This window comes from Artibeus jamaicensis, unplaced genomic scaffold, assembly GCF_021234435.1.
Source record: "Artibeus jamaicensis isolate MK-2021 breed Jamaican fruit bat unplaced genomic scaffold, CSHL_Jam_final scaffold_847, whole genome shotgun sequence".
NCBI lineage: Eukaryota > Metazoa > Chordata > Mammalia > Chiroptera > Phyllostomidae > Artibeus > Artibeus jamaicensis.
In genome coordinates, this window is record NW_026522057.1 from 5,051,468 (window position 1) to 5,333,732 (window position 282,265).

The 282,265-nt window shown below is 41.5% G+C and overlaps 6 protein-coding genes, 1 non-coding gene and 2 pseudogenes across 11 annotated transcripts; 2 read left to right on the forward strand and 7 right to left on the reverse strand.

Moving 5' to 3' along the window:
- Positions 1-806: 806 nt before the first annotated feature.
- Positions 807-15,330, reverse strand: LOC128626682 (40S ribosomal protein S3a-like; annotated as a pseudogene).
- A 114-nt stretch (positions 15,331-15,444) lies between these two features.
- Positions 15,445-30,248, forward strand: COL9A2 (collagen type IX alpha 2 chain). The gene is made up of 32 exons (XM_037149487.2): positions 15,445-15,579; positions 16,724-16,798; positions 18,226-18,261; positions 18,345-18,407; positions 19,385-19,438; positions 19,549-19,584; positions 19,680-19,703; positions 20,026-20,079; positions 20,375-20,428; positions 20,546-20,593; positions 20,839-20,895; positions 20,978-21,031; positions 21,320-21,373; positions 21,762-21,815; positions 21,924-21,977; positions 22,096-22,149; positions 23,241-23,294; positions 23,718-23,771; positions 24,003-24,056; positions 24,923-24,967; positions 25,371-25,424; positions 26,043-26,096; positions 26,368-26,421; positions 26,505-26,576; positions 26,829-26,864; positions 26,988-27,032; positions 27,131-27,163; positions 27,322-27,468; positions 27,747-27,801; positions 28,126-28,314; positions 29,138-29,215; positions 29,618-30,248. Exons 1-32 carry the CDS (start codon positions 15,508-15,510, stop codon positions 29,815-29,817), a joined length of 2,067 nt encoding a protein of 688 aa, XP_037005382.2. The 5' UTR covers positions 15,445-15,507; the 3' UTR covers positions 29,818-30,248.
- A 4,639-nt stretch (positions 30,249-34,887) lies between these two features.
- Positions 34,888-75,209, reverse strand: ZMPSTE24 (zinc metallopeptidase STE24). Of its 2 annotated transcripts, none has more exons than XM_037149491.2 (10): positions 74,951-75,209; positions 72,974-73,120; positions 67,076-67,162; positions 64,658-64,774; positions 64,150-64,302; positions 62,723-62,864; positions 53,306-53,490; positions 44,522-44,626; positions 41,829-41,972; positions 34,888-36,836 (listed from the first exon to the last, which is right to left on the reverse strand). In XM_037149491.2, exons 1-10 carry the CDS (start codon positions 75,077-75,079, stop codon positions 36,612-36,614), a joined length of 1,434 nt encoding a protein of 477 aa, XP_037005386.1. In that variant the 5' UTR covers positions 75,080-75,209; the 3' UTR covers positions 34,888-36,611. The 2 variants fall into 2 exon arrangements, with proteins under 2 accessions (XP_037005386.1, XP_037005388.1); XM_037149493.2 differs by lacking the exon at positions 74,951-75,209 and adding an exon at positions 74,903-74,925.
- A 5,066-nt stretch (positions 75,210-80,275) lies between these two features.
- TMCO2 (transmembrane and coiled-coil domains 2) lies at positions 80,276-83,394 on the reverse strand. Its single transcript, XM_037149744.2, has 2 exons — positions 82,627-83,394; positions 80,276-80,664 (listed from the first exon to the last, which is right to left on the reverse strand). The coding sequence occupies exons 1-2, from the start codon at positions 82,861-82,863 to the stop codon at positions 80,347-80,349; spliced, it is 555 nt and encodes a 184-aa protein (XP_037005639.1). The 5' UTR covers positions 82,864-83,394; the 3' UTR covers positions 80,276-80,346.
- Positions 83,395-89,096: 5,702 nt separating this feature from the next.
- Positions 89,097-175,452, reverse strand: RLF (RLF zinc finger). Its single transcript, XM_037149334.2, has 8 exons — positions 175,180-175,452; positions 144,676-144,830; positions 142,571-142,652; positions 135,675-135,807; positions 129,120-129,322; positions 106,743-106,879; positions 99,762-99,903; positions 89,097-93,979 (listed from the first exon to the last, which is right to left on the reverse strand). The coding sequence occupies exons 1-8, from the start codon at positions 175,420-175,422 to the stop codon at positions 89,324-89,326; spliced, it is 5,751 nt and encodes a 1,916-aa protein (XP_037005229.2). The 5' UTR covers positions 175,423-175,452; the 3' UTR covers positions 89,097-89,323.
- On the reverse strand, positions 152,157-153,832 carry LOC119052257 (keratin, type II cytoskeletal 8-like; annotated as a pseudogene).
- A 27,992-nt stretch (positions 175,453-203,444) lies between the features above and the next one.
- Positions 203,445-222,394, forward strand: PPT1 (palmitoyl-protein thioesterase 1). Its single transcript, XM_037149338.2, has 9 exons — positions 203,445-203,599; positions 208,942-209,051; positions 209,281-209,408; positions 210,393-210,463; positions 212,344-212,446; positions 217,391-217,481; positions 218,286-218,384; positions 219,716-219,787; positions 220,968-222,394. Exons 1-9 carry the CDS (start codon positions 203,476-203,478, stop codon positions 221,088-221,090), a joined length of 921 nt encoding a protein of 306 aa, XP_037005233.2. The 5' UTR covers positions 203,445-203,475; the 3' UTR covers positions 221,091-222,394.
- Positions 222,395-222,455: 61 nt separating this feature from the next.
- CAP1 (cyclase associated actin cytoskeleton regulatory protein 1) lies at positions 222,456-248,721 on the reverse strand. 4 transcript variants are annotated; one of them, XM_037149336.2, is made up of 14 exons: positions 248,600-248,710; positions 248,066-248,139; positions 234,058-234,179; positions 233,339-233,442; positions 232,277-232,354; positions 230,205-230,348; positions 230,018-230,103; positions 228,471-228,576; positions 227,142-227,319; positions 225,145-225,329; positions 224,844-224,967; positions 224,644-224,726; positions 224,173-224,316; positions 222,456-223,576 (listed from the first exon to the last, which is right to left on the reverse strand). In XM_037149336.2, exons 3-14 carry the CDS (start codon positions 234,167-234,169, stop codon positions 223,493-223,495), a joined length of 1,428 nt encoding a protein of 475 aa, XP_037005231.1. In that variant the 5' UTR covers positions 234,170-234,179; positions 248,066-248,139; positions 248,600-248,710; the 3' UTR covers positions 222,456-223,492. The 4 variants fall into 4 exon arrangements, with proteins under 4 accessions (XP_037005231.1, XP_053516345.1, XP_037005232.1 ...); XM_053660370.1 differs by having other exon boundaries at positions 248,618-248,705; XM_037149337.2 differs by lacking the exon at positions 248,066-248,139 and having other exon boundaries at positions 248,618-248,721.
- An 18,805-nt stretch (positions 248,722-267,526) lies between these two features.
- LOC119052526 (small nucleolar RNA U3) lies at positions 267,527-267,735 on the reverse strand. Its single transcript, XR_005083127.2, has one exon. It is a non-coding gene; the product is annotated as a small nucleolar RNA U3 (small nucleolar RNA).
- Positions 267,736-282,265: the final 14,530 nt, after the last annotated feature.

A 282,265-nucleotide genomic window follows, 5' to 3' on the forward strand; every position in this document is an offset into this window, starting at 1 on the left:
TATCACAGAACAAAAGAAGTGCTTAAGTCTGCCTTAATAAAGTTAGTCAGTTTCCAGGCAGTCAAGGAGGGGAACATTCCAGGCGAGATTAGTTCGCATAAAGCGCAGAAGTGAGAAAGGAGAACTGAAAATCATCACGTGCCAGGAGCATTAGGGGAAGCTGGAGGAGCAGAGGGCCAGAGCTGAGTGAGCTGTGCCAAGGAGGTGGGACAATACACCGCCTCTAACGTCATTAACCTGGTCTGCAGATGGACTTTAGCTCCTTGTCAACCCTCTGAAACTACCTGACAAAATTCATGGGTGTGTGGGTCTGTGTAGTTTCCTGAGCAGTGGGCCTTAGATTTGCGGAGATGTGTGTCACCCAAACACATTTAAGAATCACTTCTTTGAGGAGTCAAGGAATTCGTCATTAAATGTTTCATTCATCACCAGAATAAATTCAACAATAATCTAGATCCAGGTTAACTAGGAAAGGACAGAGCTCAGATGGAATCAGGTTTCATTTTTCTGCCTGGAGCCCTATCCTGTGCCACCTGTGCCGTGGGCAGTCCCCAGCCAGGCCCAAGAGAGAGTGGCGACCCTGCTGTGTCTGAGAAACACTCGCCTTGCCACAGAGCTCCTCATCTCCAAAACCTCAGTCCTCACTCTCTGTCACTACTCCCAAATGATGGCAAAGCAGGGGATGGGGCCTCTGTGAAGGGAGGCCCACCAGGTTTCCATCACAGCTGGGCCACTCCGCAATGGCACTCCTCCAGGAAGCCACCGGAAAATGAAACAGGAGAGTGTCACCATTAAAAGTCTAAATTTTAAGCAGATTCTTGGACTGGGGATTCATATCCCTCAACTTGCTCAACTTTAGTACCTGTCTCATCCCCAGTTGCTTTTCCAAAACTGCCTCCTTCACCATGAAGCTCTATGAGTTTTCCCAACTCAATCATGGGCTTCTTCAGCATGTTGACTTTTCTAGCAAAGACGCCATGGAGAGAATAAGTAGATTGGCAAGCCTTTTCTATGTCTTTTCCAATGCTATCTGGGGTCAATTTACCGACCACTTCTTTCAAGTCATTTGTCTCTACACCTCCCCGGTTACAATTTCCATCATCTTCTTCTGGATTTGGCGGGCCTGTGGATGCTGAGCCTAACAGGTTTTCCAGTTCTGACTGTTGTTATTGTTTCAGTAAAACCAACACAGAGTAGATGAAGTAAATAATCATCAGTATTCTTGACATCAACATGAGCTTCAGGCACAGTCTGCCATTGTCTTTTAAATTTTTATTTATTTATTCTTTGTAGGAGGAAGAGAGGGAGAGAAACATCAATTGGTTGCCTCTCACACAACCCTAACTAGGGACCTGGCCTGCAACTCAGGCATGTGCCCTGCCCGGGAATCGAACTGGCCACCCTTCAGTTCACAGGCCTGTGCTCAGTCCACTGAGCCACACCAGCTAGGCCATGGTCTGCCATTTTTTGACCACGGAGCACATTTTGTCATGGGTAAGATCCATGCCATGGAAATTAGTCGGGCAGTTTTTGCCCTGACAAACATCCTCACTAATTAGCTTGAATTTTCTAAATGCCAATTTCATCATTCTGCAGATGAGCAATGCCCATTTCAAAACACAGCCCTGGAGACCATCAGATTCGACTTTGATTCCTGGAGTTCTTGTGACCAGTGCTTTTCCGATATTTCTTATTAGTCAGCATAGCAGGTGCTTTCACGTGGTACCTGTCTTTCTTAGAAAACAGGTCTGCTTTCTTCCTGGCTCCCTTTCAGCACCTTTTGCCCAGCAGGAGGTGCTGGTTTTGCCCCCTGCTACTGTTCTTGGTGCTGCTTAGAGAGTCAAAAGGGCACAAGGGAACTTCCTGTCCCTGTAATTCCTGGTAAAAAAAAAAGAAAAAAAGGATCCTCTGGATCTGTTCCCAGTCTTGAGTCTTTAGAAGTCTCAACTCCGGAGGCTTGATTTCAGTCATTTGTAATGAGTGAGCAAGCAAAGTGGAGCAAAATATCATCACTCTTCTGTCTTAACCCAAAGAGGAATTACTTTATAAAAAAATCACAGGAAACAAAATTTTGAAAATCTTTGTTTTAGAAGAAGATACAGAAATGTTTTCTACATGACTAAATCCACAGACCAGTGATGTTACTTTGGTTCTTTACAATTAATTCCTAAGTTTAAGAAGCCCTTGAGGCTCTAAGCCCCTAAGATACTGCACACTTGAATATTCACCCAGGTAGACTCAACAGACCCTGGAGTAACTTTGTTGCACCCCCAGTGAATTCAGAATAGGGACCCACTTACCTGAATATGGAAAGCAACGAGTGCCTGACGAGGAAGTGGCCTGTTTTCAAATGGCCACACAAATTCAGTTTTGTGCCAGTACTGCAGTCTGCCTCCTGGTTTTGACTCTCACGAGAAAACATGTATGTTGTCCATACTTGCCAGCTCACTCACTTCTGTGGGGTTTTTTTTGTTTGTTTGTTTTTTGTCTTCTTTTCTTTTCCACCTATCGATTTTATTGACTCCACTTTCCCCTGTTCTTAAAGTCCTTGCTGATAAGTGGACCTCTTCTGGTCACTCTCTGACGGTCTCATAGGCTAGGGACCTCCGGTTTGCACACACCCTCTGCACCTTTGCTGATCTCCAACATAGCGCCGTGGGTCTGGTCTGATTTGTATGCTGGTGGACCCTGAGGCACAGCAGTTCTGCTTGCGCGCCCTAATCCCTGCGGGTGTAGATGATGGCTGGAAGAAGCACTGCCTCCTCTGCGGGCGCCCAGGCCCGCTCTCCGGTACCAGAGATGTGTAGCTGTGGCTTCATCAGGGAGCCCGTTCAGTCAATTCAGAGCACCCAGCAGGGCAACCGCTCCACCCACGGCTTCTAGAGACTGGGATCCCAGGACCACATACCCGCTCCTCCTCACTGGCGGGGGGATTCACTCTCCACAGCCTCTGAGAGACGATCCTTGCCTTCTATCTGACTCACCAGCCCTCTGCCATTTTCAACAGCTGCCTATGCGATTCCCCATTGGACAACATGCTTCTGTAAGTGACCTATGGAACACTGGCGCTTGGTTTGCAGAGACAATAACACCGTTCAGGTTGTCATGAGGATTCGAAAAAGTAAAGAGTTCTCCACTTACTCTGCATGACCTCAGACAAGATACTGAACGTCTGTGTGCCTCAGTGTCCTCGTCCACAACATGGGGCTGAAAGGGTGGTTACCAAAATTCAGAATGATAGGTAAGAGGTGTCTGGTATATCGTAGGTGTTTAACAAGGGTCCTTACCCTTATAGGGTTATAAAGGTTGTATTAGCTTCAAACAACAGGTCTACTTCTGACCCCACTTTATTACTCAAGTCACAAAACCTCAAAGATTAAGTAACATAGCAACACAACAAAAGGCAAAAACAGTTATCTCAGAAAAATTCACAGAAATGCAATTGTAGAAAAATTTAATTAGTTAAACATCCCAATATAAAAATAGGGTAAATGATATGACTGGGCACTTTAATGAAGAAACAACAAAATGATCAATAAACACATGAAAAAAATTGTTCTCACAAAACAAATGAATAGAATAATAAAATCTGTTTTACCTATTGTGTTGGGAAAGATTTTAAAATCATGATACCAGCAGTATATTAAATGCCTCTTTAAAAATCCCTTTGGGGGGAGGGGATATAAGGAGACTAAATGGTCATGGGAAAAAATAGACTAAATCAATCAATGAAAAATAAATTAAAAAATAAAAATAAAAACCAGAACTTGAGCTCCCATTCTAGCAGTGTACAAAGGAAGCAATCCAATCAATTCAGTGAGAACTAAGTGCAGTAGTTTTCTTCACAGCATTGTTCACACTTTCGCAAACATGGAGACGGGTGGAGCTGTGTGTGCGTGTGGAGAGCAGGATGGGGGAGGGAGGCCAGCTGCACTGACCTCACCACCCGGCTCCTCCATGCCTGTTCTGGTGGGCACCATAGATGTAGTCGTAAAGTGATTTGACATGTCACAGAAATACCAGGTCTGAAGACTATTTTTCTAATGCAATGTAGAAGAGAGAAAAATAAACTCTGTTACCAGACTTTGCCCACATTCCCTTCCAACTAGACACCATTCTAGTTCTTCTAAGAGTCAAGATTCTCCGGCACTCTGGGCCTCGACTTGCTGTTCCTTCTTTCTGGAAGAGCCTACTCTCTGCCCCCACCCCAGCTTCACCCCTCCTCTTCTCTGGGCTGGCACCACACGGAGCAGACCGCAAGTCTCAGAGGAAACACTGACAACATAGTACACTCTCTCTCCATATGATATATAGCAATATATATATAGCAATATATATCATATGGAGAGCAATATATATATCATATAGCAATATGTATATATCATATGGCGGGAGAGAGGAATAGATATACACATACCCTCTTGAAACACTGTGTGTAACTGCTGAGTGGAGTGGAGAGTTTGAGACCCCCCAGGATTGGCCCTGGTAACTGCTGATGGTGGCGACACACTCACTTCCAAAGAGGATGAATGAGTCCAGCTAACAGCAGAGCTTTTGTATTGCACGTGTGGGTCCAGAACTGAATCGCTTAGGATAAGAAAGGAGAAACAGACTCCTTCCCCAACAGGACTCCCTCCCCAACCTTCCCTTATACAGTATTCATCCTCTCTGCAAAATAAATTTCAAATAAATATTAGAAGAGCCCTAGCTTGCTGGGTTGCGGGCCAGGTCCCCAGCAGGGGGCGCGCGAGAGGCAACCACGCACTGATGTTTCCCTCTCCCCTTCCCTGCCTCTAAAAATAATATAAATAAAATCTTTATTAAAAAAAAAAAGAAGAACACTGGCTTACATAGGCGCCAAGTTAATGGCCTGCTCAAACCACTCAAGGAAGCACCCAGCATGTTTCCATGCACCCCCAGGCTGCGGCCCAAACACCACTTTCACCGCTGCAGCGTCTGTGCTGAGCGCCCACAAACTTCCACAGAACAAGTGAACAGCAGGGCGGCGCAGTCGTGCCGTGTTCTCTCCAAGGGGGTCGACAGGAAAGGCGGAACCCAAAAAAGAAGCCAGTGGAATAGGAGCGTGTTTGTCACCTGGGGCTTGGCGTCCTCACCCAGCGGCTTCGTGCCCTGGTGGGGCGTGGGGCTGGGTTCACAAGGGCTGATTTCCAAGCCAAGTTCTGCCGCCTGTGGCCTGTGGCGAGGCTTTGGGCGACCCACGGCAGGGACCACGAGAGGCGCTTAAGGTGTTAGGTTTGTAAACCCCTTGGTGTGATTCCGATGAAAACCTGTGCACTCATAAACACAGTGAAGATGTCAGCTGGATCAGAACGTCTTGAGCAACCTCCCTCACAGTGAAAGGAAAACAAATTACTTGGCTGTGGCTTGTTTTTGCCCACCACAGTAGCAAACACGTAAAAGACAGATAAAGTCTGGTGTTGGTGAGGGTGCCGAACAACAGCCAAACTCATAAACTGTAGTGGGAGTGGAAGCTGGTGACAGACACCCTGGAAAGTGTCCAGGGGCATTTCGGGGGGTGTGGAAATGTGCACACTGCTGGACCACGCAACCCCTCTTCCGGGGATGGATCTGCGCGGATGAGGGCAGACATATCCGAAGGAGCATATTCCGTGAACTTCGTCCTGGATCTTCATGTAACCCTAACGTACCCCGAGACTCCGGACAGCCCGGTCCCTTCACATGGCCTCGTTCAAGGACGTCAGCACTGGGAGACTGGAATTCCAATCTCGGCTCTCGGAGAGAGATAAGATTTTCCGGAGCTGCGCAGCACGTCTCCCCTGCTCTCCTGACCTCTCCCGGGCCCGACCTCTCCCCGGCCTGACCTCCGAACACCAGGCTCTCAACCTTCCGTTCCTTCCCCCTGGCCTCCTGGTCTCCCCGATGAATTATCTGCCTGTTCCTGACTCAATCACAAAGCCTGGGAAACAACAGAACTTATCTAGAACGCAAGGTAGTGGCAAAGTGAGGGGACCAGCTGAGCAAAACAACCGGATTTGGTGGGGAGGGATTGCTGCTCAGGTTCAGATCAGAGAACACACGTCGGGAGGGGCAAAAAAGTGGAAGTAACGCCACTACCTCTCACTGGTAAGATGTGGTTCTAACACTTCATGGTAATACACAATAGACACAGGTGTTAATCTTTATGTACTGATTAGAAAAGAAATCCAGGATATGCCAGTATTTTGAAGAAAAGCAAATTGTGTGTGTATATGTATGAGAGAAAGAGATTTTAAAGAGGTAGGAGTTCGAATGCTATTTCTCTATTGTTTTTACAAACAACAATAAAAATAAAAGCAAATAATTTAACCTTCAGATCTCAGATGTCTCCTTTCCATCCCCGGGACTAACCTGGCACGTGATGGTTGTGGCTACAAGTGTGGCCTTCTAAAGTGGGGATAGGCCGAAACGAGGACCATGGCCAAGACCATGGCCAAGACCGCGGCAACAGTCGGGCCCCCAGTGCTCTCACTTCCGCCGTCGCTGTTCACCGCTCGCATCACTCCCACTAGCGTGATCATCACCACCTGGGACACCTCTGCCACAATCCTCCAGCGAATCCTTCAATGAGAGTTCGCAGAACAGCCCTGGCAGGGTGGATCATTTGGTTGGAGCATCATCCTATACACCCAAAAGGCTGTGGGTTTGATTCCCTGTCAGGGCACATACCTGGGTTGCATGTTCATCCCAGGTCGGGGTATGTAGGGGAGGCAATCAATCAATGTTTCTCTCTCATATCAGTGTTTCTCTCTCTCACTAATTTCTCTCTCTCAAATCAGTAAACATATCAATAAACATACGCTCCATGAGGAGTGGAAAAAAAAAAGAAAAAGAGCTCAGCCCTGGCTGGTGTGGCTCAGTGAATGGTTTGGTTCCCAGTCAGGGCATATGCCTGGGTTGCAGGCCAGGTCCCCAGTAGAGGGCTTGTGAGAGGCAACCACACACTGATGTTTCTCTCTTTCTTTTATTCCTCTCTTACCCTGTGTCTAAAAAAAATAAATAAATGGAAGAGGAAAGCAGAAGGCAGAAGCAGAGGGAGGTCTGACTGTGGACGATGGTCAGAGATGTAGCTTTTCTGGCTCTGAAGGTGGAGAAAGCAGGTCATGAACTAAGAAAAGTGGGAAACCTCTAGAAGGTGGAAAAGACAAGGAAGTGAGCTCTCCTCTAGATCCTCCAGGAAGGAACACACGAGGCAAACAATGAGTAAAACTGAGACAGAGTCAAAATCAGAGGCAGTTATAATAATCCAAGTAAAAGAGGAATCACAGCCGAGATGGAGAGAGATGGGTGGATTAGATAAACATATATGAGGCATCGTGACTGGAACATGGTGATAATACTTCCAGAGGGGAGAGTCAAGGCCGACACCCATATTTTTGGCTTAAGCAATAGGGCGGAGGGTGGACCCATTGGCTGTGTAATCAACACAGGAAGAAGAACAGGTTTGGGGGCAAGCAGTAATTTCATTTTGGACATATCAAGTGTGTGGTGGCCTTGGAACATCCCAGAGGCAATTGGATAAGTGGGCCTGAGGCTCTGGGAAAAACACCCAGATGATAGTCAAAGTCAGCAGAGCGGGATAGATGGCCCAGGAAGAACACGGGTAGGGAAAAGGTAAGGACCAGACAGGCCCCTTTGGGGTGGTAAATGTGTGCAGAGAAAAGGAACCCACGAAGGAGCATGAGAAGGAACAGCCAGAGATGTGTGTGTGTATGGGGGAGGGGAACAGGGCAATACAGCTCACGGAAGCCAGCACACCATGGTTTATCAGTGTTGCATCACGAGTGAGGAAGAATCAGATGGGACAAATGGGGGATCAGATGGGGCCAAGATCAGGACTGGGCAGGTCCGAGGAGTTTGGAGGAGCTCAGCTCTAGCTTGGCAAGAGAGCAGAGTGGTTGGCTTTCCTGCTCAGGCATGTGAGGGCAGAGCCCAGGTAGGCAAACCTGCTTAGGACTGGGGCTCAGCCTAGAACGGGCATCTGACTCCAAAAAGGGGTTCCGGCTCCTCTCACCGTGCTATGATTAAGAAGAGACAGGTACTCTCCCACCCCACCTTGCTCCAAGGGACTGGCCTTATTCTCAGCAGGGAAGAGGAAGTATGTCACCTACCCTGCATTCTGAATATTTTCCCTGTTCCCTGCCTTTGCTGACAATGGTCCTTCTACCTAAAACATTCCAAGCTTGCTGGGCACTTGAAGGGACTTGCCCAGGGTCGCACAATTAGTATGTGGTAGAATCAGGATCCAAATATAGCTGAATACAAATTCTAAGCTCTGATTCTCTAGGAGCCACGATCTCTCCCTTGTTTAGTTCCCACAGAGCTTTTTTTGCCTTCTCTCCTCATTTCATCTCTCGCTCCAAGAGAATCCAAGAGAAAAGGGTTTTTCTTCTACTCGTTAGCATGATGTGCTGCAGAACGGGACCACTAGGTGGCGCCAGAGCCCCAGAGAGCCTGATGTACTGCTGAGCGATAGGTGGCGCGTCCGAGGAGCCGAGGACACCTTGGGAAACCGAGGAAACGGGTGGGATGCCTTCTCTACTTACCCTCTAAGCCCACGCCTCCTTCCTCTCAGAGTTCTGGAGAAAGGGTGAGGGGATCGGAAGGTTAGAGAATAGAGGTCTGAGGATTGCGTGGTGGAGTGGCCCAGCTCTCAAGTCAAACAAGATTCTAAGAATTCTTCCCTAAAAGGGACAGGGAAACAACAGCTGCGGCAAGCTGGCGGCGTCGACTGCATTTCAGCCCCACTCCTCCCCTGCCATCCATTTTTGTACAGAGCCCAAACTGCACAACCTTATGCTGTGGCCTTAGAGGAAAAGGGAAGAAGTGCGCATCGCCCATACCTGCTGTGAGCCAGAGACACTGGAAACACAGCGGGGGACCTCGGGGAAATCATCTCATTGCTCTAAGCCACCCTCTTCTCGTCTATAAATGAGATGATCACGGGCCCCGCATCGCTGAGCAGCTGTGAGGACTTGACAAAGTGCTTACAACACACGAGTACGATATCTGTCACGTGGCCAGTGCTCAGTAGTAGTATAAATTGTAATAATATATAAATGATTAATGTTATTATTAATAAATTAGTAGTCCATAGCTACTCTTTTTATGAGGATGCCTCACACGACAAGCCTGACACATAAATGTAAGAGCACTGGGTTCGTCACTCGGAACTAAACCCTGAGAATCTGCCCCTGAGAGAGAGGGCAGGGCAGGGGGCCCCACGGGCAGCGCCAGCCCACAGGTCCAAGGTACATACGCTGCGGGTGGGTTCCATGGCGTATGACGTGCTCACTCCGAAACCTGTGGACCCCTGCCGCTTGGGAAGATAGCGATGACATCAGCCAGACTCAGTCTCTGCTTAAACAGGAAATATCTCTGGGATTAAGATTTAAAATTTTATTGAAATAAAGAATATAAATCTCGAGTTAGTGTGGATGAAAGAGAAATAGAAGGGACATTTCTCTTCCCCCTATTTTTTGTCTGAACAGAGGGCACTTCCAGGCTCTGGGAGTCGCCCAGGAGGGGCGGGGCTGGAGGGCGTGGCACCACCGCCTCCCACCGCCCAGGCCCTGGCTTCCTCGGCCCACATTTTCGTGCTCATTCTTGCAGAGGAAATTACTACGGCAGATGTAAAGACAAAAGCAAACTTTTGAGTTTTTTATGTTTTCTGCATCTTGGAGATAATCTTAAACTTCTTTAATAATGAATTACAGTAACTTATTTTCTAATTTTAAAACTGTCTACTTTCCTGGTATAAAATCAACTTGGTCATGATGCATATCTTTAAAAAGGTTGCTATATTCAATCTGCTAATTTTTACTTTATCTTCACTCGAGAACATGCTTATCGATTTTAGAGAGGGGAAGAGAGGGAAATGGAGAGGGAGAGAAACATCAATGCAAGAGAAAAACATTAATCAATAGGTTATGTCTCACAGGAGCCCTGACAGGGGACCAAACCTACAGCCTAGATATGTGCCTTCACCGGGAATCAAACCCATGACCTTTCAGACCTTTTGGTTTACAGGACAATGCTCCAACTGACTGAGCCACACCAGCCGAGGCAATCTGCTATTATTTCAAATAGAATTTTTCCTTCTGTGTTTACAGGACAGATTGGCCTCTAAAGTGTCTTTCTCTTACTGCACATCACTGGTTTGGATATCAAGGTTATATTAGCCCCATAAAATGAGTTCTTTATATTTTTATTTTGTGAAAATTTTATAGAAGATTCAGACTTCTGGCCAAGGTGGAGGCACAAGTGCCTCCAGACATACTGTAGACACACTGTGCCTCCTCGCACCATCAAGAGAAGGACAACAACAATTTAAAAGCAAAAACAACCAGAACTGCCAGAAAACAGAACTGTACGGAAGTCCTACAACCAAGCAGTTAAAGAAGAAACGTTCATCCAGACCAGTAGGAGGGGTAGAGATAGACACTGGGCAGAGAGGACTCACAGCAAGGTGGCAGCTGGCAGACTAGGGCGGTCCCACATTCCCATGCAGACAAACTGGGAGGAACAACTGGGGAGCGAGACAGACCATGAAACCCAGAGCTCCAGTGGGGAAATAAAGCCTCAAAACCTCTGACTGAAAACACCTGTGGGGGTTGAGGCAGCAGTGGGAGAAACTCCCAGCCTCCCAGGAGAGTTTGTGGGAGAGACCCACAGGGTCCTACAATGTACACAAGCCCATCCACTCGGGACTCAGCACCAGAAGGGCCCAATTTGCTTGTGAGAAGTGGCGGAAGTGACTGAAAATTGGCAGGGAGCTGAGCAAGCAGCACTGTTCCCTCTCAGACCCCTCCCCCACATACAGCCCAACACAGCCACGTGGGTTGCCCCACCCTGGTGAATGCCTAAGGCTCTGCCCCTCACTCAGAGACCAAAAAAAAAAAAAAGTGGCCTAAATGAAAGAACAGATCAAAGCTCCAGAAAAAATACAACTAAACAACAAAGAGATAGCCAACCTATCGGATGCATAGTTCAAAACACTGTTTATCAGAATGCTCACACAATTGGTTGAATATGATCACAAATTAGAGAAAAAATGAAGGCTATGCTAAGTGAAATAAAGGAAAATGTACGGGAAACCAACAGTGTTGGGAAGGAAACTGGGACTCTAATCAACAGTTTGGAACAGAAGGAAGAAAAGAGACATTCAACCAAAACAGAATAAAGAAACAAGAATTCAAAAAAATGAGGAGACCTCCAGGTCAACTCAATTCAAAGGAGGAACCTCCAGGACAACTTTAAATGTTCCAACATCTGAATCACAGGGGTGCCAGAGGAGAACATTAAGAGCAAGAAATTGAAAACTTATTTGAAAACATAATGGAGGAGAACTTACCCAATCTTTAAAGGAAATAGACTTCCAGGAAATCCAGAGAGCTCAGAGAGTTCCAAAGAAGTTGGACCCAAGGAAGCACACACCAAGGCACATCATCATTACATTACCCAAGATTAAAGATAAGGAGAGAAACTTAAAAGCAGCAAGAGAAAAGGAGACAGTTACCTACAAAGGAGTTCCCATCAGACTGTCAGCTGATTTCTCAAAGAGACCTTTCACGCAAGAAGGGGCTTGCAAGAAGTATTCCAAGTCATGAAAGGAAAGGACCTGCATCCAAGATTGCTCTGTCCAGCAAAGCTATCATTTAGAATGGAGGGGAAGATAAAGTGCTTCCCAAATAAGGTCAAGTTAAAGGAGTTTATCATTGGCAAGCCCTTATTATATGAAATGTTAAAGGGACTTATCTAAGAAAAAGAAGATCAAAACTATGAACAGTAAAATGACAACAAACTCACAGTTATTAACAATCAAACCTAAAACAAAAACAAAAATGAACTAAACAAACAACTAGAACAGGAACAGAACCACAGAAATGGAGATCACATGGAGAATTATCAGCGGGGGAGTGGAAGGAGGAGGGAGCGGGAAAAGGTACAGAGAGTAAGTAGCATAAATGGTAGATAGAAAATAGACAGGGGGAGGGTAAGAATACTATGGGAAATAGACAAGCTGAACTTATATGTATGACCCATGCACATGAACTGAAGGGGAAAATACAGGTGGAAGGGGGTGTGCAGGGCAGAGGGGAATAAAGGGGGGAAATGGGACAACCGTAACAGCATAATCAATGAAATATATATATTTTAAAAACTTTGTAGAAGATTCAAGTTAGATAGCCCTTAAAATGTTTGATAGAGCTTGTCTTACTGATCTATAAAAGCTCTTTGTATGTTATCCATATTAATTATTTGCCTGGTAATACATATTTTGAATATGTCCTTTCTGTCTTTTAATTTCATCTCTGCATTTTTATATGCAGACATTTTATAAGTGTTATGAAGTCAAATTTACACATCTTTTCATGATTTCGTGTATTGCTCAGGAAAATTTTTCTTAACACAAAATTATTAAAAATTTTTCCTTTAGATGTCCACAGTTTGTTATTTTTACATTTAGGTCCTTAATACATTGGTCCAGGAATATAATTTTTCTATGTTATTGTAGAAATATAACTTGAATTTTTTCTGAATATATATATAGTCACCTCAACATTCATTAACCGGTCTACCCTTTCCTTATTTATTCTAAATTTAACCTTTATCGTAAACTAAATATACAGACTTTTATAATGAATTAAATGTGCGTGATAAATGTGTGTGTCTTTCTTCTTCTTCTCTCTTCTCTCTTCTTCTCCCTCCCCATTTCCCTTTCCCTCTCCCTCTCTCAGTTCCTGGGCTGGTAAAACACTATTTGAATCATTTGCTTCGTAGTATGTCTTGATCTCTGGTAGGAAAAAGCTTTTCTCTCTCTCTTTCTCTCTCTCTTTTTTTTCTAGATTTCTTGGCTATTTTTGTGCTGCCTTTCTCCTAGAATCTCTTTAGAATGAGTTTGTCAAGTTTCATGAACACTGCATTGATTTTGATTGGGATTGCGTGGAGTTTATAGATTAATTTCACATATTTGCAACATCAAGTCTTCCTATCCAGAGATGTGGAAAGATGAGTCTCTTCGGGCCTCCCTGCTCCTTAAGACCTGTATGCAAAAAGAAAAGAAAAAGAGCTATGTGCAGTTGGGTGAAAACTCTAGTCCACTAGAGTTCAAAGCCTTCCCTAAGATTTCTCTTAGCTCCAGCTTTGAGCTTCAGCCTCGAGCTCCAGCTTCCACTGAAATGATTCAGGTTATAAGCCCAAGTGGGGTAGGTTGTATTTTCCAAAGATAGTTGCACCAATGTGTATCCCATCCTCCCAGCTCTTCTTGAAATACGATGTTGATGCTTGTTCGTCAAGAGGTGAGGTCTCTGTTGCTGCCATTGGAGCCTGGGCGGACTTTTGTAATAACCTGGACCAAAAGAAAGCAGTGACACTGATGTGACTTCTGAGGCTAGGTCCAAAGAGGCAGTTCTGTTTCTGTCTGGTGTTCTCCCTCTCTCTGAGCTGCTGTAGGAGGAGTTCAGCTACCATGCCGACGAGACTCTGTAGAAAACCTGCAAAGAGGTAAAGGAGAGGGCTGCCCAGGAAGTGCCAGCTGCTCCAGCCTCAGCTCTCAGAGGCTTCCCAGTACAGGCACCAGACACGTGAGTGAAGAAGGCTTCTAGATGGCGCCAGCCCCAGCCACCATCGGCCTGCACCCTCCTGACAGACCCCAGAGTCAGAACTAACCTCAGAGCCATTCCTGAAATCCTGATCAAGAAATTGTTGTCCTGAGCCACTAAGTTTTTAGGCGATTGTCTACGCTGCAGTGGACAACAACATACTACCGTGTGCTGTCCAGAAGTGACACGCACCCCCTTTCCATAGTTCCACACAAAAAAGCAAACTTACACAAGGCCTTTGTGCATTTGGTCCAGAAATGAACAATATAAAACCAACAGCTTTGGACATCCTATTTCTTAGAAATCCTGTACACATATTACCCCACCCTCCCCAGGCAATGCCCATCATCCCTCTCTTCCCTCCTCTTCCGCCTCCCTTCATCTTAGTTCCTACTAACTTACGCGTTCTTCCGAACTTTGTAAGGCAGACCAGTGAAACTCTCTCAAGCCCATTTTCCCAAACTCAGCTCCAGGAACCCACTTCAGAGCCCAGGGACCTTGGCCAGCAGGCTCCCCTCCCGGGAGCTGGGACTTTCCTAGGTTCCAGCGCAGTCTCCTCGACTGCTTCGGCTGGTCTGCCTGCACATTGACTGCAGGCCTGGTAAATGGGATCGTCAGTAAATCTTAACAAAAGTTAAGATGTATCAAGCACCCAATGTGTGCTGGCGCTAGGTTAAACATCTCACGTGCATCATCTTATTCAATCTTCACAAAAACCCTGTAGGAAAGGAACTTTTATTATTCCCTTTTACAGATGAGGAAACTGAGACTCGAAATAGTTTTAGGTGTCTGTGGGTATACTTGCAGTTAGTAACGGAGTCAGATTCCTAAGCACTTTACCAATATTGCTTAAGTGACTGAAAGGGAAGGTCAGGGATTCAGGAGAGAGGCTATGATGGACATGCAGGTTTTGGAAACTCTGGTTTATAAGGTGGTGTTTGTCTCCATGAAAATGAAGGAAGGTCGCTCCTAATAAGTGGAAAGGCTCAATCCTGGAGACTCCATGCTTAAGGAAGCTGCAGAGAAGAAAAAGCAGTAGAAGAAGAGGGGTGTGTGGTGGAAGCCTGGACAGGGAAGACTTCCAGGTCAGGATGGCCAAGGGCTGCCCCAGGTGCCAACAGCCTGCCTGGACCACTGAAGAAGGGATGAGCTTCTTCACTGGGGACCTCCGGGAGACTGATCTCCCGGCTGAGGCAGAAGCGGGAGGTGAGGGAGAGGAGGAGGTTTGGAGGTGGGTGGCAGACGACTCTGATCCAGAGCAGAGGACTCCAGGGAGGATGGGGCAGTCACAGGATGGCTGATCTGGGAAGGGCTGCGGGATGGTTTAGTATGAAAGAGGCCTGCTTGCTTGCGAGTGGAGAGAAACCAGGTGGGAAGGGGCTGGGTAGAGCCCGGTACGAGGTTCTGGAGTCCGCTCCACCTGGAGAGAGGACTGACCAGGCTCGCAGGGAGAAGTGGCCGAGGGCGTGTGTTAAGGGATGGGGCGTGGGCCACGGGTCCAGGGGAAGGTGGTGGGCTCGGGAGGCCAGGCTGGAGGGGGGACCTTGACGGCCCTCTACCTCCACACACAGAAACTGGACCGTGGCCTCCGTCCTGCCCTGCGCCGCTCCTCGGAATACAGGGCAGGGCCCTCCGGGAAGTCAGGGGCGAGGACGGAGGGTGGGCGCTGGCTGCTGGACGGAGCGGGGCGGAGCTGGGCGGAGGGCATCGGCTCCCCTCCGCGGGTCCTCTCAGGTGACAGACCCCGCGGGCCCCCAGCCCCGCCCCGCCGCGTATTCCAGGGGCCGGGCCCGCGGCGTCGGAGAGCAGCCAGCGCCGCGCGGAGCCTCAGCCGTCGGTGCGCGCGTGGACCCGAGCCCCCTTCCTCCTCCAACCCGCCGCCGCCATGGCCGCCGCGGCCGCGCCCCGCAGCCTCCTCGTCCTGCTCCAGGTGCTCGGGCTCGCCCTAGCGCAGATCGTAAGTCCCGGGGCCACTCTCGCGCCGGGGTCTGGGGACCGGGGTCTGGGGTCCGGGGCTCAGAACGCAGGCAGGAGTTTGATGAAGGGTTGTTCCCGACTCCCTATGACCCTCCCTAACCCGAGGGGTCGCTTCCAACAGTCCCGAGACGCAAGTCCCCTCGGTAGGTGCACGGACAGGGTGCATCCCCGCACCGTAAGGATGAGCCGGGGAGCCAGAGGGACCTTGTCCCGAGATGCTCGACCCTGCCAGGGACAGCATCTTGGAGCAGGAGCTGGCGCTGGCTCCTGGCAACCCGGCGAACCCAGGTGGCGTGGGAGACAATGGTGCCCATTCACGGGGCTCGGCAGCCTCCGCCCCCGCCGCCTCCCAGGGGGCGCCGGCTCCAGCCAGACGCTGCTCTCCGTCCGCGGCTGCCTCTCCGCGGGGCTCCCGCGCCCGCGTGTCATTTGCAAGGGCACCTGGGGCGGCGGGTCCAACGGGACCCGGCCGTCTGGCGCCCTGGGCGGTTTGCAGCTCTGCTGCGGGGCTCCCGCCTAAGTAAGGAGGGCGCGGGCCCTGGCACGCGCGGAGTCCCTGCCTGGGTCGGGGCTGGCTCTCCCCCCAACCAGGGTCACCCCAGGGAGATGCAGGAGCGGTGCAGTGGGGGGGGGGGGGGCTTTGAGTGGGAGGAGAGAACAGGCTTCCCTTCTCTACGCCAGACCCCCAGCCGCCCCTACTTTCCCTGGGGTTTTACCCTCACCGGGGGGAGTGGAGAGGGTACATACTCACCATCCATGCTTGTTGGACATCTAAAAATAATAATACGCGCAACCCTTCATTGTACTACCTGTGACTTATTTGAGCCATCAGCATCTCCATCTATTCCTCGCCACGACACCGCGAGGGCAGCGTGGCACAGTGGAATCCTGGCCCCGCCACTTACTCTGTGATCTTTCGTAATCCCCGTTGGCCTGTTTCCATAATGCAAACTGCGCTCGAAATCGCATCCGCCTCACAGCTCTGCGCATTCACTAAGATGCTGTATGCAGTGGTACAGAGCACCTGGTGTACCGTGGGTTCTCCATAAACGCACGTTTGCTGCCCCGGGCATGCCCAGCTCCCTGCACTGTCTGAAGGCTGCACACTCTCTGTGTGTTTTCAGAGAGGTCCGCCAGGAGAGCGGGGCCCGCCGGGCCCCCCGGGGCCGCCGGGAGTGCCTGGATCCGACGGCATCGACGTGAGTCTCTAACCTGGGACGGAAGCGGGAGGGTGGTTGCGGACAAAGGGGAACTTTGTGAGCGTTGGGGGCGGGGATAGGGTGGGTGGGTGGGTGGGTTCCTGGAGGTGCAGTGCCCCACGTTGCCAGCAGGCGGCACCGGCCAGCACCACAAGGAGCCCATTTGTTCTGTAAAACCCCCAAACCAGCCGGGAGATGCAGAGCCGATTATAGCTTCCCACAGACAAGGAGCTGCTGTGCTGTCTACCCACCACATCTCACAGCGATTCCTTACCCCCTTCCCCACCTCCCCCTCATGTTTAAGGTGGGAGACGCCTTAACCCCTCGCGCTGCCCACTGGCACGTCTGGATGCTTCTTCAGGGTAGTTTGGGAGCCTCGGCCAGACCAGACCGCTGACCAGCAGGGGCCAGACTCCTGCCTCTTCCTTCTGCATTTCTTTCCCGATTTAGAACCAGCTGGGTTTGTTCCCTGATCTCCCTAGCATGGCGAGAGTTAAATATCTCATTCAGGAAGCTCCCCCAGGAGGTCAACTCCATGTTTACCCATCTGCACAGACTTCTATTCAGCCTGGTGCCCCCACCCCAAACACAGGGCCCTGGGTTCCTGCCAGCTCCCTGGCTGCCGCGGGCTCTGAGAGGCCTGGAGGCCCCTCTGGGGCTGAATCTGACTCCAGGCTCTGCCTGTCCTCCACCAAGGGGCCTTTGTCACCGCTGAAAGGAGGTCCTTCCTGCCTTGGGAAGTTTGAATCGGTCCCCTTCCTAGACCCCCTTGCCCCCCAGTTTCTTGTTTTCCAGTACCAATCCAGAGGACGGCCACTGCCTACTTGACTCGCCTCCCCTTCCTGTTTTTCTAAAAGTTCCTTCTGCTCTGGCTGGTGTAGCTCAGTGGATTGAGCGCCGGCCTGCAAACCAAAGCGCCACCAATTCTATTCCCAGTCGGGGCACATGCCTGGGTTGCAGGTGGGGTCCTCAGTTGGGGGCGTGTGAGAGGCAACCATACAACTATGTTTCTCTCCCTCTCTTCCCCCCCTCTAAAAATAAATAAATAAAATCTCTTTAAAAAATAAAAGTTTCTTCTCACACTTGCCCAAATTCAAGAGGCACCAGCTCTCTGAGGCAACTGGGAGCCCACACCCCCATCTGCGTCCCGTCACCAGCACCTTACCTGAGCTGGCGGGTCAAAACCCACGTGGACATCGCCCTCACCTGCCTGGCTGGGATTGGTCTCAATTGCCCTATGGTTTTGGGGGTTGGTTTTTTTTTTTGAGGGAAATGGAGCTATTTTTCTAAAAGCGCATGGCTGAGGGAACCCAGGGCAGAGGAGAAGAGAGGGAGCAGGCATGTGGGACTGGTGGGCCAGGGCCTGTGCGTGCCAGCTTGGGGTACACGGGCCAGCACGTGCTGCCTCACTCGCTTGTGTCTTACAGGGTGACAAGGGGCCCCCTGGGAAAGCTGGCCCTCCGGTGAGTGCTGTTTCTCTTTGGCCTTTGACTCTTCCAGTTCTTGCTCTCCTCCAGCTAACGTTTGCTCCACCTCTGTTTTCAAGGGACCTAAGGGAGAGCCTGGCAAACCAGGGCCGGACGGCCCGGACGGGAAGCCTGGGATCGATGTGAGTAGCCCGACTCAGGCATCTTCCCTGATCTTTTGTTCAGAGTGGAGCAGCAGGAGGAGACTCTGCAGCTGTGAGCCCCCTTTCCCTTCATGTGCCTTGTGATCTCACTGGACCCCCACTCCCAGGAGCATGAATCACAAGCAGATGGGGTCCAGAGAGGGGGTCAGTGTGTCTGCAGCAGCCAGGATTCAGTCTCACATTTCTGGCCTCCAAGTATCACACCGAACGCTGTGGGCAGAGCTGTCCTGCACACCCTGTGCTCTCCTCTCTTCCCCTCCCTAACCCACCCCCTCGAAGCCCGGGTGCAGCTCAGGAGAGGAACATGATTTGGCTGATCCTAGAGTTCCCAGGAGCCCGGAGGTCACAGGCTCCCAGACACAGCCAGGGCCATGGGGATAGTCTTTGGGCTGGGAAATACATATGCTCCAATCACCGAAAGAGGGGAGGAGGAAGAGGCTCCCATGAGTTGCCTTTGCCCCGCTGGCTCAAGAGGCACCCGCCAGAGCTGCACCTAGCCCCTGGGGCCCCTCCGACTCATCCACATCCTGCAAATTTCACAAAGCACATTGCCTTGCACATCAGTCTTCACACATGCACCCGGAGAGGTAAGCGCGGTTATTAATGAATTTCGCAGGTGAAAAAACTAGGGCTCTGCAAAAGTTGCCAAGGGCAGACACCAAGAAAATAATGTCTAAGTCTTCTAGACTCCTAATCTGGGAGGCGTGAGCCTGGGCTAATCAACCTTCCAGTGTCGGTTTGTCATCTTTCAAAATGAGATAATTCCTCTGCCTGCCCGCCTCCCGGGGTTACTGTGGGAACTGGGGAAAGGAAACTGAGGCCCTGAGGCTCCTCGGCCCTGAAGGACTAGGTGAAAAGCAGTCTGGGCCCACCCAGGAGAGACCTCTGTACCTGCCCTGCCCCATGGGCCTGGGAGCAGGTTTGTCCCTCACTGATCTACATTCCTCCTTCCCCAGGGTCTAACTGGAGCCAAGGGGGAGCCTGGCCCTGTTGGGACCCCTGGAGTCAAGGTAAGTGGCCTGCAAGGGCAATCTAGAGCCAGAGTTTGGGAGGGGCTGCAGTAGAGAGGAGCAGGGTCCCAGGAGCCCCAGCCTCTGAGCTTCTCCCATTGCTCTTGCAGGGCCAGCCTGGGCTCCCAGGTCCCCCTGGCCTGCCGGTGAGTATAACTGGTAGAGGCTTCGATGGCCCTGTTTGGATAGGGGGGGCTTAAAGTTGAGGCCATCAACCCAATCTTCTTTCCTTCTGTTGCAGGGCCCTGGCTTTGCTGGACCTCCCGTAAGTCCTCAGGGGTGGGGCAGGGTCCCTGAGACTTCCAGGGAACGATGATAGGGGACTGGCCATAAGGGGGAGGGGCCGGCATGGCACCAATGCTGTCCGGAATGGGCAGACTAGCCAGAGAACTCTGGCCCAGCCCACTCTGAGCCTCTCCACTGGCTGTGGGATTCTCTGGTCCTTGAAGCCCAAATCTGCCAGTCTCTCTGGGGTAGGTTGCAAAGTAAAAGTGGGAAGGGTGTTCAGGCACTACTGGTCCTTACCTTTGCGCCCGGGGTGGGCTAACCCTCTGAGGCTCGGTGGCCAATGACATCTCTGCACCTAGGGACCACCTGGACCTGTGGGCCTCCCCGGTGAGATCGGAATCACGGGCCTCAAGGTGAGCCCAGCCACTCCTCTGCCGACTCTGCCTCCTGCCCTCCGCCTCCAAGCCTGCAAGCTAGGTGTCTCTCCAGGAGCTCCTGGGCCTGCTTCTGGCCATCAGGGAGCTCCTCCAGGTCTGGGGCAGACGCCCCTCCTGCTGAGCCCACCCTGTGGTAGGTCTTTCAGGGAGACCAAGGGCTGGGGCCATCCCTGGCCTATTGGGCCGAGAGCTCCCACGAGACCCTGGATCTCAGGAGGTGACCGGAGAGCAGGCTGGACAGGGGTATGATTTAGGTCTCTCTCACTTCCAGGGGGATCCTGGACCAGAGGGACCAGCAGGCCCCCCCGGCCCTCCTGGGAAACCAGTAAGTGTCCTCAGACCTCCCACATGGCAGTGTGCACAGAGGAAGGAGAAAGTGCTTGAAGCAAACCTGGGGTGGGGAAGGTTGGGGCCAGGTTTCACATCCACACATCTCCTCCAGGGCCGCCCGGGAACCATCCAGGGCCTGGAAGGCAGCGCGGATTTCCTGGTGAGAGGGGAGGATCCTGGGGCAAGGTTAATGCAGGGAAGGGGCGGGTCAGCTGGAGATGGGCGGAGGTGGAGATAGCTGGAGGTGGGTCTGGAGACAGTGGGTGGGAGATGGGGAGGGGCCGCGCAGAGTGGCTCAGCCAGGTGGGGTTGGTGGAGGGTTTGGGAGCTGGCAAGATGGGGAGGCACTGCCCCGCTGGCCTGAGGCCGGCGTGACCACAGAGCCCTGAGGAATTTTCTTTCCAGTGTCCAACCAACTGCCCAGCGGGTGTGAAAGGCCCCCAGGGACTGCAGGGAGTGAAGGTGAGCTCCTGGTCCCAGTCTGGGGAGGGCGGAGCAGGTGGTCAGGTGGGGACCTCACACTGAGCTCCTCCTTTTCTTTTAGGGGCATCCGGGGAAACGCGGGGCGCTGGGAGATCCCGGCAGCCTTGGGAAGACAGTAAGTGTGAGGGCAAAGGGCCACGGGGGCGGGGCACGTGGGGAGGGTCCTGCTGGGCCTCCCCCTCCTCCTCCCTTCCCCTTCCCCCTTGGTCTCTGGGGACAGAGCTCCGAGCCGGGCAGCAGAGGCCCAAGTCACAGGTCCGTGTGTCCCTGGGCGGGTCCCTTCTCCTTCTGGGCCTCGGTTTCCCCATCTGCCATAGGGATTGGAAACGGATGGTACCTTTGGTTGCCTGATACTTGTCTTTCCAACTGCCTGCCCGTCTGATCACCCAATCCTGCCCTCTAGGGTCCCAAAGGAGATGTGGGTGCTTCTGGAGAGCAAGGCATCCCCGGGCCACCGGTAAGAAGCACTTCCCTTGGCTCCTCTCCTTGTCCTAGGAGACCTTAGTGGGCTGGATCCCCTGCTCCAGCCTCTAACTTGGAAAAGAGACACCTGTGCCCAACCAGCATGTCTCTGGGTGGGGAGAGGGGGACTAAAGCTGACTGTCAGAAATCGGGGCACAGAAACCAAGGCTGTCAGTCAGCAGACTCGGCTGGGGCCCAGGTTCTGCCACTGTCCCCCTGAGTGACTCTGGAGCGTCCCTCCCTATCTCTGAGCCTCAGTCCCCTCTATGAGATAGAGACTTAGAAGGGCATCGTGAATGGGGTGGGGGGCAGGGGGGAGGCAGAGAAGGTATCATGAAGTGGGCCTGGCAATTGCCATCACTGTCATTCTTCTGTCCTGACAGGGTCCCCAGGGTGCCAGGGGCTACCCGGGCATGGTGGGACCCAAAGGAGAGACGGTAAGTGAGTCTGGGTGGAGGGGGGTGTGTCCTGCAAGAGCTGCCCTGACAGCCCTCTGGCCTCTGGGATGCAGCCAGGACTGACCTGCACCTGCCTCCTCTCCCCAGGGTCCTCGTGGGTACAAAGGAATGGTGGGCTCTGTTGGCGCTGTTGGGTCACCGGTAGGTCTGCTCCTGCTCACTCCCCACACACCTCCTCCTGGCTGGAGTTCCCAGGGCTGAGAAGGGGGCGCAGCTCCCCCCGGGCCCATTAACCTGGATTCCCGTTTGTCCTTGCCAGGGTGAGGAAGGTCCCCGTGGGCCACCAGGACGAGCTGGGGAAAAGGGTGACGTGGTGAGTCCTCAGGCCCCTCTTGTCCAGTCAGGGCCCCTGGGGAGCACTGGGCGGGGCTCAGCTCCACCCAAGGCTGGTGTGTGCTGCACATGGGGGTCACTCTGGCATCTGAACATGGGGGTGTGTGATGGGGGTGTCTGGTTCAGGGGAAGGAGCATTTGTACCCAGCACCCAGTCAGCTCCGCCAGCCACTACTCCTTGAAGCCCCACCTGCTACTGATCAAATTCAGACTCTGGGAGAGGCCAGGAGATCTGGTCTCACGGTCACTGCGGCTGGACAATTAAAATTCCAGCAAATCAGCCATGGGACTAATGAGATTTGGTCCAGACCCCAGTTCTCTCAACTTTTGTAAACTTTTAATTAATAGACTTTATTTCTTTTGAGCAGTTTTAAGTTTATAGAAAAATTGAACAGAAAGGAAGGCTAACTATGCTTTTTTTTTTTTTAGTTTTTAACTAGGCCAGTTTTTAAATGTACACAGAAGTAGAGGATGATCTAACGAGCCCTCATATGAGCGATCTCCCCATTTAACACTTTGCCACACTCCCGTCATCTTTCCTTCCTGCACTTTGGTACTGCTCTGCCCCGATACTTTTCAAGCAAACCCTCAACATCATGTCATTTTACCCCTCAATACTTCTTCTGTATATATCTCTTAAAAACAAGCACTTTAGCTCACAGAATCACAATATCATTATCACACCAACAAAATGATCGAGTGTTCCTTAACATCCTCAAATAACCAATCAGTGTTCAATTTTTCCCAATTACCTCCAAAGTGTCTCCTCAGGGTTCTTGTTCAAATTAAGACCCAAACAAAGCCCACACGAGGTGCGCAGCGGGGCTCGGTGAGCGCTGGCTCCTCCCCCCGCCCCGCCCCTTCGCTTTGGCGCCGACCTCCACTCCCTCCCGCTGGGTCCAGGGCCACGAACGCACTCCCAGGCCCTTTTCCTCCAGCCCCTGCACAGCACGACCTGTGCCAAAGGGACGCTGGGACCCGGAGGCCATTGTTCTCAGCTGTTCCCCTCTGTGAACAGCCACACAGGGGTTCAGCACCCTGAAGGTGACCTCATTTCTACCCACTTTGCAGGGAAGCCAAGGTGTTCGAGGACCCCAGGGAATAACAGGCCCAAAGGGAGCAACTGTAAGTGGCCCAGGCCCACCCAGCCAGAGGGTGGGTCCAGTAAACTCCTCCCAAACCCCCAGAGGACAAGCCCCCGGGGACTGTAGACTGAGCTCTGTTGCAGGCTGGCTGGCTTGGTCACCTTGGGAAATGCCTCGTTTTTTCAAACCTGTAAATAAGTGATGATGTAGGAGAGATCATGGAAAGCTTGCCGCAATCTGGGACACTTGTCACCCACACGAGGAAAGGACTGTGGTCTAGCCCCTGCAGTCCCATTCCCACTTCCGTTCCCCTCCCTCAGTTGCCTGGAGGGGTTTCATGAGATGACCAGACCCACTTCCTGCCTGCCCACTGACTGCAGCTGTCACAGAGGGACGTGGGTGGGTGCCCTGACCCCAGACATCTCCCCACGGTGAGTCTACCTTCCACTCTCCTCCTGAGCAGGGTCCCCCAGGCATTGACGGCAAGGACGGGACCCCAGGCACACCTGGCATGAAGGTAGGAGTGGAGGTTGCCTGTGGGATTGGGGCAAGGGTCAGGGCCCCTCCCAGCTCAGGCCGAGGGTCCCATCGCGCTGACCTTGGAGGCCCAGGAGCCTGGGATCCTCAAGCGTGTGATCAACGCATCCCCTCTTGTCCCCGGGCCTCGGTTTCCCTGCCTTCATTCCAGGGGAAGCCATGGACCCTCTGGCGGAACTCTCATTCTTGCCTCTGGTTCTCTCTCCCCCAGGGTAGTGCGGGACAGGCGGGCCGCCCAGGAAACCCGGGCCACCAGGGCCTGGCGGTGAGTATGGGGAGGAGGCACCGGCTGCCCCACTGCAAACTGCTGCTTCTTTTCCCCAGGAAGGCCAGGCGCTCTGTTGCCCACCTTCCTCTCCATGGCGGCATGCGTGGCTGATGAGGTCAAAACCTACACACCCAGGGCACCTGCTCCAGTCCTTGTCCCCACCCAGCCCAGACCTCATCCCCAGCTCTGTAGCCTCTGGCCTGGCTAAGGCCTCATCATTTGAATAATTGATCCAGCCTTCTGTTTGGCCGTTCCATCCTTCCATGTTGCCTGAGTGGGATCAGACCATTTCCCCACTCCAGCACCTCCCACGGCCCCCGCTGCCTCCAGGAAAGTCATTCCACCCAGTGTGTCAAGACACAGTTACTGAGTACCCAAGGCACCCTGAGTGGCAGGGAAACAGTCACGGACAGATAGCTGCAGCCCTTGCCCTCACGGCTCATCTCAGCATTCACGGACCACCGTAATCACCCTCCCCTCCCCACCTCCTCAGGCACTGCGTCTCCTACACACCTTCTGGAGCCCAATCCGCAGGGCCCCCCACCCCGGCTCCCCGCCAGGGGAACCGAGGCCGAGGCCTGCTAGCGTGCCTCTGTATGACTGGGCTCCTGTGTGCCCCTGCGTGTGCCTGTGAGCACATAGCATGCTCCTCTTCTCCCATGGACCACAAACGCCCCTCTGCCCCGTCCTCTCCCACCATGGCTTCGGGGCTGGGTACAGTCAAGTTCATGATGCCCACACCTGGGCCTGCTGCTGTTCAGCTCCCACAAGAGGGTCGGGAATCTGAATCAAGGGTGGGAGGCAAAGCACGGATGCATGGCACTGCCCCATGCCAGGGCGAAACCAATGTCCACTTTCTACAGGGTGTGCCAGGTCAGCCGGGGACAAAAGGAGGCCCTGGAGACAAGGTGAGGTGACTTCAAGCTGGCGGCAGAATGGCTCCATCTGAACAAGGGAGCCTGGGGGCAAGGGACTGGGGGCTTGTCATAAAGACCGAAAGGCTCAGGCCTCACCCCAAGCTCAGAGACTCGGCCATACACAGGTTCCTTACGTGCTATAAGCACGTCCCTTCTGTCACCCCTCCAAGCCCCTGCACCTCATCCCAGCTCAGTGAGACAGGAGGGCCTGGCTCTGAATCCAGAGGAGAAACAAACAGGAACATCAGTGGAGCCCAGAGGACGTGGCCAAGAACACCCTCTCCCTTCCCCAACTCATTTGGCTCCAGAATCTGCTTAGGGTTCCTTGGGCTTTCCCAAGACCACGGGCCGCCTGGGCCACGCAATCTGACCTTAGACTTGTGTTTTCCTGCAGGGTGAGCCAGGCCAGCAGGGCCTCCCTGGATTCTCTGGTCCCCCTGGGAAGGAGGTAAGTGCCCTCTCCTTTAAAACAAGGGCTCTTGCTTTGCCCCCCGCCCCCCACTCCAAGACTGAGGATCCTGCACTCAGCTTGTGGGGTCTGGGCGAGACTATGAGGTGAAGCCCTGGCATGAGGGTGCCCTGGGTGCCAGCCAGGGCCCTGCCAGTGACCCGCTAACCCAGGGACACTCCCTCTCCTCTCTGCACCATGCAGTAAGGGTACAGGTGGGTTCTGTTCTGGGTGTGACCTCCCCATGTGACCAAGTTGACTGGGGCTAAGAATCCAGCAGACAGAATCAATCATTCATTCATTCAGTCAGTCAGTCATTCCATAAACATTTACCAAACACCTGCTACTGTGCTGAGATACACAGTCTCCTACTCACACAGAGTTTACAGTTCAGCGGAAGACACAGACATTAAATAAATGACCACATAACTAATTACAATTGTATTGGGTTCTATGAAGGGAAAGTACTAAGACCTGAAGAAAAAAACAGGGGGTAAGGGAAGGCTTCCCTGACAAAGCGAATTATCTGTAACTCAAAGATGGGTGGCTGTTATCCAGGTGTGGAAGGGAGGGACCCCCCCAGGCCTTCTGCTTACCCCCAATTTCTCTGTCCCCCAGGGAGAGCCGGGGCCTCGAGGAGAAACTGGTCCCCGAGGCATCATGGGGGAGAAGGTAAGTGCGGGCGCAGGGCTCCTCCCTGGGGGCCTCTGCAGCTGCTGGCTCTGCTGGGCCCGGGACCTGGTCCGTCCAATGGCTCCAGCGCTTGCCCAGTCCTGTCCACGCCTGTGTGAGGCTCCCCCAGCCCAGGCCTCAGTTGGTTTGTTTGTGAGGTGGAGCAAAGGACTTCCATGCCAGTGACAGCAGAGATGGAGGGCGCCCTGACTGTGCAGGGGGAGGCTGCCGGTGCTGGTGGCCTGGGTGTGACCCTTTCTTTCTATTTCAGGGTGACCAGGGTGAGAGGGGGCCAGTGGGGCAGCCAGGCCCTCAAGGACGGCAGGTAAGTGGGGGTGACTTAGACTGGCAGGGGGAGCATGTCTGGGCAGCTCATTTGACTTACCCCTCTGAGTCTTTTCTTTTCAGGGCCCAAAGGGGGAGCAGGGTCCCCCGGGGATTCCAGGACCGCAAGGCTTACCAGGCATTAAGGGAGACAAGGTACCGAATGGCTCCAGAAAACACCTGAGAAAGAGGCCCTAGGACCGTGGGGGAGTGGGGGAAGGAGCTCAGATTCTTACCGAGCTTCCAAATCGGCGCAGAAAAATCGCTCTGTGGGTCCCAGGAGGTCCTAAGGGGCAAGGTGGAGCTGCAGAGGGGGTGCGGCCGGGAGCCGGGTGGAGGGACCCCGTGCGCCCAGCCCTCCCTGGAGAGGAGAGCCCACCAAGCACTCGACTCCCCCGCTTTCTCCAGGGCTCCCCAGGGAAGACCGGGCCTCGCGGCGGAGTGGTGAGCACCAGCGCCTCCCCTTCCCCGGCTTGGAGAGGTTCCGGGTGTCGGGAGGTGGGGCTCAGGGTGGGGGTGTCCCGCTGGACTCCAACGCGGCTCTGACACGTGGTTCTTCCTTTGCAGGGCGACCCAGGGGTGGCCGGCCTCCGGGGAGAGAAAGGCGATAAGGTGAACCTGCCGCAAGGGATGGGGGGGAGGGTTTCAGTGGGAGCAGTGCGTGACCCCAGCCCCCGCCACCTCCTGACAGCGCTTCCTTGTACCTGCAGGGAGAGTCTGGTGAGCCAGGGCCCAAAGGACAGGTGAGTCCTGCCCCAGTGCGCCTTTCTCCCCACCCCACTCTCGCATCCCTCGGCGCTGCTGGGGCTCGAGGCGGGGCGGGACTCGGCCTTCTTGTCTTGGATCATCACTAGCCCGCCCCTCCTTCTCACCCCGAGTCTGCTCCCGCCCCGCCCCGCAGCAAGGAATCCGTGGAGAACCTGGCTACCGGGGCCCCAGCGGGGATGCGGGCGCCCCCGGGGTGCAGGGCTACCCCGGGCTCCCCGGCCCTCGAGGAATGGCAGGAGACCGCGGCGTGCCCGGGCGGCCCGGGAGACAGGGCGTGGCGGTGAGTCGGCCCCGGGCAGGGCAGGCTTCCAGGTAGGAAATTTCTTGGAAGCGCTGCTTCTGTCCCGAGGCTGGGAGCTCCCACGGGAAGCTCTCGCCCCTGGGTCTTGTTCCGAGGCCCAGACCAGCGGGGGTGGGTGTGGGTGCGGCAGGAGGGGTTTCAGGCAGATGCTGAAAATACTTCCGGAGAGAAACTGGGAGCAGGGAGGGGTCTCAGGGCGCGGGAGAGGCAGCCCTGGCAGCCAGGGGCTTCTTCCTGAAAGGCCTTCTCTGCTTCAGGGCCGAGATGCCAGCGACCAGCACATCGTGGACGTGGTGCTGAAGATGCTGCAAGGTGAGGGGAGGCGCTGGCAACCCCTCACTCTCCCTGGCAGGACATGAGCCCCTGCAGAGTCTCTCCAGGTGGCCTTGCACCACCGTTTGGAGTCCTGGGTGCTCACGGCAGCCCTGCCTCCAAGGGCCTGGGGACCTTAGGTTCACCTGCCTTTGCTGGACCTTTGACACCTGCAGACCAGCGAGGAAGGGGGGTGTTAAACACCGGGCTTTTCTGTCTGTCTGCACACCCAGGGCTCAGGGGCTGTCAGGATGCTGAGCCTTCCCCAGTTTCTGGGCGGGCACCCACATCACAAGACCTCTCTACCTCCCTCCCACCCCCCAGAGCAACTGGCAGAGGTGGCTGTGAGTGCCAAGAGAGAAGCCTTGGGTGCAACCGGCATGGTGGGTCTTCCTGGACCCCCTGGGCCTCCTGGGTACCCAGGCAAACAGGGACCCCATGGGCACCCTGGTCCTCGAGGCGTTCCTGGCATCGTGGGAGCTGTGGGCCAGATCGGCAACACCGGGCCCAAGGGTGAGTGCTGTCCTGTGTTGGGTGTGGCCAGGTGATGGGATTTGGCAGGGGTGGGCCCCAGGGTCTTGGTTAGGCAGGCTGACTGCTTAGCCTCGTGTTTTCTCTCTCTCGGTAGCAGATTGATAGAAACAAAAGTGCTATTCTATAACTTTGGTTTTGTCGGGAGGGTTGTTTTTGTTTTGCATTTACTTAGGGGTACCCCATTAACATCTTTCCAAGTCTCTGGAAGTGGGGAGGCAGATTAACAAAATAGTAAAGCAGACAACTCTAGAATCACGAGACCGGTGTGTGTCCCTCCACTTGCTCGTGGGGGCCCTTGCACAGGTTGCCTGTTAATCTCCCTGGCTTTAGATTTACCACATGTAAAGTGGGGATATTCATAGCGACAGCCTCACAGTGTTGTCCTGGGGATTCATTCAGACAGAGGTAATTCACCTGGAGCTTTTAGTCCACTGCTTGGCACGTGGTGAATGCCAGCTGTCCTTGAACTTCATTGGCTGTAAACAGGGTGGGGCAGAAGTACGTTTACAGTTGTGAATTTGGGGAACACGGAATTTATTCTTGTATTATTAATTTATTAATTACTGTATTATTTTCCATATGAACAACGGCAAATGTACTTTTGCCCTACCCCGTAGTCTTCCACCCTCTGCCTGGACCTCCTTCCTGCATTTACCCAGTTCGTCGGTCATTCCCAGCAGTCCCCGAGTGTAAACTAGCACAAAACAGGAATAATCACTGGGTGTGAAACAAATTAAATAGCGACCACAGTAGAAAAAAGTTTCCAATTCTGAAAAACAAAGGCCCCCATCTTTCTCTGTAGGAAAACGCGGAGAGAAGGGTGACCGGGGAGATGTGGGACGTGGACACCCCGGGATGCCGGGGCCCCCGGGGATCCCAGGTAAGGCCTCCGCCCTGGCCGGCAGCAGCTCTGTCCCTCAGCTCCGGGATGACGCCCACAGACAGCTGGGTGTCCTCCAGGGAGGCCTCGTGCTCAGCCAGCTCGGTGCTGCGCACCCAGCTTTTGTATCCTTTGCAGCACCCGGAGTCTCTGGGTGGGTCTGGGCAGTGGAGGGCCTCCCGACTTGCGCTGAAATCTGCTTCATGGAGGGAAAGGAAGGGCATTTGCTCCCAAGGCTCACTGACTGGGAGCTGGGAGTGACGGACAGTTGCATGTGTGTCTGGGGCAGAGTCCCTTCTTCCTGTGGTGTCCTTGGCTTCGTTGTCCCCACCTGAACAGTGGGACTTAGGAGTTCTAGAGCCAAGAGGAGGGCCTGATGTCTCGACTTTCTCCCTTTCTCAGGACTCCCTGGCCGGCCTGGCCAGGCCATCAATGGCAAAGATGGAGATCGAGGGACCGCAGGGCCCCCGGGAGAGGCCGGCCGCCCTGGCCTGCCAGGCCCTGTGGGGTTGCCAGGCTTCTGTGAGCCTGCAGCCTGCCTGGGAGCCTCAGCCTACGCCTCTGCACGCCTCACCGAGCCCGGATCCATCAAGGGGCCGTGAGCACCAGGCCAGGACAGAGCCCAGCAGGCATCCTGGGGGAAGGACGAGGTCCCCTCTGGGTGGATGTGCACCCCACCCCTCAGCCCAGGACACTAGCATCCCCAGGACCTCTGTCTGGGACCCAGGAATCCTGAGGGAAAGAAAATTCTAACCCACGAGGGAAGGGAGGGGCGGGGAGGGCATTGGAGTGGAAAGGCTAGGCCAGCAGGCAGGGCGAGTGGCCCGGGAGAGGCCAAGCTCGCAGAGGAGGGGGTGGCTTCTCTCCCCGGAGCACCAGTCAGATTTTCACCAAAACAAGTACCTCCGTAATTTGTGCCATTCTCCGTTGGCCATCTTGTCCCTGGGGCCGGTGGACCGAGGTCTCTGCTGGTTCCTGACCCCATTTCACCCCTTGGGCTTACTGGGTGACTGCGCGGCCATCATTAAGCCAGCCCCCCTACTCCCCCCTCCCATCTGAGTATTTAAACACCCATGTCCCTTCTCTTTTGGCATCACTCTCCCACCGCCCTCTCCTAGACCCATACAGGCCTTTCTGAAAATAAAAGCCCCCAACTTGGGCACGAACCAGCCTGTGAGTTGTTGGGCTTCCTTTCTCACGGAGTGGGGATGGGCCTCCACTGCCCGGGCAGCGGCAGGGTGGTCCGGGGCTCCTCCCTGTGCAGGGGAGGGAGCGGCACCTTCATCTGGGCGCGTCCTGAATCGTGAGCATTAGGATGGCGAGTGGAGTTGAGGAACATCTGTGGGGAGAACCGGGGGGTGGTCGGGACGGCGAACTGCTGTGCACCTTTGGGCAAATCTTTCCCAGCCTTTGAACGGTGGTGGCGAGGACTCGGCCACGCCTTTTTATCTCAGGACACCGGTGATTTCCGACCAGTGCGCTGCGAGAATTTTTTAAACGTTCCATACCTGAGCGTTTAGTCAGGGGCACTGACTCTTTTCCCTTAAACTGTCAAATTAAAAAATGACAACAGCCAACACAATAACAGCCGTCCAGCGTGAATGCCCTGTTTTGAACCGTAAATATAAAGGTTATGTAATACAGCTGAATCTTATTGGTCACATTGTAAAATGTGACCAATAAGAGGTGGCGTCTGATTGGCTAATTCTTGGTACCAGAAATTCTTATATACAAATATAGGCAACTGATTTTTTTTAAGACACTTTGGAGCAATAATGGTAATTACTATTACCATTATTATTTTGTAAATCAAAATAACTACTATTTTATTGTCAGATTGGCAAAAAATATATTTTTTGGTGTGCAGCATAGTTTTAGTAGTGTGCCATGAAATGGAAAGGTTGAAAACGGCTGCAGGAGAGCGCACCTGGTGAATGGCCAGCGCCTGGCACACAGGCCGTCCCTGTGAGTTTGGGCGCTCACCGTGGGCGGGCCCTGGGGCAGGAACTGGAGACAAATACTAGAAGATTTGGCTCTTACCTTTCAGGGGTTTCCAGGCCCACGAGGAAAAGACACGGATCTGGACGATGAGAGCAGAAGTGGCAGTCACTCACACCACTTCCACTAAGGGGACACAGAGCGGAGACTGGCTCGGGTCTGATCTGCGCCCCTGGGCTCCCAGCCTCTTGCTTTGTAGGCTGGCCAGGCTGCACGGAGCAGCAGGAGCAGGGAAGCATGTGGCCTTTGACCCGTGCAAAGATGGCTTTCTAGGAGAGTCCAGTCCCTTTGCTCCATTATGGATTTGGGCATCTGTTCCTTCAAATGGAATGTTCTGCCAGCCCCAGGCCCTCCTGGAGACACAGGACTCCAGCCTGAGGTCTGAAGCCTGGGCCCTCTTACATCTCACCTTAAACTTGGCTGTTCACCCTCACCTACTCTGGGGCATCCTTTGAACTCCCCTCACTGGCCCACCCACTCTCCTCCCTCCCTCACCCTGGTACACTCACACACACACACTCACACACACACACACATACACACTTCACTTCCCCTGTAGTGACAGACAGGAAGGACAAGTGGGGTAGCCCTCAGGGCCACACAGGTGGCTTTGCTCTCTGTGCTTTGGCAAATCCCAAGTCATACATCCCAAATTCCTGAAATGCCCCAGGTGTTCATGTTTTTGTGCCTGTTGTTCCCTGGAATACCACGTGGTACCCTGCTGCCCCTCCTTGTCTAGCTGATTCCTACTCCTCTTTCAAAACTTGATCTTGACCTCTAGCAATCCTCTCCTTACAGCAGCTGCCAGCGGGGCCAGGCACTTTTGCTTTTGTGCCTATTTATATCATAGTGGCTATAGTAAATTATTAATATCATTATTAAAAAGTATTAGTTAGCCATCATTGAGCTCATATTACTGTCAGGTACTGCGCTAAACACCCTGAAAACATCTCACTCTGCCCTCCCAACAGCCCCGTGAAGCAGGCGTGACCCCACCTGTTGTTTTAGAAAGTAAAGCCTCTCAAACCCACTTCTGCAGGTTGTCTGATTTGGCTCCTTGTTCATCGCATGGTCCTTCTTGGATTCCCCTCCTGCTTTCTATTTCCCCAGTATCTGACACACAGCTTGTCCTCGAACCACATCCTTTTCTTGCTTTCCTCTTGTGATCTCACTTGGCCCTGTGGCTCTAAATTCCATCCATACCTCCCTAACCCAGGCCTTTCCCCTTAACTCGGCCTTTCAGTTACTGAAGCTAGATGCGCTGGTGTCATCCTCTGCTCCACCTTTCTTTCCTTCTTTCTTTCTCTCCTTTCCTCCTTCCTTTTATAGATTTTATTTATTTATTTTTAGAGAGAAGGGAAGGGAGAGAGTGAGAGAAACATCACTGTGAGAGAGAAACATCAATCAGTTGCCTCCTGTATGCACCCCAACCGGGGGCAAACCGGCAACAGGGGTTCGTGCACTGACCCGAACTGAACCACTGACCTTTTGCTTTGCAGGACCACGCCTAACTGAGCTACATGGGTTAGAATCCATGTTTTCTCTTGTATCCCATATCTGATACAACAGCTAAAAATCCTGCTGGCTCAGCCTTCGAGATAGATCCAGAACTCAACCACTACTCACCGCCTCCCCTACTGCTAGGCCAGGCACCGTGTTTGCTTCCTCCCGGAAGTATTGCGAGAGCCTCCCAACTGGTCTGCTGCTCGTGCCCTTGCTCCTCAACACAGCAGCCAGGTGGTTCAGTTAAACTTAAATCAGCCTACGTCACTCCTTGACCTGAGACCCTCTGATGGCTCCCACTGTGCTCTAGGAAAAGCCTGAATCCCTACGATGGATGGCCCGTAAGGCCCTGTCAAACCTGCTTCTTCCCCACTCCTCTGACCTTATCTGCCCCTTGCCTTCCTTGCGCACCCCATCCCGGCCACTCTGGCCTTCTGGTATTCCCCACATGCAGCAGGCTCGCTCCCGAGTAGGGGCCTCGGCACTCGTTGTTCCCTCTTCCTGGAATGCTCTTCCTCTCAGCATCTGCTTAGGTCACCCGCTCACTTCTTTCAGGTCTTTGCTCAAACACTACCTTCAGGGATGTCTTTTCAAGACCACCCTCTAAACACTGTCGTCCCCCCACCCCACCACCACATGCAGACAGCTCAGGTCCTCATTTTCCTCCAAGGCATGTGTCACCATTTAGTACGTCTGAGGTACTTGATTGTTCCCACACAAGAATGTTAATGCCATGAAGTGGGGATTTTTCTATCATAAATTACTGTTTCCCCAGCACCTACAGCAGAGCTTGGTACACAGCGGGGCCTCAATTCTTGTTGACTGAATAACAGATGGAGAAATAAGGGCTCAGTTAAGGTTCTTGCCCAAAGTCTGCCTAGTGCAATGCTGGATTCTAGAGCCCTGGATCTTACGCTGAAATTATACCTTCCTGTTTATCAACTATCGTCCAGAGAGCCACAGGGGAGCCCCGACCTGAGGGCAAAGGAGGTTGTCTGAGATACTGGCTCATCCTGCTCAGGGGGTTGGGGCAGTGCTGGATTCACAGGTTTTTAGGACACACAGGGGCATCTTCCCCTCTGCCGTATTGTTTAGGAAATCGTCCCACCGGCAACTGCCCCGCACAGTGCTGTTTGCACAGGGCCACACCATCCCACTGTGGATCTCTTCTGCCTTCTCACCAACTGTACTCATCCCAACACATGTCACTCATTCACATCATTGTGGGCTCGGGTCAGAAGTTTTTGGATACAAGTTATCTGTCATTTTCTTTGCACAGAACCCAAAACAAAACTTAAGGCTCTCGAGTGGTACTTAGCCTTCTGCTGCTGCTGATAGAACACTCCGAACAGTGAAAGCTACATGAATTATACGTGAATGAAGAGTCTGAAGACTGATGAGAAAGAGCAGTGGAGGAAGACTTCCTCAGACAGGGGTTGGGGAGACATTAAGGACAAAAAGGTAAAGGGCAAGATGGGAACATCATTAGTTCTAAAATCGCTGGATTAACCCCAGGGATTCCGTTCTTATCCTAAACAGAGGTGGGACTTTGTAGCAGCTCTCAGGCATCAGCCAAGGGCCCAGACAAAGGAAGGCAGTCTACACCCATGACAGAGACTCCGCCTTCATTCAGAGGGGGGCCCTGCTGAGGGAGTAGTGCACTTGAGGTCTCGCCCTATTTCCTTCTACCCCCTGCATATCTGCTGAGGGGTGCAACGTGCCACCCTCTTCTCTCCGTGGTTGGCCTCTCTACACTTTCCCGTAACTGGTCAATACCTCAGGAAGCTACCAGCATCCTCTGGCCATGCCTACGCCTCTGCCATCCATAAGTTATAGGTGACCTAAAAATAATTACATACTAGAAAGCTTCCTTTACTCCTGCCACACATAAGGAAGTCCAAACAGGCAGTTGGAGCAGGCCAGACAGGCCCAAGACAATCTGAGGCTATAAAAATGGCGAGGGGATGGTTCTGAATGGAGCTTTTGAGAAAACACCACGAAAACTGGTAACGCTCGGGCGTGGAGCAGGAGGACGGCTCCGAAGAGGCCGGTGCACGGGAGGCACGGTGACGGCGTTGACCACTCAGCACGAGGGCTGTTTCTCCCCCCTGTGCTCGGTGTCCTACAACTCAGTGCCTCCAGGTAACAAACGACACACACACTTCGTCAAATCAAAGACAAAGCACATCAATCTGCTTGGACAATTTTAATGTTTCACTTGTGCAGAACTGAAATTCTCATTAAAGGCACAGAAGGAAGAAAAGGCAGTTAACACAGCATGGATTCGCAATAAAGAATGGGGGATAAAAATCACAAGACTGCTCCCCTTTGAGCCTTAGGGAAATAAATAATGCAGTACAAAACTAGATCTTTATTTTCATCGTATTTCCGTGTGAAGACCCAGTTATGAGCTGAGCAGACTTTCTGTCCAGATACCAGGGGAGCACAGCTGATCCACTTGGGACTAAACGCCCAGAAGGTAAATAAGCACTGACTGCGGGCGGGAGCTCAAGCGCAAAGGAAGTTCTCACACAGGAAGTGGACAGACGTTTGAGATGGTCGCATACACGGCTTTGGAAACTGGAAATCTTTCATGTCATTTGTTTTAAAAAGAAAAAGTATCTGCATATCAAGAAGTTTAATTTTTAAAACTGGAACCAGGCCCAATTAAATAGTACTTACAACTTATTAATTAATAAAAATTACAAAAATAAAAACCACAACTCTTCTGTCCTTGAAAGAGATAGAAAACTATATTTTTTCTTATAAGAGAATCATCAGCATTTTCACCTTTATGTGTCTTAAAATAGCATTTCTTCTTCTTTCCACATTTCATCACTTTAAAAATAGCAAACCCTGTTCTGTTTGGTGATTTCTGCTGAGTGAAAGGCTCCACCGCCACCTACTGAGTGAAAGAGTACACGTGAGGCAAAGGCTGAATGTTTGGAAAAATACTAGTTACCTCTCATGGGGTCATACCCACCAGGAGGAAGGAAAGGTAAAGACTGAGATTTTTTCAAAAACAAAACTCAAACCCAATGATTTAAAACACTCCACACATAATTTCTAGCCACGAAGCACTGCTGGGAACTCCCGAGCAGTGTGTACAAGAGGGGGAACGGAGACATTTGGCAGAACAGTAGGGCACATTTCTAACTGCGTTCATTTAAATGACATCGGCCTTCCCAATTATTGTCTTTCTTCCTTATATAAAACACTGATAAACCAGATTAAATCACAACAGCATGAAAGTAAAATCAAATCTCAACTTCGATGAACACAGTGGTTCGGAACCACTGCTTCTCCACGAGACAGGACTCAGAGAGGATGTGTCCTCTTTTAAACATACGCCCCCAAACACATTATATGCCGATTCCATATAAATGTGTAAATAAAACAAGTTCTGTATTTGCTCAGATAATTTTACAAGTTGATGGTAAATTCGCTGTTAAAGATAAAAGTATAAGCCTTAAAATTTCATCCAGTATTTTCATTAAGAAATGGATTATTATTTTTTTTTCTATTTATTTACTTTTAGAGAGAGAGGGAAAGAGAAAGAAAGGGAGAGAAATTTCAGTGTGTGACAGATACGTTGATTGGTTGCCTCTCGCATGTCCCCAACTGGGGACCTGGCTGCAACCCAGGCATGTGCCATGACTGGGGATTGAACCGGCGACTTTTCCGTTCACAGGCCAGCACTCAATCCACTAGGCCACACCAGCCAAGAAATGGATTATTAAAATAATTTTTGAAATGAGATAGTAAATGTATTGTCATCTGGGCTTTACTGTACTTAATAATTATCTTTAAAAAAAGTTTAAAAAAATCAAGAGCTGGAACATGCTGTCAGGACAGAAATAATCAGCAATGTCTTCAGTTGCAGGCCCCGGGCAACTCAGTCTTGTTTGGGACTTTTCAGAGCCTGAAGTCTCTCCAGTAGTGGAGGGTGAGAGTAATGCCACATTGAAAACAGCCAGTCAGAAACCGGGAACCCCAAGTTGTCCTTGTTCAGTTTGATTAAAGCAGAATATAAGTCTTTAGCCTTCCCAAGTTTCTTGGCAAATGCATCCGCTTGAAACTCAAATCTGCGGCTTAGAACTGTCAGGCAAAAAGAAAGAACCTGAAAAAATAAAATAAAAAGGTTTTAATCACTGCCCACCTCTTTGTTGTCACCGAAGGTCTCAAGAGCTAAGTAGGACTGGAGGGGAAGCACAGCTCAGGAAAGAGAAAGAGCAGGTCCAGAGAAAGATCACTAGTATTTAGGGAACCTGGGGTGGGGGAATTATAAATTGAGCCTTTCCCCACCTAATATATAGACCAGAAACAGTTATATATCCAAATGAACGGTATCCTTACCAAAAAATACTAATTTTTAAGAATCTGCTATTTGCCGGGCACTTTACATATTTCCCAACAATCCTACAAGGTAATTACTCTTGCTCCCGTTTTACAGGCGAGGAAGGTGAAGTTCTGTGAGGCTCGATAACTTGCTCAAGGTCACACGGCTAGAGGTGGCAGTGCTGAAACTCTCAGACTCCGAAGGCCACGCACACCACCCGCCTCTGTCAGTGAAGTCCCAATGGTTTATACTGACTTTTTTTCCTTTCTAAAAAAATATTCTTGATCATGTATCTACCTTTAGAGGATAATTATAGTCTTTACTGAGAATATTCTAAAAAATATGCTACATTCTAATGACAATCTCAAAATTAAATTTTCTACAATTTTCTGAGCTACGGAAGCACTGCTAGAATAGATTGGGTTGGCCAAAAAGTCCATTTAGTTTTTTGGTTTTTTAAAAAAGATTTTATTTATTTATCTTTAGAGGGGAAGGGAAGGAAAGAGGGAGAGAAATATCAATGTATGATTGCCTCTCATGTGTCCACTGTGGGGAACTGGCCTGCAACCCAGGCATGTGCCCTGACTGGGAATCGAACTGTGGTTGTTTGGTTCACAGGCCCATGCTCAATCCACTGAGCTACACCAGCCAGGGCTCATTTAGTTTTTTCTGTAAACTAAAAGACACATGTTTCATTTTCACCAATAACTTTATTGATTTGGATATTCTGAGTATGTCAGCTCTCTCCTGGGTGGTATAATAGTGACTGTTCTCAGTTAATGTCTTGATTTGATTGGCATCAACTTCAACTGGTCTACCCACCAAGGAGCATCGTCCAGTGAGAAAGAAATCTCCAGCATGAAACTTTGCAAACCACTTTTGACATATTTAATCAGTCACAACACCTTCTCCATACACAAATCTTTTTTTTTTGCATTTCAAATGCATTTTTACCTTTCTTGAAATAATAAAGCATGATATGCCGAAAATGCTGCATTTTCCTCAATATTAAAATGGCTAAACGGGGGGGGGGGGGGCTGGGATGGGAGAAATAGACAAAAAAAAACTGTACTTGAAAAATAACTACATAAAATTTTTTAAAAAATGGTTAAACAAAAATTCACCAATTTTGATTTTTTAAAAAAAATGCATGCTGATATGACAGCTGTCACAATACAATCTACCAAAATTGTTTCGAATGAAGTTAATGACAACTAAACTCTACTAGAGCCATCTTATAGGAAAAAATCCAAAGAACTTTTTGGCCAACCCAATACATATCCAGTCTCCAATGGTGACAGCTATGAAAGGAATAAATTTCATTTGAAAATATAAATTTCTAAAAAAAAATAATTTCTTTGCATACTGAAATATTACAGGTTGAATGATGTTATTTAAGATATTCCTTACCTTAAAATACTTCATCATTAAAAAGCTTAAAAAGTCTCTCCTTTGTACCTCTTATTGGCACTAGCAAATAGGAGTTTTCAAGTAAAGTCTGTGACGTGAAAGGAAGTATCTGCCCAGTAAGAACTGCTCAGAGTTGACCAGCTCCCATGTTCTGTAGAATGTACTATTGCTTAATAAATTTGCTATCTTTTTGCTAAACTACAAAACAAACAAAAACAAAACCAGAGTAAAGTCTGGGAGCTCCTTATATCTTCTAAGATTGTTCAAAACTAACAACTGAATTCTGCCTGAAATTTCTCTTCAGATCTTGAATATACTTTTTAGGACAGAATCATTAACTGGGGTGGGTGGGAGGCATGGAGGAATATCAGTCTCTCTGGATATTAAGTGTTCCAGTGTTTTCTTTTTAAATTTTCTTTTAAAAATATTTTATTTAGGCCCTGGCTGGTGTAGCTCAGTGGACTGAGCGGGGGCCTGCAAACAAAAGGATTGCGGTTCAATTCCCAGTCAGGGCACATGCCTGGGTTGCAGGCCAGTTCCCGGCAGGGAATGCACAAGAGGCAACCATACATTGATATTTCTCGCCCTCTCTCCTTCCCTTTGCCCTCTAAAGATAAATAAATAAAATCTAAAAAAAATTTATTTAGCCCCTGCTGGTGTGGCTCAGTGGTTGAGTGCTGGCCTGTGAACCAAAAAGTGGCCGGTTTGATTCCCAGTCAGGGCACAGGTCCCACACTTGGACCTGTGGGCCAGGTCCCCAGTAGGGGGCGCTTGAAAGGCAACCACACATTGTTTCCTCCCTCTCTTTCCCCCTTCCCCTCTCTGAAAATAAATAAATAAAATCTTTAAAAATATTTATTTATTTATTTATTTATTTATTTATTTATTTATTTTTAGAGGGGAAAGGAGGGAGAAAGAGAGGGAGAGAAACATCAATGTGTGAGAGAAACATAAGATAGGCTGCCTCTTGCCTCAACTGAGAACCTGGCTGGCAATCCATACAGATGCCCTGACTGGGAATCGAACCAGAAACCTTTCAGTCCAAAGTCCAGTGCTCAGTCCACTGAACCACACCAGCCAGGGCTGAACTGTTTGTTTTTGTATTTCACTGTAACACATAAACAAAGACATAAACAGATACTAACATGCAACTATCTGTTCTTACTCTTCCTTAACAGGGCGATTTCTCCCAGAAAGTCTCTTTCCTATTATGACCTCTTAAACACTAATATTAAATATGAGCTTTTCTGTTTAAATACCTAGTCTTTTTGAAAAAAAATATTATGGGCTTGCAAAGGTTGTTTTTTTTTAAGATTTTATTTATTTATTTTTTACTGAGAGGGGATGGGAAGGAGAAAGAGATGGAGAACATCAAACAGTTGCCTCTCACAGGCCCCCAACCAGGGACCTGGCCTGCAACCCAGGCATGTGCCCTGACCAGGAATCGAACCAGCGACCTACTGGTTTGTAGGCTGATGCCCAACCAACTGAGTCACACCAGTCAGGGCCTCTCCAAGGTTTTAAAAGTTAGTATCTCTGTGGATTAATCCCATTTCAAGTTATTCTAATATCCCACATATTTACTTAGACTTGTTTTGAAGTGAACTCAACTACTCAATCTGAGGAAACAAAACAAAATCCCCCAAGCAGCCCAGTTAGATGCCACAAAGGATAACCGTTCACCCACTTACAAGAGGACCCTTCCACTCAGCCGGAATCTAGTAACTCTTACTTAATGAATAGAACTATCTGGTTTCCCAGGCTATGGCAGGTTAGAGAAGAAAATTATAAAGGGCCCTGGCTGGTGTAGCCCAGTGGATTGAGTGCGGGCCTGTGAACCAAAGGATCGCGGTTTGATTCCTAGTCAGGGCACATGCCTGGGTTGCAGGCCAGTTCCCAGCAGGGAACGCACGAGGGGCAACCATACATTATTGATATTTCTCTCCTTCTCTCCTTCCCTTCCCCTCTAAAGATAAATAAAATCTTTAAAAAAAAGAAAATTATAAAGGATAGTGACCCCACTGGAAAGTCACAGTGATAGTAACAAGGGTTATCACCCTGTGAGGGAAGAGACAAGAAAATTAGTTCAATCAATAAATAGATAGACAAATGGCATAACTGCTGAAAAAGCAGAGCACTCTGGGGTCATTAGCATACATAATTCATTGATTATGAATTGTGACCTTGATTGCTGAATTGTGACAGAAGACAGAAATGACAATATCATTATAAGGCAGGCTGTAACCTCTTTAAGCAGTAACAGACTGTGTAAGGCACTTTATAAATACTTTCAACAAAACTTAAAATATAAAATTAGGTGCCCCGTCCCTACCCGGGGGAGCGAGCCTTCCGTCTCCCAGGCTCCAAGGGCCCTTCTTTCGCCTCCGACTTGTCTCCTGAGTCCACACAGCCCGCTGGCTCACTTCTACACCTCTCTAACTTTCTAAACAAGCTTTCTCTTACAATTTGGAAATAGAACCTTAATGCATAAAATTAAAACATTTAAAATTTAAAGATAGCTAAGTTCTCTGGAAAATTTGTTCAGTTTATGTGGCTAATGCTATAGAAATATGATCCGTTCCCCTCTTTTCTGGTGCCTTACCCTTCTCTCCCTTTTTATGAAGAAATAGAATTCATTCAGTTTATCTTAAAACCTTCTCCCAAGAAAGTATTCTGAGTGGAGATATCCCCAGATCCCCAATGTTATTTCTTGGTTTAATGTGGAAGCCTAATTAAATACAGCATGTGGTTACTATCAGATTTGTTAATAATCTCAGTAATCTATGGCTTGTATGTACGAAGCCCCACAATCACGCAATCACAGAGCAGGGGGTCTTAAACGTCACCCACCACAGCGGACCGATTCTGATGCAGAGTGCCCTGGGGTGGGGCCCTGGGGCTCTGTTCAAGCAGGTGATTAGGGAACAGACTCAGAGAAACACTCCCACAGGCTCCCTCATCTAGCCACATGAACTCAGTCCTTACTTGTTTTATCCCCTCAGACGCGGGCTTCACCCCAGCGCTGGTGAACACGTGGTCTCGGACACAGCGTTCCAACTGGCCATTTCTCTGTGCCAAGACTCTGCCAGGTGCGCTACATCAAGGTCTGCATTGCTAAAGTCTAATTCTCCACTTTTCTCCCTAACAGCATGCAACAAGAATTTGTTTATTTGGCCTTGGGTTTTTCTGCCCAAGCAGAAAAACTTCTTTTTTTTTGTATTGGTCAGTAAATCAAGGGATGGAAGACTTTGTTTCATTTTCTTGTTAAAACTGTAGTTTTATTCCTTTTTTCATAACCCTACGGGGTCTAGTTTTCAAACCGGCAAGGACATGCGTGAGATTATTTTAGAGATTATACATTACCTCATTGTAAGGTGAAAAAATAAACTGGAAGATGATCAACAGTCCAATGAGAGTGGGTTGGCTGTCAAAAAAACCAAATGCAGCAAAAAGCTCCTTTCGACCAATTAACACAGCGAACAAGAAGAAACACAGGAAAGAATTCATCTAGAAAGAAGGACACACGATTTCTAAGTTATCACTAGGCTGATTTCACTGTAATACCAAAAAGCAGAGTAAGACATCCTGGTGTGACTTTAAGAATTATTAGTGTAAGGGCAGAAAAAGGCGGTTAGGTAGTTTCATAGTCTCACTTTCACTGTAAAAAGAAAAATAAAATTTCCCTAAACGCACGGTTTTCTCTAGAGACAGGCTTAAGTGGAGCCTCCTATGATTGAGGGTTTAAAGTGGCCAAGAGTAATGGGGTATTTTCTTCCTGTAAAAAGTTAAAGGGCTAGAGTGGATTCTGGCTTCATTTGCACTCGACCATAATCAGACACAAGGCTTCCCACCTGACCTCGAAGTGCGGGCTCAATAGAAACAGGCTTCCCTTGAATTCTCTTTAGGACCAACGGAGCCGAATGTTGCAGTTTGAAAGGTCCAAGGAAAAAGCAGATCTTTAACAATATATGAGAGGGAAAGAATTCCAAAGTCTGAACCAGTAAACTTGGAGAATAAATACCATTCCTTTCCCTTAGCAGATGTGGATCTTGGAAGCCACATATACCATATTTAAGGGTAATGTACCACCGATTTGCCAGATGACCCAAAAGCTGCCAGCTCAGAGCGGGCCCAAGCGCACAAGAAGGATGCCCAGGCTGGACGAGCAGTTCTTCCCCTCAGCCTTTAGAACTCAGCAGATCCGACACGGACAACTCCACTCACAGCGAAGGCCCTAGAATCGTACACTATGAGCTCCGTTTCCATCAAGTGACCACAGTCCTTTTGAAAAACAACCTCTGCTCTGCTACTGGGCTCTGCAAGGACTGATTCTTGACCATGGGGCACCATGGTCCTGCCACCTGAGCTGCTCCTCCTGACCTGGATGCTTCCTGGCCCACCTAGCGAGGACACTGGTATGCCCAGAAGCACTCCAACATCAGGTCCATACAGGAGTGGGGATGAAGAAGGTCATGAAGGCAGAAGTAAGTTAAATAAGCAGGTGGCTCATACCCCTGGTATGACAACTCCCGACATCTGTTGCCCCTCAGTCAGCCCTTACCCTGCGGAGTCCCCTATAATCATTTACTTGGGAAGGAAACATGTCAGCCTGCTTTACAAAGAACACAATACGCTGGCACCAGCCTAAAGTGGGACGCTGTGGCATCACAGTGCCACTTGAGGACGGCCCTGGAAGACAGCGGTGAAAGGAAATTCTCCCCACGAGGAACTTGAAGAAATTTCTCTCACTGTTCACTCAGTCTGGAAGCAGAGAGGGTCCAGGCTGAGGATGTAAATCCTAATTCACCGGCAGTGGGCAACCTCTGGTTTGGCCGGATGATCAGCGCCTTGGGAACAAGAGGATGGCTAACCAGGAGATTTGGAAAAGAGGGATGTGGGAAAAATTGACCCTGAGTGCGATTATTCCCATACAGAGGAGGTTCTGATCCCATGGAGAAGGTGCCTGCTCTGTGGATGTCAACCCGTCTCTTTTCCCAGCCACTCAAGAACTGGGTCGGGGGGCCCATGAACAAAGTGGCCAAGGAGGCAGGGATGGAGTCAGTGTGTTGGTCAACAACTGCCTACTGCTGGGTACCCAATTTATTTTTGGACGAGGCAATCAACCCCAACCCTGATCAAGTACCACACCTTAGGGACCAGCCCACAGCCTCATGGTAAGCTGATTCCATTGGACCTGTTTTCAAGAAACAGGCAGTGATTTTCCTTATTAGACGAAATACTTGCTTTGAACTTGGATTTGGACTTATTTAACATCTTAGTCACTATTGTGTATCCATACAACACAGCTTCAAAGCCAAGGAACCCATTTTTATACCTACTGATGTAAGGGGACAGGAAAGTGCCACCAGGGAGGCACTAAGTCTTCCCACACAATCCATCTCCCAGAACTGGCTGGCCTTTTAGAAAGGTATAAAGTCCCACTTACGTCCCAGTTAAGGCCACACATGCTCAGATCCAGTCAGCGGGATGGAGTGCTCTTTCCCTCAGAGCCTGAGAACTTGTGGGCACTCTGTGAGTTTAGAGATATTGATACCCAGGGGGGGATGTTAACAGGAATTGTTACTTTCTGATTTTTCCAGTTTATTTTTGATGGATGTATAATGACTTTTAAATGAGGAAAACTGTTTTTTTTTAAAGGATTTATTGTCTACCTCACTTAGGCCCACTCATTTTGAACCTTACAGCTCCTGCAGCTGAATGACTCAGGAGGTAGTGATGACAATAAACATTTTACAATACTCACTACTTTCCAAACACCGCTATAAACTCTTCACATGCATCAACTCATGTAATTCATTCTCACATCATTCCTACCAGGTATTATAATTCAGTACGGAAATGGTGGCAGACAGGGCTCCAGGAAGGTGCCTGAGGTCACCCACAGCAGCAGTGCGTGAGTCAGGGAGCTGTGACTCAGAGCCAGGGGCCAGGCTGCAGAGTCTGTCTTAACCTGGCTACCAAGTGACCGCTCCTACCTGCCATTCCTCTAATTTGGCTACCGTTCTGTAAAAAGAGAATCATCACTTTGAACTTACCTGGCTAATAATGATATTTTTGACAGTGTGTCCCAACTTCCAATGCCCCAGTTCATGGCCCAGTACAGCAAGTACCTCCTCGTTTTTACATCCTTGTTTCTTATTCTGAATCAAAGAACAAATTGAAAATAAATTATCGAGAACCTTCACAAAGTTTATGCCTTTTAACCCAGTGAAAGCCCATCTTTGATTCCAACTTAAGGAAACAATCTGACTTGTGTGCAAAACTGTTCTTTCACTTAACAAACATTCTCTGAGCCACTCTGTGTTAGACACTGGGTAAAGTGCTGAAGACAGAATCATGAACAAGACATATTCTGAGTTCATGCAGCTTACAGTTGAATTCACATTAGAAAAAAATGGAAAAAACACAATCTTATCAATAGGACAGTATTTAAATAAATTGTGGCGAGGTCATAAGGCAGCCATATCATAAACCCACTGGAAATTCTGTTCTCAAAAACCATGTTGTGACAATCGGGAAGCACTCACGATGAACGGAGTGGAACAACCGCTACAGACTATTAGTGACATTTCAAAGGTTATGTTCTGACAGGGGAAAAATGGTTTAATTAAGTGAAGAAAGCAAGAAACAAAACTAAAAACACAGTCTGATTCTCATTAGGAAATAATGTGAATGTGTATATAAAAACACACAAATCCAGGAACACAGACTGGAAGTATTCAGTGCATCAAAATGTCAACAGTAGTTTTTTTCTCTATGGTAGAAGTACAGTGATGTTAACTAGTTTATATCTTTCTTATATTCTAAATTACGTACACATAAGCACAAATCACTTATGACCTTCAAAAATACACCAGAAATTGCCATGAAAAATTGAGACTTCCAATTTAAAATGGCAGAAAGAACATTCACATCTAATTTTAGTCCCACCGAAACCCCCAATAAAATGATAACACCCCCCCATAGATAAAAACCGCCAAGAATGGGACAAACAGTAGCAGTGACAACAGCAACATTTTGGAAGCAGGAGGGCAGATGGAGAAAAGAGAACTGGCCTCATTCACACCAGAGTCTTCAAAGCACTTGGGGAGGAACAGCAATGGGTACTGTGGAGCTGGGGAGGTGGGTGAGGTGACTTAAATCAGGATTAGGCGAGAGCTGTTTGAGAAGGAGTTAGGGCCCTGGATTCCTTCTCCAGCTCTACACCAAAAGCCAACGGCTCCTGGCTCCTCCCTCATCCGGGCAGAACCCTGAGGGTTTGCTGTCTGGATAGAGCAAAAGAAGAGGACCTTTCACGTGAGGGCTCACTGAGCTTGTCAATAAAGAAGACAGTGGCTGTAGGACACCAGCCAAAATCTGCCTGTAGGCGGGGCATGAGACAACTAACACACAGGGTGTCAGAGCTGGCAGTAAAATGATGAATGGGGCTGTGGTGATGGCTGTGCTGCATTACGAATACGTCCACCAAAAAACAACCACATTTACACACTTTAAAATGGTGCAAATGGTAAATTTTACCTCAATTTTTTTGAAAAGTAAAATGATTACACAACATGTAGTAAGCATTAACCAAAAGAAAGCTGGTAGCAGTATTAATATCAGACAAAATCAACTTAAAGGCACAAAGCCTTCTTAAAGAAGGTCACAACTGAATGCTAAAGGCTCAGTTTAACAGGAGTATACATTAATCCTAAATTTTCATGTACCTAATACTGGTACCTCAGAATATATTAAATAAAAAATGTCAGATTTGTAAAAAAACCTGACAAATCTATCATAATAGAGGATGTTAACATACCTCTCAATCACTGAAACATGAAGCAAATGAAATATCAACAATGATAAAAGATCTGAACAAAATAATAAAAAGCCTGATCTATTGGAGACATATAGCATCCTGCAACAAGCAATTAGAAAACATATGCCCTAGAAAGTGAAGGCTAAAGGTTCTGAATTAACTTTAGCTACTCAAAAAACCAAACAAAACAGATGAGCATGGGACTGATTGAGCCTTATTGGTGTAGACAAATGCAACCCAACGGGAACACAGGCAGCAGGAGTTGTTGGAATCCAGGTGTCTCCCCTCTTCTCCCCTCTTTCACCGGTTCCTCATTTTTAAGGAAAACGACCACTTAAAGCAAAGCTCATTAGATGCGTAAGAAAAGGGATCAATTAAAGATATTTGCAAGATAGTTTTTACATTTATTTTATCTTTTCACTCTAAACATTAGAATATAGGTCAGAGTACACTTGGTAGAGAAAGAAAAGAATGAGATAACTAACCTAGTTCTTTCAGTATCTAAGAGAAACGTGTACTGGCACCTTCAGGGCATGCCCACTAAAAGAGAGTAATGAGCTAATGCACTAATTAAGAGACATCTACTCTAAGGGGGGAAGTTAAGAGGTACAACTGAAGACTTACATACAAAGATATTCACTGCAATAACATTTTTTTGGGCAAGAACATTTTTAAAAGCATGAAATTGGTAACAACCCCTATTCCCAACTAAGATTCCCAGTTAGACATGATGGTTAGTTGGATCATGAATGATTTTGTTATGGCCCTCATGGGTGTGGCTCAGTTGGTTGGGCTTTGTCTTGCAAAGTGAAAGGCTGCTGGTTTGATTCCTGGTCAAGGCACATCCCTGGGTTGAGGGTTTGGTCCCTGGCTGGGGTATGGCCGAGTCATTAAGAGGTGACCAACAGATGTTTCTCTCTCACATTGATGTTTCTCTCCCTCTCTTTCTCTCTCCTTCCTCTCTCTCTAAAAATAAAATCTTTAAAATAAATAAGTGATTTTGTTATTGATGTTTTCTAACTTTTCTATTATTTTATTAATAAGCAAAAATATGGCTGTTTTTGTTTAATAATTATAATGACGCTAACTCCTATTCAGTAGTGGCTTATGCACCAGACAGTGAATATTAAGTATTTTACATACAGTCCATTCATCTCCATCTCTATAAGGCAGGTATCATTAGCCTCATTTCATATAAATTAAGACCGTTTTCAGCCTTCTGTTTTCACTAGTTACCTGCTTCCCAATATGAACTATCAATTCTTAACAACCAGTTCTTGCTGTGGCTGGTGTGACTCAGTGGATGGAGTGCTGGCCCATGAACCAAAAGGTCACCAGTTTGATTCCCAGTCAGGACACATGCCTGGGTTGTGGGCCAGGTAGGTCCCCCCACCTGGGAGGGTGTGAGAAGCAACTGATCGATGTCTCTCTTGGATACTGATGTTTTTCTTTTTCTCCCTTCCCTCCCCCCTCTCTAAAAGTAAATAGATATTAAAAATAAAACCAAACAAACCCAGTTCTTCATCAGATAGCTCAGACTATAGGTCCGACATCTGGACTGAGGCAGCTATTCAGAACGGTACAGGGGTCACATTCAAAGATATGAATGAAAAGAGCTTAAATAAGGATCGCTTTCCAGAAAAGGGGATTTACTTATTTGTTGTAGAGTCTTAGGCAGAACTAGATTTTCTTTTCTTCCCACACTGATTTCATATAAAAGAGCGGAAATAAACACCACACATATTTACTTATCTATAGTATTAACACTCTTCTTTTTATATAAAATTCATACACTGATTCATTTGATCCTTACAACACTAAGCTGGACAGGACAGAAAGTATTATCTTCATTTTGGAGAGGAAGAAAATTAAGAAGGTGAGAAATCAAAACCGCTCTGGCTCGTGTGGCTCCATTGGTTGCAGCATCAGCCCATAAAATAAAGGCTGTGGGTTCAATTCTGGTCAGGGCACATACCTCAGCTGCAGGTTCAATCCCGTCAGGATGCATGCGCAAGGCAACGGGTTTCTCCCTCCTTTTTTTTTTTTTTTGATTGATTTGAGAGAGAAGGGGGAAGGGGGGAGAGGGAGAGAAACATTGATTTGTTTTATGCATCATTGGTTGTTTCATGTATGTGCCCTGACCGGGGATCAAACCTGTGACCTTGGCATATTGGGACAATGCTCCATCCAACTGAGCTACCTGGCCAGGGTGAGAAATTAAAATGTCTTGCTTCACATCGTCTTGCTAATGAACAGTGGGTAAAATTCAAACCCACATCTTTGGAGCCTGTGCCACTTCTATTCTGTCCTACTTATGAGCTGGGGAGACTTTTACCAACCCTGGCACTTGCTTGGGCAATACTTGTTTTCTTCTACCAAAGGGCAGCTTTTCTGTACAGCTTTTATATGGTTTTCATTTTCCTTTCATTTAAACTGCTTTTGACACAGGTTGTTCAAATTATGTGCTCCATTTGTCTCCTGAAGGGTAAAATTCCAGAGAATAAGTTCCCTAGACATTATAAAAATATTTATAGCTGGTACAGAGACATTCGAAAGGTTCATAGTGGTTCTTTCTCAGAGGAATTTCCGGTAACTGTGCTGCTCTTCCTGAAAGTTCTGTTAAAGATGAAACGACTCAACACCGTCCTTGCCTCCCCCTGCCCTGTACAGTGGGGGTCGGGGGCAGGTGCTGGATAAGCTGCTGTTTCCTAAACATCTGCCGCATCTGTGTAATCTCTATGTGATTACTTACTATCTTTTTTTCCATTTTTATTTTTTTATACTGAGAACATTTTTTTCACTGCTTTGAGAGAGAGAGAGAGAGACATCAATATGAGAAAGAAACATTTGGCGTGGGCTGGGATGGGGGTAAAAGGCAGAAAACTGTACTCGAACAACTAAAATAAAATAAAATTAAAAAAAAAAAGAAACACTGACTGGTGGCTTTCTCCTCTGTGCTCTGATGGGGGTTGGACCCGCCACCTGGGCACGGGCCTCGTCCAGAAATCAAACCTGCGACCCCTTCCTGGGTCTACAGGACAACGCTCCAACTAACTGAGCTACGCTACCAGAGCTTAATATCTTTCTTCAATCCAATTTACTTTTTAAAACTTAGCCTTATCCTAAATGACAATATTCATGAAATCATAACATGCTAATTTTATTTTTCCTAATATACATTACTAAACAATAGCTATTCAAATTCCAAATACTGATACACTCTCCAAAATCACCTCGCCAGCCCTGACTGTGTAGCATTGCCGGTTGAGCCTCAGCCCACGCATGAAAGGTTTCCAGTTTGATCCGGGTCAGGGCATGTGCTCGGGTTGTGGGTTCAGTCCCCCGTTTGGGGCGTGTACACGAAGCAACTGATTGATGTTTCTCACCTTCTTTTTCTTCCTCCCTTCCCCTCTCTCTAAAAATAAATAAATAAAACCTTAAAAAATAATATGAAACCAGCTCACCAGGGGGACACGCACTTACTGTAAGCAGTACAGCTAATGGGTGTTGAGTCCATCTCGACCTTCTCCTTCACCCCACAACGTAGCAATTACCAAGCACTTTAAATCCATCTTTTATTGTGACCCTTCCACTCATTCTGACCTTTCGCTCTAGCGCAGGCCCTCATTATTTCACGCCTAGCTTGGATACCTTGAGGCAACAGGCCCTAGAAGCCTCCAATCTTTCCTCTACCTTATATGCTGTCCCCAGATTTTAACCTTCCTAAAACAAGCTTTGGCCTTTACTCAAGTCCATCTAAACTGCCCAGGCCACTGGAGACACCCACTCCATGTCTTCAGGAAGGAGCATTTTATAAACTGGTCCTCGCCTAACTTTCTCCATTTATGAGAATTCATTCAATCATTGGTCTCAGGGCAGCCACTGTGTAGTTTTCTTTTCCTCTCCATAGCTTTATTCATTTCATGCCTTCAGTGTGAAAAGGCCTATCCTCAAGGTAAAATTCTATCTAGTTCATATATCCTTTTTAAATAACTCTGTCTGACCATTAGAACTTACGTTAATTTCTTAATTTTTCAAAGCCACACTATTTCAGCCACTTAGTATATTTACCACACTTGGCTTTAAAGTATGGGCTATTTGTATACATATGTAGTCTCCTTTACTATAGGTTCTTTTTAAAAATTTATTTACTTATATTTACTTCAGAGAGAGAGTGGAAGGAGAGAGAGAGAAAGATGGGATGTGAGAGAGAAACATCAATTGGTTGCCTCCTGCACCCGCCCGAATCAGGGCCTCAACGTGCAACCTAGGCATCCCGCCCGACCAGGAATTGAACCCACAACCATTTGGTTTACAGGATGATGCTCCAACTAACTGAGCCACACTGGCCAAAACTACTATAGGTTCTTTAAGTAGGACTGTCTAATGTATCTTCATCTTGTAAGTTATACATAGATGCTGAAATATTTGTAGTTATCAATGAAATAAAACAGACTCTTCAAGAAGCCAGGAAATAACTCAAACTCCATTCATCATGCTTCAAAGGACTACCCAATCTTTTAAAAAATTTAAGCCAAAGATTACCATTCTCACAGATACTAAAGATCAGTAATTTTATTACATTGCTTAAAATTAGTGAACCACTACCTACTGTCTAGGTTTGGCTATAATGTAATCCACCCTGTATGTGGTCACCTCCTAAGCAGGTTGCCTTGCTGAACTTGCATGATTCCTCAGTGCTGCAACTGGGTTCTCCTTTCTGGACTCCAGTGTTCCTATCTACAAGATGACCTTCAGATCTCTTCCTGGCTTAAAATGCTGGGACTTGTCGTCAGACCAAATTGACTTACTCCAACATCATAAAAACCCCACTTAAAAAATAAATAAAAAACTGCCCTGGCTGGTGTAGCTCAGTGGATTGAGTGCAGGTCTGTGAACCAGAGGATCGCGGTTCAATTCCCAGTCAGGGCACATGCCTGGGTTGCAAGCCAGTTCCCTGCAGGCCAGTTCCCAGCAAGGGACGCACTAGAGGCAACCATACATTGATGTTTCCCTCTCTCCTTCCCTTCCCCTCTAAAGATAAATAAATAAATATTTAAAAAAAAAAATAAAAAACTAAAGGAGGTAAGCCTCTCTCAACGCTGTCTAATCTCTTCACAGACTTTTGTTCCACCTACATATTTATAACAGACCAGGCAGTTTACTAGACCATCTTTTTAGGTAAAAATAGATGCTCAAGTGATAACAGTTATTCTTCTGGTACTTAGAATATATAAAATGAACTACAAGGTATTTCAAAATACAGGGTGGAGCAAAAGCAGGTTTATGGTTATTTGTATGGAAAATAATAAAATAATGAATAAGCAATAATACAAGAGTAAACTCTGTGTTTTGTGTACTCACAACTGCAAACCTACTTTTGCTCCACCCTGTATTATTTCACTTAATCTTCATGACCCTAGTGCCCCTCGACTCTGAGTGAACTTGCCCCACAAGCCCCTACCCCCTCAGATACCTGGCAATATCTAGAGACGTTTCTGGTCGTCACAATTGCTGGGGTGGCAAGGGGGTTGTGGCGATGTTTACACTGGCATCTAGTGGGCAGAGGCCAGAGATGTTAAACATCCTACGATGCATATGACATCCTCCCGCAATAAAAAAATTATCTGGCCCAAATACCAACAGCGTTGATGTGAAATTCACTGCCTTCATCTTTTAGTTAACAAACTAATGATTTAGCTCTGACTATGTGGCTCAGTTGGTTGGGTATTGTCCTGCAAAGCGAAAGGTCACTGGTTCAATTCCCAGTCGGAGCAAATGCTGAGTTGCAGATTTGTTCCCTAGTCAGGGTGCAAGCATGTGGTAACCATTTAATATTTCTCTCTCACACTGATGTTTCTCTCCCTCCCTTATCCTGTCTCTAAAAATAAATAAACGAAACCTTAAAAAAATAAAAAAGAAACCAATGACTGTGAAGCACACGATCGCGGATCGATTCCCAGTCAGGGCACATGCCTAGGTTGCACACCAGTTCCCTGCAGGCCAGTTCCCAGCAGGGGATGCACGAAAGGCAACCACACATTGATGTTTCTCTCCCTCTCTCCTTCCCTTCCCCTCTAAAGATAAATAAATAAAATCTTAAAAAAAAAAAAAAAAGAAACCAATGATTTGGAGAGCTTAACTTACTTGCCCAGGATCACACAGATCCAAAATTGCCTCTTAATGACACCAAAGCCAAGAGCACATCACACATACAAATACTGGTGACAGTTTCTGATTAAATTTGTGTTGTTTCTTATCATTGTCTCCTTTCCCCCATTTAGTCTTGGTACTTTAGATTTTGCTAATCAGCACCAGCCAACCTCATCCAGGAAAGGACTCAGAAAAAGCTTTCTTGGACTATAAAGTCAGCTTAAGAAATGTGTTTTCTGGTGTTCTCACTGCATCCGGTATACATAGCTTCACTGTGGCAATCACCATATTGTACTGTGGTGCTGTGAGCTCCTTGAGAGCAAGGGTTTGCCCCACTAATTTTGTATTCCTAGAGCCAATCTGAGTATCTCAGCACAGAGTAGTTTCATAAATATTTGTTAATCAAGCAAAAGAAAACTGACCAAATTACATAATGTACCCAAGGACACACAGCTACTAAATGACAGAACCAGGATTCAAATCCAAGTCTCTCCATTGCCAGAGTCTATAATTATTGTCTCAATGAAGCTACAAATTAGTGTTTAGCTCCTCTTTATCCTGCCTGTGGGATTTCTTTGATCATAAACACATAAGGAATATGTATAAAGTTCCTGTTTTGAAGACAGCTTATAATCATAAGAATTTGCCTGTCTATGCTTCCAATTTTAATGTGTGCACTCTGCAAAGCTTGCGAGATAGTTACTTAGCATGTAGTAACGGTGATGACCTCTCCTAAATATCAGAATTATAAAGAGGCCATGTGCTGTATGGGATAGTCTTCCTGGATTCAACACTCACACAGAAATGGATGTGATTTTGAGGTGTCACAGGAAATAAACCAGAGTCTCTTAGGAAAAGAAGAACTCACTTTAACTTTAGCTTTTACTTCTTCACTGTCCCCTTCTCCATCATTGCGGGGCTCCATGCCAGACTCCTCCTGGATGTCTTTGTTTAGGACAGAATACTCTTCTAGTAGAGTGTCAAACAAAACTATTCGCTTGTTCTTGAAGAAGCCATAAAAATAAGCATTGCTGTGGGAAGAGCGTTTAGATCCTAAGGAAAAGACAGTTCAAAGCATGGAGAATAATTAAAAAGTCTGGGGTCCTTGGAAAGTCTCCTAGAAATTGAATTACTGGAAAGGACATTAACATTTTCAAATTGCTTAATAGCTGAAGACACCTGGACCAACATAGACCACCACCAGCAGTGGGAGCGTGTCTGTCTTGCCCACACAGATTTCTGCTCAGCAGAGCTGTGCAGCAGTAAGTAAACAAGGAAAGCTGAAATATCCAGCTGCAGTGGAACAATTAGATTATGGTGAAGCCGTGAAATGGAATATTAAGCAGTCTCCCCAAATTATACTGTTGAAGAATTAACAAGATAGGAAAAAGCTCACCTATATAGTGAGAATATAAAACTTAGGTATATATGGTTCCATTATTATCATGGAAAAATATACATGTAAATTGAAAAGCAAAAACAAAAGCCTATTAAGAGACATATCAAAATACTGAAATGTTAAAAAAATACTGAAGTGACTTTTAGATCTATAGATTTTTGTTCCCTCCTTTATACTTCTGTCTCTTTTCCTAGGCTTTTAAAGTAAGTCAATGTAATTCTATACTCAGAAAATGATTAGAGCTACTTTTTAAAAGACTGAAAAAAATGTCTAAAGTTTTAACAGTGGCTAACAGTAGCTGAACTATGGCTTTTATTTTCTTCTTTATGTATGTATTTTATTTTCCAAATATTCTATAACGTGCAGTGAATTCAGCAGTTCAAAGCAGATTTTTGGTTCAAATCTTGGCTCTACCATGTATTAGCTGTGTAAATGGAAGAAACTTTCTTAATTTCTTTAAGTTTCACTTGCCTATTTATGATGCAAACCACTATCTACCCCACTGGATTGCACTGAGGATTACATGAGGAAGTCTAAGTAAATCTATTAGACTACTGATTATTATATAAACCACTGATTTATTTATTTATGAGCCTGATGCATATAAACTACTATTGTATGCTTTTAAAAAAGTTATAAAACATGTTTCTCTTGATAATTTGAGATCTTTCACTGTAAACATGAATTTTGTATCTACTCATATTTCTAATGTAAAGTGTGTTTAAATAGTATATCTAGAATACAGTAAATTTTATTTATATAGCAGTGTTTGGCAGTATGTTTAGAATGTGATAAGGTTTTGATAAATAGTGGCATTTATTTACTTATTCATATTTGTTTTTGTTTAATTGCTTGGATGTTAAGAGCCAAAAGTGGTCTAATTTTGCCAATAATATAGGACCTTAGGATTTGGGAAGCTGTGAATCATTCTGAGGTCTTACACTTCTTTCTCATCTCTGTCTTATCTAATTCTGATTAAAAAAAATTAACTTAAAAATATTTCCAAGAAGCTGCTTGAATTTATTTATGGAAGCAGGCAGATTGCATGCATATAAATAAAATGAAATTAACATCTTAATATCTCCCACCAGTCCAATGATGTCAAAATGTGATCCAAGGCACGCTTACGCCAAAATAAGTTCAGGGTGCCAGTCAGATGTAGATGTTAGAAACACCTACAAGTAGAAACAGCTATGAGATCCATGGGTGAGAAACTCTGGGAATCGTTTTTTTAACAAACTCTCCAGGGAATTCTTATATAGTACTCACTAAAGCTTCAAAGTACCTGCACAATGCACTGACTGGTGTAGCTCAGTGGACTGAGTGCCAGCCTGCGAGCCAAAGCGTGGTGGGTCCAATTTCCAGTCTAGGGCACATGCCTGGGCCGCAGGCTGGGTCCCCAGTAGGCAGTGCTCAAGAGGCAACCACACAGTGATGTTTCTCTCCCTGTCTTTCTCACTTCCTTCCCCTCTCTAAAAATAAATAAAATTAAAAAAAAAAAGTCCCTACACAAGACCATAAGCTTTTTGTATCCCTGTGCCTGGCATACAGTATACATTCGATAATGCTTGTTTACTGAATGGACTAATGATACCACTTGAGGTGTGATGTGTTTGAGAACTCTTGAGAATCAAAATGTTCCATGCAAATGTAAGGCATTGCCATCTGTGTCCTTTTTGTTTATGATGTTTGATGTTAACCTCTCAGCAGACCACTCTCCTTAAAACACTTTCTTTTCCAATCTCAAAGAGAACAGCATTTTTTCATGTTTTCCTTCCTACCTCAATGGTCTCTCCTCAGTTTCTAATGCTGACTCTGCTGTGAGCCCCCTCATACACGACACTAAACACCATCTCTGTGCCAGATACTTCCATATCAATATTCTTGGCCCAGACCTCTCCCCAGAACTCCAAACTCATACACCCAACTGTCTACATGTTGTTTATATTCATTCTTAAATATTTTACTGTTGTTCTATTACAGTTGTCCTAATTTTCCCCTTTTGCTCTCCTCCACCCAGTGCACCCCCATTCCCTCAGTCTCCACACTGCTGTCCATGTCTATAGGCCATTCACACATGTTCTTTGACTGGTCATTTCCCCTTCTTTCTACCCTTATTCCCCTCCCCACTGATTGCTGTCAGTCTGTTCCTTATTTCCATGTCTCCAGTTCTATTCTGTTAGTGTGTTGTTTTGTTCATTAGGTTCCTCTTACAGGTGCGATCATATGGTCTTTGTCTTTCACCACCTGGCTTATTTCACTTAGCATAATATTCTCCAGTTCCATCAATGCTGTTGCAAAGGGTAGGAGTTCTGTTTTTCTGCTGCATAGTATTCCATTGTGTAAATGTACCACAGTTTTGTTTTTTTTTAAGATTTTATTTATTTATCTTTAGAGGGGAAGGGAAGGAAAGAGGGAGAGAAATATAAAGGTATGGTTGCCTCTCATGCGTCCTCTGCTGGGAACTGGCCTGCAACCCAGGCATGTGCCCTGACTGGGAATCCAACTGTGATCCTTTGGTTAGCAGGCCGGTGATCAATCCATTGAGCTATGCCAGCCAGGGCTATACCAGTTTTTTGATCCACTCATTTACTGATGGGCATTTAGGCTGTTTCCAGCACTTGGCTATTGTATATACTGTTGCTATGCATAGGTTCTTTTGAAGTTTCAGGATTCTTAGGGTATAATCCCAGCAGTGTTATCACTGGGTCAAAAGGCAATTCAATTTGTAGTTTTTTTGAGGAAACTCCAGACTGTTTTCCACAGTGGCTGCATTAGTCTGCATTTCCACAAACAGTACACTAAGGTTCCCTTTTCTCTATATCCTTGCCAGCACTTGTTTCTTGATTTGTTAATGATGGTCATTCTGACCAGTCTGAGGTGGGATCTCATTGTGGTTTTAATTTGTGTCTCTCTGATGGCTAGTGATGTTGAGTATCTATTCATACGTCTCTGGGCCCTCTGTATGTCTTTCTTAGAGATATGTCTGTTCAGGTCATTTGTCCATTTTTTAAATTGGATTATTTGTCTTCCTGGTGTTGAGTCATATGAGCTCTTCATATGTTTTGGAGATCAAACCCTTCTCCGAGGTATCAATGGCAAATATGTTTTCCCATATGGTTGAATCCCTTTTCATTTTGATGTTTTCTTTAGTCCTACAGAAGCTTTTTATTTATTTATCTTTAGAGGGAAAGGGAAGGAAAGAGGGAGAGAGATATCAATGTATGGTTGTCTCTCATGCATCCTCTGCTGGGAACTGGCCTGCAACCTAGGCATGTGCCCTGACTGGGAATTCAACTGCGATTTTTTGGTTAGCAGGCCTGTGCTCAATCCACTGAGCTACACCAGCCAGGGCAGAAGATTTATAATTTGTTGTAGTCCCATTTATTTATTTTTTTCCTTTATCTCCCTTACCCTAGCAGGTATATCAGTGAAAATACTGCTGCGTAGGATATATAATATTTTACTACTTATGTTTTCCTCTATGACTTTTATGGTGTCACAACTTATATTTTAATCTTTTACCATTTTGAGTTTATTCTGGTGTATTGTGTAAGTTGGTGGTCTACTTTCATTTTTTTGCATGTAGCTGTCCAGATCTCCTAACACCATTTATTGAAGAGGCTATATTTACCTCATTTTAGGTTCCTGCCCCCTTTGTGAAATATTAATTGACCATGATGACATGGGTTTATTTCTGGGCTGTCTATTCTGTTCCATTGATCTATGTGTCTGTTCTTGTGCAGTACCAGACTGTTTTGATTACTGTGGCCTTGTAGTATATTTTGATAACAGGTATTGCGATCTTTCCTACTTTGTCCTTCTTTCTTAAGATCATTGAGGCTATTTGTGGTAGTTTTTGGTTCCATACAAAATTTTTGAATATTTATTCCAGGTCTGTGAAATATGCCATTGGTATTTTTTTTAAGATTTTATTTATTTTTAGAGAGGAAGGGAGGGAGAAAGAGGAGAGAAACATCAACGTGTGGTTGCCTCTCACATGGCCCCCAATGCAGACCTGGCCTGCAACCCAGGCGTATGCCCTAACTGCAAACCAAAGGGAACCCTTTGGTTCGAAGCCCACACTCAATCCATTGAGCTACACCAGTCAGGGCACCACTGGTATTTTAAAAGAGATTGTGTTGAATCCATAGATTGCTTTGGGTGGTATGGACATTTTAATGATATTTATTCTTCCAATCCATGAACACAGTATTTGCTTCCATTTATTTGTATTGTATCTTCCTTAATTTCTTTCTCCAGTGTTCTGTAATTGTCCAGAGTACAAGTCTTTTACCTCCTAGGTTAAGTTTATTCCTGGGTACTTTATTTTTCTTGTTGCTATAGTAAATGGGATCTTTTCCCAAGTTTCTGTTTCTGGTATTTCACTGTTGGTGTACAAAAATGCCTTCAATTTCTAAATGTTGACTTTGTATCCCGCTGTTTTGCCAAATTCACTTATTAGGTTGAGAAGTTTTTTGGTGGAGACTATACGGTTTTCTCTGTACATTATCATGTCATCTGGAAATGGAAATGGTGAGTTTTACTTCCTCCTTTCCAAATTGGATGCTTTTTCTTTTTCTTGTCTGATTGCTGTGCCTAGAACTTCCAATACTATGTTGAATAAAAATGGTGAAAGCTGACACCCTTGTCTTGTACCTGATCTTAAAGGGAAGCTTTTAGTTTTTGCCTGTTCAGTATGATATTGGCTGCAGGTTTCTCATAATATGGCTTTATTATGTTAAGGTATGCTCCCTCTATTCCCACTTTGCTGAGTGTTATCATAAAGGGGTGCTGTACTTTATCAAATGCCTTTTCAGCATCTGTTAATATGATCATGTGATTTTTGTCTTTTATATTGTTTATGTGGTGTATTACGTTTATTGATTTGTGAATATTGTACCATTCTTGCATCCTTGGGATGAATCCCATTTGATCATGGAATAGTATCCTTTTTTTTTTAATCTTCTTCGAAGGGAAGGGAAGGAGAGAAGGAGAGAAATATCAATGTATGGTTGCCTCTTGTGCATCCCCTGCTGGGAACTGGCCTGCAACCCAGGCATGTGCCCTGACGGGGAATCGAACCACAATCTTTTGGTTCGCAGGCCCGTGCTCAATCCACTGAGCTACACCAGCCAGGGCTGATCATGGAGTATTATCTTTTTAATGTATTGCTGGATCCAGATTGCCAATATTTTGTTGAGGATTTTAGCATCTATATTCATTAGAGATACTAGCCTGTAGTTTTCTTTCTTTATTGTGTCTTTATTTCATTTTGGAATTAGGAGAATACTGGCCTCATAAAGACTTTGGGAGTCTTCCCTCTTCTTGAATTTTATGGAATAGTTTGAGAAGCATAGGAGTTAGTTTTTTAAATGTTTGGTAAAATTCACCTGTGAAGCCATTTGCTCCAGGGCTTTTGTGGGCTGGGAGTTTTTTGATTACTGCTTCAATTTCACTAGTTATTATAAGTCTACCCAGGCTTTCTGCTTCTTGATTCAGTTTTGGAAGCTTGTACATTTCTAGAAATTTGTCCATTTTGCCCAGGTTGTCCAATTTCCTGGCATATAGTTGTCAGTAGTAATTTCTTAAAATCTTTTGTATTTCTGTGGTGTTGGTGGTAACTTCTCTTTTGTTTCCGACTTTATTTCTTTGGGTCCTCTTGTTTATATTCTTATGTATGTTTTTCACCCTGCCCAGGATTGGAACCTCATTTCAGAGTTTAGGGAATTCACAACATGTCTTGTGAGAGACCTCTTGTCACTTGAGAACTCTAAAAAACCAGATTATTTGTTTCCTCAGCATCCTGGGAGCTAGCTCATGCCCTGGCTCAATCAATCAAATGTACCCACTAGGGACTCTGAATAGTTAGCTAATTAGCAAAGAAGGGCGGTGAGGAACTAGTTGTGCAGGTGCTAGTGGCAGGGATGTTAGGCGTGCAAATGGCTGAATCCAACAGTAGGAGGCAACAGCAGTGTTCTCCCTGACTGGCTCTGCAGTGAAATTCTGAGTCCCTCGTCTCCCCAGGGAACAGCCCATTTTCCAAGTTAGGTAAACTTAACTTTCCTGGTGATTCTGTAAGCTAGCAAATATTGTTTCAATAAGTGATATTCTCCCCCCCCCCCCTTAAGTCAGCCACAGGTGGTTTCTATTGCTTTCTTGCAACTAGTTACTGTTTGCCAAATTCTTAGTTCAATGTTCGGTAGCTATCTCAATATGCAACACATCCAACTTAATTTCGCATAAACCTGCTGTCTTCCAGTTTTTTCCAATTTCAGTAAGCCACCATTTATCTAATTGCCCAGGCTAAAAATCTAGGTCATTATCCTCGATGTTTCCCTTTCTCCTTTATTCCTTTCCATGTACTCTATTAGCAAACTCTACCTCTAAAACATATCCACAGTGCACCCATTTCCATCCATCAATCACTACTTCCCTAGACTAAGCTACCACTATCTCCTACCTGTATTACTACAACAACCTCCTAATTGTTCCCCATGCTTCTATTCTTGCCGTCCCCTACAATCTATTCTCCATACAGCAAACCAAGTTATTTTAAAAACACAAACCAGACCATGTCACTTTCCTGCTTAAAACCTTCAGTGGTGCCCTGGCTGGCGTGGCTCAGTGGAATGAGTGCTGGCCTGACACAGAAGGGTCGCTGGTTCAATTCCCAATCAGGGCACATGCCTGGGTTGAGGGCCAAGTCCCCAGTAGAGGGCACATGAGAGGCAACCACACAATCTTTCTCTCCCTTTCTCCCTTCCCCTGTCTAAAAACAAATAAATAAAATCTTTAAAAAACCATTAAAGGCATTTCCCTTGCACTTAAAATCCAAGCTCCTCCCCCTGATTTACAAAAGTCTTTGTGGTCTGACTCTTGCCTGTCTCAGATTTCATGTCCTAACACTCTACTGTAATATGGCAGCCACGTTGGTTTTCTTTCTGTTTCCTGAAGATTCCAAGCTCTGGAAGGTCTTTCTACTGATGTCAGCAGGCATGGCTCCTTCCTTCAGATCTTAGCGTAAACTCACTTGCTCAGAGAGGTCTTGCCTGATGACCCACTCTTAAGTATCTACTCAGTGTTTCTTCGCACTACTTTAACTCTCTGCGCAGCACTTGCTATCTGATATTTTCTGGGAGCAGGAATCTTGGCTCCTCACTACAATATTCGTATTAATTTACAAATCTGTAATGTGTGTTGTTATTGTTAGTAAGAACATTCATTCATTCAAAATATTTTTGAGGGATGTTAACATTATTAACAATAAATGCATATATTACCAGTGAGTAAACTTCTGTTTAGCAAAAGTTAAGTTGCTCAAATTCACAAGGTAACTGATAGAGCAAGGATTCAAACCCCAGACTGCTGACTCCACAACCTGACCTCTGAAATTCTACCCTCCACCTACTCAAACCTTGATTTTCTGTAAGGTCCTAGCTTATATTATATCCCTACATAAAGTCTTCCCTGACTACTTTATCTGAAACCACATAGCACTGATGTGGTATATATCACACATCTATCAAATATTTCTGTTATCATTAACTGTCATTTCATGTTATCTGATTAGAACTTACATGATCAGCAAATTAGTTTGCCCCTTCAGTAAAAGACCCTCAGAAACTGCTGTACTGATTAGTGTGCTACTAGTTTAATATTAAATAAAAGAGCAGTGATCTCAAAGGCTAAAGTAATATGAATTAGCTTATTCTCCTAACATTTCCCCACAGAAATGTTCCAACTGTACCTTTAGTTTGGCTGTGTAACCTCAGAAGCTAACCAAAGTCTAAGATTTCTATACGCTCCTAGTTACTGCTAATTCATTCTTTCCAGTTATGGCCGTTTCTGTTCTCCCCTGGCCCCCCAATTTACATACGTTTTGGTTTCCACTCCTTCATCCAATTGGTGATTTTTTAGTTTAGAGGAGGGATGGGCAAACAACGGCTTGCAGGCCCAAATCAATCTGCCATTTATTTTTATGAATAAACTTTTATTAGAACACAGCCATGCTCACATGTTTATGTGCTACCTGTGACTGCTTTTGTACTATAGTGACAGAGTTAAACAGCTGTGACTGTGAACCTGTGGCCTGCAAAGCCTATGCTTTTACTATAGAGGCCTTTACAGAAAATGTTTGCCAAAAACCATAGTCTAGAGGAAGCAAAACTGAAACCTAGAGGGATGAAGTGACTTGTCCAGGATTCCACAGCTCGGAAGCAGCAGAGGAAGGACTGGTCTCATTAACTTACATGGACTTTAGTTTATAGATTCTAAAAGTCATGGTACCACACGACAGTGTTACTCTACATCTCTGTAAGCTTCCTGGAGACTTTAGTAGTCTTACGTAAGCTAATAAGACAGCTTACTTCTACCCAATGGTAGTTCAGTGTTTGGTAATCTGCAGGTGTAATCAGAGTCCTCCAGAACACTGAAGTTTTGTTGAAGGAGACAAAGCCAATAATAAGGGTTTTACTTAGGAGAGCCCAAAGTAGTGCTATATGGAATTTGACTATGCAAGAGTCCACGTTAATTACTAGGAGCCAAGCAGGTAACAGAACTACATAAATCAGTCTAATATACATGATATAACAGGGAGTGATAAAGGCCTTGACCCAAAATTAAAAACAGTACCATAGAGCCAACCAAACATAGCTTCGGCCAAGAGCAGGATTTGGTATCAGGCCACCGGCTTGATGACATGTCCCTGAACTATGTCATCTATTCCTATCAATCTTAAAAAGCCAAAATGTAAAATCCTAACCTTTAGATAACAATAAAAAAAAAACCCAAGGCTGATTTGTTCATTTATTAAAGTTTTAAGAATAAAGTACTCGAATAAAACAAACCAGTCAAATGAAATCTTCTTACCCCCAGTAGCCTTACCTTCAACAACATACACCTTAGTCAAAGGAAAGTCAATACTCTTTGCCATTACTTCAATTTCTTGTTTAAGCTTTCCCTCAGGTAGAGGTGTGAATTTGTCAAATAAAGGGGCAATATAATCAGCATAGATTGTGACAAGCACCTGAAAAGTAAATGTCAGAACAACCTATGAATATGTTCTTAAAAAAAAAACTACTCATTATACAAATTCAATCACATTAAAATAGCTATGTGATCCTAGCCTTGAGAACGGCGACCTTATCTTACTTGCTCTGATATTCCTAGCCCCATATCATACCAGATGAATCAAATCAAAATGAGTAGTCTCTAGGTGGTAATAACCAAAAAGTCAAATGGTCCATTCAAAACTATCCTGGGGATTTCTGAAACTTCATAAGCCCACAACAACTTGGAATTCTGCCTGTCAAAGTAACTGTGACAGACTTGAAGTCTTTGCTAAAAAATAATTACTAGAACTTGACTGTGTGTTATCTTATTTGGTTGGTCTGCTAAAATTAATTACCTGCAGGTCACAACTGTGCACTGTGATTGAAACAGCACTTCCTAAGCATTTTGGAAGCACTTCCTCTGCTCTTTTCCTCTCACTTCAGTTTGCCATACAACAGATACTTGTAAATCAAGCCAGTGCCCATCTTCTGATCTTGATCCCACCAGTGGGAAGTGAAACAATGGCACCACAGTAGTTCAGGCTAAGATAAACCTCCTCATCAATGGAGTTAAGAGATGATAGATGGTATTTTCTAGGGGCTGTCAACAGACAATTTTGATTGTGTTGTGAAGCAGTTTAGAATATAGGAAGGAGAAGAGAAAAAGAAAATGTGAGGGAGGAATAAGAAAAAAAGGGAGGGCAAAGGAAGAGCGACGAGGAGCAGGGACAGTGACAGTGGGGGAGGGGGAGGAAAGGAGGTAGGAGGAAGGGGAAAGGAACAGAGAAGAAGGGGTAGAGGAGGGACAAGGGAGAGAGGGAAAAGGGAGTTAGGAGGAAGGAGGAAGAAGGGCAAAGAAAAGCCAGCTAAGTTTATGCTTTTTCCTTCTTGTCCCTCTTCAATCTCTTCTCTTCACAACAGCCATGATTTTCAGGCAATGGAGTTCAGTCAAGAGTCATTACATTATCGAACCATGTCATTGTTCTGGTGGCAACCCATCAATGCATAGCCCAAAACTGCCTGACAACCGGATCACTACAAGTAACAACTAGCCTCTAGGATCTGTAATAGTCAACAGAAGGAGAAAAATCTGTCAGAGTCAATTCTATTTTAATAACCCAAAATAGAAACCAAGAGGGGAATTTATGAGCACCTATTTATATTGCATCTGCTTCTCAAGAACTGTTTACATGCCAATGAAGTCATACTTATCACACCAAGGAACTTTGTAAAAGAAAATGAAACAAAAATTTTACTCACCAGAGAAACAACTAATGTGAACAGCCAGGCATAAATAAAAAAATAGTCACCCCCAATTTTAATAATGTAAAGTAGAAGTGAAGACACAGGCAATAAAATGCACTGAGTTACAATAAATTTTTTGATTGCATCTTTTATGAAGAATCCCAAAGTCTGAAAAAAGAAAACATCATCACAAGAAACTGAGAAACTGCTTTTTAAATGAATATAAAAAGATACATTATTAAAGCAATTAAAAAAATTAAAAGGCAGTGAAACTATATTACATGACGCTAGGCAACAGTTTAAAATAAACATTTAAATGTTATTAGCTGAAAAACACTAGACATTAGTGCCAGAATAGTTTATCACAAGAACTTAAACTACGCTTTTTACTGCATGCAGTTCTGTTTTTCTCATTTAACTCACGCTCTAAAACAGTAAATTATGTTTCAACTATTACTAGCAGAAGACAAGAGCACAAAAGGTCTTCACATTTAAAAGAGGACATTTGCATTCTCCGCCATACCTGCTGATTGAAACCATGTTTTTCTTCTATCACAAAAGTATTATAAAGACTCCATGGCAAACCAGTCAACGCACTGAAGAGTGTAGCCATCAACAGAAACACCAAGGACTGAGTGATCTAAACACAAGGAGGAAGAGACCTGGCAGTTTTTATAGTGTAATATTAATTCGTTCTTAAAATGGATTACTGGGGAACAAATCTATGAGTACTTGCTGAGTACTAACAGATCTCAAGCAATGTGCTTGTTTCTGTGGGTAACACAAGGTCTGAAACATCATCTATACCCTCAACATTTACTTGCTAGAGAAGGAGGTACTAAAATAAGTCCTCTTTTATTACACAGGAATTGTATAAAAGTTACCTAAAGTCATACAGACAGTTATGATTTGAAGATCTGAAAATCCAGACCTTGCTCATCTATCATCTACTGAAACGTCCCCCATTCTCCCTAGTTTATCAGCATATCTTAATAATCAATATAAATAATGATTAAGTGATCATTAAAATTCTGGCAATCTCCTACTGTCCATTCTAAATATGTAAGGATATGGAAAAATAAAACTAACACTCATTTAGTAAGAATTAGTGTTTATTTCTTTAAACAGTTTGGACAATGCTCGCCTTCTCAAAGTTTACATCAGTTTTGAACATTTCACACTCTGAGCTTTCGACATCATAAAATGTCTCCAAGGTCCTCAAATGTGAGAGTTTCTGCCAGTACGCCACCTCCGGGACATTTTCATCCTTTTCGTCAAAACCGCCCTCCTCATTTATACCCACATTCCTCTGGCTGCACGACTAACCTCTCTCGGCAGCAGGGTTAGCCTTCCCACGGGCAGTTATTTCATCTACACCTTCACGAATGTTAGAATTGAATTTTACTTCAGTGTAACCATTTCCCATTTCTTAGCTAAACTTTCATCTTTGTTAGCCAATTCCCTTTCATTTACCCATTTTTTAAATAAAATGTCATGCGGATATATAGCTGGGAGACCAGGAAGCCACAGAACACACACTCTGCATAATTGACTAACAGGTTGATGACTTGCCAGCATACTTTGAAAAAACTGAGGTGACTGGTCACTGATGATTCTGAGCATCTGTTATTTGCAAGTGATCTGTGGACCAAAGAGCTAGCAGGGAAGTTCATACTTTATGCAATTACTCACATAATAAACTATGGTCATTGAAATCTGAACCATGTTGCTAAGGGACTGTTGTTATTGAACTAACATTTGTGTACACCAGCACTGCGCAAGGAAGTACAGACAACGTCACGTGGACATTAAAGCAAACAAAGACTTATCTATACAGACAGGAACAGATCTCTAAACATTGTTAAATGCAAAAATATCATCTCGGAACATTATATAAAGTATGTCCCATTCAGGTAAGAAATATTTTTAATGCACATATATATATAAATCGTGTTCAATCATTCAACAAATATTTACGGAGTACCTGCTCCGTGACTGGCATTGTCCTAGCACTAGTGACATAGCAGTGAAGGATATGCATATAAAAGGTGTCTGTCCCTTACAGCTTAAAATTCCTGTCAGGAAGACAAAAAGAAAACAAATGAACAAGATAGCTGCAGACAGTGGCAAGTGCCTTTATGAAGAAAACAAAGACGTGCTTCATCAAAGAGCGTCCGGTGACTTCCACTCTAGATGCAGTGGTCAAGGAAAGCCTCTCTGAGAAAGTGACATTTAGGGTGAGAACAGAAAAAGGAGCCAGTTGTGACATTACATAAAACCACCTTAAATCCTTTTTGAAACACTACAGAGATTATGTAAGTAAACCGAAACACCACATGTGACAGGTCAGGAGAAGGAGTCTGTGAAGAAGAGAGATGCCACAGAAAAAGGGGTCAAAAGAATTCGGCTGCTTTAGAAAAACGCATACAGAAAAGGGACATCGGATGAGCTGAATTAAAGCACAAGGTACCTATACACACAAAAGAGATCCAGCATTTCAAAAAGGAATCAGGAAGGGAGGAAAAGACGTGACAATTTCTGAGAAAAAGTCAGGAAGCAATGTCCCAACACCCATGATGGGTGGGAAGTCTCAGGTTCAAGGCTTTGCCTTAAACTCGAGTTCCTGGAAGGGTAGGTAGCCAGGCCAAGCGGCTCAATGGAGACTGCAGGAGATGCACACTCTGTCTTTGTCTGAAGCATCTGCTCAGTTGTGTGGCACAGAGAACCTGCTTAGTATGTCTGACCTCTCTCAGGGCTCAACAACATGCATGCTTCCCCACCGTTGCACAGAGTTGTTCTGAGAAGCAGCTGCCTCACGAGAGACTACTGTGCCCGGTTCCCTCGTGTCTGCAAGGGAGATGACTGGCTCACAAACGAAATAACCATACAAAGGTCAGCTATCACTTTAGAGCCAAGGAAATTAGGAAGAGGGTGTACATACCTCATATTCTGGTCCAAAGCCAGCACTGCCACAGAACCGTCCAGAAAGTCTCCAGAGATAAGGGATTCCTCCAAAGAGAAGAATAAGCTATAAAACAAAGCATATTTTGCTCACATTTGAGCAGTACCAGAAACTACCATGTTATAAACCAAAAAGGATCCATCTCATTGAGGATAAAATATGCATTTCAATGAATACAAACCAACTGAAATACTAAATTTAGACTGTTAAAAGGTTTTTGCCTGTACATTTTATAGGGATGAATTGCACAATATGTAAATTATGTATCTCCATAAAGCTATTTAAAAACAAATTTTGCCAAAAGACCGCAACAAGGGATTAAAAAAAATCTGCATGCTGCCTTCTATAAGGATTTGGCTGCACTGGCTCAAATTCTCCACTCCGCCAAGAGACAGGGCCCAGGCCCCCCGTCCCATCATGCCCACCAAAGACACTGCAGCTCAAGTGCAGACAGACTCCCCCTGACACCACCGGGCCACAGCCAGGAAACAAGCTTAGAAAGGCTGAAAAACCTATCCAAACTCCCACAGCTCATGAGTGACAGAAATGGAATTCGAACCAAGCTTTATGCCTCCATAACTGGCTTCTCCTTAACAGCCGGGACAAAGTGTCAGTATTGGTGTGAGTGAGGGTCCTGTCCACTAATGAACTGGGGCAGAACGGGCGTCGCACCTTCTCCAGGTCAGGAACAGGTGACTCCTGAGGCAGGAGTCAGGCTGTCAGAGAAGCGGGCCCCCTTCTCAGCGCACCCTTTGTCTTGGACAGATACAGTGAAGAAAGGCATTTGCCAAATCACGTGGACGTTCAAATGAAGCAGCAGCTTTTAAAATTTGAGAATCCATGTTAAGGAAACATGATACCTCACAACAGATACTAAGTTTGTGAGACTCATTTCGTTAAGAGGAATCACTTATTGCTCCTCTCCGTGGAGCCTCAGGAACACAGTGACCTCACTCCTTGGGCAGACGCTCACTCTCCCCCCGGTGCAGACACAGCGGGTCTCGTGCTCTGAGAGTCTGGGGCACTATAATGGAGCTCATGGGTATCGCCCCAATCTACTCTGCACTTTCATATATGAATCCATAAATAATACAGTGGTTTGTTTATACATGCTTTTTAAGAATGTGTATAAATGATTTGATATTATACAATGTGCTTTTTACATTCTACACTTTTTAGATTTATCCTTGGTGAGTTTTAACTTGATTCGGTAGTATCAGCTTGTTCTCTAAAGTATTTACCAAATTACGGTCCCGTCAGCAGTATCTGAATGTTCCTATTTCCCCACAACCTCACTCACACTTGGTGCTGTCCATCTTTTTAGCTCTTCACCAGTAAGCTGGGCTGGCTTAATAGCATGGCTCTCAAATACCACCTCTCCACAGCAGCAGCAGCATCACCCAGGAGTGTGTTAGAAATGCAAATTCTCGGACTCCACCCCAGAACCACTGAATCAGAAACTAGAAATGACCTTAGCAATCTCCAGAAAAATCTGATATATACCAAAATTTGAAAATCACTGTTTTAATAAAATGCTTTCAAAGGCTCCCTTAGCTCTAGGTCCAGCTATTTCCACATTACTACAATTAACTCAATTATGGACGTACGCCCTGTTTTCCCAAAAGACACATTCTGGCATCAATGAATAGTATATGCTCTACTTGTTGCACTGATCGACTTGGGATGGCACCTGTTTCATCCTCTTCTCAATATGAATAATACAGATTAACGGTTTATAATGCCTTTAGTAAAGGGATATTAAAACTCCAGCTTTTAAGTATGTATCAAGAGCAGCTTCATATGAACTTTGAAAGCATCTACGAATGCATTTGGATACAGCTGTTACGACCTGTTTAGTACGCTCTGGGGAATGAAAACCAAGTAAACTTCCTCTTTATTGACCATCTCACTGAGCATGCTCCTGGGGATTCCTACAAAAAGAACCGATGACCTCAGCAAAAACAAGTCCAGTGCTTTTACATACATTATGTCACTGAAGTCTTGAAAAGCAGGCATGGCAAGAGCACAGTCATCTCTATTTTATAGACGAGGCACCTGAAACTCAGAAAGGTTAATTTGCCTAAAGAGACCATATCGCTCTTTAGGCAATATGGTCATTGCTGCAATTACCATAGTAATTGCTGTATTAAGCACAGTAATAGGTGTTCATTTACATTATGTTACTTAGTCCTTGACATGACCATATGAGATCTGGTTTAATATCTACATACTTCTCATCGTAAAGAGGAGAAAAGTGAGGCTCAAAGATGCTAAACTACTCACCCAGAACCATACAGAAATTAAAGAAGCAACCATTTGGACTCTGCTACTCTGCCCTACTCTACTCCCTAGTGGTTCCATTCCTTGCGAGGACATCTATGAGATGTCAGGGAAGTCGGTCTCAGAGGGGCCGGACACCTTCTCTCTGGGTGCCCTGTCACATTTGTGGTCACACAAGGCCTCTGTTTATGTTCCTCTGGGTAGAAAGAACCAAGACAAAAAATAAAAAGGCTAAGTTAATCTTTGTACTTGTTCTTCATGACCAAAGTGTATAAGCCTATTGATTTTAATCAACACGACACAGGCATTAGTGAACTTGTTACAAACAGAAAGGACTTCAAAGTAACACAAAGCGCTTCCTCATCTGTTGGTCAGTGCAGCTACTAATTCCCCAAGGATAAATTTAGCACCTTCGTGCTGCAGGGCCTAGTGTTTCAAGACTAGTTTCTTCAATGTAATTTTAAAGATTCAGAAGAGCGGAGTCTGGAACCCGGTTCTCCCCTTTACTAGAGTCACCTGGTCTTTAATAAATGGACCAGCCACTTAATTTCTCTGAGCTTCGTTTTCTCGCCCACAAAAAGGGAATGATAATGCCTACGCTTTCTACCTCAGAGCACTGTCGTGAACATCAAACAATACAACAGCAACAGTGTATGAAGTGAAAATCGCTACTCGCACAACTGTTATAATGGTGAGCACTGCTGTGCCCAGGTTCGCCCATCAGTGCTGCTCCTGGTTGGAGCCACAGCAGATCCCAAAGCTCCTGTTCCACGCACGTACTCTCCCACTCCGTCCTCCCCTAGGACAGGCGGAGCCACTCCCATGGTCGCCAGCCATAAGGACCACGCTGTTGCCCATCTCTCCTGGAACTGTCTTACTAACGACAACAAGGAGACTGAAGATATTTTTCCTGTCTTTTTATAATGGCCCTGTGGGCGTTAAGTCAAAGAACTTCAAAGAGTCAAACATCAGAGAGGGAAGGCGGCAGTGTCTAAATTTCCCATCTCTACTTCCATCCCTCTCTCTGAGGGCCGATGCCTACTCAGGTACTGTCCCTAACAGAAGAAATGCTTCAGATAAAATTAACCAAAATCAAATACGATCCTCAATAATGCTGGCTTTCCTGGAGTGGTCGGAAGGCATCAAGTTTTGTTTTGTTTTGTTCTTAAAGACATGTTTTATTGGCTTTAGAGGGAGAGAAGAAGGGAGAGAGAGAAAAAAAATCGATGTAAGAAAGAAACACTAACTGGTTGCCTCCAGCACATTGTCCCACTGGGGATCAAACCTGCAACCTACACATGTGCCCTGGCTGGGAATCAAACTTACAACTTTTGGTGTACAGGACAATGCTCCAACCAATTGGGCTACTTGGCCAGGGTGGAAGGCATCAAGTTTGAACACTAATCTTCAGTATCTCAGTAACTAAACTTGGCTTAGACTAGTAAAAATATAACTTAAAAAATCAATACTGAAAAGACTAATAACTAGTATTCACTGTCTATCCCAAAAGCCACTGCAATTTTACTTTTCAGACCATTTATTAATTCCAAGACATAACTGTTCCAGAAGTTTTGCCATTTTCCATCATGTTGAGGAAATGGGAGAGGTTTCTAATAACCTGGTTCTAACTGCATTAGTCTTACTACTCCGTGTCTGTCAAGGCAGATTTTGTGGCTGGATAAATAATTTTGTCATCATTTACCAGAGCTACCAACAGTCAGTTTCTTCTCTTTAACTGAGAGCTGATCTCACCAATTTAAATGCCGGAATCTTCCCTTAGTGGTACTGGGGCCCTAAAAGCGCTCTGGAGGAACAGGTAATAACATGATCATAGTGATGGAACTAGTAACAGCCAACGCTTATGGCGCACTTACAATGGATCAGGCACTGTTCTAAGAATCTTACAAATATTAACTCATTTAATCCTCTGAACACCACTATGAATGAGGAACTAACATTACCACGCAGTTTTAGCAGATGAGAAAACTGAGCTAGAAAAACATTGAGTGACTTGCCTGCAGCCACATACTTGGTATGGTAGAGCTAAGATTCAAACTTAATCCAGGGTCTGCTCTTAACTTCTATACCACGCACTTTCAATTGTTCCTGGGGGTGGAAAACCAAGAAATGGGTTTTGGGGTAGAAAAAAATCTTACTGGCTTTATAAGCACCAATATACATACATATGGTACAGAAACAGAAATATAGTGTATCTGTGGTATTAAAATTTCACAGACGGACGATTAGGAAAAAAAAATGTCTAAAAAGGGACATGGTCTGGGGCCAGGGAGGAGCATGAAAAACAGACCAAGAAGCAGTGCTCTAGCCTACACTACGCAGACTCCTCTTTTAGCATGGAGGTTAAGACTGGCCCTGTTTTGCTAAGTAAAAATGACCTGTCTCTTACTGTTTCATTCAATAAGTATGAATTATGTGCTTATAAGCCAGGCACTAAGCATAAAATGCTGAGCAGACTTTAAAGAACCCTTTCTTTAAGGAACAACCAGCCTGTCCACTAAACGGGCACATTCAATACAACCTGGTAAGTACTCTGACGGCAGTACTAACAGGATACTACTTTCTGCAGACGTGAGGGACAGGGCAAGTTTCCAGTGGCTCCTTTAGAAGCCAGCCGGACCCTAATGGAACAGCAGGGACTAATCAGCCTCTACCGAGTGAGCGGCACTGCAGAGGGAGAGAAAGGGCACCCCTGACAGAGATACACACACGTAAAAAGACTCAGAGTCATAGGAAACCAACTTGGGTATGAGCACAATAGAGAAAGAGAAAGAATTCGGGGGAAGAAATGAAAAGATGAGGCTCAAGTAAGTAAAAATCACCTCATAAACCATACAAAGACATTTGGACTGCATCCCGTAGGAGAGTAACATGACCAAAATGGCTCTTCAGAGTTCTTGTGGTTGCAACAAAGGCAGTTGTAGAGTTAGGGTGGAGGCATGAAGACAGGTCGGGGCTGCTACAAGAATAACCTATAACATAAGGTTCTTCGCAAGTAGCCTCGGTGACAATTGCCATATTCTATAATTTTTCCCCAGTTTTTTAATTTTTATTTTTATTGAATTTATTGGGGTGACATTGCTTAATAAAATTCTACAGGTTTCAGGGGTACAATTCTACAATGAGTCATTTGCACAATGTATTGTGCATTCACCAACCCAAGTCAAATCTCTTTCCATCACCATTTATCCCCACTTTACCCTTTTCTACCCCCCACCCCCTTTCCCTCTGGTTGTCTGTGTTTATAAGGTGTTTTCTTTTCTTAATTTCCTCATCCTTTTCACCTATCCCCCCAACATCCCTCCCCTCTGATAACTGTCAGTCTGTTTTGCGTGTTTCTGTTTTGTTTGTTAGTTTATTTTGTTCGCTACATTCCATGTTAGCGAAATCATAACTAAATAGTTCTGTTTCTGAGTCTTTTGCTCATACCTATTCTATCAATAACAAAGGCCAGGAAAGCATTCTGGGATTTGTAGATGCGATATCCTCTTTTGTATCACAAGAATACAAAAAGGAAAACAAACATACAAAGTATTAAACTATTGGATAGATTGTCTCTTCAAGACATAAATTACTCACAGTGCCTTCGATCTCCGAGTAGAGTCCTGACCAGAAGCTGAAGGTACTTTTATCCAGCTGATAGAGTCGAGACTTTTCAAACGTTTCTGAATCCATGATCTGTCCTAACTCCAGTGGTACATGAGTCGTTGTTTTATATATTCGTCTCTGAAAGATTTTGAAAACCTTTTAATGAAATAGTCAAACCAACTCATTATTTATTACAACAGTCACTTAGGATCAAACACTGAATGGCTTATAGCATTAACTCGTCTCTTAAGCCTGTTGAATTCACTTTACATATACACAAAGGTTGCATCTGATCGAGCACACTGTCCACTAAAACAACGGATGAGGAAAGTGAAAAAACAGAGAATCTGAGGCTAGCTGACTAGGTGAGATTAAAATCAGGGCTGTCATCACATTTCAGTTTGCATATATAGACCAAAATTGTAACATCGAAAAGGGCACCACTCATTTCAGGTGTAACATACATTCTATAATGTAGAAAACAAATTCATGGATGAAAGAAGGAAACATATGCTAACCATGAGTATTCACAGATATTGTGGCTAGTGATTACATTTGGTTCTAGAAGCCAAACTAAGAGATATTTGAGGAATAACAGAAAAGACAAACTTCAAGAAAGACAAACTTTTTCATTGTATAAAATTTGGAAAGGTAATTTCAGCCCATGGCTCATAATACAGGGAACAGATACTGGAAAAGGTAATGGACAGCATCTTCTAAAATGGTCTTATGACAAATGGCTTCTCTATTGTTGTGCATCTTACCAAACCCTCACTGAGGCGTTACATTAAAGCATAACTGAATAAAGGTACTATAGAAAAGCAGTTACTGTAACTAGGCTTATTATTAAATACTACAGTGAAATGTTCAATACCCCACCTGTGTATTTACTTTATGCAAAGTATTTTCTTGAGGCTTATGAGATTCTGTACTAATGAAGCTACCCAAAGAGCTATTGGGTCAGATAACATTAGGTGACAGAAACTAATGCTTTTTTCTTCTTAACACCTCTTTGAATATTCTGGATGGAAAAAGAGATCAAGATACAATCCAATGTTGACAGACATAGAAAAATTAAAAAATTTAAATTTAAAGATTCACGTGGAATGTAAAATGAGAAGAAATTTTCAGAGGAAAAAGATGGTAATGCTCAAGAAAAAGTGTTGCAGTGGTTAAAAAGAGAAAGGTTTTTCTGACCATCATAGTTGACATAATTCAGCATCAGAGAAGAATGTTAAGTAAAGCAAACCAACAGTGAGAGATGACAATACAGCAGTCAATTAAACTTCAAATCTATCTCATTTAAAAGTTCAGCTCTCTAATCCACCCAGCTGTGAATTATGTGAATTTCCAGGAAATTCTGAGTAACTTTCCCTTGCTAATTTACTGTTTTAATTGTTTAAACAAAAAATAAGAAGACGCTTTTGAGAAAAACAAGAAAATATTGTCTGGGCAATAAAACAACACACTTTTTTTTTTTTTTTTTAAGGGAAAAGAGTTCAGGTTCTTGGAAGGCTTATGAAATCTTTATTTTCAGAAAATGGTTTCCCGTTTCTATGGCTGAACATAATTATACAAACGTCTTGAGGAAGCTGTTATTGTAAAATGTTAGTATCGCCCTTTGAAGGTTTATGGGTCGCTGCCAAAGATAAAAAAGAGAAGTCTGGGGATCTTAAGGAAGCTGTGGGGCAGGCACAAAAGCTAAAGGTTGACGAGGCAGCAGCGTGCTTTCCCTTTCGCCAGGCCCTGATCCACCTGAGTCCCACGATCACGTTGCGGAATCCGCCCCTGGAGCATCAGGTTCTCTCGAGACCAATCCCACCATCAAAGCAAGTAGGAAAGCTTAGTAAGGACCCGTAGGGTCAAGACTGGGTGCTGGGCAGCAGCATTCAGGGACTTGGGGTCGAGACCGGGACTGACCTAGAGCAGGCGGCGTGTCGGGGTTAGATGGGCCCTGTCTAGGCTCACCTGACGCTGTGCTAGGAAGGTTTCCCAGAGATACACGGTCCAGGAGAAGAGGAGCACGGCCCCAAAGATACGCTTCTCGGCCGGGATCTCCCACATCGGGTCCAGAGATGCCCACATGCCCACGGCCATCTGGTTCCGCCTGCTCCTTTAAGCGTGCACCAGTACCACACCAACACAGTCCCCTCAAAGCGTCGCGGCAGTGTCACAGCTATATCCGTCCCTCCCGAGAGCCCCTGCTCGGCCACCCGCCCGCATCCCATCCCCAACGCGCAGCCGGCTGTGTTACACAAATACTCTTCCCCACGCCACCGCCCCTTACTTGCCTCCCTGAGTCTGCCGGAAAGGCAGACATCCTCACTATTCCCGCCTTCCTCACTTCCGGCTAGAGACGGACGGTAGCGCAGAGGCCGCGCTCCGCCTCCGCCAACCCCAGCTCCGCCCTGGACTGATCCTGTGGAGCAGCACCAACACTCTGTCCTTCCCCTCGCACGCCGAGTTCCTGCCGAAGGTTCCGCCTTACGTCTTGAGCCCCGCGGCGCTCCAGAGCTCTCCGCTCTGTAGCTTCCGGAGCCGCAACTGCATTCCTTCGTTTCGGGGTTTGCCTGGATGGGCCGCCGCCTGAGCCGTTATTTTCCCGGCCAGGGTAGTGGGACTGAACGGGAACTAACGCAGACTGGACTGCTACATGAGCCCTGAAATAGCTGGGAAGAACGAGAGGAGCCGACGTCCCAGGCTCTAGAGACCATTCCTCTAACTAATGCTATTCGGACTGTGGTATGTGCATCCTGAAATACTTTAAGATAAAAAATATAGTGAACAGCGACACTAGGTATATTAGCCTGTATCGGGTGTTCTGAATTACGACATGTTAGAGAACGGTCGGTAGTGATGAGATTTTCAGTAAACATCTCGCCTCGCCACCGAGAGTCAAAGGCGGCGTTTAGCCTGAGAGAGTGCCCTGGAGCAAACAAGGATAGCGTAGGTTAGAAATACCCGAACTGAAAGGGCCTTACTTGATCTAGGGACAAACTCCTATCAAAGCACAATGCCATATCTCTGCCTTGAAATTCAAAAGTGAAATGTGGTCACAGGAACGAGTGTTAAAACATTTGTTTGACTTGAAAAGTGAATTTTTTTCTGACCCAGGATATGTCTGACTTGGTTAATTGGATAGACAAAGAGTGGCGTTGCTAACTTGCAAATTATTTACTATGAATCGAGCTAAATCTGCAGCTGCAATTAAAATATATTTAAATTACAGTTAAGTTGTAGTGCTAAAGATGTGTTGAAATTAACAGTATCTTGAATTTCCCAACTCGTCCTATAGGCTTCAAAATGAGAGTAATCATAGATTTAAAAGTCACTTGAGAAAGTGATGGATTTTATTGACAGGATAACAAATTATTTTGCAAGTCAAGTTGTTTCCAGTTCTTTGCTTTCAGCTAAATTGGTGATGGGCCTAGTTGAACTGTCAGCTAATGAAAGAACATTATTTGATGTTTGGCATATAACTCAGAAGGAAAACAAAGAATTGATTGACAATGCTATAAGAAAACTAGCATTCCTGGCTTTTTGTGTGAGTGATATTTCCCAGTGCTGTATCTATGAAAACAAAAGTAAGAAAGAAACAGTTATTCAGACACGTGAGTTAATTGGTGGGGAAGCCCTGTCCACCTCACTGAGAGATGCACTTCCAGTAGATTTTTACATTTGATGTTTATGTATTAAAATTTATGATATTATTTTGTGCAGATTTTTAGTCATTCATTGTACTGATAATTATAATGATTAGTCAATTCAAAGAATTCTTTCTAATACATAGACCCATATACTATTACAAGAAAAATTTTTAAATTCTACTTTAATATGTACATACTTTTATTTCAAATATGATTAAAGGTTTTTCTAACAAAAAGTGACATTTGGATAACATTTAATGGGGAAGTGGAATATAAATGTAAATTAGAGATGAGAGAAGAAAATATACAATGAACAAATGTTAAAGAGCTTATTTGTGTAATTTTAAGTGGATGATGGTAGTTATTCAATTATTATGTAGATTCTGGGGGATGCATTATAAAAAGTAACTTTACTTAACTTTAAGTCATCTTAAATCGTCGTTATTATAATTTGCCAAAATTTGCATCCATTGCAACTATTTAAGTTAATGATGAAAACTTTAGTTTTCAACTTCAAACATGAGGAGACAAACCCTTTTTCAAAATTCTCTCTCCCTTGGGCTGTCATCACTATGCCCTCTTCAGTCCCCCGTCTTTATCTGTCTAGGTCCATCCAGCCTGGTGCACTCGCTGCAAAGCCTCGCAAAAGCTCCTGTCACCCAAACTTTGTGGCTAAGAGCACAGCTTTAGTTAGTTAGGCTGCTCGAGTGCTGGTCAAAACCGTACCACACACTAGCAAGTTGCTTAACCTCTCTGTGCATCCATTCCCCATCAGTAAAAAGAGAAAAGAGTATTTGCTGCCTGCTAAGATACACTGATTAGCTGATAGCTCCCCAAACTCATGAGAATTTTATCATAGTGTTGATCTGGAACCATGTGTCTGCAGAGATTGAGGAACAAGAAGCTGGTATGAAGTTTTGAAAAGTCACAACTATAATTCGCTCATTCATTCGACAAATATTGAGCATCTGCTAAGTACCAGACACTGTTCTAGGTGCTCAGGATATAGCAGTGAACCTTTCTTCTCCTGTAGCTTAAGTACTTAGTGGGCTGGGGTGGATGAGGGTTGACAGATATGCAAATATGTAAAAGAAAAAGTGGAGGAGGTGGTAAGTGTTCTGACAGAAAAGCAGGGAAAGGGGAAAAGCCTGTTGGCACGAGGGGCACTACTTTACGTAAGATGGTCAAGGAAAACCTGTCAGAATAGTTGACAGGGTGAGCACAGACCCAATGAAAGTGAGAGAAGCTGCCAGAGAGTATCTGGGGAAAGTGTGCCTTGCACAATGAACAGCAAGCGCAAAGGCCCGGAGGTGGGACAATGCTTTGCGTATTTGAGGACTTGGGAGAGCGTATGGAGTAAGCAGGAGGGGGAGTGCAGATCATGCCATCATGGGCATTCTTCTATTGAAGAACTTGCTCAGAGCGAAAGAAAAGCAGTTGGAAGATTTTGAGCAGAGTAGTAACATGATCTCTTTGACTATTGTGTAGAGAATGATATAATGGGGACACAGATGTAAACAGGGAGTCCAGTTAGGAGGCCATTTCAAGAACCAGGTGAGAGAGAATAGCGGCTTGGGCTAGGCTGATAACAGTGGAGGGAGAAGTGAATTATGGAAAGGGAATAAATTACTTGTTCCCCTTTGCAGAAAGATAGTGTTAATAGAGGGGCTGGTCTGTCTGGAGTCTGAAATAGGAGCCTCAAAACAGGGTATTGTCAGGGTTTTGCCAAAAGAGAGAAGCTGAATTTTGAGAACATGGAGTCTCCTCCCTGAGCAGTGGACACAGGTATACGGTGGCTCATCTACCCCATCTAACCCGAATGATAAAGTAGCTGTCAAGCCCTTTCCCTATCTTGCCTTGATTCCTTGCCAAGCATCCAAGGTCCCTTAATTGGTGCCCTGGACATACGTGCTCTGATGTCAAGAAAACTGCCCTCTCTGGGAATGAGTACTTGATATTAGTCCCTTATGGTTGTGGTGTGAATCACACATCTCTTCTTGGGAGCTGAGATCCAGGAACAAGGTGACCCCATCACTAGTTTCTACCACACTTTGCATTTAGCTCGATCTGTGTCTTCCACACAGACTATCAAGTCTGTGTCACTCTCCTGTTTAAAAGTGTCCATCGCCAACAATATGAGAGGACCTTTAAATGCCTTCCATTACCTGATACCAGTATTCTTCTAGGCCCTTCTTCAAACACGTTCCTTTTGATAATTCCCCCAAGGTGATAACCAAGTCAAAATGACTGGAACAATGCAGAAAGACACTGAAATTTAGATAGCCTCCCCCAAATTGAGACATGGCCAGATAATGCACATTGTTGATAGCCCCCACCTGTTCCATTTGCCACATCATGAATTAAAAGCTGATTTGAGGATGAGGTTAGTGTGTCTTGCCCTGAACCAAAAATCCTTCATTGTAGCTCTGGAAATAGCCAGTTCTTTAGCCACCATGAAACTCTCCTTGTTCTCCATGCAAGCCACCCTCTTTTATGGCTCTATAATGATTCCAGCAGTGGGAGTACCTTCCTGCTCGATACCTCCCTATGTAACCGTTTATGGGATAACTCAGTGTGCCCTCTTTAAAGCCTTTCCTAGGTGCACCCTGTATGCGCTGACCCGTTGACCTGTTTTTTGCTCTGAGTACAATGAAGTCTCATTTTACACAAGGGTTGCATTTTAACATCAGTGCACTGGACAAAAATGATCAAATTACCCCAGAAATCTCTAGGAAGATGCCATGTGGAAAGCCACTGTCTTGTCTCCTGTTGAATAGCATAGCCACTTTTAGTCCAGCACAGCAATAAATCAGTTTGTACACCACGTGAAACATTTCATTTAGGTGTCAAACACTAGTGTTTCAATGAGTATTACCATATTTATTGTGGCAAGAATGCACACACTCTAAGGCTTGTGGGATAGGAGACCACTGAGAAGACCATCTACTATGTGTTTCCCAGTGGGCTGTCTTTCTGGTATACACTCAGATTGAGAGTATACGCTCAAATTGGGTGTGATGGCAGGTGCCTCCCCATCAAGTTGGGTTCACATATGAATTCCCTGAAATTCAAGATGTTAAAACCCCACTGTATTATAATTCCTTGTTCTGAAACTGCCTGTTCAACCAGCCAGCCAGAGTGCACCTGAAGCACTCAGGACAGATTCCCAAGGACAATCATAATGCTTAGCACAGAGGAAATTTCAGTAAAAATTAAATAAAGTTAAACAGACTCTTTTGTCCACTCCCACCCTTGCCCAATTCTGAGTAATTGATGCAGTGAGACTCCTGGGCCAAATAGTTACCTTTAGGCCCAAGACCAGTACTAGGGTCAGCCAACCTTTACAGGACAATCCACAGCATCACCCCTCAACAGCCCTTTCTTGCTGTTTTGATTAGATCCAATCCAACCTCTTCAGCATGGAGCTCAAGGCAATATCCCTGACCACTCTCCCTTCCCATCCCAGTCCCATGGATTCATCTGTCTGACGTCTTCTGTAGGACCGCTTATGGTCTCCAGCCTGCAGAGCAGGCTCCACGATCTCAGGGACATTTTTAGCAACCACCATACCCAGTATTACCCAACCACACACAAGAAGTTGGGCTCCACTGAATCAGTCCTTGCAAGGTGATTTCGGTATGTTCTCTGTCTTTATTGATACGCCACTGTACACATCATAAGGGAAACCGTGCTTTTCTGGAGAAAGATCGGAGTCCATCACATTTCAGATGTGGAAGTAAACCCTGATGTGGGCAAGGGACTCTGGCAGTCGGAGCAGCTGCAGTAGGGCTCAGAGGAGCAGTCCCGCTTCGTGGCAGGTTTTTGGGAAATGATCATCCCCTCCAGGTTCTTCACTTTGCTTTCCACCACCTGAAGTTTTTTCAGAATTTTCTCTTGCAGACCCAAGGACAGGAAGAAATTATTATTGTCTTGAGCTGGGAGACCATTCCCTTCTGGGTTGACCAGCAAAGACTGAAAAAAATCTGAGCCCTTCTTATAAAGTTTGTAGAGTGTGATTACAAACAACAACATTTTCTAAAATAAAACAACAGAAGTTTAACATTACTTATTTATTCATGTGAAAAGCCAATTTGCTATAGATGCAAAACAAGACAAAAAGACAAAAAGAGAACAGTAAAAGTAAGCCCTCATCCCTTTGCCAAGCCTTGTTTAACAAAACATCTGCACCCGTATTTCATCTTTTGATCTTCACCACAAAATGGAGTGGTGAGCAGGTCGGGGACTATATTTGCATTTACTGAATACAGACTGTAATAATAGATACCCTTTGCTGAGTTTGCTGCATGCAGGTCCCTTTGCTAAGAGTTTTCTTGTCTATGCATGACCTATTTTTGTAGGAAAAAACAACTGAATAGCCATTTAGTTAGTTACCTTCCAGTTTGGACCCTGTCATTGTACAAGGTCAGACACCTGGAAATGGTAGAGCCAGTACTGGAAACCAGAAATTCTGGCTTCTACATATGTTCTTTTGAGACACAGTGAAGAACTGTATTTCCTGGTCATGGCAAAAAAACCCCACAAAAAATCCTTTTTTTTAATGTACCAGAACAGATTCTTGCCAGAATAAGAAAAATAATACTAGCACTGCTTATTGAGCACTTATGTGCTAAGCTTTAAATATATAGTATCTCCTATAATCCTCACAACCCTGAGGGAGGCACTGTTAACAAACCCCGCCTACAGACAAGGAAACGGGCTTTGAGGCCCACTGATTGCTCTTGGTCACATAAGTGGTAGAACCAAGATTTAAGGCCAAGCAGTTGACTCTAGAGCTCATATTATTTACTGCTCTGTTATTCTGCTGCTTTGTCTTGGTTAAGAATTTCTGGAGAGCTGTGAATTCGTTTTTCTAATTGAGCTAAACATTAACTATATGAGAGCAGAACCCAGAATTACAGATGGGAGTTATTATTTTGCCTCATATTTTTCTATTAATTAAAATTTGTGTATGTGCGTATTTACAGACACATATCCAGGCTGGGGATTTAGGCCTGTTAGATTATGTTAAATGGGATTTGGGAGAAGAATTGAATTTGCAATCCTAAAAGCTGGGTTCAAGTCTCAGCTTTTCCAGTCTCTGTCAACATGGAAAACTTGTCAAGTTTCCTTGCCTACAAAGTGGAGGTGCCCTGCCCTGCCTACCATGCAGGGTTGTGAGAAATTGAGAGCATGCGACCATGGTTCCTCAACAGAAATGACATATGGAAATAAATGAATGCTATAGATCCTGTAATAGCTTCTCTTCACATTGTCCAAGTAAACCAGTCACTCTTTAAGAAAGCCCTTTTTTAAAACCTACTTCCTTTCATTTTCACTGAAGCTCAGTTCACCTCAGTTTTTCTGTCATATGAAAATAACTTCTATCCATTTCATGGAATTGTTGGGGTTCTCAAGGCATTTTCACTGTATTGTAAGTATAGCTATTCTTATTGGTGATTAAACAGAAGTATGCAAAGTCCTTAATGTTTCTCATAATCCCAGCCAACTATACTCCTATTACTGAAAAGAGCCACTGTATAGTTACGGAACCCTAGCTCATTAAAACAAGTAATGAAAACGCTGTGAGGACTAAATGAGTACACGTGCCTCCTCATCAGTTATAGACACAGCAAGAACCCAAGACCCCAGTTATACTCACGCTACCTATTCTACTCAGGGTGCCCCAAACGGTGTCTGACGCATAGGGGACACTCAGCAGTGGTCAAATAAATTTGGGGTTAAGGCTGCCTTCTCAGGTTGTGAACTTGTTTATTATAACACAAGCCAAAGGCCACTGTGAGAAAGAGCATTTTTCAATGCTCGAAACCTCATTGGGGGAAGTTTTACAGGATAATTTAGTTTCAGCCAAGTTCGGAGACAAAGGTTCACCCTTGCTCATCTGCATGGCCTTAAACCTGGGTGGCAGCAATATGGGAGAGAACTGATCAAGTTCCATTATATAACTATTTAAATTTCCCTGTAACAAAAGAGTATAACCTGAAATGACCGAATACTTCGTTTCCATAAGGCATACAGTCCTGCTCCCAACAAAATAAGAAATAAAATCCCCAGGATAACTTGCACAGCCGGAGCAAAATAATCTAGTAGCCCCAAATTTGTTTGCTGAGGCACACCAGTCTCTCCCAGAAAAGTTGCTTGTAGCCAGTTCCATATTGAGCTCAGAGAAACATAATCTATTTTGTCCCAGATAGATGAAGGTGGAAATGTTGACATTTTAATACGGTAGCTGCTCCAGGAGCTACATGTGCAGAGGCTTCTGGGAGTCAGGGGAAGTGACCTGGGAGGCCAGGTGTTCTAGGGCCACTGTGAGCTGTGCTTTGTGACATCACCGTTCCAAAGGTTAGCTTGCTTCCCACTGGCCCAGGGCACCTTCACTCAAAACCAGCCAAGCACTGGCCTGGGTTTTCAGTTCTCATGTTGCCTTCTCTGAATCTTTGGCAGTTCCTGGTTCTAGCACAGCACTGTCCAATAGAACTTTCTGTAAAGAAGAAAATATATGTTCTGTCCAAGATGGTAGCTACCAGTTCCTTGAAATGTATAGTGTAGCAGAGGAAGTAAATTTTACATTTTATTTAATTTTAAATAAATAGCCACATGTGACTGGTGGTGACCCTACTTGGACAGTATTGTCTAATAATCTATGGAATGAACACCAGTATTTTCATATGACAAATGAGAAAACTGATGCTATGTGGAGCTTCGAGGAGATGAGATTTAGAGAGGGCTTTCCTAAAGATTGTAAAGTTTATGTGATAAATGCAGAGATAACGTTGTTGCTGGATCGTTTTGTAGCATTCCCTTTTTGCCTATGTCACCACTGTTTAGATCTATTGTTTAGAAATTGTGATCTTTGGGAAGGCTTTTAACATTTGACCCTCATTCTGCTCATCTTTTTACAGGGGGGTGTTCCACCTCCTTAATTTATATTAGGAACAAATGGTCTAATACTGTAAACATGTAAAGAGTAGCCCAGGGCACTGTAAACTATCCGACGTTACCAAATCACTTACTTACTGATTAGTACCTATCTTCTCAGCAAGGTGATGTGAAAATATAAAATGTCTGATCTCTTCCAAAAGAGCTTATTACACTGACAAGATAGCACACAACACTGATCCTCCACAAGATGGTTTGCACTAGAGGAGGGGAGCAGGTTCTAAGGAAAGAAAAGGTCAGTTATGACAAATCATTTTTAGAAAATACTGTTTGATGCTACTAAAAATGAGCAGTTTGCTCATTCTGTTCGACTGAAAGAACAGGAATAGCACTGCCTGATGGGGAAGGGATACCTCGTTTTGTTCTTTCAGGGAGGGGAGGTATAGTGAGTTACTTGAGGTGTCAGAGACACATCCAGAAAACGGGAGTCTAGAAAGCTGTTGGAAATACATAGTACTTACGTCGGGAGAAGTGATTTAGGAGTGACTGCTGTGGGTGTTAAGTAAACCCATAGTCTGCTAGTGACTAACAGCCAGAATCCAAAATTTTTAGTAAGGACTAAGTTACTCAGGTTAAGACTTGGGATTTGACTAGAACAGGGATCAGAAACCATTCAACAGTAGTAACCAGAAACGTGTTGGAGAAAGGGGCTGTGACTGCTGAATCATTGCCTAACACTCCTCACATTCATTCAGACCCCATTACAGAGCACTTTATACTCTACTTTCAAAGCACTTAACACGACTATAGCGATTTGTGTGGTTTTTGGATTATATCAGTCTTCCTTGTCTGTTGTAAACCCAGAGGACAGGGACCATATCCATTTTATCGACTACTGTATCCCTAGTGCTTGGTGCATGGCATGCATAAAACTATTTTTAAGTAAATATAATGCCCCCCAGGAAAATTGGAGCCTAATCTGTTCAGTCATCAAGCACCTACCCCGTATTTGTGTGCTAGTTTGTGTAGAGGCTTTATACAGTAGCAGTGACGAGGACGAGCCTTCGACAGCATAGAAGGTCTGAGTTCAAATTCTTACTCTGCTATTCACTACCCTTGTTACCCTGGGAAAGTCCCTTAACCTGTGGCTCAATTCTTCATTTGTAAAGTGGGAGTTATTCTTACTTTGTAGAGCTATAATGAAAATTTGATACTTCGTGTAAAAGTACCAGGCTACATATATAGATAATGGCAACTATTGATACTATTTGTAGTGACATTTCTGACCAAACACAAGGGACTGTAAATCTCAGTAATATAAAGGTGCCTCAGAGAATCTAGGCCAAAAAACCTATCTGATTCTCCACCTGGACACCTGAAAACTCCCAATGACCAGGGATTTGCCACTATGGAAGGCACTGCGGCCCACCTTTAGAGAGTGTCATCTAGCCACGGAGCCAGCCAGCCAGCACTCAGTCACATCCACTCGGTAGCCTGCAACACCGTGCCCTAGCAGGACTTTGATGTATGCAACATTTACTTTAACCTTCATTTTCCTTGTTTGCCTTTCAAACAAAATGAAAAATCTAGAACATGGTTACAAGGTACCAAAATACCTGGTTCCTTGCTACCTACCCAACCCTATCTTCTTCCCTTTCCACGGTTTCTTTCAACTAGACTCGTCAATGTCACTACCACGCTGTTGCACCATGAAGTCTTCACATATAATGGAATTATCCTCTCTGGCTAACTCCTGTCCATTCTTTGAATTTCAACTTGAACATCACTTCCTCAGGGAAGCTTTTCCTGCCTCTTTTTGGTTCCCATCACAGGGCTTCTATAGCAGCACTTTTATTTAACTATTTTTAGTATTTCATTTAATGTCTTCCTTACTAGACTCTAATCTCCATGATGCAGAAAATTTGTGTCATATTCAACACTCGTATCCCTATGAGCCAGCAGTGGTATGTGCTCAGTAAATATATGGCTATAGCTTTTCTGGCTTCTCTTTTCCAGGCTAAATATACCAAACCCAGGCTAAATCTGACTGTCTTGGTTACCTTCCTCAAAGTGGTTCAGACCTCCAAATGCAGTCTGTCACGATCTATTTCTGCACATGGGGACCCAGCAAGTCAAAATAAGAGTGGGCCACTCTTTCTAGACTCAGCTTTGCATAATGGGAGGCTTTGCCCTGAATCTGTAGTGTAAAGCCAGGAGGCATCATTCTACTGTGGGAGTGGGAGGTGGGGAGGAGAGGAAACTGAGCAACTTTCCTGGCTTTCAAAAGATTCTTTAAGAGACGCTGACATTTTCCAAGTTACATGTTGTTCACAGAAAGAATTTGCACCTGTTTTCCATCTCTCCTCATGTGAGGAAATGTCGCTACTGGGTATAAGGCTGGACTTGGGTCTGCTAGACCTGGCTTTTACCTACACCTCAAACTTGATTTCCCACTCTTCACGTTCACAAACAATGCACTCAGTCTAATTACAGAATTGTGGTATTTTCGGTACCTTAAATGCCACCTGCAACTTTCCCTCTTTCTTCCTGCACATTAAGTTCCCCTCCATGATAGTCTTCCTGTTAGAAGAGATGGGAAAATAGGCTCTACCTCTTCCTAGTGTCATCAGCTAGGCAAGATACTTCATCTTTAAAGCTTCTGTCAGTGAAGGGTAACAGGACCAACTTCATGGAGTTATAAAAAGTCAAGATAATTTTCTGTAAAGTGCAAAATGTAATTGTCCTGAATTCTCACCGAACATCCCACTTTGTATTCTAGGCCACTGCTTCTGGAACTTTTCTGTGTGTGTGAATTATGTCTGCGTGTCTAACAGGCTCGTAGGTCCACGCTGCTGGCCTGCTGCTGCTCTGTGATTAACAATGTGTAAGTCACCCCAGCCCTCACATTGAAGTTCTACAGGAGCAAATGACTTAACAAATTCACTTTGGTAATTTTATATCCCAAAGTATCTGGAACTATCTTTAAGTATCTGTGTACTTAAATATGTGGTTAATGACTGCCTCTGTCTTCTGGTGACTATGTCCTTGGCAGTGCAGCTCAGAAGTAGGCCACCTGGGACTAAGAGGATAGGATGAGAATGAAATCCCTAGAAAGGCCCATCAGAAATTTTTCTTCTCCATTGTTTTCTACTCCCTCTTCTTTTACATATGTGCTCATGAACATGGGGAGACACTGAAGCAAGAGAATTGTGGGTAAAAAGAATGAATGAAAATGCCTGGCACTATGTCTACCATCATTTTACGAGGCACTCTTATATTGAAAAAGGCTTTGAAACAAAGTATTTTTCAGTCTGTTATGAAACCCAGAGATACCAAGAAAAATAACAGTACCTAAAAGCTACATATGACACTTTGACTTTCTATATTATCATATAGTCACACGTACTGCTTCTAACATAAAACGCTGTCTTCAATGAAGATCAAAATGAAGCAAGCCCAACTGGAATAAAAATTATTTGGGGACAAACATTTGATCCTAAGTACTTGAAGCAAACTCAGTTGGATTCTGAAAATTGGAGTTTGGTTGCACTGCAAAGGGACTCACTTGGTCCTTCCAGGGGGTAGGAATTAGGTGTGGTTGAATGGATATAGTTCAGTCTCAAGCAAATAAGCAGCTTTCCCTCCTGTGACAGTTTTCTTAATGAGGCCACCAGTTGTTTCTCCTGCTTAGATCACAGAAGGGGACCTTTCAAGATTATCACCCCTATCTCCTTACTTTGTGAGGAAAATGAAGCCCACAGAAAAAATTCACTGAAGATCTCAAAGAGCCAGCAGTGATCTCAGCCTCTAAAATGTTCCTAAGATGTCCCACTGTTTCTGCCACACTTTCAAATCCTAAAATTTTTATTTACCATATATTTAGACTGTAAGATGCAACCCCCAAACTTTGGGGGAAAGGGGTGCGTCTTATAGTCTGAATGTAGCGTACCTGGCTCACTGTGCAGGGGGCGGACTTGGCAGCCTATGTTGTTTATTATTTTACCACATTTTTCACTTCAAAAATTTTTTCTTTTCCTTTAAAACATAGGTGGCACCTTATGGTCCAGCGCGTCTTATAGTCTGAAAAAATCTGTATTTTTAGAGAAAAAGGAAGGAGAGAGGGAAACATCAATGTGTGGTTGCCTCTTGTGTGCCCCCAACTGGCTTCTCAACCCAGGCATGTGCCCTGACTGGGAATCAAATGGGGCAACAAGGTTCCCAGGCCCCTGCTCAATCCACTGAGCTAGACCAGCCAGGGCTCCTTCAACAGATTTTTATTAGACAGTCCTGTAACTACTGTGATCTGAGTGAAGTGACATTTTGGGTGCTTTAGACTTAGGGGGAGAAGGTGGCAGAATGAAATTCCCAAAACACTGATAAAACAAGGCAACAAGGTTTAAGGGTCAGAGAAAAGATCTTAAAATCCTAACCACAGGCATAATAAAGGGATGTTAGAAGTGTCTGAGTCATTTCACTGCTAGCTATTGAAAGTGGTTGAAAACTTAATGAGGAAGAGAGTAACTTTATTCTACTTACAATACACTGCTTTCCTTGTCATTAGACAGATGTCCCACAGTACACTGAAACTCATCACATCCAATGACCAAACTCTTGTTTTCCATCCTCTTCCCCAAAACCCATTTTTTCCTTTTTTTATTTGCACCTAATTGGCTACATCATTTTACATCTTCCTGAAAATGTTTTCCTCGCCTCCAAGGCCCAAGAATATGCTCTAAATTCATAAATTTCATTTACTCTTCCTTCTACTTTAAATGTCCACAGACTCTCACCAAGTTTGCCTCAATTACCTCAGCAGTCTTATCTATTCCATTTTAGCCCCTCAAATCACATGTCTGAAGTGATCTATATTTTGTTTAAAATCCCTTAAAGACTCTCTGCTGCCTATGGCCTCAAGTCCAAAATCATGTGTTCATGGTTGGGCTCCTGCCGATCTCTACAATCTCATCCACCCCAGTGTTTCCTGCTTTTCCTGCAGGCCTGTCAAATTATTTGTAGTTCCCTGGACACACGACTTCACACCTCTGAGTCTGCTATGCCCTTCATGTTCTGTTTGGCATACCCTCTCCTTTCTACTTAGATATCCTCTTGTGGGAGTTATCTTAATTCCTGTAGCTTATTACTCAATGTGAACATTTTCTTTCCACAAAAATTTCAAGACAATAGTCATTCAAAAAGAAGCTTCCTCTGAATAGGCTTATTAATAGGCAACAAAAAACTACTAGTGTAAAATAGAAATGCACATTCTAGGAAACATGAGTGCACTTCCGGCTTATGTGTGACATGAAAATTTTTTATGAGTAAACAAGAAATGGGTGAAAAATTGTAATTTATTGAAACTCAACTCAAAAAATATAAGATGCTGTAGTGTACAATATATTACACAAAGCACCCTCAGGTGCACATTCAAGTCAAGTAAGAACTCCATATCCCTTTCCCCAGCCCTCCCACCCTGGGATCATAGTATTTGTTCCATATACAATCATGCACACTTAATTTGAAAAAGGAAGCCCCAATATATTTTTTATGTATTAATTAGCACCAAACAAGAGTACAGTTCCATTTCTTATTTTTAATAAACAAAAACCCAATCAATAAACCAACTGGAGAGCTAATGGACTCAGCCAATAGTGCTGACATAGATATTATACATTCATGTAAATACACAGCCTATTCTACCTTAAACAATGGTATGGCTGGTTCTCAGCCTTTGTTCGAGTTGGCAATTGTCCCATGTTGCAGTGTTGGAGCTAGTCTGTTTCAAAATCAAAATTGCTGCTTAGGAACTTCCTACACAAAGCTCATCTGTTTTTTTTGTTGGAAACAAGTCTAAAATTGGTGTGGAAAACTTAGATCTTTCGAGGACAACCACTGGCCGAAGATAATGAAGCTGTTTTAAGGCAAGCTCTCCACAGTCTGTTAATGCTTTGTCCAATACGACTCTCAGGTTTTCCAAGGAAGGAACTGTTGTCGTCGTCTCAGCTACTATTAAAGGTGGGATTGCAGTCAGGTTCTCATGAATTGCAGAGTCACTGGAAGAATGAGGTATGTCAACTTCAGGGTCATTGTCATTCACCATATTATTTGCCACAACAGTCCCTGTCAAGTCATTACTAGATTGTGAAGAAGTACTTAATGTTAAGTGCTCTGAAGGCTCCCAATCATCAAAATCATCTTCTTTCTCTTCACTTTCCTGAATAAATTTCAGAAATGAAGATTCAAATCCCATAGGTTTGTAAGTCTTCAAATCAAATGACCTGGGCTGTGGGTGCTTCCTAAAATTCTCTTTTGGGGCATGGGTTGAATTTTTTACAGTGTTTTCTTGCCCTGAACTTTGCTGCCCATTTTCTGAGTCTTTGATCCTTGGTAAAGGCAGCTGGAAACTTGTGAAATAAGTCCCATTTTCAGTCCCATCAGGATCAGGTATGGAATTTTCTATTTTACAAGGAGGAGGCTGAACTATATTACACTGTTCCAAAGAAGTGGTTTCTGAACTATGGCTGCATTTCATAGTTCCTCTGTAAAGCAGACTATCTGCCTCAAACACTTGGTTGCTTTCAGTACATCCTTTCTGACCTCCATCCCTTTCACCTGGATGAAGGCATTCGGTGTTCTGGACAGGTATGCTATTTTCACCTAGGGAATGGCTGTGCTTTGTGCGCTCTGATTCACAGCTTCCATCTTCCTCTTTCTTTATGTAGGGCTCTATTTCAGAAGGCGGCTCCTCCTTAATTTTGGTACCGTACTTAACACAAATGACAAGATTTTCCATCTGCTGCTCTAAATAGGCACTACTCATCTGATGGGTACGTTTGTAATGCCTCACTATGCTGCTCTCCAACTTCACCACGGATAAGCATCCTTGAACCATGCAGGGGTACTGTGTATGCTCAGAATGCTCCACGCACATATGGAGGGCTTCAGCTCTTGTTTTAAAAGTAATTGGAGCTTTCTTTTCTTTCATAAGGCCACATTTTTTAGCCTTAGCATTAAATGACCTCCTGGTAGTCTGATGTTCATGCCCCTGAGAGAGAGCTGTTTGACACAACTTTTCACTCCTTAGTAGCCTTTCATTTGCCACTTTCTGGCTTCTAAACAGATCATCGTAATAGTCCTTATGCCGGTAATAGACATGTTGAGAATAATTACTGCGATGGGTGAAAATCTGGCCACAGCCATTAAGATCACAATGAATTTCATAATCTGAATGTATTTCTCCTTCAATATTATGCTGTTCCATCAAGTGGTGCTTCAACTTGCTGAATGTATAAAACACAGCAGGGCACTGAGGCTGGTTACAGGAAAACCTTGCTGCAGATTCAGCTTCAGAAAGCACTTTAGGCTCTTCAATATGGTCTAGATTATGAGAGTCACTACAGTGCTTAGCAAGAGCTTTGGAACACAGGAAACGTTTGTTACATTCTTTATATTTGCAAGCAAATATCTTTTTACATTTGACAAGTTCCCTTTTGGTTCTTGCTTTGTCTTTCTCTAAACACAACTGTTCTTTGTTGTACTGATGTACAGTTCTGTAATGGCGAATCAAGCCTTTTAGATTGGTGAATGAAGAGTTGCAAGTTTTATGGATACAATGGAATGGTTTGTGGTATTTATTCAAAATATAGCAGAGATTTCCTTTAGCAACAGTCCTCCTGCTACCTCTCCCCTCTCTTCCTTCTTGTTCTTCTCTATGGCTACCTATTGGTGATGAAATATCAGATGTTTTACTTTCTGTTTCTTCACAAGATGACTCCAAATCTGTTTCTGAACTGCATTCATCCTTTTTAGAATGACAGTGTGGCTTCTCAGAGTTACTGTTGGGATCACCTCCAAGTTCAGCAGAACAATCATCTTTCAACCTATCTACTGAGCATGGGCCTTCATGATCACATTTTTCATTATCTAATAGTTTGTGAGTTACTCTGTCAGTGCCAATTTGATGTTTATTTTTATAATGGATCCTAAGGTGTGTTTTTCTTGTAAATGACCTTTGGCAAATATGACACTGGAATGGGGAATACCGATGTTGAAACATGGTTAACTGGAGGACTTTTTCTTTTGAATAATTATGCTTTTTAAGATAATGCATTAACAAAGCCTCTCTGGTCACAAATTCATATTTGCATCCTTGAAGCTCACAGAAAAAAGGCTTAGCTGCCAACTGTGCAAGGTACTGACTTGGCATATTTTCATCTTGATTCTGAAAATTAAGGTCTGCGATATTGGGTGAAACCGATTGAAGAGACTTAGCACCACTGGATGGGTACCCCTGCAATGACCCTGAGAAAGATCCATGTGTCATTGAGTTTTTCAAGCTTAAATGTTTCAAGCGCAACAGAAGTTCCAACATGGTATCCTCTGTACATGGCCTTTTAGAAGCACAAATGGAGGCTTCTGAAGAATAACCTTGATGTTCTCGTTTACATTTAGTATGAATATTGTGATCTAGACCTCCATCTGGGGAGTCACTGTTTGTATCTGAGCTGGGTTTAGTTTCTGCATCATACTTTACAGTTGTTTGATTGTGTTCATTACCCAAGCAGGGGAAGAAATCTTTTGTTTTTATTTTTTTGGGTTTAAAATGATATGGATGAACCTTTCGTAGATGCTTCTGCATCCCTTTTGCATTTTTGTATGTAGAACCACAGCCCTCAAAACCACAGGTAAACTTAGTCCCATCAAAACAAATTGCCACACTGGAGCATTTCTCTTTCAAGCTGGAGGACACAAACACTTTCTCATGAGATAACAATATATCCTGCATGGTTTCAGGGTGATCCAGTGTGTCAATTAATTCTTCATTCACGGAAGCGGAAGAGCTGTGACTTAACTGATCACTGGAATTACTGTCACTGTTTTCTTTCAGATTTTCTGCAGGTTCTATTTGAGAACTAGCTGATCCTGCACAGAAAAGAAGATCCTCAGGTAAATGTGATTTATCAGTTTGGTCAAGTAGATGGGGCTGATCAATACACTCTTGCTTTTCACCTGCTGCAGGCTCCTCAAGCTTTACTGATTTCTTCACATCTCCATTTGAACTTTCAACATTATGCATTAAGAGGTGATTCTGGTATTCAATTTTGGAATAATAGAACTTTTTACAGCCAACAAAATTACATGTGTAAGATGCATCCCTAAAATGTTGTGCTTCATGGTGGTAAAGCTGTCCCAAGTCACTGAAAACAATATTACAGCCATTTAATTCACATTTATAACGCAGATCATCATGTTTTTGTTTATGGTTAAGTAGTTCATTCACTGATCCAAACCTAGCATAGCAATCTATAGATACACACATATAAGGTTGAGGACCACAATGCACTTGTTCGTGCTCCCGCAGGTGAAACGCAGACATGAAATGTCGTCGACAATAAGTACACTTCTCTCTTCTATTTTTCATATCCAAGTAGTGCTTGGCATTTTCATCATTATTTTGGTGTTCAGCTTTAAGATGTACACTTAAGTATTTAAATTGCTTAAACACACGGGAACAGTCTGTGCCAGGACATGGGTACAAATCTCTGTCTTGCAGGTGACAATCTTCTAATTTGCTGAATGTGACATATTCATGAGACTCTCCTTTGGTTTGTTCATTCAATGACTGATTTTGCTCCAGGGCTGCAGAGGGACTCTTGGGACAAATTCCCTTCTGAGAACCTTTCAACAGTAATTTCTTTCTAGAGGGGTCTCTTCTGCTTGGTGGCATTTTAACATGTTCCATCACATGAGGAACAAATATTTCTTTTCTCTTGAACTTTTTAATACAAACTGGACAAGTGTAAATTCCATCTTCCATGTGCATCTTAGAATGATGAAGAATCCTGGCCTCTATACATTCCCGCTTACATAACAAACAGAAAAATTTATACTGAAGCCACCTCTGGTATCTTTCAGAAGAACCAATGGGCTTTTTATCTCTTTTCTCCTTGTGCTGATCTGTCAAATCTTTTCTTCTATATTGTTTATCTTCTTTACCTTCCTCAGAGTCACTGAGAAATGATTCTAAAACATCTGTGTCATTTATAGACATTTCATAGCCACTTAGATCATCATCGGAATCTGAGGCCTCCTGTCCTAGGAGTTGGTGGCAGTGTCGTTTTAAAGTTTTCCAATCCCAAAACTCAGGATCAAAAGGCCAGTGGGCTTTTAAAGCTAATAAGAGCTCACATCGAAGAGAATTTGGAACCGGTGCATTTTCTTCATCAAATTTTTGATCTGGTTGCAAATATAGTTCTTCCAACATATTAAACCCATCCAAACTGGGTTCAATTAAGAATTCTGTAAGTTGACAGGCTCGTCTAACTTCTAAATCTTCTGGTAAAAGACAAGCAATTGTTTTACAAACTGATGCCTTCATTTCTTCATCCTCACTTGATCTGAGTTGAAGAGCTCTGACACACAGTAAAATCGAAACTCCAAGACCAGCATCTTGTGCCTGCAGGGAAGAAAAGGTTTGTTTTTTTTTAAATTATAGAAAATAAGAGTCCCTAACCCTCAACTAATTTACCTGTGTATCAAACCCTGAAGTAATTTACCTAACCCTCAAGTAATTTACCTGTGTCAGAACATATAAACAATAAAGGCAAAGGAATTCAGGATAAATAAGGTCACCAAAAGATAAAAAGAGATTTCGTCTTAAGTTGGGTAGTCTTAAGTTATTTAAACTCAAGAATAGAGTTTAGTAAAAGACAGAAAACTGTATTTGAACAATTAAAATTTTTAAAAGAATAGAGTTTAAGTAAATGTGTGCAAGAAGAAACAAGTGTAAATGAGTTTAATATAGAATTCAAAGTAAGAAATTCATGTGTTATGAAACACTTCAATATTTTCAAAACCTCAAGGCTAAAATAAATGATTTTCCTCATCTCTTCCTAAAAGAATCAATACTTAAAAGTTATAGGTTTACTGAACCTCAAGCTTTCCAGGGAAAAAACAACAGAAATCAGAAAATATCTCTGTGGCAGCAGGTTCTCAGAAAACAAGTTGAAAATTAGTTAGTGCATACAAGATGACTTTTTTATGGGAGAGGCTGAAATGGAATGGGAATATAATATGAGCAAAGAAAAGTGGGATTATATAGCAGAATAGCTTAAAATACATTACTTGAGAACACAGAATTTTGAGTCAGACTTTGTTTTTTTTTTAAATATTTTATTTATTTAACTTTAGAGAGAAAGGAAGAGAAAGAGTGGAAGAGAAACATCAATGTGTGGTTGTCCCTCATGTGTCCCCCACTGGGGACCTGGTTCGCAACCCAGGCATGTGCCCTGACCGGGAACCAAACCAGCAACCCTCTGCTTCACAGGCCCGTGCTCTATCCACTGAGCTACACCAGCTAGAGCTTTTTTTTTTTTAAATATTTTATTTATTTAACTTTAGAGAGAAAGGAAGAGAAGGAGAAAGAGTTGAGTCAGACTTTGTCCTTGAACCCTAGCTTCACTACAGTGACAAGTTCTTAATTCCTCGATGCCTCAGTTTCCTCATCTGTACAATGGTAATTGCAATGGTAGTATTAGACTTCCCTAACACTGTTATAAGAATGAAGTAAGATAACAGAAAATGATTAGTACAGTGTTGGCACATAGTAAATATTTAACAGAATACCATGTAAAACAACTGAGGATAAATCCCACTGTTTAAATCAGTAATCAATTTATTTGCAAATCAATAATTTGCTAAACAAATTATTTCATGTTGGGCACCATTCAAAGTGCTAGAAACACAAAGAAATAATTGCTGTTAATTTGCAGAACCCTTACTACATACATCCTAGGCACTATTCCAAGTAAATCCTTTGCATACATTGTCCTCATTTTGTACATAAGAAACCAAGGCTCAGGTTAGTTGCCCAATGTAACTAGCCGGTGAGCAGAGGAGCAAAGATTTAAACTTAAAGCAATCTTTTTCCAGAGTCTGAGCTCTTAACTACTTTACAGCCAATAATGACTTCAAAGCTTAACTGACTTGGCTATATCCCAGGTGCCCTTATACAATACACCAAGTCAATCTTTGTTCTCTCACCTTCCTGGTTTCAAAGCCACCAATTTATGCATGCCCACCAACTTGTTCAAAGTTCAGCTCCACATTCCATATCCTAATTCTAAGTTACTCGCCACTCTTTTAACAAGTAAATGCTTTGCCTATCTGTTCAGAATATATAATGGTATTTCTAGTTGTTTTTTTTTAAGTGTTCTTACTGATTTCACAAATTTTACCATCTCGAACACATTAGGCTGCTTAAGAAAAAATGGACATTCCACCCTGGCTGGTATAGCTCAGTGGATTGAGAGCAGACTGTGAACCAAAGGGTTGCTAGTTGAATTCCCACTCAGGGCACACGCCTATGTTGCCCTGGTCCCCAGTACAGGGCGCATGAGCAGCAACCACACATTGATATTTCTCTGCCTCTCTCTCCTTCTCTTCCCCTCTCTAAAAATGAATAAATAAAATTTAAAAAAAAAAAAAAGAAAAACCAGACATTCTGTGTATCTCAGAGTCTTTCAAAACAAATTCAGTAACAATAACTATTGAGAACCCATGAATTATTTTAAAATTTACCCAGCTTTCTCCAAGTCCTGTGTGCTATGATGTACAAGTGATAACCTTGTACCACATTATGCAATTTGTCAAGATCAGCCTAGTCCTGACTCTGCTGTGAACTAGGTGTATGATTCTGACAAATCACACACCTTTAATTTTTAGCTTTACTACTAAAAAGAAGGGATTAAACTATAAGGACATGTTTTGCAAAAACAGTAGTACCGTATTTCACCAAAAGGGCCCCCATGACCAAATAAACTGGATTCAAGATGGTCCCTCTTCTTATACCTTCCAATTCAAAATACAGCTGCATCTACATTCATTCTGTCATACTATTTTGAAAGTCTTCAGAGACACCTTGGATTCTCCAAAGTATTCCCTCCACTTATGACTTTCTCAGGTCACAGAATTCAAGTTTAACATGTCTTAATAAGCACCTTTAAGTGATGGTCTGGTTAAGCTATTTAGAGAAAATTGAACTCTGAGAAATAAAGAGACACTATTACAAAGCACTCTCTCCATTATACACTGTTGCTTTCTGTAACAAACCTAATGCACACACAAGCTTTTCAGCATCATTAACCATTTCCATGCCTAGGGCTATGTGATCCGTTGCTGGATATCTCCCAGTATCCTTTCCTCTATGCTACAAAAGCAGAACACCTGATTTTTATTTGTCTACAAAGTCACCCAGAATAATGAATATATATGCTAGCATCCCCTGCAGCTAGATGTGGCCATGTGTGTGTATTGGAGGGAGTGCGGAAAGGTGTGTCAGAGTATGTTTTCCCCTATCTCCCTTCTCGGTATCTGGAATGGAGACATTATAGCTGTGTTTGGAATAGTTTTTGGAATATGAGATAGAAGCTATGTGTTGACAAAGGATTATCTACCTAAATGAGAGAGAAACTTCTATCTTCTTTAAGCCACTACTATTATAGGATTTCTACCATTCATAGCAGAACTACAACAAAATTGATTTAGGTTAGATCATCGCTCTCTTTTAAAGAGCTAGAGGCACCCTGGCCGAGTGGCTCAGTCAGTTCATTAGAGAGGTGTCCTGTACACCAAAAGGTTGCAGATGCAATTCCCAGGCAGGACACATACCTAGGTTGCAGGTTTGATCCCATGTCAGGGTGCATATGGGAGGCAACTGATTGATGTTTCTCTCTCTCCCTATACCTTCCTCTCTCTAAAATCAATAAACATATCCTTGGGTGAGGATGAAAAATATTAATAAAAAGCTAGGTCTCTTCATTTGAAAGAAATTCTATACTCACTGTCTCCCTCCCACCTACATGTCCATATGTTTCCTACCTTTTAGGCTAAATATCATAAACAAGATTAGAATGGAAAGTACTTAGACAGGGATTAAGGAGAAATGGGTTCTGGTTACACAGATGTACATCAAATTTCTTGGTCTTAGAAACCCACTTTCCTCATCTTGTAGTGCATTTCCCAGGTTCTGTGGTTCCTTGTGGTAAGTACAATTCTAAGATGGCCCTCAATGGCCTTCACCTTGTATAATCTCATTCCCTGGAGTGTAAGTGGAAGCGGTAAATATGAGATTTCATTCCTGTGATTACATTACGGTATCCGGCAACAGGAACTTTGCAGATGTAAGAAAGAACCCAATTCAGTGATCTTAAGATAGGTGGAGCACCTAAGTGGGCTTGACTGAACCACTCAATCCTTTCAGTCTAAGTCTGGAAGTCAGATGGAAGAGATCAGATCTGAAGGAAGAGGATTCTTAGTGCCTCTGCTGGCTTAAAAGAGGCATGGAATGAGGGAGGCTTCTAGGAGCCTAAAACAGATTGTGGTTGATATCAAGAAAATTAGGATCTGAATATCATCAATAATAAGAATGAGCTGAAAAGCAGATTTTCTACAGAGCATCCAGATAAAAATTCAGCCTGGTCAACACCTCGATTTCAGCCTGTGATTAAACCTTGCCACAATGTGCTAAATTTTTGTCCTATAAAACCATGAACTAATAAATGGGTGTTGTCTTTGTGGTAATCTGTCATGCAGCAATAGAAAACTAATGCTTTCCTTAAAGATTAAAAAACAAAACTTTTTAAAGGTCAGTTGTACCACTAATTTTTTAAACAAAGCAAGCTCCATAATTACTTGCACATGTCCTTTCTGTGATAGGAGACACAACTTCATTCAGTGATTAGAAATAATTATCACCTGCCCTTGCTGGTGTAGCTCAGTGGATGGAGCACGGGCCTGTGAAACAAGGGGTTACCAGTTCAATTCCCAGTCAGGGCACATGCCTGGGTTGCAGGCCAGGTCCTTAGTGGGGGACACATGAGAGGCAACCACATATTGATGTTTCTCTCCCACTCTTTCTCCTTCCCTTCCCCTCTCTCTAAAAATAAATAAAATATATTTTTAAGTTAAAAAAATTTTATTTATTTATCTTTAGAGGGGAAGGGAAGGAAAGAGGGAGAGAAATATCAATGTATGGTTGCCTCTCGTGTGTCCCCCACTGGGAACCGGCCTGCAACCCAGGCATGTGCCCTCCTCACTGGGAATCGAATTGCAATCCTCTGGTTCGCAGGCCCGCACTCAATCCACTGAGCTACACCAGCCAGGGCAAATAAAATATTTTTTTAAAAAAAGAAATAATTATCACCTAACTTATCTGACCATGAATTTACTTCTGATAATAGTTTTTACCTTTTCCTATAGTCACTGGAGAAAACAAAATCAACATATTTCAAATAAAGTACAGGATATGAAATGGTACATTAAAGGAGACAGAAAATATCAAAGATACAACTTTGCCTTGATTTTAGTACAATAATAATCCTTGAGGGAAAAATAAATTAAAAATTAAGACAACTCTTGAATTTTGTCAAAGAAGTAACCCATAGAACGTACCCATGAGCCATTACAAATGTGGGCATATAGGGAGAACTCAGTCATGAGAAAATACTAAAAACAAACAAAACAAAAACAGAGAATAGCCTAAGACTCACCCCAAATTTCTAGCCTAGTAATCTTAGCATATAGGGTGGGGCAATAGTAGACTTACAGTTGTTTGTATGGAAAGTAATATAATAATTAATATGTGTGTGTTTAATAATTGTATTAATTATTAACATAATTATGTGTTTCATGTACTCACAACTGTAAACCTACTTTTAACCTATCCTATATATCCTTAGGGCTGAACTCAAAAAACAAAAGTTTATGTATGGCAACTTATTTCATTTTCAGAAATATTTACTTCCTAAAAATACCCAACTTGTTTCCTACTTAAACAGAAGTTTACAATTTGTGTAGTTGTTTCTGGAACTGTTCTAGTACTCTAAACTCTGGAAAAATGTATCACTGCAAGAAGCGGGAAAATACAATTATATTTTCTTCATTTATAATTATTATGTTAAGTTGCAAACAAACATGCCTGTATAGAATACAGAAGAACAATGTTCTAGGAAAAGCAGGTGTAGGGTGGTTGAGGTGACAGCAAAGAAACATAATCTTCCTTTCCTCCAGTGGTGTGTCACTTCAAATTACTATTTTCCATTAAGAAAAAATGTGGATCCCCCAGCAGTCAATCTGCAGCAATAGCTATGTCCCATTATTTCAAAGGAGTGGCCTGAGAATAATCTCCCCCCTCATTCTTCCCTCCAGGAAAATCAGCATTAAAAGCATGAATTACTCACTTCAGTCTGTACAACTCTAATGAGGCAAAATAAATGCTGCTGTGTTTTAGCTATGACACCAAATTGACGACAGCGCTCCAAAAAAGTGTCTAAAGAAGGGTCAATTCTTCTTTGCAGTTTACTCCAAAAGAGAGTCAATTCCCTATAAAACAGAAGAATAAGGTAAAGCATTTAAAGCAACTGGTAGTTATCTACCTCCCCATCCTTTCTTTTTTGGTCTGTGAAGATAAACTGACAGTAAACAAAAACTAGGGAAAAAAAACACACTATTGTGTGTTTTTCTTCCTCCCAAACCATTCCCACCTTGTTCCAAAAGGTGTCATCCTATACTTTGGTAATTGCTCCAACTACCCCAGTGGGCAGGAGTCACTACATACTGCTACACTGTCAAAACCCACACACAACCAGTGAATACTTTAAGGGTACATATACTTCTTCACGTTAACCTCATGGGCCTTTTCCAGCTCTAAAATGTCATGATGCTACTCAGGCCTGTGTTTTGAAATGTTTAAGTATTACTAATAAAATTAGTAAATTGGTATTCTTTTAAAAGGCTAAAATACAAGAATGCCACATATATCTCATTATGGAAACAAAGAAAATCTTGAAAAGAGTAAGTTAAAACTTTGGGTTAAGAGAAAATTCTCATGGAAAACAACTAGAAATTTTAAAATGCCAAGGATAGAAATGTTAGTGTGGATATAAAATGTGAATGCAAGGAAGTTACTCAGTAAAACTGAAGAGAATGTCATCACTTTAAAAAAAAAGTGGCTCTACTCTCTCTGTCTCTTTTTTAAGTGATAAATAACCATGCCCTGGGTGGTGTGGTTCAGTTGGTGGGAGCATCATCCTGTAAACCAAAGGTCCCAGGTTCGATTCCTGATCAGGGTAGGGTAGGTCCCTAGGTCAGGATGCATCCGAGAAGGCAACCAACTAATGTTTCTCACATCAGTGCTCCTCCTCTCCCCTCCCCTCTCCTCTTTTCTCTCCTCCCCACCCCCATGGCCTGTCTGGAAAAGCACTGAAAAAAACTGTCCTCATGTAAGGATTTAAAAAAATGATAACCATATTATTTTCATAAACTAGTACAGAGCACTAATATCCTATTATTGGCATTAACAGACTATTCCAAGAAACTAGTTACAAATCTGAAGCTTAATAAATAAATATACTTCTTTTTATTTTTATTTATTTTAACACTAGGTCTACATAATGGCTTGTCTCAATAGAGGAGACCACACAGGAAAAGGTTAAGACTTTGTTGCTATAGCAAAGTCAAACCGTCAGACAGTTATGATCTTGTAAGAGTGTTGCTTACAAGAATGTACCTCTTGCTCTGGCTGGTGTGGCTCAGTGGATTGAGTGCCAACCCGTGAACCCAAGAATCGCTGGTTCAATTCCCAGTTTAGGGCACATGCCTGGGTTGCTGGACCCAGTGGGGGCCTCATGAGAGGCAACCACACATTGATGTTTCCCCTCTCTCCTTCCCTTCCCTTCTCTAAAAATAAGAAAGTTAAAATCTTTTTTAAAAAAAGAATTTATCTCTTTTTTATTGTTGCTTAAGTATAGTTGTCTCCATTTTTACCCCACCATGCCCCCCCGCCCATGAACCTACCCCCCTGTCTTTGTCCATTTGTCCCTTATGCCTGTTCTTTGCTGGCTCTTCTCCTGTTATTCCCCATTACCCCCCTCCCCACCTACTCTCTGGTTACTGTCGGTTTGTTCTTTATTTCAGTGTCTCTGGCTGTATTTTGCTTGCTTGTTTACCTCTTTTTATAATAGATGAAAAATAAAAATATTTAATAGAACTTAATACTTTTTTATACATTTAAAGAGCTAACTGGGATTCTCATATGGTGAAATTATTATATAGATACAAAACTTGCTTCAAAGATTACATAAATATATGTCTCAAAAGATATACGATTAGAGCTTTTAATATTTAATGATGGTAAATTTGAACTAAAACAAATAAAATTAACTTTTAACACATTTAACTATTTGTCTTTGGCAAGCACTGTTGCTTCCAAACCAGAAAAAGTAAAAATTCAGATAGGTCAGCTTTGAAATAAGCTAACAACAGCCAGGCAAGTAATTGGAATGACGGTTTATTTTTAAACTCTCAAGACTGCTTCATTCAGATGTAAGCATTTTTGTAATAAAAACTTGAGAATCATGTAAAATTCTGAAGAACAAAGGAAATGAGAGAATTACATATACTCAGAGATAAAAGGAATATCGGTCAAAAATACACGTATGTGCCCTGCCCAGGTGGCTAAGTTGGTTGGAGCATCATCCTGTAACACCAATAGGTTGCAGACTGGATCCCTGGTTGAGGCACATATGGGGCAACCAATTTATGTTTCTCTCTTTCTTGTTCTTCTTTCCTCTCTTTATAAAAGCAATAAACATATACTCAGGTGAGGATTTTAAAAAACAAAACGCAAAGTACCTGTATGTGACATCTATCCTACTTAAATAGGACAAAATTATCAAAGCCAGTTAAGTCCTGATTATGAAGATAAAATGGTAAAAAATGAACATTCACTGACTAGCCAGAGGTTTAAGTAGGCAAATCTGATCATGTAATAAGAGGCAGATTGAGAATTAAGATCTCTGATAATTAAAAAATATCAGAATATGGCTTGGTTTATTCCAAATTAAATATTTCAGGCTCTTATTATTTTAACTTCAAATAACCATGACCAAAAAAGGTATTTTGGCCCTGGCTGGTATGGCTTGGTGGCTGAGTGCCAGCCTGTGAATCAAAGGGTCGCCAGTTAGATTCTCAGTCTAGGACACTTGCCTGGGTTAGGGGCCAGGTCCCCAGTGGGGAGTGTGCAAGAGGCGGCCACACACTGATGTTTCTCTCCCTCTCCTTCTCTTTCCCTTCCCCTCTCAAAAAAATAAAATCTTTTAAAAAAGGGTATTTTATATTTGTATACATATTTTCACATCACAATTCATAAATTTAAAACAATTATTACCCACCCAAACATGTCAAATGAACCTGAAACCATAATAACCCATAAATTACTTGTGAGAATATCAGTATGTGACTTTAATCACCCAATCAAATTTGCACACCTGAGCAATGAAACACTAATGAATCGTAATTTGTAGCCTGTTGGGTCATCCTTGCACTTTGACTAAAACTTCTTCAATGAATACAATAATGTGATTTTTTAAATTAGACAACCATTAAAGAATATATGAAAAATGATTCTACTATACAGATGCCTCCAATGTTCAGATGACTTACTGCATTCTAAAATTAGCTCAGTGACTACCTCAAGTCAACACACTACAAATTCATAAAATAGGAAAGGAAATTTGTTTCTATAAATAGGAGGAAATGCATTCTGGCAGCGATGTGGCTACTAAACAAGAACTTTAAACTACACTGTGTTTCTGCATAGCAAGAGGCCCATAAAGTTGAGTTAACATGTCATACTAAGGTCTAGAATTTAAGCATTTTAGAAATGAGGTGGGGAAAAAAACACCTTCATGGAATTAAGGAATGATCATGCCATAAAGAAAGCTCCTGAAAATATGAGTTGATTCTCATGACCTCTTTTTTCCTACAAAATTCAGTTACACTAAACACATGTAGTTATATGGTCTTCACCAGGTACAGGGCACTCAACTGTGAAGTAGGTAACATACTGATATGTGGTGACCCTGGTATACCACAGCCTAGTTAGGAGAGAACAGACAGAAAATTACATCTGAAGACATACAAACGTACAATATATGAAGTTTAAACTCAGAGAAATTACAGAAGGAAAGGCCAACCTACCAAATACTCACTGAAAGCTTAGTGTGATTGAACCCAATGACATTATTTTTAAATAAGCAGTGGTAATTACACAGTCCCACTCAAAATGGTTTTCTTTCTCACTTGCTTGGCTACTCTAATCACATTACCACAGCTAGACATCTATACAAAACTCATTCTTCCAGCATTTCTTTAATTTTTGCAGATAACCAAAAATTTGGGGTGGGGGGGAACGATTAAAAAAAAAAAAGTGCCCTGGCTACTGTGGTTCAGTGGATTGAGTGCCAGTTTGTGAACCGAAGGGTCACAAGTTTGATTCCCAGTCAGGACACATGCCTGCATTTTGGGCCAGATCCCAGGTTGGGGGCGTGTGAGAGGCAACCACACACTGATGTTTCTCTCCCTCTCTTTCTCCCTCTGTTCTCCTCTCTCTAAATAAAATCTTAAAAAAAAAAAAAAAAAGCAGTAAACCTTTCAAGATCAATGCTGTCATTGCTGCTATAAAATATTTTAATGTCTCTGAAGGAACTTTCTGTAAGAATAAAAAACTGTTTTGGGTGATAGTTATAGAATTTACATATCAAATATTATCTTCCATGGTAATTACATTAAAGAATGACATTTCTAGTAAATAAATTCTAGTATGTATATATGTTTAAAATTAAGTGACTGCTGCCATGAATGGTATATAGCTCAGTAGGTTGGGGGTCATCCTACAAACCAAAGGTCTCAGGTTCAACTCCTGGTCAGGGCACTTCCCTGGGTTGTAGGCCAGGCCCCAGGTTGGGGGTGCAAAAGAGGTAACTAATCCATGTCTCTTACACATCAATGTTTTTCTCCCTCTCTTTTCCCTCCCTTCCCCTCTCTAAAAATAAATACACTTTTTTAAAGTGTCTTGTTATTATGATATCCAACATTATTGTCATATTTTTACAAATATCTCATCAAAAATATCACTTAAATGCCCTGGCTGGTATAGCTCAGTGGATGGAGCTCCGGCCTGGGAACCAAGCAACCACGGTTCCATTCCCAGTCAGGGCACATGCCTGGGTTGCAGGCCAGTTCCCAGCAGGGGACTCACAAGAGGCAACTATACATTGATATTTCTCTCCCTCTCTCCTTCCCTTCCCCTCTAAAGATAAATAAATAAAATCTTTAAATATATATATATATCACTTAAAAACTGAAAACAATAGAAGGGTAAACAAAAAGCTTCCAGATTCTGAAATTTCGGATTCTGTTTATCTTTAAATTACTTGGAACAAGCTTACTTTTAACAAAGTGTGAAGTGACTTAAGATTTTCTTTCCTTTACTCATTATAGCTCCTCAGGAGGCCAACAAGAGGGAAATCACTGTTAATCCTTTCCTGCTACAGGGGAAGAGCATTAATCCTTAGAGCTGCTAACATCCTTAACAGGGCTAATGGCAGCGGAGTGGAGAAGGGAAGGAAAAAGGCAAGGGTCACTGTGAAAGGGAAGCTGTATCAAGGTTATTAGATAAGAACTGTGACTGGTTTTCAAAACACTTTCTAACCCATCCCATATGGGATTTAATGTATGCTTTGCACTGAAAACCTAAGTACAATTAACAGTCACTGTTCTCATTAGAGGCAAAGGGTTAGCTGTAATAGGAAAAACAGGAGTTTGGCAGGGGGAATGGAGACAACTGTACTTGAACAACAATAAAAAAATGTGAAAAACAAAAGAAAAATAGGAGTTTGTTCTTTTAAGTGAATACATGTTTTACTGAAGCTAAAATCTCTAATCTCTAATGCATAAAAAATCCTGTTCTTGATTAAATAATCAAAAACCTCACTGCTACTTAAGAATTTTGAAAACTTGTATCACTTCTTTTTCTGTTTCCTAACAAAATGCCCACAGTGATCATTACAAAGTACACTTAAGTCGCTATCCCACTATTTCCCTTCTCATAGGAGATATAATTCTGGCACAGTGGATTTGGTGGTAAAGGCTTGGAATTGGATTCTGGCTGTGCCAAGAAGACATCCAGATTAGGTAGGAGTCAAAACCCCCGGGGGGCTTGAATCTCAGCTCTGCCATGTGAGCCCTGAGACCTTGGGCAATCAATCACAGGACTTCTCTGATCCCTCTGAGCCTCCACTTCTGCCTCATCTGTGCAATGATTACTATGAGGACTGAGTGAGATAATTTACAGTACACGAATATTTCTATGTAAAACAGTAAACAAAAATATAGCAATACACAAAAAGCTACTAACACAAAATTATACATATACACACAGACACTCCAGATGGAGATGGATGAAGGCTGAGTATACAAAAAGGTTTACTAGGTCTTCCTATAAACAAAATGCTCATTCCCAACTTCATCTTTACTTCTTCATTGTGCTTCTAAAGTTATCTCTAGTATTTAGTTTCTAAAATACTCAAGGTTCCTCTAATCAAGACTATGCAGATCCAACCCATCCTTTGAATTAAAGCTTGAATATTACCTCCTCCCTGACACTGGTGTACAGTGAGCATCTTTTTCTAACCTCCTATATAACATTGTTGATACCACTAATCTGATTTCTTACTGACAGACTCTTGCATTTTAGAGGTTTCCTATGTACCAAGTTTGTCTTCTGGACTAAATAGATTCAATACAGTTAGAATGAAAGAACCATGGGTTACAACTACTGTTTCCTATTTAATAACTAAGTACTCAGCAGGCAAACAAGATATAAATTGAATTAAAACCAAAATAATGCATTTCTGCTATATGGCAGCAAAATCACAAAGGAAATTATTATTCAAAAGAATTACCTTCTCTACTGCAAGTATGACCTAAAAACCCAGATAACTAGTGTGTTTCCAAATAAGAGACAGAAAGTGACTACCAGAATTCTGATATAATAATGTAAAGGAAAACAACCTAACATCAATTTGTTTTGTACTGACATAATGTTATCTTCAAAGAAAAAGGCACATATTGGAGTTAACCAAGAACCCTCTATGGAATGATGAAGATGAGCTCAAATTTTTCACTCTTTATTTCTGAACCCTTCCAGAAAGATTAAATCAATGACATCATTAATTAAGTGAGTTAGCTTATAAACAAATTTATTCACAAGTCATCATTTAATTTGCTTGCACTTAAGCTTTGGAATGAACCAATGTTTTACATACACCCGACTGCTATGCTATGCGCTAACAAAGGGAATAAAATGTAAATATACTTACCAAGAACAATACACACTTGCAGTTTGGAGCTGCTGCGTAAGGTAGGTCGTACAAAGAACAAATGCTGTGTTATCCTGACCCTCGGATTCCAAATTACATATGATGTCTAGTATTTCCTTGCAGTCAACCTTTGCAATCTATCAGAAATGAGATGACAAAGTCAAAAAGAAAATGGTGACTTTCCTGTAAACTTTGTTACATATAATATAAGCTTCTTTTCTATCTTTGATCATTGATGAAGCAAGACTTTAAAATGTCTGAGTCTTACGATAATGAGTATTAAGGAATGAAATATTTCACATAAGAAAACTATTAAATAGAATAGAGCAGATAATATAAGTTCCACTGCAGTCCCAACACAGATAAAAATATTTTAGTGGTTATAAAAAAATTACTCATGAACACTACTACTATATAAATGAGTCAAATTATGCAGATTAACTTCGGGTTATTTTTCAGCTAAAGTACCATCATTTTCCCCCTGTATTTTCTTTCTTTTGTTCATTTTCAATTTTATTCAAGTCATTCTAGTTACAGGTAGAAAAATAAAGGGCTTAACCTTGCTGCCAGTAGGGCTAAAAGAAGACAACTAAGACACTGTTTTAAATGTAAATGTGATAGTAATATGTCATTTTCTCATACAAATAAGGAAAAAAACCCTTGTGGGTGAGTTTCTCAAACAACTGAAACACTTTTTGAAATTTATATTTTTAGTTTGCATTACTTACGGGAATCTTAACAAAAAAAAACTTCTGAGCAAATCAGTAGGATTTTCTGGGGCTTTTCTGTATACTGGTCAAACAGAATAAAACCTCTAAAGACCCTTTCTCACTCTCTGCTGTATCACTTCACTGTCTTAATAAACAGAATGTAAAGAACACAATGTACTTCATTACTGTTTCAGCATTACAAATGTCAATTATACCAGGCACCAAATACACAAAACTGATCATTTCAGGACTACTGAGGCGTGCATAAGGACAAATGAGGTATACAGAGTTTAGTTCTTGCTTACAGGGTGCTATGCAGTTCTCCTAGATGGTTCTAAGTCGATAATTTTAATCATACCCTCAGGCAGGCACCACAAGGATTCTTTCAACACTTAGCTCAAATGTCATTGTCTCATAGAATCCTACTCTAAAAACATGTTGGAATCCGTCAAAAACTCTACTTTTAAATTCCTCCTCTGTAGCATTTATCACTAATGATGTAATTCAATCATTAGTTGAACAACTTATTAGCCTCTGTCTTCTCTGCTGGAATATAAAATCCAGGAGGTCAAAGGTTATGTACATCTTGTTCAAAACTCAGCACTTAGAACGGGTGTCTGGAACACAAAAGACACTCAGTAACTAGGTGCTGATAAATGGATAATTGAATCAAGTTTTATCAAAGTAAAAGGCTCATGTTTACAGCCAACAAACTGAACATTATACAATTCTGTGTTTTCTAATCTTTACAAAGATAAGCAGTGACTTAATAAGCAATATACTGTGTAGTTAAAAGCAATTATTCTGGAACCCGATTGTGTCTATTCTCTTTCTAGCTCTGTAGCTACTAGTTATGTGATCCTGGATAAGCTGCAATAACTCCTCAGGAACTTAGTTACTCAGTTTCCACAACTGTAAAATGGGAATAATAGAACCTTTCTCATAGTTGTTGTTAAGATTTATTATGTTTTAGTACAATGTGATGACTATAATTAATGATACTGTACTGCATATTTGAAAGTTGCTGAGAGATCTTAAAAGTTCTCATCATGAGGAAAAAAAACTGTAATTATGTATGGTGACAGATGTTAAGTAGACTTATTGTGATCATTTTCCAACATATAAAAATACTGAATCATTATGTTGTACACCTAAAACTAATGTTATATGTCAATTATTACCTGAATAAAAAAGTATGTGTGCCTATTCAAGTTGTAGTTAAGTCTTTTTAAAAAGATGTTTTAAAAGGGGACTGGCAAATAGGGAGCACTTTAAAAGCGATGCTAAAAATTGTTTTCATAAAATATATAAATTTTTTTAAAGGAGTGGGAGAAAGTGAACCTTGAGAGTACTAAGAAGTATTTCAAAAGATCATTCTCAGATGCAAGATCACTCAAAGCAAATTTATATCTAACAAGTACTGGGAGGCCAAGTTAAGCCTAAAACATTAAAGTTAAATTCAGCTTTCAGGGGGAGACCTCATTATACATTATAAAGATGAAATTTTACTGATGCCCTAGACAACCTATGGATGCCCATCCTGAATTAAACAGAAGGGTCACTCAGAGAGGAAATGCCCACCACACAGTCACTTAAAATTGTAACGACTGAAGGACCAAAATGAGAATTCCGCAGCATGGGAAAACAGCTGTTCCAGAGCCACCACCACTTACTATCCCGTCACGTTAAAGCTCCTGTCAAAAACTGAGAATTCTAACATTTGACTTAGGCTGCCATATAACATATCTCCAAGCTGAGAAACAGCACGAAAAATTCTCTAATCCAGATATACAAATCAGAATAAAAATAACATACAACTGCATTTCTAGAAGTGCCCAGGTTCCCCAGTTGAGGGCTTGAGAGAAGCAACCAGTGATATATCTCTCACACATTGATGTTTCCCTCCCTTTCTCCCTCTCTTCCCCCTCCCTAAAAAGTAAATAAGTAAAATCTTTAAAATGATATACTTTTAACATCTCATAAGTAATACAATATGATTATACTACTTGGCCTCAACCTTTTGCAATAAGCTTAAGAGCACACTAAAAACCAAACATAAGCCACAAAATATTTTCCAGCTATAGTCAATTAAAATGAAGGTCATTGACAGGTTTTGAGAATTTCAATAATCATCTAGGAAATACTTTGTACCTGGACTGGTACTGAAATAATTTCTTTGTTCTTAAATATGATTCCTATTCCTGAGCTTTACATTCTTTACCTAAGATGAGGAGGACACACGCATCAAATAATTAAGTCTTTGTTTACCATCCATCTTACCTATTAGAATATATGTTCCTTGAGAGCAAAGATTTGTTTCATTCACCACTACATGTTCAGTGCCTACAGCAGTGCCAGGCGCATGGGGGAGGGGGGTGTCATCAATAAATATTTGTCAACGTGAAAGGTTACATGATAAATTAGTGACCACAAAATGTCAGGATGACCAAGTGGGACAGACTGAAGACAGGAAGAATAAGATGGACTAGAGTCAGAAAACAAGTCTTCAAGGAAAATAGTTTTGGGGGGATATCAGGGTCTAGATGTGTAAGGGTAGGATGGCCCAAAGAAAGATGACAGACTGAGCAAATTGTTAAATGTGAGAGTAACTACAGCATATGAGGAAGGAAAGGGTTGCCTATTATAAAGAGTAATATTTACCACTTAACTGGCACTAAGTGAATGAGACACTGAATTAAATAAGCTTAAGAGTTTAGGACAAAACTAAATTGCACACTGGAAAAATAAAACCATGTCACAAAGTTGTGCAGATTCAAACTACACAAAGGTAACCAGCTAAGCAGGTTAGCAGAGATTTAAATTCAGTCTGCTTGCGAAGCCCTGAGAGTTGGCATAGGGCTTCTCTCAGAAGCAGGGGGACCTTTGAGAAGCAACCATGTGAAGGGGGGCATAGTGGAACATGGTACTTTCTGCTAATTTCCATAAAGGTAGCATACAGCTAATGACAGTGACAGACTGGAGAACATGGAATTTACCCTTTGGGTTTTCTGGGGGAATTAGAGGATTTTGTTGTTCTTGTTTCTTTTGGATATATATCCAAAAAGGATGACTTGAAATCAGTATGGTTTTTGGCTTAATTTCTATTTATTAGATTTCTCCTAATCATGAAATTATTTATAATAGAAACCCTGAATGATATAAAAAACAAAAGTTATCCTTAGACCTTTTAACAGCACGGTGAGTTTTAGTCCAGTATTTTGTCTATACACACTAACTGTACAACATAGATTCAATGCGTCTACCTGCAAATATGTACCTATTTTAAAGAAGGGAGGAGAGACTATACTGGCTGTATATTCCTTCTTTTACCCTAATGTTCTGTTTGACTTAAGTGAGTTTTTTTACCAGCCCACACGATAGAGAGGAGAAGGTAGGCTAACTGTAGAGGCAAAGAGTGAGAAGCAGATGTGAAAAAAAGAAGTTGGAAAGGTAATAACAACAACAGCAGCAGCAGCAGCAACACTTCTAACTCTTATAGCATTCATTACTTTATGCCAGGCTCTGATCTGCAAGTCTACATAAACTGAATTTTCCCAACCACCCAACACTACTGTTATCCCCAATTACAGATTACAGAACTTAAAGCACAAATAGATTAAGTAACTTGCCAAAGGTTATACAGAAAGAGTCCCAGGATCTACCCCAGGCAGTCTGGCTCCAGAGTCCATACTCGTAGCCAATGTTATAGTGAGATGTTTTAATAGCAAAACACACAATATGTTATGTACAAATAGGAAGGAAACTCTACATCTTTGGTTTTCCCCAACTCTGTGCTCTTTGAAGACAAGGAGTATGTTGATTGTTTTGTTTCTAAGGGTAGTATATAAACATTTACTGAAGTAAAATGAATGAACCACGAGCAGAACCAGCCAAGAACTTAGAAGCATCTGAAAGACTATTCAGGATCATTCATTCCACACCATGTTCTCACCTTAAGCCTTTTCAAAATCCTATCAAGTTTCCTCAGATCTTTCCTTATCAAAATCTATTTCATAACAAAAGTCTGATAAACAATGATACAAAAACAGAAATCATGCATAAGCACAAGCAATGACATTTGACTTTACCAGTATCAAAACTTCCAAGATAAAAGCATGAAGTAGCTAATGCTGGAAAATCAGGTGGCAAAGATGAAAATGTATCACCTTACCTAAGAATTTTATATATATTGGTCACATAACTTCCTACCAGCCTTCATACTGAATAAGGAATAAAAGAGTTGGACAAACAAGGGTAATGCCTGAAAATTATCCTGTGGCAAATCCTGGGTAAAACATAACAAATGTCTTTTGTAAATGCATAGCTGAATACTCAAAAAAGAAAAATAAATCACTAAGTGAAGAGTATTAAGTTTGAACACCTTTCCTAATTTGATGAGTTGTTGCTCATGTCATCAAGAGTCTGAACTTTCTTTACAAGCTGAGGATAGATGACAGAGCTCAGACTCGAGAGCGGAAACTTGACACTGAGACTTTCTATATTAAGTTGGAGCCCCTTAAGAGCTAAAAACTGAAAGAGTGGACTATAAGTTTTTTAAAAAAAAAAAAAAAAGTAATGAAACCAGGGACATAATAGAAAAACTCATTTGTCAATCTTAAGCTGAATTCTGTTAGGATAAAAGAAGAATCATTTTAGAATTTATAACCTGTCCTCCAAACCTGGAGTTTGATATAACATTACCATTGTCTAAAATCCCCAAACTGAGAAAAATAAAAAAAAAAAAAATAAAAATAAAATAAAATAAAATAAAATAAAATAAAAAGAAGATCTAGCTGGTACCAGCTCTGAATCACCAGGCAAAAGCAATCATAAAACTACTCTGATTTATAGAAACACATGCTAACTAAGGCCTATTAGAATTCTCAGACATAAAGCACTCTCTATGTACATACACCCCACCAAAACTAAGCTCAAAATTCCAAACTATAAAAAGCACAAACAGTCCACTCCAAAAATGAAAACAAAGACAATAAGCTGCAGAACTAGACTCCTGAGGACTTCAGATAACAGAATATAGAACACAAAGACTTGAACACCCCTCCTACCATGGATTTTTTGGGGAAAAAAATTAAATAGAATACAATGCATTTGATAATAATGTGAGTGAGAGAGAGAGAGAGACTGAGATACATGAAGGGAGGGAATATGGGAGAGGAACGGACCAGGGGAAGGAGGGAGGGAGGATGTCATGAAAAGACATGGAGGTAAATGTATAAGGGCAGGCAAAAGTAGGTTTACAGTTGTGAGTATGTGAAACAAGCATTTATTCTTTTTTTACTTTTTCATTATTTTATTGTCCAAGTACAGTGGTCTACATTTACCCCCATAACTCCCCCAAGTCTATTCTTGTATTATTTATTATTTACTTATTTGCATTACAACTGTAAACTTACTTTTGTCCACTCCTGTATATTGTTAAGTGAAAGAAGCCGATCTGAAAAGGCTACATACTGTTTGATTCCAACTATATGACATTCTGGAACAGGCAAAACTGTGTAGGTAGTAAAGTGGTTGTTAGGGATTTGGGGGGAGAAAGAGGGAGAGATGAAAAGGCAGAATACAAGAAAATTTTAAGGCAGTAAAACTATTCTGTATGATACTGTGATGGTAGATTCACATCATTTATACATTTGTCAAACATACAGAATATACAACACAAAGAATGAACCCTAATGCAAACTACGCATTTTAGTTAATAACAATGTATTGGTTCACCAATTGTAAGAAATGTAACACACTAATGGCAAGATGTTAACAAGTGAAACTGAGGGTAGGTGGGAGGGTATGTATGGGAGCTCTATTTTCCACTCAATTTTTCTTTAAACCTAAAACTGCTCCAAAAAAATCCCATTAATTTTAAATTGAATTATTTGTCTTTTAATTATTAGCTTGTAAGAGTTCTTTATATATTTGGGATTCAAGTCCTTTACCGGACATGATTTGCAATATTTTCTCCCATCCTGTGAACCACTTTTCACTTGCCTGGGTGTCCTCTGATGCACAAAGTTGGAGTAAGTTCTATTTATTTTTTTCTTTAGTCACATGTGTTTTTGGTGTCAGATGTGAAAAACAATTGCCTAATCTGAGGTCTTAAAGATTTATTCTGTCCTGGTGTGACTCAGGGGTTGGATGTCATCCTGCAAACCGAACCCCCCGACCCCCCCCCCCCCAGTCAGAGCATGTGCCTGGGTTATGGGTCAGGCCTCCTGCTGGGGGTGTGCAACAGGCAACCAACTGCTGTTTCTCCCCATCTCTTCCTTCCTCCCTTTCCCTCTCTCTAAAAATAAATCTTTTAAAATATTAAATTTAAAAAGCCCTAAAGATTTATTCCTTTTTCTTGTAAGTTGCTACAATTTTAGCTCTTACACTTAAGTCCATGATGTATTTGGAGTTAATATTTGCATATGGTCCAACTCCCTTTCTTTCCCCTCTTGAATTGTCTTGGCATCTGCGTAGAAAACAACTGACTTTAAGTGTGAGGGCCGATCTCCAGACTCTCATTCTAGTCCATTGATCTTTTTGCCTATCTTTTTTTTTAATCGGTTCTGCTAAAATATAGTCTTAATTACCGTAACTTTTTGAAACTTTAGAAATAAAAAAGTGTGTCCTCCAAATTCATTCTTTTACTAATTTTGGCCATCCTGGGTCCCTTGAATTTTCACACGAATTTTAGGATCAGCTTGACAATCCCTGAACAAAAGGAAGGTAAGATTTTGATAGGAATGACACTGAATCTGTAGATTAATATGGGGAGTACTGCCATGTTTACAATATTAAGTCTTCTGATCCATGAACATAGGCTGTTTTCCATTAATTTAGACTTTCTTGCAACATTTCATAGCTTTTATTGTACAAGTCTTACACTTCTATTTTTTAATTTGTTCCTAACTACCTTATTCTTTTTTATACTATTATATGTGGAATTGTTTCCTTAACTTCATTTTTGCATTGTTCATTGCTAGATGTATATGACATTTGTATATTCATCTTTTTAGGATTGTTCATATACAAGACCATGACTTATGCAATACACTATACTTATTCATCTTCCTTTCCAATCTAGATGCCTTTCTTTCTTTCCTTGACTAAATGCCCTGGATAAAATTTCCAATACAACCTCAAATAGGAGTGGCAAGAGCAAACATTCTTATTCTGTCCCTTCCTGATCTTAGGGGAAAGCCAGTCTTTCAACACAAAATATGTCAACTGCAGGGTTTCACAGATGCCCTTTATCAGACTGAGGAAGTTCCATACCATTCCTACTTTGAGTGCTTTTACATGAAAAGGCATAGGATCTTATGATAAGCATGTGGCTTTTATCCTTTCTTTTATTGAACATGGTATATTATATTCATTGATTTAAACCAACCTTGCATTCCTGTATAAATCCCACTTGGTTAAGCTGTATACTCTTTTTTATATGTTGTATACTTGTCTTACTGATTTTTTGTTGAGGATTTTGCGTCGATAGTTATTGAGAATATTTGTCTGTAGTTTTCTTTCTCTTAAAAATTTTATTTATTTATTTTTAGAGAGATAGGAAGGGAGAAAGAGAGGGAAAGAAGCTGTACAAGAGAAACACTGATTGGTTGTCTGTCACATGCCCCCAACTTGGGGACCTGGCCCGCAACCCAGGCATTTGCCCTGACCTTTGGGTTCACAGGCAGTGCTCAATCCACTCAGCCACACCAGCCAAGGCTGTAACTTCCTTTCTTGTGAGGTCTTTGGTTTTGGTTGTCAGGCTAATAATGGCCTCAGAGCATTAGTTTAGAAGCATTTCCTCTGATATTTTTTTTTGAAGACTTTGTAAAGGACTGATATAAATTCTTCTGTATATGTTCACCAGTAAAGCTATGTGTGCATAAGCTTTTCTTTGTGGTTACTTTTCTAAATCACCAATTCAATCTCTTTACTAGTCATGGGTATATTCAGATTTTCTATTTCTTTGTGAGTCAGTTTCAGTTGTTTGTATTAAAAATTTGTCTATTTAAGTACATCTAATTTTTTGATATGTAGGTCTTGACTTATAATTCTTAATTATGAATTTAAGAATTCTGTAATTCTTCAAATGCAGTATTCCCTTATAGTTCTTTTTATTCCTATAAGGTTGGTACTAACATCCTTTCATTTCTAATTTTAATAATTCTAGAAGTCTCCTTTTCTTGTACAGTGAACTAAAAGTTTATCAATTTTGATCTTTTCAAAGAACCAACTAATTTCTACTGATTTGGTATTTTCTGTTTATTTACACTCTAATGTGTATTCTCTCCTGCTTGCTTTGGGTTTAGTTTCCTCTTCTTTATCTAGATGTTTACAGCAGTTGTTTAGGTTATCCATTTGAAATCACTTTTTTAAGACTGACATTTTATAATTATAAATTTCCCTCAAAGTACAGCATTAGCTGTATTCCATAAGTTTTAATATGTTACATTTCATCATTCATCTGAATGTGTTTTCTAATTTCTCTTGTGCTTCTTCCCTTTGATCCATGGCTTATTTGGGAAGGTGTTTAATTTTCACATATTTGTGATTTCCCCAAATTTCCTTCTGTTACTGATTTCTAATTTCATTCTATTGTGACTGAAGAACATATTTTGTGTGACTTTAACCCTTTTAAATTTATCAAGATTTGTTTTGTGGCCTGATAGAAGATCTGTCCTAGAGAACACTTCATATGCTTTTGAGAATAATGTATATTCTGTTGCTGTTGGGGATTCTATAAATGTCTATTAGGTCTAGATTCAGATCTGATGTTGAGTCTTCCTAGCAAATTAATTTTAATTACTGTATTTTCCACTCAATCTCAAGTTAGTTTTTTTTTTAAAAAAAATACCCAAGGATATGCTTTTTGATTTTAAAAAGAGGGAAAAGAAAAGAGAGGGAGAAAAACACTGATCAGTTGCCTCTTGTCTGCTGAGGACTAAACCTGCAACCCACGCATGTGCCCTGATCAGGAATCAAGCCTGCAACCTTACAGAATGATGCTCCAACCAAATAAGCCACACCAGCCAGGGCTCAATTTGTTTTTCTATAATTTCCGTTTTTTGTTGGTTTTTTTTTGCTGCTATTCTCCACTTCTTCAGACACTTGTTCTCATACTTTCCTTTAATTATTTACATAGTTCTACCATTGCTTCTTTTGAGCCACCTGGTTTGCGTATTCTCAGCTACAGTCACACAAGGAGACTCTGTCTTCTTGTTTCAGTTATCATAGTGTAACAAGTCTTTTTCATGTTCTATTTAGTGTCACTTTTTACATTTTTGTGCTTTTTTATTGGTGATTTCACTCTTTAAAATAGCCCCCCAAGTGTAGTACTGAAGTGCTATCTAGAGTTTCTAAGTGCAAGAGGCTGTGATGTGCCTTACAAAGAAAATACAAGTATTAATAAGCTTCATTCACCCATAGTGCTACTGGCTATCAGTTCAGTGATAATGAAGCAACTGTACATATTAAATAAGTTGTCCTTATACAGAAACACACGCAAAACAAAGTTATGATTAGTTGACAAAAATGTTGTGACAAGAAGCTTGCAGAAATCTAACCTTCCATATCCCCTAGGAGTAAGTTTCAGCATTTGTTAATTCAGTGTTTGCAGTGACCATTACAGAACATACCATATTTTTTGGACTGTAAGACACACCTCACCACCCCCCTCTCCACTTGGGAGGAAAATGCAGCTGTGACCCTGCTCTACTGCTGTCCCCCGCCCCCTAGCGAGCCACATTCAGACTATAAGACGTACCCTCCTTTCCTCCCAAATCTGAGGGGTGCGTCTTATTGTCTGAAAAACACTGGTAACTATCATGAATGACAAGAATTGACTGTATCTATAATAGGTAATATACAATCCTTGTCTAGTTATAGTTCAACATCTGGGTGTCCTTAGGAACAGTTTCTACAGTTTTTTTACCCTGTGTATGGGCTACCACCTTTCTTTTTATGATAAGTAGGTATTTTAAATAATATATTGTGGCAACTCTGGAAATCTGATTCCCTCACCTCTTTAGGGTTTGTTATTGTTGCTATTTACTTTGGGACTTCCCTGGAATAACTCTGTAAAGTCTGTATTGTCATTTGTGGCCACTATTAAGTCTTTATTCATTTTGCTAAGAGGTCAACTGCCTATTCGACATATTCAGGATATTTGTTTAAATGCCTGAACTAGTAGGCTCTGCTTTTGCCAAGCAGCTGTTTGTGTTGGGACATGCTTTCAGTTTCAGCAGGCACTTGACAACAATCTTGCCCTTCATTTCCTACTTGTTCAGAGCCTCAAGGTAAACAAAAGGTGAGGGACTGGGGTTGTCTGAAGTCATTCCTTGGTAGATACACAGTCCTGTACATGCATATTACTTTCCAGAATCCAAGGAATATCTCAGAGGTTTTCAAAGCCCCCTATGGACATCCCATATTCCAGTTTTTCTTTTTAATTTTTTGGCCAGTCTCTTCTTAGCCTGACCAGTAATGCTTCCTTAGAAACAACTGATTAAGTTGTCATTTTGATCAATTATCACTGATTGTTTTTGATGAATGTTCTGAGACAGTGCTTTTGGCAGAGTAAAATCTGAGACAAATAAAGAAAGACAGGTTCTGAGAAGGGAGTTTTTCAGAAGTTTGCCAGGTAGGTCAAATGGTGACAGTTTCCTGAGGATTGGATTTTTCAGAGTTCCAAAACCATTCTATTTCCTTCGGTGATGCTAGGCTGCTGGTTTTTACAGCCACCGTAGTTTCCAGGTTGTTTTCAAGGTTACTGTGACACTGGGGAGGGGGAGATGGGAAGTAGTAAAAATTAAAATGCCACCAACCTTGCTGTTCTTACTGAAATTAATCTGTTTTTCTTGAATAAAACCCCCTAGAATTGTGATATGTTGTTAGGTAATTTCCAGAGTTCTGAACTAGTTAATTTCAACCACTCTGACTTCAAATGCTGATGACTTGGAACTCTTTAATTTCCAGCTCAGACCTCTCCCCTAAGTCTCACATTGTGTGACTACTATCTGCTGCTCCTTCTCCTCTGTGTTCTTTCTGTCCTCAGTGCCTAGTAAAATCTTCCGACAGATATGTTACATGATTAAAAGGCATATCTGTACTATTTCTTACAATAACATGAGTCTACAATTACCTCAAAATAAAATGTCTAATTTTATTTTATTTTTAAAAAATCACTTGTAAAAGTGATTGTAAAAAAATGAACTATGGAAACATAGTGAAACATAATGAACTATGGAAACATAGATTTCACTATTGTAAAAAAAATGAACTATGGAAACAAGAATAGATGCAATGATAAGACTTTCATAATAATCAACTGTCATAAGAGAAGGTGGGTAGAGGAAGTATATGTGTCTTCCTAAGTTATTTTATTTTCATGCTTACGCTACAAAGGTTAAACTGGTACTCTGTCCAGTGCTATTACTGGATTATTTTCAATATAGTTCTTTCAATCAAGACTAATGGTCTCAATCAAGTATTTTCCTGATCCATCCTGAGGTGTAAGACAAATCCTAATAATACCTTTTAAAAACTGAAATCAATAATTGTCTTTTCAAAAAGGAATCATAGAGAACAAAAAGAATCAAAGTGGATTTAAGATCACCCATAACACAGATTACTCTCACTTGCATCTTTGAGTAGGAGAAATGTGGAGTTACAATCAGCAAGCTTCTATTTCACGTAAACCAGGGCCTATCTTTTGGAGAATCATCCCTGTTTAGTTTCAAAGACATCACCTGGAAAAAGGCTTCTAAAAATCTGGCTTCTGCCCTGGCTGGTGTAGCTCAGTGGATTGAGCACGGGCCTGCGAACCTGAGGATCGAGGTTCGATTCCCAGTCAGGGCACATGCCTGGGTTGCAGACAGGTTCCCTGCAGGCCAGTTCCCTGCAGGGGATGCACTAGAGGCAACCATACATTGATATTTCTCTTCCTCTCTCCTTCCCTTCCCCTCTAAAGATAAATAAATAACTCTTAAAAAAATAAAATAAAAATCTGGCTTCTTTTAAACTGTACCAATACCACAGACCACCACTATGTTGAGAGGTTACATGCTGGTTTCTTAAAGAAATAAATGGTCATTGATGCTTTTAATTAAATCCTAGAACAATGTGTATCTGAGAGAAACCTGCAATGTCCTACTGAATTTTTAAAAATAATGTATGTCTAACTCTCCAGTATAACCACACATAAACCAAAATATCCACACATACCCCATGAAAGTGAAAGAAAAAGTGAGATCCAAATATATGCTTAGTCATGGGAAGATGCTTATTCAAGGTATTTTTTAAAACTCTGCCTTAGGAGATAAAATATTTAAATAAGCAAATCCTCATTTCCTCAGAAGGCCTTTTTACCTTTAGTGTACTTTTCAAGCATACACATCTTATTCCCCATAATTATTAATGATAAAGTAAAATTATTCATATTTTAATTTTAAATTTAATTGTATACTTTGTTATTATTCCTTGTTCTGGATCCATCTTCATCTTGTTTGTTATTTAAAATACACTTGGAATTTCTATGTTCTTGTTTACTTTTTCTTCTATTCCCAATCTGAATTCCCAGTGGGTCCTGTTTAATGTATTTGCTATGTTTATCATTTATACCTAGTGACTGTGTCAATTCCCAACAGTGTTAGTTAGACTGGTGAATAAATTAGGTCCTGTTTGTCTGCTCCTTTCCCATTAAGAGAAGGAACAAGCCTTTGCTACTGTATCCATTAACCACATTAAACACTGAAGGTGTAGTTCATTCGGGGACCAAGGCTGAAATGGACCCACCCTGCAACAGATTTCTTGGTTCTTCATAATAACAGAAGTGTTTCATGTTTAAAACATAATTAAACTTCATATTATATGTGGAAAACTTGATCTTTGCAAGGATTTCCTCTTTCAGTAGTGAAAAAAATATACAGGAAAAACCTCCTTGGGACACTTCTCCATGGCCAAGTCTGTAACTTTCATTAAAATATTCTCACATGTAAAATTAAGAGCAATGTCATCTCATTCAATTCTAAATTAAGTATTTACAAAATAGAAATTAAGGATTTCATGGAGTTCTGAATTTTGGCTTTCAAGCTGACCCTGTCAATTATTCTTAATTGTATGTGTCTGGTTGAATCTTCCCCAGCAGAGGTTTCCCATTACACACACCTATTACTGTGATACCCACAGGTGCCAACACATGAATACTTTCCCCGCTGCTGTTCAAGTTAATTTGATTCTTCTGAACTCAGCTGAAGTAGACAGCAAAATATGTGTATAATTCTTCTATCTTAGAACATGTGCTGATTTTAAGCTAATCAGTATCTAGTGATTCATAAGTACTTTTCCAAAGCAAATTTTAAACATTCTCTTTAATTCTACTGTCACTTGTGGAAAAAAGGAAAAAAGAAAAAAAAAAGCATCACTGGACAAGAGACTAATTATGATGGTACCAGTGTTCTTTTTAAAATGATTTTATGATGTATGCAAAATGTTTTTGCATTAATTCATTTAATAAATTAATCCCAATCACTAGAAAATATTTTAAATCACACCTTATATATAAATGTATAAATATGAATAGAAGGATACACCACCAAGATGCTGCCTATTGGAACATGGCTGACCAGTGCTTACCAAATGAAAATAAGTTGTACAGTGGAAAGAGGGCTGGCCAGGGAGTCAGGAGGTCTGCATTCTAGTCTGGGCTTGGACATCGGCTTAATGCAGGTTGGGCTTTAAAGGTACTACCATCTTGGCCTTAGTTTCATCATTGGTAAAACACAGATTAAGCTAAATATGTAATGGTTGTAATACACTGGAAAATCTGATTCTCATAGAGCCAGGATCAGTAAACATTTTTTGTACAGGGTCATATAGAAAATATTTTCAGCTTTGAGGGCCAAATGGTCTGTTACTCAACTTTGCCACTGTACAGGAAAAAAAAAGCCATGGAGAATCTGTAAAACTTTATTTACAAAAATAGTTGGGTCGCAGGCCATAGTTTGCCAACACCTCTGTTTTTGTCCTATCAGTAGCAAGACTTGTCCTTTCTTCCATTGCTAACAACTCCAATTTCTTCTTCTAAACCTAATACATACTTTTTCTAAGTTTTTCTAAAACACTGTTTCAATCATTTCACTTCCTACCTTTAAAACTTTCCTAATATCCACTGCATCAAATCTAAGCTCTAATACCCTGCCTGGATCTTCAGAAGCATTCCTTTTCCACACCCAACAGATCACTCTCACAAGACCTCAACACTCACTCTCTGCCCCAGGCAAAGTGTTCTCTAGGACAAAGGTCCCCAACCCCAGGGCTAAGGACCAGCACTGGTCTGTCTGTGGCTTGTTAGGAACCACCTGGCTGCACAGCAGGAGGTGAGGGGCAAGCTAACACTGGCATTACTGCTTGGACCCCACCTTGTGTCTCCCACCCCAACCCCCCCATCCATGGAAGGACTGTCTTCCATGAAACTGGTTCCAGGTGCCAAAAGAATTGGGGATAGCTGCCATAGGGGTACTGGCAAAGTACACATTCATTTCTGTCTACTACCACCTTCAGTCATCCCAAAACCATTCCTTCTACCTTCCAAACCCCATAACCCCATCAGTATTTGAAGGTCCAACTCAAGGATCAATTTTTAAAAAGCCTTTTATTACAGTTTACAAAGACATTACCCTCACACTTCTACTGAATTTAGGAGCCGTATATTATGGCTTAGAATTTATCATCCTGTAATTGTTTCTGGCAACCAAACTAGGCCATCTATACTCTTTGAATTTGCCAATGCTTAATACAATGCTAGAAACAATACAGGTTTTAAATAAACAAAATGCTGAGATATTAAAGAAAAAGTTATTGTTATAGAATGGAGAAGAATCAAATTCAAGGTCTAGCATTTTTTATTTTTCTGAATTCTTTTGGTCTAAGAATAACCATTACTGCGTCTTACCCTGATTAAGTTTCCCAAACAAAATACTGCAGCTGTTTTAGGAGGTGAGCAGTCTTCCATTCTCATTACCCTTCTCAACATGGCAAATAAATAAATTAGCATACAGGCTGTATTTAGTCCCTATGAGTGCCTACACTGTGGCTAAGTATTCTTCTAGAATGCAGGAATATAGCACGGAACAAACCTGTGTCCCTCTCCCTACAGAGATTTTAATCTTGGGAGGAAGTAGAGAATAACCAAATATGAAGTCCAGAAGTAGTAATATATGTTACAAAGAAAAAACCAAATAGGTAAGGGGACAAAGTAACAACAGGGGCCATTTTATACATGTTTGTACTGGGTTGGCCAAAAAAGTTCATTTAGTCTTTTCTATACAGTGACACTAGTAGTGCATGGTTGTCTTTAACTTCATTTGAAACAATTTAGTTAGACTGTATCAGACAGCTGTCATATCAGTATGAATAAAAAAAAAAACACCTCATCAAAACTGGTTAATTTTTGTGCAGTCATTTTAATACTGAAAATGGAAGATAAGCAAATTTTCAGCATAATACTCTTTATTATTCAAGTATTCAAGAAAGATAAAAATGCAACGAAAACACAAAAAAAGATTTGTGCACACCTAAAAAAAAATTTGTGCAGTATATGGAGAAGGTGCTGTGACTGACTGAACGTGTCAAAAGTGGTTTGTGAAGTTTCTTGGTACTACTGACAGACATTCTGGCCAAACAATTCTTTGCTGTGGGGCTGTCTGATGTACTGGGAGGTGTTTAGTAGCACCCCTGGCCTCTGCCCACTAGAAGCCAATAGCGGAGATAGCTGACATACTCTAAATATCCAACTCAATAAAGTTATTAGTGAAAATGAAAAAATGTGCCTTATATTTTATGGAAAAAATCATATGCACTTTTTGGCCAACCAAATATATATTTATAATAACAATAGCAAATATTTATTGAAGAATCAGGGCAGAGTAAAATAAGGGATTAAGATATTATCTTAGATGGGACAGTGAGGCAGGCCTCTCTGATATGGCAGGGAGAGATGTAAAGGAATGAGCAATCCAAATTACCTTGCGGAAGGGCATTCCAGGCAAAGGAAATACTAAGTAGAAAGCTCTCAGGCAGGGATATGTTTGTCTTGTTCAAAGAGCAGCATAGACAAGGTGAGTGGACAGCAGTGAGCATTAAATTGTACAAGATTATATGGTCAGAGGCCCTGCCCAGGTAGGTCAGTTGGTTAGAGAGTTAGTTGTTCTGACATGCCTAGGTCATGGGTATGATCTCCAGGCAGGACACATACAAGAAGCAACCAATAAATACATAAATAAGTGGAACAACAAATTGTGGTCTTTCTCTCTGCCCTCCCCTCTCTCAAATCAGTAAGTAAAGATTTTTTTTAAAAGATAGGGTCAGAGATGGTTAGAGAAGTAGGCAGGGGCCATGTCACATAAAATAAAGACTTCTGGGTTTATTCTGAAAAGATGGAAAGATGTTGAATGGTTATGACCAAGGGAGTGACATGGCCTGATTAAGAGATTATTTGGCTACTTTTGAGAATAAAATGTTGGAAGCAAGAGTGAAAACAAGTACACCAATTTGGAGGCTTCTGATTTCAGCTGTGTATTCCCAATGTCTAAGACAGCACTTGGTATATAAACCCTTAAATATATAACACCTAGTGCAATATTTATTACCCCATATCTTTAATATACCAAACCCAGGTTTGATTCTCAGCATTACCACTTTAAGTTTGTAACCAAACACATATTACTTAATCTGAGCCTTAGTTTCCTCACCAATAAAATGGAGTTACCTGAGAGTTTTAATGAGGATTAAATGTAACAATGTATATACAGCACTTAGCCTAATACGCTTAACACAAGTTAGGACTGAAAACAATAGTAGTTGGTTATTCACTACCCATTCCCCCCACCTTCAACACTGAGAATACAGTTGGAAGACAAGTGACTTCCCTTAAAGGAAAGTTCATAAAAACAAATAAAGCCCCTTAATAGCAGGAATACCAGGAGCTTAGTTATGGACATGTTAAATTCAAGATGCTATTAGCCATACAAGTAGAGACAGTAATGAGGCAGTTGGATATATAAGTCTGGAGTTCAGAGGAGAGAACTGGACTGGAAATAAAACATTTGGGATTTAGATCATAGTTGGTACTTACCATCATGAGTCTAGATGAGATCACCGAGGGAGTAAGTATAGATAGAAAAGAGAGGACACTCAAAAACAGAGTCCTAGAGTACAGGTAGAACTGAGAAAGAACAACCAATCAGGTAGACAGAAAACCAAGAGTGTGGTAACCTAGAACCAAGTGGAAAAACTGTTAAAAGTTTAAAAGACAAAGTTAAGAAGTTCAGATTGAGTAAGATGAAAACTGAGAACTCTTCACCGGACATAAGTGATGTGATAAACTGGCAAGGGTGAATACCGTATTAAAAAATATTCAGGGAGAAAAATGTTAAACAGTAAATTTAGACAATTTGTTCAAGAAATTACTCTGAAGGGCCTGGAGAGAAATGGGGTGGTAGAAAAATGTAATCTTAAGATTTTTTTTAAGATGGAAAAACAACAACATAAATCTTTACAGCAGAGGTTAAAACTGATGATGTAGGAGAGAAAAGGAGAACTGCTGTAACTTTACCCCTGAGGGGGCAAGAGCAGATGGGATTTGATACAGAAGTCAAGGGGACTGACCTAAACTGGAAGGACAGGTATAGTTCATCCTTAGTAACAGAAGGGAAGGTGTATATGTACAGATGCAAGCAGCTGAACAGACGTCATGGAAGGAGCTTACAGAAATTGTCTTGTAACTGACTGCCTCAATTTCCTCAGAGATATAGGTAGAAAGTTCATAACAGTGACATGGGACACAAATTATAGTATGGTTTGAAGAGAAAGAACAAGTATGAAATAGTAACCTAAGAGAGTGGGAGAATGAATGAACTAGAGAAATACAGTGAGCGATTTAAAGTAAAATTAGTTGGCAAGTGTTCCTCCACACAAGTTTGGCATCACTGGTGCAGGTTAAGACATAGAGTTTGTGCCCTGGCTGGTGTAGCTCAGTGGATTGAGTGCGGGCCTGCGAACCAAAGGATCGTGGTTCGATTCCCAGTCAGGGCACGTGCGTGGGTTGCAGGCTAGTTCCCAGCAGGGACTGCATGAGAGGCAAACCATACATATACATAGATATTTCTCTCTCTCTCTTTCTCCTTCCCTTCCCTCTCTAAAGATAAATAAATAAAATCTTAAAAACAGACATAGAGTTTGTGGAAATTTAGGGATCAGCAGGATACTGGTTAGTCAAATAAGTACAATGAAGGGAGAGACCAGCAGAGGAATTGAGGGTGTATACAAAGAATGGTAACAATGACTGACTAGGAAAACAAAGGAAGAGGGAGGTGAGAACATGTAGAGGATGAGGATAGTACAAAGGTGACGGTATGAACAGGCTGTTGATCCTGGTGGAGTCTTTATGGTAAAAGGAGTGAGGCAGAAAGAGAGAGCACTGCACTTGGAGAGGAGGATATTTACAGTTCAACCTGTCATAAAACAACAGTAATTCTACATTATTGTTATAAAATAACAGTAATTCTACATCACTATGATGTGAAATTACTACATCATAGACCCAGATCACTGGGATTCCTATACTTAATTAAGAAGGTTCAATGTAGAGGTAAAATGAGAATCCATATGTCAGAAATGAATGGCAAGAGAAGTAAAGGGAGGAGACAAATTACAGCCTATGATGTCCTCATTTTTCTGTGTCATTTAACAAAAACTATTAGAGAAAACAAATTTTAACTTTTCTAAGGAAAACTGATTCATGTCTTAAAAAAAGAATGCAATCTGAGGACCTCTGGTCAAGATGGCATAGGCAGGCATGGCTCACCTCTTCACACAACCACATCAAAACTGCAACTAAAATATAGAACAATCATGGCTCAGAACCACCAGAAATCGAGTTGAATGAAAGTATGAAAATTACAGAATTAAAGAAACCATCCCCACCCAGATTGGCAGGAGGTGTGCAGGCATAAAACAGGCTAGTCCCTCACCCAGGTGTGATGGATAAAAATTCGGGAGGGACACCTTGGGAGTGAGGAGTCCCAGCCCCACACCAATTCCCCAGCCCAGGGTTTCTGAGCTACAAAGATATGTCCCCACAACTTCTGGCTGTAAAATCCAGTGAGGATTGAGTCGGTAGAAGAAACTGCTGGAGCCCCGAGCAGTTCCTCTTAAAAGAATCCACACATGGAGATGATGGACTCTCATCTCTTTTCTAAACCATCCTCCCCCAACAGAGCAGGCAAGCTGGTGCCATATCTGAGATTGCATCAACTGGGCCAATGTTGTTTGACCCAGCTGTGGATATCCCCAGAGACCCCACCCCAACTTCTGGGCCACCTCAAGCTGCTTTTACATATGAATGGCTAGTCTTGGCTCATCCTTCACAACTTCCTAGATGCTATCAAATAGGCGACAACTGTCCTCAGTTAAGTCACTGACTACATTAGCAGCAGCCAGCCTAGATTCACAGCTTGACTTCACCTGGGAATCTCCAAGCCCAGCACAAGTAGCAGCCATCTCAGATTGCTTTGTAGTTCTTGCAGGGTGGCCCCAGGCAAAGCACAGATGTGAACTGACTGTGCCCTGCACCACCCAGGAAACACCAACATACCCAGGGGACAGCTACAGACCACATCAAAGCACCACCACCCTGCCCCACACAGATGATCTTCTACAGAGGGTGGAGGTTGGGTGGTGAGTAGTCACAGTCCGTCCTTGCAGCAGACTGGCCTCCCACTGATCTGCCAACAGCAACCAAGCCTTTACTACAAGAGGAGGGTGTACTCAGTTCACATGAAGGGAAATCCTGAATATCCAGCTTGGGTGATAGTGGAGGCTGTGCCATTGAGCCCTAAAGAACACCTATTACAGAACACCCATCAGGCCACACCAGTAAGACACAAAGTCAAAGCAGCTCTACCTAATACACAGAAACAAATACAGGGAGGCTGCCAAAACAAGGAGACAAAGAAACATGGCCCAAATAGAAGAGCAGATCAAAACTTCAGAAAAAGAGCTAAACAAAATGGAGATAAGCAATCTATCAGATGCAGAGTTCAAAACACTGGTTATAAGGATGCTCAAGAAACTTAGTGAGGACCTCAGTAGCATAAAAAAGATCCAGTCAGAAACGAAGGTTTCACTAATTGAAATAAAGAACAATTTACAGAGAAACAACAATAGAGTGGATGAAGCTGAGAATCAAATCAATAGTGCGGAACACAAGAAAGCAAAAAACCACCAATCAGAACAAGAAAAGAAAATTAAAAAAAAAAAATAAGGACAGTGTAAGCAGTCTCTGGCATAACTTCAAGAGGTCCAATATTTGCATTATAGAAGTGCCAGAAGGAGAAGAGAAGGAGCAAGAAATTGGAAATCTATTTGAAAAAATAATGAAAGCACAGAGTCCCAAACAAGATGGATGTAAGGAGGCCCACTCTAAGACATGTCATTAAAATGCCAAAGGTTACAGATAGAGAACCTTAAAACCAGCAAAAGAAAAGGAGTTAGTTACCTACAGGGGAGTTGCCATAAGACTGTCTGCTGATTTCTTGAAAGAAATTTTGCAGGCTAGGAGGGAATGGCAAGAAACAGTCAAAGTCATGAAAAGCTGGGACCTACAACCAAGATTGCTCTACCTGGCAAAGCTATCATTTACAATTGAAGGGCAGATAAAGAACTTCCCAGACAAGAAAAAAATAAAGAAGTTCATCATTACCAAACCATTATTACATGAAATGCTAAAGGAATTTATTAAGAGTAAGATCAAAACTATGAACAATAAAATGGCAAAAAAAAAAGTATCAACAATTGAATCTAAAAGAACTAAGCAAGCAAAACTAGTCAGAATAATAGAGTATTTTGATGGTTGCCAGATGGGAGGGGCGTGTGGAGGAATAGGTGAAGAGGTGAAGGGAGTAAGACTTACAAACTGGTAGTTACAGAATAGCCATGGGGATGTAGAGCACAGTGCAGGAAATGGAGTAGCCAAAGAGCTCATACACAGGACCCAGGGACATATAGTAGTGGCACTGCCTGAGGGAATAGGGGTGCTGGGTGGAAGGAGGGCACAGAGGGAAAATCAGGACAACTGTAATAGCATAAACAACAAAATATAATTTTTAAAAAAGAATGCAATATGACTGATACGTTTTTTAAAAGATTTAATCTCTTTATTATTTTCTATAGTATCCAGTTTGTCCTCTTAATCACTGCTCAAAATGTATTCATAGGTTCCAAATTCCTACATCTTTTTGCTTACAGTTCAGTGTATAAAAGTAATTTAAGTTAGACTTAAGTGCCATTCTCTTTAGCTTAGCTGTTATTTCTGCATTTCTCAAACACAGAAAAATCATTACTTTAAGTAAAAACAACTTTCACATTTAAAGCAAACCATTACCCAAACATACATCCATTTGCGTATTCTTTACATTACCCACTTTTCAAATCTACCTAAGAAACAACTTTATATTCAATCTGTTGAACAGTTAAATATACAATTAAAATAGTATTTTTCAATAGCCTGAGAAAAGAGTCTTGATTTTCACCTTGCCATGCAACATTTATCAAATTCTATGAAAACTCTTAGTAAATGTGAATGACAACAGAAGTTACTTGCTTTACTCACCTCCTTAATAGCATCTTCATTGGGAAGAACAAAACATAAGCATGTGATATAGGCTTGCTGAAAAGATGACACATTGGAAATTTCTTTAGATTCTGCACATAGCTTTGATAAAGCAGTAGCCTGGGGGATGCAGTTAGATTTCAACAAATGTTTTATTCGCATTTGCAGAAAGAAAGGTCCTTCTTCTGCAATCAATTTATTGACTAGAAAAAAGGAAAAATGAAACAATTTAATAGCATACCACATAATATGTCATGGTTGTTAAGATGAATTTTGATCTTTTGATATTGTTTGTTTTAGTGAAATAAAAATTCAGTTGATGTAACTGGGAAATTGGATCTAGTCTCAAAACTCATCTGATAGAGCAGAGAGCAAAATAAAATAAGTTTGCTAAAGCTTCCCACATTACTCAGTTTTATTTGGAACATCAAACCTTTTAATAAAGCTACTATCATTTCATCAAAAATTATTATGTGATATCCTTCCTCATTTTCTGATAAGGGTAGTAAGAAATAGTGAAATGAACCATAAACATAAGTGCAAGAAAAAGAAGGAAGTGACCTACGTTGTATTAACAACTACAACTTACACTTATGAGGTACCAACCTTTAATTTACTCAGTTTTTATATACCTCTCGTTTATTCCTCACACCACCACCAAGGCAAGTCTTATCATCCCCAGTTTAAGGTTAGAAAAATTAATATTCAGAGAAATTAGGTAACTTGCCAAAAATTCCAAAGCCAGTGGTGCTCTTTCCTCTAAACCAGGCATTTCTCAAAGTGTGTTCCACCGACCAAAAGACCTGAGAGATAGTCCTAGAAAAAAAAAGGATTCCTTGGTCAAATCTTTGAACAGTCCTGCAATAAAGAAAACTGTCCACTTTTATTTATTTTATTGTTTCCCAAACTGATTTGACCAGAGAACCCTTTTACACATATTATTAGTACAATGTAAAATGTACGTTCCTGGTTCAGTGCACACTTTGGAAAATGCTGCTGAGTAGTACTAAATATTAAGCAACTGAGCACTGATTTGCAGTGTTTTGGACAAGTTCTCAATTTATGAATAGTAGACATTCAACAAATGTGTGGTATCATTTTACATAGTATTATTTAAAGAGCAGCAGTGGGAATATTGTGTGTCAAGACAAGTTATGAATGAGCAAACTGCTTTAAGTAGCTCATCTAAAATAGTGTTCCTCAAACTTCAAAGTGCCTTCTGAATCACCAGGGGAATCTTATTAAAATGCAGATTATATTTCAGCAGGGTTTAGGATGGGACCTGAGATTCTGCTTTTCCAACAGTTGATACCCATGCCCACTGGCCACACATGAGGTAGAAGTTACTAATACAGGTACTATTAAACCACTGCAGGGAACAAGGTAAGTAAAGCACTGGCCTGATCTTAACTATATCACTAGAATCAACTGTAGGTTTTTTAAATTCTTTTTTTTTTAAGCTAATATCATATATGCACATGACACAAAACTCAAATGGCATACAAAATGCGACTCCCAGTCAGGGCACATGCCTGGGTTGCAGGCCAGTTCCCAGTAGGGGATGCATGAAAGACAAACATACATTGATATTTCTCCCCCTCTCTCCTTCTCTTCCCCTCTAAAGATAAATAAAATCTAAAAAAAACAAAAAACAAAAAAAAAACCCCTAAAACTGTGTTTCTTCTACGCTGACTCCAGTCCTCTAGTCTACCTCCCCAAGAAACAGTAACAACTTCCAATTTCTTGTTTGTACTTCCAAAAAAATTCTGAGTACCAAAGTCATATTGTTTCTCACTTAATATATAATACATGTCATTCTATCATCACTGTACATTTAGAGCTATCTCAATACTTTAAACAACTGAATAGTATTCCACTGTGTGGGTGTAATTTAACCAATCCCTACTGATACACTTACAACTTGTTTCCAATTTTTGGCAATCCTCTATAATGCTACAACTTATAGCCCTGTACCTAGACCATTCCACACACGCATGACTGTAGATCTATGGAAAAACTTTCTACAAGTGAACTGCTGCCAAACTGATCTCCAGAGGCTGCGCCAATTTATACTCCCACCATTTACAGGTGGAAGGTGCCATTTCCTGTGGCACTTCAAAAAGGTCTGGGTGCCAGAGCTTCACCTCTGGAGATTGTGATTCAGCAGGTGCGGACTGGACCTTAGGGGTGGGTGTGTGCTTTGGTTTTAATTTTCACAGACAGCTAATACGCAGGCAAGGTTAAAAAGAATGGACAGAAAAATCACTTTCACTTGGATTTTTCCAATTTAGTCCCACAAGCACTAAATTTCACAAAAGAACTCATAACCATACCTCCCACTCAAACAGCTCCCCATTCCTTACTTCTTTTTTCAGTAATGGTCTTCTCTCAATCACATAGAAATGAAATTTTGGCATTATTCTTCCCTGCCAAATCCTTTCCTCAAGAAGATCAACTTAGTTGTTGTTTCCTAGTAATTCTTTTCAAAACTCTCTCCAATCTAATTCCTCCATATTATTTCCTGCCACATCTTTCAGCTCTATTTACCTACCCTCCAGATTGTAAGCATTTTCACAAATCCCACAGGGATTTGCCCCAAAACAGGCATATTATCCACACAACCCTCCCCCCTTTAAATCCCCACATTACTTCTTTCACCTCACTTAAATTTATTTCTCTTTCAGTACAGTACTAAAAGCTTAAAGTATAAAAATGTTAAGATCTCAGGTTTGGGAACCACCCATCTGAGGGTGAACCGTGACTCTGATGATACATACTAGCTGTGAGACTGCTGGTCAAACTGACTTCTCAGAGCCTCGAGTTTCTCATCTGTAAAAAGGTTACTAACACCCACAACACAGAGATGAAAGAATCGAAAATGAAATACTAGTAAGGCAGATAGGACACTTAGCACAGGGCCAGGCACAGAGTAAACCCTAAATACTAGTTGCTATTACTTGTCTATGACATTCCTCTTATCACATTATCAAAAATTTGTGATTACCATGTCTTCTTAACTTCTGTATTCCCTATAGGACTAAGCCGAATATCTCGTGTATTTGAGAAGTTTAATAAAACTGTGTACTTAGTAACTGAATAGTTATTACTCCTTAATCAAAAACCTTCCATCTCCTCACCTGAGCTCAAATTCTGCCCCCCAAATCTAAGCTCTGCAGCCTTGGGCATGCACAATCTTTCACCTGTTTTATGGATTAAATGAGACAGGAAAGTACTAATACAGTGTCCATCACCTAACACATACTCTATAAATCATACCTGTTATTTCTAGAGGTAAAAATATTTTACTCAACGTAGTCAGCCATAATTAAACTGCTGCTATATTAATTTTTAACATAGATCAATCTTGCATCTTAAAGTACCATTTTAAGTTATGTTAAAATTAATCTATATTTTTAAAAGGAAATCATCCATACACTTTAATATTTAAAGTATACACTGAGAAGTCTCACTCTCATCTGTGTACCTTTCTGTATTTTTCCCTAAATATTTTAATACAAAAAAAATTTAATCATATATCCTCTTTTCCATCTAGATTCAACAGTTGATCTGTTTTGGTATATGTCTTTACCTAATTCTTCTTTTTCTGAACCATTTAAAAGTCAGCTGCAAATATCATGAAAGTTTACCTTTTATGTAGTTCATCATGTAAAAAATGGTAATATTTAGGGTCCAGTTGAAAAAACAGCTTTCCCCCCGCAATCAGGAAAGCCTGTTTTTATTTTACCGGAGATTCAAGGGGCACATGACAATTAATAAAATGGCTTCAGAGGTAAGAAACAGAAGGGAAACAAAAATTAAACCACCAGGGGGAAGGAAGTAAGAGGGGAAGGAACTGGCCAGTTCCTTCTCAGCCTGATTTAGCGGGGAGAGTTGGTGTCTCTCCACAGTAAGGATGGATCCCTTCTTTCAAACCTTGGTAGGGGAGAGAAAAGAAAGCAAAAGGCTACTGCTTTGGCACTCATAAGTCTCATGGAAAAGGAGAGAAAGCCTGTGTTTTGAAGCCATAAATTATAGGATGTAAGTCATTTGGAATTTTGGCGGACTCTGGGTGACCTTACAGTTGGAGTCACTTCAATTTTGTGATGGGAGGTATCAAGGAGTCACTTCAGCTGCTGATGGGGGTTTGAGGTCCCTACTTCCAGCTGCTGCCATTACCCCTAGCAGTAGAGGAGGTTTTGTGGGCACTAGACCTCAGGTTGGGAACCTTCTTTGGGGTGTGTCTGGGTTATTCTCACCGCCCCCACCTTCTGTGGTAGGCTGTTGGGGTGGAAGGGCCTTCACTACCTGGGCCAGAATCTAGGTGGGAGAAATCCTTTATGTCTCTGCTAATCATGGCAGGCACAAGTGTCTACAACTGGTATTTAGTACATATTCCAGCAATAAATTGGGGGGTGGGGTGGGAGAAGGTATAGGGGGGCACACAAAACCAAGAATTCAAGGCAGGAACAATAAAAATCTTACAGACTTTTTTTTTTTTTTAAATTCAAAAAACTGAACTGAAAAGCATTTATGGAGTTCGCTGAAGGTTTAAAAATGTAAATTTTTAAGCCCTGACTGGTGTAGCTCAGTGGAATGAGCGCAGGCGAACCAAAGGATCGTGGTTCGATTCCCAGTCAGGGCACATGCCTGGGTTGCAGGCCAATTCCCAGTAGGGGACGCATGAGAGGCAACCATACATTGGTATTTCTCTCCCTTTCTCCTTCCCTTCCCCTCTAAAGATAAATAAAATCTTTTTTAAAATGTACATTTTTATACTTCTGATTATTACAATACTGACCAGAAGACAATCAATGAGATGATAGCCAGAGCTTTCTGAGAGTCCACTGTTAATATCTGGGCTGCAAGGGCAGTTGAGCTATAAAAAAAAGGATTTCTCATCTTTTGACCTGAAATTAGGGTAAGGGTCAATTGAGAAAGCAGGTAAACCACGGGCTGCCTACCATTTACACTGTGGTTCTCAGGCTAATTCCTTAGGTATATAGGTATCCTGTACCCATGCAGTCTTACAGATAATGGGTCCTTAATTAATCTTTATTGAACAGATATGGGGTGTTAAGTGAACAGTGCTTCTCACTGCTTCTTGATTTTTTTTTTTTTTACTATGTGAAAAGAAATTAAGTACTGTTAACTCCTGACGTGGGATGGTGTATTGATTAGCATGCATCAGGGGAAAATAAATTGGGGACATTTAACACAATTCCACCCTTTTTCTTGGGCATGGGCCTTCCCACAGAGAGCATGAGTTCTCTGCTCTCGTCAAGACTTATCTAAACTGGGGCCTTCCAAATTCTAGGATCCTTTTGAAACTATTTGGCTCTGCCCTATAACAAATTTTATTAATAATAAAGATGATATTTTAGCCTTCATCTGCCTATATTTACAAAGTAATGACATTAATTTGGTACCTCAACAGAAAACAATAAACACCAATCTCTTTTTGCTATTTAACAGCCCTTATTCTTTTTCTATTCTTTCTTTTTTGTCAATGTAACTGATAAGCAAAATTATCAGAGGAAAAGGACCAAAAGAAAATCTGAGTATTATTATTGGTAATCTCTCTAAGCAAAAAAAAAAAAAACAAACCCCAAACGGCATGTATAGAATACACTGTCAAACTTGGTGAATGAATAAGCTGAGATACTTTAAGGCTTTAAGAGTCAAATGGGCCATGGCTGGTGTGGCTCAGTGGATTGAGCATGCGCCTGTGAACCAAACAATTGTAGTTCAATTCCTGGTCAGGGCACATGCCTGGGTTGCAGGCCAGTTCCCAGCAGAGGATGCACGAGAGGCAACCATACATTGATATTTCTCTCCCTCTCTCCTTCCTTTCCCCTCTAAAGATAAATAAATAGTTTTTAAAAAAGAGTCAAATGGGCTGTTCTAAAACCTAAGCTAACTATTAATCAGAAGTGTAAATAAACACTGTGCTGAAACTCATTTTTATTCCAGAAACATACTTAACAGAATGTGATTGTTTTAATTTTCCATTAACTTAAAGCAAATGAAGTCACAATTGTTGGTCATAGTACACAAGATACTTTTCTGTGCCTAAAATGCAAATGTCAACTCAAATACAAAAATGTTCTGGTCTTAAACTGACAATTTGGCAAATAAAAATGTCCACTCTTCATATTTATCTGCAAATACTATGTTCAAATATTTCTGAAATTTAAACAGTTTTTTTCACAGTCCTCAGCTGTAGCAACCAGTGAACAAGTTATGAGCAAAGTTCTACTATATACCAAAGTCAAGAAGCAGATTACTCATTTCTATCTCGGAAACTCTGTACGACATTGTTACTCAATACACCATTTTAAAATAAGCGCAAAAGGACATCAGAACTCTATCTAAAAATGCAAGAATCCTTAGGCAAAACATTAAATGCTAATGGTTAGTTTTTACTATTCCAAGGAGAAGAGAATGACTAGGAATAAATATACAGATAAAACTCACAAAATTTTAACCCATAAATCAATTATAATTCTCTTAGAACTAAGCCCCTATTCAATGTCGTCAGTAGGTTTTAGGGCTTACCTTCTTCTGTTTCTACTGGTTGTTGAGCAAGAATCTGAAGAAGAACTGGATTTTTCCACACCCCTTCCTTGGTAACATGAACCAATATCTGTAGGTTATTATTCCCAAATTCCAATAATGCATCATGTGACTCCTAAAACAAAAACAGCACATCTAGAAAACAGGCTAATAAGCAATACGGACAGTAGTTTCACCTTTTCAATATATCTGCGCATCTATGAAAGGACCTGTAGCTGGGGGGGGGGCGGGGACATGACTATCCTTAAAGCTTTGTGGGATTATGGTGCTGCTCTTTTAAAGAATGAAACTTGGGTGTTTCCACTAAGTTAAAAGATAGCTTTAAAATGTTCTCCTGAATTTCCCTATCACAATTCATTTACATCTTCGCATTACTAAATTATTTAACAGCCCATGATACAGCTCTGCTTTAAAGGATTCTGCAGTATTCACACAGGCAACCTATCCCTTTGAATAAAAATATTAAGCCCCGGCTGGTGTTGCTCAGTGGATTGAGCAACAACCTGCAAACCAAAAGGTCATCGGTTCAATTCCCAGTCAGGGCACATGCCTAAATTGCAGGCTAGGTCCCCACTAGGGGGCATGTGAGAGGCAACCCCACATTGATGTTTCTCTCTTTCTCCCTCCCTTCCCCCTCTCTAAAAATAAATAAATGAAATCTTTAAAAAACTATATTATTTAGTGATATCAACTGTCATATACTTTTTAATTGTTTAAATTATTCTATCTAATGGCTTTTTAAATGAGAGATAGCTCTATAGAAAATGTCGTGGAAAGTCTAGGTTACTAGCTATCATGCTATCTCCTCAGAAAACAAACAAAATATAATTGCCAATAGTTTGTTCTCTAAAAGTAATTACACAAAGGGTGGGGAAAAGGGGGGTCAGAAATTTAACTTGGCATACATGATTAAGTATATGTCTCACTATCTTCTACTACTAGTAAGGATTATTGGTTGTTGTCAGTCTAAAATTTCTAACTTGTTTTTCCTTATTTTAGACTCAAGGAACATATGATTCCATTTATTGCAATATATTCCTTTGGAGTTTAAAAAGTTCAGTGACCTAAGAATGTTATCTTATATTCACTCAATTGAAATATGAAAAATAAAGTTCATTTTTCCCCACTTAATTTTCACATAAAAATGACAGGTTTTTGCCCTGGCTGGGTATCAGATGGTTGGAGTGCCATTCCCCTACACCAAAAGGTGTGGGTGTGATGCCTGGTTAGGAACATGGACAGGAGGTAACTGATCTCTCCCCCTCTCCCCCCTCTAAAACCAATGAAAGCAAACCCTTGAAGAAGATTTTTAAAAACATGTTTTTGATATACACATACGCTCTCCCAATATACCAAGTTATCTTCTACTAAGAAAGGGTTTAAGACACAAAAATGACACAGAAAGTGACATTCCCAATTAGTACTTTACTAATAGCAATTATCTTACTAATGATGCTTTACTTGTCCTCCTTAATTTAGGACAACAGGCATTTACTTTGAAGGGAAGGTAAAGACTGTATGTGAAAATTTCAGAATCTGCTGTCTGGTTACCATGTTTATGATATATAAACATACCTGAACCATTACACTTTAGGAGAAAATACTATCACCAACCATGATACACAGCAACTAAAATAAAAGCTATAGTTTGAGTTAAAAACAAAAACAGCTATCTACTTTTTCATCTGTTCTAAACACAGTTTATTCTACGTAAGAATGACATGTGACCTTTTGTTACCAATGTACATATTTATATTTATTATAGCAAAATTACTTTAAAAATATTAAATAAAATCTTCAGCCCTGGCTGGTGTAGCTCACTGGATTGAGTGCAGCTGAGAATCAAAGGGTCGCTGGTTCGATTCCCAGTCAGGGCATGTGCCTGGGCTGCAGGCCAGCTCCCCAGTGGGGGCCATGTGAGAGGCAACCACATTGATGTTTCTCTTTTTCCCTCTCTCTAAAAATAAATAAAATTAAAAAATAAATAAATAAATAAAATCTTCAAAAACTGCGAGCATTTTTTAAAAATAAAGAGCAGAGATTTGGTCAAATAATTTATGGTGTAACCACACAACAGAATCCCAAGTAGTTATTAGAAAGGGAGATCTATTGGATATATATGTAACCCTAGACATATGTCCATGATTGCAATATGGAGATTTATAAGATATGTAGTCTTCATCCACAGTTCCTGGGCATGGAAATTCCCCACCTCTTCCCACGTACATTGCCCTATCTGGCTGTTCCTCTGTTATATCCTATCATACTAAACCAGTAATCTAGTAAATAAAATGTGTCTCCAAGTTCTGCGAGCTGCTCTAGCAAATTATTCAACCCCAAGAGGGTCATGGGAAGCCTCTGGTTCATGGCAGTCAGTCAGAAGTATAGGTAACGACCTGGACTTGCACTTTGCATTCTGAGTTGAAAGGGTCATTGTAACTGCCAATCTGTACAGCTGGCCAATCAGCAGTGCAGGTAACAACCTGAGTTTGTGGCTGTTGTCTGAAGTGTGTGTGGGAAGGAGGAGGACAGTCTTGTAGGACAGAATGCTTAACCAATGGAATCTGATGCTCTCTTCTCTGGGTATATAGTGTCAGAACTCAGTTGAACTAATTCTTCAACACCCTGCTGGAGTCCCCAAGAATTGCTTGTTGGTGTGGGAAAACCACACCCTATGTTAATATCGGGTCTGGGGAACCTCATTTAATGATAAAATTATTGTTTTAAAAAGTTACCAAAAAGATTCTTCTGCCAAGATGGAGGCATAGGTGGAGACGCTGTGCTTCCTCACACAACCAAGTTTAGAGACAACTAAATAATAGCAACAGAAAACACAGCCAGAACACAGAAAATTGAACTTTTCGGAAGTCTGATAACAACAAATTCCTCAGCCTGACCGGTAAGAGGGGCGAAACCAGCAGCTGGAAGAGCGGGGTTGCACAGGAAAACTCTATCAGACGGACTCAGGCTCGCGGAATCCAGGCGCAGGGTTGGACCTGGTGGGCAACTCAGCAAGCAATCGCGGGGAAACAGCCAGGGAGCAGGGCTGCGGGTTGACTGTGGTCGCACATTCGTGTGTGGATAGACAAGTGAGGGAGTGGGCGATTGGACGAGAGCCAGCAGCCCCAGCAGCAAGCAGCAGCGGAGGGCGCCGCCATTTCCCTGCTGACCCCGCCTGCACATACAGCGTCAAAACCCAGAGACCTAAGTGGCCCTAACCTGGCGAACAACCTAAGGCTCTGCTCTTCACCCAGCTGCAAGAAACAGCAGGGAGGGGGGGGCTGCCATTTCCCCGCTCTGACCCCACCTCCACATACAGCGTCACAACCCAGCGACCTGGGAGTCCAAGGCTCTGCTCCTCAGACTTAACGAGTGCAAAGAGACCAAAAATGACTCAAGAAGATCTCAAAGCCCCAGAGCCTATAAATCTAAGAGATGAAGAAATAGCAAAACTCTCGGACACACAGTTTAAAACACTGGTGATCAGGATCCTCACAGAACTGGTTGATTATAGCCACAAATCAGACAAACATATGAAGGAGAAACTAATTGAAATGAATGGAATTGCACAGGAAACCAATAGCGATGAAAAGGAAACTGGGACTCAAATCAATGGAGTGGACCAGAAGAAAGCAAATCATGGCCAAACAGAAAAGAGTGAAGAAGCAAGAATTCAAAAAAATGAGGAGAGTCTTAGGAACTTCCAGGACATCTGTAAACGCTCCAACATCCGAATTATAGGGGTACCAGAAGGGGGAAAGGAACAGCCACCAGTGAAAAACTTATTTGAACAAATAATAAAGGAGAATTTCCCCAATCTGGCAAAGGAAATAGACTGCCAGGAAATCCAGGAAGCTCAGAGAGTCCCAAAGAAGTTGGACCCAAGAAGAAACACACCAAGGCTTATCATCATTACATTAGCCAAGATTAAAATGAAGGAGAGAATCCTAGAAGCAGCAAGAGATAAGGGGACAGTCACCTACAAAGGAGTTCCCATCAGACTGTCAGCGGATTTCTCAAAAGAGACCTTACAGGCAAGAAGGGTCTGGAAAGAGGTATTCCAAGTCAGGAAATCCAAAGACCTACAACCAAGATTGCTCTATCCAGCAAAACTTTCATTTAGAATGGAAGGACAGATAAAGTGCTTCTCAGATAAGATCAAATTCAAGGAGTTCATCATCACCGAGCCCTTATTATATGAAATGTTAAAGGGACTTATCTAAGAAAAATAAGTTAAAAAAAACATGAACAGTGAAAGGACAACAAACTCACAGTTATTAACAACCACACCTAAAACAAAAGCAAACTAAAAGGACAGCTAGATCAGGAGTGGAAACACAGAAATGAAGATCTCAAGAAGGGTTAGCAACAGGGGAGTGGGAGGAGGAGAAGAGGGGAGAAGGTACAGAAAATAAGTAGCATAGACAGTAGATAGAAAATAGATGGGGGGCAAGAATAGTATGGGAAATATAGAATCTAAAGAACTTGAGACACATGGTCATAAACTAAAGGGGTGGGTAATGGTGGGGACAGGGGGGGCCAGGGTGGAGGAGAATGAAGGAGGGAACAGAACAACTGTAATAGCATAATCAATAAAAAAATAAATTAAAAAAGTTACCAAAAATAGCCTCACTTTTATTTATTAAAAAACCCATTTCAAAAATTTCATTTCAGAGTTATTGTTTTTTAAACAGGAAAACTCTTATTTGTTTGTTTATTTATATTTTATTTTTAGAGAGAGGGGAAGGGAGGAAGAAAAAGAGAGAAACACCAGTGTGTGGCTGCCTCCCAGTGGCCCTCACCGGGTACCTGGTCTGCAACCCAGGCATGTGCCCCAACTGGGAACTGAGCTGGTGACCCTTTGGTTCAAAGCCCGTGCTCAATTCACTGAGCTACACCAGCCAGGGCTCAGAGTGTATTTTTATATTCATAGGGGAAAGGTCTCGAAGGGAAGACTGCTTTAAGTTATGACTGAGTGTTCTATCTGTGGTCTGCCTGCTCTGGTAAAACTATTCTCTTATTAAAAGTACCCTGAAAACCATCTATGGCCTTGTGACTCATCACTTAAAATAAGAAAACTTCAGGGTTTCACCTTTTAGATTTCAAAAGGACTATGGCATTAATCTATCTATTTGTACCTCTACTGCATTTATTTTATTAAACATTCAAAAATATATACTAAGTATCTGATAAAAAATTACACAGGGAAAAAGTAAAATATTTTATTCAGGCATACTAAGTAGAAAGAAACTAAAGAAATGAGAGTATTCTCTTCAAAGAATGCTAATAAAAATCATAGCAACAGCCCTAATAATAAATTAAGTAGATTTGCCCTTGTAGAATGAATGCCATACACCAAGACAAAACTACTGGCACGTCTCAGAACAAAGAGTAATGAAATCAATGTGCTATGAATGAAAGATGATTTCTGCCACTGTATGATTATGTGAGGAATTAGTACCACATTACAGTGAATAAAATAGGCCAACAGCCCTGGCCAGGTAGCTCAGTTGGTTAGAGTGTCATCTCAATATGCCAAGGTTGCAGGTTCAATCTCTAGTCAGGGCACATACAAGAATCAACCAATGAATGCATAAATAAGTGGAATAAGAAATTCTTGTTTCTTTCTCTTTCTCTCCCTCTAAAAAATCAATAAAAAAGTAAAATAGGCCAAGAACATAACAAAGAAACCTGGTCTACCTAAAGAGAAAAAGATTAATATTATTTCATTTTCGGTGATACACGTATATCCCAGAAAGGAAATTTCCAGATAAGGAAGTGTGTCAGTATGCAGACCTTTATTTGTGTCTACATGAAACAGCTCCAGGCTGCTATGGAGTCTGGGTCTTCAAGGAAGCAGTTAACAGACCTCGGATATAAATTGGGTGTAACTATGGGCAAGCTAATTATTTAACCTCTCTATCTATGCCTGTCTCCCCATTTGTAAATGGAGTCAAATGATTATAAGATTTGTAATTTGATTAAAAGATACAAAACATGTAGAGCAGTGTTTGGCACATAGTGATAAATAAATGATAACTATTATTATTTATATGATGATTGGTTTAAAGGTTTATTTTTAGAGAGGCGGGAGTGGAGGGAGAAAGAGATAAAAAACATTGTATGTGAGAGAAACACCGACTGATTGCCTTTTACACGATCCCCACTGGGACTGAACCCACACCCCGGGCATGTCCCCTGATCAGACACGAACTGGCAACTCTTTGCTTTTCAGTATGATGCCCAACCAACTAAGCCACACCAGTCAGGAAATAAGTCTACTTCTTAAAAAACAGTTTCTCTGTCTCTACCAGTAACAAGCACACTGGCCTCCTGTCACTGCCAGTGCACTTTCTTTTCTTCCTGCCCTAATCTCCTCCCCCAAACCTGCTAGTTTCTAATCTGCTCACCCTTAGAAAGCTGATAATCAGGCTAATATGAGAGCCAATGTAGCTCTCCTGTAATTAAAATGGATGAACAGAATTTATGATGATTAGTTTGACTTACAATGCTTGACAGAATCCCTGAAGTATTAGGGAGAAATTACTAGATAAGTGTAGTATGAATGATCCATATATTGCTACCATATAACCATACACAATTTTACATTTTTAATAGCTTTATTCTGTATAAAATTGTTTTTGAATAGTGAAAACTTATTTATTGTTTTCTGGGCTACGTAAAGGTGAACAAAACCAAATAAAAATATTTTTAACACATCCCCTTCATCTGAAAGGTCTCCCATTTCACAAACTTAATATCAATGTATAATGAACCTGTTTTTGTTCTAAGTTTCCAAACTTAATTTGCTGGGAGAAATTAATTAGGTGTCTTAGACACCTAAAAAGAAACCCTTTTTTGAGCCCAAATCAACTTACCTGCAGAGACCGAAGAAAGAGTACCCACACTTCATGAGGCAGTTCAGTTTCAGACACTGAAAGTAGCAATTCAAAACAACTCCTACAATATAAAGAAATAAATCAGCATATAAAGTGGCTCAGGTCATGATCAAACTCTATGACACTGATACTGAGTATATATTTTACAGTTGTTTAGACTTAAATTCTGGTTTTTTACTCTTCAAAATTTTCTTCAGTATTGTTACATTGGCTTTCAACTTTAAAAAAGAAAAACTAGGAGACTAAATAATTACATTGTTACTTTAATACATTCAGTTAAGAATATAGACTTTTGACAACTCTAATTGAACAATAAAATAATTTAAATTAAAAAAATACAGACCTTTAAAAAATCACATACCAAACAGTTTTGTTTAGTTAATTACAGTGTGGGGAAAGGTACCCATACAGAAAACAATGAAACAAACAAACACTGGCTTTGTTCTGATTCCAGAAGACAAAAACAGGAGCTCATGCTCCTGTCAATTCAGCTAATCAAGTGACAAATGCATGCAAGTGTCATCTATATAGGTTGTTGTCATTTACACAGGAAGCAGAAAGACAGTAAAGGCTATTTCTTTACCTCTTACAAATCAAGCAAGAAAAAAAAGTTTTCTTCTTTTTACTGTTAACTAATAATAAGGAAAAAATAACAGATTTTAAAAAGGAAATGCATTAACAACTTGAATAAAGATCAGCTCAAAATATCAATAAACCAACAGCTTTCTAAAATCTTGCAAAATGTTACTTTACCCTTTAGAGATTAGGGTAGGTAATATAAAAAACAGATTTAGTAGGAGGAATAATGGGATTATAAAACAAGGAATGTTTGTGTTCCATCAAAAGTACAGTATTAAAAGTTTTGGGTTTTGGAGAATAGGAAAGAAACCAGGTGAGGCCAGAGAAAAATAAAAAGACCACCCAGACAAGAAGTTATCTCAACAAACAATCTGTGAGCTGAACAAAGGTGATTGATTCCCCAGACAAAAACTAAATAGCTGCCACATTTTTTCAGTTTGCAGATGAAATTACATTAGAGGTATAATTTGTCTGCTAGCTGGCAACCAAATATTAAAATAGCAGCTAAATTATCGGGGACTCTTAAGGTGGTAATCTTACACCCTATCCTGGTATTTTCTGCTAGTAAAATTCCTAGTTCCAATAACATAACTAAATTGGAGATTTCATGTTTCCCCCTTCCCCACAATGTTCCTCTAAGACCAAAACTGTTTCCAGATACTCCGTCACTTGAATTTGAACTACACCTGAGGAGAGAGAAAATCTATCATTCTTGGATTCTAGGCCTCAGTAGGAAAAAAAACACTAGAGGCAAACAGGTTATGTTGCTTGGCTTGTATGGGTTGGCCAAAAAGTCCATTTAGTTTTTTCCATAAAATAAAAGACACATTTTTCATTTTCACCAGTAACTTTATTGATTTGGATAATTAGAGTATGTTGGCTATCGCCCACTATGGCTTCTAGTGGGCAGAGGCCAGGGGCGCTGCTAAACATCTCCCAAAGTGTGAGATGGCCCCACAGCAAAGAATTACTTGGTCAAAATATCAACAGTACCAAGAAACTTCGTGAACCATTTTTGACACTTCGAGCAGTCACAGAACCTTCTCCATACACTACATGGATTTTTTTTGTTTCGATTGCATTTTTACCTTTCTTGAAATAATAAAGTATAACATGCCAAAAATGTTGCATATTTTCTTCTATTTTCAATATTAAAATGGCTGCACAAAAATTCACCAATTTTGATGTTTTTTTTTTAATGCGCACTGATATGACAGCTGTCACAACACAGTCTAACTAAATTGTTTCAAATGAAGTTAAAGACAACTAAGCACTACTGGAACCATCTTATGGAAGAAGGAAAAAAAAGAAACTTTTTGTCCAACCTAATACTTTATTTCCTGGGAACCTGAGTGTGAAGTCTCAGAGCACAGAAAATTTCATGCAAAAAGTATGACTCTAACAGCGCTTCACTGAATACCATGATGCCATAGTAACTAGAAGTTAGGCAAACATTACAACCAAAAGTACTCAGTTTAAAGAATGATTTAAGTTCTTAAACTTACAGTACTAATCTGCCAAGCACTAACAGGACATCTTCACATTCAGTAGTTAAGTACGGACGCGCACTGGCAAAGCTTTGGATGGCAAGTCGATATACCTCCAGAAGATACACCATATGTTCTGATGCATTCTTGTTGCTTGCATATTGCAACAGGGTCTAAAAACATAAAATTAGAGTTTTAATTATTAAAAAAGTAAAAACAATGAAACAAACACTGTCTTTGTTCTCTTTTTTTTTTCTGAGACACAATACACCTTTTATTTGCCTTTTAGGATTGGGCTTATTTAGAGGATTCTATTTTCATCACTTAATGAACTATTTTTGCTGAGTTAAAGAAAAGGCAGAACTGCTCTTCTGACATGAAAATAGAAGACTGAAACATGAAAATCTATGAGTAGAGCCATAAATTGCCTATCATGGTTCTTTCTAAACGTCTGGAGTTACCGTCTTTAAAATCCAATGAGTTTCGATAATACAACATTAAACTGAGCAATGACCATGTCCAGGAACTAGGTATGCAAGAATTAAGACTAATCCCTGCTTTCTAAAAAAAGACTTATTCTTGAGTATGGCCCTCAGTTCTACAGTTCAAAAAAATATTTTTTTGCATACACAGAACTGATTAGGCTTAATTTATTCATACTAATTTATAAAAGGTTGGCGTTATAATTTATATTTAATTTTATTTTCAAAAATTAACATAAGTCAAAATGTTTACTTGTTTACAGTGAGGGCATAGTCACATCGTCACTCAGGATACCCCATTTATCTAAGACACTGTCTGATGGGCACAAAATCTAAAATAAAGGAAAATGGAGCCACAATTAGACTTGATAAATGACATGTCCAATACTAAGAATTTTCTGATAAACCATTATACAGTAAGAGTTTTCTTAACTAACACACTGGATTATCCAATCTTTATATGCCAAAATGATCAAGCCAGTTACGTTAGTATACCCATTCAATTAAGTACCTTACTCCTCTACCAGTCACTTTAGAAAAATGGGCTCCTTCTGTATTTGCCCCCATTAAACCAAATCCCAAATTTTAAGAAAAAAAAAAAAACTGAATAAGAAGATTATAAAACTGACCCCATAAAATTTCCCAGCTAAATGAGTAGAGAGAAGGAACATAGAATATGTATTTATCTGTTCCATAGGTAAGATTGAGCTTTACAAATTCATATTTAGAAGCAGCATTTATTCTCCTTGAGGTGAGATTTTAAATCATATCCATCACTATAGGCCTAATACTCCTCCACCTACAGGACATTCTCAATTCTCACTAAATGTATGCTGAATATACTCACCACTTTTTCACTTGACAAATATTAGCCTACTCTACGTACAGTGCTGGGTGCTGGGGAAAGACATGGGGCCTATCCTCCGGGAGCTTTCAGAATGAGTCACACATGATAGTTCAAACCACACATGCAAATTAACCAACTGCTAGCTAAAGTATGCAAAAAGAAGGGCTGAGTGCATACAGATGAGGTGGGTCTTTCCACAGTCCACCTCTGTATTTAGAATGCCCCTGTCACCAATGTAATCATCCTTGGACACAGACACTCCACAAAGACTACACCAAGTAACACAATTTCAAACATTCAATACCTCATAGGTATTTGTTTGCAGTTTGCCCTATATTGATTTATATTTTTTTTAATTCCCAAATCTTTTTCATGTGTTAGTCCAATGAAGTAGTGAAGTCTCCTTAACACACACTATGAGCATACTCTGGGCATCTGAATAGGCACTGGAATAATCTTTACTCTTACGTTTTCTAAAAACAGAAGACTTGACTTTGGGTGGTAAATACACAATGCAATATACAGTCCATGTATTACAGAATTGTACACTTGAAACCTAATGATTTTATTAACTGGTGTCCCCCCAATAAGTTTAATGAAATTAAAAAAATATGAATGAATTATAAGTAAATAATATTTCAACAAGAAATTATTTCATCAGAATGAAAAAGAAAAGTGGGAAGTATCTTATTTTATTTTAGAAATTTAAATTTTAGGCACCAAACTGAAAAAGAAAGAAGAAATAAATGATATATATAAAATCCCTCAAGTTCATTGGTATTCTTACAGAGACCAAATCAACAGCCTCTTCTCTTTGTTTCAGTAAACTCATTTATCCCATGAACACCTATTATGTGGCAATACTATGCTGGGTACTGTGGGTGGAGGACTCTATTCCTACCCTTAAAAAGCTAAATATACAGCCCTGCCTAGTGTAGCTCAGTGGATTGAGCGCAGGCTGTGAACCAAAGGGTTGCCGGTTCAATTCCCAGTCAGGGCACATGCCTGGGTTGTACACCAGGTCCCCCAGTGGGGGACACATGGGAGGCAACCACACACTGATGTTTCTCTCTCTCTTTTTCCCTCCCTTCCCCTCTCTAAAAATAAATAAATAAACATCTTTTTAAAAAGCTAAATAAGTTCTTGCTTTATATCTCACTCAAATGCCCCCTTAGACATTTCCATTTGGATGTCCTACTTCAATCTCAAACTCAACATATCCAAAATGAACACCTTTACCAGAAAATACACTCTTCTTTTCAAATGGCAGAGTCAAAAGATTGTCTTTTTAAAATTTTATTTATTTATCTTTAGAAGGGAAGGGAAGGAGCAAGGGAGAGAAATATCAATGTATGGATGTTTCGTGTGTCCCCTGCTGGGAACTGGCCTGCAACCCAGGCATGTGCCCTGACTGGGAATTGAACCGCGATCTTTTGGTTCACAGGCCCGCACTCAATTCACTGAGCTATACCAGCCAGGGCTAAAAGATTATCTTTGAAACCACTACATCAAAGTCTGTAATTCAACCTCAGAAATACCTATGTCTCTTTCCCCTAAGCTTTATTTCTATAGCCAATGACCTAGACCACGTGCCCAACATCCTTCCACTGAACTACTACAATAGTTAACTTCTCTTACTAAATACACTCCATTTCTGTACATGTGTTAAATGACAACACATTTGCACATTAAAAAATTAATGCATGGGCTCTAGCTGGTGTAGCTCAATGGATTGAGCGTGGGCCTGTAAACCAAAGAGTTGCTGGTTTAATTCCCAGTAAGGGCACATGCCTGGGTTGCAGGCCAGACCCCCAGAAGGGTATGTGTGAGAGGAAACCACACATTGATGTTTTTCTCTCTTTCTCCTTCCCTTCCTCTCTCTCTAAAAATAAATAAAACTCTAAAAAAAGTATTAAAAAATTTTTTTAAAGATCTGCTTGGAAAAAAATTAAAAGGCAAGGGAGAAAAAAGACTAGAAGGAACTTCCCCAAATACTAACATGGTTATTAGCACTGGGGCAGTAGTAGGAATATGAAAATTTTTTGTCATCTATATTTTCTGAACGTCCCAGATTTTCTGTAATAAGCAATATTACCATATTCTGCCATGTATAATGTGTTCCCATGTATAACGCACAACCATATTTTTGTACACATTATACAAGAGATTATTATACCCATTATTATACCAATGCTATGTAATTGTTATACCCACATGCAATATGCACCCTTGTTTTTCCTTCAATAATTTGGGCAAAAAGTGCGTATTATACAAGGCAAAATATGGTACGTTTACAGTAAAGGGAAAAGTATCTCCTCTCATCCCAAATCTACCTTCATTCCTCACTGCATGGCTTCAAAGAGGTTGGCAGTATCCTGACTATTCTATAAAACTATCAAGGAGGGAAATTTCTTTCAGGGTGGTCATTATTTCATATAGGAATGCATTCTAATTTAAAACTCAAATCATTCAAGACTAAATTTCCCTATGGAATAATCATAACTTAACGTTTCTGAGCACATAGTATGTGTTAGGGTTAGGCATTTTCCCAAGAGCTTTACATGCTACGAATATTTAAAACAACCTGCCCTGGCTGGTGTGGCTCAGTGGATTGAATGCTACCCTGTGAACCAAAGGGTCACTGCTTCAACTCCTTGTCAGGACAAATGCCTGGGTTGCAGGCCAGGTCCCCAGTAGGGGTGGCACTCAAGAAGCAACCACACACTGATGTTTCTCTCCCTCTCTTTATCTCTCCCTCCTCCTCTCTCTAAAAATAAGTAACATCTTTAAGAAATACAACCCTATGAGCCAGGTGATTATGATTAGCACAATTTTAAAATGAGAAAACAAAGACACAGTCATTTGCTTAATGACATCCAATAGGTTAAGTGTTAAATTCAGGATTTGAACTAGGGTCACGTAGCCCCATGTGTTTTCAAAATGCACAACTCTACAAATACTTTAAATGAGCTTTTAAATTCTGCTTTTTTCCCCACTGTGCATTAACTTTACTGATGGCTCACAAAGAAATGACAAAAAGTACCTGGTATTGGCCCTGGCTGGTGTAGCTCAGTGGATTGAGCACAGGCCTGCGAACCAGAGGATCGCGGTTCAATCCTCAATCAGGGCACATGTCTGGGTTGCAGGCCAGTTCCCTGCAGGCCAGTTCCCAGCAGGGGATGCATGAAAGGCAACCATACATTGATGTTTCTCTCCCTCTCTCCTTCCCCTCTAAAGATAGATAGATAGATAAATAAATAAATAATTTAAAAAATTTTTTTAAAGTATCTGGTATTTACTATTAAAACTGCATGTCCTATGGCAATAGGAAATTATGTGACTCATAATAGAGGAGGGTTTGCATTATTTCAAATTTTGCACACAAAGCTAGAGGCCTTTTGACTTTAACTTCTCAATATTTTATTAAATAAATTTGAGTAAAATGTGATTGCACTATGATAGACTTCAAACAAGAGGTAGCACTTGAGCTAGGCTTCTAAACTACGGGGTCACTTTTGAAAACACACATATTAGGGGAACAGAAGGACTCCGAGTAGACAATAACTTGAACAAAGTAAAAAAACTACTAAAACAGTGACAGCGCTTAAAACATCAACTGGTGAGGAAGCACCAGAGGTTTCCCATGAAGATGCTACACTGGCTATGAGATGAAATAGAATGAATGGGAAGAGAATAGCTGGTGGCTTACACTGAGAAAAGCTAGAGTAAATTAAGTCTTTTACGTATGCTTTTAATAGGCCCCAATTCCCACTTTCTGTATCTAGTTAGTTGATTTTTTTAAACCCAGAAATATGACTGACTGATTTATCCATCTTTCTATTCATCCTCCTGATTAAATTTCACTGGATTTGGTCCATCACTCTGGACTAAAATCTGTCATGGAATTTAACTATGCTTTCTAACTTCATTTCATTTTCAATTTTTAAAAACATCTTTTACTGTTATCAGAAAAGCATCCTTGGCTGGTGTGGCTCACTGGATTGAGCGCAGGCCTGTAAACCAATGGGTTGCCAGTTAGATTCCCAGTTGGGGCACATGCATGGGTTGCAGGCCAGGTCCCTGGCAGCAGTGCGCAAGAAGCAACCACGCAATGATGTTGCTCTCCCTTTCTTTCTCCCTCCTTTCCCCTCTCCAAAAATAAATAAATAAAATCTTTTTTTAAAAAGCAATAAATTTACTTTTCAAAAAATATAGATGGAGCCCCGGCTGGTGTAGCTCAGTGGATTGAGCATGGGTCTGTGAAGCAAAGGGTTGCCGGTCTGATTGCGGGCCAGGTCCCCAGCAGGGGACATGAGAGGCAACCACACATTGATGTTTCTCTCCTACTCTTTCTCCTTCCCTTCCCCTCTCTCTAAAAAATAAATAAGTAAGATATAAAATAAATATATAAATGGAAAAGTAAAAATTAAAATGTCAACTATCCACACTACCAGCACCTAGTAATAGACCACTACTAACAGACAATATTAAGTTTGAGAAACTTTTATGCCTCAATAAAAGCATTTTAATTGAATCATACTCTTCACTGTTTTATAAAACTTTCAATATTGTATTTTTCTGATAAAATTTTTTAATTTAATTTATTTTTTAGAGAGGGGAAGGAAGAAAGTAAGAGAGGGAAGAGAAACACCAATGTGTGGTTGCCTCTAGTGCACCTTGCACTGGGGACCTGGCCCACAACCCAGGTATGTTACCCTAGACTGGGAATCGAACTGGTGACCCTTTGATTAACAGGCTGGCACTCAACCACTGAGCCACACCAGCCAGGGTCAACATCAGTATTTCAATGGTACACAGTCTTGCATGGGATCCACAATTTACTACCCAATTCTCTGTTTCTGGACATTGTGGTTTCTAACTGCATTATTATACATAATGGCAAGAGGACCGACCCCTCTATTTAATTTTTTCCATGTAAGCATGATAATTTTTTTAGGATAATGTCACATAAATGAAATTGCTGAGTCAAAGAATGCCTAAATTTTATGGCTTTACATAATGCCAAATTCTGTTCCATAAAAATTTGTTCCAATTTACATTTCTAATATTAGGGTAAGACAGTGACTGACTGAGGAGCTGTCACAATTATACTATAGCAGATGGATGGACGGGGGAAATATGATGTGTTCTTTATTCAACTTAAAATCCTTTCATTATGTTGCAATAAAATAAAATATTTCATGTTTCTTTTATGATGTAACCTGAACATTTAATTACTACAGCATCTGCATGTATCTTCATCTGAATTACCAGTAGTATTAGGGAAGAAAGTTTGAATGAGAACAGCATCAACAGTTAACTTAAATTTTCAAAAATAAATCAAAGAGGATGGAACACTTCCTAACTCATTCTTCGAGGTCAGTATTTCTCTGAAACCAAAGCAACGCAAACACAACAGTGAAGAAAACTACAGACCGATATCACTTATGAACACTGATATACAAACCATCAACAAAATACAAGGAAACTGAATCTCCTGGCATATTAAAATAGATTATACACCATGACTAAGTGGAGATTTATTCCTGGAATGCAAGAATGGTTCAGCATATGAAAATCAATGTAATACAGTCCTCTGCCACTTAACGACAGCAACTACTCCTAGGCCACAAACCTGTACAGCATGTTACTGCACTGAATACTGCAGGAAATTGTAACACAATGTTATTTATGTTTCAAAATATATCTAAACATAGGAAAGTACTAAAAATATGGTAGAAAAGATTTTAAAATGGCACACCTGTATGGGACACTTACCATGAATGGAGATTCCAGACTAGAAAATGCTCTGGATGAGTCAGTGAGGGATGAGTGAATGTGAAAGCCTAGAATAATACTGATCACTACTGTTGGCTATATATAAACACTGCACACTTAGGCTACACTAAATCTAATTTTAAAATGTTTTTTTAAAATGATAAATTAACCTTAGCTTACTGTAACTTTACTTTTTAAATAACAAAATTTTTAAAACTTTTTAACTTTTGTAATAACACTTAAAACACAAACACATTGTAGTTGTACTAAAGTGCCCTCATCCAGGGTTGGCAGAGACAGCTGAGATTTTACTTTGGAAAAAAGAAAAAAAAAAACCACACTTGATTTGGCTTTGAGCTGGAAGCATGGGTAAGAGGTGACCCCCCAGGGCAGCAAACTCCTCCACCCCAAGGGTAAGCGAGCTGAGGACTGAGGCTGAGCCTCAGGGTGGGTCTCCTGTGCCTACTGCTCCTCTGCACAGCTGCACAGCTCCTTTCCCTCAGGCCTGGAGGACAGGAGAGACCACAGCAATGGTTCACCTGGAAAAAACACCAGATGACTCAGACCTCAGCTTCCCAATGTGAGTCTCGATCTTCTTCATAACCATCATCTTGGAGGAGCTGAAGCTGGTGCTAGTGCATGTGGCTAAAGGAGCCAGAGCTCCCGGAGATCAAGGTGGCCTGAAAGCCCAAGCCACAGGTTAGGTTCCTGTAGGTTGGGCTCAGCCTACCTGAGTAACCACTGGTAGTATTGGTAATAGATACTCATGTTCTATATCCCAGACTCCATCCAGTTCTCCTTGCTCTCCAGCAGTTTGTAGTAGGTGGCAATCTCCACATTCAGGACCAGCTTGAAGTTCATGACGTGCAGGTGCTAGGCCATGTCCAGTTTGGGGGTTCTCAGAGCAGCTTCCAGCTGAGCCACACTGGCCTGGCATCCTTGACAGCCAGCTTCCTACATTGCTCGTCATTAGTGATGGCAGCCTCCAGGGAAGCCCTCTGGCCTTTGAGGCTCTCAATCTCAGCCTGGAGTCAGGTGATGTTTAAGTTCATCCCATAAATCTCCATTTTCATGTGATGCAGGTCACCCCCCTGCTTCCAAGCCAATGTCTGCAGTTCCTCATACTTGGTCTGATACATCATCTTCTCAGCCTTGGCCTGGCTGTGGTTGGCGATTTCCTCAAACTGAACTTTGATCTCAGCTATGTCATCCGGGTCCAGAGAGAAGTTGTTGTCCATGGACAGCTCCACAGGCAGCACCATGAACATGTCGGAGATCTGGGACTACAGATCATTAATCTCCGCCTCTTACAGCTGCCTACAGAAGCTGATCTCATCGGTCAGCTCTTCCAGGCAGAACTCCAGTTCCACCTTGTTCATGTAAGCTTCATACACATCCTTCTTGATGAGGACAAATTTACTCATCTCTGGTACTTGCCAATCTCATCCTCATTATTATTCAAGTCCTCCGCCAGTCCCTGCATGATGCCAAACTCCACTTCCAGCCTCAGTTTCACCTGAGCCAGCATGTCTAGCTGCCACTGAAGGTTGCTGCTGTAGCTCTCAAACATGTTGCACACGTTACTGCTAGCCATCTTACGCTGCTGCTGCAGGTTCCACTTGGTCTCCAGAATCTCATTCTGCCTCTCCAAGCCCCACACCTCATTAATGAAGGAAGCAAATTTGTTGCTGAGGCTCTTGATCTTCTCCTTCTCCTGGTCGTGCACAGCCTGGATGTTGGGGTCTATCTCCAGCTTCAAGGGATTCAGCAGTCTCTGGTTCACCTGGACATCTCTAATGCTACCCATACTCCCAGCCCCATCATAACACCTGACCAGATTCATATTCGCATCCAGGACAACCTGGTAGCCACCGCCCACCAGGAAAAAGGCTGAGGAGCCAATGCAGATGCTGGGCCCACTTGAGTGCAAGCAGCTACTTAAGACCTGGGGGCCAGAGGTTGACACCTTGTAGGTCTTGAGTCACCCTTGTGGACATGGTGGAGGCTGGAGTTAAGGTAAGGAGGCCAAACCAGGCAGAGACTCGAGAAGGAGCCAATAAGCTGCTTTAATATCTTCTTTCTTTTTATCCTTATTCTATAAGTTTCCTTTTTTTAAATTTTGAATATATTATTTTTATTTTAAACTTTTTTGTTGTTAAAAACTAAGATATAAACATACACACTAACCTACCTAGGCTTACACAGGGTCAGGATCACCATTATCACTCTTTCACCTCCACATATTGTTCAGCTGAAAGGTCTTCAGGGGAAATAATATTTCATGGAGCTGTGTTAATAAGGCCTTCTTTCGGAATATCTTCTGAAGGACCCGCTTCAGGCTCTTCTTGAGGAAGAGTTACTTGTTTCAAAAATATCAGTCTGGTGGTTTGCTTGGTTTTTTCTTTTTCTTCATCATGGATTTTGTATGTAAGCAGATAATGCACCATAAACATTTTTCTCTACTAATGAAAACCTTTCGGTGTTGGGTTCCACGTTTTCAAACTTTTTAACAAGCTCGCTGAGGTCTGCAAAAGCTTCTGCTAACTCCTTTACTGTGAATTTTCCTAGGGGCTCTTCTTTTTCTTCCCCTGCAGTTTCCTTTTCTTTTGCCTTCTTCCAACCACTCCTCATTTAGTCAATTCCTCAGGAACCACTTCTAGGTTCTCCTCAATGTCATCCTTATCCATTTCCAAGTTAAAGTTCTTCATCATTTCAACCACAGCCTTGTTGATTTTTGCAACCTCCCAATCCTTGGCAAATCCTTTGAAGTGTAGGATGAATCTGAGTGTCTTCAGATGCCATTTATATAATCCTTGAAGACATCAACTCAAGCCCAAACAAAGCTCCTGATTAAGTCATATACAACTGTAATCCTTCAATTGCATCAGTGTATTCTCACTGTCTTCCTTGCCTGCACAGTAGCCTGACCAAATATTCTTTTCAGATAGTGTATCTTAAAGGCTGCTAAACCCCTTGACCTATTGGTTGGATCAAAGAGGTAGTGTTTAGAGGGAGAAACACCATTTTGATATTGGGATGAAGACTATCTATAAAAGGAGGATGGCCATAGGCATTATCATTAACAATAATCAAAATCTTGAAAGGTATGTAATTCTCCAAACAGCACTCTCTCTCTGGCATAGCAATTGAGAAAGGCATCTTGGAAGAGGACCATCCATGACTTACTGCTCCTGTGTACACTTGCAGTATGTGCTTATTGATATGCTTAAAGACCCGGTGGTTCTCACTGTGGCAGATTTGTAGTTTTCAAGAAAAAGAAGCGGGTGAGCATGTAACAGGAAGGGGAAGAAAGAGGAAGGTAAATTCAGATATCCCCATTTCTGGTTTAGTGAGTCACTAGTACTAAAAATAATGGTCTAGACTACTACTTAAGTCTGGAGATTTTAAAATCCAAACATTATTACGCTGAGAAAAAGTACTAAAGTTCTGAGACAGCTATGTAATTGAGTAAAATAACATGCCTTTTGGCTGTGGATTCAAACCTCTATCCCCATCACTTGTCAGCTAACCTGTCTGGGTCTTGATTTGTTTTTTAATCACTGAATAAGTGATTTTCAGTACTTTCAATAAGTACTGAAATTGAGTACTTAACTAGACATTGTGCAAAAATAGCTTTTTTGAAAATGTGAGCAAAAAGCATAGCAAAGTGTACCATCTTAACCATTTAAGAGTACAGTTCTGTGGCAATAACTATATATACAGCTGACTCTTGAATAATGAAGAGGTTAGAGGCACAAACCCACACACAGTCAAAAATCCACCTAACTTTTGACTTCCCAAAATGTAACTATAGTTGTCCCTTGGTATCCTCAAGGGATTGGTTCCAGGAACCACTTGGATACCAAAGTCCATGGATGTTCAAGCCCTTTATATAAAACCGTGTAGGATAATGCATACAGTCAGCCCTCCCCATCTGTTAATTCCCAACCACAGACTAAAAATACTGTTGGTTAGTTTTATTTTTTAAAAGATTTTATTCATTTTTAGAAAGAGGGGAAGGGTGGGAGAAAGAGGGAAAGAAACACCAGTGTGGCTGCCTTTTGTGCATCCCCTACTGGGGACCTGGCCTGAAACCCAGACATGTGCCTTAGACTGGGAATTGAACCAGCAACTCTTTGGTTCGAAGGCTGGTGCTCAATCCACCGAGCCACACCAACCAGGGCTGTTTGTTTTAAAATACTGTTTTTGATGCGAAGTTGGCTGAATCCTCAGATGCAAAAACCAGGGGATATAGAAAGCTAACTGTGTATTTTTTCTAATATATTTTATTTATTTATTTATTTTTAGAGAGAGGGGATGGGAAGGAGAAAGAGTGGGAGAGAAACATCAATGTGTAGTTGCCTCTCACGTGTCCCCTACTGGGGACCTGGCCTGCAACCCAGGCATGTGCCCAGACTGGGAATCGAACTGGCGACCCTCTGCTTCACAGGCCTGTGCTCAATCCACTGAGCTACACCAGCAGGCCTAACTGTGTATTTATTGAAAACAACCTACATAGTTTAACCCAGGTTATTCAAGCATCAACTGTACACTGTTGTGCTACCATCACCAACACCCATCCACACAACTCTTCATTTTGCAAAACTGAAACTGAACCCACTCAACAATAACTCGCCATCCCTCAACAGCCCCTGGCAACCACCATTCTAACTTTTGTCTCTCTACATGCAAGACAGCTGTCATAATATATTTTCGTTTTGAAAAGCAAAATGAGTTTGGTAATGGGATCAGAGTACACAGTGGAATCAGTGGAAAAGAGTCCAAAAACAGACCCACAAACCTATGGCTAATTGATTTTCAACAAGGTAAAAAGTCATTTCTCAATACAAAAAGAAAGTCTTTTTAACAAATGATGCCGGTACATTTAGATATTCATACTTTTTAAAGATACTTTCATTATCCTCTATAAAATATACAATAATTAACTCCAAATGGATTACACATCTAAATGTAAATCCTGAAACAACCCTGGCTGGTGTGGCTTAGTAGATAGACTGAGTGCTGGCCTCAGAACCAAAGGGTTGCTGGTTCGATTCCCAGTCAGGGTACATGCCTGGGTTGCAGGCCAGGTCCCCAGTGGGGGGTGTGCTACAGGCAACCACACACTGATGTTTCTCTCCCTTTCCTTCTCCCTCCTTTTTACCTCTCTAAAAATAAATAAACAAAATCTTAAAAAAGTGTAAAACCTAAAACAATAAAATTTATAGAGAAGAACATAGAAAAATATCTTTGTGGCATTGGGTTAGGCAGATTTTGTAGATATAACATAAAAAAATAGAATTCAGCCCTGGCTGGTATAGCTCAGTGGACTGAGCGCGGGCCTGCGAACCAGACAATCGTGGTTCGATTCCCAGTCAGGGCACATACCGGGGTTGCAGGCCGGTTCCCTGCAGGCCAGTTCCCAGCAGGGGATGCATGGGGGGCAGCCACACATTGATGTTTCTCTCCCTCTCTCCTTCCCTTCTCCTCTAAAGATAAATAAATAAAATATTTTAAAAAATAGAATTCATGAAAGAAAAGTTTGATAAATTGAACTTTATCAAAATTAAAAACTGTGTTCTTCAAAAGACACTGTTAAGAGAATAAAAAGAAAAGCCACAGCCCAGGAGAATATCTTTGCAAAGAATATATTTGATTCTATTTCCCCTGACCCCATCAGCTCTGTGGCTGTAAGAGGGATCAACTTAACAGAAATGAACCATGGCTTGGCTGCTCTTGTGCCCACCCAGTAATGCAGCCCACCCAGTGACGTCTTTCTTCTTAACATCTCACCTAGTTTTTCCTGGAAGTTCTTGAGTGTCTTACATGAGTTCACCAATAGTTTTGTCCAGAATATATGACATCCACCATGTCGTCTACTTCAGTTCATCCTTGTCAGCAGATGCTCCCTATGAGCTGGAGGACAACACCTCAGTCTTTTCCCACACTGACATCACCACAACAGAATCTGTCATGGCTAAGGGTGTTTTCTCTAGAGAGTCCCACCTGAACCAGTGGCAGAATGTAAGTTAGAAGTGTGAGGTCTATCCAGAAGGTATCCAGCCATGTAGTATGAAAAAGGCATTTATTGAAGAAGATACAGGATATAAAAAACACTGTACATAGGAAAATAATGCCTCAGGCCCCTTCAAAGTAGGCACCTTGGGGCCTCACACAGTTCTCCCAATCGCAATCAGCTGCCCCATCGTATTTTCCTGAATCTCACTGACAGTCTGAAATCTCTTCCCTTTCAAAGGTGATTTTAATTTTGAGAAAAGCTAGAAGTTGCAGGGCACCAAATCTGGGCTATGTGGGAGGCTGAGTTACCTGGGTGATGTGATGTTTTGCCAAAAACTCTGCTTGAGACATGATGCATGAGTGGGCACATTGTTGTGATGAAGCTGCCAATCACCAGATGCCCATAACAGCAGCCTTCTGAATCACCCAAGTAGTTTCAGTGGAGGGAATGTGCATGCTTAACACAAAATCTGATGCAGATTCGTTTCTCTACTCACTCAGTCATTTTGAATGTACATCCACATAGTACACATGCTCACTCAACTGCCATGGGTGCCAACTGCCCCAATGACTAGTACAGTGACACTGTCACTGTTCACATAGCAGCACTCCAGTCCACTCTCCTTGGCCAAGTTAAACAGATGTCATACAAACCATTCTCATTTTATTAACAATGGCTGGACTTTTTCCGGACAGATCTCATAGTAGTATAAATCACCATCCCCAATCTGTCTGTCCTTTGTAATCTAAGCCTCAACTTTTTATTTTAAAAAAGGGAATATATTTTATAAAGAGTCTGTGCATGCATGTGCATATACACACACCCCATGTGCACATACATACCCTTTTCTCAAAACTCAACAATAAAACAATCCAATCTTTTTTAATATCCAAAAATTGAAAAGATACTTCATCAAAGAAGATACAAGGATGGCAAATAAATACATAAAACATAATTAACATAGTAAGTCATTAGGGAAATGCAAATTACAACCACGATGAGCTATCACTAATTTTAGAATGAATAAAATTCAAAAGACTGGCCAAAGCACGTGCCGACTGGAAAGTGGAAAACAAATCTCCTACATTGATGGTGGGAGTGTAAAATGATACAACTCACTCTGAAAAACCTGTCATGTGACCCAGACATTCTACCTGGGTATTTGCGGGGGTGGGGCAGGGTGAGGGAGCATTTGTCCACACAATGGCTTATACACCAAGGCTGACAACAGTTTTTATCTGCAATAGCCAAAACCTGGAAATGAGCCAAACGTCTATCAACAGGTGAATAAATAAACAAATCATGATATAACCATACGATGAATAGTCAGCAATAAAAGGAATTAACTATTAATATACACGTGAATAAACTTCAAAATAATTATACCAAGTGAAAGCAGACAAACAGAAAGAGGCTATATAATTTTATTTATGTAAAGTTATTTTTATATAACCTATAGAGACAAAAAGCAGATCACTAGTTGAGTGAGGATGGATGGATGGATCAAAGAGAAAGGTAAAAAATAATAATAAGGGGCTGTGGCTGGTGTGACTCAGTGGATTAAGCACCAGCCTGTGAACCAAAGGGTCAAGGGTTCAATTCCCAGTCAGGGTACATGCCTGGATTGGGGGCCAGGTCTCTAGTTGGGGGCATGCGAGAGACAACCACACATCCAGTTTTTCTCTTTCTCCCTCTCTTCTCTCTCTAAAAATAAAATCTTAAAAAAAATAAAAAGGAAATACAAAGGGATAAGAACAAACTTCTAACGCTGGTGAATATATTTATTATTTTGATTACAGTAATGGTTTCATGGGCACATATGCCAAAGCTTATCAAACTGTACATTTTAAAAAGAGCAGTTTACTATGTCCAGTACATGTCAATAAAGCTGTTTTTTGAAAAAGACAAAAGGGCCACAAACTGCACAAAATCATAAAAAGAATTTAAATAAATTTGACATTTCAGTTGTCATATTTATGATTTTTACTGCAATAAAATGTAAAACTTCAGTGCATAAAGATAATATAAAATGTGAAAAGATAAACTGGAGAAGATAATTCCAAAGTACCACTATATGACCAACAAAGGATTAATGTCTAGAATACATCATTTCATAAAAACTATTTTTTTCAATATTTTATTTTTTTTTTATTTTTAGAGAGAGAGTATGGGAAGGAGAAAGAGTGGAAGAGAAACATCAATGTGTGGTTGTCTCTCATGTGTTCCCTACTGGGGACCTGGCCTGCAACCCAGGCATGTGCCCTGACTGGGAATTGAACCTGCAACCCTTTGCTTCACAGGCCCATGCTCAATCCACTGAGCTACACCAGCCGGGGCATAAAAACTATTTTTTTTAAAGGCAAATAATCCAATTGAAAAATAAGCAAAAAATAAGGTAATTCGTAGGAGAGCTGACTATTAATAGCAACCAAATATACGCTAAGAAGATAAACAGCTCTTTACAAGTAAACAGAAAAAGCAAAACCACAATGCGATACCACAGTCCACCCACCAGAATGGCTAAAATAAAACTGCCTACATCTAGTACTAGCAACGATGTGGGGCAATAGTAATGTTCATACACTAAGAACTGGCATAAACTGCCACAAATACTTTGAAGAATAACTGGGTGGTATTTATTAGTTGATAATAAACCTAGTATATGAAGCTAGCAATTCCAATGTAAGCACAGACCCTAAAGAAATTCTTAAATCCTTCCCTGGCCAGGTAGCTCAGTTGGTTAGAGCATCATAATAATAGGACAAAGTTGCAGGTTCCACCCCTGGTCAAGGCACACAGAAGAATCAACCAATGAATGCATAAATAAGTGGAACAAATCAATGTTTCTGGCTTTCTCTCTAAAAATAAATTTTCAAAATTTTTTTCTACAAAGAAATTCTTACACCCATGTGTCAAGATATTTTTGAAAGGCATCCACCCTAGTAGTTAATATAAGCACCTCTAAATCTGTCAATAAAGAGTGGACAAATAAACTGTAATATATTTGCATAATAAAATATTACATACCAGTAAATGCATACATACCAATACAAAACTTAGAAATATTACTGAACTTTAAAACTTCACAATACATACATTACCACAGTTTAATTAATGCTGAAACAAAAAATACATTAGTTATTAATATATTAATAATATTAATCTGTCAAATTTATTGATTATGCATTTAATGCTTCAAACAAAATAATACATTGTTATTAAAATGCACAAAAATTTAAAAGGTAAAGAGATGCAGGGAAATGATTAAATACCCTAATCAGGATGGTAGTGGGAGGCAGATGATAATCTATGAATGGATACATAGGTAGTGTCAATCATTTTATTTCTTAGGTTGTATTCACTTTAGTACATTCTTTATGAGTTTGTATTTTAGAGATTATCTGATTTTTATAAAGTAACATACCCTTCATAGTTCTGAGCAAAACTGATTTTCCATCCAGATTCCTATACCCAACCAGTCTAACACCATCAAGAAACTAAAGACTGCCTCAAGAAGCTACATTCAAAATAAAAAAAACATGAGGGTCACGAAACAAGGAATCTAATGAGAGACAGAAGCAAAAACAAGTATTGAAAACAACAGTTGACAAAATGAAAATGAATTTAAAAGGGTAACACAGAAGTATAAACTCTATAAAAACATAAAGTGATCATCCCACTAGTTCTTAAATGAAATGCAATAAATGATAATACTCTAGTAATCGTCTTTCAAATTTTTTTCCATATATCATTGCTTTATAAAGTGGGGTAATAGTTTCCTAAACCTTTTCTCTAAACAATGATCTTGGATATTCTTCCATATTAATAGAGTGCCATTTTTTTTGCCCTTTTAAATTTTATTTGAAAAATACTGAAATTCACAAAAAGCCAAATTCACACATAATTCCACCACTTTAAAAATGTGTATGCAATACTGCTCGCTTCGGCAGCACATATACTAAAAATGTGTATGCAATAAAGAAGTTAAAAGGTCACACCTATGGTTCCATCTAATTCCACTCCTGCTCCCAAATGACCCTTCTAAACAATTTAGTACATACAGCCTTATATACATAGAAAAAAGCTTTCTAATTCTTGGCAATAATCTCCTAGGCTCAAATATTTTATGACTGCAGGATGATCAAAGGATACTTATTTTCTGGCATTTCCAAACCTAAAATATCTTATAAAAGCCTCATCTAGCCCCAAATGGATTCCTGGAATTCCTGCTCTCCCCTACATTAGTAGGGTCTTCCTCTTCTTAATCACACACTTGCTTCAAACTTTTAGTTTGGCAACCAATACCAATGAAGTTGTTGTAGAAAAGTGGCACAGAAAATGATGTCTTTATAATCTATGCCAAGTGACAAAGAGTAATAATGTTGCCCATTCAAAACCATTTATATTAGGCTTCAAAATTATGCAACAGTTAGGCATTGGGAATTGTTTTACTTATATTACTTGGCAGGTGAAAAATATACATGATCAAACACTGACAACTGTTCTATTGTATCAAAAGCAAATATAATATGAAAAACTGTTTAATGTTTATCTTCTCCACTAGACAATAAAGTCAGAGGGCAAGAACCATGTGTTTTTTCCACCCCTGTAGACCAGAACACCAAGCATACTGAGTAGCACATAGCAGGTATTCTGAAATTATTTGCTTTTGACGCTTTGCACTATTATTAAAAGATCTACTAACTTATAAGTTTAAGACAATTTTTCAGATACACATCTTCATTGAGAGAAATATGCCGGTATATAGTACTAAAGCAAATTCAACTAAGTAGTTTGATTTCAAATTCTCACTGCTTCATTAAAATCCTATAAAAGGAGAGCAGCATGTTGACTAAACTGCACTTCCTTCAAAAAGGAAATGCTTATATCATAACATTGTAGAAAGGTGCTCATGTCAAATCACAATGATACACACTACTACTGAATTGGCTGATGGAAAATAGGTACATCAAAGGTCAGAACTTTATTGAAATTATAACCTATTCTGATCCTCAGCTAACATCCTAGACTAAGAGGGAGGTTCCCCTTTAAAGTTTTAAGCTGGAAAAACAAAGAGCTAGAAAAGCTCTATAATCTTCCCCTAAACATAAGATTCTATGATTTTATAAAAAACATGGCCAGCCATCTTTTTCCCAGGGACTCAAATCCAATGTGTTACAAATTCAAGTCACTTTTGATATATGCATATTTCAATAAAGTACACAATTTAAATCTCAAACAATAAGCCAACTTAAAATCAACAGCCAGATGAATAAAAAATATTTTACATAGAATGATCTGTTGGTTGCAATAGGCCAAATCCATTACGCACAGTGTAAATCCCAAAAGAACATCCATATTGCCTCAATATAATAAAAATTCACCACAAATTATACTTCCAGTCTACAAAGCTCGTCATAGGCTCTCTGAATCTAAAACTATGTTAGAAAATGATCTGTAAACATCTAGAAAACTTCTTTTTTCCTTTAATGGGCTGTACATTGACAGAAAAATGGAGGAAAGCTGTTCTACATGAAATATTCCTTTAAAACAATATTCAAGATAGAAAGTCAGTTTAAAAACCGACACATTGTGGTCCTGCTACCAAAAGCTATGCTAAGGGCAGTGTTATACTGTCTCATTTGACCATTATTTGGAGTAGCTTTCTATTACACCAAATTTCATAGACAAGAAATTTCAACCCAATAAGGCAAGGTTTAAGGTCACAAGAGTGTTGGAAGGAGTATCTAAAATGCAATCTCCTAACTTTAAGTCTACTTCCTACTACGTATGTTCTCCATTTCATAAGACAATAAAACATGAGATTGACCAAATGTAATGTTTTATCCACATTCACTGTTAAACTTTATGGGATAATTTGCTCTAGATTTAACATTTTCATTTGCCAAGTTGTTTAAACACCAAAATCAAGATTTCACTATGAAGAAAAGAGCCAAGTAGGGAGAGTGAACATAACTAATATAAACAAATAACCTCAGTTCATATTAGCAGAGTGGTTTCCAATGAGATGGACATTTGCCCTATCCATTTTATAATATTAATATAAAATATTAATATTTTTATTTAAATGAATTTTCAAAAACTCTCATCCCTTTTATACTTTTCTGCTTGCTTATAATTTATATATTGGTACTATATAAATAAAACATTAAGCATTCATTTATTTCAATTGAATGCACAAGACAATGTTTGGTAATTGATGTCTTAGAAAATAATCCTTAGTGAGTGTTTTTCAACAGAATGATACAACATTGGAAGAGAATGGAACCTTAAAGGTCATCTCATTTAAGCAGCAATTTGAGGCCCCAAACAACAAACTGATTTGGCCCAACGTTGTATATCCATCCAATCAGTGGCACTTTATATAAAAACATACAGATAGCCCTGGCTGGTATAGCTTAGTGGATTGAGCACGGGCCTGCGAACCAAAGGATGGAGGTTCAATCCCCAGTCAGGGCACATGCCTGGGTTGCAGGCCAGTTCCCAGCAGGGGACACACGAGAGGCAACCATACATTGATATTTCTCTCCCTCTCTCCTTCCCTTCCCCTCTAAAGATAAATAAATAAAACCTTTTAAAATAAGTAAATAAAAATAAATAAAAATGTGTAAAAACAAGGCTCACATGAAAAAATATAAATATGTAATACACATGAAAAATATGCAAATGTTGTTAAATTGCAAATTAATATAATAATGTGATAGCACTTTTTAACTATCAGAATGGCAAATATTAAAAAGTTTAGTAGAAGTCTAAGTCCAGGCAGCCAAAGAGTGTGGTAGATAACGGTCATCAGCACAAGGGTCATTCTGTTGCTGGGAAGGGATGGCCCTTGCCCACAGTAATGGTAGTTAGCAAGATGAACTGAGAGAGGTGGATGACAGCAGTGATAAGCCAAAAGTTGACAGAAATGGGAGAAAGAGAATACCTTAAAGAGTTGCTTAGAGCTAAATCAATTGAATGGGGCTGGCAGGATCAACTAAAGGACACTGTACAGAAGTAATTAAAGAAAAAGGACTAAGAGAAAAAGAAAAAGGACTAGAACATGTTACTATTGATGACTTGATGGCAAAAATCACATGAAAAGACAGAACCCTACTACCTGACAATGCAAAGGAGAAGCTTCCGCAAAGGTAAGAACACTCCTTGTTTAGCATGCCAGCTTTTAAGATTGAATTAGATTGTGCTGTTTTGTGGTCTTATTCCTGACAGTAAAACTTATCATAAATTAGGAATCGCCTCCCCAAAATGAAATATTTTTTGTATGACAGTGTACAGTTCTCAGTATTGATGCATACATTGTATTAATTCACCCCCACCCTGTTATTTTAATAGACAGCTCATGAATGAGTTTGAAGTTTCCTTGGATCTTGGAATAAATGGTACTTTTCAACAATCCACTAGATTTGCTGAGAGAAAAAGTCATTGAGTAATATAGTTTAATTATTGAACGTGTGCCTATTTCTGTGCTACCAACTGAGAAGTGAGCAGCCTCTTTTGATTGCTTGGATATGATGTGTTTCTCTTTGGAATCCCTATAGTATTTTACAATATATGCCCCGTTTTGTACTAAAAAAAAAAAAAGTTTAATAACACCAGAGTTGGCAAGGATATAGTGAAACATGGACTCCCAAACTATTGGTAGAAGTACATATTCAACTTTTGTAAGCCAGCATCCATCAAAATTTAAAATAAACATTCTCTTTAATCCAGTAAGTTTCATTTCAGAAATTTATATTACCAATATAAATAACCAATGCTTAATGTTTAAGGATATTCACTGCAACATTATCTGTGATAACAAAAAAGGACAAAAACAGTTTAAGTATGATACATATTCAACATGTACTGATATAGCAAGCTGTTCTTGATGCATTAAATTAAAAAGTAAACTGCAGAAGAGAATGTATTCAAGCTTTTAAGAATACACAAAAGACTGGGAGTCACTGGAGGAATTGAGAGCCGAAGGCAGCTTTTACTATTATTCCCATAAACCTTTCTGTGGCATTATATGTTTTGCCTTGAACATTGCTTTTCTATTTAAAATGTTTTTTAAGAATAAGAGTGTTGAAGGTTTTGCTACCTATAGAATTTTAAATCAATGCAGTTGCCAATGAAATACTGTTCATTTATTTTTTAACATAGTAAATATGTATTCCACATGAGAAAATGAGTATAATATGCTGAGTAAAATAAGCAAGTTTTAGCATATAAGCTTGATATTATTTCTCTAAAATTGTAGATATATGCATATACCATATATAAAACTTCTTTAAGTACACATCCCAAATTGTTAACCTAGGAAGATTGTAGTAATCAGTATAAAGGGTTATGTGACAGTTTTTCACTTTAATTCTTATTTTTTACAATTAGAATACATTACTGCATTTCTCGGTCAATCGAAATTTTTAATAGTTTACACACACACACACACACACACACACACACACACTACATGTATTTTTCCAAAAATCAGATAACTACACCAAGCTATTAACAGTGAGATTACATGGTCCTGGACTTCCAGTAAAGATGGAGGTGTAGGTAAATATACTTTGCCTCCTCACACAACCAAAAGAAGGACAACAATTTTAAAAATAAAAAACAACCAGAACTGCCAGAAAAGAAAACTGTATGGAAGTCCGACAACCAAGGAGTTAAAGAAGAAACAAGAAACATTCATTCAGACTGGTAGGAGGGGCTGAGACAGACAGCTGGGGTGGAGAGGATGAGTGGCAAGGCAGTGGCTGACTCCCCTAATCTGGCAAAGGGAATAGACTTCCAGGAAGTCCAAAAAGCTCAGACAGTCCCGAAGAAGTTGGACCCAAGGAAGCACATACCAAGACACATCATATTTACATTACCCAAGATTAAAGATAAGGAGAGATTATCTTAAAGGCAGCAAGAGAAAAGGAGACAGTTACCTACAAAGGAATTCCCATAAGACTATGAGTTGATTTCTCAAAAGAAACCTTACAGGCAAGAAGGGGCTGGAAAGAAGTATTCCAAGTCATGAAAGGCAAGGACCTACATCCAAGCAAAGCTATCATTTAGAATGGAAGGGCAGATAAAGTGCTTCCCAGATAAGTCAAGTTAAAGGAGTTCTTCATCACCAAGCCCTTATTATATGAACTGTTAAGGGACTTATCTAAAATGATGACGATGATAAAAACTATGAACAGTAAAATGACAAACTCACAGCTATCAACAACTTAACCTAAAAAAAAAACTAAGCAAACAACCAGAATAGGAGAACAATCACAGAAATGGAGATCACATGGAGGGTTATCAGTGAGGAGGGGGAAGAATAGGGAATAAGAGGCATTAATGATAGGTACAAGAGACAGGAGGAGGTTAAGAATAGTATAGGAAATAGAGAAGCCGAAGTACAACCCATGGACATGAGGTGGGGGTTGGGGGGATGCTGATGGGAGGGGGTGCAGAGCAGACGGGAATAAAGGGGAGAAAAAAATGAGACAACTAATAACTAATCAATAAACTATACTTAAAAAGAGATTACACAGTCCTTTCACTTTCTGCTTTATGTATTTATACATCTTGTCTTAAGCTTTCAAAATAAGCATGTGTTATCTGGAGTCTCACAAAGAAATATAGTTTTATTACTTTAAAATACCTTGTATACTTTAAAATATATATGTGAAAAAAGCAAATTAAATTAAATCACAAATAAACATATGCCTATGTTATACAACCGTATACCATAAAATTGCAATTACCAAGCTAAACCATTCATTCTATTATGTCTGGTAATAATTCTTATACGTGCCCATGTTAATAAAGTATTACTGTGCTAGCTAACAGTATCATACTAAGGTTATTTCCTCAGGAGTAAAAATACTATGAACTCAAAGGTCAGTACAGCAAGTTACTAGAATCCCCCCCAAAGGTACCCGAAAAAACACACTAAAGAAATCAAATTTAACACAAAAGTGATAACAGACAAATACATTAGTATTTCCAGGCTAGCTTATGTTGCAGAAATACTGTTACACCTGAATAAACTTGAAATCAAGATATGTCTGAAATATAACTTATTCTCAACTTCCAAAGTTATATATAACATTTAAAATATTTTCATATAGAACAAATAACAAAAACTGCAAAAACCTTGGAGAAAACTTTTCTCATAGGAGCTCACAGTAATATTTTAGGCTAAAACTAAGGAGTCAAAACTCAGTGGTATGCAGAAACATACAGCAATCAGCTCTTCACCATAGTGTTTTGCTTTACCATAACTAAAGAAAAATGCCCTGGCTGGTGCGGCTCTGTGGACTGAGTGCCAGCCTGCTGCGAACCTAATAAGGGTCACACCAATTTGATTCCCAGTCAGGCAACATGCCTGGGTTGCAGGCCAGGTCTCCAGTAGGGGGCGCTCAAGAGGCAACCACACACTGATGTTTCTCTCCCTTTCTTTCTCCCTCTCCTCCCCTCTCTAAGATAGATACATAAAATTTTTGAAAAAAGAAACACATATGTGTGTCTGTATGTATGCATATGTATGTATATACAAACCCACACACCTACAGTTTATACAATTACAATATATACACAGACAATATACTATATATACAACACACACACACACACACACACACCCCTACAGTTTAGGAAATAGAGGAAAAATAGCAGGGGCTCTGGAATCTAAAGACTGCCACAGCTTACTAGCTGTGTGACCCTGGGAGTTACTTAATTTCTGTGGGCCTCAGTTTTCTATCTGTAAAATGAAAACAGCATGAGCACCTAAGTGCCTAGAACAAAAAAGATGTTCGGTAACTTAAATAGGCCTTCTAATTTTTCATTTAATGGCTTGTATATTGGCTTTATGTCAGCAATGAAAGTTGTAAGAAATCTATTTTCTCATACCATCTTGTTCAGGTTTCCAGTATTGTGACAATTATATCCAAAATAAATGCTTAAATCTTCTAAGCAAATCTAGTGGAAAAAATCATTACTTTATTTGTGGAATATAAGCAACCATGGGAAGTTCTTAGAAAACATAAAAAGAGGTTCTATTGAAGTAATCAAGATATAAAGAACAATTAAGAACTCTCCCTACTGGGAAGTAGCATAAGTTGGTTGACAAAAAAATGTCCCTATTTCTTCATAAAGAGAAGTAAGATTTGCTTGTCACCCTCAAGAAATCTAGTCAAGAATTTAAGGAAGGGAAGAGATAAAAGATCAATAAATATTGAGTACCCATTAAGTGCCAGGGACTAGTCTAGGCAATGGGTAAACAAAACAGCCAACAGTCTCACTTGCTTACATTCCAGGCAGGAAGAAAAGTAGACATATCAGATAGTAATCAATGACTTGAGCAAGTATAAAGCATTAAGGAGTTGGAAAGATATGGGGAAGTGCTGTTTTAGATAAAAGAGTCGAGGAAGACCTCTAAGACAAGTTAACAGATGTCTAGAACTGAATGAAAACAAAGCACATGTCACTTTACCAATGCCTTTGCGGTCTTGAAGTAGTGCTTTCTATTTAGTTTCTTTAATTAATACTGTTCAAAAGACCATGATCAACAGGCAAACACCAAAATCACTAGGAGGTCACAGAAAACAGCAAGAGATGGAGTGGTACCACAGTAAATGACAGCACCCAAAGCTCCCACTGTCCTGCAGGTCATATTTATATGTTTTGGTCATATACACTGCAAAGCTAATTTTTGCTATTATAACTACCTGTCACCTAGTTTCTATTTATACATTTCCCAAGGAAGGGCAGCACAAAAAGAAAAGATTACGCATTAAAATCTTTTTTAAAAAGATTTTATTCACTTATTTTTAGAGAGAGGGGAAAGGAGGGAGAATGAGGGAGAGAAACATTGATGTGTGAGAGAACCATTAATTACTTGCCTCTCATATAACCCTAAACTGGGGACCTTGCCGGCAACCCAGGCATGTGCCCTGACTGTAAGCGATGCACAATCCACTGAACCACACCAGCCAGGGCTAAAAATCTTTTAAAATGAATAAAATAGGTAAACCGCAAGAGCCCTCATGGCCATCAACCTGAAGGAATTAGGAAGACTTATCCTCCCCCATCTCAACATTTCCAAGCTGTTGTCCTATCAGGCTGCTAACTCTTCCTGAATACCATATAATGCCTCCCATTGTCTCCCTCCATCAACACTACTCTTCATTCCACACATGTAAATATGTGTATTATTATATGAATGTAGGCTAAGTTAGGGAATATTGTCTCCAAGAAATGACCAAAATCTCCTATCCTCTTCCTTTACAATAATTTCTTGTGGCAATACTGCTTTTACTAGATTTTACATTAGGTGTCCCTTTTGAAGTACTCATCTTGAGTCTTTCATGAAGTCCCTACAATATAATTTATTCAACATATTAGGTTTTGTGTACCCAGCATTTTATTAATTACTAGGTACCAAGTATACAAAAAAGACTAAACAAGACCCACACTTTCGTTGGCTTAGAGACAAACCTGGAAACAAATATTCAGGCAACACACTTATGTATGAGATGGTATGAGAATATACTAAGTGAAAGAACCACCTGTATCAGTCTGCTAAAATCAAAACACAATTCTGAAAAACTGTTAATATTTCAGCCAGGTCTGAAAGGAAAAACTGGCAGATAAGAAAAGGAAGACCCTGAAGTTAACCAGGCAGACTGAGAGATAAGGTGAAAGTGAACACCCCCCCCCCAAAAAAAAAAGAGGCTACAAAGGTGGGAGCTGGAGAGGGCAAGGTCCAGATTCTAAATGCCTTTGCATACCAGGCTGGTAAGTCTGAATTTTATCTTGCCATTAGGGAAGAAACCACTTAAGAATTTTAAGGAATAAAATGACTAACGAGGTTAAATTTAAAATTTAGAAAGAACACCAAAATGGTTTGTAGATAAATCCAGTCAGAAGGCAAGGAGATTAGTGAAGAGGATATTATGAAGCCTGAACCAAAACAGTGACAATAAGAAAAACAACAGTTAAAAACCATAGGTGTGTACAAAGTATCAAAAGGGGGGGGGGAAGCCCAGTAAGAGAAAATGTATTTAGTGAAATCAGAAAATTCCATAGAGGAAGTGACATTTGCACTGGTCCCTAAAGAAAGAACATTTGTCATGCAGAAAATGAGAGAAAAGATAGAATAGCATAACAAAAGGGAAAGACTTAAGAATGCCTGATGACCTGAGATCTTGTTGAAGTAATTCTTTCCTTTTGGAGATCATTCAGTCAGTTGGTAAATACTTACTGAAAGCCTAATTTGGCTTGGATCTTGAAGAATCAAATAAGGATCATCTTTCCAAACTAACGCACTTGGAAATTCACAGGCAAAATTTTAATCACAGGAGTAACAGAGATCACTCTTTGGTCCTTGGACTCCAAATACTTTTGAATAAGTTAAGAGTAGGATTAGGGTGATGAGACTGGCTAGGTAAGAGCTGAAAAGTAACTGTGGGCAAGGTTGTGAAGGCTTTTTATTCCAAGGCTAAGAAATCTGGGAAGCTCAAACAATTCTGAGGGCACTGTCTTTTTACAGAGATTGTCTTATTTAGCCCAGACAACGATGTATTTTCATAGAGAACAAGAAGTACTAATACTATTCCATTTGAAAATGAGAAAACTAAAGTTTAAAAAAAAAAAAAAACGCCCAAGGTCACACAGCTAGTTTAAGTAAATGAAGACACCATGCCCACCTGACTTAGACCTTTTGTAGTAAATCCCTATCCTAGAAAAACTGAAACACACATATGCAGTACTTATTTTAAGCATTAAAAACTTACAAAGTCACTGTTGGTGTGGATCCTAAAACTGTCTCATATAAATGAGGTTTACTTATGAAAATACTTTGACTGGTATTTCTAACGTACTCGTATAATCATTCACCCAATAACTTCAAGTTTGTTAATGAAGACTACTTTAAAAGTCTTCAAAATTCACGTTATAAAAATTTGGACTTTAGGGACCCTGGTTCCCAAAACATTGAGAGGATATCATTAATTTTTCAGCAAAACAAAGGAAAGACTGTTTTCTGGAGTTTACTTTATCCTCACTGCCTGGCAGAAAATATTTTCAGAAAAGGAACTGAGGAAAAGAAGAAAAAACAAAACAAAACAAAAAAAACCACATCCTATAGACACTGAATACAAACTTGCACTGAATACAAATTTTCACTGAATACAACTTAATCTAAGTATCCTTTTCTTAGTTACTATTACTTCTGAAATTCTGTTTTAATCATCTTCACAAACTTCTGCTCAGAATGAAACAAGCTCTTCTATCCTTTCATATGTTAGTCTATTTCTTCATTTGGTGCAATTCCAAAAATAAAGCCATTTCTTTTAAAGGCTGCAAGAAATGGAGAGAGTATAATCCCATTCTGTTGCAGGAGGGATCTACTTGGCACAACCAAAGTCTCCAGGACATTTCTAAACTAACCACCTGATGAAAATACACTTGTTGGTAATCAAGCATCCCAGAGAGCACAGGGATGTAACGAGGGTACCCATGTTGCTGCACATTATGTGCTCCTAGCAGGCAGGCTGCAATGTCAGGCATACACACAATCAGTGTTTCTTAAGAGGATGGATAAGTCTTATTTTGCCTTTCAAGTGTGAAACCAAGCCCTATTAACCTGACGCACGAAGGGGACGCACAAAAGGCAACCATACATTGATGTTTCTCTCCCTCTCTCCTTCCCCCTTCCCCTCTAAAGATGAATAAATAAAATCTTTAAAAAAAAAAAAAACAAAACTACATTTGGATAGTGAAATTTTTCCTGGTTCATCATAAAAGTAAAAAATTGTTTCTGTATCTGGTATCTAAGTTTTTTTCTGTTTCTGTATCTAAGCTGACTTTATCGGGGTGACTGGAAAAAAGTGTGACAAAAATAGTGTGATAAATATTGTAAAGAGTTGAACATAAACTTTCTATTTTTACTGTTTGTAGAATGCATTACCAGGAGATAAAGGTCAGAAAGCAAAATATAACTCCATCATCAGTTTGCTCAAGGTTACCAGCTGTGGAATCATAATTAAGATCCGACTAACTCCCAATCCCATGTGCTTTTTACTACAACATCCCAACACAGGAACACCTTCTCTTATTTCACTATTACTCAAAAAAACTTGGGGAAAAAATGTAGGCCAAAAAATCATAGAAAAGACAAATTGCAAAGGTTCTTTCTTTTATTATTATTTTATCCTCATCCGAGGACATTTTCTTCATTGAGAGAGAGACGGAGAGAGGGAAACAGGATAAAAGAAAGAAGCATCCACTGGTTGCCTCCCATACACACCCAGACCAGGCATTCTATGCCTGTGGACTCAGGGTCCACACCTGGACCCCGACCAGGGAATCCAACCAGCGACCTTTCAGTTACCAGATTACATTCTAACCAACTGAGTCATACTGGCCAGGGCAGCACTTTCTTTTTAAAATTCTTTTGTGTCCTCACATCTTTAGGTTATAACCAAAACTCAAGACATTAAAAGATTCATTTCAAATAAAACCGAAGCTGCAAGCACTGGCGTAAAGACTATATATGCGCAATATCCAATATCCTCTGACAAGCTTCAATTTGATTGGTTACATCCGTTCTTGTTATCTTTCTAAGAAAACAAATCAAGCTTAGAAGTCTTACCCCAAACCCACAACTTTCCTACCCCCCTCCTCACTACTCCTTTTCCAATTAGCTCTTTCTCCCAAAGCATTCTGTTCCTGGAATGCTGCACACAAACACACGCCCCATTCACATAACTCATTTTCATCTTTTCGGCACAGGACCCTTCCTCATCACCCTATCTAAAGTGGTCTCTCCCAGTTAGTTTCTTCTAAGCACATATTGCAATCTACAGTTAATCTCTTTATTTTTACTAGTTAATTGTTGTTCCCATTAGGATGTCCCACGAGGGCTCTTCCATCACCACTATCTCCACAACACCTCCTCTCCCATCATTACTAAAACTACATCAGAAATTGTTATTTCTACCACCTCCTCCCTAACTGTAAGCTCATCAAGGCTAAGTGCTGTCTTACTTACATTTTCTCAGCACTTTGTAAAGTGCCTGACACCATCCTATGGAGTCAGTAAAAGTTTGTAGAATAGATTTGGATTGTACGTGCAAATGATCATTACTAGTGAAGAAGCAAAGAACAATTAAAGCTTAACATTTCATAGTGCAGGGAAGTGCAACAGGTTGTAGACATAGAAATTGGAGTGACATAATGTATGGAAAAGATTAGCAAGGGCAAAATTCCATTCAGAGATGAGGCAGGCAGCTTCTGGCTCAGCAAGAGAGAAGGGAGAAAAGCAACCAAACAAGTCAATTTTTGATTCTCCTCCAGACCAACATAGCCAATTGTCCCCAAAATTATAAGTTTGGAACACCGCAAGTTATTCAACAGTCAACTACATGTTAAGAGTCCAAATGTCAACACACTATGATTATTTTGCATTCTCTAAAGTACATCAGATAAGAAGGAAAGGAGTAGCTCTGAAACTTGATACAATACAGAAGTAGAAATGATAATGGCGTATCTTTATACTTAACTCAAAAACATTGAGAAAAATCTCAGAGTGATCATGCAGACTAAACATCCAATAAATACGTAATCATAGGTTAGAACCAGTGTGGCACAGAAATGGTCATACGACTGCCAAAAAGAGATCACCCTCCACATCTTTCTTGATTCTCTTCCACTCAGATATCCTAATAACCACTACAAGGCCCCCTAGCCTCAGTCACAGTAGCAAAAGCCTCAAAGGAATACAGAAGTGTAGAAAGAACGGCTTAAATGTTTGTTTGTTTGTTTGTTTGTTTGTTTGTTTCTTAAGTGCAAATAGCAACCAACAAACCGGCTCCGCAATCCCTAACCAGAAAACCCTAGACGCCTCTCAAAGAACTGTCATATCTTTTAGGGACCCAGTAGACGCTGACTCTAAAGAGAAGTCTCTAGCCCCAACATACATCTCCGGATTATTCAGGGGGAAAAAACAGATTTTCCAGTTTGGAGATCTGCACTCTACTCAGAAAAGGATCTTCTGGTAGAAATGAGCAATCAATCCCTCCGAGGGCAATGGCGCTCCAAACACCCAGCAGGGGCACAGGCAACAGCGACAGGGCAAGGCCCTTTCGGAGAGCCGCGGGCGCCCTCCAAGCTATGAGACTCTCCCAGTGCAACCCGCCCTGACGGTGGCTAAAGTCGGGCAGTGGCGGAGGGGGGCCAGAGTCGGGCTTCCGAGCTGGGCCTTCCTGGCCCGGGGGCGCGGCGAAATGCAGAGGCAGCACCTTTCAGTCCGGCCCCGGGTACCGCAATGGATCCGGGGCCTCTTCCCCTGGCCTACCCACCCCCACCCCCCGCCCTCCGCCAGCCAGCCAGCCCCTCACCTGGCAGAAGCTCCGACAGTAGTTCAAAGATGAGACCTCCGACACCTCTTGCTCCCTCAGCTCTGTCTCCAGCTGCCACAGACATGGTCGAAGTCCCTGGGCTCCTGACGCCGGAGATGCGGGGCGCTGACCCTGAGCCATGGACTCTGGCTCGGTTCGGTCTCCAGCTCCAGCCCCCGTCGGAGCCTCAGCCCCAGCCCCGGCGGCAGCGGCGGCGGCGTCGTCTCCCTTTCCGTCCGCCATCTTCCCACGGCCCAGCAGCGCGTAGGCAACCAAGCCACGTGACTCAACTTGGCTCCGCCCCCGGTCGACCGCGCGCGGTGACTCACTCTCCGGCGACGCCGGGCGCCTGCCGGATTCCGTCACTGGGGCTCGGCACTCTCTGCTACAGTGGTTTTGTCAACATCCTGGCGACAACTGAGCAGAGAGGTCTCCTACTCAACTCCGTCTTTCCACATCCTTTAAAGTTCTGGGGTCACCCAGCTGACATACCTGTAGGTATAATCTAAGATATAAAAGGGATGACACTTCAGCTGTGATCGGAAGAACGAGAAAAAACCTAGAGGAAAGCATCCCCAATAGAAGGAAATTAAGCAAAGATTCTGAGACCAAAATGAAGACTAGCTATATGGGAACGTGATTCATAATAGAGAAGGCACTACAATTCAGTAGGGAAAGGATGAACTCTTAAATAAATGGCACTGAGACTTTTTTTCCAAAAGGGAAAAAAATAAAATTAGATTTCTACTTCAAGCCATATCCAAAAATAAATCCCTGGTGAAATAAAGACCTAAAGTTATTTTTCAGAAAATATAAAACTGTTTGATATCAAAAGGAAATGATTTCTTAGATAAATTCCAAAAGACACAAGTGATAAAGAAAAATATTAGATTTGACTGCATTTAAATGTGTTGCTTCAGTAATAACTTCAGTTTAAATAGATGGCATGCAAAAACAAGCCAAACACTAGATGATATTTACCATATATAGCCATCAGAGGATTAAGATTCAGAAAGGTTCCCAAAATCAAGAAAAAAAGGAAGCAATCCAATTTCTATTGGATAGAAATAGTAGATAAAGGGCCCTGGCTGGTATGGCTCAGTGGATTGAGCACAGGTCTGAGAACCACGGGTCTCCAGTTTAATTCCCAGTCAAGGCACATGCCTAGGTTGCAGGCGGGTCCCCAGTGGGAGGTGTGTGGGAGGCGGCCACACACTGATGTTTCTCTCCCTCTCTTCCTCCCTCCCTCCCTTCCCCTCTCTCTAAAAATAAATAAAATAGTCTTTAAAAAAAATAAGAAAAGTAGATAAAGGATATACAAAGTTCACCAAAGAAGAAATCTGAATGGCTAATAAACCCATGAAAATATATTTAACTTTACTATAACTAACAAAGTACAAATTAAAATGAGATATACTCCCACACCCATCAGACTGGCAAAAATTTTTTAATTACTACCATGTTTTAGAATTTATGAAAATGGAACTTCATTACAGGTGGAAGTATAAATCGGTGCATCACTTAGGAGAAGAATATGTAATATTTAATAAAATTGAAAATGCACACGTCCTGTGACTCAGCAATATCTCATAATAATAGTCTTTTTTAGGTTCTTTACATATATTAACTCATTTCATCCTACTAACAACACGTTCATTTTATGTTTTAATTGATTGATCTTAGAAAGAGACAGGAAGTGAGGAAGAAATATCAATTTCTTATTCCATTCGTTTATGCATTCATTGGTTGATCCTTGTATATGCCCTGATCAGGGGCTGAACCCACAACCTGGGTGTATGGGGATGATGCTCTAACCAAGATACCCGACCAGGGCAGCAACAACCTCATTTTACAGTTCAGGAAACAGAGGCACAGAGAGTTTAGGTAATTTGCCCAAAGTGACAACTAACAAGTGATGATGCCTAGAATTCAACCCCAGTTACTCTGCTCTGTAATCTGGCCTCTTCACCACTACATTGCTGATATTCCTTGAATGACTACTTATAATAGTAAAATATTGGATACAACCTAAATGTTTAGTAATAGATAAATTATGGTATATTCATATTCTGAAATATACATCTTGTAAATTAATAAATGAAACCTGCATACATCAACATAGTAAACTTGGAAAACATAAAGCATGATAAAAAGAAAACTGCAAATGACATAATACACAGGGCAGAAGGAGGTTTACAGTTCATATGGAAAATAATACAACAATTAATAAACAAGAATACAAGAATAAACTCTGTCTCACATACAGCTGTAAACATTTGCCCCATCCTGCATTATTTCATACCACAAATTTTGAAAACATACAAAACAAATCCTCAAGTAGTAAAAATATTAAGACGAGAGAATGCATAAGAATGGCATATAGAGTCAAACCTCGGCTTTGAACAATCGTTGTTAAACAATTTAGTTTTCCACCAAGTCGTTCAGTGGAAAAAAAAATGTCTTGGTTATCTAACAAAACTTCGGCTCTCAATTCTCTACCAACAACACTTTCATGCTGATACCTATATGATCAGTCACATGTCTCTCAGACAACATACAAAGGACATTCAGTTTTTTAACAAATTGCTTCTCAAACAGCTATCTGGAATGAATTAAGTTTGAGAATCGAGGTTCCACTGTATCACTTTTAGAATGGCAGTGTCCTGGCAAAGAAGGGAGGGAAGTGTAAGAAGCATTCACTGCACCTGTATTATTTTTTTTTACTCTGAAGCAAATGTTCAATCAATCACACAAGGAGCATTAAGCACTGAGTATGTTCTGGGCACTTTCCCAGGTAACAGAGATTCAGAGGAGCATGCATTTTTAATGGGCAAATGTGGCTACATATTAATATGTTAGATTTGGGTAGTGGGCACATATTGTGTAATACTATTCTCTGTACTTTTAAAAAATATAAGTAATTTTTGCCCTGCCTCATGTGGCTCAGTTGGTTAGAGCATCGCAACCAAAGGGTTGCGGGTTCAATTCCCAGTCAGGACACATCCTAGGTCATGGGTTCAATCTCAGGTCTGGGCCCATGCTGGAGGTAACCGGTCCATATTTCTCTCTCATCAATGTTTCTCTCTCTTCCTCTCTCTTTTCCTCTCTCTTTAAAATAACAATGAAAAAAATGTTTTCAGGTGAGGATAAAAAAGTACAAATCCTTTTGCAATACAAATAATTAAGTTTTTTTAAATGTTTTTATTTATTTATTTATTTTTAGAAAGAGGAGAAGGGAAGAAGAAAGAGAGGAAGAGAAGTACCTCCCACATGGCCCCCACTAGGGACCTGGCCTGCAACCCAGGCATATGCCCTGACTTTGAATCAAACTAGCAACCCTTTGGTTCTCGGCCTGAGCTCAATCTACTGAGCTACACCAGCCAGGGCACAAATAATTAAGGTTTAAAGGAAGAAAGTCAGTTTGTCTGGAGTATGGTGCAAGAGAGAGAGAAAGGTAAAGATGAAGTTGAAGAAAAAGAAAAGGGCTAGATCACATAGGGCCTTACAGCTCAAGGTTAACAGTGGGAGTTTCCATGTGACAGGTAACCCTGGAAAGCATTAAGCCATGGTGTGAAATCATCTGGTTTACACTCTTGCTGCTGTATGAAGAATGGGTGGTGGGAGTCAAGAAGGTAAGCATTTATCAATTATGTGTGTATTTCATAATTTATCTAAACATCTCTGGCTCATCAACAGAATACCCAGACATATAAAATAATAATTAATTTCAGTTATCTTTGCTATTTTGCCAATATTTGGTCACAAAAGTCACAGCCCTATAACGTGTCTTTTTAAATTTTATTGTTATAAAGATATATTTATCAAGGTAGAAGGATAAGACATGTTTTATCTAAGAGTGTGTTGTTAGCTTGGCTATAACTTCTAAATAGTTAGGCCTATAGGATGTGAGCCTCCATTTGTACTCTTGCTCCCAACCCTATAAATAATGAGAGTGAACCTGCTAACACTCAGCACTGCCTTGAAATCCAGACTCTGCCTCCTATCTTGCCCTTTGGCTATCTAGTAGTCATGTTACACAAAACATGTCCAAACTGGCACCTTTCTCAGTAAATGACACTCTTAATCCAGTTGCTTAAGCCACAGAGTCTGAAGTCATGCTCAAGTCCATTCTTTCTCTCACATTACATCTCAAATCCGATCTCCATATTGAAAGTATATCCTCAAATCTGACCCTTTCTCACCTCCTCCAGCTCTACCTCCTAACACCTCCTTCTAAACCTAATGATCTTTTTTAAAAGATTTTTTAAAATTGATCTCAAAGAAACGAGGGAGAGAGTGAGAGACATCTATTATTTTTTAGATCTTATTTATTTTTAGACAGAGGGAAAGGGAGTGAGAAAGAGAGGGAGAGAAACATTTATGTGTGGTTGCCTCTCACGCGCCCCCCCACTGGGGACCTGGCCTGCAACCCAGGCATGTGCCCTGACTGGCAATTGAATCAGCGACCCTTTGGTTCACAGGCCAGCACTCAATCCATTGAGCCACACCAGTCAGGGCAGAAACATCTATTTGTAATTCCACTTATTCATATATTCATTGGTTGTTTCTTGTATGTGCTCTGACCAGGGACTGAACTTGGAACCTTTGTGTGTCAGGACGAGCAACCAACTGAGATACCTGGCCAGGGCCAGTAATAATAACCTCTTTAATGGACTAGCTATTTCTGTTCTTTCCCCACTGTAATCAACTCTCCATACAATAGCCACAATAGTCCTTTCAAAACAATTCAGTTCTCATCACTCCCCCTGCTCAAACCATTCCAGTGGCTTTCCATCACCCCTACCAGAACCCACAAAGTTCTACCCACCTTTCCAAACTCACTTCCCACTACTTCACCTCTCACTGGGCTCCAGCCATATTGGCCTTACCATTCTAAAACAAGATAAGCCCCATGACTTTTGCTTGTACTCTTCCCTCTCTGGGGAACACTTCCTTTTTTTTCCCCCATTTCAATCAGGTTCAAGGATCACCTCAGAGAGGCATTTGCCGATGACCCCATCTAAAATAGCCTTCTGTATCCCTTTGCTCTCCTTTCATTTTTTTCAGATTCATTGCCTTTACACTATCACTCTTTTGTGTGTCTCCCTTTGCTAGAAGGTAAGCTCTTTTTATAAAAACGGAGACATAATTGATATATAACAGAAGGTAGGGTGTCTTGTTTTATTCAATGCTCTATCCCTAGAACCTGGTACAGTAGCTCCTGGCATATTGTGGCTACTTAACATTTTGGGGGGAAGAAACTTAAAAATCTTATGATATTTAAGTGAGACTGGCTGAGATCCCTTAAGGAAAGTGTAAATTAGTGGTGACCAACTCGTATTCCTATATGCCTTAGGCAGGTAACCTAAATGAGTGAAGCAAGCCAGATATCGCTGTTTCGGAAACAGTGGGCTGCTTAAGAAATGACCCTGGCAACAGGTACTCAGTTCGAGCAAATTACTGCCATGTGAGAAAGCAGATCCCATTTTTCTATACCTTCTCCAAACAAAATTGAAAATCAAGATTTTTAAATACAATTCCTCATTTTTAAAAAAAAAACTGCAGGCCATATAATGCTCACTTGTAGTTCAATTGGGTTTTGGCCAACAGTTGGTCAAAAAAAGGAGGAGGTCCAGGATCTCTCCAAAACGGGCATGTCAGAGGCAGGACACAGTCAGCAGAGAATGTTGAAAGGATGCCATCGAAGAGGTGGAGGGAAAACCAGAAGAGTGTGTGATATTCCTGAAGGCAAAAGAGAAGAGCGGCAAGGAGAGAAGAGTCAACCATGCAGACTGCTAACAAGGGTTTGGGGAAGAGGAGGACAGAAAAGGGATCGCTTGATAAATCTTGGGTTTGTTGGTAACCTTGCCTAGAGAAGTTTCTGTATGTCTTTGGCAGGGAGGTGTGATTGGAGAGGGTTGAAGAATTAACTGGAGGTGAAGTAGTTTTTAAAAAAAGGGAGGAGAGGAAGTTAACCCCTTTGAGAAGTTCTTCTGTAAAAGAAGACCATCAAAATTGGGCTGTGCTATAAGGGGGCATGAGTTTTGGGAAGAAATTCTTACAGATAAGGAAATTCTAGAGTATAGTTGTATGCGTATGGAGATGATATGGGAAAACAGGAAATTAGGACACAGAAAAGAGACAGGGAGAACCGCAGGACAAAAAGTCCTTGAGAAGGCAAAAGGAGATGGCATCCAGAACACAAGAAAAGGTGTGTTCTAGAACAGAAATTAGAGACAGGTTTTTATTTTAACAGGAGGAAGCTAGAGAATATGGGGACAGAAACAGGGGGTGTACAGGTTTGGTAGTGGAAGATTTGAAAATCACTGCCTGAGTTTTGGGAGGTTTTCCCCCTTCCCTGAAGTATGAGATAAAGTCATTAGCTGACAGTGAGGTGGGGGAAGAGAGGCATTATTGGACATTCAAGGAGAGAGAAACCTTTGTTAGAGCTATTTCAGAGTAAGATAGGGAAGAAAACTTGCTAGACACGTGCAGGAAGATTGTAAGGCAGTGTCGAGCGTCACTCATTCATCTGTTTAACAATATTCACGCCAGTCTACTATGCTGCTTTTTCTTCCTGTGTGTGTGTGTGTGTGTGTGTGTGTGTGTGTGCGTGCGCGCGCATGTGTGGGCCAGGAATGGGAGTCTGCCACATTTCAGGTACTGTCCTAGCTAGGGGTGGAAATGTGTCATGAATAAAAGAAGTCCCTGGGTTTTGTATTCTTCTTTCCCAGAAATTACAATACAGTTAATTTATCTGCAGCTTTCTTTAGTCACATTACAGGTTTTAAGGCTACTACCAGTTCTCCTCCATTGAAACTGAGTATTTCTCAATACACCATCAGTAACATATTTACAAGTGGTGATTTAGGGTAGTTTTCATTTTGCAGATTCATCAGTTCAGGTTCAGAAAGCATTGTGGATTCCTACTATGGGTATAGCATTTCCTCTGAGTATAGGTAAAAAGCAGAGAATTCTGGAGTCAGGTTTGCCAGGTTTGAATCCCAGTCCCACTGCTTATTAGTTATGTGCCTCTAGGCCATTTAATTCCCTTGAACCTCAGGTTCCTCCTGTTAAAATGGGTATAATAACAGCATTTATCCCATAGGAATGTCGTGGGTCTAATGAAATATTCTTAAAGTATCCAGAACAGGGCCAGATATGTAGTAAGCACTCAATAAATATTATTGCTATTGCTTCTATGAGGTTCAGAGAATAATTTCAGCTTCCTTTATTTCAGACACCCACACACACTGACTTTGGGAACAAATTATTCTCATGACTGCCCCGAGAGTGACAAAGTGATCAGAGGACAAGCCTGTGTTGTGTAAACAAAAAAGGTGCTGTTTAGGCTAGAACTTCTCATTTGCAAGTTCAAGAACTTTATTCTCTCATTTCACCTAGGTAGTGATTAAGTCATAGAAGCTCAATTTACCAATTTACTCTAAAAAATATAATGGCATCCCTATAGAAAAGTCAGGTTAGGAAACAAAATTAGCAGCAGAAGCTTGCTTAGGGAGGGTAGAATTGATGCAAAGGGAATTAGAAGATTTTAAATCACCCCTGTTTTAACACCCAGGCTTCCTCTCATAATTATTTTCTATTCTCTCTATCTCCTCCTAGAAATCTAATCAGGTTAAATTTCAAACCCTATTAATTTGTCCTCAGGAAATTATCTTCCATCCATCTTTTCTCTGACCCATTTCCACTTACTCATTCATGAGAGTAAGAACATACAGAACACACAGTACAGTGTCCTCTGAAGGCCCGAGGAGAGCCTGCAGGGTGAGAGTTGCCAGGTGAGGGAGCAGTGGTTGTACTCCAGAGCCCCCTTTGGAATGATTATCCCCCATAACTGTCACCACGCCCTCCCTGGCCCTCTGTCTCGGCCCCCAGGAGCATTGTGTTTCTCCCCCAGGAGCTTAGTGTTCCTTTCTGGGAGGGAGGCTTTCTTGCTGTGTTTCGATGAAGGGTCGGGGCATCCAATGGCAGAGAACCCCCAAAAGAGGTAAAAGCTCAAAAATCTCACAGATGCTGTTTCAGCTTTTTCTCTCCTGCCAGAGATTTCCCCCAGAGAATTATTCTTTGCTCTTCCTTTGGGGGGATTTTATATTGGTTGGACTTAGGGAAAGGGTGAGTCCTTCATTACACCACCACCTTTAGGCAAGTCCTATACTTCTCTTGCTTGGGCTATTTAAGAGCGTCCCAGCAGGAATCCCTGCTTCTAGGTCACCCTGCTCACTCCCTGTGATTCATCTTCCTAAATTTATCTCCATTCCGTAAAATTTTTCATCCCTTTTCTTACTCCAAATACACTAAAAATGTTCAGCCTGGCCTCTAAGTCCAACCATTTATCACTTACTAGTTCCAAGAGCACAGAGGACCTTGCTAGCTCACCAAACATGCCACCCCCTCTCCCCGTGATACCGTTTTCCCACCTTTGTGTTTCTGATGCATTTGTCACATCTTCCTGGAACCATTTGTACTGAACGGAATTAAGAGATAGTGCCAACCAGTCTGGGTAGAGTGGTTCCCAGCTACACTGGCCTTCCTTCAGCCCTTCAGTTGCTCATCGTTTTCTTACCCCAGGGCCTTTGTACTTATTGTTCCCACTGCTTGGAACATTCTTCACCTGTCCAGCTCCTTCTCAATTTTCATGGTTCTTTTCTTAAAGTAGGCCCCTTGCTTTCCTCTCTTGTAGCGTCTGTCGTGTTCTGCCTCCCCTCATAGTATCCACCACACACTTGCAGATAGTGCTCATGTGTCCTTGTTTCCCACTCCACTTCAGTGCCAGGCCAGGGTAAACTTGAATATTTGCTGAACGTGTGAGTGTTTCACTGAGTTATAGTACATGGAACTCATAGGCCATAAGTCACCACAATTCCCTACATTCTCAATCTCTTCTCTGCTTTGATTTAGACCTAGCCCCTGGCTCTCCCCAAAGACCAGTTCTCCCAAAGGCTGCCTGCTCTCTTGTGTTCACTTCACAGATTGGTGCCTCGTGGTCCGGAGCTGTTCCATATATATTTAATTACTGTAGAATTTACTTGCTCTGTCCTATTCCTTTTAATCTAATGAATGGTCAGGAAGATAGCCCGACAAAGTAAAAAGTAGTCATTGTTCAGAGATTGAATCTGCTACTGACTGACTAATGGTCTTGGCCAAGAATTTCTTTGGGTTTGTTTGTGTTTAAACTTCTCTCAGCCTCAAGCTTCTCACTTTGTGTGTAACAGAAGTGGGCAGAGGTAGCGTTAGGTTGGACTAAGGAGTTGATCTACATCGCCCCCTAGAGGACTTTTGTCTCTGGGATAGTGGACCGGAGCCCAGAAAACGACTGAGGATCCTTGGGAACTACGCTGACACCCTAGAGAGAGAGGAGGGCTCCAGCCCAGGCTTGTCAGAGGGAACCCCAGCACCAACAGCACAGCCACCTCTGGCGTGAACAGATGAAAAGTTCAGTGGTCTAGGAGAGGGCAGCACAGACTTCGACAAAGGTCAGCACTTCCTGAGCGGAACAGTGACAGTGGTAGTTCCAGTTATTTCTGAGAATTGGGGAGGAGACCTCATTGAAAAACTGGATTTACTGCTACTTTAGCATATGGTGGGTTGATTAGAGCTTGGAGATTTGGGATGTTGCTAAATGTGTGATACATTTATGTTAAACATACTTAGGTGAAGTCAGGGTATTTCTGAGCCACATATAAAGTGAAGATAATAAATACCTACCTGTTGGGGTTGTTGAGAAGATCAAAAGACAAAATAGGTCATATGAGGTGCTAATATATATGCAGATATAAAGTGCATATGTGGTGTCTGGCACATAGTAGATGCTCCGTAATGGCAACTGCTATTACCGTTCTTGAAAATAAGGCAAACTTTCCACCTTTCTTCCTTATGCCGCATGATAAATTTATTTTTTAATAATAGAGAGAATCAGAAAAAAATAGATTTAAATAAGAACATGGTCAAACTATACATCTTTTTGTAGACAGTCCTTTGCTTTTGGGTTTAATAATAAAATACAGACATTCCATTCATAAATTAAACCTGTATAGTTAAATATATTTAAAATCCATTAATAGATAGTAATGTAATTATTTTTTAACTTTTTAAATTGTTGTTCAAGTACAATTGTTTCCATTTCCCCCCATCTCTCCCCCCTACCCCAGCCACCCCCACTTCCCACCTGTGATCCTGTGCTAATGTAAGGATCAAGGGATTACGTAGCTACCAGTAGCCAGGCGTAGGGGATAGAAATTGATCGAGAAGGGGCACACGGAACCTCTTGGGATGATGGAAATATCCTATTGATTCTAATTCTAGCAGATGTTCTATTCAATCAAGAAATCCTGGTCCTAGCCAGGTAACTTGGTTGGTTAGAGCACTGTCCTAATACACCAAGGTTGTGGGTTTTCAATTCAGGGCACATACAAGAATTAGCCAATAAGTGCATAAGTAAGTGAAAAAACAAACCAATGCTTCTCTCTCTCTCTCTCTCTGTCTGGAAAAAGAAAAAAAATCTAATCTTGATTTTGGTCATGGTTACATGTCTATATACATTTGTCAAAATTCACTGAACTGTGTACATAAGTGAGTGTTTTACTGTATGTAAATTAAACCTCAACAGAGCTCATTTTAAAAAATGCAGTGCTTTCCAGCATCTTAATATGAATTTCCAGCATCTTTATGAATTTTTAAGAATTAATTTAAGTAGTAATTGAACTTGAAATTATTATTTTTGTTATTCATTAAGTTATTATGCTGCTCAAAGAATTCCTGAATATTTATCAAATGGCTCTTGCAAGCCCATATGAACTGACTCCAGCCCTATACTTTAGAATGCACAAAATATTTGTATTTGTGTATATGGATATCCATATACATATTTCCTAGTTGACGTCCTATTTTCTTGCCCTACTGAAATGACCTACAAGAATGACACCCTAATAACAATGAGTACACCTAGCATCTACATTCTGACATTCAAATATCATTCTTCATTAAAAAGGAACAAAAGATTCTTAGAGAAATGGTTGGTTCCATGACTGGGGCAGTAAAAAATCTTACTAGTTCCTTACTAAAGAATGGAAGTGTTCAAGAATGATGATGTAGTAAACTGAATAATGGCCCTCACAGACATCCGGTTTTAATCTCTGGAACCTGTAAATGTTACAGCATATGGAATAAGAATGTGATTAAGTTAAGGGTCTTGAGATGGGGAGATTATCCTCAAATGTTCAGGTGGTCTCTAAATGCAGTCATAAGTGGCCTTTTAAGAAAGAGTAGGGGGAGATTACGTGAAAGAAGACGAGAAGTTAGGCAGAGATAGGAGTGATTTGACCACAAGCTAAGGAATATCAGCAGCCACTAGAAGCTGGAAGAGGTAAGGAACAGATTCTCCCCTGTAGCCTCCAGCATGGCATTTACCCATTGTGTGGATTTGCTACTCTTATCAAAAATCATCTGACCTCCCTGACAGGTATGACTCAGTTGGCTGAGCATCATCCTGCAAACCAAAAGAGTATAGGTTTAATTCCTGGTCAGGGCACATGTGTGGGTTGTGAGCCAGGTCCCAGTTTGAGGAGCATTTGGAGTCCCAGCAGCTGACTGGCCTGGGTAAATCCCTCCCGTTGACCTGCCAACAGCAACCAAGACTCAACTATAAGAGGAGGGTATACTCAGCCCACACAAAGTATACACTTTGAGTATTTAGCTGGGTAATAGGGGAGGCTATGCCACTGTCCCTGCAGGACACCTACTACATTAGATTGCGCTAACAAGGCATGAGTCAAAGCAGCTCTAATATATAAAAACAAAACAGGGAAGCTTCTAAAATGAGGAGACATAGAAACATTGCCCAAATGAAAGAACAGATCAAACTCCAGAAAAACAGCTAAACAAAACAAGATAAGCAATCTATCAGATGCAGAGTTCAAAACACTAGTTAAAAGGATGTTCAAGAAACTTAGTGAGGACCTCAAGAACATAAAAAAGATCCAGTCAGAAATGAAGGAACACTAATTGAAATAAAGAACAATTTACTGGGAAACAAGAGTAGAGTGGATGAAGCTGAAAACCAAATCAATGATCTGGAGCATAAGAAAGCAAAAAACCACCAATCAGAACAAGAAGAAAAGAAAATCCAAAAAAATGAGGATAGTGCAAGCAGTCTCTGGGACAACTTCAAGAGGTCCAACATTTGCATCATAGGAGTACCAGAAGGAAGAGAGAAAGAACAAGAAATTGGAAATCTATTTGAAAAAATAGTGAAAGAAAACTTCACTAATTTGACAAAAGAAATAAACATGTAAGTCCAAAAAGTGCAGAGAGTCCCAAACAAGATGGATGCAAAGAGGCCCACTCCAAGACACATCACATGTAGCCCCTGGCTATATGTGGCTATTTAAACATGAATTAATTAAAATAAAATGAAATTTAAAATTCATTTACTCGTTTGCTTAAGAGTGGTAATTCGTGGCTACTGTACTGGACAGCTCAGATATATAAAACTTTTCTCTCATTGTGGAAAGTTCTACTGGTCAGCATTCTTACAAAGAGGAGTCTGACAGTAAAGTAAACAAAAATGGACAAGAGTAGAAACTACTCTGAAGAAAATAAAACACAGTAATGTCATACAATGGGTGGTCTTTGGGGAAACATCTCTGAAGAGCTGATGATTGAGCTGAAAAACTAAGGAAAAGAAGGAGCCAGTCACGTAAAGGTCTGGGGATAGAATGTTTCAAGAAGAGGGAAAAATGAGTGAAAATATCATGAAGTAGAAATGAGCTTAGGGTATTTGAGAAGCAAAAAGGTCATTTTGGCTAGAACTGTTTGAGCGAAGAAAAGAGTGGTCCAAGATGAGTTTGGGGCAAAATCTGTATGGCTTCCAAGTTCATGATGAGGAGCATGTGAGACCTTGGAGAGTAGAGTTGCAGAGCCTGACAACAGCTCTAGAACTGAGCAAAAGAGGTGTCAGAAAAATTAGTCTTGCCAGAGACAAATAGAAGGAGTTGGGAGGCCAGCTATTAGTGTTCATATTGGATCAGGCAATAGACTCACTCAGGCAAGTTGGTACTTTCACAGGGCTACCAAGAGCTCCTCCTTGCCTCCTCCTAAAGGATAGTAGGTCTAAAGTTATACTCACTTAGTTGGTTCCACCCTAGAGCAAACCTTTGGATATTGAAGGAACACAGTGTGGTTCAGGTGAGCATAGAAGAGCCTGGGAATAGGGAAGAGTCACATCCCCTCATCCTGGAGGGTTCAAAATAGAGTATCCTCCAACCCTTATGTAAAATCCATTCAATTCACCATTCATTCCCTCAACAAATATTGTTTGTCTCTTTATGCTATGAATTATTTTAGATGTTAAAGATATAGCTGTAAATAAGACAAGTTCTTGCTCTTGTTTAGCTTACAAAGCAGGTAATAAATGACATGTAATATTAATACATGAAAAATTAAGTAGGAAGGGAATAGAGAGTGACAGGAGCACTTATTTTACATATATTGTTTGGGGAAAGCCCTACACAGGTGATAACTGAACAGAGACTGGAATGCGGTGAGGGTGTAATCCATGTAACTACTTGGGGGAAGAGCATTCCAGGTAGAAAAACCAGCAGGTACCTCAAGGCAGGAGTCTCCTTGGTGGGCTCATGGAATAGCAGGAGGCCATTGTGCTGGAGCTCCTTAAATGACAGCAAGAGCGGTGAGAGATGCAATCAGGCACGTGAGGCTGGAGGCTGAGTACACATAACAAAGGCCTTGCAGGCTATCATGTGGATATTGGGTTTTATTCTAAGTGTGATGGGACTTACTGGAAAGTTGAGAGGAAAGAGTGACGAGATCTAATCCAGATTTTAAAAAATCACTGGCTGCTTGTGAAAAACAAATTGTAGGGGCCAGAGTGAAAGTAAGGAGATTTGTCAAAAGGCCTTTGCAGGAGCTCAGGATGCAAATGACAGGCAACGGTGGCAGCAGTAAAAGTGGTGAAAACTTGTGAGATTTCAAATGCACTTTGCTGATGGGATTGGATGTGAATTATAGGAGAAAGAGAGGTGTGAAGAATGACTCCAGAGTTTTTGGTCTGAGCAACCAGGTCAGTGTAATGTCATTTACAGATACAGAAAATCCAGAGAAGTTTTGGGGCGAGGGTGCCGTGGAGAGGGGGATAATCCAGAGTTCCTTTCAGTCATGTTAAGTTTGAGAAGACTGTTAAACAAGCAAGTATAAATGTTGGGTAAGCAGTTGAAAATGCATATCTGGAGTTAAAAAAAAAAGAAGAAAAGAAGAGAAAATAAAAGACAGGACTGGAAGCATAAATATACAACTATTCAGTATATAGATTTAAGTATATATGAATTTATTTATATTATGGAAAATTCTAAGCATATACAAAAGTAGAATATAATGAATATTCATGTACCCATTACTTAGCTTAACCAGTTATGAATATTTTGTTAGTCTTGTTCCATCTTCCCCCACTATGCTCTGAATAGGAGTATTTTTAAACAAATTCTAGACATTTATTGTTCTCCTTATAAATATTTCCATTTGTAATAGACTGCTTTTTTGAAAGATTATATTTTTTTTTTTAGAGAGAGGCAGAAGGTGGGAGAAAGAAGAGAGAAACATCAATCAGTTATCTCCTGAATTCATCAAGTCGCCTCCAGAAAGCAACAGACCTGGGACCAAACCCACAATCCAGGCATGTGCCCTGACTGGAAATCAAGCCAGTGACCTTTGCATTGCAGAACGATGCCCAACCAACTAACCCACACTAGTCATAGCTATAATAGATTGTTTTAAAGTCTTTGGGCCAGGTATCACCCAGGGAGTATGTAGAAACAGAGAATAAGTGAGAGGAGTGATTCATGACACTCCAGTTTTAGAGGTTAGGAACAGGAGGAAGAAGAAGCAAAGGGGACTGAGAAGGAGCACCAAGTGAGATAGAAGGAAAAGTGTGAGGAGTGTAGTGTCTTGGAAGCCAGGTGGAAAATACATTTCAAAAAAGAGGGAATGATCAATTGTGCCAAATGCTGTTGAAAAGCAAAAAAAACAAAAACAAAACAAAAGAACTGGAAAATGACTACTAGTGATCTTTATATTATATTTTAATGGAATATGTTGGGGTGACATTGGTTAATAAAACTATATAGGTTTTAGGGGTGCTATTTTATAAAAAATCATGCGTATTTGGTATTGTATATTGATAGCCCAAAGTCAAGTCTTCTTCCATCACCATTTATCCCTCTTTTACTCTCACCACTAGTGATCCTTTTTTTTTATGGTTTACTTATTTATTTTTTGAGAGAGAGAGAGATGGAAAGAGAGGGAGGAAAATATCAATGTGTGGTTGCCTCTCGCACAATTCCTACTGGGGACCTGGCCCACAACCCAGGCATGTGCCCTGACTGGGAATCAGACCAGTGACCCTTTGGTTTGCAGGTTGGTGCTCAACCCACTGAGCCACACCAACCAGGGCACCACTAGTGATCTTGATGAGAGCAGTTTAGTAGTTATATGCATAAGAGCTTGATTAAAATGAGCTCAAGAGAAAATGAGAGGCAATAGAGACTTCAAGGACACACAACTTTATAAGGAATCTTTTTTTTCTATAAAGATGAGCTGGGAAGTAGGGTAATAACCAGCAAAAGGTGTACAGTTCAAGAGAGGTACTTTTTTTTTTTAAGAGAGGTACATTTTAAAGAAAGAAGAAATTACAGCATGCTTGCATTCTCACAGAAACAATGAAGTAGAGAGAGAAATTCTGATGATGTAGAAGCGGGGGGAAAATGTGGTTCTTTTCATTGATGTAGTAAAGAATTATAGATCAGCAAGGCAGTGACTATGCAAGCAGTTTATAAGCAGAGTGTTCTCAGGGACAAGCAGGGGCATTTCTGCTGATATGCAGGAGAAGGGCAAGTCCTTTGTCCTGAGGACTTACAGAGTTGGCAAGATGGGGTGACTGAGTTATGTACTGATTGGTGAGTAAAGGTGGTGCCAGCTTCCCCTGGGGGGACAAGACCACCTAAATGTACGTATGGGAGATTGTAAGCCCAGAATTCTTATCTTGCTCCAGACCACACTTGGCCATCTTGTAAAACAGAGACATGACAAGAGGCAGTTAATTAAAGTTGAGGCAGTTACCCACAGTTATTTATAGCCTCTTTCTGCAAGCACTGGGGACCCCCCTCTTAAAACAGATAGTGACCAGAGCCAGGCAATTAACCAAAGTTGTTTTATGTGCTTTCTTTTTTTTGAGCACTTTGGACCCCCTCCTCTTCCCACTTCTAGACCTTGGGATGAATACACAATTTCAAAGGCTTTCTCCCAGATAGTGGCAATGATACATACAGAATTTCAAGGGCTCCCCTCCTCCTGTGCTATTGTGGTATTTCCTGTGATGTTTGGAACACCTGGCAATCATATCTGACCAGGTTCAAGACTGCTGAGTTAGTGGGTGAGACATGTCTGTCTCCCTCCTCCTCCCTGCCTTGGTTTAATATCTATCCTATCTAGCAGAAGCAAGAGAGAATAATTTAATGAGTTAAGTACCGGAGTAGGTCAGAGAAAGTGGGATCTAGGTTTTATATCATTAATTTCAGTAGCTACAGAAAATTCTGAAGACCCAGGCTTTGCCTGTTGTGGGTAAAGGGCAGAGGCAGAGGACCTAGGGCAGAGGCAGAGCTTCTTCCTTATAAGCACGAGTTCCAGGGAATAAATATCTTTCCCCAGAGAATGCTGGGGATGTATTGAGATAAATGGGATTCTCTGTACTTAAGGGGAGTCATTTAGATGTGTCTTATCCATTGCTGAGTCTACATTTATCCAGTGACTCTACTAAAAGTAGTTCCCTTGCCTAGCCCCAGCTATACAGAAATAGGTCCAGGGCTAGGTGTGTGTTCTAGTCCAATCCAACCAGATCTTTTTTAGGAATGTTAAGTTTTGCCTGAAGCTGTAATATCAAGTTTCAGTATAGCTCTGAAAAAATATTTCAGTTATGTAGGATAATAAATTCCTTTGTATTACTTATGCTAGTTTGAGTTGGATTTTCTATTACTTGCCACCAAAGCAATCTAACTGAAGCACAAAGAAAGGTAGTTTTCTACTGGGTCATGCATTTATTAAACATGTTTATTGTATACCAACTCTGTGTCAAGCACACTATGCACTAGGAATATAGTGCCAAACAAAGAAGCCTGTGTTCTCAGACTCTAAAAGTAACACCCCCAGGCACCTTCTCCTTGAAGGGCTCTTGGGCCCTTTATTCTTTGCTCCAGGCTACAGTGATTCAACCCTTTCTTCTTGCTGCTCTCTTCTCAGAGTTGCTACCTCCTGCCTTCACCATGAGGGATCTTTAACCAATTTTAACATGCTTTTTAACCAAAGCATGTTCATCTTCCCAGCTCTCTTTGTCTTTGTCGCTGTGTCAGTTGGGAATCCATCAGGGAAAAGGAAACTACTCTAGATATTTCAAACAGGGAGGAATTTATTTCAGGTTTTATCAAACCATTAGACCAGCTGGAGGATCGAAAGTCAGGGAAAGTCATCCTTTGCTCGCAGACTTGAAACTAGTTTTCAGAGTCAGAAGTGTTGGGAATTACAGTGATTAATGCTGCATGTAACACCAAGGTGGGCAATGCGTGGGGAAACACTTGGAGGCCAAAGCAAACCTTCTTGTCTTTCTGCTGCTGCCCAAGGAGTAATAATATACGGCTTCTGTTTCTTGTTTGCTTCCCAACTCTCATTTGAATGGTTTTCATTGGCTGGCCCTAGCCTGAACTCCACTGATAGGGGGTTTTGGAAAATGTAGATCCCAAATGTCCAATCCCCGTGATATCAAAGAGCACAGAAGGGGGTCAGTGGTGTGAATTTCCAAGAAACAATCTGACAGTCATCCTCTAAAGGAAAAACCCCACCACTTTTTATAAGGGTTTGTCTGCTAATCACAGCAGAGATGCTCTCTGAAGACAGTGGGGATTTGCTTGGAGCTGGCTCCTAGAGAAATCTTAGAGAGAATATTTAGCCTGACAAAAAAGCAGGTCAGACTTGCAGAGAAGGAAGGAGAGAGGGAACAGCCACTTTATTCAGGCATGACTCATGAAGAGTACATTCCACCCTCATGATGAAGTCAGTGGTAGAAGTCACCAGATTGCCTGCTTTCTCCCCACATACCCTGCAGAGAACCCTGCCTGACAAAATGATAAGCAGCTCCTGCTCACACAGAGCTCAAGTTTAAGGACTAGGCTTACCAGAAAAACACACACTCAGAGGAAACAACTCAGACTGCTCTCTGTACAGGAATATGAGTGGGCAACCAGACAACCAAAGAGGGGGGCGGAAAAGCAAAACAAGCAAATAAACAAAACACTTCTATAAAGAAAGTGTCATCCTTAGCATTAAATGTCTTCAAAGTTGTAAGGGAAGAGTATTTGAACATTTCACAGTATTTCACAATCCTAGAATTGTGAAAGAAATAGAGCCAGACACTAGTTAATGGCAATTAAGACAGATTTTATTCAGTACTATTTTAATATGGGAGAGAGGCTTCAGTAAAACTGAGCTCAACTCCAAATATGGAAAAGACACTTGGTGATTTACACACAGAATACGGTCTGAGAGGGTCAGTGGCTGGACAATTACTAAGAGGAGACAGGAAGTGTAGCATGATTCTGAATAAACTTGTCCTACAGGATTTTGGTAAAAGCAGTCCTAGTATTTAGATATCAAGGGTGTAGAATGAAGAACTTAATCAGTTATCAATGGTGATAAGGTATTAAAAATGGGGTTAACTCTTGCTAAACTTACTTAGCAGAATTCTTGCTAGAAGTGGGCTAGGCAGGCGGAGGACAGAGCCTAAAGAGGAGGACTAGTCAAAAAGAAGGCTCAGCCCTAACTGGTGTGGCTCGGTGGGTTGGACATCCTCCTGCAGACCAAAAGGTCGCTGGTCTAACTCCTGGTCAGGGCACATGCCTGGGTTGTGGGCCAGGTCTCTGGTGGGGACGCGTGAGAGGCAACTGATGAATGTTTCCCTCATATGTTGATGTTTCTCTCCCTCTCTTCCTGTCTCTCTAAAATAAATGAATCAAATCTTTAAAAAAAGGCGACTTGGAGGAGCTTGACCTTGGTTAAGGAGAGAGTCTTCGTCAGAATACTATACCTAGCTAAACTGCTAATTGAATGTGAGGGCGAACTAAGAAACATGTAAGAACTCAAAATGTTTAACATCACATACTGTATGTGAAAAATTACTTGTAGATATACTTCAGCAAAATAAAAATGGGTTCTAATAAACAGGACCATGTGGGATATAAGTAATAGAGGTATAAGACCAGAAAAAGTGAAAATATATTGACAAAATATAAAATCGCCATAGATCCTGATACATGGAAGTTCCGTTTTGAGTTACAAACTTTTTTTAAAAAATATTTTATTTATTTATCTTTAGAGGGGAAGGGAAGGAGAGAGGGAGAGAAACATCAATGTATGGTTGCCTCTCATGTGTCCCCTGCTGGGAACTGACCTGCAACCCAAGCATGTGCCCTGACTGGGAATCGAACCGTGATTGTCTGGTTCGCAGGCCTGCACTCAATCCACTGAGCTACACCAGTCAGGGCAAGTTACAAACTTTTAATTACAGAGGAACATATTTCCATCACTAAGAGTCTACTCAGACTACATGGTTCTACTGTTAATATTGATAAAATTATAATATGGTGAATGTTGGGTTTTCCTTTTTAACTCAGTCAATTTGTATACAAATTAATTTTGCATTTAATTTAGTCACAAAGTAATATAAATGTTACAAATATTTACAACAACTAACAAAATTTTAGAGGTGGAGAAATGGAAAGAAGACAAATTTTAATTTATCTATTACTATGGAGAGATACAGGTTAAAATTGATAAACCATAAATAATTATATTGATTGAAGAAATTATGATAAACATCAGGAAACCTAAACAGCATAAATTGTTAAGACAATTGCCTCTAGCAAGTAAGACTTGATAAGAAATGAGGAAAAAGAGCCCTGGTTGGTGTAGCTCAGTGGATTGAGCACAGATTGCAAACCAAAGGGTCACTGGTACAATTCCCAGTCAGGGCACATCTTGCAGGCCAGTTCCCAGTGGGGAACACACGTGAGGCAACCAATCATGGATATTTCTCTCCCTCTCTCCTTCCCTTCCCCTCTAAAGATAAATAAATAAGTAAAAACCTTAAAAATTTTTAACGATTTTATTCATTTATATTTTTAGACAGAGGGGAAGGGAGGAAGAAAAAGAGAGAAACATCTATGTACAAGAAAAACATTGGTCAGTTACCCCTGGTACATCCGCACCTGGGGCCTGGCCTACAACCCAGGTATGTGCCCCAACTGGGAATCAAACTGGCAACCTTTCAGTTTGCAGGCTGGCACTCAACCCACTGAGCCACATCCACCAGGGCTCTCAAAAGTTTTTAATGTGGATGGCACATCTAATGTAACACTTTCATTTTTAATATCACTTTTGTAGCTCCCGATGGCTAACAAACCAAGAATGCTGTCACCAGGTAATGGAATCATGGTTTTTTTTCATGGCCCAGATAACGGAAACAAATTATTTCTCAGTCTAGCTCGTGACTTCCAGTTAAGATGAAAGCACAGGTAAACACAACTTGCCTCCTCACACAACCACATCAAAATTACAATTAAACTATAGAACAATCATCAATAAATCGAGTTGAATGGAAGTCCAAGAACATGGAACTAAAGAAATCACATCCATTCAGACTGGTAAAAGTGGCAGAGATGCGGAACAGGCTGGTTCCACATTCACACGTGGTGAGTGAAAATTCAGGAGGGGTATCTTGGGATCAAAATTTTCCAACCCCACACTAGGTCCCACAGCCTAGGGTTCCAGTGCCAGGAAGATACGCCCACATAACTTCTGCCTGCAAAATCCAATGGGGATTCAGTCAGTGGAGGACACTTCCGGACTCCCAAGCCGTTCCTCTTAAAGAACCCGAACACGGAATTGCTCACACTCACTCCCTCTGAGCTCTAGCACTGGGGTCGCAGCCTGAAAGGTACCAGTGGCACACAGGGAGGACCTGAAGTGTCTGGCCTCAAAGTGAGAACAGTGGAACAGCTTTCTCCCAGATAGAAAGGAGGGGTAGAGGCCACTGTTCCCTTTCTGATCCCCCTCCCCACAAAGATCAGAGCCTGAAGGCAGATACCAGGGTGCCATATCGGAGACTACATCAACCTGGCTAACACTGTTTATCCCGCCCCGGACATTCCCTGAGGCTCCATCCCCCCCAATGTACAGGCTCACCCTGTACAAGCCTGTTAACTGGCTTTTCCATGTGAATGGCTGGTCTGGTGCATGCTTCCCAACTTCCTAAGTTCTCTCAAGCAAGTAACAGCCTCTGTGAGCCCCCAGACCCAATACCTCCTGCTAGGTGGCCCCACGCCTGGCACTTAAGTTCCAGCTTAAGTTCACAGCTTGGCTTCACCTGGGAACCTCTAAACCCAGCACAAGTAGCAGCTACATGCAGATTAATTTATAGCTCATGCAGGCTGATCTTGGCCTGCACCACCTGGGAAAGCCCAGAGCCTGCATACCCAGTGGACAGCTGCAGATCACGTCAAAGCGCCACCACACTGCCTCTGCATGGCTGATCCTCCACAGAGGGTGGAGGCTGGTGGTCAGTGGTCACAGCCAGTTCTTGCAGCTGACTAGGGTGGGTAAACCCCTCTAACTGACCAGCCAACAGCAATCAAGGCTCAACTGCAAGAGGAGGGTGTAGTTTGCTCACACAAAAGGCATATCTCGAGTATTTAATTTGGGTGAGAGGGGAGGCTGTGCCACTGGACCCTACAGGACACCTACTACATTAGGTCACACTACCAAGACAGGGAGTCATAGCAGCTCTAATACACAGAAATAAACACAGGGAGGCTGCTAAAATGCAGAGACAAAGAAACATGCCCCAAATGAAAGAACAGGTCAAAACTCCAGAAAAAGAACTAAACAAAAGGGAGATAAGTAATCTATCAGATGCAGAGTTTAAAACACTGTTTATAAGGATGCTCAAGGAACTTAGTGAGGACCTCAACAGCATAAAAAAAAAATCCAGTCCGAAATGAAGGATTCACTAACCGAAAGAAAGAACAATTTACAGGGCAAAAACAGCAGAGTGGATGAAGCCAAGATTCACATCAATGATTTGGAACATAAGGAAGCAAAAAACAACCAATGAGAACAACAAGAAGGAAAAAGAATCCAAAAAAACAAGCAGCCTGTGGGACAACTTCAAGCATTCCAATCTTCACATCATAGTGGTGCCAGAAGGAGAAGAGGAAGAGCAAGAAATTGGAAATCTATTTGAAAAAATAATGAAAGAAAACTTCCCTAATTTGGCAAAGGGAATAGACATGCAAATCCAGGAAGCACACAGAGTCCCAAACAAGATGGATGCAAAGAGGCCCACTCCAAGACACATCATAATTAAAATCCAAAGGTTAAGATAAAGAGAGAATCTTAAAAGCAGAAAGAGAAAAGCAGTTAAGTTACCTACAGGAGTGTTCCCATAAGACTATCAGTTGATTTCTATAAAGAATCTTTTCAGGCTAAAAGGGATTGGCAAGACATATTCGAAGTCATGAAAATCAGGGACCTACAGCCAAGATTGCTCTACCCAGCAAAGCTATCATTTAGAATCCAAAGGCAGATAAAGAGCTTCCCAGACAAGAAAAAAACTAAAGGAGTTCATCATCACCAAACCAGTATTATATGAAATGTTAAAGGGACTTATTTAAGAAAAAGATAAAAAATATGAAAAATAAATGGCAATAAATACATATCAATCAACAATTGAATCTAAAAGACAAATGAAGCAAACGAGAAGAACAGTCAGAATCATGGATACAGAGGGCATTTTGATGGTTGTCAGATGGGATGGGGTTTGGGGGAAGGGGTGAAGAAGGGAAGGGATTAAGAAGCACAAGCTGGTAGTTACAGGATAGCCATGGTGATATAAGGTACAGTATAGGACATGCAGTAGCCAAAGAATTTATACGGATGACCCAGGCACCTGAACGATGGTGTGGGGATTGCTTGAGGGAGTGGGGGCTGCTCTGTGTAGGGGGCGAAGGAGAAATTGGGACAATAATAGCATAATAAATAAAATATAATTTAAAAATGAGTATCTAGTTCCTGATCATTAAAAAACATGTTTTTACATTGCAAGAAACTTTATTAAGAAATTTTAATCTATAAAAATCATTAGTTTTGTGCAAAAAAGAAAACTGAAACCTATGAGTATTCACATAACTTTTGTACATTCCCATTGTTCCTCGTCTTTTTAGGGAATACATGTGTATCATTAACTTTCAGTTCTCTTTGAAGTTACACTGAAATTCAGGCTTTGCACGTTCTCACTTCCCATATAATATTAATAAGCTTCTGAGGCTCCTTATTAAAATAACAACCTGGAACTGACTTAAATCAAGAGAACTGTACTTTTCTCTCCTTAAATGGTTCCTCTTAAAACCAAATCCAGAGGAAGTAAGAACTCTGTACTTCTCTACATGGATACTTTCAACTCTTTGATTTAACATGCTGGGGATGAGCTCTGAAAAGGTCAACATAAGAGAAGAGGGGCTGAGCTTGAAGAGATGGGCTGTGTTTGTCAGGGTGGAATAAAGATGGCGAGCTCATTCAAGATCTTAAAAATGATTTGGGAAAAGGAGCAGCAGTGGGAATTTTCAGGAAACAAAACCCTTACAGATAAGCCCCATTAATGTGGAAATAAAAGAAATAGGTTTGGAAAATAGTCTGAGTGTTTATTCTGAATACAAAAGCTTCAATCATATCCTGAAGACTAAGAAGAAGTGTTCAAGTTTTATTTTTCATTTTAAGAAAAATCAGCTTATTGTTCTCATAAAAATAATACATTATAAAGAATTAAGCAATGCTAAAGAAAAGCACAAAGAATATCTTAAAACCCTTGAGCCCCACAATCTAAAAATTACCATTAATAACATTTGATTAACATCATTCTGAATATCCTTCCATACCTTTATACAGATAATATGATAGAATAATAGGTATATAGATAGATATATCTACTTTTTAAATGGTAGCATACTATACATATTATGTAAAAATAAAGAAGTATTAAATTCAAGCTCACATTAGTGAAATTTTAAAAACTAAAGGAAAAATAGAGCATCAAGAAAGGGTTTATTCAATACAAGTAATATTGTTTCTTAAAATCAATTTAAGGTTAGAAAAAAGCAATTGTGATATTACATTTGTGTCTCTCAAAAAATATGATTGAAATGAGAATCAATCGACTCACAGTATCTTCCATAAAACCTTCCCACAGGACCAAATACTTCTTAGTCATATTATTTTACATTGTTAATTTGTATAACATGTATATTCTCTAAAACATAAGTTCACACACGTGTTCAGAATTAATTCTATATTTAAATGGATTCACCGATCATCACATATCCTTTTACCAAGACTTCTCAATTTTTATAGCTATAATTTTGCCCTATTTCTCAGTTAGATGAATTTTACTTTCAAGTATTTCTTTTTTCCGTAAGTTGTTCTATATTGTTGGGAATCTGTTTAGTACCCTATTTTTGAATGACATCTTGGCTGTACATATGATTCTTGGATCACACTTTTGTTCTTTCAGAACTCTATAGACAATGCTCCATTGTCTTTTGTCTTTGGATGTTGCTGTTGGGAAATTTGAGGAAAGCCTGACTTTTTTTCTTATAGAAGATTTTCTTTTTTCTGCCTGGATGCCTAAATTTCAATAAATTAATTAAAATACATCTCCAGATTGAATGTTTTACATCATAATGTCTTGTTTTGATCTTTCAAGTGACATATTAATTCGTTATTTCAGAGGGAACTTCTGATTTTATATTTTTGAATACTTCTGTTCCACTTCATGAGTCCTCAACTCTAGGGATACCAATAACCTCTGTCTTCCACATCTATTATCTTCCTAATTGTTTTAATCTCTTTGTGGTTTTCATCTGCCTTTGTCATGATTATTTCAAGTCTTTTCTTCCACATCAATAATTCCATTGCCAGTCACGTCTATTCTGTCCCTTGCTATTAGCTCTATAATGATACTGTTTTGGTCTTTGCTTTACCAGACGTGCAATTTCCCTATTCATCTCTTTCAGTTGTTTTAGTCCTTATTTTTTTTTAATGTGTATTTATTTATTTATCTTTAGAGGGGAAGGAGAGGGGAGAGAAACATCAATGTATGGTTGGCTCTAGTGCATCCCCTGCTGGGGACTGGCCTGCAGGGAACTGGCCTGCAACCCAGGCATGTGCCCTGACTGGGAATTGAGCTGCAATCCTCTGGTTCGTTAGTCCTTATTTTTGAGTTCTTAGTCTACTAGCTCATTTTCTTTTTAGGTTTTTCTAGAGCTCAAAGCACATGGGTGATTTTTTTCTGTTTCTCTCCTTGCCTCCTGAATTTCCTCCCACTTTATGAAACTGGTTTGGTTTTCCTAATAAACTGTAATTTGAGGACTGTTATTTTATGCTGTATGCACTTTTCCTATGATTTATAAGCTTTTCTGAAGGAGAGGAAGAGTCAGAACTGAGGGGACAGGGTGTGCAGCTGTTGTTAGAATACCAAAGTTCTGCAATTACTTCTGAGGCTTCAAGTGTTTATTCCAGAGTTCAGTCTACTAGGGACTGGCGTATCCCATTCCTATGGGAAAGAGCCTCAGTCTTGGAGCCTCCTCTAATTCAGTATGTTTTCCTGGCGTCTTTCACTGCCACCTATAAGAGTCAGTCTATGCTTCACTTCTCATTTCCCCTTCTTCTCCCAGTAGCCATTTTCCAGAGAGAAGAGACAAAAGCTAAAGGAATCACTTAATTTTCTTTTCTCTTGGAATATATGTGCATACATATATGTTAGTCCCCAGGATTTTGCGCACCTACTAACATGCATTTTGATGGAATGGAGGCAGGACTGGAAGCCTTGACCTGCTCCGGACCAGAATCTTGTGTTTCTTTCCCTGACTGCCACTTGTTGATATTTAAGATACTGATACCCTTTGTTTGCTGTGGACAAAATTTTAACTTTTTAAACTTTCTTAGGTAATGGTAGAAACAGAGCCTATGAGAAAGCTTTATTCCATTATCTTAACCTAGAAGTACATTACTCTTTAATGTATGTGTTTATTTTTTTCTGATTATAAAAGTTATATATACATATAGCAAAAATTATGTTGTACACCTTAAACTTTAACACGATGTTCTATGTCAACTATATCTCAATAAAACCGGGGGGGGGAAAGCCTGGGAAAAATAAAAGTTATGTATCCTTGCTGTAATTCAAATCATACAGAAATATATAAAATAAAAAGTGAAAGTTCCTTATAATACAGCTCCCAAGAATATGAGTTGTAACAGTTCCCTGATCTTTTTTCTATATCTGTTTTCTTTCTTTTTTTTTCTTGTTAATGCTTCAGCCTTTCAGTGGACATCACTGGAAATATGTGACTACAGAAATGTTTAAAGAGCAGCTTTATTAAAGTAGGTTTTACATGCCATGAAATCCACCCATTTCACATGTGCAATCTGGTGACTTTAGTAAATCAGGAGTGGCGCAACCACCACCACAACATATATACTTCCTGCAAAATATACAGTTACTTTCTCGATTCCTACTTACCTACTCTCCCAATTCTAAAATATACTTACTGATGCCCATGGTATGCTAAATATGTCTAGGAGAGCTTTGGGGTAGTTCTGTTCCTGCCAGCTGAGCTTGACTCTCAAATGCCTTTGTTCTACTTATTTATGTCAGTGATATTTACTACTATAATTAAACTTTTGAAAGCTTATCAAATATGAGTGTAAAGATAAAAGAGAGGTTTCTATGAAAACTAAGTCGAATGCTTTGGAAAGGCTCAGTAAAGGCAGCTGTTAAAAACTTGTGAAATTGTGTACATGTGAGAGATCTGTGTTTGGAAAAACCACAAATCTATAGTGCCTTCAGTTACTGCTCCACTTTGAAGAAGTATTTGAAGGAATCATAGATCATTTGTTAAAGGAAAGAAGCACAAACCACTCCAAGAAACACTTTGATCAGAGGCCCCATAATTAGAGAAAAGCCCGAGGCTGTGTAAAAAATCGGTGATGGAATTTACAAGTTAAAATAAAATTCTTATAATATACAATAAACATATCTTCTTAAACAAAACTGTATTTTGTGTAGTGCTTTAGAATTCTGTATTTTAATGGACTTTTTCAATTAACCTACCACCAGTCCCAACAGCATCTGATAAAAGGGTCTCTGATAGGTTTGTAACCAGCTTTTCCTTTACAATATACTGAGAATATTTATCATGCCTCACAATATTCCATTGCATGGTGGATACACCCTGATTTACTTAACAAATTCCCTATTTAAACTATGTCAGTGTTTTCACGGCCAGGGAGGTGCGGGGACTTGAGCAGAGAACTATGATGGAAGTGGACTGAAATCGTCATTCCGGCAACAGAACATAAAATGTATTAAAGGCGGAGGCTGAGGGTGGATGGAAAGGGGGGAAATGGTAGATGAGAGGCTCCTGCAGTAATCCAGCTCTGAGAATAGACCAGGAAGTGGCAGTGGCGTTTCTCATCACTCTTTAGCACCCAACAGTTGTTCTTGTCAGTCTGGAAAGCCCTGATATTTCCTGAGAACACACTATACTTTTCCTCCCCTCTACTTCAGCTCATTCCAGTCCTTCTCCCGCATTTCATCTTTGCCTGTTGAAACCATACCTTTCCTTCAAGATCCTTCATAAACTATCACACACTCTGCCTTGATTGGTCCTGGCAGAAATTATCCCTCCTCTTCCATTTCTAATAGACAGCTAAGTTCTCCTTTCCTTTCTTCTTTCCCCAAAGTATTTTTCTTCCACAGTGCTGTGGTTGAAAGCAACGACGTTGGAACCTCCAATTTGCTATCTCCGCGACCTCGGCACTTTACCCAAATTCTCAGTGCCTCTGTATACTGACTGGGGAGAAGTATATACAGTTGTTACGAGGATAAGTCAATGAACAACAGATTTAAAGCACTTAAAAGGGTGTTTGACATAAAGTGCTGTATAAATGTTAGTATTCATTTTGACTCACCGCGGCGGGCAACCTGCTGCAGGACCACTCCAGAGCAGACGCCCACGCAGCGGGGCAGCCCCGGCGGAGGCGTGGAAAAAGCACCGCTCGGGAACCGCTCCAGCCCCCTGCGCGAGAGCGCGCTCACGTGGTTGCGCCAAGATGGCGTCGCGCAGCTCCCTGTGGCTTTTGGCTGTTGCTCTCCTGCTGGCGTCTTGCGCTGCCCGGAGGCTGGGGCACCTCGACCCGCCCGCGCCGCTGCCGCTGGTGATCTGGCATGGGATGGGTGAGTGAGTGAGAGGAGGATCCAAAGGGTTTAGACTCTTTCCCTCTTTCATCCTGGGTTCGCATCTGCAAAGTGCGATCGCGAAGGGCCAGGACAGTGGTCACCTAGCAGCCGGATGGCGGGATGTTAGGATTTGGGGGCTGCTCTGCATTGGGAACGGAGGAGGGCAAGCGTCTGTCCTTGTGGTGAGAGCTCCCAGAGACCTGTGCACTGCGTTCGGGCTTTTCGTGTTCACTTTGTTTAATCCTCGGAGCAGTGGCGTCAGGATGCTGGCACTTGCTCTCGGAGAGCTGGGCTGCTGCTGCGTGACCAGGCATCCATCCTTTGATTCATTCACACATTGAACAGAGATTTGTTGGGCACCTGTAGTTCATATATACATTTAACACATTTATTGAGCACCTATAGATGCTGAGGATACAGTGAGCACAACGACTCAATTCTTTGCTCTTTTGGAACTTACTTTTCAAATGGAGAGACAGACTATAAAAAAATAAACAAGTAAAACATACAGTATGTCCAGTACTGATAAGTGTGATGGGAAAAAGTAAAACAGAGAAGGGTATAGAAACTGAAGATGGAAACTTGCAATTTTACAAAGATCAGGAAAGGATTCACTGAGAAAGTGATGCCTGAGCAAAGACCTGGAGTGGACAAGGAAGATGCCATGTGGTTGTCTGGCACAAGGAACAGCAGATGCAAAGGCCCTGAGGCAGAAGTGTGACTGGTATGTTTAAGAAACTACATTTCACACTAACCAGTGTGGCTCAGTTGGTTGGGTGTCATTACAAAACAGATGGTCGTCAGTTCCAGTCCTGGTCAGGGCACATGCCTGGGTTGCAGGTAGGGGAGTGTTTGAAGGCAACTGACCAATGTTTCTCTGTCACGTGGATGTTTCTTTCCCTCTCTTCCTCCCTTCCCTGCTCTCTAAAAATAAATAAAATTTAAAAAGGAAAAGGAGACTATGCAAGTCAGGGTGGTGGGAACTGAGTGAGCAAGAATATAGGAGAATAATATATAGGTGGGTGGGGCTCAGGATGGGGGCTGCAAGTGTTATTAGGCCTACTAAGGCTACTGTAGGGACTTTGGCTGGAGTGAGATGGGAAGCCCGTGGAGGGGAGAGTTGAGATGAGTGACAAGATATTAACTTACATTTTTAAAGGATCATTGTAGTTGATAATAGATTGTGGAGGTCATGGACATTTGCAGGGAGACAATAAGCTATTACAGTAATTTAAATAAGGGATGACTATGGCTTGAAACAGTATAGTTATCTGGAGAAGTGGTCAAAGTTTGGAATATTTTGAAGGTGAAACAAATTGGATTTGCTAACAGATGTGATGTAGGTTGAGTGAGAAAGAAAGGAATCAAGGATGACTCCAGGAGATTTGGCCTGAACAACTAGAAGGATCTAGTTGTCATTTTACCAAAGTGGAGAAGTCTGTAGGGGAGCACATTTGGGGTGGGGAGAAGATCAGGGGTCTGCTTTTGAACTTACTAAATTTGAAATGCTTGTCAGACATCCAGGAGATGTAGAGGCATTTGGAGTGTGGAGTCTAGGAGAGGAAAAGGCCAGAGATTTAAATTGGGGAAGCCTTCATCTTATGCCTGTAAAGCCATGAGATTGGGGGAGATAATCTAGGGGGTGTACACAGAAGAGGGACGACATCTGAGGATTGAGCCCTGAGGCACTCCCAACGTGTAGGGGTTAAGGAGATGAGAGGAGGAACAAGCAAAGAAGACAGTGATGGACTACCAAGGAGGTGGAGGAAAGTCAGGAGAGTGCAGCGTCCTTGGGAACAGGTGAAAATGTTTTAAGGGGAAGGGGGTAATTACCTCTGTGGAATGTTGTTGACAGGCCAAGTAAGTATAGGGGCAGAGAATTGGTTACTGGATTTGGCGATCGCCAAAGACCTCGACAAAATGGCGAGAGGGAAAGCCTTAGCGGAATGGGTTGAAGGAAAGTGTTCAAAGAGGAATTAGAGTCAGTAAATACAGTTAGTTCTTTCAGGGCTTTGGTCCAGGTCCTGGGGCTGCTACAGTGGAGTTAAACAAGAACGCAAGGGGCTCCAGGTCCTCCCAGAGCCGTCAGTCCGTGAGGAGGCAGGAAAGTAACCAAGAATTACAGTTCACTGCGGCAGATGTTTTTATGAGAGAAATTGAAGATGCTGTAGTTCTTAGCTTTTTCCCCTTTAAAAACAAATTCTTAAGCTTCCTTTCAGCCTACTTCACCGACTCAGTGGCCAGTCACTTTGATTCCCATTCTTAGTTCTGGTTCCTTAAAACAGGAAAAGAAACAGAGCTGGGCCTTGGGTGAAACCAGGAAGCCCCTAAAGAGCAGCGATTTTTCAACCTGTGTCATCTCGTGGCACACAAAAACTAAATTACTAAATTTAGTTTAGTAATTACTTAATTACTAAAATTCTGTGACGTGTCAAAGAATACCCTTTTTGCCGAATTGACAAAAAAAAAAGAAAAGGTATAATTTTGATTCATTCACACCGGGCAGATGGCTATTGTTGTGTTGGCTGTTTTTGTTTTTAAATTTGACAATCTAAGGGAAAAGAGCTCAGTGATCCCGACTAAATAGTCAGGTATTGCATGTTTTAAAAATTCTCGTGTCACACTAGTGTGCCTACATCAGCATACCGGTTGAAAACCCACTGCCCTGGAGTAGAAGATTTAAAGAGCCGCTCACTCTCTAGTGCATACAAGTTCGTGGTCAGCACTTGCATGAACCTGAGAGTGAACCTTAAATTTTGTGTGCTAGGTGCTTTGCCTGTCTTAGCCTTAAAGAGAAATTCAGTTCCAAAGCACAATGGAGTCCATTCACCCAAAATGTTCCTGATGACGAGGGAGGGGAATGGGCACCTCTGCTTATTTTTCATTTGTAAATTTGATGTCCCAATCATATTATATGGGCTTTTGAAGTTTATTACTTGATGAACATGAGCTAAGCAAAACATGTTTTTTTTAATTGAGGTGAAATTTTTTTTAATTGTAGCATATAATTAACTATAATAAAGTATATAATTCAGTGGCATTTAGTGTATTTATAGTGTTGTGCAACCACCACTTTCCTCCAGTTTTTTTTTTAAATCTTCACTTGAGGATATGTTTACTGATTTTAGACAGAAAGAGAGGGGGAGAGAGAGAAACATCGATCGGTTGCCTCCCATACATGCCGGGCTTGGGATTAAACCTGCAGCCTAGATATGTGCCCTCACCTGGGATCGAAGCTGCAGCCTTCTGGTGTACGGGGCGACACTCCAAACAACTAAGCCACTTGGCCAGGTCCACTTCTCTCTAGTTTCAAAACTTTTTTTTAAATCACCCCAGAAAATACCTGTACCCATTAAATAATCATTCTTCAGTCCCCATCTGCCACCACCCCCTGAAAATGTTCAGTCTGCTTTCTGTCCATATGGATTTGTCTCTTCAGGGTATATTGTATAAAAGGAATCATACAATATGTGACCTTTTGTATCTGGCTTATTTCACTTACAGTGTTTTCTAGGTTGTCAGTACTTCATTCCTTTTTATGGCTAAATACTATTCTGTTGTATATATACCGGTAAAAATGACAATTTGTTTATCCATTCATTCATTGATGAACGTTTGGGTCATTTCTATCTTTGGACTTAAAAATAATGCGGTTATAAACATTCACATACACATTTCTGCATGGACATATGTTTTTATTTCTCTTGGGTATACAAGGAGGTCTGTCTGGAAAAAGCCCAGCCATTGCTAATACAAAAAGAACGGTTTGCACGACATCAGTGTAACCTGGCAGCCAAGGAGAGGGGACAGGAATGCACATGCATGAACAGGGATGACTTCATTGTCCTCATCAGTGGGGGTGGTAGACACCATTGAGTGAGCATGCGTGCTGTGTGGCCGTCTCATTCAAAATGACTGAGTGAGTAGAGCAATGAATCTGCATCAAATTTTGCATTAAGCTTGAACATTCATCTGTGGAAACTATTTGGATAATTCGGAAGGCTGCAGCTATGGACAACTTGTGATTGGCAGCTTCATCACGACAACATGCCCTCTCATGTATCACGTCTCATGCAGAGTTTTTTTGCCAAACATCAAATTACCCAGGTTACTCAGCCCCCTTACAGTCCAGATTTGGCGCCCTGTGACTTCTGGCTTTCCCAAAACTAAGGGAAGAGATTTCAGACAATCAATGAGATTTCAGGAAAGTATGACGGGGCAGCCGCTGGCGATTGGGAGAACTGTGAGGTCCCAAGGTGCCTACTTTGAAGGGGACTGAGGTGTCATTGTCCTATGTGCAATGTTTCTTGTGTCCTATTTAATAAATGTCTCTGTTTTTCACATTACAAGGCTGGACACCTTCTGGAAAGTCCTCACGTCTGGAAGTGAAACGGCTGGGTCATATGATAACCATGTATTAACGTTTTGAGGAACTACCAACCTGTTTTCACAGCGGCTGCATCACATTACATTTCCACCAGCCGTGTACAAGGGTTCCTATTTCTCCATATCCTGCCAGTACTTTTATCTTCCTTTTTTAAACTTAACTAATAAACTGTTCATTAAAGCCATCCTACTAGGTGTGAAGTAGTATCATCGTAGTTTTTTTTAACTTTTATTTATTGATTTTAAGAGAGGAAGGGGGAGAGAGAGAGAGAAACATTGATTTTTTTAAAAAGATTTTATTTATTTATTTTTTATTTATTTATTTATTTATTTATTTAGAGGGAGAGAAACATCAATGTATGGTTTACTCTCCCACGCCCTCAACTGGGGACCTGGCGTATAACCTAGACACATACCTAGACTGGGAATCAAACCAGTGACCCTTTGATTCACAGGCTGGCACTCAACCACTGAACCACACCAGCCAGGGCAGAAACATTGATTTTTTTTGTTCCACTTATTTATGCCTTCATTGGTTGATTCTTGTATGTGCCCTGACCTGGGACCGAACCTGCAACCTTGGCATATGGGGACCACACTCTAACCAACTGAGCTACCCGGCTAGGGCTCTCATTGTAGTTTTGACTTGCATTTCCCTAGTGACCAGTGATGTTTAACATCTTTTCATGTACTTCTGGGCCATTTGTATATTATCTTAGAGATACATCTGTTGAAGTCCTTTTTTCCATTTTTAATTAGGCTTCTTCATGTCATTGAGTTATAAGATTTCTTTGTATATTCTATATATTAAACCTTCATCAGATAAATGTTTTGTAAATGTTTTCTCCCATGCTATATGTTGTCTTTTCACATTCTTGATCATGCCCTTTGAAGTACAAACGTTTTTAAAAATAATGTTTGATTCATGAGTGCTCATTGTCTTTGTTGTCTAGGAGACAGCTGTTGTAACCCCTTAAGCATGGGTGCTATCAAAAAAATGGTTGAGCAGAAGATACCTGGAATTTATGTCTTATCTCTAGAGATTGGGAAGACCCTGATGGAGGTAAGGCACTTTTTATAGCTCCGTTCCTTTGAAGGTTTGCTGGCTAATTTCACGGAATGTACCATAAAAATGCTTTACCTTGTATTTTTAGCAGCAAATCATGCAATGACACTTTAACTCTTGAGTGGCTTTTGTGAGGACACCAACCTAAACAAGTTTACCTCTTAGAGAAGATGCCAGTGCTGGGTTTCAGTCCCATCTTTTCACTTCTGTGTGGCTCCTCTTTTAGGATGTGGAGAACAGCTTCTTCTTGAATGTCAATACCCAAGTAACAACAGTGTGTCAGATTCTTGCTAAGGATCCTAAATTGCAGCAAGGCTACAATGCCATGGGATTCTCCCAGGGAGGCCAGTTTCTGTGAGTTCCTTTCTGTTATACCGATTATATGGAATTTATCTATTTTTTCCTATTCAGATACAGCCATTCCTCTAATTCTTTTTTTTCATCCTCACCCAAGAACATGCTTATTGATTTTAGAGAGAGGGAAAGGGAGGGAGAGAGGAGAGAAACACAGATGTAAGAGAGAAGCATCCATCCATTGCCTCTTGTGCACACACCAACCTAGAACCAAACCCACAACCTAGGCATGTGCCCTGACCAGAAATTGAACCTGTGGCCTTTTGGTTTACGGGATGACTCTGCAATCAACAGCCACACCTACCAGGGCACCTCTAGTTCTTTTTGGATCTGCTCCTGTCTTGTTTTTTCCCCAAACTGTAAGTGTATTTAGAAAGTTAGAGAGGTAGAAGTGAGCTGTAAAAGAAATGGGCTCAGGAAACAAGTTCCAGAGGCAAAAGCAGGGCCCTTGGACCTTAGGAGGAAGAGAGAGCAGGCAAACCCTCTCCGGGGCAGAGGCTGGGGAAATGTGCTGGCATGTTCCTTAGAGAGAGAGAGCTGCCTGGAAACTATTCGGAAATGTTTCCATAAAGAAGCTTTATGGAACTTCTTTACTTTCTTTCTTTTTATCCTTACCCGGGGACATTTTTTTTTCATTGCTTTTAAAGAGAGAGGAAAGGAGAAAAAGAAACATTGATGTGAGAGAAAAGCATTGCACCCAGACTGGGGAACAAACCCGCAACCCAACCCAGGCACGTGCCCCGACTGGAAATTGAATGCTCAGTCTTTGGGTTACAGGTCAATGCAACCAATTGAGCCACACTGGCCAGGGCTATGGAACTTACTTTTTATGAAAGAATAAAGATTTGTGTTTGGTCATATCAAAGGAAAATCCTGAAACTGTGGCCTTGGGGAACTGCAGAGAATTAAGTATCTTAATCTGGAGAATTGACTGTTCGTGTACATTTCCATCTGACAGAGCTGATAATCCTTTTCCCCCCTCAGGAGGGCCGTGGCTCAGAGATGCCCCTCGCCTCCCATGGTCAATCTGATCTCAGTTGGGGGACAACATCAAGGTAACTTTGGCCTCTGCCTCCTTTTTCCTGTGTTCTAACCCACGTGACCACCTGATTCTTAAAAAAATATTATAGTAGCTCTATTTGTACAAAAAGTAAGCCATCCTTGCAAAATTCTGCTTTCCCAGCTTATTACAAACTAGCCAGCATTTCCAAAGCAGCAGGAAGAGACTTGGGGTTCCATAGGCCTGAACACAGTGAATTGTTACGTTGCCATGTGCTTCTCCAGTTTAATTGACATGATTGCCTGGAGGTGGAATGGTGGCAGCTATGTAGCATGTGGTAGGTTAAGGAATGAGGAAAGTCTAACAACATTTTCTATTTTCTGACGTTGGCGATGTCTGTTGAATTTAGGCTTAGGCAAAGAGTTATGTCTAAGCTTTTTTTTGTCTGTAAAATAAACAGTAGTGATTAAATCCTTCAAAGAACAACAGGTTTTCTGTTTAGATAGAATTTCAGACTTCAGAGCGGGATATATCTTTGGAGTAGAACTTTATCTCTGTTCTGGTAAGTATGGCTAGTAGGTGGTGTGGTATAGGGGCAGACGGGCTCTCCTTATAATCAGGAAACTGGGTTCACCCAGTTAACTATTACTGATGGGCAGGTAATTTGGTATCATGTGTCCCTTCCACAGATGAGGGAAACTAAAATAGGGCCCTGCTCTTCTTGAGGGAATTTTTCAGAGGATGAAATGAATAGGTAGGAAAATAATTTCTAAAAGTGCAAGTATTATACAAGTGCAAATTGGTAAAAAACACCTTTATCATTTACTCATTCAAAAAATATTTATTGGAAACCTATAAGCAAGACAGACAAGGTCCCTGCTTTCAGGAAACTTCCATTCTCATTGGGGAGGGGGGCAAGAACAGACAGGAAACAAATAGTCAGTGGTGACCAAGATGAAGAAACAAATGAGTTACCACTTGGTAGAGAGAATTCGGGTTGTGCTGGTTAGAGGTGTGGGCTCTGGAGCGCAAACGGCCTGTGTTCATCTCCTGGCCGTATCACTTACTGTCTGACCTTGGACAAGGCATTGAACCTCTCTGTTTTAAACATACCTGTAATGGGGCAAATAATGATCTCTACTCCACAGGGCGATTGTGAGGATTAAATTAATTATTATCAGTATGTGTTCAGAACTATGCCTGGTACCCCAGGAAATGTTATTGAGGAGAATAGTGAGGATGAAAGTGTAACTGGGAGAGGGGAAGGAAACAGCATTGGTTGCTACTCGAGTTAGGGTCGCCAGGTGGGACTTCTCTAAGCAAAGATCTGTGAGATGCAAGTGAGTCCAGCCATTGAAGCAGCAAGAGAACAATGGGCATACCTTGTTTTATTGCACTTAATTTATTGTGCTTCGCAAATACCGCATTTGCATCAACATCTGGGGAGACCCTCCATCAGCAAAAAGATCACAGCTCACTGAAGTTCCAGATGATGGTTAACATTTTTTAGCAATAAAATATTTTTAAATTAAGGTATGGGCATGATGTTCTTAGACCTAAGACTGTTGCACACTTAATAGACTACAATATAGTGTAAACATAACTTATATGAACTGGGAAACCAAAAAGTCTGAATGGCTCGCTGTGACGCTCGCTGTATTGCAGTGGTCTGGAACTGAGCCCGCAGTATCTCGGAGGCACGCCTCTGTGTCCTCCAGGGAGGATCAGGTGCAAAGGTCCTTAGGCAGAAGAGTGTGGTGGTATCAGGAGGAAGCAGGTTATAGCACTAATACTAAATCCATTCTTTTCTTGAAGAATACATGAATGATGGCAGGGTTAAGGGTTTTTTCTGTTGTTTCTCATAGCGCCTTGTACATAGTAGGCACTCATTATGTAACTATTGAAGGACTGAATAATGGTATTCTGCTACTCTAGGTGTTTTTGGACTCCCTCGGTGCCCCGGAGAGAGTTCTCACATCTGTGACTTGATCAGGAAAACACTGAATGCTGGGGCTTACAAGAAAATTATTCAGGAACGGTATGTATGGTTAGCTGAAAAGGACGCCGCTGTCACTGCATGAAAATACCATGCTGACTTTTCATGCTAACGGTGATTCCTGGTGATGTTCAAATGAGATCATTTTCCTAAACATCTCTATTATTTGCTCAGTTTTACTGTAAACCTAAAACTTCTTTAAAATTAATTTTAAAAAGAAAGGGAGGGCCCTGGTTGGTATAGGTCAGTGGATTGAGTGCAGGCCTGCAAACCAGAGGATCACAGTTCGATTCCCAGTCAGAGCACATGCCTGGGTTGTAGGCCAGTTCCCAGCAGGGGACACATGAGAGGCAACCACACATTGATATTTCTCTCCCTCTCCCCTTCCCCTCTAAAGATAAATAAATAAAATCTTTTAAAAAAAAAGAAAGGGAGGGCTGCCCTGACTGGTGTGACTCAGTTGGATGGGCATCATTCCCCAAAGTGAAAGGTCTTGGGTCCCCTTCCTGGTCATGCATACGCCCTGTTGCTTGCGGGTTTGGTCCCCGGTCGGTGCATGTGTGAGAGGCGACCGATCCATGTTTCTCCTCACTCGATGTTTCTCTCCCTATCTCCTTTCCTTCTCCCCTCTCTAAAAATAAATAAATAAAATCTTTAAAAAAAAAATAAAAAGAAAGGGAGGGCATTTTTCCATATGGGAAGAATGTAATTCCAACAGAATAAATGTTCATCTTAAAAACAAACAATCAAAAAGCCTTTAGAAAGTACCAAGCTCAGGAATTACTGTTAATATTGGAGGAGAGATTCTGTCTGTTGTCAGCAGCGAGAGGTTAGCCTCCTATGTCAATGTCCCCGACTCCTCAGACGCATTTGGATATTTACTTATTTTTCTCTCTCTTTTGGAATGTGTTCTTGTTCAGTTGTTTCTAAACTAATCTATACATCAGAACCGCCTGGGAAATGCATTAAAAATGGATTCTAGGGCTCCATTCCTAGAAATTCAGATTCAGTAGGTCTGGAGTATTCTAGGTGGTAACAGATTTGGGATCAATTAGTATAGTTATAGTATCTGTCCTACAGGTATTCCAAGTGTATCATTTTTTCTAATAATAGCTCTTCAGTACAATACTTCCTTGAAGCCATTTTCCAAGGTTTAACCTTGTGAAGAAAAACAATCTCCTTTTCTTCCATTTGCTATACTTACAGTCACAAAGTGGTCTTAGGTCAACAGTGCCACCTGATGGTCAGCGAAGGAAACTGAGGTACTTTATATTTCCATCTTTCTTCTAAAGCAGCTTAAACCACTGCATTTATGTCCTACATATTCCTTGTTCTCATGGATGTATGTGGCCTCTTTACACTTCATCACTATTTTTTAAAGATTTTATTGATTTATTTTTTAGAGAGGGGGGAAGGGAGGAAGAAAAAGGTGAGAAACATTGATATGAGAGAGAAATGTGATCACTTGTTTCTTGTACATACCGCAAAAAACAGGAGACTGAACCCACAACTCAGGCACGTGCCCCAACTGGGAACTGAACCTACAGCCTTTCACTCTGTGGGGCGATACCCAACCAACGGAGCCACACTGGTCAGAGACTGGTTCCTTTTTCTCTCCATGCAGACCCCCTCTCCTGCTTCTGTGAGAGGTGGCCTGGCCCAGCTTGTTTAGGAGATCATCTCGGTCTGAGGCTAGACATGCTGGGTTCCATTTCAGATTCTTAGGAGAGGGACCATGCCCCATCACAGGTCAGGTTCCTACGTGTTCTCAGTAGCTGTGGCCAACCATACGCACCCCTGTTACTGGTAGGAGGGGGCAGGAAGGGGGCCATTTCCACACAAGGGAGAATGGTTTTAATTTAGGCAGAGATCCCAGAAGATGTCTTCTACACTGTTCAGACCATTTAACCATAGCAAAGTAAGTTTGATAGCCTGATACCTGGAGTAAGCAGTGAGGAAGCGTTTTCAGGCACCAGGCCCTGGCCAGGCGCAGTGGGGACAGTGAGTAATGGTAAGTGTAGTAACACCCTCTTGCCTTCTGACTGTGAAATCCACTCTCTAGTTCCCCTCTGAGACACTGGCAGCCCTTCCTGATTTCTCCTTCCTCATTTCCTCCCCGCCACCCCCCACCCCAGGGTCAGTCACCCTGGCCTTGGCCTCTCGTCTTCCCCTGTGCCAGCTCTGCTCTCCCAACTTGCCCTGTCCTTGGTCCATGGCTCTCAGGGTGCGTTGCTTCATTTGTCCCCCATTGCCCACAACTTGGCCATACTTTTTCCTGGAAATACTGAGGTTACCACTCAGGCTCCCTCAGACACTTTTCAACTGTTCGTAAAAGTATAGAGAGTAATGTAACAAACTACCGTTTTTGTCATATTCGCCTCAGCTATTTTTAAGAACAAAAACATTTCAGATAAAATTGAGTTTTTCTGCATATCTCTCCCAGGTCCCATTCTCTCCCCTCCCTCCGCAGTGCCAACCTCTGTCAAGAAATCAGAATCTAGCCTTTCTATTAAAAATGTTTATATTATACGTGGTATATATCTATCCATAATCAGTTAATACCTAATGTTATATTGTATATTTAAAGTTTTATGTAATGGGTACCTTATTGTACATTTCATTCTACAAATGATTTTTTCACTCAGTATTATGTTTCTGAGATCTAAACACGTTATACATACACATGAAGCTGATTTGTCTTAATTGCTGCATGCCATTTTATTATGACTTCACAGTGTATTGATTCCATATTGCAAACATTTCATCATTTCCAGTTTCTCATAAAACGAACAACTTTCAGAGAACATTGCGTGTTGAAAAGCCTAGTTTCCCCTCCTGTGTTTTGGCTCTATTACTACTAACACTTTGACCTTGGACAAGCTACTTAACCGATCACTCTGAATATGGTTGCCTCACTTGTAAACATGAGTATAATAATAGTACTTACCCTGTGGGATTCTTGTAAAGATTAAATAGGTTAACATATATAAAATGCTTAGAATAAGCCTGGTATATGGGGAGTGCTGTGTGTTACTATTATCTCTGAGCCACAATGCCTAGAGCCTCAGAGGGTAGCGGCTTGTCTTACCAAGGATGGCCTGTGGTTGGGCAGTTCTGGCTTGGGAGCTCTCCTTTCCTGCCTGTCCACATGCTTCACTGGAAAGTGTGTCGACTCAGATTTAGGCTCATCTTGCCTTTTCCAATGCTGACTGTGTAGCCTTGGGAGATTTCCTTAACCTTTCTGAACCTGGCTCCTCAGTGGTAAAAAGGAGGTAATAGTACAATCCCATGTTTCTTCTCTGTCCACCTCCTGAAGGTGGACGACCGCCCGCCAACCGCCTCTCCTGCTGCAGCACTTCCAGCTTCTGCTCATCCTCATGTCCTTCCCCTTGGCTGTCCCATGGGCACCAGGCTCCTTACAAAGCAGAATGTCTTTCACTTCTTCCTGTTGCCCCATCTTAGCTCTGTTTCCTTTCCACACGGAAAGGTGACCTATGACTACCTTCTTTTATCCTTAGCCATTAGGATGCCCCAACTGCCATCCTGAGTCACCAGAACCTGTCCTGGCAAGATCCAAAGAACTTTGTATTATTTCACGTACATCTTCTGAAGAATCTTGATTGGCCACCTGTGTGTACTCAGTGCTCATCATTTCTCGGCATTTAACACTTGAACATCCACTCCTGAGGCTTTTGCTTCCCTTGTTCATCTAACTATACTCTTGCCATGTCCCTGCTTTACTTGTGGCTGAGCATCCATCCGCCCCCTGCTAGGCAGTCACTGCTGAGGGCCTGGCAGTCTCGGAGGGGGGTGGGGGGTTGGGGGGGAGTGCTTTCACGCGGTAAGCGGTAGCAATGTTAAAACAAAAGGATAAGACCACTACTAACACCAGTATTTCATAAATGTTCGGAGTTCATTACATTTTTTTTAAATTGGAGAAACATTTAAAAGCTTTCAAGCACATTTATAAACATTATAAAATGTCACTCAGACCTCTGGCAGTCCGACGGCTGCCTCCTTTAAGCTCAGTTCTGTCTGCCCCTGGAACTGCCAGCGGATCCCGGCGGGCTTTAGTGCCACCCTGCCCTGCTGAGTGGCACTTTCAGGACCACCACCTCTGGGCAGCTCTTCCACTCTAGCTGCCAGCTCCTGTTGTGGAAATTTATTTCTTTTCCTGTCAAACTGGGATAGAGTCCCACCCATGTTTTAATTCCTGCCTTTCCCCAGAGGACTTCTCCCATTAGGTCCATGCTCAGCTGGATTGCTGCTGTGGAGAAGCAGGAACTAGGTGGGAACTAGCTGCAGGGAGGATTTATGGTAGAACCGTTAGGTTTGGTGGGGTAGGGCAGGAGGGGAGGGAAGGGGAAGTGGAGACAGACTGGAAAGTAAAAAAGTGTGAGAACTGCTGACCTGTGTCCAAAATAATAGTATTATAACCTCCATATATCTGCCTCTTGTCCTTTAAAATCACATGACATATACCAGTATCCTGAAAACTGATGTCATCATTCAGTACTATGATAAATGCTTTGTGATTGGAAGGTTAGACCTCTATCCCAATCTGAAGATGGCAAGAGGGATGGAGAGAGAGATGAAGAGGTAGATGGGTAAAGAGCAGGCAGAAGTGGTGGGATTTGAGCTGAGTCTTACAGGATGAGTAGGAAGGAGGGTGAAGGAAGGACAGCATGTACTGTCATGACCTGGAAGCATAAGTGTGAAAAAGCTCACTGCCCCAGGGGAGCCATATTGCTGAGTCCTTTTCCTACGCTTCAGTACTTTCTTTACTGTGTTAAATAGCACATCTTCATCTCAGGTGTCTAGATAAGGAACTGTTTGGTAGGTAGAAATCTTGTATTCACTATTGGAAGGCAAGACCTGGGACTTGAAGGCTCTGGGTCTCTGTCCTGTTGAAGTTTCTTGGTGACCCATGCACAGGGGCGTGCCGATATGCAGCTCTGTCACCTCGATTCCTTTTTCTTTCTGCAGCCTGGTGCAAGCGGAATACTGGCACGACCCCATAAACGAGGACACGTACCGCAACCACAGCATCTTCTTGGCAGATATTAATCAGGAGAGAGTATGCACCCCACCCAGGCTACCGTAGTTATGCTTTCATTTTCTTTTTGGGGCATTTATCAAAAGATCAGCAGTGACCGCTTACCCAAAATATCCCAGGCAGAACCCGGGAAACAGAATGTTGGTTTTTTTTGGTGGGGGAGCCAGTGCTTCTGAGATTCAGTTCCTTTTAGGGAGGCTGCCATCCTTTCGGCTGTCTTCCCTTAGGTCCTTTGCCTTTCCTAATCTTGAAGCACAGTCAGCTCAGTGGGTTGCTGGCTGGCTGGTGTGGAATTTCACAGCTGCTGTCTTACTGAGGGAAGCCACCTTGGTGGGTCGCTTTTGGGTCAGATTTTCTCGGAAAAGAGATTTACTTAGAAAGAGACTGCAAACGGGATGGTGTGTCGCCAACACAAGCATCGTTTGAGAGTCTGGTAGACTGGATGGCTGTTTATGTTTTTATCTGGAGGTTTTTTAAAAGGAGGAAAAAACAATAGTACAGCAAAACCACTCAGAAATTGCAGCTTATTTTGCTGTGGCTGTCTCTGGCTAGATGTCTTCTACCTGTATGATGGATACCTGTGGAGGGCAGTGACAGATTAAGGGTGACGCCTCAGTTAGGGGGGAAATGCCAGTCAGCTAGGATTGTAAGAAGAGGCTGTACAAAGTGTATTCTGGGCAAGAAGCTGAAAAAGCAGCCCATACCATGGGGGAGAAACATGGTGTCATGTCTGGGGTCAGGGAGACCAGAGTACTGGGAGGCTTCACTTCCCGTGCTGGAACCTGAGGGTGATGTCTCTGAGATACCGCTGGGCTTTCCCTCCAGGGTATTAATGAGTCCTACAAGAAAAACCTGATGTCCCTGAAGAAGTTTGTGATGGTGAAATTCCTCAATGATTCCATTGTGGACCCTGTGGATTCTGAGGTGAGACACGGCTTGGGCAGGCCACAACATGCCAAGAGACCATAGGAGTAAGTGACATTAAAATACAGCTACCTGTTGGGGAAAAAAACCTTAGTCCCTTCCACCAACTTTTGTGTAGTGCAGGGGTTCTTCGCCTGAGATCTGTAAGTGGGACACTGAGGGTTGTGACCACCCCCACCCCCAACTCAGAATTGCATGCAAAATGATACAGTTGCATTCTCTGAGGAAGGGTCTATAATTTTTTTATCGGATTTTCAGGCTTATCACCCAACAAACAGTTCAGAACCACCAGCCCAAAATCTGTAAATCCCTAAGGTTGACATTGAAGGTCTGCCTTGACCTGGCTGGCTTTCAACCTGTTTCTCCAGCCTCATCTCCCTTCACTAGCCACTCCATACTCTCCGATCAAAAGCCATCGTGTACTACTTGAAATGTCCCAAGCCTGGTGTGTGCTTTTTCTCTTGCCTACCTTGTTCAAGCTTTTAAATCTCTTAGAATGCCCCTCCCTGGGCTTCTCCACCTGACAAGCTTCTATTCACCTTTCAAGGCCAAACTCAAATCACTTCCTCTATTATGGACCCCATTCCTATTTCAGGTAGAATTTGCCCCCCTTTCTAGAATCAATCAACCTCTATTATAGTATTCACAAGAAATCAGACCGACCACCTGGGACCAGCAAACCATGGCCTGGGACCCAAATCTAGCCTGCCACCTGCTTTCGTATGGCCATGAACTAAAAATGGTTTCTACATTTTTAAATGGTTGAATTTTTTTTAATTTGATGACTTGAAAATTATATGAAATTCGGGTTTTAGTGTCCATAAATAAAGTCCCATTGGAACACAGCCATACTTGAGTTTTTAAAAATATTGTCTGTGGCTGCATTTGCGTTACAGTGGCAGCATTGAGTGGTTGCAACCATGTGACTCTTCGAGCTGAAAATATTTTGTATCTGACCTTTATAGAAAAGTTTGCTGACCTCCTGCTGAACAATTAGTTGTTTCTGTGCCTTATGAGACTAGAGCTTTTTGAAAACAGTAACCATATATATTCATCTCTGAATGTCTGGAGAGTTCAGCACAGGATTTTCAGAGGGTAGCTGCTCCATAATTATAGCAAGCAGAATTTTTGGGAAATTGGAAAGGTCTTTGGAAAGATTAACTCACCTCAAGATCTACCCTTAAAAAAGAGATGACTCACTGTTTTTCCTCCTTACTACACCTTCATGATGGTTAGTTTGTTGGTAGCTCGTAGTCTTAGCTACCAGCCAGTCTTAAAATTAGTTTGGTGTATGTGCTATTCATCTAATCTGCATATTTCTTTTCCTGCAGTGGTTTGGATTTTACAGAAGTGGCCAAGACAAGGAAACTATTCCTTTACAGGAGACCACTCTATACACAGAGGTAACTAGGTGGGGAGAGGTGCTGTCTTTCTCAGCTCCCAGCTCTTGAAGCTACTGCATTTGTGGGTGACAGACCCTGTCCTGTAACGCTGCAGAGCATGTGTGTGTATGAGGCATCTGGCACATGTCTGCTAGGGGCAAGGCTGGTTAGACTGCTGTTGGCACTAATCTGTTAGATGGTGGTTTACAGAAATCTACATCCTGAAGGTCAAAGGACCTGTATGTACCTCATGGTTTGTAAGCATGTCCAAGGGACACATCATCTAACCCCTTTTTTTCTGATAAAAAGGTTTGGAATTGGCTTCCTCTGCTGAGGTGTAGACTGAATCAAATCAAAGAAGCCCCCAGGCATAATGAAAACAGATGGACTTTGAAACATTAATAGATGCATTTGTTTATAAATTAGGCACCAACAAGGAGAGCTCCTTCTGCAGGAATGAATGGGACCTGAGTTAACTTTTTTTTAGCAGTAGGTGGTTTCTCAAGCAAGAGCTTGCTGCATTTCACCCTCTCCAGTTCCAGTCTAATGATTTTATATGGGAGACAGACTCTCCTAAAAATGCACAAGTGCTACTTATGTCTGAATCAACTGCTTTCTACTAGAATGTCTTCAAATTTCAGAAGCCTATCATCTCCCCTCTTGGCTTTTCTCCTGCATTTGGTGTCCCTCTAGGGGGAAGTAAAAAGGAAGCTAGGGTCTGTTAAGTTTTTGAAATTACAACTCACAACTTCCTTATAATGGATCTCAAACTGATCCAACATTGTCTTAGCTGCTTATCTTCATGTCATATCTGTTCTGTGTCACACAGACTATGGGTAAGGACATTTTCAACTGCAAGATATGAAAGGGTCCCAAGTTGGTATCTAACGGTTGAATGTTTTAAGTTATCAAGCTAATGCTCTCCTGTCTTTGGGTCATTCCACCTAACTGACATTTGGAGGGCATTTTGTCCTTCGGAAGCTTTGGGAAACTTCAGAAAGCAGAATGTAAGATTCTACAGGATAACTTCAAGTGCTTAGGAGAAAAAATAAGGTTCTTTTTTGGCATTTTTGACTGCACCTAAATTTTAATACTCAGGGAAGACTGCATTTTGAGAATGTATCTCAGGGTAATATTCTACTTCTTTACTTCAAACCTTTTCATTAAGCCTTTTGATTAATTATGGCCTTCCTCTCCACAGGACCGCCTAGGACTAAAAGAAATGGACAACGCAGGACAGCTAGTATTCCTGGCTGTAGAAGGGGATCATCTTCAACTGTCTGAAGAATGGTTTTATGCCCATATCATACCCTTCCTTGAGTGAAACCTTTGTAATTTGCACCAGAGCTCAGGGAGCCCCAGCGCTTATAAACCAGTGAAGACTGTTCCCTTCGTGCCCAAGCCTGAGCTCCATCCAGCTTGCAACTAACCCTTCTCTAGTCATCATCTAACATGCCCTGCTCGGAGAGATCGAAGATCCAAATCTTACCCTTTGCCTCATCCTATCGGCATATGGTGTTGAATGCAACTTTAATGAATAACCACAGAGATTATTTTACAACCATTTGATGTGGTCATGCTGCCTTAGGAATCTGCTTCAAGTCCACCGCCAGCACTGTGCCCAGGCCCAAAAGACTGAACAAAGCAATGACAGATTCTAAGGGCAGACATCTTTCTCATGAAAACCTAGCCACATTTCAAGCCAAGAGAATGCTGATACCCAGGTCTGATGCTCTCGGTTTTGCTGGTGGGGATTTAACAAATGCGTTAAAGAGTGCAAAGTGTTGCTTAGATGTTTTTGCACAATCTGCGGCTGCCCCCCTCTCTGAGTGTGATGTCTTCTGTGGTATCTTAGCAATGATTAGATTCTGCTAGCCCACCACCATCTTGCTTCTTTCTGTAGCACTTTTTGTCTCCTTGGGTAGTAATTTAGTTGCTCTGCCACAAAAGGAGGGTAGTAACACCCAAGTGGATTGCTTCAGGGAGGAAGTGTATGTATTGCTTAACTTGGATGGGGGTGGGAGGCGGGTGGCAGAGAATGTAGAAATGGAAATGCAAAATGGCATGGCTGATTCTTTACATTCCATCCTTGATTAACTCGTCCTTGTGACTAGTGACCTGGATTCTAAAATCGCTCTGTTACAGGCGTTAGCAGGGAACAGGAGGAAAAGTGTGAAGAAATCATATTTACCAGTACACTTAAAACTTGTTTCTAATGTGTTCTATGAAAGATTATTTGCTCAAAAGGCTTGAAGAATATTGCATACCTTTTCTCCTCTTGGAGAGATCAACCCATACCAGACAGAATATTAAGGAATCTGAGAATTGCTGTTATGGTACAACCATATGGTTTTCTTTACCCATACTATTTAAGCAGATACCCTACTTAGCCCCCACTCCCCCACCTATGAAAACCTATCACTTTTTGGAAGACTCGTGCAGAATGCCAGTTTGGGGAGATGACTAGCTGTGCATGAAAGAAGTACCTTGTTAGAGAAGTTTGCCTTTTCTGCCTTTCCAGTCACCATCCTCAAACCTCATTTTTCAACTAAAGATGAGCCTTAAGAGCAAGAAGGGGGGGGAGTGAAGAACTGTATGAGGTTGTCTAAAATAAAGAGTAGCTTCTTATCCTCGGCCATGTTTTCAACATTCTTACATCTTTGTACGGCAATTATAGGTAAATACTAAGCAAGTTTGGTATTAATTTTATTCTATTTTCTGTATAACTTTAAGTACATAAAGGTTTATTTCTACAGGCCTCAGAAAATGGGTCGAAGTCACAGGACTATCTCTCTTCCCACCAAAAAAATGTTGCATATTTTGGTCTGTCCTAGGGGGAAAAAACTGAAGTTTACATGTGAAATGCTGTGCGAGACTCTAGTCCTTTGTTCAGGTGCCTGGACAGAAGCCAAAAGCTGTTCAGCGCGACAAGGCAAAGGGGACAGTGAAGATGGATGACAGGCACCTAGCACAGAAGGAGGAACACCAGATTCCTTGGAATGGCGTGTTTTTCCTTTTTAAGTCATCTCTATAGGAATGCGCTGGGCACAGATCCCAGAGAAGAAAGGGCCCAAGACTACTTTAACTGGCCTGGGTGCAGGGCACTGTCACAGCAGCCAGTACAGGAAAGCGTACTGTCTCAGGTTCAGGTGGAGCCAGGATGGAATGCAGAATGAAATGAATACTTAGAGGAAACAACTTTGCTTGGAATGCTGGATGGCCAAGCTTCAGCCTTTGGTCCAGTGCAACCCTTGCCTTAGCTGTCAACAGTGAAAAATTAGTCTGGTTAGAAGAACCAGCTGGAATCACACCAGCTTGTTACCTTCCTGCTTATTGTTAGGAAAAGATTAATTTGTGTGAACTTTCTGAGCTGTTAATTCCTGGGGACTGCTTTATTCTTCCCCCCAAACTTTATTGGTAGAATAATCCCCAAAGGCTGGAAGCTGAAACACACCAGTCCTGGTTTGCAGTTCTTTAAGAATGGACCGGCAGTGTGGTTGAGCCGATATGAAAAAGCTGTGCCTTCCTGCACAAGTTCAACTGACCTGCTATCCCACCCAAATCTCAGCCTGAGGTATATTTCAGTGAAGGCAGGTAGCTGTGCTTCTCAAAGCAGAGAAGCAATTTAAGAGCAGAAAGGTAGAGGAAATCTAGAAAAGAACCATCTTCATACAGATTTATCCCATGGTGTGAGGGAAGAGGGCAAAGAACCCAGTGGCACTTCGCTTATCCAGCAATCTCTGTCACTGTGGTGACCAATTTCTTCCCGTTCCATAGGGTCTTGAACTGCTCAGGGACAGGGAACTCATTCTGCAAATAAAGAAACATGTTTAAGTCTGAGCTAAAAAATGTAAGTTGGGGTTTAATCTTAGACTCCTCTTCCAATGCTTGCTTCCATTAAGCTCTGAGAGCAGGTAGGATGTAGTGAGACGAACCCACCTGAAAAAGCATAGCTATGTCACTGGCAGTGGCACACCTTCCATGACCACCTCCCCTACCACTGATACAATGAAGGAGCAGTGTAGGAATGAGAACAAAGCCTCCGAAGCCAGACAGGTGTAGGTTTGAATCTGTTCCCTACTGTTTACTGATCAGTGACCTTGGATAGACTGTTAAGCCTATGAGGCAGAGATGAGAATGTGTACAGCTTCATGGCACCAACTCAACAGGGTGCTACGACTCATCCCTTTCCTTTCTACTACCAAAACTGCTCAACCTAAGAAAGGCAGACCACCCTCCTCTGGAGCACTGCTTTGTGGGGCTGCCTCACGCTTCCCTGTGCTTGAAGTGTGCATTGCTGGGTTTGACCCCTTAGTGCAGAAAGTCTATCAACTAGCTTTGTCTAATGTAAGGAGTCTTCAGTCCCTTCTGTTTTTACATCATATTAAAAAGATCAGGAAACTCACAAAGTCACCGCCTTCTGTAGGAATGAGAACATTCATCTCAGAAGATTTGGCACTGACTATCTCACAATCCAGTGAATTCTTGCTCAGGTAAACATGGCAGCCATCTGTTTTGTTGATGGAAATAGTTGGCACTTTACCCATTACCTGCAGAGAACACCAAGAACACTAAGTTCTAGCAGCTGGGGAAAACAACAGTAATTTGCAGGAAAAGCTTTCACTGTTTCACATGATTCAGCAACTACATGAAAAGCGCACAGGTGCTCAGCAGATATCGGATACTGAGGGCAGGCTGGGATGGGTGCTAGAAAGAGCTCACTCTAAAAGCCAACTCCTCTCCTGCCACATCCAAAGCAGCTCAGCTTACAGACTTTGTAGAATCAGATTCCCACCCCGGTAACATCTGTGGGTCGGCTGTGTCTCTCTCAATTAATTCCTTAGGGACCAAAGGAAGGAGCCAAGATATCGAGTTACCTGAACTTTGACATCCCTACTATTGATTATCTCCACAATGCCCACCACATCATCAAACACCAGACCGAGTTTCTTACAGTTATCTAGGAGGAGAAAGGGAGGAAGTCAATGGTGTAACTTTAAAGAATAAAGCAATACATTTAAGAATCTTAGGAACTCAGGCTCTAAAACAGAGCCTGTCTAGGGCAACAAAAACTCACCTACTGTAATAGAGTTAATTTTGCCCTTGACTTGCAATGTTGTGTCAACACACTTGTATATGTAAGCCACCTGTTTCAGCTCTGTGTCATCAATCACCAGGTTAGAAACATTCTCCTGATTTTCCTGTAAAAGACATACCCCTTTTCAGCAACCTCATCACTAAGCACACACCACCCCCCTAACAGTTTACCCCAAATTTTCCTTCTTGAAATCTAAGCTAGAATGCTACATTCCTTTGGCTGTGCTCTGTTGAAACCCTGTCTACTGTTTTCCTCGTCCTGCCTGGCACTATTAACTCACCACTCTCCACTTTTTGCCCTCCAGTTCAAGTAGAGCTGGCTCCTTCTTTATGGCTGGTTTATGGGACGGACTGACTCCTGGTTTAGGTGCAGAGAATGGTTTGGGGCCACTTCGTACTGGACCACTCTGAGTCTTCAGGGCAGGGTTCTTGTGGGTCTTCATGTCATCAGATACGTGTTTCAGGGCTGTAAGAACAATGAGCTGCCTTGTTTCTGTCCTTCATATCAGGGCTGTGAGCTGAGACAATAACTAACTTCTGCCATCAGAAGTTAGACTGATCCTTAACAAAAATGTCAAAGCAAAAACTAGAGCCTTTGAGATGTTCTCTCAAAACCAATTTTAGAGAAGCACTTTTTTTAAAATAAGGAAATTTCCCTTAAAGGTTTTATTTATTTACTTTTAGAGGGGAAGGAAGGGAGAAATCGAGAAACATCGATGTGCAAGAGATACATGGATGGGTTGCCTCTTGCACGCCCCCAACTGGGGATCTGGCCAGCAACCCAAGTATATGCCCTTACCAGGAATCGAACTGGCAACCTTTCGGTTCACAGGCTGGTGCTCAATCCACTGAGCCACACCAGCCAGGACTACAGAAGCAATTTTATAATTTCTCTTCTACCCAAAGATTAACTTATATAGTTCCATTCAAAAAAGTAAACCATGGGTGTATGGGGCAAATGAGTATGTAAATGCAAAGAAAAATATCTAGAAAGACACACATGAAATACATACTCAAAAAGATGTAGCCCTGGTTGATGTGGCTCGGTTGGAGCACAGTCCCATAAACCTAAAAATTGTGGGTTCCATTCCCAGTCAGAGTACATGGTTGCAGGTTTAGTCCAGTCCCAGGTCAGAAAGCAAGCAAGAGGCAACTGGTTGATGTTTCTCTCTCACACTGATGATTTTTGCCCCCCCTTCTCCCCCTCCCCTCTCTAAAAATCAATAAGCATGTCCTCAGATGAGGACTAAAGAAAAAAGAGGAATGTAGTTTTTAAAGCAACAAAGAAAAAGTAACATCTAACAGTAAATTTATAAAAAGGAAAATCTTTCCCATAGCTAACCTACCGTCCCTCCAAATCAGTGTTAACATTTGAAACTCTCCTAATAATTTCTTCTATTGATAACTGCTTTTTATTTAATCATAGCCATACAACTGATCAATTTAGTTTAACCAGTTAACACTTCAATAAAAAAAAATTTATGTTAATTTAGTCTAAAAAAATTTTTTTTAATTTTAGGGAAAAGATTCCATTACTACCCTTAGCAGACTGACCAACTCCTTGCTTCTGCTCCCCGACATGGCCCAACATACTATATAACCAACACTGAGTGGCTTTTTAGCTCTACCAGTTCTGGATTTTCTTAAACACTGCTTGGTTCACTATAGAAAGAGACTTAATGGCGGCATAGTATTTCACCAAGAAGACACACTACAAGTAACCATTTCCTTACTGTCGGATATTTAGGTTATACCATTTTTAGTTACTATAAATAACATTATAAAACATTTATTTTAGATATTTTTATAGGTAGATCCCTAAACGAAGGCTGTATAGTTTACACTTCCACCTGCTATACATGAGGATGTCTATTTTCTATGTACCATTATCAGGTAATTCTTATGCAAATTTCCCATGACTATTTTAGTCCTCTGAGGAAATTAACCCCAACACAGTGACATCCCAAATAGACCATGTAGTGACATGCATAAAGCTCTAGGGAAAAATTGCTGATACTATGTCTTGGCCTAACATACCGACTGTGAGGTAGAGAGAATCCCCCATCTATGATCGCCTAATTTCCATTTCCATTTAAGCCAACTTTGCTGTCCTTTTGGGTAATTTTATTATGACACCCCAAATCAATTTTCCCATACACAACCACAGTTCTGGTTATAGACCTGTCCAGTTTCTAGTTGGTAAGGTCTGACCCAAGCAAGCTACTTATTAGTAGCTTCTTGCTACTAATCAACTCTTCTTGCCAAAGTATTCACTTACCATGTGTGATGCTCTCTCCCTGATTAATCTCCGCAAACAGTGCTGAGCGTGAAGCAGTGTCATCTGACCCTGAACTGGTAGGCATTGGTGGAGGAGGTGGGCCTGGTGGTGGGGGAGGAGGACCTGATCCTGCAGAGGGTCCAGATGGCAATCCACTCAGTTCTTTTGCCACAGGCCCCTGGAAAAATAAGTGCAGACAACAGAGTCACCCTCTCTTTCCCTCCATACCATTTCCAATCAGGTCCTACATGTGTCCAAGGTACACTGGGTACCCACTGTAGCTCCCTATCCAATTAAGCTTGGTTTTATTCCTTCTCACCACTTCGAGGATCCAACCCAGCTCTTTTCAACCTTCACATTTTTCCTTTGGCCTCTACTTAACTCCAGCTCTAAGCCCACACTTCTAAAAATCTACTAACGTGTGTCACCAGTATCTCAGACTCAACAAGTCCAAAACTGAGTCCATAATCTCCTGCTCCTTCCCCTACCTGTGCAATCAACCCCTTGTCTCTATTTTAGAGAAAGACATTAGTACCCAAGCTTGACTTCAATCTTCTCTGAGTCTTTCAACCCCCTCAATCTCATTCAGTCTTTCTTTTCTTTTGATTATATCTCCTGCAAATTCTTTTCTATCAGCTCCTTAGCACCATGAGCATTTCCATAGTCTGAGCATGTACCCTTATTCTTAACCTATAAACAGACTTTCAAGGACAAATCTGATCATTATCACTTTCTTGCTCAAATATCTATGGTAGTTATCACCTACTATAAAGTCTGAAAGTCTCAACCTACCTTCCTTCTCTGCTTTTTCTCCTTAAAGCCTGACTATCTCTCTTTATTGAAGTCGGAGATGACTAGTGTCTGTTATTTACTTTGTTTAAGCTATGCTACTTGCTGGTATCCCCATTTCTCCCACTTCTCACTGCCTTATACTTGCAAAAAGTCTCAGATCAGAGTATACCCCTTCAGTACAATTTCTTCCAGTGAGATTCACTCTTCTTATACTCTATAGTGTATCTTTATTACAGCATTTAGCTTGGTGATTTATCTTGGGGTTTTGTATCTGTATTTTTAAGCTTCAAGAGTACTGGGATAATGTAGCTCATTCATCTCTCTCCCCTCTAGCCCAATCACTATCCCTCACCCATGTTTACTTAAATTGAACAGAAATGAATATACCTTCTATAACCCTTGCTTTTAGTCTTTCTTTTTTTTCCCCTTTCCTTCTCTCCTCCTTTCTACCCTTCTCTTGGATCTTTGTGGTACCAAAGTCTAAGAAGCCTGTGGACCCTGTTTTGGATGGGTAAAAGGAAGGGAGGATTCACTGACCGTTTTGCTCCAGGCCAGTCCAGTGGTATGGAACTCTTTAATGTAAGCCTGCAGCTCTGCCCATATACTCAAGTAAGTTTTGACCCAGTCCACATGCTTCTTATCCCTGGAAAAATTAAAGAATTCATCACAAACAGAATACATTACAATACTGATTCCATAACCCCTCCTTTCTTTGAGGAGGAACTCATTGCCTCCTCCCTGGTGTTTCTTAGGCCATGCTCAACAGCAACTTTTCTATCATCACTAAGCTTTTCTTTTTTTAAAGCCATTCTCTAATTAGACTGAAGTCCATGAGGATAAGGACTTCAGATCACATCTCTTTCTCTTACAGCAGTATTCTTCAAACTTCAGTTAAGTAGCAAACTTTTTTCATAGTAGACCTTAGGAAGAATCTAATACATATAACTGATAAAAGCAGTCATTCTGTGCATAAAGCCATAGTAAAAGGAGACCTCTGGAGCATCACTGTGGAACTCTTGGATTCCCAAGGCTACAGCACAGTGCCTTATGTCAAAATATGTCCCTCCTCAAAAACAAAAAAAAAAATTCCCTTTAGGAGGAAACAATCAGCATTAAATGATAGAAATAGTACTACAGTATGATTCAAGTCTGCTCTCTTTTTATATATGAGCTCAAAGACTTTATAGTTATTTAGCATAAGTCCTAATTTTCTCAATGGTAAAGTGATGAGGTATAATCAAAACACGTGATGCTTAATTCCAGGTTCCTGGAAGGGTTAAGGAGGTGCCTGGTGTTCTGGGACATACTTCACACACACACAAAGGCTTACTCCTTCATAGTAGTTACTCAACAAATGTTGGTTGACTGATGATGAATGGAAGAGAGGGTTTGGGTAGCTATGCAGCCCTACCTACAGTTATTCCATACGATGACTCCCCTTACTTAATAATACCTGCACTGGCCAGGCAGCCTTCCTCTCACTTTACCTGACCGCATCAATAGTCAGGGTAATTTCCTAGTAAATCTTACTGAAACTTTTGCCACTGGAATAGCTGAAAATCCTCCACAAAAGAACAAAACCTTATCTCAACTGGCTAATTAAAAGGCCTTAGTCCAGGGGCAAACTCATTTTCACCAGTGGCCATATCAGCCTTGTTGTTGTCTTCAAAGGGCCGAATATAATTGTAGGACTGTATAAATGTAAATACTCCTTAACAGTTAAGCAAGAGCTGTCACTGGGTAGAAACAAGGTAGAGGGCCAGATTCAGCTCACGGGCCTTGTGTTTGCCACCTCTGCATTAGTCCATTTTATCTCCAGCAAAACCTACTAAACCTAGAAGGGTATGCATTAGAAGACTAAAAGAGCCTCTACAAATCCTGGAGAAGAAGCAGAAGTGGAAGGAGAAACACATCCTGCTTGCAAATGCACCCTGCACCAGCCAATATCTACCAAACTTCCAGAAAGCAGCCCTGAGATAGGAGAACCAACACAGCAGTCAAGGGCAGCCTTAACCCCAAAGCACTACTCTAGCAAGTATCTAGCTGGATTTGTCCGTTATCCTTTGAGGAATGGCCAGACTTACACATCTTTGTACTCCTTGAGGACTCGGTTTGTATAAAACATGGCGGCATCATTCATTTCTTTCACATAAGGACCAGGCTTGGGAGCCTAGAGAAAGAGAAACTGTCAATTATTCAGAACCCCTCTAGCCCTGTCCCCGGATCTTTTTCATCCTATCCCTTCCCTCCCACAGAAGCTGCTGTGCTCACCATAGCCACCCAACCCAGGGCCTGGATACTTTCGCTGACAGCTGACAGGTGATTGAACAACTTGCTGCCTCGGTTCTTCTCCCGAAATGTTATCACTTCTTGGATCTGCTCTGAGATGGGAGCCAACAAATCAGAAAGCTTATTCTAGAAAAACATGCAAGAAAAGATTCATGTTAGAGTCTTTCTATAAAAGCTTTTATAGGTTGGTCAGCTGTGATCCTGAAGGCAAGAATTCTTTACAGACTACAGTGAACATCCAAATAAACTTCGTATTCACCCTGCACAGAGTCATATGGCTGTAATACTGCTTATCATCTCTTTCTCCTCACAGGGTTCCAGCCGCTCAGGCTGGGTTTTATGCTTCTTCATGATCAGGACCCATACTCTGGCTGTATCACAGAATTTCACCATTTCAGACTCCTTTCTGTCCCACTAAACAGGAGATACTAGTTCATTTCTGGGCTTTACTCATGATGGTCTATCCAAATGTTCTTGATGCTTCATGAAGAACAGCCCCTCCAACTCCGGCCACACAGGCCTCCTACAGCATTCATTGTCAGCATACCCAATTTTGGCACCATATCACACACCAGTACAAACTGTTAATGAATCCATGTGAATATGCTTTTGTCCCTCGTTAATTCTTCAAAAACAAGGGCTTTGGATTAGCCCCTTTTTATAATCCTTATACCCTTCAACACAACATTGCTAGCCATATAGCAGCTGCTGAGTAGAGATCTCTTGAATAAAATGTAATTAGGGGGTTTGGCAAGTGAGCAGGCAGCTTAGCTAAATAAATAAGTAAATAAATCTTGTGTTTCTGTACTTTTTATCCTTTCTCCAGAGCTCAGTTTCCTGAACACCTCAATCATCAGCTCTTAGCATGACAAAAATCTAAAGCAGGAGTCAGCAAACTTCCTGTAAAGAGCCAGACAGTAAGCATTTCAGGCTCTGCAAGCCATACGGTCTCTGTTGAAATTTCTTGACTTTGCCGTTGTAGCTCATAAAGCAGCAATAGACCACACATATAAGAATGGACATGGATGTGTTCCAAAACAAAATTTCATTTACAAAATAGGTGGCAGACCAGATTTGGCCTGCGGGTTGTTGTTTACTAATCCCTAGTCTACAGCAAGGGAAATAAAAGTGTCTCAGCTGCCTGTTTTGTTTTAAAGAAGAGGTTTAAACAAAATGTTTTAACCATTCAAGACAAATTAATAATTAGCCTCCAATATATTTAACATTATCTTATGCTATTTTTTTTACATTATTTAGGCTTACAAAGGGTCATAGGTTTTAATACAGCATCAGCAGAAGTTTCATTTCCCCTCTGCCCAGGAAACACAAATGCAAAAAGACAGAACAAAACTAAAATCTTTGGCTCCAAGAAAAATCTAAACTTTCTCTAATTCATTTCTACACCTTGGCAGCATAAAATCTGGAGGTATAAGTAGTTTAAGGGGAGAAAGCAGTAACGTAAATTTTAGGATCTCCAGAGCATTATTAGAGCCTGCTTCAGTGAAGTAAAGAGCCACTCTTTGTACCCAAAAGGCTTAGGGGACAGTATGATGAATTTAGCTTTGACCGAGAGGCTAAAAAAAGGCCGTCTATTAAGGAAAGCAGCACAGCTTTCCATATGGAGCACACCCACATCTTTCCCCACTTCCTCCCCACAGGCACCATTTTCCCTGCCTCTCTCTCTCCTAAACTCCAAGGGCCCTTCTTTTGTTTCCTGAGCCCATTTCTTCTACAGCTCACTTTTTTTTTTTTTACCTCTGTAACTTTCTAGATAAACGTTCTCTTAAAAATGGCTGGGGGGGCGGGGAGGAGAGAAAGAAGCAGCAAAGTCCCAGGGGTAACTACAATCCTAGGTAAAATGAAAGGCTAGTAGAGCCCAATAAATACTCAATGGCACATTCCCAGAGTCTGACTCTACTGCTGGAAATTGGTGTGTTCATACATGAGGCTGGTAGGTTTATTCTAGCATGTTGTGACAATACAGCAGAAACCTCTCAACTTCTCCTAACAAAACAAAACTCAAACCAAAACAAAACTACTGGTAGTGAACTTACACCTGCTGGCTGCTGGCACTGAGAGGCTGTAACCAAGAGAGCTCGCTCCAACTTCAGACCTGTATGGACCATCTCTGCCTGCCGGAAAGGAGAAGAATCAGCTCTAATGATACATTACAGCTAAAGAGGTACCGATAAGAATAACCTGAAACCTCCACTTCCACGTACTTTGGTAGCAACCCATGCACTCCACATTGCTTTCCTCAGGTATTCCAGATTCCAGAGACTGATTGCAGAACATATATACAACTGTTCCTATTGGAACTAATCAGGGATGCATATCCAGGAAATGAAGATAATCAGGGGTAGCTTTAGATGAAATCAAATTAGCAAATGTACATGCAGTGTGATATGAAGTTCACGGGAAAATCCCTCCTGCATCTCATCACCAAAAACCAGACAGGAATAAAGGCAAAGGCCTACATTTATGCCTAAATTCTCCAGGCATTTACTCCTTGAGGTTAAAGCTGTTTCTCAAATGTTGGATCATGATCCACTCACAGATAATTAATCAAATCAACTTAGTGAGCCATAATCTGCACTTTATTAAATGAAGTAGATCAAAATAAAACAGGAAGTACAGTACATCAGCTTGAAATTATTTCCCCTCAAAAAGTGCAGTACAGGTACAATAAGCACTATTTTGTGAATCATAGCTGTTACAAATATGTATTTTCTTATTTAGGGTCATAGTCAAAAAATGTTTAAAAAACATGGGGCTATAAGTACTATTAAAATATAAAAATTCAAATAAAATAATCTATTTCTCCTGGATTTGCATTTTTAAAATATAAAATACATATTTTCTATTTTTTTCAAATGTTACAGACTGTATAAAGTAAAAATGCAAGCCCCCCAGCACCCCTATCTAAGTCCCAGTTCCACTCTCCAGAGCTAACACTTCTGAGGAACAGTTTCAGTGCCTGGACTGAACTCTAGGCAAGAGTTGGCTAGAAAGGAGCCAGGAACCTTGCAAGGGGCTCTTAAACCAAGGATGATCAAGATTTGAAGAAAGCCATCAGTCCTTTCTAAAAGAGGGAAAAATGGGCCAAACATCCTTACGTGTTTTTGCACATCTCCTCCAATCTCTTTACTGATCTTCAGGTACTCTGCCACAGGACCGGCAAGCAGTGAGTCAAAGGCTTGCACATAGGGAACTGCTCCAGCTGCAGACAGACCCACCACAAATAATCAGTTATGCAGCAGAAATTCAATGATTTGTTAAAAGGCACTTCCATATGAAAGTGGAGAGGCAAGGCTACCCAGTAAAAGAATACTAGAACATGAGTCAGGAAACCTAGGTTCCAACACTAACACTAACTGGTTGTGTTGCCTTGACTAAGACCTTTTTCCTCTCTGAGCTCAATTTTATACATAAAATGAAAATAAACATTAATGATCCCCAAGGTTCCTTTTGGCTCCAACATTCTATGATTCAGTTGGGGCATATGCCAAAAGGCCAATTTGCCAATCATTTTAAGAGAGAAAATTTTAACAACACTTGTCATTTGTCTTACACTGGAGTCATTCTGCTAAAGAAAGAACAGGAAATAGCACACAAGCAGGAAGTTCTTGCATTAAAATAACTTAACCACAGGCTTCTCTGCACAAGTCACTTCCTCCCTCATCTGTTCACAGCAATACAAATAACAGGCAATGAACTTTCTAGACTGAACATTTTGGGAAGTTAGCTCCAAAGGAGAGAATACACTGTGACAGAAAACTTCAGGCCAAGATACTGTCTTCACTCAAAGCATTCTGCTGGAGTGAGCATTACTTACCTTTGGGAGCATTGTCTCCATGCCCACAGTGCATGTCAGAGGCATGGGATACTGCCTCCAGGCGGCCCACGGCCCTCTCCAATCTTTCTACCAGATTTTGCATGTCAGCCATAATGTACCACCTGGTGAAACAGATCAAATGTCATTTTTGTTTTATTATTTTTTTTGTTGGTGAAGAATGGCGGGGCTGCCCTGGCCGAGGAGGAGGTGGAAACCATGGGAAGGTAGCCCCTGCTGTGTAGCTGCCAGCTGCCCCTGCCCACCAGGTCCTTGCCCTTGGCGGAGGATGGGTAAGGGTACAGGAACAAGTAGGCGGCGCATGCTGGGTACATGTAACCATCTTGCACCTCGTCCCCCAGCTGGGGAAGCCATAAGCACAGCCCCTCATTTTTGTTTTAATGTTACATATGTACCTAAGGAGAAAAGATAGAGTACTATTTGTGGTGAAGAGGATGCCAATTCTGAGGAACAGAATCATTTAATAATAAAATAAGATGGAAAAGTAGTCTAGCATATTTGCAAAATCATAAAGACCTCATTAAACAACAGAACTACCCAGGAAAAGATATTCATGGAAAGCAAATTTTACTCAAATATTTACTGAATATTTATGATACCACAAAATATAGAATTTACAAAGTATAGTCAAATTTATTATCTTAGTTTGTGCCTTCCAAAAGCTATTTAGGCATAGAAGGAAAATTATTATACCTTTTTAAATGCATTTTATTAATTCTGCCATTACAGTTGTCCCATTTCCCCCCTTCATTCCCCTCCACCCTGCACACCCCTTCTCACTCACATTCCCCCCTTTAGTTTATGTCGATGTGTCATAAGTTCTCTAGCTTCTACATTTGCTTTGGTGTGTTACTCCTTGGGTCTACCTTCTTTCTGGGCTTCCTGGACTTCCTGGAAGTCTATTGCCTTTGCGAGATTGGGGAAGTTCTCCTTTATTATTTGTTCAAATAAATTTTCCACTTGTTGCTCTTCCTCTTCCCCTTCTGGTACCCCTATAATTTGGATGTTGGAACGTTTAAAGATGTCCTGGAGGTTCCTAAGCCTCTTCTCATTTTTTTGAATTCTTGTTTCTTCATTCATTTGTTTGGTTGTTTCTTTCTTCCTTCTGGTCCACTCCATTGATTTAAGTCCCAGTTTTCTTTCCATCACTATTGGTTCCCTGTGCATTTTCCTTCATTTCATTTAGTGTAGCCTTCATTTTTTCATCTAATTTGTGGCCAAAATCAACCAGTTCTGTGAGCATCCTGATCATCAGTGTTTTGAACTGTGCATCTGATAGGTTGGCTATCTCTTGGTCACTTAGAAGTATTGGCTCTGGGGCTTTGAGCTGTTCTTCTTCTTGAGCCATAATGTTTTGGTCTGTTTGCGCCTGTTAGGTATGAGGGGCAGAGCCTTAGGTGTTCACCAGGGTAGGGCGACTAAGTTGCTGGGCTATAACAGTGTATGTGGGGGTGGGGTCAGAGAGGGGCAATGGCGTTTGTTCTGCTCTCTCAGATTTCAAGTCCCCTTTGCTGCTTCCCACCAGCAAATTGGGCCCTTCTGGTGCTGGTTCCCAGGTGGGTGGGCTTGTGTATGTTCTAGGACCCCATGGGTCTCTCTAACAAACTCTCCCGAGAGGCTGGGAGTCTCTCCCTGCACTTCAACCTCCACAAGTGTTTTCAGTCATTGCTTTTAGGCTTTATGTCCTGTTGCTGGGGCCCTGGGTTGTGAGGTCTGTCTCACTGCCCATTTTTGCCTGGTTTATCTGCACACGAATGTGTGTCTACGGTCAGCCAGCCACCTTGCGTGCCTCACTGGGTCTGCTCTTTTCCTCCTCGTGCCTGGGGTCTACTAGCCCTGCACAGCCTGCGCGTCTGGGTCTGCTAACCACCACTTTTTCCTGCCGTGACCCCTCTCCACCGGCCACCAACTCTGCCCCTCTTACCGGTCTGGATGAATGGTTCATTGTCGGACTTCTGTACAGTTCAATTTTCTGTCTGTTCTGGTTGTGTTTTTGTTTCTAAATTTTTGTTGTCCTTAAATTTGGCTGGGCGAGGAGGCACAGTGCTTCCACCTATGCCTCTACCTTGGCCAGACAAAATTATTACACTCTTAATGATAGGAAACTTAATTTCAGTGAAGTTAAGTGACTTGCCTATGGTCACATGACTAAATAATAGGAGAGCCAGTTCTCAAATTCAAGTCTGACTCTAACTTCAGTGTTTTTCCTACATCATGCTGTCTGCACATGAATGCCCAAAACCAAGATGAATAGGGTATTATCATGCCCTCAATAACTTATAATTAATACAAAACACTTGATATGCACATTAACTAACAACTATAAAATAGAAAAAAAATTCAGGTGACCTAAGAATAACAGGATTTCAGAGAAGAGAAGCTAAAAGGATCAGATAAGCATAGCATGGAGAAGCTGCCATTTGAGTCAGGCTTCAGGTAAGAATGGGTAGGATCTGGATATGAAGTAGGGAAGAACAGACACATCCAGGAGAGCTTCTTCCAGATTTTTCACAAGTACTAATTTATCTGAACTAGCCTCATTCAGTGCCCACTATCCTATAGACAGTATGTTCCACCAGAGAAGGGACCTTCTCTGACTTGTTCCCTATTATGCTCTACCATCTAGACCACAACCTGACAGGTAGAAGATATTCAATAAACATTTATGAAAATAATGTACCTGAAATATAGTATCCCAAAACTCCAAAGGGACACATGCTCTGAAAGCTTCCCACACTACCTAAATAAGTGTTCAATGTTATCAATATACATAAAATGCTTGAGACCATAGCCAATCTCATAAATTAAATATCAGTGAAATTTCAATCAAAGTAGTCTTGACTTGGAGGTATTCCATTTTAAAGCATTAATTAGTTCAGGTAACTGAAGTGGAATAGACTCAGCTCCCTGGAGGCTGCCTAAAATGACCATAGCAATTACAATTCCCCCAAAGGTAACATGCCAGAATATCTCAACTTAACACATTGTCCTTCCTGTGGAAGAGATAAGCAGCTCACAAGATAAAGTATCCCTGTTCTTTCTTTTCTGTGTATGCGCTCTGGTCTCTCTGGGCCTGGTGACTTGCCAGAGAATGTTTAAAAGAGAATGCAAAAAAAAAAGAGAGAGAGAGAATGTAAACCAAATACACCTTTCCATTCCCTGGCCTGGAGATGCAGCAGAAGCTTCCAACTCTCTGCTCTCCTTATAGATGGAGAAGACTAGAAGTGGCCAATATATTCTCCCTTATGTTATGCTGTCCATGCTGCATACTGGCCAGGGACAAACTTACATATAATTTACCATACTTGATAAATCCCAGGGGAAAAGGCAGCACTTGCAATAAACTACCAAGCTATCTTCCATTAACAGACAGCACCTGCTCTAAAACATTTTCCCTTCATACACAATGGAAGCCAAAGGTCAAGACCAGTGTTAACATGGAAACACAGTACAAATGTCTCTAGAGACTGCCAGGGTTGGTGAACACTTACCAATCTTAAAAGCTTACTACAGCTTCATAGGATTTTGGCTCCTTTTTCTCATTTCACTTACAAGTTTTAATTGCTATATAAGCTACAGTTCTGCTATCAAACTTAATCAAAAGGAAAAGGGCAATACAGCTATCATTTATAGCTAATCTCATTCTACCACTAACCAAATATAGAACAGCACCTACTTTTTTGTTCTTGGTGGTGATTAAATGTGAGATATGGGAAAGAATGTTCAGAACCAAAGGGACCAAAAACCATGCCTTGTCTCATTTCCCACACATTCACATTCTTTAGGTGGTTGGTCACGTCCACTCCCAAACCTTCCACTATCATTACTGTAGCACCACCCAGCCTGCTTGCTGAGTGGTACCACCACAACCACCTACGGGCCAACAACTCCCAGAGAAGCATATCCAGTGCAGGCCACTCTTCTAGGACTCGCAATTTTAGATCCAGCTTCTTCCTAGACATCTATACATGGATGTCCCAAAGGCATCTCAAGCTGAAATGTCCAAAACAGAATTCATCATCTTCCTACCCTCGAGCCCCACAGTCTCAGTAATCCAACACTACCATCAATCACCTGACTGATTAAGCTAGTAACCAGGGAACTGCTGGGCACTGAGTATAGTGGGTTAAGAGCATTGTCCTTGGAGAAGTCAGATTGGGGTTCGAATAACAGCACTCACTGGCCCTGCATGTTACCAATCTTTCTGAGCCTCAACTTCCTTATCTGTGTAATGGAGACAACAATACAAAATTTAAAAGGCTGCAGTGAGAATCAAGAGGAAATAGCTGTACAGATACTTGGCTCAGTCATAAAAAATAGTTCCGTAAGTGTTAACTAAATTATCTTCTCTACTATCCAAATCTAATCAGTCACTGAAATCCACAGGCTCCATCTTGCATATCTCTTGAAGTAATTACCCCTTCCCTTCATCCTGATTGATGAAAATTAAGTCTTTGTGACTCTGCCTAGATTCCTGCAATAACCTCCTTGCCAGTTTCCCCTAATTCCAGTAATACACTCTCTTTATCCAGTCTCCATATTATTGTACCAGTGATCCCTCTTAAATGCAAATGTAATTATGATAGTCTTTCATTTTAATACTATTCAAAGTAAAGTCCAAACAAGGTTTCCATAATCTGGTCCTGATTTATGCCTACCACCCCTTCAGTTTTATCTCTTGCCATACCTTTTCTCAGCACGCCACAGTAATCCAGGACAATTTGCATTTTCCAGAAAGAGTCATGCTTTCTCTCACTTCCAAGCTTTTATAATACTATCATCTTTGCTTGGTTGCTTTCCCTTCCCAATTTGCCCTGTCTCAGAACTCCTACTGCTTTCCAAGACTCACCTAAGGTGTTGCCTTCTCCAGGAAGTTTTTCTAGTTTGGCATGCTTTTCCCCCTCTCTGCAACTCCTATCACTCATTAAATCTTAGGTAAGGTATCATCTCCTCAAGGAGCATTTCCAGTGTGTGCTCCCATGACACTGCACTCATCTCTACCACACATTTAACACACAGGTTTAAAATCACTCATTTAATAGTCAACAGGCAATTAGCCACCCTAGGGCAGGAACCAGGTCTTGTCTTTGTGATTCTAGTACTACCAATGGTCTAGGCACTCTAAACACTAGGTTGGTCTAAGCCTTCTTAGAGCCAGAAAAATTTTCTTCTTAGAGGGAGAAAAAAATAACAACAATAATGGCTTTCACACTTTCTACCCTCAACTCAAGTTTGGCTGCCTCCTCTCTATAACAAATTTGGGGAGAAGTGGTTTTTTCCCCTTTTCTTTTCTTGTTTGCTTGTCTGCTTTAGGACCTTACAAGCACCCTGATCTTTCAAATAAATTCTGCCTTCTTGAGCAAAAATATCACAATGCTATAGAGATCTTCAAACCAATTCTATAGGAAAATAAACTTGTTTATTAGGTTATATAACATTAATTTAAAATAATACTCCCTTATTGCTATACTTTATATCACCTATCTGTTGCTTCTTTTAAGACTTCATTTTTTTTTAAAAAAAGACTTAATTCTATGAGGTATATTATGAAAATATTGATCCCCATCTTTAGAATGAAGAAACCGACAGAAGTGAAAAGGCCTGTCAGATACCAATCAACCAGTGGGCAGAGAACCTAGGTATGGAGCAAAAATTTTCTGAATCCTAGTCTGAGTCTCTTCCCAATGCCCCACATAGCTTTTAAGCAATTAAGTGACTATGTGGTTCATCAGAGCATCCAGTCTGCACAGCTTGCTAAGTAAGCACAGTACTATGAATTCAAGGCCTCTTTCTGGTGTCTTCAGTTACATTATTAGTGGCTTTCAATTTTCTCCAAAGAGGCCAGTATTTTTCACATTTAGGCTAGATGACATATGTCTGGAAGGCAAATGTTTAAAATAAGGGTTTTCCCAAAAAATACAGAATTGCAAGAGCAGAGAAGTCTACCTAATATTGTTTCTTGCCATTTCTGATTAACAGCCAAGAACTATATGTAAGCTTCATAAATAAATGTACAGATTCCTAACTATTTAAGCATTTATTACAAAAGCTTCACAAACAGAGGTGGTCCCAATTATACAAACCTAAATAAAACTTGGATTCAGGAGACCAAGGTCTAAGTCCCAACTCTACCACATATTAACTATATTACTTCAGGGCAGCCATTTAATGGAACCTCACCTAGCACAGAAATGTAAGGACTGAAGGAGTACATTTTATAGATAAGTAGTTACTTTGGGAGCTTTCAAATGCAGTTCAAATGTAAAATGTTATCACTGCATACTGTGTGCTAGAATCCCTCCAGGAGGAGGGATATTTGTCCATTCTCTTCCCCTCAACCTCAGCCCCATTCATTCACAGCATATTAAAAAACCTGGCACACAGAAGATGCTCATAAAATGAAAATGCTTAGCACTGTGGCAGCTACTGAAGAAATAGAAGACGCATGGTCTTTGTCATCCAGAAGCTTTTATTCTTATTGGGAAGGACAATACAGATGAAATGTCAATGTAATAAATACCAAAGACTGTATTTTTAGAGATTATCCGAACTTCACCTGAATCAGGGAACGTCAGAGTATCAGGCTTTATACTAAAACTTTTTCTTTGAAGAATATTGTATGGTTTTGAATTATACAGTGTAAATGACTATGTGGTCTGAGAGCTCAAAAGAAGTCAATGAGAGCCCTGGCTGGTGTAGCTCAGTAGACTGAGCACAGGCCTGCTAACCAAAGGATTGAGGTTCGATTCCCAGTCGGGGCACATGCCTGGGTTGTAAGCCAGTTCCCAGCAGGGGCCAGTTCCAAGCAGGGGACACACAAGAAGCAACCATACATTGACATTTCTCTCCCTCTCTCTTTCCCTTCCCTTCTAAAGATAAATAAAATCTAAAAAATAAATAAATAAAATTATTTTTTAAAAAAAAGTCAATGAGGACTGAAGGTAATCTGGTTTCTGAAGGGAAGTGGGGCATCTTGTTAGAAGAGGTCAAAGAAAAAAAAAGAGGAAGATATTCCAGAGCAATCAGAAGCAAAGAGAGAACGAGGAGGCTATGCACAGAAAGTACAAGCAAGTTAGCCTGCATAGATCATGCAGCATGAAGTATCATGGGAAATAAGACTGGATAAGTTATGGAGGGCAATGAAAGGCAGGCAGTATTTGAATTTGATGTTGTGATGAATATAAAGCCATTCAAGAATTTTGAGTGAAGGAATAATACAATGAGAGCAAAATTTTACAAATTGTGCCTGATAAACAGAATGAGATGTGGAAAAAATGGAAGATACCAGGGTCTAAGTTAGGTCGAAAGCTAGTGTTCAAAATAAGGAGGTCATTACAAAAATATTTAATATTTAAAAGTTAAAAATCCACAACATCTAGCATCTAACCAGATATTAGAAACCAAATGAAAAGAATCAATTAACCTACAAATAATCAGTTTTAGGCAACTAAGAGACTAGTACCTGAATTAAGTGCTAATGAAAATTTAAAAGAATGTTAAAAGTTTTTCTACCCTAAGGAAATCTGCCAGGACAAACAAAACTACCTTCCACTGAAGCACTGGCTCTCAGGATTAATATTGAGTATAGAAATCATCTTGTAAAAACACCATTTGATGCCCAAACAGCCCTTTCAACATTCCCAGCAGTTAGTCAGGTAGCCTCTGTTCAAACGCCTTCAGTGTGGAGAACCCAAGACTTCTGGAAGCAGCCCATTCCATTCAGACAGCTCAAAGTATTTAAAAGTTCTTCCTTATATGGAGGCAAAATTGGCTTCCCTGCGACTTCCCCCACTGATCTTGGTTCGCCTTGGAGGTCATACAAAACAAATGTGCATTAAACACAGAACAACGAATAACTGTGTAGCACTGACTACTGAGTACAGTAGCATTCAGAGAAGGGAGTCCAAGATAACTCCAGAGATGCAAACCCAGTTATCTAAGAGAATGAGGACACTATAAACAGAAACATGTTCTATAATGTCCAATTAGGGCAAAAAGGCAAGGTCAGTTTTGAATATGTAAAGTGTGAAGAGATGAAGCTTCTAATAGAAATGTCTGGTAAGTAGTAAGAAATAAAGCTTGGGAAAGGATCAAGGCTGGAGAGCAACATCTGCGAGTCATCAGCAATGAAATGAATAGGCTATTGGAGGGATATCATGCAGAGCAAAAAGAAACTAGAACCTTGATTCTCCAGCAATTTCTTTTGTAGTCTGAAATCAAGATAAATCAGAAATGGCTAGGGATACCTGTCAAAGCTGCTTCATACTTTATTCATTCTAACAATTCAAGCAACCCAATTCCTTCTGCCTATTCAAGGAAATAATCCAGAAGTAAATGGAACCAGGTTACTCCTGCAGTTCCTGTCTCATCTCATCAGGCAATTAAGCCAGTTGTATGAATTTCTATGAGTAGGAAGTTGCTACGTTTAAAATGTTTTCTACTTTATCTAGTAGTTGTTCCTCTAAATCATAACCTTAAGTGAAAATGAAAAGAAAGAACTATACAGGTCAGCCTGTTTTCTATGGCAGTACAGCTGATCTGTTTCAAAATGCTTATCTTAGCCTTGACTTTGTAGTTCTCTTCCTTAGATGTTATCCTAAGAAAGTAATCCCAATATGGGAAAAATGATAGGTGGGAAGATGTTCACTACCGTGTTAGCTTAGACTTCTGATTATAGCAGAACAGCTAAATGCACTGTGGAAAAGGACTTGAAGAAAATAAAATTTAAAGTATTTGTCACATCAGAGTGGTGAGGTTTTGAATAATTTGCCCCTCTACTTCCCAAACTTTCTTTAACAAAGTTATATAATTTCTCACTCTGGCCGGTGTAGCTCAGTGGATTAAGTACCAGCCGGCAATCTAAAAGGTCACTGGTTCAATTCCCAGTCAGTACACAAGCCTGGGTTGCAGGCCAGGTCCCCAGCTGGGGGATGTGCAAGAGGCAACTGATTGCCGTCGTTTCTCTCCCTTTCTTTCTCCCTCCCTACCTCTCTCTCTAAAATAAATAAATTAAAAAAAACTGTTCCTGCCTTTCTAAAAGCATCCCCCCCCCACCAATTAAAGAGCAAAAAAAAAGAAAGAAACAAAGTTCTATAATTTCTTTTTTTTGTTAAAGGTAAGGTCTCTGGCTTACAAGGTTGTTTTTTTTTTTAAGATTTTATTTATTTATCTTTAGAGGGGAAGGGAAGGGAAGGGAAGGAGAGAGGGAGAGAAATATCAAAGTATGGTTGCCTCTCATGTGTCCCCCACTGGGAACTGGCCTGCAACCCAGGCATGTGCCCTGACTGGGAATTGAACCACGATCCTTTGGTTTGCAGGCCTGAGCTCAATCCACTGGGCTACACCAGCCAGGGCTATAATTTCTTTATAACAAAAACAAAACATCTCCACTTAGCCATATCTCTAAAAACTACCACTGAGCTATAAGGTATTAGTTAGTTCTACACCTAACAATATAGTAATTCTCACCACCAAGCTCTAACATGTCACAAAGCAAAACCTAGACATGCTAATAAAAGATACTTACAAGTTGGCTGTTTTCACCCAGAAACCAAAGAACAGACACCACTTTGCCCCAGTAAAGATGCCATCTAAATCTAACCCAAATCAGGAGCCACTGTTCTCCAAGCATTTGGTTTCACTGATGAAACCAATGACATTTAGTGTCTGAGTCATTGCCATCTGAGGCTTAGATTAAGAGAAAGAAAGGTCTATCTTCTAGGGAGGGAAAGAATCCAATTCAGAATCAGCACTAGTCTCCTGTTCCCTCCTTAACAGGGTCTTCTATCTGAAACTCCAGGAGTGAGTAAAGTTAGTAATGGTGTATAAGCTCAAGTCAGACTTGGGAACTAGCTGTTTCGATGGTCTGGGGCAAACATAATTTTGTGTGGCAATGGGTTCCTCTCTCTCTCTTTTACATTCAAGGATTACAAGGACTAACTGCTTAAGAGCATTTAACAGGCATCTTTGATGTTGTATAAGGAAAAACTGCATTGGCTGATTTCAGCTGGGAAATTGCTTTAAACAGAACGGCATTTCCCATTCCCATATATAAAGATAGATTCAAGGTTGCCATTTGTCCCTAGCCATGACTCAGCTACAATTAAATGTATGAAAAGATCTGTGACTATAAGTCTGTAATTAACTTAAATACAGGAATTTTTATGACCTCTGGAGGAAAAAAAGAAAAAACAAAAAAGGAAGCTCATTCCTTCCATGAAACATTTCAACTATAACTATTTTCCAGTCAGATGGAAAAGCCTGACATGACAGATTTGGTAACACAAGGCACACAAAGCTGCGTTGTACATGAGGGATATTTTTAGAGGCATGATTCTTTTTATGGGGTTTATATGATCGTTTATCAAGAAAAGTTTTAGCTAATGTACCTAATGCTGTAGCTACATTAAAGATGATAAAACTATAATGGTTTAATCAAAATAAATGTTGAGTACATCATAAACTATATGCAATTTAAAATAAATGATAATCCCTGTCCACTAAACCAAGCTGTCTAAATGTAGGCAACATGAACAAAACAGGAATTTATATATTCCCCAATATAGGGGGCATACTAGGTGTGGCAAAAGTAGGGTTACAGTTTTTCGTATGAAAAATAATTAATAAATAATAATAATACAAGAATAAACTGTTTCATGTACTCACAACTATACACCTATTCTTCCCCATCCTGTATAAATCTCCCAACTTTCACTGTCAACACAAAGCTTTCTTCTAAGTGAGTGCCTAAACCAGCAGTATTCCTCTATTAAGATCACATCCTCTGATGAAAACAAAACAAAACAAAACAAAAAGGCAAGTCCTTCAAGGACCACACAGGAATTCCTTGAATAAACACTAATTCTTGCCGTCTCAGTGAAACACATGATTTCAGTGTTTCACATTGCAAGGTGTGAAACACATTGCATCTCAGTGAAACACATTGCAAGGTATCCAGTGCCTTTCATGTGCCTGCTAAGCATGGCCACAGAGCCTGCCCTCAGAAAAATTAGCTGGATAAGACATTGTACAATCATAACTATGATACTTTTAAACACAGTAGCTCTCAATCAGGGACAATTCTGTACTCTGGGAAACATTTGGCATTGTATGAAAACATCTTTGGTTGTCAGGGTTGAGGGAGTGCTACAGGCCTCTAATGGGTAGAGGCCAGAGATACTACTAAAACCCTACGAAGCACAGGAAAAACCCACAACAAAACATTATTCAACCTAAAACGTTAACTGTGCCAAGGCTGAGAAACCCTGTCCTAAATGTAATGAAGAGCATAAGGGAAGTGTTACAGGTTCAAATAAAATGCTAATATGGAAGTTTAGGACTTTCTAAATTAGAATGTCAATCTGCAACATCCAATGACAACTAATTAAGATAAAGGTCTGGTTGTGGAGAATTTTATAAATCATGCAATGGGGTTTAGACTTATTCTTTGGCAATATGAAACCTGTGAAGGGTAATGAGATGAAAATGACTCTTTTTAAGACTGATTTGGTTGTGGTAGAGAAGTTAAAGTATAGGCATGAGAGCCAGGTTAGTAGAAAGTAAAGAAAGAAACTGATGACGACAATTCAAAGGAATGATCACCAGGACCGGGTAAAATATGGCTTCGGAATCTTCAGATTTTGATTCTCAGGATTAAATTTCAAACCAGAGTGTTCAACTTCCAAAGACACTTTGCATTTGTTCTTTAAGTAAAATGAATCTTTGACTCACAATGTTTCACGGGAAACTGAAACGAGGAAGTCACTTTTAAAGGCTCAGTCCTTGTTAAAAAAAAAAATAAAACTAAACAAAAGTATATGTAACCAAGATAAAGGGTGAGAACCAGGAAAAAGAATGAGAATAAAGATCATCCCTCAGTATGGAAACAAAACATTTTACAAACTAGGTAGCTAACCTCCTCAAGGCAAAAATACATTCACCAAATCTTAACAATACCAACATTTCAGTTTGCATGACAGGCTGTACTCATTGGTTGCTTCTTGTATGTGCCCTGTCGGAGGATCAAACATATAACCTGAGCTATCCAGCCAGCGCAAGAAATTTCTACAGAAATTCCTTTATGCTGGACTACAGCAACTCAAGTAATAAGCAAACTGCCAACCACAGAATAAAATACAGATGCATTCAAACTAGGCATCAAAAGTCATTCATAACCTGGCAGGCATCTACCTTTTTTCTGGTCTTATCTTCTGCCACAAACTCCAAGTCCCAGTACTTCTCTGAACAACATGAACCCACTCCTGCCTCCACATCTTTGCTCTCGCTGTTTCCACTAGTCAAGACACTTTATTGAACATCTTTGCTTGGATGTGCTGCAAACACCTTGAACTCAATATGTCCAAAATTAATTTTCTTCCCGTGCTACTTCCCTAAGTCGTCCCTCCCTCTCACATTACCTATCTTGGTAAATGGTACCACCCGGTTCCCTAAGCCATAAAACCAGGCAATCATCCCAGACTACTTTTATTTCCTCACTCCTATCAACAATCAGCCTCCAGTTCTATGGACTCCATCTGTTTAATATCACTCAAATCTGACTCCTCTTCTCCTTTCCACTGTCACTGTCTTAATTCAAGTCAAGATCACGCCAACAGCTTCCAACCACTGGTCTGCTTCCTCATCATGTCTCTTCCCACTGGACAGACTGAACTTTCTAAAATGTAAATCTGACTACATCATTTTCCTACATAAAACCCTTCAAAGTCTCCCCATAGCTTTCAGGGTCAAATCCAAATTCCTTAGCATGGTTTACAAGATCTTCATATTTGACCCCCACCACTTCCCATTTCCTCACTTCTCCAAGCACTAATAGAATTACAGTCTCATTGAACTAGTCATGTCTTTCATATGTCCATATTTTCATGTCCTTGTACTTGTACTCTTTGCATGGAAATCTCTTTTCCAGATTCACCACATGGCTAAAACTTCGTCTCCCATTTCCTCCTCAAAGCCTGAAAACCTGGCTCACATATCGCTCCATAACCCTGAGCTCACAGTGCACTATAACACTGTAAGCCATCCCTGCTTTGCTTGTATGTGCCCTCGTCCACTCCATGAGAACAACTGTATTCTTAGGACCCAGGGCCAAGAGCCTCATTTAATATGTGCCTCACATACTAACCTCTGCTTTATAAGGTTGTCATCCTCTCTTCATCGAGCTCGTTCCTATTCATCCTTCAAAATTCATCTTACACTTTCTGCAGAAGGGATTTTCCTGAGCCCTGTGTTCCAAACATCCATAGGTCTCTGTTGTTCTTTCCTAAGACTCACCACATTTATAACTACTTTTTTTTAAAAAAGGTTTTAGTTACTCATTCTTAGAGGGAAGGGAGGGAGAGAGAGAGGGAGAGAAACATCCATGTGTGAGGGAAACATCAACTGGTCACTTCTCTAAGGCGCCCTGACTGGGACCTGGCCTGCAACCCAGGCATGTGCCCTGACCAGGAATCAACCTGTGACCTTCTGCTTTGTGCGATGATGCCCAACCAACTGACCTACACCAGTCAGGGCTATAACCACTTCTTAACCGTCCCTGCAAATAGTTAGCTCCCTGATGGCAGCCTCTAGCTGCTTTTGTTTCAAAACTGCATTCCCTGGATGTGGCAGAGTGCCCGAGACAGAATAAACACATTTGTACTAAATTTACTTCTGTGAGGGGAAAAGAGATCTCCACTCAAAAGATTTTTTAAAAAATGATTCAAAAATAGGTTAAATAAGGCCTCTATAGCTACTCAGCTGTGGGACAAGACCAAAGCTGAGCCACCTGATTTCAGGACCAGAAGTATGCAACACCTTCAATAAAGTGAACTTGACTATTCAGAATAACAGCAACAGACTAGGTGGAAGAGAAGACTCTCTGAGCGCAAATACAAGGACCTGCCCGACCTGCCGCTCTCTTTTTAAAAACTCCCCAGGCACTCCCAACACGCTGCTTTACAAAAAGAAAAAGGAAGTTCCAAGCAGCCCTTACCTTGGTGGCCTTTCACTTGCACTTGCCCAAGAAAGGACACCAACCGAAAGACCGCTCCGAGACGAAGAGGTTCCCTGGACATGAACATGGGAAGGATCTGGGGCTTAAATTTAAGTAACTTAAGTCATAATTCTAATTCTTTCCCTCATTCACTATTTGATCGTAGACCAGCCTCTTCTCTCTGGGATCAATTTACCCATCCGTGCAATGGGGGCGAAAGGGAGATAAGGAAAACTACTAAGGTCTCGGAGGTTCCTTTCAGTTAGGACACCTTGGAAATCAGGCCTCCTCTGAGGCTGATGACCAGGACTGAGAAACCAAGCGCCTCCCCAGGAAACCCCGGTTCAGTTGGTCACCCCGTCTCCACCTCAAGAGACCGCGCCCAGGATCCCAGGTCGGCCTGAGGGCCTCCGCCCAGCCCCCTCAGCAAGGTGCACCACGCGCGCATAGGCCAGAAACGTAGGCCATTAACCGCACCAGGGGTCGGTGGGTCGTGGAGGGGATCCTAGTCCCTACCCGGCAGCGGACCCTCACCTCAGAGCTCTCCCTCACCTCCGGACAGCGAACAGCCGCTCTCCACTTCCGGCAAGAACCGCCCAGCAATCTCCGCGCGACCCACTTCCGGGCCCTCACTGGGCGCGGCACCCCCACCGGAAATGAACGGCCTGCTGAAACAGCTGTCTAAGGAAGGGCCGGAGAGGAAGTCCGTCTGCTCCGCTCGTGACTCCACCCCCTATTCACCACACCCGGGAGACTATTCGTTAACCTGCAGGAGCGCAGGCAAAAGACCCCGCCCCCAGGGCGGAAGCTACCCTGGGGGCGTGCTTTAGGCTAGTCACGCCTCCTTCAACCGTGAGAGACGCAACCGGCGGGACCAATGAAGGGACGAAATTAAAGGCTAAACTCCACCTCCGGAGAAGGTGAGTGGTTAACTCTCTTATCAGTTTGGGCCCAATGGTAAAGGCCGGTTTCTTTTAACAGCGTTCCGAAAGGGATCTAAGAAAGGTTTTTTTGCGTGACGATAGAGGCAAAATTCTGCCTCTCTCTTGGCCTGCGTACCCCGGATTCCTCCTTTGTGACGTAGGGAGGTCGTTGGCCCTGGACAGTGTGCTGGGAGGGCCTGCAGAAGCTGGGTGTGGGTGTAGAGAAAGGGCGGGTAAGCGTGGTGGGCTCAGCCCCGGGTTTCGGGGCGTGTCCGTCACTGTGTCGCTCGCTAGCTCTGCCTGTGCTAGGAAGGTAGAAGCTCTCCCCACTTCCTGTTCGCTCGGTGCTATCTGTGACCATAGATGGTCAGGTCTGGGACCTCGCCGAAGCCTCCGCCCCGCGGTTTTGGAGTCCTTCCTCCAGCGCGTTGGGTGTGGTCTTTGAGAATTAGGCGAGCGGAATTAGAAGAGATACTGCTCCACTCCACTATAACCCGGTCTCTGAAGCAGCCTCTCCCCATGCTGGTCGTGCCCAGCCAGCTGCCAGTCAGTTCACGGGAGATTCTGCACGGTGAATGCACCCCGCAGGGGAGGCTTGGCTTCCTTGCTCCTGTAGCCTGGGGATCAGAGCTTTGTTGCCTCAAGGTTCTCATTTTCCAACCAGTGATTATCCTCCCACAAAGATTTATTTCTGGGGCGGGGTGGGGGAGGCGGGAGGTGAGTTCTGTAGTTCCCATTCCTAAAGTCGAACAACTGTGATAGTTAAAATTTTCAAGTTGAATGCAGGCATTATATGCTAGAGTCCCTGATTCAACAAATAGACTTATCAAATAAGAACTACCACTTATTGCACAGTGACTACATACCAGACCTGTACTGAATGCTTCAAGTGCATTTTCATTTAATCCTAATAGGAACACTGCGTAAGATACAATTATAGCCTCCAGTTTTTAAATGAGAAGCTGAATGAATTATTTGCCAAGTTCAAAAAGTAACTGTTGTACCTTTGAAAGGAACACATCTGACTCTAAATCCCATGAGCTTAACCTCTATATAGAGACCATACTGAAATCATTTGGGGCACTTTTGGAGTAGTGTTGCCTCTCCTCTGAATAAGGAAACGTCCTGGCCCTTAACTAGGGGTCAGACTTTTATCACGTTATCTAATTTCTCTGAGCCTGTGCCTCTTCCCAGTTTTATGACTCCTAGTATGTTTAAAAGAAAAATGACAAGAAAAAATATTGTGCAAAAATTGCAGATTTTAAGTGTTTACAATGATACACAAACTTTGACTTTATTCAAACATAACATCAAAAGATCGTATGTGAGTGCTTCACATATATACAACCCAGAGCAAATAGCCTCCCTGCCCTTTACTGTAATCACCACTACATTTAGACCTTCCAAATACCTCAGTTAGAAATAGGAAATACCTAGACCACATGGGCATACTAGAGAAAGAAGAGGAGAGACAGGAAGGAACAGGAAGGAGAAGGAGGAAAGGAAGGAAGAAAGTTTCTCCATCTATAAAGTTGGGATGTTAATTTATAAGGTTATAATAAGAAACAATAACTTAATATGAAACCACTTTATAAAGTGATTGTTTAAAGTGTGCATATGTTTTACACAACTCGGGGCACAACTCCTACCCCGAGAGATTTCTAATCTTTTAAAGACTCTAAACATATGCACTTAAATAATTCTAGAGGGAGGCAGTTTAAGAATATCTGTCACTTTTATTTATTCATTTATTTATACAAAGAAAAAAATTATTGAGTTCTTCATCTGTGCTAGGCACCCTGCTACTTTGTACCAGGCACAACTAGGGTCACAGTCAGACCTTGTCACTGCCCTCATGGAGCTTCCAGTCTACTGTGGAAACAGGTAGGTATTGCCATCTGGGGTAGTTATCAGAACAGAGGCTGACTACTGGCTTCCAGCTTTTTCCTCCTCACTGATCTTATCCAGTGCTCAGTATCCAATGCCTCATGCATGGAGGGCTCCCATCAAGCACATGAGACCCTTGAATTCAGAATAGTCATGTACTGGGCTGAGATAGATGGGTAGAACATTGCAGAGCAAACATGAGTGGAGATGACAATCTGTGAATGGCTGAGGTGACAGATTCCTGTAGGAGAGGAGATAAGCCTCAAAAAAAAAAGTAAACAAAAGTTAAGCAAGCTGTGCCAGGCAGGAGAGGTGAAACCTCGATGTGAAATCAAGGAAGACTGGTCGGATTTCATTTGGAAATACAATTCTAGCTGTGGTGTAGAGGGAGGGCTTGAGTAAGCAATAAAATTTAAAAAGGCAGGGAGACTTGTTAGAAGACATATAAAAATGTATCGGAGGCCTGAATCAAGGCTATGGTTTGGGGATGCAAAGAGGAGACAATGCAGAAGACACCATTCTTATGAAGGGAATAGTGAGGAGGATAATGAGTTAAGACAAAGGGAATGATTTGAATGAACCTTCAGTGTAGATGTAGTTCCCTAGGGATATACTCCAAATGACTACTACTTGGGCAGGTCTCACATTCCTAATTATCTTATAATCCTAATTATTGTATCAGCAATTATAATGTTTTCTTGCTCTGTAAGTACCTTGAGGTTAGAGTCCTTGCCTCCCTGGCTTAAAATTTAATTGATATCAGTAGCTATTTATGGGAAATACTGACTATATGAAAAGAGTTAGAGAGGCCAAGGTGGCTCTGAGACTTGCAGCATGGGTGATTGTAAGACAGGAGGAAGACTGGATCAGGGTTTTACAGTTTCGAGCCTCAGACTTCCAAATCTAGCCTTGGGAAGAGATGGGGAAGGGAGTGCAGATAATCATTTTGCAAACAAGAATTGACAACAGAGTTGATTGACTCACACATGCCGTCTCTTCATATATTTTGGCATCTCATTTTGCTTAGATTTCAGCACATTTCTAAGCCTGCAGAATTGCTTTGTCTCTGAGAGTGCCACCCAAGATTCTTCCTTATCTCTCAGAATTTCAGACACAGAAGTCTAGCGGTTCGTCTGGAGTGCTTCCTGGCCTGGCACAGAGGATTGCCTGCATCTGTGCAGCCTGGCACAGAGCCTGACTGTGTTTGGGCAGATCCTATATCCCCCTGCCAGAAGGGGCTGATGACAGACAATAATCTATGTAAGCCCATCTTTCTTCCCCTCCTCAGCTGGGCCCCAGGCTCCAGCCTGTTTTAGGGTCTCAAATCCAAAAATCATAAGTTGGCAAAAGGAATATTGGCAATATAATGCAGTGGTTAAGATCTGGCTTGTTACTGTTCATAACAAGAAAGGTTGCCCACAATGTCTACTTCTTTATATCATTGCCTTTTGATTCCAAGTTGTGGCCTGTGCCCTTGGCTACAAGTAAGACTAGATAAATCAGTTAGGAACCTGAATATTTTTGGTGGCAGATAATAGAAAACTTGACTGTGGTGACATTTAAAACAAAGCACATTTTTCTCATGTACAAGAAGAATGGAGGTAGGCAGTTTTACTGGCTCTGTAATATCAGAGTTGATATCTCTGATGCAGTTTGACTTATTATAGTTGCAAGTTGACTGTTGTAGCCCAAGCCATCCTATCATGTTAAGGAAAAAAGGAGGGGAAGGGTCAGTATCTGAATCTAGAAAGCTAAATTTTCTAAGGAACCATATCCACAAACCATAGCCTGTTTTCTGTCTCATAGCCACATAGCCGGAACCAACAGTCAACAAATATTTCAGTTTCCTTACTCCTCAGAGGGACACTTCCAACGTGTTCATTTCACACTGTTTCTGGAAGTCCCCATAGGGACTGAGCCCATGGTTATCCACGGCAGTAACCCACTCAGTAGTGAACCTTTATTGGTTTTTCTGTCTTCCCCACTTCACTTGTCCCAGGGAACCCAAACTAAAGAAGATGGGATTGACTGGGCCTGTGGCCCTGGGAATGTGACAGTAAGCAGTGTTAGCTTTAATAGTATAAAGTGCAATCTCTCCCCATTTGAGATACTGCCCAGATATATGAAGGGGATGCAGATGCTGAATGTCCAATAAGAATGATAGAAGTCCATAGTAATAAACCCCTGGGACTGGCCAATATCATCACATACTCTTCTTTCTATAATTACACTTCAAAAAAATGAAACAAAACAAAGCTCATAACTAAAATAACCCTCCTTTTCCCTAAACTGTCATTACACACATCCCCCACTCCTAAAACAGGAATCAGTTGAAGTCTCATCAGTTACACGATCCAGCTTCAAGTCCAAGATCACTGAATAATGTTCATTCTTCCTCCAATTCCATAATGATCCTGCTTCAGTGTTCTTCAGTCTCTGGATTGAACTTTAGAGTCAACCATCAAAACATACCACACCCTACATGTATGGGGGGAGGAAAGAAAAGGAGAAGAAATTTAGCTATACAGTAACTCGCACTGGTGTGGCAAAAAACCTGTCTCCAGCTGTTGCAAGGCCTTAGTTAATAGTTTTGATTTCCCATATCTACTACCCATTACATGCTCTCTCTGGTCTTCAACTAGCACCTCCATTCCTCGAGGTCATAGTGATGGCAAGAGAAGAGGGTGTGAAGGAGGCATGCCACTGTTTCAAAGGCCCTTATCCAGAAGTGGCATATATCACTTCTGCTTATACTACATTAGCTACAACCTAACCATAGAAATAAGGTTTCTATCCCTGGCTGGTGTCGCTCAGTGGACTGAGTGCAGGCTGTGAACCAAAGGGTCACCAGTTTGATTCCCAATCAGGGCACATGCTTGGGTTGGGGGCCAGGTCCCCAGTACAGGGAGTGCGAGAAGCCACCAGACATTGATATTTCTCTCCTTCTCTTTCTCCTCTTACCCTCTCATTTATTTTTTTTTAAAAATACATAAAATTATTTTTAAAAAGTCAATTAAAAAAAAGGAGAAAAAAGCTTTCTAGAGGTGACCTTTCTTGAAAGACCAGAGACCTTGGTGGTCCTGCTTGTATAATATTCCCCTAACATTCTTCACTCAACATAGCGGGAGTAGGAGGTCTCCTAGGTATCCTCTCAATTATATCCATAATCCTCCCTTCCTCTATATGACAATTCTGTTTTGCCTTAATAATAGGCTCACTCACCCCAGTCAATCAGCACAATCAGAGGTATCTAGATAAAAGTTTAACAGTAAGCTCTCCAGGGGTAAAACCCCTGATTTATAGAATTTGCTAGTTTTTACTATATAAATACTCCCACCAGGGCCAATTTTAAACCATCAATGTTATGTCACTGAATATAGGGTTGAGAAAAATGCATTGTGGTATATGGAATAGTGCCCCTCCGAAGATGTCCACATCCTAACTTCTCAAACCTGTGAATGTGCAAAAAGGACTTTGCAGGAGTGATTAAATTAAGGATCTTGAGATGAGGAGATCATCCTGGATTATCACATGGATGCTTATAAGGTAAAGAAGGAAGCACAAGAGGCAGAGGCAGAAAAAGATGTAGCAATGAAAGCAGAAGTCACGGTAATGTGACTAAGGAATGTGGGCAACCTCTAAAAGCCGGGAAAGGCAGGGAACAGATTTCCCCCTTAGAGCCTGCTAAAGGAACGCAGCTGTGCTGATACCTTGATTTTAGCTCTTTTTTGGATTTCTGATCTGCAGAACTATAAGGTAATAAATTTGTGAATTGGTATTGTTTTTAAGCACTAAATTTGGGTAATTTGTTACAGAAATGATGGGAAACTAATACATGCACAAAATCAACCCTCTTAAGCCTATATAAGCTGGGTCTAGCACACCACTAAATTTACCTTTTTTCTTTTTTTTTTTTTTTTTTGTCTGTTCACCTACTGTCATGAAAGCCCAAATTGGCAAATGCCATCCTTAGTTTCTGATCCAATGTAACTATTTTCATGTCCTCTGGTGGAAGTACTTCTCCAGTAGCTAATAAAACACATGCCATGCTCAGAATCATAGATACATGAAAATAAACATTTAAGAGCAGTCAGTCTGGTATAATAGAATTGCCACTCCACATTTACCCTTCTTCTGGGATTCGTCTATTAGGGCTATGAATGAAACACCACCACACATTGGTTACTGGTTCAGAACTCATAGTGCACCCTATAGCCTAGAACTTCAATTTGGCAAGGAGTTGTCTTTTACTTCTGGCCATTTATGGGCACTTTTGTGCATATTGGCCTACCTTTGTGTTCCACCCATTTTTGTGGCTATCAGGTACATGCAGGTGTGACCTGACAGTTCAAAACTTCAGTTCTTTCTCCAAGTATCTCTTGCTTTTGGCCTCAGGGCTTCTCTCACGGAATTCACCTCCTGGGATGACCATGAGAACTTGCACAACCATGTGACTCATGTGTCACTCTGAAAGTACCAACTTGAAAGTGCGAGGGAGTTAACCCTTGACCAATGAAGACAGGAGCTGGTGAATGAATGCTTCCTTCTTCCTTACCTTGGTTGGACAATTGAGAGCCACATTCTACTCGGCCTCACAATATTTACAGGGAAATAGACCCCCATGTGCCCAAAGCAGTGACCTAGATCACTCATCCTTGGACTAGCTTTTCTGACTTATCTGTTTTACTCTTCCTAGTCTTTGAGCTGTGTTCCTTGGGATCACGTCTGAAAATAAAGTACTTATTTGTGAGTCCTTGTCTCATTTCTGCCTTTGGGGGTAATTAAGTCTAAAAGATTTGGTAGTAGAAGTAACCTTAGAAAAGAGTCCCAGGATGGGATTCTGCAACTGGATCAGACAGCAACGAGGATCCCCTCTTGGTGGTAAATGGAGTGATGATAAGCCTTGACATGTAGTAGCCTCATAATTACTAAAGTTCTTACCAATGGTATATTGTAATAAGATGTAGAAGGAAGGTGAAACATTGATTTAAGAGGAATAGTAGCATTTGAAAAGCCTGGGCAATAGGATTATGGTGTCATTTGGCTTTTGTTACTGGCCATTGAAGTCTTGAAAAACAAAAGACAGAATCAGGTTAGCTATTAGTGCAAATATATATGTCAACCCTGGCTTGAGTGATACACTGAACTGCTTGTTTACTTCTCCTTCAATCACTTCTTTTGTTTCTTTTCCTGACTTCTCTGTTACAGTTCCTAAAAGTTCAGTCTCAGGTTCTTTATTTCTTGAGCTTTCCAACAATGAAATATCTTTGCCCCATGTCTTTAGTTATTACCTTCATCCCAGTGGCTTTCTGGTGTCTGCCATCCTTTCATGTAGTTTTAGGTTCTTGAGTATCTGGCATCAAATATGCTAAATGACTGGCTTATTTCACTTACCATAACATTCTCTAGGTTCATCCATACTGTTACAATGGGTAAAATTTTCTTCTTTGTTACAGATGAGACGTATTCCATTATGTAAATGTCCTATAGTTATTTTATCCACCCACCTACTGATGGACACTTGGGCTGTTTCCATATCTTGGCAATTATAAATAATGCTGCAGTGAACATAGGGGTACTTATGTTCTTTCAAATTAGTGTTTGGGGCTCCTTCAAATAACTGAGGTCTGTCTGGAAGAAGTCCAGACATTGTAACCTGGCAGCCAAGGAGTGCAGTGAAATGAGCATGCATGAACAATGACAACTTCACTGTACTAGTCAGTGGAGGCAGTAGACACTGTTGAGTGAGCATGCGTGCTGTGTGGCTGTCACATTCAAAATGACTAAGTGAATAGAGCAACAAATCTGCATCAGATTTTGTGTTAAGCTTGAACATTCCTCTGTGGAAACTACTCATATGATTCAGAAAGCCACAGTTTCATCACAACATTGCGCCCACTCATGCATCACAGCTCATGCAGAGTTTTTTGGCAAAACAGCAAATCACCCAGGTGACTCCCCACCGGCTACAGCCCAGATTTGGCACCCTGTGACTTCTGGCTTTTCCTATAACTGAAATCACCTTTGAAAGGGAAGAGATTTCAGGCTATCCATGAGATTCAGGGAAATATGATGGGGCAGCTGATGGGGATTGAGAGAAGGATGTGAGGTCCTGAGGTGTCTACTTTGAAAGGGACTGAGACATCACTGTCCTATGTACAATGTTTCTTGTATCTTCTACAATAAATGTCTCTGTTTTTCACATTATATGGCTGGATATCTTCTGGACAGACCTTGCATTCCCAGAAGTGGGATTACTAAGTCAAAGGCAGATGCATTTTTAATTTTTTAAGGTATGGAGATACCTCAAAAATGCCTTTCCACAGTGGCTGCACCAGTCTGCAGTCCCACCAACAGTGCAAAAGGGTTTCCCTTTCTCCACATCCTTGCCAGCACTTGTTTATTGATTTATTTATGACAGCCATTTACTGGTGTGAGGTAATATCTCATTGTAGTTTTAACTTGCATTTCTCCGATGATTAGTGACATTGAGCATCTTTTCATATGTCTACTGGCCATCCGTATGTCCTCTTTGGAGAAGTGTCTATTCAGACCTGTGCCCATTTTCTAATTGGCTTGTTTGTTTTTTGGGTGTTGAACTTTATAAGTTCTTTATTATTTTTTTCTGTTAACCCCTTATCAGATGTATTGGTGAATATGTTCTCTCATTCTGTGTGTTGTCTTTTTATTTTGTTGATGTTTTCCTTTGCTGTGCAAAGACTTTTTAGTTTGATATAGTCCCACTTATTTATTTTTTCTTTTTTTCCCTTTGCCTGGGGAGATATATCTGATAAAATATTGTCACGAGCTATGTCTGAGATTTTGCTGCCTATGTTATCTTTGGAGAAAGACAAATACCATATGATTTCACTCATATGTGGAATCTAATGAACAAATTAAATTAATAAGCAATAGACACAGGCTCATAGAAAAAGAGCAGGATGACAGCTAAGTGGGGAGGTTGGGGGTGGAGGGATTGAGCAAAAAGGAAAATGGACTCATGGACATGGACAAGTGTGGTGATTGTGGGGGGTGGTGTGAAGAGGGGTATAAGGGTACTAAATGGTAATGGAAAAAAATACAATACTCCCCCCAAATATCCTAAATGACTTTGAACAGTGTGTCTAGAAATTACCACAAGATGTCAGCCTTGCTAATTTTGGCTACCCTGAATCCAAACTACCCATTGCCTCAAGTTGGAGAGGGTAGGAATGACTTCTAATAGGACTGTAATATTATGTCAAGGAATATGTATGAAGGACACATGGACAAAGACAAATGGGGGTAGGATCTAGGGTGGGAGGTGGGGATGACTGGGGTGGAGGTAGTGGTGGGGGGAAAATAGAGACAACTGTACTTAAACAATAAAAAAATCTATTTTATTACTTCAAAAAAATTTTCCCGAGACTTCCGCCAAGATGGAGGCATAGGTGGAAACACTTTGCCTCCTCGCACAACCAAATCTAAAAACAACAAAGTTTTAATAATAATAAACATAGCCAAGCCACAGAAAATCGAACAATACGGAGTCTGAAAACAAATAACACTCAACTGAACCAGTGAGAGGGGCAAAGCCAGCAGCAGAGCTGGTCGGGCAAAAAAGATCCCCTGACTCAGGCAACGCGCAGGCAGCCAAGGGTGCGGATCCCAGGTGCGGGGTAGCTATGGGCAGACCCAGGGAAGGCGCGGGGTGGCTGGCTGACTGTGGTCATGCATTTGAGGGCAGATAAACCAGCAGAGACGAGCATTGAGACAGACCTCGCAGGCCCCGATGCAGGGTTGCAGGCTTGCACATTTGCGTGCATATAAACAGGTGGGGGGGGGGGTGAGCGGAGAAGACCGCCATTGCTCCCTCTCTGACCCGCCCCCACATATAGCCTCACAAACCAGCGACCTCGGTTGCCCTGCCCTGGTGAACATCTAAGGCACCTCTCCTCAAATGTAACAGGCGTGGACAGATCAAAACATGGCTCAAGAAGAACTCAGAGCCCCAGAGCTGATAAATCTAAGCAATCAAGAAATTGCCATCCTATCACAGGCACAATTCAAAACACTGGTGATCAGGATGCTCACAGAACTGGTTGATTTTAGCCACAAATTAGAGGAACATATGAAGGCTAAACTAATTGAAACGAAGAGAAATGCACAGGAAACCAATAGTGATAGAAAGGAAACTGGGAATCAAATCAAGGGAGCAGACCAGAAGGAAGGAAAAAATGACCAAACAGAAAAATATGAAGAAACAAAAATAAAAAAAAATGAGGAGAGGCTAAGGAACCTCCAGGACATCTTTAAATGCTCCAACATCCAAATTATAGGGGTAGCACAAGGGGAAGAGGAACAGCCACAAGTGGAAACCTTATTTGAACAAATAATAAAGGAGAACTTCCCCATTCTGGCAAAGGAAATAGACTTCCAGGAAATCCAGGAAGCTCAGAGAGTCCCAAAGAAGTTGGACCCAAGAAGGAATACACCAAGGCACATCATCATTACATTAGCCAAGATTAAAATGAAGGCGAGAATTCTAGAAGCAGCAAGAGATAAGGGGACAGTCACCTACAAAGGAGTTCCCATCAGACTGTCAGTGGATTTCTCAAAAGAGACCTTACAGGCAAGAAGGGGCTGGAAAGAAGTATTCCAGGTCATGAAAACCAAAGACCTACATCCAAGATTGCTCTACCCAGCAAAGCTTTCATTTAGAATGGAAGGGCAGATAAAGTGCTTCTCAGATAAGATCAAATTCAAGGAGTTCATCATCACCAAGCCCTTATTATATGAAATGTTAAAGGGACTTATCTAAGAAAAAGAAGATAAAAAATACGAACAGTGAAAGGACAGCAAACTCACAGTTACTAACAACCACACCTAAAACAAAAGCAAATTAAGAGGACAGCTAGATCAGGAGTGAACCATAGAAATGAAGATCACGTGGAGGGTTAGCAACAGAGGAGTGGGAAAAGGAGAAAATAAGTAGCATAGACAGTAGATAGAAAATAGATAGGGGGAGGTAAGAATAGTAGGGGAAGTATGGATCTAAAGAACTTGAGACACGTGGTCATGAACTAAAGGGAGGGGAATGGTAGGGGAGGGGTGTGCAGGGTGGAGGGAAATGAAGGGGGAAAATAGAACAAATGTAATGGCATAATCAATAAAATAAAAAAATATATTTAAAAAGATGGAAAAAACTCCCAAAAGACTAATATTATTAATATAACATTTTTGGAGAGCCTACTCAATACCCATTCTTTAAATATATTAGTATTTTTAATAATCACAAAAGTTAAGTATAATCCCCTTTCCAAATGAGAAAAAAATCGGCTTTCTTACTCCAAAGCCTAAGTTAATCTCAAACTGCAACATTATTATCTAAGGTTTTTTGTTTTTGTTTTTGTTTTTCACAAGTAACAGAAAACCAACTTGAGCCAGCTTAACAGCAACACAGCAAAGCACTGGGAGTGCCTTGTGGAAACCTAAGCAGAAACAATGCTCTGGATTTAAGAGAGAGAATAAAGCCAGGAACTGGAAAGCCTTCAAGATTTGGGGGAGGAGGGACAGAAAAATGGGGGGAGGAGAAAGGGAAAGGAAAAGCTGGGGAGACCTAAGAGATCAAGTTCCATCCCATCTCATTCAACTGAAATAGCACCATTTTAAAGCATTTTACATATTGAGCTGCATGCAAGATTCAATTTGAAAAAAAAATATTAACTGTATGAGACAATACTTTAAAACTACTGGAGAATCATGAAGTCATTCCCACATTGTTGCAGATTTGGGGAAAGGGAAATTTGAGTAAATTTACTCAAATGTAGAAAGCGTAAATGATACAGAACTGAAAATATTAGAAATTTATAAACAATAGAAAGTGAATATAAATTAGCCAACTCTAAGAACATTTCCAGCTAAGCATTCATCCAAATGCATATTCACCTTTTTCTTTTGTATAGGAATAACACATAAATGCATGATATCATGATTCTGGCAAAAAATCAGAGATATTAAAAATATTCTCAAGTTTTTAAGATGGTGTGGAATAAGTTTTAACAACGACATTCTACATAAATGTAAACCCTTGATTTAATTCCATAATTTTATTATGCCGAAAGCATGGTTGGTTTTAAATTGTTTAAAAGAGATATTAGTATCATACACATTGGTTTTTTTTAATAATTAAAGCATTTTGTATACACAGTAGCTCGCTGTGGACAAGAACTTTAAGTATCGATTATTTGCTCTGATGTTTTAAACTTTCAAAGTGTCATCCATATAGAGACCAGGCTGACAGCTGTCTGAGGGGAGGGTGTTGGGAGCTACTCGAGAAAGACGCAGGGTTTAAGTAAAGAGAAAAATGAAAAAGTCATGGACACAGACAACGAATGGTACGATGATTACCAGAGACAAAGGGGGGTGGGGGAGGCAGAGGAGGGTAAAGAGGGGATAGATGGTGATGGAGTCATCTTCAGGAAGACGACTTGAAGAGGTAAATATGCAATCTACAGATCATGTATTATAAAATTTTCACTTGAAACCTATATAATTTTATTAATCAGTATCGCCCCAATAAATTCAATATAAAAAAGAAAAGTCTTTAATTACAAGGGAATAATATTATACTTACCACATTGTGTGTTTACATTATAATTGGAGGACAATAAAAGTAACAACTAAAAATGTCCTGTATGTTTGGAAAATTTAAACCATACTGCTAAACTGATCAAAGAAGGTATTATACAGGAAACCAGAAAATGCTTAGAATTGAATGACTTTAAAAATACTATGTACTGAGCCCTGGCTGGTGTGGTTCAGTGGATTGAGTGCCAGCCTGCAAACCAAAGGGTCGCTGGTTCAATTCCCAGCCAGGGTACACACCTGTGTTGAGGGGCCAGCTCCCCAGCAGAGGGCACATGAGAGGCAACCACACATCAATGTTTCTCTCTTCTTTCTCCCTCCTCTCTAAAAATAAATAAATAAAAACCTTTTTAAAAATTACTATGTACTGAAACTTGTGGGATGTACTTAATGCACAGTGTTGAGTGCTTAAGCTAAATGAAGAAGATAGGCTAAAATGTAAACCACTGTGTGAAACTTAAGAAGTTAGACAAAGAACAACAAAATTATCAAAGAAAATAGAAGTTATTAGATGATAAAAATAACAGGACAAACTAAGTAAGCAAAAAACAAATACATGTGATTTTTAAAAGATTGCTATAGCCAAAAGTTGATTTTTTGAGAAGAGTAATGAACTAGACAAGCCTTTGGTGAAATGATGAAACAAAAGCACAAAAAATATTTGGAGTAAGAATGAAGACATACTGCAAATACAGCAGAGACTAATGATATATACTTAAAGACCATTTACCATAGCCAACCCTCTGGTCAACATAATTTATGTTCACTGAGTGTGCAAAATGCACTCACTCTCAGGACTCCCAAAGTCTCATCTTATTATGGCATCAGCTCAGAATTCAGGACCTCAACATCTAAATGAGGTGCAGTGTATATAAGGTTCTCTGGATGTGGCTGCTTGGGTGTGATTCCTCTTGATCTAAAAATCTGTGAAATAAATAGTGTACAGTGGTGTCGCGGGGATAAGATAACTGCAACAAATACTTTTGTTTAAAAGAGGGGAAATAAGCCAAGAACAAGTTTCCTTTTCTTTGATTGGGACCCAATCCTGCTCCCTGGAATGATTCTCTGGCTTTTAGCTCTGCCTTCTGAACTTGTGGTTCTTCATTTTGAGCTATCTTTTCTTTCCCATAAGAAATGGCTCATATTTGCTGCTGTGTAGCTTTTACAGCCTGCTTCTTGCCCATAAAAAGTTGGTAGTTCCAAGGGATCTCTTTATTTTGAACTCTTATTTGAAGCTGGCAGTGCTTCTGTCTACAAATGCAGTTCTAAATTTTTGTTTTTTCTGTGAATTTTATTTAGGTTCTCAAAAAACCACATCTATGTCTTTAAGACAGGCCTCTCTCTACCTTGGTCTGAGATTCAGTATGCTATAAGAAATACCCTGCCCTGGCTGGTGTGGCTCAGTGGATTGAGCACCGGCCTGAGAACCACAGGGTTGCAGGTTTGATTCCCAGTCAGGCCACACACCTGGGTTGCAGGCCAGGTTTCCAGTAAGGGCTGCTCAAGTGGCAGCCACACATTGATGCTTTTCTCCCTCTCTTTCTCCCTCCCTTCCCCTCTTTAAAAATAAATAAATAAAATCTTAAAAAGAAGGAAAGAAACATCCTGAAGACTCTTAAAAGCTCTCGTCTAGGAAGAAAAAGAGTATAAGAGGCAATCTAGTATTCTTAGAAGAGAGCAGCTCTAAAAAACATGCACCTAATACTTTTTAAAGTCTTAACAAAGAGTCTGAAAATCCACTCTTGACTTCATCCTAAGACTCTTCTCTCTTTGAAAAACATTTGATGGCTAGAAGGACTGCCTGAGCCCTTCATACGTCCTCTGAGTTCTCCCGGAACACGTCCCTTTTTAGCTGCTGTCTTCCTTTTTATCATTGACAGCTCTGAGAAACCAGTGGGTACTCTGAACATTCTGCCAGGAAATCTCCTTAGCCAAATTCACCCATGTATTAAGTATACTTTCTATTTTGTGTTTTAGCACAGGTGACAGTCTCCTGAACTTAGATTTTTGGTTCCATGAAGGACTCTAGGGACAAAGTTAAAAGATGACAAAATGAGAATAGATATTTTCCATGTCTAATGCTAATAAGAGATTATTATCTAGAGGAGAGTTTGGAAAATTTTTCTGTTAAGGAACAAACAGTGAATATTTTATTTAATTTAAATGTGTTTTTCTTTTTTTAATTGATTTAATTTTTTTATTTGTTTATTTTTAGAGCGAGGGGAAGGAAAGGAGAAAGAGTGGGAGAGAAACATCAATGTGTGGTTGCCTCGCATGTGTCCCCTACTGGGGACCTGGCCTGCAACCCAGGCATGTGCCCTGACTGGGAATCGAACCAGCAACCTTTGCTTCACAGGCCTGTGCTCAATCCACTGAGCTACACCAGCCAGGGCTTAATTGATTTAATTTTCATTGTATATTTTTTCATTACCATTTAGTCCCCTTATACCCCCCTCCCCCCCAGCAGTCACTGCACTGTGGTCCATGCCCATGAGAACAGTGAATATTTTAGATTGACTTTGTGATCCAGATGGTTTTTGACAGAACTATTTAACTGCACTATTGTAACAGGAAAGCAGCCATAGACACAATAAGTGAATGAGCGTGACTTTGTTCTAATAAAACTTTATTTACATGGCCCTGGTCAGTTGGTTAGAGTGTCGCCCTGGTCCTAATAGGCCAGGGTAGTAGGTTTGATTTCCAGTCAGGTCACATACAAGAATTAACCAACAATTGCTTCTCAGCCTTTTAGCTAAGATTAAGTGAAGAATCAACCAATGAATACATAATAAATGGAAGAAAAATCAATGTGTGTGTCTTTCTCTCAGATCAATAAGTTAAACAACAACAACAACAACTCTTTATTTACAAAAACTGGAGGTGTGCCAGATTTGGCCTGTGGGCTATAGTTTGCTGATCCCTGATCTCGAAAAGACAAGGAACTCCTACATATAAACAAGAAAAATACAGTAACTTCCATTTAATATCATTGCTAGAAAGGGGTATGTATAGACAATAGACAAGAGAAAATTTAAAGGGCTAAAAAGCATATGAAGAGATGTCTAAATTATAATCAGAAATATATAAACAATGAGATATTGCATGGCAGAACGATGACGGAGAGATGACGAGCTTTGTTGGGGAAGTAAGAGCTTTTCATGATAGGAATAAAGGCTGGTTCAACTCTTTTAGACTGCAAGGTGGTGGCACATGGTCCAATGTGTATGTATACCTAATGGCCCAGCAGATCAGCTTCTGAATCTTTATCTCAATGAAATTCCCACACAGTCCCAACTAGAATTTTATCTGTGGTGCAGAGGAGTGGAGACAATCTGGGTTCCTCTCATCTGGACAGTAAATAAATAAAAGGTGATAAGTGTACACCATGGAGTACTTACTGTACAGCGATGGGGAACAGTGACTTCGTGAACACTTAACATTGGATGAATCCTGAACTTACAAATGGTGCTGGTTTTAAAAGGTCAGAATAAATACAAACCACTTGTGCAAATTTAAAACATATGGACACAAAACAATACATTTTGCAAGAACACAAGCACAAAGATAGTATTAAACACATTATGGTCATTGTCTAGGGGGTGGGAAAGGAAGTGTGCTATGGAATGAAAGGATGTGTTTCTCTATAGATAGACTGACAAACAGTATAATTCACATGCCACAAAAGTCATACATGGAGAGAGGAGAGAAACATTGTTGCATGGACCAATAATGAAAATGTGTCACGAAGAGAATAATTAACTGTGTCAGAGCCTAAAATAAAAATAACGTATTAATATAATTTTTAATTTTTAAAAGATTTTTCTTATTTATTTTTAGACAGAGGAGAAGGGAGGGAGAAAGAGAGGGAGAGAAACATCCATGTGTGGTTGCCTCTCACATGACCTGCACTGGAGAACCTGGCTCCCAACCCAGGCATATGCCCTGACTGGGAATCAAACGAGTGACCCCCAGGTTCTCAGGCCAGCACTCAATCCACTGAGCCATACCATCCAGGGCTAAGTCTGTCTTTTCAAGAAGTAAAGAAAGCAACTCTCGGAAAATGAACCTCAGCAGAGCTGTGAACCCCCTGCCCAGCTCCCCAGTCAAATCTGCCGGTTGGAATTAGCCATCTGCACAGGCTATCCCCTGTCAGAGTGTGCTGAGTAGCATCCAAGTCAGCAGGAAAAACAATGGAATAACAATGTGTAATGTCTGCTTGAGATAACCAAGGTTTGAAGCAGTGTATTCTGAATTCTTAGTGTATATGGATGACAAATAAATGTAGGTTATATCTGAATCAACCTACTCATGCACAGTATGCATAGTGTGATTCCATTTTCATTAAAAAGTACTATTGGCCCTGGCTGGGTGGCTCACTTGGTTGTAGTGTCATCTGGTAACCAAAAGGTTTCAAGTTTGATTCCTGGTCAGGGCACATACCTAGGATGTGCCCTGATCCAAGTGTGTACAATCTCTGGTCCAGGCACGTACAGGAGGCAACTAATTGATGCTTCTCTCTTGCACTGATGTTTACCTATCTACTTTTCTCTCTCTCTACAGCAATGAAAGAAAAAATGTCCTCCAGTCAGGATAAAAAAATTTAAGTACTATTAAATTAGTATTTGCATACAGAATAATTGTAGGACTTTGCTCAGAACCATTGACAGAGTTATCCATGGGGTGGGTGTAGCAGACACTGGTCAACAATTCAATAAATCTTTTTCCTCTTCCTCCTGGGCACTCACTGCATTTCTTAGCCTCCCTCATAGACAGCTATGGCCATGTGCCTGAGGTCTGGCCAATGGAATTGTGGACAATTCTCCATGCTCTTTCTCCTTCTGTATCAACTTTAGAAGTTCTGTGTTCAGTCAAAATGAGGGCACAAGATAGAAGGAGTCAGGTCCCTGAATCATTGATTAGAAGAAAGCAGTTTATTGCACAGTGATGAAACCCTGTTTGGGATTTCAGAAGTGAAAAATAAACTTTTATTTTATTAGGCATTTGAGATGTCAGGATTTGTTAAACTGATAATATACATTAGCTCATACGAGAAGGTTATAGGAGACTTTGACTTTCTACATTACACATTTGGGTATTGCTTGCACTTTGTAAAACTTTGTATTCCATTTATAATTAGCCTTGTATCCAATATAGATTTAAAAAAAATTAACATTTCATAATTTATAATCAATTATTTCTCCTTGTTCTCTGATTGTTTCTTGCTTAGCATTTTGGTAGAAAATTCAAAGTTGATGGTGTTACCAAATGTCTGTTTGTTCAAGGTCGGTCTATAAATACAGAAGTAGCTTGTTATCCTTTTTAGTTTTCCTTATTGAGGTATAATTGACATACCATAAAATTCACCCTTCTAAGTGTATAATTCAGTCATTTTTTAGTCTGTTTTTAAGGTTGTGCAACCATCACAACTACAATCTAACACCAGAACATTTTTCACCACCCCAAAAGAAGCCCCATACCTATTAGCAGTCATTTCCCCATCCCTCCACCCTTCACCTGACAACCATTAATCTACTTTCTATCTCTATGAATTTGTCTATTCTGTGCATTTCATACCAGTGGAGTCATACAGTATGTGACTTGTATGTCTGGCTTCTTTCACTAAGCAGAATGTTTTTAAGGTTCATCCATTTTGCAGCATATATCATTCTTTTATTCCTTTTATGGCTGAATAGTATTTAATTTATGAATATACCACATTTTGTTTATTCATTCATCAGTTGATGAACATTTAGGTTGTTTCCAATTTTGGGCTTTTATGAGTCAGGATGTTATGAACACTAGGGTACACATATTTGTATGGACTTATGTTTTCAACTCTCTTGGGTATATACCTAGAAGTAGAATTGCTGAGTCATATGTCAACTCTATGTTCAACTTTTTGAGGGACTGCCAAACTATTTCCCACAGTAGCTGCACCGTTGACATTCCCACCAGCAATATATCAAGGTTCCAGTTTCTCCACATTCTCTCTAGCACTTTTTTTGTCTTTTTTTTTAAAACAAAAACCACTATGACTGCATCCTCTCCCTCTTACACTCTCAAAGGAAGAGAAGAATGATCAACGGCCAATAGTGGTTGCAAAACACCAACAGCCGCTTCACATTCAGGAAGGGCGCTGCACCTCCCTCCTCCTTGTGGTTTCAGGCGCTCTACGTGTTCAGAAAAACTTCTCTAGTAACAAACTGTAGAAATGATCCCTGAAAGTATAGTCTTTGTCTTTTTTATTGTAGCAATCCTAGTAGGTGTGAAGTGGTATTTCATTGTGGTTTTCATTTGTATTTCCCTACTAATTAATATAATTTCTGTTTAATCTTTGTGTAACAATCTTAATCTTTGTTAAACATACACAAAGATTATATATTGAAGAAAACATGAAACACAGGTAGAGTTGGTTTATTCTTTCCCAAATTTTTCATTCACCTGTTCTCCCCCACAACAAACACCTGTAGCAAGGTGGCTAGTGAGATTGGACACAGCTTGGGAGTCAGTGCTTCTGATGAGTGAAATTCATTAATACCCTTCTCTCCACCTCCACTTATCTATTTAAATCTGTCTTAGCTTAGGCTGCCATAACAAAATACCAGAGACTGGGTCATTTAAAAAACAGAAATTAGTTTTCTCACAGTTCTAGAGGCTGGAAAATCTAAGATCAAGGTGCTGGCAAGTTCAGTTTCTGGTGCAAACACTCTGGCTTGCAGACAGCCACCTTCTTGCTATGTCCACACATGGACTTTTCTCAGTGCATGTGTGTGCAGAGAGGGAGAATAAGAGTTCTCTGGTGCCTCTTTTATTTTAACATTTATTAGAGCTGGGTACAGTGAAACAAGGAGAGACTTAGAGTAGAAAAAGCACCAGGAGAGAGCCCAGGTGGGGCTGCTGTGGCTGTAGAAATTTTATGTGAAAGAAGTGATCCAAGGCAGGGCTACGGTCAGCTCACTGGAGAGTCAGAGAAAAGGGGGCCATGGGGCAGGTTCAGGGGGTTAACCCAGGACGAGCTGCTGCTGCCCATTGTGCCCCTGGTTGCAAGTCTTGTGGGGTCCCTTAAAGTTCAGGAGATGCGTGCCTCTGGGGGAAGAAGAAGGGGGAAGGGAAGACCGGGTGTCCTGCTGGGAGCGTGCCTCTGGTGTCTCTTCCTATTTGTTTGTTTGTTTGTTTGTTTGTAGAGAGAAAGGGAGGGAGGGAGAAAGAAAGGGAGAGAAACACTGATGTGAGAGAGAAGTATCAATCAGTTGCCTCTTACACACACCCCAACTGGGGACCAAACCTGCAACACAGGCACATGGGAATCAATCGGCAACCTTTCACTTTGTGGAACAATGCCCAACCAACTGAGCCACACTGGTCAGGGCTCTGGTGTCTTTTCTTATAAGGACACTTTATCCTGTCAGATCAGGGACCCACCCTCATGACATTTAACCTTAATTACTTCCTTAGAGACTCTATATCCAAATACAGCCACACTGGGTGTTGGGGCTTCAACATATGCATTCAGAGGGGGACACAAACATTCAGTGTGTGTATGTGGATTTCCCAGGAACCCCCTGAGAAACAAAGTCTTCATCTATGTCTACTATTTGGTTCTGGCACATACAAACCCATCTGATGGATCGGTGTGGCCCTGTCTTCAGGGAAGCTCAACTGCACACTTGAGGGAAAATTAGGGAGGAGGCTACATGAGGCTGTCACAAGATGCCAAAGGGGAGTAATAGGTCAACACACTACATGACACCAGGGACTCCATTCGCATCGTTATCTATGTGAGTGGCGGTTCCAATTTTTCGTATTACAAAACCTGTAAGACCATACTTAGGCAGTGGTTCTGAACACAAGGTATCAGTAATGACTGGGACCCTTCCTGACCTTTCCAACCCAGACACTGTGCTGGTCTGTCTGGGGAGAAAATTACTATATTCATGTGTTGAAAGAGTTGGATCACTAGATATCTCATTTCAGGGTCCTCTTCCCTATCTATGATATTCTTCTAACTGACTTTATTGTTCTTTTGCTATAGGACCCTGCTGTTGAGCTTAATGGTGAGGGACTCATCCTGACCAGTGTGACTCAGTTGTTTGGACATCACACTGCAAAGCACAAAATCACCAATCTGATTCCTGGTCAGGGCACCTGCCTGGGTTGCAGGCTCAGTCCCAGGTCTGGGCACAAGCAAGAGGCAACTAATCCATGTATCTCTCTCTCCTTCCTTTCCCCTCTCTCTAAAAATAACTAAATAAAATCTTTAGCCCTGGCTGGTGTGGCTCAGTGGATTGAGTGCCAGCCTGTGAACCAAAGGGTTGCTGGTTCGATTCCCAGTCAGGGCACATGCTTGGATTGTGGGCTAGGTCCCTGGTGGGAAGCCCATGAGAGGGATGTTTCTCTCCTTCTCTTTCTACTTCCCTTCCCCTGTCTCTAAAATTAATAAATAAAATATTTTTAAAAATCTTTAAAAAAATAAAATCCTTTGGCTATAAGCAACAGACACCTACTCTGGATAACTTAAGGGGAAACATGAAGGAATTTCTTGAAATAAAATATGAAAACTCATTAAGTCAAAAGACAAGCAGAGCAGCCAGAATTCAGGGAAGTCCTGGCTATGTAACAGAAATGAATAGAAAGTCTCTTCAGGATGCTGCCCCTGCATGAATCAGCTTCAAGCATTTTCTGTCCTCCTGTCTCCCACTAAAATATTCTTCCAGAGGAAGCACTTCCAGTTGGCCTAGTTGAGATTGGAGGCCATCCTTTGACTAAGGAAAGGCAGAGAACAATGATTGACAGCCCCATCAAGCCAGTGTGCAGTGGGGGAGGAGGCAGTCTACAAGAGAAGGGGATAGAATGCTAATAGAGAAAAACAACAGATGTTTTCTGCATTCCAACTGTGGGTTGCCTAGCAACGTCCTCCCACTTTTTTGGTAACATACACAATTTTTAAATGCCTGTGCCTAACAATATAATTATTTGATATGCAAACAAAAATACACTCAGCTCCTTCCAAAAGGAGACAACCCATGTCCAGTTATAACATCCATTCTTTCCCTGGTTCCATCATGATCCCCCTGTATATTGTGGAATTTGTGGACAAAAATGACAAACTTAACCATCACCAACCCACACCATATGCAATTCTAGGGGAAGAGAAAAAGAAAAGGGAGGGCCCTGGCTGGTGTAGCTCAGTGGATTGAGTGCGGACCTGCAACCAAACAACTGCAATTTGATTCCCAGTCAGGGCACATGCCTGGGTTGCAGGCCAGTTCCCAGCAGGGGACATACAAGAGGCAACCATACATTGATATTTCTCTCCCTCTCTCCTTCCCTTCCCCTCTAAAGATAAATAAATAAAATTTAAAAAGAAAGAGAAGGATAATTACTTTTCAATATATTTGGCCCTGGCTGGTGTGGCTCAGTAGATTGAGTGGCAGCCTGCAAACCCAAAGGTCACCAGTTCAATTCCCAGTCAGGGCATGAGCCTGGGTTGCGTGCTGGGTCCCCAGTTGGGGGCGTGTGAAAAGCAACCAACTGATGTATCTCTCACATATCAATATTTCTCTACCTCTCTTTCTCCCTCCCTTCCCCTCTCTCTCTAAAAAAAATAAAATCTTTAAATATATCTGGCTTTCTTCATATTACTGTATGTAAATAAGTTTGAGAAGAAAAAAGTTAGTGTCTCTCCTTTGCTCTTACAGTTACACTTCTGACACCAGGGGTGCTCCCCCTTTCCCAACAAGCAAGTGTCTATGACACTAGCTGCGTGTCCTGCAGTTTAAATAATTTCTAACACTATCTACCTAGATATACTGTCAGATCCCACAGGTTCAGGGCTCAGTCCTATAAGACTGCCACCCCCTTTAGACACCAATTGCAAGTCCAGTTTGTCACTTGTGCTTCTGACCAGCTGACTATAAATTGAAGGTTCCCACAATTGTTGCTGGTGGAATTGCGCGAAATTGTTGCTGGTGGAATTGCGCGAGAAGCATTTCACAGACCCACACATGGAAGATTGTGGTGTGGAAGGTTTATTCAGGTGGAAATCTGCCCCTGGATTTCCAATGTCCCATCTCCATTCATCCCACCATGGAAGACATCCAACCATGTCTTCAGCAAGGCCAAGACAAAAGCTAGTTTCTGTTTTATATTAAAGCTCAGTCCTTTGGAGCCCACGAGGTCTGCTGTAGGCCCACGCTGCTGCTAGACACACATGGTTGCATGTGTTCCTGGGCGAGAGAGAGAATGCACGAACAAACAGGGCAAGTGCAGGTCACTGAGCAGAAGAGCTTCTCTTTGTTCCCTGGAATTATAGCCAGGAGCTTTTTCAAAATAACCAACCAATTTCCCAAGGCTTTTGATGGGTCCACCCTCTAGTTAGACTGACAGACCTCTGTGGCCAAGCACCTCCCCTTACACCCCTCAACAATCCAGTACCAGAGGGCAGACAGTGCTCCTGGGGAGATTTCCTGTGCTCCTGGGATTAAGCCTCCTCAGCAGCAGTGCCCTGGACTGTGTGAATGAATCTGTATATGTTACAGCTTCCTATCTAAGCAAGGAGGCTTATATTCTCCAGTTTAATAAGGTCAATGTCTAATTACCTTTGCTCCCTTATTAATATTTAACCAAGCCATCTATGATAATGCAACAATCTTCTTGGGTTTGATTAATCTGCTAGAGTGGCTCCAAGACCCAGGAAAACCTTTTACTTACTTGTCATCAATTTATTACAAAAGGATATGATAAAGAATACAGATGAACATCCAGGTGGAAGAAATACATGGGGCAAGGTATGTGGTAAGGGGCAAGGAGCTTCCATGCTCTCTCTGGATGTACCAGTCTTATACTATTGGGATTTTTAGGGAGGCTTTATTGCATAGGCACGATTAATTATTAACTCAGTTTCCAGCCTCTTTCCCTTCTTTGAAGAATGGAGGGTGGGGATGAAAGATCCAAGCTTCTAGTCATTGCTTGGTCTTTCTGGTGACCAGCCCCCATGCAGGAGCCCACTAAAAAGTCACCTCATTAGAACGAAAGAGACTGCTATCACCCAGGAAATCCCAATGGATTTAAGAACTCTGTGTCAAGAATGAGGGTCAAAGACCAAATATTAGATCAAAAGATGCTTCTAGTGCTCTTATTATTTAGGAAATCACAAGGATTTTAGAAACTCTGTGCTAGGAACTAGGGCAGAGAACAATATGTATATTTTCTATCATCTTGCAAAGTTATGCCTCAAGACAAAAAATATCCATGACACAGCAAGGAAGGAAGTAGGGGAAGAGGCAACAGTCCTCATTCATGGAAGTGCTTGTGGTATTTATGACTTCTCTCCTCCCCCACCCAATCCACATTCTTTTGTCCACTGACCAGCTCCTCACTTGGTCTCATGCTTTACCAGGTCAGTTGTGGTAGCCTACATTCAAATAGACAGCACCCAGTGATCCTCACCTCCTGGTGTTTATGCCCTCTCAAATAAAGCAGATCCTAGAATATTTTGGATTACTGAGATTAAGTCCTCCCTAGGATAGCTACATCATCTGCTCTCATGCTTACCACCTGGTTTTTACTCTTCACTTTAGTCCCTGGAGATTTCGCTCTTTCTCATAAGTTTAATTGGGCATTTCCTTAAAATTGAGCTAGTATTTGTAAGTGCTTATCATGAGAATGTTTTTAGGTTATCAAGTGTTTCACAGATTGCCAAAGTTGGAAGTCCCATGTGTTTACTTTTCTATCTCCCCGACTTGTCTGCAAGCTCCTTATGGACAAGGAAATGTTTTTGATCATAATTAATGTTTTCATAATCTAACCCCCTGCCTGGTATATAACAGACATTCATTACATGTTTGTTAAATGAAGAAATGTACCTGGGGAAGGAATGGATGCCATAACTTGACTTACTCTTTTAAGTAAATGGAAGTAGAATTTGTTAGCCTGACCTAGTTATAATGCCAACAGGACATGAACATTCCTATGTCAGGACAAAAGAAACAAAATTTATTTATGTAAATATATTATTTGCATTGGTACTTATAGAGCTTATTCTTTAATAGGTGAATTTTTAGTGACTATTTGCATTGTTTAGAATAGGTGTCCATAGTCTATGGAGTTGGACTTGTTCAATTTCATGATCAAAAGGAAATTCTTGATTTTTTTCCCCAAATATGTACCTGCCCTTGTCTTCCCCTTTTTTGAAATTTTGCTTAGTAATTCAGGCCAAAACAGTAGGAAGCAACTTTGAATTCTCTTTTCCTTCTCATCTGCAGTCCTTACCTCATATCCAATTATCCAATTCATTAGCAGTCCTATTGACTCTTCTTTCAAAAGATATCAGAATCTAACCTCTTTTCTGAAGTCCTGCCTACCAAGTCTAAACCCGCATCATCTCTTGCTTAACCTGCTGCAATAGCCCCCTAGCTCTCCTGCCCACTATAACCCCTGTATGTGCCCTGGCCAGGGACTGAACCTGCAACCAATTTAGCTACCCATCCAGGAACCTGTCATCCCTCTTGTCCTCACTATCAGCTGTCCACATAACTGCTAGAGGGAACTTTTCAAAATATAAATCAGATCGTATCAAATATATAGTGCTGGGCCAATTTTAAAGGTAGCTGGGAAACATGCCTCCTGTGTCATCCCTGGCCATATTGTAGGAAACCAGGGGCTATTTCATAGAAATGGTGTGATGTTCCATCACTAGTAAATGTAAAAAAAGGAGGAAGGTGTTGCTGCTATGGGCAGTTATAAATAGTAGAGCTTGGCCTAATCATTTTGGCTCTTCTTCACACTTTATTGTGCAGCTAGTGCAACCTCTGAGCATTCAGTGTGAGGATGCTGGAAAAATAGTCATAAATAACAATCCCATGTTTTCCAGATAGGTTCCTGCGGTTCTACTCGCTTCTCTCATTACAAAGTTGACCTGTAGTGAGCTAGTGAAAAGCTAGTTCCATGATGACCTAGGGTTGCTGCTCTGATGTTATGCCATCATTCAACAGGAATGAATATGGTACATTTCGGTCCTTTTCCACAAGGCCTTCCCAAAGGCTCAGTGGCCAGAAATATAGTGGACAGAAAAAAGTTTTCTAAATATCGGGCAGGAAGAGAAGCATACGTACTATGAGTCTAATGAAACTTAAGATTTAGTTTCCTTGTATGAGAGCCATCCAAGGCCCTGTACATAATTTTGTATTCACACTTGTGCATTCCTTTCTTTAAAAGGACCTCGCCTGTTTACAACTAAGTTTACAACCCCCTTTACCAGGTTATGCCCCTATAGCTACCAAGACAAGGAGATTCAGGATATTGATAATTTGAGGATCTGGAGGGAAGAAGCAGCAAATGGTGTTTCCATGGGACCTTCTGTATTTCTGACTTCTTGAGAAACCTTCTGTCCTAACATGCCAAGTCACTCAACATCTACACCCTTAATATGAGTTAAGGGTGTAGATGTTGAGTGCTTCACAAGAATCCTGGCAGATTGCTAGTTATGTAGAGATATGTGAGATTTAATTGATAAACATAATCCTGAATATCTTGATTTTGAAACTGTCAGTTTAATAACTTCTTCACCAGTAGGTAAGGATATGGGTGGTTCCACTTGGCCTGCCTCTCTACCATTTAAGATACGAGCTGTGATTCACTGAAGTCCAGATGTGCATTTGAATTTCTTTGAACAGCAGACTCTCTGACTTATTAAACTTAACTAGAAGTAAGATCTTTTGCTTTGATCTGCACCCAAGTTATGGACAATCAAAACACTCTGGGCTTCTACTGGCTTGGGTAGCTCTGTCTTTACACAGAATTGCATGAAGTAACAGAACTAGTCTTAGCACTTCCTAGGTGTAGCATAACCTCTTCATCATTGCCAAAGCAGGATGTTGAAGTCTCACTGAGTTACAGTTTTATTGTTTGTTTTTTAATTTATTGATTCGAGAGAGAGAGAAAGAGAAACATTGATCTGTTGTTCCACTTATTTATGAATTCATTGGTTGACTCTGATATGTGTCCTGACCTGGGATTGAACCTGCAACCTTAGTATATTGGGATAATGCTCTAACCAACTGAGCTACCCAACATGGACTTACATTTTCAATAATAATGTTCTTGATGTTTAAGAACCACCATTATAAAATGTACTCCATGAAACTATATAATTCTCAGATCCTACATAACCCAACTTTATCTCTTTTGTGCTTCAGGGAGTAGCAAATCAAAAATTTCACTGTTGAGAGACCTTCATTTCAACTTACAGATTGAGTTAATAAGAGATCAATATATTACTGAGTAAACTATATATACAAACTATTCCACATCTCCCAGCAACATGAAGGGCAAGGTGAAAACTGAAATTTTCAGCTTAGCTAAAAAAAAAGTGACTCAATTTCTAATTTTACCTAATATTCTATGCCTCCTACTTATTCAATATCATATTACTTAGGAGGTTCACCAGCAAACATTATGGTTGAACAAAGCTAACATTTTTCCCCTTAGGTCCTTACAACTGTATCATCTATAATGGTATTATAAGAAAGATGGACTCCATTAAAAATAAGTGCCCCCCCACTTGATGGGTTTAGATATATATTACAGATTCAGAGTTGGAGAGAGCTAAATTGCTCTGCATAATAGAGGGAGACAAATCTGGATTATAGAAGGCGATTCTAGAAGGAGGAGGAGATAGAAAAGAGAGAGAGATGGGAGCCAGCAAAATTCTGGAGGATTAGGTGTGCATGGGGTTAAAGGTCATTGAGAAACCTGGAGAATGGCAGGATAACTGAGAAGAATTGTAAGACTGGCATTCTTCTTTATGCACAGTTTAAGTGTACACCACTTCAGTGTAAACACTTCCTTCATTTTCTCTCTGCCAGCCCCCAATTTTCTATAATACCTAATATTCACATGAATGCTTGGTGTGAGTAGCTTTTGTAAAACTTGCAAAAAGAGGGGAAATCATTCATGTAGAAAGCATCAGGAACCCAGAGAGATGACCTGAAAATGTAATTCCTGAGAATTAACAGGATTCTTAAGGAATCTTCAGATTTTCTCCATACAGTTTGGGATTGGTGGTTAGAGGAAATTTTAAGTAATCTCAGAGGGTAGGGAGCTGAGCTACACATAAAAGCTGTGTGTTTGGCCTTTCCTTTTCTTGTCCTACTAGGTGTGTCTTGAAATGTGGGAGAATCTTGGGTATCACCCTGTTCTGTCTCCATTTGGGTCCACTCCTGTTGGCAATTCTTCCTTGCAGCCCACTAGTCTACCATGAGGGCTGGCACTCAGGGCCACTGGGCATAGCCTTGGAGATGGTGCCGAGCCCACACTCCATGCACGAAATAGTGTACCCTGGCACGCAGCTGCTTCAGCTCAGAGAGGGGGCATTGTTTACTAATTTCCTCTGAGGGTCCCTGTGGGATAGAGGTAGTCCTGCTGCCACTGGCTGCGTCAGAACAGGAAGGAAAAACCTGCCCCTCCCATACCTGTCCTATATAACACTTCCTCATCTACCTTCCCCAGGAGGTTTATACAATTCTCCACTCTTAGGTTTCACTAATTGGTCCTGCCTTAGCTACCTCATTCCCTTTGCCCCCATAATTTGCAAAGCTGCCTCTCCCACAGTGGATTTAGGACTTCTATTTGCAATGCAGAACAGTTGTATTTATTTCTTTGATCCTTGGCCTTTTAAACTGTGCTCTCTTAGGCCTGCTGGGAATAATGAGCAGGCCTATTGAAGAGTCAGGTACCTCTTAATGGCTTCTCCCTTTTCAACACAAAGACACAAAGGCCCTGCCAAAGCTTTGAAACTAAACCCTTACACTCCTTTAGGCTGTGCATAAAAAGGAGCCTGGTGAAAGGGAGAAAGAATGGGACAAAGAGTGTGGTTTTCTTTCACTAGTTACAATTGTTAGCATTTTCTGATTTTTCTGAAATGAGTACACAGAGGCTCAGGGAGGTTATATAATTTACCCAAGGTCACACAGCTAGTAAGTGGTTGGCTGGAGGTCTATCTCATCCCAGTACTTCAGATTGCAAATAAGGGTTTTTCCACATTGGCTGAGTTGTCCATGGAAGGTTGAGATTGGCTGCTGGTAGAATAGAAAGAGATTTTCCCACAAGGAGAGAGAGATAGCTCCGTCCTTCAGCAGGTGATAAATATGGGCAACAAGTAAATGACCTTTTTACTGCTATTATCTTACCTTCTGAAATTGCCGTCATTAAATTAAGGTGCACACTAAAAGACTGAACCTGAGCATCGGGGAAAGGCCCTGGCAGACTTTCTTGAAAAGGCAATAGCAACAGAATCGATAAAGGTTGTAGCACATGTGGATGAAGTCCATTTTTCTTCAGGGGAAACAAAGCCATCTGTTGCCAGACTTGTCACTTTCCTGTGTATTAAGCTTTCCATTTTGTACAGCTCTTTGTAACTCCCTTCTATTGCTGGACGGGATGATGCCCAATTCATGAATTGTTGAATAAAGCCAATTTGACATTTTTAAAGATTTAATCTTTATTATATATTTTTTCACTACCATTTAGTCCCCTTATATCCACTCCCCCCAACTAATTTGATTTTTAAAGTTACTCAGTTGAATTTTGTTTCTTTAACAAGACTTTGAAGAGGCTGTAGTACTGACAGGTCAGAGATGTTGAAGGTCTGGACTGGAATGGTGGCCATGAGGCTATAAGGAAGTAGATAGATGTGAGAGATATGGAGGATAATAAAATCAAGCTCAGAGAGCTAAGAGGACCTGCTGGCTTAGGACTTGGCAATCACAGTAAAGACTTCAGCTCTGACTCTAAGTGAAAGGAGGAACCTTTGCAGTGTTTTGACTAGAGGCATGAGCTGATCTAACTCACATTTTAAAAAAGATCACTGGTGCGCTGGCTAGTGTAGCTGAGTGGATTGAGTGCCAGCCTACAAACCAGAAGGTAGCTGGTTCAATTCCCAGTCAGGGCACATGATCTTTGATATGGGCCAGGTCCCCAGTTGGGGGCAGTCAATTGGTTTACCTCTTGCACATAGATGTTTTTCTTCCTCTCTTTCTCCTCCCTTCCACTCTCTCTAAAAAATAAATAAAATCTTTTAAAAAAGGCACTGGTTACCATGTTGCAGATAGAAAGTAGGGACAAGGGTGGAAGCTGGGATACTATTTTAGAGGTTATTGTGATAACATAGGGAGATGGTAATGGCTTGGACCAAGGGGGTGGTGATGGTGATGATGGTGGCAGTAAAAAGTGATCATACTGGAATGCATTTTGAAGGTAGAGCCAACTGAATTGGCTGATGGATATAATGTGGTGCATGAGGACATGTCAGGATAATGGTAATATTTTTGGCCTGAACAACTACAAGAATTAAATCGCTACTTCTTAAAGTAAAATAAATCTGGGTGAGAAGGGTGGGGTGTCACTGTTGGGGAGTAGATTCAAGATTTTGGTTTGACATGCAAATTTTGAGAGACAGTCAGTGAGGTAGCTTACATCAAGTAAAAAATGAACTTATAAGTATATATTCAGGAGAGAGGATGAAGTTGAATAAATAATTTGGAAGGTGTAGTATATTTAAATCCGTGGGACCAGAGAAGATCACCTAGGCCACTGTTTCTCCACTGGATGATCTACCCACTAAAGAAAAATTTAGAAAATTACCAGGACATTGGGTGTGTGTGTGGTGAGGAGACCAGGGTGGGGAGTGAGGGATCATGATGATTGGGGGGAGGAGCACTACAAGACTTTAGTGGGTGGGGCCAGGGCTCCAAGGCATCCTGCAATGCACAAAACAATCCTGCACAATAGAAAATGTCCCACATTTCACATAATTTTCAAACATCCTTTGGATATTCATTTGGTGTAAAATATGTTTATTATTTATTTCAACCAAGAGCCTAACTTTGTTTTGCACATATATACAGTATTTTTAATATGGTTTTAACATACACTAAGATTCCCGAGAATGCCACTTCCATGAGTTGGATGGAAGAGGGTGCTTTGTCCTGTTTGGAAAATCAATAACACTGCTCCTCTCTGTATTTGAGATGGCAATCCAATACTTATGTGTCAGTCTGCATGTGCAGCTTTGGCAGGTACAGTGATTCTAGGGATGGATGGCTGCAAGCATCTCATGATTAGAGCTTCCACTGGAGTTGTGCATAGTTTTTACATGTTCAAATATATAATTATATGCATAAGTTTCCCCTCATTTTACGGGGAATTAAATTCATTATTTTGAAATTATGTGTGTAGATTGGGGTGAGGAGTAGTCTGCATTCATCCCTCCAGATCCAATCCACCCTCTGCTCTTCTGCACACTTGTTCCCTGCCCTAGAAGGCCAACTTTTATAAAAGGCATCAACCAGCTCCCTTACCCAGTGGTTTCCATTGGGTTCAGCCAGAGGAAGATACCACTCCCTCATCTTGGCCTTTCGGGCTTAAGAACAGAAGACACTCCCTGGTTCTCTTAACTTTGCTCACATCTTTGTCAATAGTCCCTTGATTAAACTGGCCTCAACTGGACTCGGCTTGGGTGTGCCATCTTTTTTCTTTCAGACCCTAACTAATATAGTAGTTACATTATTTCTGAATTTTACTTCAAGACAATAAAGGGCAAGTTATAAATGATTTGTAATAAAAGGGGAGTAAATCCAGAATGCGGAACGCTCTACAGAACAATTAAGCTAGTTTCTGCAATAAGTCAATGGTATAAAAAACAAAAGATGGGGAGACTGGGAGGACCACTGGAAATTTAAAAAGTTGAAAGGGCACAACAACAGAAAGTATGTGTGCAGACCTTGTTGGGACCCCAATTTGGACAGACCCAGTGTAATAAGACATATCTGAGACATTAGGGAAGGTGTAATTATGAACCAGCTATTGTACGATACCAAAGAACTATTTTAAATTTTGTTAGGTATGGTCACGGCACTATGGTTATCTGAGAAAATGGCCAATAATTTTAATAAATGACATGGTGAAGAAAGACTGTTCCATGACTTCACTGATATCTGACCAGTGAGCTAGACTGGGCCAGAAAGGGGAAACTGCTTACTGCACAGCCCCCTTAGAGAGTGATTATAACTCTCTAAGGATGTTCATTCTGACATAAATTGGCACCCTCTACTGCCTCCCACTTGTGCTTGTTCCTGGAACATGCTATTGTCCTGACCGGGTCAAGTATGTAAAGCAATTTCTGAGCCTGGTTTCACTCATGTGCTGGTACCTATGACTAGTCCTACTCCCCCACCCTCACCTCTTTCACCCCTTATAGTTCTTTGGTGCTTGCCAAGCAGCACAGGGATCCATTTCATCTTGCAGTCACCTAATACATGCCCAGTATGCAAGTTTTCCTTAATAACATGTATTAATTACCAGATTGGGGTTTCCAGCCTCTGTTTTTGGTCTTTCCTTGTCCTCTGCTTACAGAGGTAGATTTTCAGTCTAGGGGCCTTTCCCTGGGTCTGCATGTATGAATGAACACATGGTATGTGGGATTTGCTCTAAAAATACTTATGCGAAGAAAAAGGAAAAGGGGATATTGCCTCCCATAAAGCAAATGGGAGGAAATATCCAAGTAATAGGTGTATGAGAACACACCTTACTGTTCTATGTGTTTTTGTTTGTATGTTTGAAATTCCTAATGATAAAGCATTTAGAAGATAAGTTAGATTAAATTAAAGTTGGGCATTGGGTCTGATAGGGACATCAACCAAGGCAGGAAGTATAGACAAAAAAAAAATAGACAAGGTTCCTTGCCCTGGCTGGTTTGGCTCAGTGGGTTGAGTGCCAGACTGTGAACTGAAGACTGTAGGTTCAATTCCTGGTCAAGGGCCCATGCCTGGGTTGCAGGCCATGTCCCCACTTGGGGGTGTGTGAGAGGCAGCTGATTGATGTTTCCCTCACACATGGATGTTTATCTTCCTTTTTCTCCCTCCCTTCCCCTTGCTCTAAAAATTAAATACAATCTTAAGAGAAGAAGAAGAAGACTGGTTCCTGGGCACTTTAGGTAGAGGTTGGAAGATGGGAGAAAAAGACATTGAGGGGGCCCTGGCTGGGTAGCACAGTTAGAGCATTGTCCTGGCACCCCAAGGTTGGTTCGATTCCCTGTTAGGACACATACAAGAATCAATCAGTGAATGCAAAAATAAATGGAAAAACAAATCAATCTCTCTCTCTCTCTGTTCCCCCTTCCTCTGTAATAATCAATAAATTAAAAATTTAAAAAAAAGAAAGAAAATCCACTGAGGGAAGAAGAAAACAGAGAGAAGGGTGTCTTGAGAGGAGCAAGTGTTTGAAGGAAGATGTGATCATTTGGGCTGTGGATGGGAAAAGAAAGAGGGCAACTGAAAACTGACCATTGGATTTAGCAACATGGAGGTCACTGGTGACTTTGGAAAGAGCAGTTGTGGTGTAATGGAGGGGGCAAAGCCTGCCTGAATTAAAGTAAATCATCCATCTCTCTAGATACTGTCCATTTGCTCTGCTCTGCTTGCTTGCTGCATTCCCTGTGTCTAGGGCAAGTGGATTGGAGTGAGTCGATTGGAGAATGGGAATAGAGAAAGCAGAAAGTGAATAGAGTCAAATTTTCAAGATGCTATCCAATGAATCCTCAGGATAACAATGAAATGAGTGCAGGATAAATAAAAGTGTGGCACAAATGCTTCAAAGATGGTCAAGAGTCTGTTGAAACCGATCCACATTCTGGAAGGCCTGCAACAAGCAGGGCTGCCAGAGCAGAAGGAACATCATGCTGCAGTCGCTAATGAGTTGATTCAAACCA

Coding starts and splice junctions, on each gene's coding strand:
- COL9A2 (XM_037149487.2), top strand. CDS start 15,508: ATGGCCGCCGCGGCCGCGCCCCGCAGCCTCCTCGTCCTGCTCCAGGTG. Junction 18,262..18,344: donor CTGGGAAAGCTGGCCCTCCG/GTGAGTGCTGTT, acceptor TCTGTTTTCAAG/GGACCTAAGGGAGAGCCTGG. Junction 21,978..22,095: donor TTGGCGCTGTTGGGTCACCG/GTAGGTCTGCTC, acceptor TGTCCTTGCCAG/GGTGAGGAAGGTCCCCGTGG.
- ZMPSTE24 (XM_037149491.2), bottom strand. CDS start 75,079: ATGGCCGTGGGCATGTGGGCATCTCTGGACCCGATGTGGGAGATCCCG. Junction 64,775..67,075: donor GCTTTGGACCAGAATATGAG/GTATGTACACCC, acceptor CCTTGTGTTTAG/ATCACTCAGTCCTTGGTGTT. Junction 41,973..44,521: donor AAAATATCATTATTAGCCAG/GTAAGTTCAAAG, acceptor CCTTCTTTCTAG/ATGAATTCTTTCCTGTGTTT.
- TMCO2 (XM_037149744.2), bottom strand. CDS start 82,863: ATGTCAACATTTCCACCTTCATCTATCTGGGACAAAATAGATTATGTT. Junction 80,665..82,626: donor GAAGTATTCGGTCATTTCAG/GTTATACTCTTT, acceptor GTTTTATTTTAG/AAAATGTTGTTGTTTGTAAT.
- RLF (XM_037149334.2), bottom strand. CDS start 175,422: ATGGCGGACGGAAAGGGAGACGACGCCGCCGCCGCTGCCGCCGGGGCT. Junction 142,653..144,675: donor GTGCTTGGCAGATTAGTACT/GTAAGTTTAAGA, acceptor TTTATATTGTAG/GAGTTGTTTTGAATTGCTAC. Junction 99,904..106,742: donor GCAAGTGTGTATTGTTCTTG/GTAAGTATATTT, acceptor TCTGTTTTATAG/GGAATTGACTCTCTTTTGGA.
- PPT1 (XM_037149338.2), top strand. CDS start 203,476: ATGGCGTCGCGCAGCTCCCTGTGGCTTTTGGCTGTTGCTCTCCTGCTG. Junction 218,385..219,715: donor TGGACCCTGTGGATTCTGAG/GTGAGACACGGC, acceptor CTTTTCCTGCAG/TGGTTTGGATTTTACAGAAG. Junction 219,788..220,967: donor AGACCACTCTATACACAGAG/GTAACTAGGTGG, acceptor TCCTCTCCACAG/GACCGCCTAGGACTAAAAGA.
- CAP1 (XM_037149337.2), bottom strand. CDS start 234,169: ATGGCTGACATGCAAAATCTGGTAGAAAGATTGGAGAGGGCCGTGGGC. Junction 232,355..233,338: donor GAGGAGATGTGCAAAAACAC/GTAAGGATGTTT, acceptor CCTTTCCGGCAG/GCAGAGATGGTCCATACAGG. Junction 230,104..230,204: donor CCCTGGGTTGGGTGGCTATG/GTGAGCACAGCA, acceptor CTCTTTCTCTAG/GCTCCCAAGCCTGGTCCTTA.